At 36.7% G+C, this 266,912-nt stretch overlaps 1 protein-coding gene across 6 annotated transcripts; it reads left to right on the forward strand.

The window, feature by feature from the left end:
* Positions 1-15,493: 15,493 nt before the first annotated feature.
* Positions 15,494-207,403, forward strand: PDS5B (PDS5 cohesin associated factor B). Of its 6 annotated transcripts, none has more exons than XM_045473553.1 (35): positions 15,494-15,657; positions 80,542-80,668; positions 83,840-84,043; positions 86,706-86,792; positions 86,897-86,994; positions 88,440-88,566; positions 95,298-95,378; positions 102,320-102,460; positions 104,311-104,426; positions 107,304-107,398; positions 118,819-118,964; positions 120,808-120,959; positions 122,166-122,279; positions 128,884-128,965; positions 131,968-132,016; positions 134,212-134,351; positions 135,650-135,765; positions 140,630-140,735; positions 143,535-143,695; positions 156,708-156,831; positions 159,498-159,656; positions 170,849-170,917; positions 172,484-172,620; positions 175,263-175,386; positions 181,629-181,833; positions 184,814-184,928; positions 186,704-186,836; positions 189,694-189,813; positions 191,059-191,121; positions 191,705-191,850; positions 194,305-194,410; positions 199,014-199,453; positions 199,544-199,654; positions 202,758-202,896; positions 204,360-207,403. In XM_045473553.1, exons 2-35 carry the CDS (start codon positions 80,561-80,563, stop codon positions 204,393-204,395), a joined length of 4,350 nt encoding a protein of 1,449 aa, XP_045329509.1. In that variant the 5' UTR covers positions 15,494-15,657; positions 80,542-80,560; the 3' UTR covers positions 204,396-207,403. The 6 variants fall into 6 exon arrangements, with proteins under 6 accessions (XP_045329509.1, XP_045329519.1, XP_045329530.1 ...); XM_045473563.1 differs by having other exon boundaries at positions 199,547-199,654; XM_045473574.1 differs by having other exon boundaries at positions 194,305-194,404.
* The last annotated feature ends 59,509 nt before the right edge of the window (positions 207,404-266,912 follow it).

A 266,912-nucleotide genomic window follows, 5' to 3' on the forward strand; every position in this document is an offset into this window, starting at 1 on the left:
AGGTTCACACCAAAATTGAGATGTTATGGAGATTTCCCATATACTCCCTGTTCCTACACATGTAGAGCTTCTCTCATTATTACCATTGCCCACCAGAGTGATACATTTGTTACAATTGACATATTATAATTACCCGAAGTCTAGGGTTTACATCAGGGTTCTCACTTGATGTTGTACATACTATAGATTTGGAAAAATGCATAACAACATACGTTGCAGACTATGAGTCTGGAGTTCTCTCTTGTCCAGCAAGAGAGGAGACACAGAATAGAATACAAGAGAGGCTAGTATCCAAGAGGAAACAAGAGCCCTGAATAGGGGTTTCATCTCCGTATTTATTCAGCCCACGAGATATTACCCACATGGTGAACGTGAAGAAAACAAGATCTTATCCAAGTGGTAAGTGTGAAGAAAACAATCAGACAGTAATCATTAATTTGTGTGTGCAAGAAGCAAAGGGTCTGGGGTGGAGGCAAGTGGAGTTTGTGATAGCATATTGACATCAGGTGGAAAGTAATTTCCTGCAGGTGACATAATAAATTACTCATAATCCCATTACTGTATCTCATTAGGCGACCTCGGGCGCTTTCACCCCATGGTGGTGGCTTTCTGCCCTAAGCTTTTTTCTAACTCATTTATGTAAGCAGAACCTACTTACCCACACATACATCCATCCTTATAGTATCATACAGAGTATTTTTGCTGCCCTAAAAATCCTCTGCACCCTGCCTATTCTTCCTCACTACCCAGTCTCAAACACTGACAACCACTGATCTTTTCACTGTCTCCACAGTTTTACCCTTTCCAATACATCATATAGTTGGAATCATACAGTATGTGGTCTTTTCAGATTAGCTTCTTTCACTTGCTAATATTCATTCAAGTCTCCTTCATGTCTTTTCATTACTTGATAGATGACTTATTTTAGTGCTGAATAATATTCCTTTGCTGGATGTGCCACAGTTTCTATATCCTTTCATCTACTGAAGAACATTTTGGTTGCTTTCTGGTTTGGGCAATTATGAATAAAGCTGCTGTAAACATCAGGTTTTCAGGTGGACATAAGTTTTCAACTTTTGGGGGAAAATACCAAGGAGTGTGTTCACTAGATCACATCATAAGAATATGGTCAGTTTTGTAAGAAATTGCCAAAGTATCTTCCAAAGTGGCTATACCTGTTCCATTTTGCATTCTCCGCAACAATGAATGTTTCCTCTCATCCTTGTCAGCGTTTGCTCTTGTCAGGGTTCTGGATTTTGGCCACTCTAATAGGTGTGTAGTGATAATCTCATTGTTGTTTTAATTTGCATTTCTTTGTGTTGGTTCACAAACAGCCCTCATACATGCAGGGCAAAGAGAGACAGAAGAAAGAGGCAGATCACTTCACATTGGTAGATGGCAGTTTTAATAAACAAGGGAAACTTATTTACAAGGCTTGTCTTGGGTGTCTGAAGGAACAGGAGATCTCCACACCCACTGCCAATCTTAAATGTTTATATAGAGGCCTCAACGGGTTTCAGTCATACATACTGTTTAGATAGTTTCAACCCCACACACCACATTACTATCTCAAAGCTGTGTCCTTGGGGCAGCTTCTAGCATGAGAAAGTTAAGTAAAATGCACATTCCAAGGACAAGGAAGGGGGTGAGGAGCCTCTGATTGTACAGGTCCAGCCGAAGGGTCAATAGGCAGTCACATCCTCTTAATGATCTTCTCAAATACCCTGATGACATATGACGTGGAACATTTATTCATATGCTTATTTGCCATCTGTATATCTTCTGTGGTGGGGTGTCTGTAAAAGTCTTTGGCCCATTTTCAAAAACATAATTTTTTTTAACATTTATTTATTTTTGAGAGACAGAGAGAGACAGAGCATGAGCAGGGGAGGGGCAGAGAAAGAGGGAGACACAGAATTCAAAGCAGGCTCCAGGCTATGAGCTGTCAGCACAGAGCCTGATGCGGGGCTCAAACCCATGAACTGCAAGATCATGACTGAGTTGAAGCTGATCGCTTAACTGACTGAGCCACTCAGGTGGCCCTCACCCATTTTTAAATTTTTTATTTTTTATCAATATATGAAATTTATTGTCAAATTGGTTTCCATACAACACCCAGTGCTCATCCCAAAAGGTGCCCTCCTCAATACCCATCACCCACCCTCCCCTCCCTCCCACCCCCCATCAACCCTCAGTTTGTTCTCAGTTTTTAAGAGTCTCTTATGCTTTGGCTCTCTCCCACTCTAACCTCTTTTTTTTTTTTTTCCTTCCCCTCCCCCATGGGTTTCTTTTAAGTTTCTCAAGATCCACATAAGAGTGAAAACATATGGTATCTGTCTTTCTCTGTATGGCTTATTTCACTTAGCATCACACTCTCCAGTTCCATCCACGTTGCTACAAAGGGCCATATTTCATTCTTTCTCATTGCCATGTAGTACTCCATTGTGTATAGAAACCACAATTTCTTTATCCATTCATCAGTTGATGGACATTTAGGCTCTTTCCATCATTTGGCTATTGTTGAGAGTGCTGCTATAAACATTGGGGTACAAGTGCCCCTATGCATCAGTACTCCTGTATCCCTTGGATAAATTCCTAGCAGTGCTATTGCTGGGTCATAGGGTAGGTCTATTTTTAATTTTCTGAGGAACCTCCACACTGTTTTCCAGAGCGGCTGCACCAATTTGCATTCCCACCAGCAGTACAAGAGGGTTCCCGTTTCTCCACATCCTCTCCAGCATCTATAGTCTCCTGATTTGTTCATTTTGGCCACTCTGACTGGCGTGAGGTGATATCTGAGTGTGGTTTTGAGTTGTATTCCCTGATAAGGAGCGACGTTGAACATCTTTTCATGTGCCTGTTGGCCATCCGGATGTCTTCTTTAGAGAAGTGTCTCTTCATGTTTTCTGCCCATTTCTTCACTGGGTTATTTGTTTTTTGGGTGTGGAGTTTGGTGAGCTCTTTATAGATTTTGGATACTAGCCCTTTGTCTGATATGTCATTTGCAAATATCTTTTCCCATTCCATTGGTTGCCTTTTAGTTTTGTTGGTTGTTTCCTTTGCTGTGCAGAAGCTTTTTATCTTCATAAGGTCCCAGTAATTCACTTTTGCTTTTAATTCCCTTGCCTTTGGGGATGTGTCGAGTAAGAGATTGCTATGGCTGAGGTCAGAGAGGTCTTTTCCTGCTTTCTCCTCTAGGGTTTTGATGGTTTCCTGTCTCACATTCAGGTCCTTTATCCATTTTCAGTTTATTTTTGTGAATGGTGTGAGAAAGCGATCTAGTTTCAACCTTCTGCATGTTGCTGTCCAGTTCTTCCAGCACCATTTGTTAAAGAGACTGTCTTTTTTCCATTGGATGTTCTTTCCTGCTTTGTCAAAGATGAGTTGGCCATACGTTTGTGGGTCTAGTTCTAGTGTCTATATTCTATTCCATTGGTCTATGTGTCTGTTTTTGTGCCAATACCATGCTGTCTTGATGATTACAGCTTTATAGTAGAGGCTAAAGTCTGGGATTGTGATGCCTCATGCTTTGGTCTTCTTCAAAATTACTTTGGCTATATAGGGCCTTTTGTGGTTCCATATGAATTTTAGGATTGCTTGTTCTAGTTTCGAGAAGAAAGCTGGTGCAATTTTGATTGGGATTGCATTGAATGTGTAGATAGCTTTGGGTAGTATTGACATTTTGACAATATTTATTCTTCCAATCCATGAGCAGGGAATGTTTTTCCATTTCCTTATATCTTCTTCAATTACCTTCATAAGCTTTCTATAGTTTTCAGCATACAGATCTTGTACATCTTTGGTTAGATTTATTCCTAGGTATTTTATGCTTCTTGGTGCAATTGTGAATGGGATCAGTTTCTTTATTTGTCTTTCTGTTGCTTCGTTGTTAGTGTATAAGAATGCAACTGATTTCTGTACATTGATTTTGTATCCTGCAACTTTGCTGAATTCATGTATCAGTTCTAGTAGACTTTTGGTGGAGTCTATCGGATTTTCCATGTATAGTATCATGTCATCTGCAAAAAGCGAAAGCTTGACTTCATCTTTGCCAATTTTGATGCCCTTGATTTCCTTTTGTTGTCTGATTGCTGATGCTAGAACTTCCAACACTATGTTAAACAACAGCGGTGAAAGTGGGCATCCCTGTCGTGTTCCTGATCTCAAGGAAAAAGCTCTCAGTTTTTCCCCATTGAGGATGATGTTAGCTGTGGGCTTTTCATAAATGGCTTTTATGATGTTTAAGTGTGTTCCTTCTATCCCGGCTTTCTCAAGGGTTTTTATTAAGAAAGGGTGCTGAATTTTGTCAAAGGCCTTTTCTGCATCGATTGACAGGATCATATGGTTCTTCTCTTTTCTTTTATTAATGTGATGTATCACGTTGATTGATTTGTGAATGTTGAACCAGCCCTGCATCCCAGGAATGAATCCCACTTGATCATGGTGAATAATTCTTTTTATATGCCGTTGAATTCGATTTGCTAGTATCTTATTGAGAATTTTTGCATCCATATTCATCAGGGATATTGGCCTGTAGTTCTCTTTTTTTACTGGGTCTCTGTCTGGTTTAGGAATCAAAGTAATACTGGCTTCATAGAATGAGTCTGGAAGTTTTCCTTCCCTTTCTATTTCTTGGAATAGCTTGAGAAGGATAGGTATTATCTCTGCTTTAAACATCTGGTAGAACTCCCCTGGGAAGCCATCTGGTCCTGGACTCCTATTTGTTGGGAGATTTTTGATAACCGATTCAATTTCTTCGCTGGTTATGGGTCTGTTCGAGCTTTCTATTTCCTCCTGATTGAGTTTTGGAAGAGTGTGGGTGTTTAGGAATGTGTCCATTTCTTCCAGGTTGTCCAATTTGTTGGCATATAATTTTTCATAGTATTCCCTGATAATTGTTTGTATCTCTGAGGGATTGGTTGTAATAATTCCATTTTCATTCATGATTTTATCTATTTGGGTCATCTCCCTTTTCTTTTTGAGAAGCCTGGCTAGAGGTTTGTCAATTTTGTTTATTTTTTCAAAAAACCAACTCTTGGTTTCGTTGATCTGCTCTACAGTTTTTTTTTAGATTCTATATTGTTTATTTCTGCTCTGATCTTTATTATTTCTCTTCTTCTGCTGGGTTTAGGCTGCCTTTGCTGTTCTGCTTCTATTTCCTTTAGGTGTGCTCTTAGATTTTGTATTTGGGATTTTTCTTGTTTCTTGAGATAGGCCTGGATTGCATTGTGGTTTTGATTAGAATTTCCCTGATGATTAGGGATGTTGAACATTTTTCATGTACTTGTTGGTCATCTACATGTCTTCTTTGGAAAAATATCTATTCAGTTCCTTTACCCATTTTTTAACAATTATTTTAAGTTTATTTATTTATTCTGAGACAGAGACAGAGACAGAGAGAGTGCACGGGAGGGGCAGAGAGAGAGGGGGAGAGAGAGAATCCCAAGCAGGCTCCCTACTGTCAGCACGGAGTCTGATGCGGGGCTTGAACTCACAAACTGCAGGGCTTGAACCCACAAATCCTGAGATCATGACCTGAGTCGAAACCAAGAGTCTGAAGCTTAACCAACTGAGCCACCCAAGAGCCCCTAGTCTGCCCATTTTTAAAATCAGATTGTTTATTTGTTTGTTTGCTACTGGGTTGTATGAGTTCTTTTAGATACTCCTTACCAGAGACATGATTTGCAAGTGTTTTTTCCCATTTAGCAGGTTGCCTTTCCATTTTGTTGATGGTTTCCCTTGCCGTGAAGAAGTTTTCTCGTTTTATCAAGTCCCACTTATTTTTGCTTTTGTTGCCTTTGCTTTTGGTGTCAACCTTTGGAATATATTTAGGAACCCAGGACATGTTTCTCTGTACTTCTTGTAAATTGGTACTTGCATCTAAAGGCTTGATCAGATTCAGGTAAGACTTTTATGGCAAAGTTACTGCATAGGTGCTGCTATGTTCTTCCACCGGAACACCTAACATTCTATTGCTCCTCTAAAGTTCTATTGTTCCTCTAACGTTCTATTGTTCCTCTAATGTTCTATTGTTCTTCTAACATTCTGTTGTTCCTCTAACGTTCTATTGTTCTCTAACATTCTGTTTTTCCTCTAACGCTCTATTGTTCCTCTAACGTTCTATTGTTCCTGTGTGATGTTAGCAGGCATTTGTGGTCAGTGTCTGCATCTGTTATTTTCATTCACATTTACAAAATGATGATATTCTAATTCTATCATTTCTTCTTTATTTATTAGCTAGACTACTTCTGTTCAAAGAAACTATGTGATTATCCACTGGCACAGTGTGTATAGATAGGCAGGATAAATGATGGATTCTTTCCCTTTATTTGCCAGGTTTCAAAATAATGAGTTGGTTCGTTAGCAATCTCAAAGGGTGACTAAGTGTTTTTACTTTAAAAATATATCATGAGTTCATGGATTTAAACATATCTTGTGTTACAATTAATTACTGAACTGTTAAACAATAACAGTTAAATAAATTATGACGTATCGACATAATAGATTAGTAGTCACTAAAAATAATGACATAAGTATATATTTATTCACTAATAATTAACTAATTCATGATATTTTATTTTAAAACTATTTTTTCAATCTTTTTTTTTTTACATTTATTTACTTTCGAGAGACAGAGAAACAGAACACAAGTGAGGGAGGGGCAGAGAGCAAATGAGACACAGAATCCAAAGCAGGCTCTAGGCTCTGAGCTGTCAGCACAGAGCCTGACGTGCGGCTTGAACTCACAAACCACAAGATCATGAACTGAGCCAAAGTTGATGTTTAACCAACTGAGCCACCCAGGCACCCCATGTAGTGGCTTGATTGTTTTTAAAGTTAAATACATACTCATGGTGCCAAAGGTAAAAGATTTCTTTTCTACCATTGTTCTTAAGCTACCCAGTTCTCTTCCTAGGAGAACACTGACTTTATGTATCCTTATATATATTTTCAGAAGGTTTAGAGATGATAGTTCATCTGTTATGCATTGATATGGCAGAATTCCTTGTTAAAATAATGAAAGTCTTCTATAAGTTTGTTACATAGTTGCTTCTCTGACTTCCTGAGTACTCTCCTTCCTCCTTGGGTATTCCAGCCCCTTTCCAGCACTCCCCAGACCTTCCCCATATCCATTGTCTAAAGGGTGAATGAATTCCTGGCACACTAGGGAGCATTCAGCATCCTGCTCAAGCTACAGCCAATATCCATTCTCATTTGTCCTTGCTTAGCCTGTAAAGTTGCAAATGTTTTAAATATTATCCCTGGATATTTCTATACAAGCAAATACATCTTACATTTTTAAGAAGATAAAGCAGATTATAAAACATTATAAATGTATATTTAATGTATATTATTACACTTATATTACAAAACATATAAACACGACATTTTTATAAAATGTAAATGTAAATATATGAATAAAATATATTCTGGACTGACATACAACAAAGCATTAAAAGTAATTTTCTATGGGGGCTCCTGGGTGGCTTAGTCAGTTAAGTGTCTGACTAAGCTTAGGTCATGATCTCATAGTTTATGAGTTCAAGCCCCACGTCAAACTCTGTGCAGACAGCTCGGAGCCTGGTGCCTGCTTCGGATGCTGTGTCTCCTTCTCTCTCTGCCCTCCCCTGACCATGCTCTGTCTCTATCAAAAATAAACAAACACTATTAAAAAAAAAAAAAAGTAATTTTTTATAGTAACATGATTGTAATTGATTTTTTTTTCCTTTTTAATCTTAACTGCATTTACAGATTTCTCTACAATAAACTCATTATTTATTAACATGTCAAAAAATAGAATATGTTTTAGCTGGTTTTATCTCAGCAAACTAAAAAAAATTTTTTTAGAAGTAACATCAACATTTTTCAACAGCTCCATCTGCTGGCCACTAAATAAAGTTAATTTTCAAATATTAACTGTATTTATTTTTACTACAGTCAGGAGAAGAAATAGAATTCCTGTGTTAAAACAAAGGATGCTTCCTACATATCTTTGAAGAGTGAGTATTAGGAATCAAGTTAATTTATCTGCAATGAAAAGTGATACGAACTTGGGTAGCTAGAGAGCAGGCTATTACCCCAAACACAACCCAGACCTGTTTGCCTAGAACAGAGACAGGACACTGAAAATCTGGTTTGGTGTTTTTGGCTATCTTCCACTGGAATGCTGATTTTGATGGTTGTACAAAATAAAAACATCGATTAGAGATTGAAAATGTATATGTATGAAATATATGATATTGCCCAAATATTCAGAGGGGCAGTCTAAACTCTCCAACGTCATTCTCATTACTCTTCAAGTGAAATTGCTCTTGGTTCTGTATCTCTTTATTATTTCCTGAAATTGAATTGATGATAAATATTTTCCTAAATACAAATCTCTCTTTAGATGGTAAAGGGAGGTATGATTGTATAAACATCTCTTAGTTAGGGGCGCCTGGGTGTCTCAGTCGGTTGAGCAACTTACTTCAGCTCAGGTCATGATCTCACCATTTGTGGGTTCGAGCCCTGTGTCGGGCTCTGTACTGACAGCTCAGAGCCTGGAGCCTGCTTTGGATTCTGTGTCTCCCTCTCTCTCTCATTCCTCCCCTGCTCGTTCTCTGTCTCTCTCTGTCTCTCAAAAATAAACAAATGTTAAAAAAAAATTAAAAAAACCTCTTAGTTATCTAACTCTGGAACTGTTAAAAAGTAAGGTTTGTCATTATGCTCAGTAAAATAAGCTAGTCATGGAAGCATGAATATTATATGATTCCCCTTGTACGAAGTACCTACAACACTTCAAATTCATAGAAACGGAAAATAGAATGATGGTTATGAGGGACAGGGGCAAAGAAGAGGGGACTTGTTATATTATGGGTACAGAGTCTTAGTTTTGAAAAATGAAAAAGTTCTGGAGATCTGTTTCACAGCAATGGAAATAAGACTTAACACTGCTGAACTGTGCACTTAAAAATGGGTAAGAGGTGAATTTTATGTTTCTTACCACAATAAAAAGGTTTATTATATATATAATATTGATGTTATATATTATAGAATTTGTAACATATACATATATAACAAATTCAGTGTAGTGCATTGAAGCAACCATGCACTACCCTTCAGATTCCATTTTTCTTGTCTTCTTGCAAGTAAATCAGTATTTCCATACATTCATAGCATTTGTTTGTGACTTGCATTTTAAAAAGATATTCAAACGTGTTTTTGAGATGGAATGAATCACATTGAAATTACTCTCTAAATTAATTGGAAGATGATGCAAGTCACTAAAAATTTCCCCCTATTTATGTACCCCTGTACAAGTCACTAAGCTTTTTGGGTCTCAGCTTCTTTATGGAAAGTGAGTTGAAAGAGGTGGTCATTTCTGTGCCTTATGAACCCTAAAATTCTCAAAATGTTTTCATGGCATCTTTTTGATGTCCTTCCCTAACCAACTCGAAAGCCATATATCTCTAAAGAAACTGGTAATAAATTTTAAAAAGGCACCATCAAGTCATTAAAGGTCTATTAGGTGCATTTTATATAACAAATTACACTTAGTTTGAGCCTATAAAAAAAGAAGTCTCTCCTTTACAATAGGTAGAAGTAACACGAGCTTATAAAAAACACACTTGTTAAATGTAGATACATATGTAGGATTAATATAATATCCACACCTTATTTGGAGAGGTGATTCAGACCCTAGAAAAGAATAGGGATTGTTTTATTTTTACCCTTATTAAATAAACAAAGTGGGGTGAAAATTTTCTACAGTTTTAAATAGCATAGGCAGTACCACTATGGAGATGAAGGGTAAACTTACAGGACAAAAAAGTCATGGGGCAAAGCAGCATGGGTGTGGGAAGTGGGGAAGAAGTGAAGAGAAATAATAACAGTGGCTAAGTAGCGGAGTCTGGTTGAGGTAGGAGTAGGCCCCTATACAGCTTCAGACTTACCTCATCCACACTAGTGGGAGCTGCCCTGGATGCAAGACAATTAAAAGCAAAATATAAATACGAGGCTTGGGGGAGAGTCCTCATTTTTATTCCATTCCATCATCTGGCCAGATTGCTCTATTGCTCACTATATCTAACAACATGTAACAAAATTTATTCTAAAAAAATATGCTTAAAGAAGCTCATGTATTACTATAGGTATGCTTCTGGTACTAAGTTTAGTTGCTTGTTGAGATTATGGCTGGTTCTAGTGGCTAATCACAATATTCCTTAAATTAATTCTCATTTGCTTTCTTACATAGCTGAACCAACAATATACTTGACATAAAATATGAAATTTAGAGTAAGTCATTATTCTATATTAAAAACATGAACATAAAATAACCACGTACATACTGTATATGTGTAATACTATGTAAGTATATATGTGTGTATGCCATGTATATATATTTAAATGTATGCACTTAAACTGGTATGAGCATAATTCTTAACAACTTCAACAGTTGCAAAGAGTACGTAATAAAACAGTGTTTGCTATTTATTACAAGTTGTTCAAAAGTAGCATTTTTGATTCCAGGGTCTATTGGCTGTGCTGTTCACAGCAGGAAGCCATCTGCCACATGTGCTTACAGAGCACTTAAAATATCTCTAGTGGGAATTGAGATGTGCTTTAAATGTAAAATTCACAATATGAATGAAAGAATGTAAAATATCTCATTAATATATTTTTTATATTGATGGCATGTGGAAATGACAATATTCTGGATATATCATGTTACGTAAAATATTATTAAAATTAATTTCACTAGTTTCTTTTTACTTTTTAAAATTGGAAGATGTTAAATTGCATACATGGTTCACCTCATATTTCAGTTGGATAGCATGGATTTACAGTGTAAATAAATGCAATTTCCTCCCATTAATCAAGTGCAAGCCCATGGATTACACACACTGCTGAGTGCTGACTACGGATAAGAGTGAATGGTCTTTGCTTTGGCTGTTTTGCCTCATACATTCAGGAATACTCAGTCAGCAGCTCAGACCTCACTCACAATGGTGACCTATGCTATTCAACTCCAAGGCAACCAAGAAGACTCTAGCAAGTGTGTATATTTATTCAAACAATATTTGATAACACACACACACACACACACACACACACACACATAAAGATCCAAGAACATTTTTTAGGAAGAAAAAAAGAATTTTAGTATAATGTTTGCATAGATCAGGAGTACCATTGGTTATTAGGTAGGTAAGAAGATGTTCTAGAATTCCTTAAGGAACAAAATGTACTTAACAAGATGAGACCTTTAAGACAATGTTCAAAAGAAAGCATTTTCTGTTCTTGAAGAAGAAAGTTAGAAAACTGCTTTGGCTTATGTTTGCTAGCTCTGGTATTAAGATGTACTATGAAGTAGGCAGAAGTCACCTTTCCCTAATTTTCCTTTGTGCCATACTTCCCTTTCTAGCTCTTCCCCCTGTTTGGAAATCCTAGTACCTTTCTCAGCTCTGTCTCTCTTATTTGTCTCTTTCCATAGAAAGAGAAATAATCTTCTGTTAATGTAAGGCCAGTAGAAGGTTGGGCTCAGAGACACATGCAGTTTGCAGAAATTTCCCAGGTGATTTTGGGATTCTTCCACTCCACTCCTGTCGAGAACCACTGCCCTCAGATTGTAGATGAATGTGGCATTCTTCCAGGAATATTTACCTTAAAATAGGAGAGTCACAGAAGGGGTACCTGGCTCGCTCAGTAGATAGAGCATGTGACTCTTGATTTCAGGGGCTTGAGTTCAAGCCCCATGTTGGGCATAGAGGTTACTTTTAAAAACATAAGTAAATAAAAATAAATAAAAGGAACAGGCAAAAACAAAACAACGTTTAAGTGGTGCCTGGCTGGCTCTTGATCTTGGGGTCGTGAGTTTGAGCCCCATGTTAGGGGTAGAGTTTACTTAAATATTTTTTAAAATAAAAACAAAGAAGGTCACAGAATAGGCACAATGCTTAATACAAGGAATTAATCATGGAGGGGGGAATTCTAGGCACCAGAAGCTGAGTTTTGGCTGAGGGTGGAGGACAAGAACCTCTAAGCTATCTTTCCATGGTGGCTGCCTTGTGAATAAGGGTCTGACTTCAGGGTTTTGGAGAAGATTGCTTCATCCATCACCTGATTGCCTAATGCCTAAACATCACAAAGCTAATTTCTACGGGGCTTAGTCTCTGCTAATTGATGCCTATGGGCTAGTGGGTTACCTTTTGTAGGTAACACAAACACATTTCAACATGTTTTCTGAAGATCCAATACCTTAACCCAAAGAATTAATTAGTTGGAATTTCTGCACGTTTGTAGGCTGGCAGGGATCATATTTTTCAGATTGACTGGCCTTTGGGATGTACTTTGAATTACACAGAATAAATAGCACCCCATATCTAGGTAGGGCCCAGCCTTCTAATTTACTGACTATATTTAGATGCTTCTGGAATGAAATGATGACTGTGAAAGTAAAATAATACACTTACTCTTTTTTTATTTTTATTTTTATTTTTATTTTTATTTTTTTTTAATTTTTCAACGTTTATTTATTTTTTTGGGGGGACAGAGAGAGACAGAGCATGAACGGGGGAGGGGCAGAGAGAGAGGGAGACACAGAATCGGAAACAGGCTCCAGGCTCTGAGCCATCAGCCCAGAGCCTGATGCGGGGCTCGAACTCACGGACCGCGAGATCGTGACCTGGCTGAAGTCGGACGCTTAACCGACTGCGCCACCCAGGCGCCCCCACTTACTCTTTTTTTAAAAAAATATTATTTTTGAGAGGGAGAGAGAGAGCAGGGGAGGGGCAGAGAGAGAGGGGGACAGAAGATCTGTCTGTGCTGACAGCAGAGAGCCCAATGGGGGGGCTCGAACTCATGAACCTTGCTTGAGATGATGACCTGAGCTGAAGTTGGACACTTAACCGACTGAGTTACCTAGGCGCACTGATACATTTATTCTGATCAGATATTACCTTTCAGAAATTCTCTCTTTTTTTTTTTTTCTTTTGACGTGCCCATACAGTTTCTTATAGTTCAGCATACTTCCAGTGCATTTTAGGAAGTGATTCTTACATTAATTTTGCTATTCATATATTTCAATAAATATAATTGCCAACAATAAGTACTATATTTCTAGAGGAGTACATTTATATAGCATTCTATTTTCTTTTTAACCTGGAAATTATTTTCTTTCAAATGGCATTCATTTGAAATTCTAGACCCTCAAGAGACAATTCTCCAGCATACATCTGCTGACATACTTCCTGCAAGGTTCGCGTCCCCCAGATAGGGTAGGGTGGGTAGTCAAGACTGTATGATTTCTGGCTTCAGGTGTGCAATAACAAAGATTTCAGAAACCATGCTCTACTGTGGTAAGGCTAGTCTAGTAGTATAGTAAAGTGTAGCAGAGGAGTACTAGGGGGCAATGTAGGCGTTTTTAGGGCATTCCTGATGTCTTCCAACTTCCTAATCCCCTTCATCTCAGCTTTAAATCCTACCAAAAGAAAAGAAAAGGTCCAGATAACCCAAATATGAGTAATGTGGTAGGCAGAATAATAGCCCCAAAGATACCCATGTTGTAGTCCTCAGAACCTGTGACTAGGTTAGGTTACATGGCAAAGAGGAATTGGGGTTGCAGATCAAATTAAGGTTGCTAATCATCTGACTTTAAATTAATTGGGGGGGGTGCTTATCCTGGACTACTCAGGTGGGCCAGTATAATCACAGCGTCCTTAAAGGTGAACAAAGGAGGCAGAAAGGAGTCAGAGAAAGAGATGTGGCAAGGGAAACAGGGTCAGAGAGATGCCGCCATGCTGCCTGTGAAGGTGGAAGAAGTGGGACACGAGCTAAGGGATGTGATCAACTTCTGGTAGCTAGAAAGGTAGGAAAATGGATTCTTCCCTAGACCCTCCAGAAAGGAATGCAGCTGAGCCACATCTTGATTTTAGCGCAGTTAAACCCCTGCGGGTCCTCAGAAGCACAGAACTGTAAGGCAATACATTTGTGTTGTTTTAAGCCACTAAGTTGGTGATAATTCATTACAGCAGCAGCAGAAAACTAGTACAGCTGGTAACTGGATTTGTGGTTCTTTGTAATCAAAGATAATTCTAACCAAGTCTGTATAAAATCAGCATTTTTAAAATATGATTCCCATATAATTCCTCTTCCCCAAGGTCGGCAGCAGTGACAGCTGACTTTTAAATGGTTTATGTTCTTAACTGTCTTAAATTATGCCACATCCTATTATATTTCTCCTGATGAATTAGAATTTTGTTGTTTTTTGGACTTCATTTTTATTAGATGAGTTTTAAGTTCACAGTAAAGTTCAGAGGAAGGTACAGAGATTTATTTACTACACACACCCTTGTCCCCACACTTGGTTATTTTTTAAAGCCCTAACACATACGTTTATTTTTGCTTTAATACCAATTTCATTCAGATTCCAGTTTTCCTAAAGAGTGTTGCTTTAAATGAAGGTTTCTATTACAAATTTCTGGAAATCCACTTCCTGTTGTATAAAACACGGTTTCTTTAGTCAGAAACTATGCTTCTTTGAGGCCTTAAATATTTTTTCCTCTCTGTCCTAAGGGTAATTGCCAGGTCAACTCTTTTTTTTTTTTTTTTTCTTTTTTGGAGCCAATATACGTAGTTTGTTTTAAATATGAATCCAAGTTAGTTAACATATAGTGTAATAATGATTTCAGGAAAAGAATTTAGTGCTTCATCACTTACACAGAACACCCAGTGCGCATCCCAACAAGTGTCCTCCTTAGTGCCTCGCACCCATTGAGCCCATCCGGATCAACTCTTAATACACTTCCCCAAAGCTGCAGGAGGGAGGAGCCGGCACCTCCCGCAGGTGAAGGGGGTTAGAGACCTAAATGGAAGGCTCCTTCACGGTATTCAGATTATTTCTCCCTCCAATCAGGACAACTGTGATAACCTAACATATGAGTGAAATGTTTTGTTACAGGTTGAACCACTGACACTCTACCCACCTGCCGCTTAAATAATTCCTCAGAATGGGAAAGGTACGGATTAAGTAGAGACATAATACACACAGCGTAGAAAAAAAACTATTCTCCGGTATTTTGAGAATACTAGGCAAGAGTTACCAAATAAAGAGCAAAGTATTTAATACCCATTTTATTCACACAGCACAACGTCAGTACTCAATTTAGGTGTTTTAAAACAATACCCAACTTTTATCCCCAAAGTTAGAGATCTATAACAATTTATGTGGTTTTCCCAAAAAAGTCCAGGACCGCCGCAGAGGCAGAGAAATCATTGACAGCTGCCTGTCTGGCGGCCACCGCGGCCACAGCGGCGGCATGCCCCCGTGGCTGCGTGCGCGCGCGACGGGGCGGGGCGGAGTCGGAGCCGGGCGCGCGCGCGCGGGGACGGGGCGGGGAGAGCCCAGAGGGCTGGCGGGCGCGCGCCCGGGGCTGTCTGGTCGGCAGGGGGCGCTGCGCACCCACGCCCCGCGCTGCCTGCCCCCGGGTGCTGTCCGCGGCGGTTCGATTGGAGCAGCCGCCGAAGAGCGCTTGGCGCCATTTTGAAGCGGAGAGGAGGAGGAACGGCCGGGCTGGCTGCGGAAGGGGAGGGGGGGGGGAGGAGGCGATTGGATGCGGCGGCGGCGGCGGATCCCGGAGAGCAGCGGAGTGAGAGGAGTAGCGAGTCGGGCACCCGGAGGTAGGAAACAATTCAGTTAACGGAAAGAAAATGTCTCTCTTCTCTGGTCTCCGTGCTCCATTTTTCAGCGCCCGCCACCGCGGCAGTGTCTGTGGCGGGGCTTAAGCGCCGCCCGCCTGCCAGCCGAGAGTCGCCTCCCGGCATCGGGGGCTGCAGCCGCCGGCTCCCTGGCGGCGGCCGGGGCCGGGAGGAGTGGGGCGCGGGCCGGGGGCGTGGGTCGGGCTGCGCGGTGGGGGTGGGGAGGGCCCCGCCGCCGGCGCGCTCCCTCCACGCCGCGGGCTCAGTCGCAGCCTCTGGAAATTAAACTTGCCGCCCTGGCCCCAGCCGGGGCGCCCGCGGCGGCGGTGGCGGCGGGCGGTGACCTTGCGCGCGGGCGGGGGTCCGCGCCCCGCAGCCGGGTCGCCCGCGCCCCGCCGCCTCCGCCTCCGCCCCTCCCCCCGCGTCCCGGCCGGCCGGCGGCTGTTTCCCGGGCGGCAGGCGGGCGGCGCGGTGCTCCTGTTGAATCCTCCCGCTGGCGGGTTTTCCCCCTTCCGGGCGAGGGGTGGGGAGCGCGGGTCCGGGCTGAACCCCGGGAGACGTGCGGGCCTCGGGCGCCTTCGCCCCTTCGCCGGGTCCCCGCGCGCCTCGCCCGCGCCGCCCAGCCCTTTGCTCCGGGCGAGGAAACGGGCTGCTAGAGTGACATTTTTGCACTGTTACTTGCCAATCGCCGGACATAAAGCGCGCTAACCGCGCTCTCGGAGCTGGTGCTGGGGGAACCTGAGGACCTGGTGGAGCGAGAGCGCAAGTACTGGCTGGAGAGACTCCTCCCGGGCGACAACTGGGTTCTGGCTTTCCTTTAGGAAGCCTTGGAGTTGGAGTGACAATGAAAATGGTGTGCAGTTGGAAATAGTTAACATTTTTGCGCTGTTATCTTAGTGACACTTGAAAAGTTTTGGTCAGAAGAAAAATCTTGTATGTTGCCGCTGTTGTTTTTTGGTACGTACGTTCAAGCTGCGCCAAGCAGAAGTACAGTTATTTTGAGGGAGTGGATCTGAACCCTGAAATGCGGTGCCTCGCCTTCAGACTTGCCTTGTTACTGCCTTCCTTCCCGGGGAACGCGTAAACTCCGGGAAGGGTTTGAAAGAGCAGGTTGCTACCCTTTCAGCACACGTTTTAAGAATCCTAACTAACCCAATAAAAGAGAACCCTTTATTTTGCTTTGAAGGATGTGCTCTGAACGCTGTTTTCACACTTTTATTATGAAGTGATGGATGGGCAGTGCTGTCCTGAACGACCCTACCCTTACTAGTTTAGGAAACTTGGGATACAGCCTTTAATTTCGAAGGCTGGCCATAGGTCTTTAGTGAGTTGGGAGTCTTCTGTCTTCCTAATAAACTTTAAAAATTCAAGCGTGATTGTAAGAGCGAGCTGTAAATAAATTACAGTTGTTTCAAACTTGCATGGCAATACAATCATTGTTCTCAACTGACCTCTGTAAAGTTCCAAGCTAGAGCATTTTTTGGTATTAACTTACGTAATAAGTAAAATAGTTAAAAACACAAAAATGGTATTAAGCAAAATAAGGGCTGGAAAGGACACTTTATATATGCAGCACATTTGTCAGAGATGTTAAGCATTTTTAGGGACAGTAAGATGAGCATTCCCATGGTTGTATGCAGGTCAGTTTGTGGAACAGTTAATCTTGTATCACCTGGTGATAGCAGAAAACCTAATTAAAATTTATACCGGTGAATATGTAGGTGAAAGTTTCAACATGGGACTTATGTTAGATGTATTCTCAAAAACTTAACTATAAAAAAAACACATCTTAGGTCCGAACGTTATTCCTTTGAAATAAACTTGCAAATACATAGAGAAAAGGTGCACTTTTGACATTCTTTGATTACTGAAGTAGCTAAATTTTTTTTGCCTTTTTTTCTTTTTCTTTTCTTTTTTTTTTTTTTTTTTTTTTTTTGCTGTTTAAAAAATTACCGTTTTTGCAGCTGGGTTTTACCTTAGGGGTTAAATATTTTAAATGACAAGGTAGTATTTGGATTGGTGTTTCGTTTTAAAGAAATTTTGTGCTCTTTATTATTTTCTCCTTTTTTTGAGATTGATTCTCCTTGTATGAGCTTCGTTTTCACAGCAGCTTTTGTATTCTTCCTGTTGCTTTTATTCCTGTCTAATTATGTCTGTCTTTTCCCTCACTTTTTCCAGGAATTGCAGGAGATAATGTGATGACAGTGATTCTTGTCATGAGATGTCATGAAATGTTGCTAAGGTTATTTGACAGGTAGTCTGAGCTGGCTGTTGATAGAAGTTGCTTTATTAAGTTTACTTAAAAATTGTTCTGCAGCTTTAACAAAGAGTAACATTTTGAGGACTTGACTTTATCAATAACTTGGTAAACCTAACAATAAAGTGATACCCTGTATTAGACAGAACTTGCCCTGATGAGGAATGATACTTTATGAGGAAGGGAATATTTTGGGAAGTTGTGTTTTGTTTTTGTTTTTTTTGTTTTGTTTTGTTTTGTTTTTTTTTGCTTTTCCCTCTTGAAGAATTAGGATTGTCCTTTGACTTCCTCATTGCAACCTTTTTGATCATGTGTGCCTAGAACTAACAATTTAACTGTGATTTGGCTTGGATGGCAAGTACTGTATATAAGTTAGAAAAGAATAAATTTATGTTTCCTTTGTTAGTGTTAGAGAGCTATAAAGAAACTTAAAGATGATCATCACCTTAGTTATGATATGCATGAGAAATTAGGTTCAGATTGTAATTTATCCAAAGTCACAGTCATATTCATATGGTGGAATTGGGATAACTCTTAGTTTCTCATGGAAGCTTAGAAGCTTCTATATGGTCTGTATCGTTTTGTTCAGGATTTAAGTAATATTTAAAATTCCTGCCAGATAGCATATTATTCTTCATTCCCTTCTCCATTCATTCAATCAAGAAGTAATATTTCAAGGTTAACATCTGTTTCAGAGTCTGGTTTTGATAATTTTTATCTGGCATTCAGTCCACTTAAGTTGTCTCAGAAGATAACCTTTTGCATGTCTCTTTTCTGGAGTTAGTTGATCTTTCGTTGTGCAACGTTACTTGACATGGCATTCATTTATTCTTCTTGAAACTTGTAAGCCAGGGTGATTTTGAGGTTAGTATTGAACTTTATTTTGTTATAAGATGGATGTGTATGACTGTATTTTTTTCACTTTTAAACTCCGTTTGCTACACCAGTCATTTGTCACTTCCAGTTAAAATAGATATTTGGATAAAATTGTGTTTGGTTTGAGTATTCCTGTTTGGAAATGTTAAAAATTCCAGAAATACTTAGTTTAAAAGTAAGCCCAGTATTTTCTCTGAAAATGCATTTACTTTTGAAGCATATTTAAGAAGCTGGCAAATGGTTCTCAGTTTTGACTCCTCAGCGTGTAGAGGTCAGCTCTTCCTCACATTATAATGTTATGAAGCTGATTATAACCATTTTCTCCTATAAATGAAAAGGGTTTTTAGCCATTTCTCACTAGTGCAAAAATAGGGTAGGTTTGTTGCTTTGAGACTGTAATGTTTTAGGTGGGAGGGATGATCATGCACAGGGAGAAAATTATGAAGATTAAACTCAGATGAGCAAAATTTAGTTGCTTAAAGCCATTAATCTGAGATATTTAAACATATCCATAATAGTTATTGTGTTCTAACGACTAGGCATTAATAATAGGCAGTAATTAGAAGTGCTTAGTTTAGTTGCAAAACTTCTAAGTGGCTAAGGGGACTGGAGGAAGACTGGTTAAAGCAGGAAGCATCTTTAAAGGGCCATGACCTGGAAGTACTCCTCTAACCTGCCTCTCCCTTTGACAGAGAATGCTTTAACCTGATTCAGTTAAAATGAACAAATGTTAAGCTCCCATATGCAGAGTGCCAGAGATGATGCAATAACAAGGACTGAGATCTTGTCTTGTAGAAGTTTAGGGTACTGGTTGGCCACCTGCACCAAGGTGGTGGGAACTGAGAACCAGACAGTAAGATCCCTGCTGTTAAGGCTTCTTTGAGTAACAATTGAGGTTGCTCTTCTTTATGTGGGAGAATGAAATTAGCCAACACTAAATATAAAACTGATAGGAAGAGGGAATATAATAACCATAAGCATTGCCTCTTTCTAGGAGAGGATGGTTGGGGGGTGGGCAATAGGAAATGAGAGTTTGTGGTGCTTTGGGCAGTGTAGGGATTCTTTTTCTTTTTCATCTCAGAAGTGGTTTTAGAGTGAAGAGATCTTAAAGAAAAGCCCCAGATGTATACCCAAAATCTATTTCCACAATGTATCCTCAACTAGCTGAAATTCGGTTAGGCAATTTTAGTCAGCCTTCTGATATGGAGATGGGGGAGGGGCTGTGTGTGGATAGTTGATGGTGAGGGTCGTGGTTAAGGTTGTGGGGCTTAGAGGACTTTAAGTAATTTTATACTTTAGGTTAAAAGTTATACATGTATATGATAAACATTCTGATGGCACAAAAAAGTAAAAATAAAAGCTACTTGTCCTCCCTCCCCCCCCCCAACAGGCAATCCACTGTTAATAGTTTCTAGAGAGTTTATTTTTCAAAAAACTTATACAAATAGTATTATATTGTACCGTCCATTTTTTTTCAACTGCAATTTACTTTTTTGCCTAGCTAATGTCACAGAGCAGTTTTCATATTGGCACATATAGATCAACATAATTAAAAATGATTATTTTATGAGGATGTATCATGATTTTTTCTTTCGAGTGTTTAGATTGTAACAATTTACACTGACCAGTGGCTTATGAGTATGCCTGTTACATGTTCACCAACATTGGACTTTATTAAACCTTATGCTTCTTGCCAATTTGATATGAAATTTTTATCTTGTTTTGATTTGCATTTCTTTGATTATGAGTGAGGGTAATCACTTTCTCTTTTCTTTTTTGGGGGGGGTATATGTTTATTGGGCAGAAGTTACTTGTAGCACATACTTTAGATGGAGCTTATTTTACTTGACTCTTTCTCCCCCTCCCTCGTCTAAAATGAACTGAGAGAGGTGCAATTTTTAGAGAGTTATAATATTTTTAGAGCCTGTGGCACCTTGAGGGGGGCATTGCTCTGAATGGAGAGACTACAATGCTAGACTTTGAACGACCAAGGGCCAACATTGAGCATATTGAGAGCCCTTAACTTGGTGTTAACGAGGTATATAAAGGCAGGAAGGGAGATTTGAGAGGGCAAATAAATTTTGTATAGGGCCAGCTCTGTCTTCTGTCTGCTTCTCCTGTCTCACTACTCCCTTCCACCTTCAATTGTCATTTGGTTTTTACCTGTGCTGTCATTTCGTTTGCTCCTGTTCCCTGGCAGGGTTAGCAACCTTGACCTTGTTATTTCAAGAGTTCCTCCAGAGATGAGGGACACTTAGTTTTAATTATAAGGGAAACTGATTTTGCTTCAAACCAGTCAAGGGGAGCAGTTCTCATTTCTTACATCCTTTAGATCTATTTTCTGATGTTTAGTAGTACCTTTCTGTAGTTGATACTCTCCTAGGGTGTCAGAGGCCTTACATGCTGAACTGTACAGAAATCAGGGGATGTTGGCAGGACTACATGGACTTTGTTCCTGTTTAATCCCTACATACCACCCTCACCCCCAGCTTCACAGTTGTTGTTTTTTTTTAATGAATTTTTTTTCCTTGTAGCCTTGGGAAGTGATAGGTTTAAAGGGCTTTTGTCTGTCACCCCCTCCGTCCCCAATCACAAATGATAACCATGTGTAAGTGATGTTAATTAATGTGACTGTGGTGATCTTTTCACAGTGCATGTGCGTAGTATCAAAACATCAGGTTGCATATCTTAAATATGGACAATTTTTGTACATCACAGATACAAAGCTGTTAAAGTTTTTGTCTAAAGTTACCGTACATGCTAGTTAACATCAGATAGCTAGTCCTTTTTCATCATTACCTCTAGCCTTGGCCAGTGGTTCTCAAATGGGGGTGTTTGGGACACCCCTCCCCTCCCCAGTGCCTCACACCAGGACATTTGGCAAGGTCTGGAGACATTTTGGCTATCATAACTGGGGGAATGGGGGAGGGTGGTGCCACTGGCATCTAGTGGGTGGAGGTCAGGGATGTTAAACACCCTACATTGTGTAGGGCAACGCTCCACAACAAAAAATTATCTGGCCCAATGTATCAATAGTTCCAAGGATGAGAAACCCTGGTCTAGGTAGAATTAATCCGGGAAGCCCGTAGTTAACCCCAGCTCAACTGAACTAGGCCTGCCCAACAACTCTTGGTAGTAGCAGTCCAGCTACTTCAAGGCTTTCATTTAGTTTTATGCTCAAAATGGCAAGCTTTGAAATACAAGTCTTGAGCACTTTTTTTCTTTGTCTCTTTGGTAAATTTCTTTTTGGCTATTGACTTTCCTTCTCTTCTTCCTTTATGATATAATATAGTTGGGGTCAAAGCTTTGTAGTTCTAGTTGGGAGTTTGGAAGGTCAGTAGCATTTAAGACTTGAACAGCAGTAGGAGCATATGTAGGCATTTGATGTAATGCTTGATGAGCAAAGCCCTCTCTAAGGAAGGCAAAAGAGCTTGGTGGTTAAGCCTGTAGACTTGACTTAGGTTTTTATTCTGTCTCCATTACTAGCTAGCTTTGTCACCATGGGCAAATTACTAATTTTGCTAAGCCTCAGTTTCTGAATCTGTAAAGTGGGCGATAGTAGATATCTCACATTTAAAAACAGCTTAATTCAGCTATAATTCACATACAGTATAATTCACTGAACGAACGTGTACAATTGTTTTCTAGTACATTCACAAGTTTATGCAACCATCACTACAATCTGATTGTAGAACATTTTTATCTCCCATGAGAGAAACCCCAAACGTGTTAGTTGTCACCTCCTATTACCACTAATCTCATTCGTTGTTGTTTTTTTTTTTTTTTTTGGGTGGGGGGCGGATAAGCCAGACCAAATGCTTACCCTGGTGCCAAGATGGTAAGTACCTAACAAAAAAACCATTAGAAGTTGGTGCAGGGATACTGTATTTGTGCAAAGTCGATTCATATCACTTTAGAGAAGGCCAAGATGGAAAATTGTTTGTTTGTTAAATGGTATATGTTATATACTATACAAGAAATTCATGCTCCAAAATATAAAGATAAAAGATATTTTTTCAATTATGAAATGTATATTCAAGTAGGAAGAAAGAAACTGGTTGTATAAAATACCAGTTATAATTAGAAAATAATTGAAAACAAGGCAGAATAAAGTGTTTTCAGGAAGGTGTAAACAAAATATCTGAAATTGGGAATTTGATAAAAGGAAATTGATTAATCATGTCAAGCTGAGAGTACAGGAATCATGAAAAACCTCTTGAAGTGAGGGACTTTTTGGCCAAGTCTTAGATGATAAAATATGAGACTTTGACTCCTCTAAGAAGAGCCCTTGAAGAATGCTATACTTCTTGAGGTATTGGTGGTACCATCAACATCATCATTTCTTGCTGCCTCATGCTCCTGCCAAATGTTGCCTCTGGTAGCTTCATCCATGGTCTTTTTTGATGTTTCTACAGGTTTTGATGTTTCACCCAGGTGCCCCACCTTTTACTTTTTTTTTTTCCCCACTGAGCAATATACCTTGGAGATCTTCACGCAGTAGTGTATAAAGTGGCTAGTTGCTTATGCACGCTCTCTACTTCTCTCCACTTTTCAAAAGCTGCTGTTCCTTTTTACTTATGAACCACAATTTAACTGGTAGTATAAAACACCAGTTATCATAAAATAATTTAAAAGAAGGCGGAATAAAGTATTTTCTTTTAAAGCCCATTGGTGGACAGCTGTATTGTTTCCAGTGTTTACTATTATAAAAATTATAAGAATCTTGCATCAAGCAACACTGTTGCATATATCATTCTGTACATATGCCCATGTGTCTGTAGGATAAATTCCTAGAAGTGGAATTGCTGGGTCAAAGAATATAACAGGTATAATTTTGATATTGTTAAACTGTGTTTCATAGACGTTGTAACAATAACGTGTATATGAGAATACTTGTTTCCCTATACCCTTGCCAACACAGTGTGTAATCAAGCTTTTTGGATTTTTGCCAATACGATAGGCGAAAAATGGTATCTCAGTGTAGTTTTAATTAATATTTCTCTTACAAGTGAAGCCAAGCATCTTTTCATATGGTTAAGAGCCCTCTATATTATTTTTTTTTCCCTGTGAACTCTCTGATTTTAATCTTTACCCATTATTTTCTGTCCATTTGGGGATTCTTAAATTTCTCTTCAGTCCCTGTGCCATTGGTTGGTTTAGTAAATGTAAACATGACTTGCTTGTTTGCATGCATTTGTCTTCTGACAGGTATCTGCTTACACCATCACTCCCTTCTAGGCTATCTCTTAGACTATTAACAGAGTGATATTTCTAATCATGAATTTGAGTGTGTCATTTCCTTGCTTTAAACTCTTCAGTGGCTCTTCACACCCTTTGTAATCCAAGTATCTTAGTATTGGCATGGTACCTACCTGCCTTGCCAGCATTTCATGTCACTTTGTGTTAGGCTCGCTCAGCTCCCAAAACACTGCTCATAGCTCCCTCCTGTGTTGGACCTTTTGTCTCTCTGTCTTTACATGTGGTATTTCTCTTCTTGCAGTGGTCATTCCTGCTTGTTCACATGTCCAAACACCTGCTTTTCATCCTCTACCTAATGGAAAGGTTTTTCTGATACATGACTCTTCTTTTGGGCAACGTGTTGTGCTCTTTTCCCCTTCTCACAAGACCCTGTGTATACCTTTATAATGGAAACCGTCATGTCATGTGTTGTTCTTATTTGTGTGTTTTTTGCCCTTATACGGTTAACCTTTGAGGCCATGAACTTATAGTTATTTTGGAACCTAGCAGAGTATTTGGCACTGGTAGATGATTAATATTTACTGAATACACACAAATGTATGTATATATACGCTAAATATAAGTCTGGACAACCCAAGACTAGGAAAAAGGGAAAAAGGGAAAAGTGGAAAAAGTGGAAAAAGGGAAAATTAATACAGTGAGCTCATGAATTGTTTTTAAATTTATTTTTGATTTACTTATATATGCATTATATATTCTATATATTTATCTTCTGTATTTGCATATATTTACATTAAGGTGTAAACTAAATACAGTGAAATGTACAGATCTCACTTTGATGAGATCAATACCCAGTGCCCAGAAGATGATAATTGAGCATTTTTGTCATCCCAAAAGGTTCCCTCTTTGCCTTTTTTATCCAGTTCCCTCTTCCCTAAGCACTCTGATATCTAACAAGGTAGATTAGTTTTGTTCTGTGTTCATGCAGTGTGCTTTTTCGCATTTAGCTTCTTTTGCTTAGCGTTTCCAGATTTATCCATGAAGTGGAATATATCAGTTTTTCTTTTTATTGCTTAATTAAATTAAATTGGATGAATATACCACAGTTTATCTTTTCTTCTGTTGATGAACATTTGAGTTGCTTCCAGTTTTTTACCATTAAGAATAAGACCTATGCGTGTCTTCTTGCAAACAGTTGTTTTCATTTTTCTTGAGTAAATACCTAGGAATGGAATTGTGAGTTTATAGGCAGATGTGTGTTTAACTAGGTCAGAAATTCCCACATTTTCAAAGTGATTTTCTACTTTATATTCCCACCATGAATATATGAGAATTCTAGTTGCTCTACATTCTTGCCAACATTTGGATAATCAGTCTTAATTTTAGCCATTTATAAGGTATGAAATGGTTTCTCATTGTGGTTTTATTTTGGATTTCCTTGGTGGCTAATGATGTTGAGTAGCTTTTCATACAGCTATTGATAATTAGTGTATTTTCTTTTGTGAATTTGTCTTCCAAGTTTTCTGCGTGTTTAAAAAATTGGTTATCTTTTTATTGGTGTGTAATATAGTCTGGATACAAGTTGTCAGATCAATGTGTTAAGAGTATTTTCTCCTAATTTGTAGTTTGTCTTGTTTTTTCTTTAATAGTGTATTTTGACAAAGTCTAAATAATCAAGTTTTTTCTTGAATAGATATGCCTTTTGGGGTGCCTGGGTAACTCAGTCTGTTGGGCGTCCGACTTTGGCTCAGGTCATGATCTCGGGTTCATGGGATTGAGCCCCATGTCGGGCTCCGTGCTGACAGCTCAGAGCCTGGAGCCTGCTTCAGATTCTGTGTCTCCCTCTCTCTCTGCCCCTCTCTTGCTCATGTTCTGTCTCTGTTTTTCTCAAAAGTAAACAAACTTTAAAAAAATGAAAAAAAAAATAGATTACGTTTTTTGAGTCGTAAGAAGCTTTGCCTATCCAAAAGTCATGAAAATAATCTCTTGTGCTTTGTTTTAGAAGTTTCATAGTCGTAACCTTTACCTATAAGGCTGTGATCCATCTTGAATTATTTTGCACGGTGTGAAGTAGGAGGTTAAAGTTCATTTTTAAAAATACATTTATCCAATTCCAACACCATTGTTTGGAAAAAAAAAACAAAAACGAAACACCTTTTCTTTGCTGCAGTGATTAGCCTTTGTGTCTTTATTCAGAATCCTTTGAACTTATATGTGTAGATCTATTTCTGGACTCAGTTCTGTTTCATTGATCTGTTTGTTTCTCCTATGCCAGTGTCACGGTGTCTCTATTACCGTAACTTTTGGAATCAAATAGTGTGACTCCTCCAACATTGTTTGGCTGGTCTGGTTCTTTTGTGTTTCAGGGTCTCAATTTCTATAAAAAGAAAGTCTTTTGGGATTTTGATTGGGATTGTGTTGCTCTGTAGATACATATAGGGAAAACTGATCTGTACCAATATTGAATGTGGTAGTTAGCCTCTCACATGGTTCCCATTGATCCCTGTCTGGTATTTGCACTGTTTCATAGGCCAACTTGCACATTGATTAGGGTTGATGTGTGTGATCAATAGGGTATGGGAAAAGTGATGGTATGTCACTTCTAAAATTAGGTTAAAAAAAGATACAGTGGCTTGTTACTGGTCTTTTCCTCATCACTCACTGTAGAAAAAACCAGATGCCATATTGTAGAGAGACCTAATGTCAAGACCGTGAAGGGTCTGAGTTTTTACCCTACTTGCAAGCTCTCAAGTTAGCTTACTACAGTTTCATGGGTGCTGATAAAAGACACGAGGCCCCTGGGTCAGATTGGAAAGACTGTCACAATTACAGGAGGAGTAGCTAGGGTTTTGGCATTTTTGCACCAGTTCCTTGAGTTCCATTTCACACCTGGTAACATGAAGAGGGCCAGATGACACCTACATATGCAGTGGGCCATGTTTCAGGAGAGGAACTTTGGACACGGGGAACCTGGATATTTTTATTTTTTTTTATGTTTTAAATGTTTATGTTGAGAGACAGCATGAACAAGGAGAGGGACAGAGACAGAGAGGGAGAGGGAACAAGGGAGAGAGAATCCCAAGCATGGAACCTGATGTGGGACTTGATCTCATAAACCATGAGATCATGACCTGAGCCGAAATCAAGAGTCAAATTTTTAACCTACTGAGGCCACCCAGGCACCCCAAAACTGGATATTTTTAGATGTGCAGTAAGCATACCTGCTCTTTGCTTTGGAGGTGACTTTCTTTATCTTCTAAGTCTGTTCATTTTATAGATACCTTTGAAACATAGTTCAGAACAAAGGGCAGTCCATCCTCAGTTGCAAAATGTGCAGAAATGTAGGTCCCATGGATTATTGTCTCCTAACATCTACGTGACAAAGAACTGAGGCTTTCTGCCAATAGCCTTGAGTGACCTTAGAAGCAGATCCTCCTCTAGCCTTCAGTTGACTGTTATTTATATGACTACAGTCTCATCAGAGACCCTTGATCCAGACCCACCAGCTAAGCTGCTTCTGGATTCCTGACCCTTAGAAACTGAGATAATTTTGTTTCAGCTGTTAAGTTTTGGGATTGTTTCTTACACAGCGATGACTAATACAGTTGTATATCTCTCCTTTGATTTAGTTCATCTTTAACATGTGTTGTAAACGTGTGTGGAAGATCTCTACATCAACCTACTAAAATGGATTTTTACATATTAATATGTTAACATATCAATCATATAATGTGATGTTATGTTAATGTGTTAATTTATATACATGTAATAAAAAGTAACATTTTGGGGCACCTGGGTGGCTCAGTCCATTAAGCGTCTGACTTCGGTTCAGGTCATGATCCTACTGCTTGTGAGTTGGAGCCCCGTGTTGGGCTCTGTGCTGACAGTTCAGACCCTGGAGCCTGCTTCAGATTCTGTCTCTGTTTCTCTGCCCCCTTGCCTGCTTGCGCTCTTTCTTTCTCAAATATAAATATTAAAAAAATCTTTTAGGGGCGCCTGGGTGGCTCATTTGGTCAAGTGTCCAACTTTGGCTCAGGTCATAATCTCACAGTTCGTGGGTTCGAGCCCTGTGTCAGGCCCTGTGCTGACAGTTCAGCGCCTGGAGCCTGCTTCAGATTCTGTGTCCGCACCCCTCCCCTGCTCGCATTCTGTCTCTCACTCTCTCAAAACTAAATAAAACATTAAAAAAATTTTTTTAGACAGTAACATTTTAATGTTCTCTGTAGAGATCTTGCATGTATTAAAAATCTTTTTGATGCTATTACAAATGAAATTTTGTAAATGTTCTTTGTATACAAAAATGCCATAGTTACTTTAAATTGAGTTCAGATTCGTTTAGTTCCAGGACTCTTTGTAGATTCTTTAGGACTTTCTTTACAAAAATAGTCAGATAATTTGTGAATAAGACCGTTTTATTCCTTTCTTTCCTCATCTTACAAGCTTTTTCTTTGTCTTGCCTTATTGCACCATCTCGCATTTTCAGTCTAATGTTAAAGAGCAATGGTGAGAATGGACATCCTTGTCTCGTTCCTGGTCTTAAGGGAAAACATTGTCCTTCACCATAAAATAGGATGTCAGCAGTGGGTTTTTTTGTAGATTAAAAGAAATCAGATGGAAGATACTCCCTGTTTTACTGAAACTTTTAAATTATGAATGGGTGTTAAATATTGTCCCACATCCCCCCCCCCCCTTTTTTTGTATTTAGTGAGATGATTGTATGGCTTTTATTCTTTATTCTGTTATTTATTTTGGTGAAATATATTTATTGATTTTTTTTTCTAAAGGAAAGTTTTTTTTAATGTTTATTATTGAGAGACAGAGAGAAACAGAGCATGAGCAGGGGAGGGGCAGAGAGAAGAGGAGACACAGAATCCGAAGCAGGCTCCAGGCTCTGAGCTGTCAGCACAGAGCCCGACAGGCCTTGAACTCACAATCCTCAAGATCATGACCTGAGTCACCCAGGTGCCCCTATTTATTGATTTTTGAAAGTGATACCAATCTTGCATTTCTGGGATAACCTTACATGATCATGATGTTTTGTCCACTTACCTGTTTTTGGGTTTGTTTTGTTAAGGATGTCTGTGTTCTTGATAAATACGGTTTATGATGCTTTTTTTTTTTTTTAATTTTATTTTTGAGAGCAAGAGAGAGCACGTGCCAGCAGGGAAGGGGCAGAGAGGGAGACCCAGAATCCTAATTAGGCTCCAGGCTCCCAGCTGTCAGCATAGAGCCTGGTGTGGGGCTCGAACTCACGAACTGTGAGATCATGACCTGAGCCAAAGTCAAGCAGTTTGTGGGTTATTTAAGTTATCAAATCTTTTGGCATATGGTTTATAATTTTCCATTGTGATCCTTTTAATGCCTGCAGGATTTGTCATGATTGGTCTTTTATTCCTGATGTTGGTAGTTTGTATTTTACTTTCTTCTGTTCTTCGTCATTCATGCTAGGGCTTAGTAATGTTATTTCTTTTCACAGCTTTTGGTTGGCTTCTGGTTTTATCTTGAAAATTCCTTCATTCTTTTTTCTGTTGGTTTAATATTTTTTTCTGGCTTTTTTGAAAAAAAAATTAAGCTTTATTTTTGAGAGGGGGAGAGAGAGAGAGAGAGAGAAGCAGAGAGAGGGAGGGAGAGGGAGGGAGGGAGGGAGAGAGAGGGAGGAGCAGAGAGAGGGAGACAGAATCCGAAACAGGCTCCAGGCTCTGAGCTGTCAGCACAGAGCCCGACGTGGGGCTCGACCTCATGAACCACAAGATCATGACCTGAGCTGAAGTCGGATGCCCAACTGACTGAGACACCCAGGTGCCCCTTTTCTGGCTTTATGTCTAAATGTGGAAATTTAGACATTTAAACTTAAGACTTTGTGTTTATAAGCACTTGAAGCTATCCTTTCTTCTCTAAGCATTGCTTAATTGCATGTTTAATGTTTACATATTGTATTTTCATTATCAGTTAAAAATATTTTCTAAATTTCTTTGTGATTTCTTTGACTCATGGAGTATTGAGAAACATGTTGCTTGATTTCCAGGTATTTTGAGTTTTCATAGATAGTTTCTTTAGTTGAATGCTAGTATGATTCTGTTGGGGTCAGAGAACATACTCTAAAATTTCTGCCTTTTGAAATTTGAGACTCATTTTATGATGCAGTATATGCTCTATGATACAGTTGGGTCAGATTGGTTAATAGTGTTTAAGTCATCTATATCATAATCAAAACTTTTTCTTTATACATAAAAAATATTTTAGGGGTGCCCATCCCCTGCTTGCACTCAGTCTCAAAATAAACAAACATAAAAATATTTAAAATAAAATATTAAAAAATACGTAACATAAAAGGTGACAGTAAAGGATGGGAGAAAAAAACGGGTTAAAAAAATACAACACATAGCAAACAACAGACTTGATTAAAAAAATACAACACACGTAGCAAATAACGGACTTAAATTCAACCATATAAATATTGTTAAATACAATGTTTCCTAAAACTCCAAAGACAGAAATTGCTATATAAGTAGGTTTAATATTAAAAAAACAAAATGAGGAGTTCCTGGATGGTTCAGTCGGTTGTGCATCCATCTCTTGATTTCGGCTCAGGTTATGATCTCTTGGTTGGTGGGGTCAAGCCCCCCAGTGCTGAGCCTGCTTGGGATTCTCTCTCTCCCTCTTTCCCTGCGTCTCTCTCCTTCTCAGCCCCTCCCCCATGCATACACGCACGGCCACACACACTCTCTCTCTCAAAATAAATACTTAAAGAAAAAAAATGAATGAGATCTTGGCCTTTTGCGACAACATGGATGCTAATAAGTTAAAGACAAATGCCAAATATGTCTTTTATATGAGGAATCTAAAAAAAAAAAATAAACAGCAGAAACAAACCCATAAATACAGAGAACTGATGGCTGCCAGAGGGGTGGAGGGTGAGGGGATAGGCAAAATGGATGAGGGAAACTGGGAGATACAGGCTTCCAGTTAAGGAATCATTAAGTCATAAGGATAAAAGGTACAGCATAGGGAATATAGTTTTTGGTACTGTAATAGTGTGACGGATGAACTATACTTGCAATGAGGATAGCATAACATAAACTTGCCATATAACTATATTATACACTTGAAACTAATGTAACATTGTATGTTTACTATATCTCAATAAAAGAAACATTTTTAAAAATGAAAAGAAAGTCCACTAAATATATGCTGTATATAGAGATGCATTTTAAGAACAAAAACACAAGTCAGGTTAAAAGTATAATAATGAAAATCATACATCATGAATGTAAATAGTAAACACAGGAGAAGTTGTGTACTTACATTAATAACAGAAAAAAATGTAACTTCAGGTGTGCCTGGGTGGCTCAGTTGGTTAAACATCTGACTTTGGCTCAGGTCACGATCTTGTGGTTTGTGAGTTTGAGTGTCTTCTCGGGCCCTGTGTCGACAGCTCAGAGCCTGGAGCCTGCTTCAGATTCTGTCTCGCTTTCTCTCTGCCCTTCCCCTGCTTATATTCTGTCTCTCTCTCAAAAATAAATAAACATTAAGAAAAATCTTTTTATTAAAAAAAAAGGGGGTGGTGGTTAACTTCAGTAAAGAATTATCAAAGGTAAAAAGGTCAATTCATCCAGAAGGCATACCAATACTAAATGAGAATCCACCTAATACCAGAGAGCCTGAGGCAAAAACTGCATTAAGGAAACACATGAAGCAAAAGCTGATTAAGTTATAGATATAAAAGTTATAGGAAGAAATGAACAAATCTACAGTTATAGCTGGGAGTTATAATACCCCTCTCTTAACAAGTGAAATGGGTATAAAATAACCTACAGAAATATAGATCAGAGATCAGCAAACTACAGGGCAGATCCATGGCCCTCTGCCTGCCTTTATAAGTAAAGTTTTATTAGAACACTGCCATGCCTATTCATTTCCATATTGCCATGGCTGTTTTCACACTACAATAAGAGAATAGCCACTGCAAGGGCTATAATCCACAAAACCCAAAATATTTTTTTAAAGTTGTTTGAGAGAGAGAGAGACTGCAAGCAAGTGGAGGAGGGGCAGAGAAAGAGGGAGAGAGAATCCCAAGCAGGCTCCATGCTGTTAGTGCAGGGACCGATGTGGGGCTTGAGCCAGCGAACTACGAGAACATGACCTGAGCTGAAATCAAGAGTCGTATGCTTAACTGAGCCACCCAGTTGCCCCTATTTTAAATCTTCTATTGGCTTTTTAAACTAAACTGCTTTGTAATTTTTTAGTGGTTGCTCTAGGAATTACAGTATTCATGATTAACTTTTACATTTTATTTTGCAGTAACATGCTATTTCATGTAAAATGAAAGAACTTTACAAAGTATAATTATATTTGACCTTTGTGCTGTTGGTGTGTTATTTTTTGCTTCAGCACAGTGCTATGTTTGCTTCAGTCACCGGTCTCTTGAAGAATTTCAGAGAAAATAAATGAGATAGTCCTTGGTATATACCTACATATTATTTCAGGTTTTCTTTCTTTCTTTCTCTTTCTTTCTTTCTTTCTGTCTTTCTGTCTTTCTGTCTTTCTTTCTGTCTTTCTTTTTCTTTCTTTTTCTTTCTGTGTACATCTAAGTTTCAACTGACGTCATTTCCCTTCAGCTTGAACAACTTCCATTAACATTGCACAATGCATAAATCAATTGATAAAGTCTGAGTCTTAGTTGAATATGTTTATGTTTTTTAAGAATATTTTTGCTGGATATAGATTCTGGGTTGATAGTCTTTTTAATTACTTTAAAGATGTATATTTATTGTCTTTTGGTTTCCATTGTGTCTTCAATTTTCAATAATTTGATTTATATTTTTTCTTTTCCTTTTTTTTTTTCTGCTACTATGTTTAGAGTTAGCTGAGCTTATTAGATTTGTAATTTGGTATTTTTCACCAAATGTGAGACATTTTAACCATTATTTAAAAATATGTTCCCTGTTCTGCTGTCTCCGCTCCTTTTGAGATTCTTGTTATTCTGCTTAAAATTGTACTATAGGTCTCTAAGTCTGTTAACTTTTTAAAATCTTTTCCCCTCAGTTCTTTAGATTGAATACTTTCTACTGCTCTGTCTTCAAGGTCACTGACTCTTTTTTATGTTTTTTTTTAATTTGCTTTTAAGTATTCCTGCCCAAATCTTTTTTTTTCTTTTCTTTCATTTTTCAGCTTTATTGAGCTGTAATTAACAAATAACATTTTGTAAATTTAAGGTGTACAGCATGATAGTTTGATACATGTATATATTATGAAATGATTACTACAGTAAGGTTAGTTAACACATCCATCACCTCACATAGCTAACATTTTGTGTGTGTTGTGAAAACATTTAAGATTTTTTCTTAGCAGCTTTCAATTATGTAATATGTATGGGATTATTAACTATAGTCACCATGCTGTACATGAGATTCTCAGAATTTATTCATTTTATAACTGAAAGTTTTTACTCTTCAACAAAGTCTCCCCATTTCTCCCATACCCCAGCCTCTTGGAACCACCAATTTACTCTCTATGAGAGTTCTCCTTTTTCAGATTTCACGTATAAGTGAGACTATTTGGTATTTCTTTCTCCGATTCATTTCATTTCGCACAGTGCCTTCAGGTTGCATCCGTATTGTTGTAGATGGCAAGATTTCCTTCTTTTGCTGGACTGAAAGAATGCATTTTATGATATACACATACATAAAATACACCTTTATCAAGTCATCAACTGATGGACATTTAGGTTTCCATGTCTTTGTTACTGTGAACATTGCTGCAGTGAACATGGGGGTGCTGATATTTTAAGCCCATTTTTAAATACTATACCCTTCAGTTCTATTTCACTTGGTTCTTTTTTTTTAAATGATTTTTTTTCTTTTTAAAAAAATTTTTTTAATGTTTATTTTTGAGAGAGACAGAGACAGAGCATGAGAGGAGGAGGGGCAGAGAGAGAGGGAGACACAGAATCCAAAGCAGGCTCCAGGTTCTGAGCCATCAGCACAGAGTCTGACATGGGGCTCAAACCCACGAGCTGTGAGATCATGACCTGAGCTGAAGTCGGACAGTTAACTGACTGAGCCACCCAGGCGCCCCTAAACGATTTTCATTTATCCACTGAGATGTCCCATTGTGACCATATTCTTCATTAAGTTTTTCAACATATTTATAATAGCTGCTTTAGCATCCTTGCTTGTTAGTTCACTCTTCTGAATTATTTTACAGTGTTTTTCTCTTAACTGCTTCCCCCCTCCCCCCGACAGCACCTCAGATTTTCCTGCTTATTTTCATGTCTAGAAAGTTGTAATTGTAGAGTGGACATTGTGGATGATATGTCATCTCTAAATTCTCTTTATCTTCCTTTGGGGAGTATGATTAAATTACTGGCTGATCATCTTGAACTTGTGGAGGCTTGGTCTTATACTTTAGTAAGATGGGTCTATAGAAAGCCTGAGGTGTTTTCTAATGCCTTGTAACTTGGTTGGATTCAAACTCCAAGCTCATGTCTCTGCAATGGGAAGCAGCTGACATTGCTGCTGAATTCTTTCAGCTTTCCAGTTGTTTTCCGCTGGGCTCCTTGGAATCTTCTTTAAGCATGTACAATTCAAGGGTTTTTTTTTTGTTTTGTTTTGTTTTGTTTTTTTTTTTTTTTTTTTGAAGAATTTGAAGAGTTTATATTAGTTTTTGAGGCTTCTCTTGCTATGGCTAACTCCTTTACTGAATTTTCTCTCTGAGTTTTCAGCCACTCTGTGGCCATGAACTTCAATAAAACTTCAGTTTTCTGCCTGAGGTATAGTGGACTTGTGTTATTGCAGTTGAGGAGTGCCCTTCGAAAAAAGCTGTATAAATTTGAACACTGTACTTCTTTTCTTTCAGTAGTCAAATTTCCCAATATCTACCTGCTCTTGGTTGCTTTGTTTTATCTTTGAGTCATTCTTAAAATTATTTTATCCAGAATTTAGGGGTACCTGAGTGGCTCAGTTGGTTAAGCGTCCAACTCTTGATTTTGGCTCAATTCATGATCTCACGGTTCCTGAATTTGAGCCCTTCGTTGGGTTCCACCCTAATAACATAGAGCCTGCTTGAGATTTTCTCTCTCTCTCTCTCTCTGTCTCTCTCTCTCTGTCTCTCTCTGTGTCTCTCTGTCTCTGTCTGTCTCTGTCTCTCCCCCTCTCTCTCTGCCTCTCCACTGCTTGTAGCTTCTCTCTCTCAAAATAAATAAACTTTAAAGAAATATTTTCTACAGAATTTATAACTGACATCTGTGGAAGGGTTAGTTTTAGGAGTAGACAAAAGCTACTCCACCATTATTAGAATTCTTCACAAACTAATTTTCATTCATTTCAAATTAGGCCTTTAGGCATAGTTCCTTTAACACACATCTTATTTTAGGATTACACATTTTTAGAGTAAGAGAAGTTTGCTCTTGCTTCAATTACATACACTTGGTCTAAATCAGTAATTTAGTGAAGAGTTGGGAGCTAAAGCATGTTTACAAAAGCTGGTGAAAGGGATTATATTAAAGCTATATTTCTACTGCTGTTCCTTCTTCCCCTTTTTAGCACAGACTTCATAGACAGCATTGGGGACACATAGGATCAGATAATAATGGAAAAAAAGTCATTTTTCAATTGTCTTTGACCTTCTCTTAATATTTCTGCTTTGTGCAAAAAGTACTAAAATGTAAATGTTGCAGCTGCTTCTGTCTTCAAAATTTGTGTTCATGATTGGGCTGTTGGATATCTATTTATGTTTAAATGTTTAGCTAGGTACCAGCTCAGGTCCAGAGGACCCTTTTAGATTCATTCTACAAAAATTTGCCTTTAAACAGATTAAAAAAGAAAAAAGTGTGTGTAAGAGGGAACTGAATGGATCGGTTTAGAGATGGCACATACGTCTTCTAAGAGATTCATTGTTTTGTGCTTTCAACACACATCTAAGGTTAACATTAATGTAGTCATTAAAAATACTAGTACATTAAGGTGTTGTTGATTTTTAGTTTTCTTGAATTTGGACAGCATCTATTTTGTTATTTTAATGTGAATATAACTATAAGAAGGTAGATTTTATTTTATTTTGAGAGAGAGCACAAGCTGGGGAAGGGTAGAGGGAGAGGGAGAATCAGAAGCAGGTTGTGTGCACCATCAGCACAGAGCCCAGTGTGGGGCTTGATCCCATGAACTGCAAGATCATGACCGGAGCTGAAATCAAGAGTCTGCCGCCTAACTGAGCCTCTCAGGTGTCCCAAAAAGGTAGATTTTAAATTTGAACTTGCTCCTTTAGAAAGTAAATGCATTTGAAACTTAATGTTCTTCAGTTAAATTCTAAAGTATTTTTGCTGATAGAAGGAAAGTGAGGTACATGATAACCCCCAATATATGATAGTTGACTTTTTCTTTTTAGTTGGGTGTAATATGAGGTGGAGAAGAGAAGGGTGGACACATTCAGCCCTTTCTACAGTAGTCTAATCCTAAATAACATTTCCATCTTTATTAATTAGAGTTTTATTAGAGAAGTAAAATTATTGTAGTGATTGTTTTTTTTTTTTTTTTTAAATGAATTGTGGGATCTAGGTATACACTCCTGAGTGTGGTGCTAGGCTTAAGTCAGTAGGGATGACATGTGGGAAGGGAAGATAGACATTAAGTTGGGGGAAGTAAGGTTAAACTGAAACATGCAAAGATCATTTGGAACTTAATGGAAATAGCTAGAACCTGTAAGCCCAAATTTCAACCTTCATTGCTCTCTCATTGCTTCCAAACCTGCAACTTTGATGATGTGCATAATTAGTAGGTATGGCACACCACAATTTTCAGGAACTATGGCACAGTCTCAACTTCCAGTTTCATCATTGCTGCATCCCTAGGTGGAAGCTAAGATCCGTTGTGGAGCTGCACACAACCTGCCCTAGTATTACTTGGAAAAATGAAGAAGGAGATCTAACAGGAGCTAGGGGAGCTGTGGGCCCAGTTGCTGCCTCATGCCAATGACTATGGGCCCAAAGATCCATGACAATGTGTGAGAACTGCAAAACTACCTGACTTCATGTTGAAGTTCTACATATGGCTGTTTCTTCACTTTTATTTTCTAAATTTCATGGGAATGTCTTTTGAGGCCAACCCTAACTCGCAACCATGCAAGGAGTGAAATTTGGAGAAATGTAGTTCCAGCCTAGCTAAGATGACAATAAAAAGCCATCATAGTCCATTCTTTGATACCATGGCACCTATAGACCCCTCTTTTAATTATATTTAACTTACAAAGACAATTGGAAAATTATGCTTTTGATGAACATAATGCAACTATCCTTTGTCCAACTGATAACATACAAATATTCTTCCTAAGATAGGAAAGAAAATTCCTTTATCCATAGTTGGGTTCAATTTTTTTTCTGCCTAAGTCACATTTTCTACTTAATGTCCTGTAACTTAAATATTGATATGAAATTAACTACTATTAGATGGTTGTAGAAAGATAAAAAGTTTATATATACATATATATGTGTATACATACATATATATATATGTATATACTGATTTCTTATATCAAAACAAATAGTAGAATGTTCATTTCTGCAACTAGTCATGCAGTTGTAATTGCTATCTATAATTGCCTTCTCCTGTCATTCCACATTCCCTGTGTTCTTGGCAAGTACCTCAGCTGGTTGTGGTTGCTTGCCTGGTAGGGTGACTCAAACCTTTATTCCTTAAGGGTCTGTGTCATTAGCAGTCTTGCCTGGATTGTTTCTACTGACTTTAATTACATTACATGGAAATACTAAGTGGTGTCCCAGAGGAACTCCTGCATTTCAGACATACTTTTTCTTAGCCCCTCTTGTGTAGTAGCAACGTAGCTTTCTCTTCATAGTAAGATCAGCCACCACAGTCAGTTCCGTAACCTCTTCCTTTGTTGATTCATTGGCATGGAAAGCCCAAAGTGGCTGAGTGGTGGTCTCAACTTCCAGTTTAATCATTGCTGCATCCCTAGGTGGAAACTAAGATCCACCGAGGGAACTATATGGGCATAGATGTATATATAGGTGCGTAGATGATATGGTGTGTTGTATGTCAGTGAATTGGGAAGCAAAGTGCATCAGGTAAGAGTGAGAATGAGTTAATAAAAAATAAGTACATTTTGTAAAACAGAGAATTTATCAGGATATCCTGTACACAAATATTTATTTACATTGAAAGAAGTATAAATATATCAAGGAAAGTATATGTAGTTTTTCTTTTTTGTTATCTAATACTTAATGGACAGGTGGTATTAGTAATTTGGTTCCAATTCCAGTGTACTTTTTGGATATTTTACTTGAAGGAGAAAACAAAAATTAAAATTAGTATTTCGAGCTTTTATAAATTTTCAGTAATAAGAAATAGTGAGCATATGTGGTTTCTGTCTTTTGCACAAAGGAAAATGGTATAGTAGCATTGCATGTCTACTTTGAAACTGAGGAAGTTATATAATGTAAGTAGGAGGGTGAGCTTGGATCCAGACTGCCTGGCTTTAAATCCTAGCTCTTCTGCTTACCATGAATTTTGATTAGTTATTGCTCTAACAACCCAAACCCCTGCCAAAACAAAAACAAAAACTGGTGGTTAAAACGAATGTGTATTATTACTCATGCATCTATGGATTAGATGGATGGTTCTGATCATCAGGGCTAGATTTGGCTTATTTCATCTGGAATTGCTCCTATATCTGCAATCACTTGGCAGGTTGGTTGGTGGTGGGGGTGCTGCTCTAGGGTGGCTTCTCACATTTGTGGCGGTTTACTGGCTCTCTTATGGGGGGGTGGGTGACTGAGGCACATGTCTCTCATCATTCATCAGTGAAGTCTGGGCTTGTTCATACATGGTGGTGGCAGGATTCTAAGAGAGGTAGTAGAAACATGCAAGATCTCTTGAGGATTACACATGGAACTGGCACGTCGCTTCTGACTTTATTTGGCCAAGTTCATTGGCCAAGGCAAATCAGGAGGTCAGTCAAAATTCAAGATGTGGGGAAATCAACTCTTATCTTCTTATAGGAGGAGCCAGGGTCATATTGCAGGGGGTATGGATACTAGGAGGGGTGGAGAATTTGGGCCATTTTATAATCAATTCCGCCATACAGCGTGATCTTGTACAGTCTCTTCATCTCTCTAAACCTGTTTCCTAACCTGTAAAAATGGTTAGGAGAGTCACTATATTTTCTGAGATGATTTTGAAGATTGGAGAACTTCTGTAAAGTGCTTATGGTAGTATCTTGATATACCAAGTTTTTTTGTTTGCTTGCTTGTTTGTTTTCCTTTAAAATCTTAAAATACTTGCCTTTGAGAGCCAGTACAGTGTTTAAAAATGTGGGCTCTGGAACTGACTGTGTTGGAGTCCTTGCCCCACCCCTTCCTGGCTTTTAGCCTTGGGCAAATTACTTTACTTTTTTGTGCCTCACTTTCTAGGAAAGATTACTTATTTTGCAGGGTTGGTGAGGATCAAATGAATTAATACACAATAAGTGTTTAGAACTGTGAGCACTATATAGGTTCTCAGTGTGTTGTTATTCCTCCTCCTATTATTACAGTGTGCTGCCTTTAATCCAAACCTTTTAAAACCTTATTGAAAAGTTTAGATCAGGCTGAAATTAGCATCCTTTCTTGTTTAAACCCATCTAATTTTTTAATGAAGCAGTTTTAACCTTTATGGTTGGTTTGCTAATATAATTATGAATTTTAGTGATGTGAATTCATTATGTAGAGACATTTCAGTTTGGAGTAAAACTGTCCTGTAGTATTTTGTCTTTTATTTACTTGCTTTTTAATCTTCTTTCTAAGCTTTTCCTGCATGTCACTTATTTCCATGGCTTCCATTCTGTGTTGGTTACCCCCACATTAATGTTTCAGGTTTAAACTTTCAGTTCTGATTCTCATTCATTAACGAATTTTTTTTTTTCTTCTCTCCAGTTAGTCATTAAATTTACTTTTTTTCCTTTCTCCCACCCTTCTCCTCCTTTATGCTTGTTACTTTTCATTTGGTCCAGGTCTCTTTTCCTTTATGCTTGTGGCTTTTAGTTTAGTCCAAGTCCTCATTTATTTCCTTAAATTAGTAGCCTCCTAACCAGTTTCTCAACTCCAGTATTCTACTCCATCCTCCAGGAACTGTCAAGATAATTTATGTAAAAGATGTTTGATTATTTCATTTCCTTGGTTAAAATTTCTTTTTTAAACTTCCCGTGCTTGCAAGAAAAAAATAAATTTGAGCATCCAAGGTTCTTGATGAATCTGCCTCTGCTTCCCTTTTCAGCAGAATTTTTAGTTCACAGTAGAATTACTTAGTCCTGGCTATATGAGATTATTGAGGACTGTCAAAATCTCTTGCACTTTGTGCTTTTAATTTCATCCGAAATCCTCTGCCTAGGTTTGTTCTGTTGGCAGACTTTCAGATTGTGCATTTTTATTTTTTTATTTTATTATTATTATTTAAAAAAATTTTTTTTTAATGTTTATTTATTTTTGAGACAGAGAGAGACAGAGCATGAACAGGGGAGGGTCAGAGAGAGGGAGACACAGAATCTGAAACAGGCTCCAGGCTCTGAGCTGTCAGCACAGAGCCCGACGCGGGTCTTGAACTCACGGACCGCGAGATCATGACCTGAGCTGAAGTCGGCCGCTTAACCGACTGAGCCACCCAGGCGCCCCCAGATTGTGCATTTTTAAAAAGATTTAGCTCAAATGTGATTTCTCAAGGAGGGTTTCCTTATCCCTACTACCCATTCTCAGACATCTGATTCTTTGCCTGGTCTGGTGTATGCTTTTATTATAGCATTTATCACATTGGTGTTTTTAAACATCTTTGTTTAGGTATGATTCATATGACATACAATTCATTGAAGCGTGCAGCTCAGTGGTTTAGTATATTTATAGTTTTGCATCTATTACCACAGTCAATTTTAGAACATTTTCATTATTTTAGAAGGAAACCCACACCTCTTCACAAGTACTTCCTAACATCCCTTTCCTTCTATAATCACTAATCTATTTTGTCTCTATAGATCTGCTTATTCTGTGTATTTCATATTAATGGAGTCATTTAATGTTTGGTCCTTAGTAATTGGCAGCTTTTATTTAGCATAATGTTTTCAGTTAGTCTGTGTTGTAGTGTATAGCACTATTTTTTTTTTTTTAATTGCCAGATGTTTCATTGAGTGCTATATTTTGTTCACTAGTTGCTGGGCATTTGGGTGGTTTCCACTTTTTAGCTATTATGAGTAGTGCTGTTGTAAGCATTTGGGTACACGTTTATGTGCAAACATGTTTTTGTTTCTCTTGGGTATGTACCTAGGAATGGAATTGCTGGATGCTGTGGTAACTGTTTCACTATTTGGGGAAATGCTAGACTGTTTTCCAATGTTGTTGCACTATTTTACATTCCCACTATTAGTGTGTGAAGGTTTCAAATTTTCTACATCCTTACCTACACCTGTTATTGTCATTCTTTTGATTGTAGATATGCTGCGGGTGTCATCTGGTATCTCATTATGGTTTTGATTCTTTATTTTGTGATGGCTAATGATGATTAGCATTTTTTCATGTGTGTATTCACTATTTGTATATTTCATTTGAAAAACTATTAATATCCTTTTGTCCATTTTAAAATTGGGTTCTTTTTATTAGTGTAGCAGTTTTCTAGATACAAGTCTTTTATCAAATATAAGTGTTTTTGTTTTGCATTTTCTATCATTCTTTTTGGTTGTTTTCACTTTCTTGATGTTCTCCTTTTAAACATGTTTTTCTTTTTCTTTTTTTTCCTTTTTGCTGTAAATTCCTAATTCTTACTGTATTTGAAGTTAAGCCCAGTCTCTCTCTCTCTCTCTCTCTCTCCTGTGTTGTCGTAGTCTTGGTACTTGAAGGGCTCCAGCATAAGTTACTGTGGCATAAAAATTATTTTGGGAAGGTATTTGAGTTCCCGAAATCTTTTATCTGCCAAAGAACAGAGCCTCTTCAAAGAACTCAGTTGTCATAAATTCTCTCTGCCCAGGAGCAGCCTTGGAAGACTCACTCTTCTCACTGGTGATGAGAAGTCTCCATATCACACCTAAACAGACATTGTCACAAAACTACCATATCTCCTATCCTGTTCTCCTAAGGGCCCATTTATTTTTCCAGAAAATGATTTCTTTTCCTGTAAGTGCCCTTCCCCCTTTCCCCTATTAAAGCTGGTATGTAAGCCATAGATTCTAAACACCTTCTTGAGTCACACTTTTTTTGTGAACTACTATATATACACACGAATAAAAATCTGTCTTCTCTCTAGCTAATCTGATGTAGGAGAGGAAAAAAAATACATTTTCTTTACCCATCCTATGTTTATTAGCTGGGACCATACAATTTAACTGACAAAAGACAGAATAATAAGAGAAAAACAGAAGTTTATTCATTTGTGCATTGTGCATACACATGGGAATACTCATTGATGAGTAACTCAAAAGGGTGGTTAGAACTTGGGCTTATGCAACATCTTAACAACAGAACAATACTTTTTTTTTTTTTTTTTTTTAAGAGAAGGACAAGACAAAAAGGACTTTGAGCTTCTAAGGGTGGCAAATTGTGGGAAATTATATATATATGGGGGAACTAATGGAACATAAGTGTTAGTAAAGTTAAATTTGAGATATAATCATGTACACTCAAAACTGATTATATAACATGATTTAATATTTGTATTGCAAAATGATCATAATAAATCTAGTTAACATCCATTACATGTAGTTACACTTATTTTTCTTGTGGTAAAATCTTACTTACTCTTTTAGCAACTATTTAAAATACATTGCATTATTATTAACTGTAATCACTGTGTTGTATATTACATCCCAAGACTTAGTCATCTTATAACTGGAAATTTGTACTTTTGACCACCTTTACCCATTTCATCCATTCCTCAACCTTTGGCCACTGGCAAACATCAGTGTGTTTTCTGTATCTATGAATTCAGCTTTTGTTTTTGTTTTAAATTTTTTTTAATGTTTATTTTTGAGAGAGGGACAGAGTGCAAGTAGGGGAGAGGCAAAGAGAGAGGGAGACACAATCTGAAGCAGGCTCCAGGCTCAGAGCTGTCAGCACAGAGCTGGATGCGGAGCTCGAACTCACAAACTACAAGGTCATGTCCTGAGCCTAAATCGGATGCTTAACTGACTGAGCCACCCAGGTGCCTCTGTTTCTGTTTTTGTTTTTAAAGTTAACTTATTTTGAGAGAGATGCTAGAGCTGGAGAGGGCAGAGGGAGAGGGTCTTGGATATCTAGTTAGATTCTATAGGTGTTCCTTACAATATGCTTTTTGATTTTAAATTAAATTTTTACTTGCTTTGGTTGGTATATGGATATCATACTTTTTGCGTACTAATCTGCTCATCTTGCTAGACTTTAGTTTCCCAATATTTAAAAAAAAAATTTTTTTTAAGAGTGTGCAAGCAGAGGAGGGATCAGAGGGCAGAGGGAGAGAGCAAGAATCTCAAGCAAGCTCAGTGCAAAGCCTCACATAGGGCTCGATCTCACAACCCTCAGGTCTCACAGCCTGAGCCAAAATCAAGAGTTGGATGCTCAACAGACTGAACCACCCAGGCACCCCAATATATTGCTATTTTTGAGTTACAGTACAGTCAACTGCATTATCTGGAAATAACGAGATAGTGGTTTTTTCCTAATCCTTATACCACTGGTTTCTTTTTCTCAGTGCACTGGCTAGAATCTTCTGGTAAATATTAAAAAGTGGTAGTGATAGTGGGATTCTGTTTGTTTTGGTTTTAGAGGGAATGCTTGATAAGTTTCACCAGTAAGAATGATGTTTGTTGTTGGTTTTGGGTAGATAACCTTTATCAGGTAAGCATATTTTCTTTGTGCCATTTTTAGCAAATGGGTACTGGTTTCTGCCTCTTACTTCAATTTGTTGATATGGTGAATTGAATTATATTGATTTTTTTTCTGGTTATTAACCAACCTTGGCATTATTAAGGTTACTCAGACTTGGTCATGATATAGCTACACTGTCCAATGTAGTTATAGCTACACTGTCCAGTGTATTAAGCAGTAACTACATGTAGCACTTGAAATTCATGAAAGTTAAATAAAATCCAGTTTCCCAGGTATACCAACCTCATCATTTCAAGTGTTAATTGTAGCTGGTGGCTATCATATTGGAGAGTGCAAAGTACACATTTCAATTGTTGTGGAAGGTTCTGTTGGGCATTGTTGTGATATAGTTGTCATTGAAATATATTGCTGGAGTTATTTGGCTAATCCATGTATATATGTTTGTTTATGCATCTATAATCATGCCAAAATTGTATTAGTTAAAAAAAAACAAACAAAATTGTATTAGTTTCATAGAAAGAGATGGAAGGTAGTCTCTTTATTTCTGTTCTCTGGAAGAGTTTGTGTAATATGTAACCCTTTCTGGTCTTCGAAAATTTGAAACATCTCATTAAGCCTAATGTCTCTTTGTGGGAAGACTTTAATTATTTTCTCTAATGATAACTGATCTTTTCAGATTTTTGGGTTTCTTCTAGAATAAGTGTTTGTTACTCATATTTGTTTAGGAAATCATCTGAGTTATCAGATTTATTGCCGTGAAGCAGGAGTCCTCAAACTGTTGCCTGCAGGCTGCTGCCTCCTTTTGGTAAATAAAGTTCTGCTGTAATACAGCCATGCCCATTCATAAGTTGTTGGTAGTTGCTTTAGTGCTATAAATGCAGAGTTGAGTAATTATGATGGAAGGTATGAGCAAAAATATTAAACTGTCTAGTCCTTTAAGAAAACGTTAGCCAGTCCTTGGCTTAAAGTATTCTTTATTGTCCTATCAGTGCATCCTTAAATCTCTGTAGTTACATTTCTTTTCTTATTCCTAATGTTAATAGTTATTACTCTTTTCTTGAGAAGTCTTGTCAGAGATTTTCCATATTTTGATTGTTTAAATGTATTCTCCTAATTAATGAATTAGTTTCGGTTCTTTATTATCTTCTTTCTTAATTCTTTGGGAACTTTCGTATTGTCTTTTGGTTTCCTAAATTTCATGCTTAGTTTACTTATTTTGAGGCGTTTTTCAGTATAACATATAAGGCTCTTTCTTTTTTGTGTTACTATCCCTAATTCTATCAAGTTTTATGTTCATTATCTTGTATCACTCAGTTATATTACTTGTGAGCTTTTTGTAACATATGGAAATACTTATCTTTCTGTTTTCTACTAATTTAATTACATTTTAGTTATACAGGTGTGGTGGGTGAGATTTGGATTCTTTTAAATTTTTTGGGACATGCATTATATATCAGATTGTTCTGACATTGTAAATGTTTGTGTCCTTGATAAGATTATGTAAGGATGCAGGGTTGAATGACTCACAAATTAAGCTTGCTGTCTTATTTCCGTCTTCTATATCTTTACTAATTTTTCTAGTGTATAACCTATCAATGTGGAAAAAAGTATGTTAAATCTCTTGTGTCGTGGTGATTTTATTCCTGTGGTTTTATCAATTTTTGCTGTATTTTCATCTTATTTAATAGCTTACATAAATTTAAAATTATTTTTGTGGTGATTTGAATCCTTTAATCATTTTGTGATGACTTATGTCATAATTCTTTGTGTGTTAAAATTTGTTTGGTCTGATAAGAATGTAGGCACCTACTTTATTATTTTTCTTACAGTTCTTGTTTTTTACTTGGCCTTTTTTTCTCTTTGCCTTTTTTCTTTTTAAAAGATTATTTTCATTTTACTCCAGTCCCTTTTTTCTTTTTTTTTTTTAAGCTTTTTAATTGAGTAAATTTAACATCTGACATTTTGCAAGTTTAAGGTGTACCTTGTGTTATTTTGATATGCTTATATATTGTAATATGATTGCCAAAGTAGCCAAATTTATCATAGTGCATATAGTAGAAGATTATTGTTTGTATTCATTATGCTGTGTATTAATTAGGTCTCTATGTGTTATTTACTACTCATTGAAAATTTGTATCTTTAAACACTATTGATCTTACCTCCTCCATCCCCTAAAAATAAAAATTTCACTCTATGTTTTACAAGTTTAACTTTTTTGGATTCCACATACATGTAGTATCATATGTACTTGTTTTTCTTTGTTCACCTTATCTCACTTAACATAATGTGCTCTGGGGCCATCCATGTTGTTGCACATGACAGGATATCCTCCTTTCTCATGGCTGAATATAGTTCCTTATGCATATGTACCTTTTTTTTTTTTTTTTTTTTAATCCATTCTTCCATTGATGGGCATTTGAATTGTTTCCGTATCTGGGCTATTGTGAATAATGCCGTGATAAACACAGGAGTGCATATATCTTCTCAAAATCGTGTTTTCATTTCCTTTGGGTATATACCCAGAAGTAGAATTGCTAGATCATAATGTTAGCTCTATTTTAAATTTTTGAGGAACCTTCATATTTTCCATGGTGGTTGGACCAGTTTACATTCTCACTGGTGCTATATAAGGATTCTCTTTTGACCACATCCTCACTAGCACCTGTTTTCTCTTGATAATAGCAATTCTAACAGGTGTGAGGTGATATCACATTGTGATTTTTGATTTGCGTTTCCCTGATGATTAGCATTGTCGAGCATTCTTTCATGTGTTTTTCACTGGCCATTTTGATGTCCTCTTTGGAACAATGTTTAGTTCTTCTGCCTTCTTAAAAATTAGATTATTATTACTATTATTTTTTAAAGTTTATAAATGTTTATTTTGAGAGAGAGGGAGTGTGGGAGGGGCAAAGAGAGGGAGAGAGAGAATCTCAAGCAGGCACTGTGCAGTCAGTGTGGAGCCTGACATAGGTTCGAACTTACGAACTGTGAGATCATGACCTGAACCAACACCAGGAGTTAGGTGCTTAACCGATTGAGCAGATTTTTTTTTTTTATTATTGACTGAGCTTTTCATATACTTTTTATGTTGATCCCTCATCTGATACATGGTTTGCCAGAATTTTCTCCCATTGTGTAGGTTTTTTGTTGTTGTTAATTGCTCTTTTTCTGTGTGGATGCTTTTGAATTTGATGTAGTCCCACTTGTTGAGTTTTGCTTTTATTTTGGCTTATGATGTCATGCCCAGAATTTATTGACAAGACCAATACCTGCAAGCTTTTTCTCTGCATTTTCTTGTAGGAGGTTTATGGTGTCAGGTCTTATGTTTAAGTGTTTGGTTCATTTTGGGTTAATTATTGTGAGTGGTGTGAAATAAGGGTCCAATTTCATGGTTCTGCATGTGTTGCTGTAGTTTTCCCAGCACCATTTGTTGAAGAGACTATCCTTTTCTCCATCGGATATTCTTGGCTCTCTTGTTGATTGTTGATCATATATGCCTGGATTTAATTCTGGGCTCTCATTCTGTTTGATTGGTTGAGGTATCTGTTTTTGTTTTTGTGTTGTACTGTAGTTTGAAACCTGGAAGCATTGTGTGTGTGTGTGTGTGTGTGTGTGTGTTTGTTTTCAGGATTGCTTGGGCTATTTGGTGTCTTTAGTGGTTTCATACAGATTTTCAGTTATTTCTTCTATTTCTGTGAAGATTGCATTTGGTATTTTGATTGTGGGGGCAGGTTGTGTTGACTCTGTAGATACCTTTGGGTAGTATGGCTATTTTAACAGTATTAATTCTTCTGATCCACGAATATGGGATGTCTTACTCATTGTGTCTTCTTTGATTTCTTTCAGTGGAGTCGTGTAATTTTTGTTGTACAAGTCTTTGGCTTCCTTGGTTAACATTATTTCTAAGCATTTTATTGTTTTTGATACTATTTTAATTAAATTTGATAGTTTTGTTTCTTTCATAGATACTTCATCATTAGTATATAAAGGAGTGCAGCTGATTTCAGTGTGTTGATTTTTTTTTTTTTTTATGGTGTCATTTTCCTGAAATCATTGCTTAATTTTCAGAGTTTTTTTGATGGATTCTTTGGCATTTTTCCATGTGTAATTGATCCTTGAACATTATAAGGTTTAGGGATGCTGACCCACTGTGCAATCAAAAATCTGTGTATAACTTATGACTCCCCCAAAACTTTACTACTAATAGCCTACTGTTGACTGGAAACCTTACCAGTAACATAAACAGTCAATTAACATATATTGTATATGTTTACATGTATAATATTGGTATATTCTTAGAGTAAGCTAGAGAAGAAATGTTATTAAAATCATAAGGAAGAGAAAATATATTTATGATACTGTACGTACTGAGAAAAATCCACATATAAATGGACCTGGGCAGTTCAAACCTGAAGTTGTTCAAGGGTCAGCTGTATAAGATCATACTGTCAGCAAATGGTGACGGTTTTACTTCTCTCAGATTTGATTGCCTTTTATTTCTTTGTCTTGGTTAGTTGCTCTAGCTGGGACTTCCAGTGTTACATTGAGTAGGAATGGTGAGAGCAGTCATTCTTGTTTTTGATCTTATAGGAAAACACTTTGAATTTTTCTCCATTGAATATAATGTTAGCTGTGGTTTTGTCTTATGGCCTTTATTATGTTGAGGTATGTTCCTTCTATACCTTATCTGTTAAGGGTTTTTATTGTGGAAGGATGTTGTATTTTGTCAAATGCTTTTTCTGTGTCTATTCACGTGATCATGTGATTTTTGTCTTTTATTGATGTGATATGTGTATTGATATGTGTATGTTGAACCATCTTTGCATCTCAGGGATGAATTACACTTTGTCGTGTTTGATTATCTGAGGTGTTCTTGAATTCAGTTTGCTAATATTTTGTTGAGAGTTTTTTTATCTATATTCATTAGGGATATTGGTCTATAGTTTTCTTGTAGTACTTGTATGGTTTTGGTAGGAGTATAATACTGGCTTCATAGAATGAGTTTGGAAGTATTCCCTCTGCCTTGATATTTTGGAAGAGCTTGGTGTTAATTCTTTAAATGTTTGGTAGAATTCTCCAGTGAAGTCTTCTGGTCCAGGAGTTAACTGTGTAGGGAGTTTTTGTGATTACTTATTAAATTTCTTTATTTGATCTGTTCAGATTTTCTATTTTTTCTGATTCAGTCTTGGTAGGTTGTTTATTTCTAGAAATGTATCCATTTCTTCCAGGTTTTGTAATTTGTTGGTGTATAGTTATTTTGCTACTGGTCATTTACAGTTTTATTTTTGTAGTATCAGTTGTAGTATCTCCTCTTTCATTCCTGATTTTATTTATTTGTGTTTTCTCTTTTTTCTTAGTTTAGCTATAGGTTTGTCAATTTTGTTTATCTTTTTGAAGAATGAGTTATTAGTTTTTATCTTTTCTATTTTTTTTTGGTCTCTATTTCATTTATTTCCACTCTAATCTTTATTATTTCCTTCTTTTCACGACTTTGGGCTTAATTAGTTCTTCAGTTAGTTGAGATGTAAAGTTAGGTTGTTTATTTGAGATCTGATTTCTTAATATATGCATTTATTGCTATACATTTTCCTCTTGAGAGCTGCTTTTGCTGCATCCTACAATATTGATATGATGTTTTTCCATTTGCATTTGTTTCCAGATATTTTATTTCCATATTGATGTTGTCGTGGACCCAGAGTTTGTTTAGAAGTGTGGTGTTTAGTTTCCACATATTTATAGATCTTACTGATTTTTTCTTGTTGATTTCCAGTTTTATACTTTTGTGTTGAGAAAAGACAGTTGGTATGATTTTAGTCTTAAATTTGCTTAGATTCGTTTTGTGGCCTGTCATATGTTCTGTCCTAGAGAATGTCCCCCGTGCAATTGAGAAGAATATGTATTCTGCTGCTGTTGAATATATATGTTAAGTCCATTTGTTCTTAAAGTGTGGTTCAGTTTCAGTGTCTACTTGTTTATTTTCTGTCTGCGATATCTTTCTGTTGCTGATAGTGGGGTATTTAAGTCCCCTACTATTAGTGTATTGTTGTGTATTTCTCTCTTAAGATCTGTTAGTATTTGCCTGATATATTTTGGTGGTTGGGTGTTGAGGATGTATATTTTTATGATTATTGTATATTATTGATCTTTTTAGCATAATCTAATGCCTTTTTTTTTTTTTTTGGTCGCTTGTTAACCTTTTGTGGCTTGAAGTCTTTTGTCTGATGTATATATATATGGCTGTGTCTACCTTTTGGTTTCTGTTTGGAATACCATTTTCCATCCTTTTGCTTTGAGCCTATGTGTGTTGTTAGAGCTGAGATGAATCTCCTGTAGACAGGATATAGTTGAGTCTTGTTTTTTTAATCTATCCAGCCGCTCCGTACCTTTTGGTTGGTAAGTTCAATCCATTTATATTTAGGGTGATTATTGATATGTAACGATTTACAGCTGTCACTTTATCTTTTTGTCTTTTGGTTATTTTGTCTCTTTATTGTTTCTTTTTTCTACTGTTTATCTACCTTTGTATATTGGTAGTTTTCCATGGTAATTTGCTCAGTCTCCCCCCCCCCCCTTTTTTTTTCTTTCTTTCTTTTTAAATGATTTGTGTCTCTGCTGTAGATTTTACTTAGTGGTTACCATGAGGTTTACATAAAATATTTCATAGATAAAATAGTCTTTCTGTTGGTAGTTTATCTTCATTTACCTATAAAGCTGTTCCATTCTTCTGTTCTTCCTTGATATTTTTGATGTCATAAATTATCTTTTTTAAAATTTTTTGTTTATTTATTTTTGAGAGAGCGAGAGACAGAGTGCAAGCAGGGGAGGCACAGAGAGAGAAGGAGACACAGAATCCAAAGCAGGCTTCAGGCTCTGAGCTGTCAGCATGCGGCTCGAACCCATGAACTGTGAGATCATGACCTGAGCTGAAGTTGGAGGCTTAACCGACTGAGCCACCCAGGCTTCCCCCTGATATGCTTGATTTTCAATGAAACCTAATGCATTCCTTATTTATTGAGTTCTTTATCTTTAGAACTGTGTAGTTCTTTTTTAGAATTTCTCTTCGCTAAGGTACTCCTTGTGTTCATAAATTTTATTCCTGAGATCATTGTATTGCCTTCCTGAGTTTTCTTTTAGCTCATTGAACTTCTTCACGAAGCTATTTTGAGTTCTTTATTACTTAGATGGCAGTGTTTTGTGTTTTTGTATTTAGTTGCTGGAAAGTTTTCATTTTCTTTTGTGATATCATATTATCATGATTTTTTATAGTGTTTGATTAAAAAGTGCTTCTGCCTGTATTGGAAGTAGTGAACATCTTTCTTATTTACTTAAAGCTTTATTTCCTTTCATTCTCAAAAGCTCAATAGGTTGGTGATTAGGAGCCTTCTTGTTTTTCAGTAGGTAGTGCTGTAGCACAAGTTTTTGTTGTCTCTGACCAGGGCTTACTTGCCACTATGTTTGTGAGTATTGGTATAAAAACAAAAACAAAAACAAAAACAAAAAAGACTGCCAGAGAGAAAAAGCATGGTGGCAGATTTGGGGGAGTTGTGTGCTTAGCACTTGGGGCTTTGGGTTTGCCCACAGTCCAGTAGGGGAGAGTCCTTTAATGTTGGTGGGGGGGGCTCTTAGAGGTACACGGTGAGTCTTGATCGGCTTACCAGAATCCTGGGGTAGACAGTAGAAAACGATTTTCTGAAGTTCTTTGCCTGCTTCCTTTTACCCTTCCCTCCCCGCAGTCACTGTGGTTTCTTCTCAGAGAAAGCAGTGGGTCTTTCCAGCTGCAGCATGCATGGCAGCATGCACTGGACTTCCAGGGATCACTTTCACCTTCCACCTTGTCTGCCAAAACGGACACTAGATCTGCTGCTTTCTCTGCTACTGTTCCTATGTGTAGCTTCCTATCCACCCATTGGTGCACAGACGGGTGGACCGTTCGGGTGTCCTGTTGTGCTGTGCAGAGGTGCTTTTTATTGGGCTATGGATGTATGATTAGTTATAAATCGAAGGAGGGAGAAAAAAGCAACTACTTACAATGCAATGATGTTGATGTCTAACTGCCCTTTTTTTTTTTTTTTTTTTTTTTAGGTGTGGTAGTTTTAGTGTGTTTCTTTCTTTTAAAAAATAGTTAATACCTTTGAAATTCTGTATTGCATAAAGTAGTTTTAGTATTAATACTAAATTGGTCCCTTTCAAAATTGACACAAAGTCCCTTTTACTATCAATAGCACCCTCCTCTCAGCTTCCATGATGATATTGCCTAGCATTTTAGTTCTCTTTTTTATCCCCTAAATGAGACCTGTTAGTTGTGTACAGTGCTTGTTTGTATTCTGCTACCGTGTTTAAAAGTTCTTTTTTAAAAACTTTCTTCTATTAGAATTTCAAAGTTTGTTATCTCCTGTCTCTTAATTCTCCTTTAAATTTCTCACCTCTTAGCTTTGCATTTTATGTGGTTTCTTCAAATTACTAATTTTTATGACTTTCTTTCTGCCCATTTTTAATGTTTAACCTGTTCATTGAGATTTTGAAATCATCCATTATTTTTTTTTTGTTGTTCCTTTCTAGTTTTTTTTTTTGGTGATTTTCAAGTTTCTTTTTGTTTGCATATTCTGTGGTTTAATTTTTAAAAATCCCTTTTATGTGTGTGTCGTTTCATATTTTATAATTTGGCGATATTGAAGATCTGAATTCAGTGGTGTATAACATGTTCACTCTTGGTATTTGTGTCCTTAGGTGTGTGGTGATCCTTGAGCAGGACTCATATTTCGTTGAGCTTTATTTAATATGTGGAAAATTTGGGAGCTTACATTGAGAAGTTTTTTTTTTGTTTTTTGTTTTTGTTTTTTTTTCACTCCATAGAGGAATTTCTTTTGCATCTGCTAGGAAATAGGACTTGTTATGTCTTGGGAGCTGTCTAGGGTCTTATGTGCTTAAAGCATGACTCTCAGGTTCAGTTTGCCTCCTAGTAGCTAGCACTGTGGTGATATGAATGTTTGTTTTCTTACATCTTTATGTGCATACTACTTATTACTCAAGTTTCATTTCATCCTATTTTTGTGGAGATGGATAGGTGGGGAGTGGGGCAGTGAAGGTGGAGTGTGGAGATATCCTTATAGATTTTCTTTTTTATGAGCTCAGCAACATAATTTCCTGCTGGATCTGTTGGGCTCTTTATAATAAGTCTGTATATTGTAGGATGTTCTATTTTTTAAGTTGTATTTGTTAGGCTCATCACTACCTCTGTTAGATACCTCTCTCTTCACCCTTTCCCAAAGGTCACCCTTTCCCTTTCTCATGCTTTCAGGTCCCCAGAATTTTCTTGTTTTACTGTTGCTACTTTTCAGGTAGTCTACTCTAGTTGTTGTATACATAAATCTCTCCACATTTCATTCAGTGTACTAATTTAGAAATTCTTTAAAATTTCTTCTGTGTCTTACTGTAGTTTTTAAATTTTACTTGACCTTTTTGCCCTGATACTCAGTTGGTGTACTTCTTTTGGACCCTCTGACTCTCCTGATGTGCTTGTTGATATGCCTTTGTTGATATGCAGTTAAGCGAGATTCTAAATTAATTATTATTGACAGTGGGTGTGGGCTGCTTTAGTAGTTGTACCAATTAGATTATTTTCTCTAGATGAGTTCTCCTAAGGGATGTGTGGCTCTAATCCTCTATGTGGGTTATCCCTGGTGTGGTAAATGAACTGAGACAGCATTTAAAAAAGTGAATTATTGTTTAGGGTATGTGGGCAGGGAACATATTGGCAAGGCTTGTGTCTCCCTTGAACAAGACAAATGGCTGAAAGAGCATTTGGGTCACAAAATCCCAAATGATTTATCTTGCAGTCTGTGTTGAGTCAAGAAAGCTCATATGAAAGCTCTTTGCCCATCTTAGCTTTGCTTTGATATCTGGTGGAGTTCCAAAATCCTATTTGCTGTGTTCTCTTGAGCTGAGATTATTAACAGGAATTAGGAAGTAATTTGCTGTAGAGGTAGGAGTAGTTACTGGAAGATTATGTTTTATTAATTGTGGTGGGCCAAAGCTAGGGTACATTCATCTTGTTGTCTTCAGTCCATTCCACTCCATTTCTTCTGAGTTGGGGTGGTTTATGGAGTTTTGGTTTTGCTTCTGTTGACTATCAGCATGGTCAGTGACCTTCTGATTTCTAACATTGCTTCTTTTTCTTTGTTTTATAGTTCTTGGGCCATTTTAATAGATTTGGGGGAGAAGAGAGATATGTTATAATGTGATTAACCACTGTAAAATCAGAACTTCTGTTGAAAAAGATTCAAAGGTTTATTCTCTTCTTTTCAGGTAGAAAAGTTCCTTCTTAACTAGGGATAAGATTTTGATGATTTTACTTTTTACATCGGAGCTCTAACTTCTGCATATCCACTCCTTCCTTACTGTTTCCCTCCTTTTTCATCACCCCTTTTTGTTGTTTTTGTTTTTTGTTTTTTTGGGTTTTTTTGTGTATGCATGATGAGGTGGGAATCTTAAGTTTGTTTTCTCTTTTGTGTTCCTTTATTACTAAGTAAGAATTTGTTGTCCCCTTTCTCGTGTTCGCACTCACTGACATTTTTTTTGATAGATTGAGAAGTCATTGAGACTTTGAGAAGTCATTTATTAGGTCAGAGATTTTTTGTAAACTGGTTTCAATTAGAATAGAAAACCTCATGAATTACCCACAAAAAGAGTATTATTTAATGAGACTTTTTTTTTTCTTAGCGTGTTTATGTATTGGGTTGTACTGCAATTAAAAAACGAAAATTTGAAAGTCACTGTCCTGGCCTTAGGTTATGGATTGTGACCTATGCCTCCCCCAAAGAATCCGTAATTCAAAAGAGATCTTTTGTAGAGTTGAGCGGCACTTCTGCCCCCTTCGTTGCAATAGCAGCCATAAGCTGTTTGTTGAAGTCTTGGAGTTCCAGTGGATACTGTTATAGGTGTGGAGGAGGTAGAACAGACTGTGGTCCTAGGCACCTCCTAGCTGTAGAGACTTCTGCTTTTTAGGTATTTTGTAACTTAGAATTTGGTGGGAGATTTTGTTTGACAGAAGAGCTCAAATGCTTAAGAGTATTTGAAAAGATTGTTAGATAACCAAGGCTTTGAGACCGAAATAGCTCTTGTCTTTATTTAAAAACAATTTTTTTAAATGTTTGTTTATTTTTGAGAGAGAGCACGAGTGGGGGAGGGGCAGAGAGGGAGACAGGGAGACACATGCTCCAGGCCCTGAGCTGTCAGCACAGAGCCTGATGCGGGGCTTGAACCCATAAACTGCGAACCATGACCTGAGCCAAAGCCAGATGCTTAACCAGGTGAGCCACCCGGGAACCACGCCCTTGTCTTTAAATAAATCAGTGTATTATAAGTAACGTTTGGGTATTTCTTTCTTTAATTATTCAACCTTTAGTTTTGTTTCCTGCTTTTCTAGAATGAAATGTAGTGAACATCCTCACGTTTTGGTATGTTTTCAGTCTTTGCAGTTTTTTATTTTTTTTGGCCCTGTTACCAGTGAACATAGAGTAGACATGATGTACCATAGTGTAACTTAATAAAATATCTGTGACAATCACTTGTAAACATACAGTGAAAGGTTCCCAGAAATTCTTGGTTTATGGTCCCCTTTGTGTTTTGTCACTTTTTTCATAGAGCCAAAAAATGATAACCTAGTAGTTCTGTTTCAGTACTCAATAACTTAAATATTTATGGCTTAGGAATTACATATACATTGAAAGAAAAAATATATATTTTTAAATTCTTAAATAATGAAAGTTATTTACTAATGGGATATATTTGCCTGTTAGGATGGGATTGGACACTCCCACCTCATTTACTACTTCTCATTGCAGTACTTTTTTATCTCATCACCTGCCCCCAAAGCCAGTTTCTCATTGATGTGATACCTTCAGAAGGAATGTAGAATGATCTTATGTTGAAATGGAATTACCTCGAGCTAGTAGTTTACTTGGTGTCTGACAAATCTTGAGAATCATCACGTTTTATCGCTAATTAAAAATATCCCATAATGCCTGTGACTTTAGCAGTGGTGTTTTGGGTGTTCTGAGATATCTTGGAGCACCATTTGGTAATGGTAGGTGTAGGTATTTACAGCTTATACAGCAATTAAGCAAATAGTTGCTATCTACATTTCATAGAAGAGAAAATGCAGCCATTTCTGTAGGGTAAGCTATAGGTATTTGTATGAAGCCAATCTACTGAGCTGTCTAGTTGCATCTCAGAAGACAGTCTCTATTCTGAAGTTTACTTTGGCATCTGTGGCTCAGTCAGTTAAGCGTCTGACTTCGGCCCAGGTCATGATCTCGCGGTTTGTGAATTCGAGCCCCATGTTGGGCTCTGTGCTGACAGCTCAGAGCCTGGAGCCTGCTTCGGATTCTGTGTCTCCCCATCTCTCGGCCCCTCCCATGCTCATGCTCCGTCTCTCAATAATAAATAAATGTTAAAAAAAATTGAAGTTTACTTCTCATAGCTATTTTTTTTTTAAAGTACTTAATTTTCTGTGAGTTTTTGTACCCTTTTTAGAGAAGAAAACTTAGGTTTGCTAGGCGTTTGAAAAGAAATACCTTCTTTCAAAGTGAAAGATAGCAAAACCACTTTTTGTATTGGTGTTCTTTCTTTTGTTTTTCCTGGGAAAATACATAAAAGATCAAAAGTTAATTTTCAAGTTAGTGAGTAATTGTATAAACGGATTTGTGAAGAACAGATCATATTTAACTAACGTTATTGGAGAGCTGAATAGTAAGAATTGCAGATAATTATATATTAGTATAAGGTAATAAAATTGTAGTGTTTCAGACCTGGACAAGATCTAAGGTGGGATGAGGGTGGAGATGAGGGTTGGTTCATCTAATGGAATTCACTGGGTCATGTAATTCTTCTGTATCTTTTAGGGTCTTCCAGTGGGAGGTGATGGAAGGAAGGAAGAAGGAGGACTGGTTAGAGAGAGATTGTGATTTTATTCTTGTTAAAGGCAGGGGTGCCTTTGGCAGTTCAGAATATTTACACTCTTGACTCCTGCCACGGTCTACAACCTTGAACATCTTTTGTCTAGTCTTCATTTAAAAGTTCAGTTTTAAGAAAAAAATGTTGAGGAAAGCTCAAAGGATAGGCAGTCCATAATATCTGTCGATTACTGGTTTGTTTTCCATCTTTAAAAAATGCTTTTTAAAAATACTTTATTACAAGTACTTGGAATAACATATCTTATAAGAGAACTATTTTTCATTCAAAGTTCAAATCAAGTCTGTATTCCATTTTTACATGCTTGACAGTGGCAATAATTTTGATTCTATATTTCCTGTTAATTTAGTTCTGTGCATATTTTTCCATCTCTCTAGAAGTGCTTTTATTTTTGGTATATGTTATGGTGGTACTTGTTTTATGAAAATGTTGTCCTTATATCCGTGTGTGTGTGTGTGTGTGTGTGTGTGTGTGTTTGCGCGCGCGCATGCACAGACTTGAGAATAATACTTTTCTCCCTTAGCATTAGTATGGATGAGCTTGATAGAGCTTATTTATTGTACTGACTGCATAATCTTCTGTGGGAAGATTTGGCACGTTTCATTTAGCTGTTTCCTTGTCGATGTCAGGTTTTTCCCATGTTTTTTTTTCCCCCCACTATAAACAGTGCTAAGATAAATATTCTTGTACAATTTATATTGACATTTTTATTACGGTGAGATAGAATGGGAAGAGGAGGATTACTGGGTTGAAGGGAATGTGTTGTTAAAATTTAATAGATATTATGCATACATTTCTTTTTAGAAAGGCTGTAATAATTTACATTTCCAAAAACACTGACAGATCAGTGGTTTTCACATTGTTCCCCGGGGGCTTCCTTGACAAGAAGAGTTGGGGGCATTGGGGTACTGATCACCCAGTTCAACTGGAGAGCTCTTATCATCTGTTCACTGTATTTGATGTTGTTGGAACATTTTGGTTAGAAGAATGAGTTTCCTCATTAAAATAAGTTTGAAGAATCACTGCCCTGTGTAATCAGATTTTTCTTTTAGATCAAACCAGCCATTGAGATCACTAACTTTTTGGATGCTTGTGTTGGCTCCCAATTCCCATGGAATTGTTTTTATTGAACCATATTTTAAATACTTTGAATTGTACTTTGGCTTGCATTGAAGGATAAAAAGAAGTAAATAAAACTGATTTCTGTGCTTATTCTAGATATGGTGCAGGGTTATCCTTTGTATTACTCACTGATCTCCTGAGGGTTCAGTGAGGACTCAAGTGTCAGAAAAAGTTTCACTTCCCTTGAGCAAGTTTTAGGTTTTTAACTCTTGGACAGTGTTAACCTTACAGTTGATATTTCTGTTTGATTTATTCATCTTACGCTTTTTGAAGATAGTTTGTTAGAGACTTATTTGTTATATACCATAACTATAAAGCTCCATACTTTGTTTTTGAAATAAATAAAACCAAGAGGTTAGGTATGCTACTGTGGCCGTTTCCAGTCATATAACCATGTAAGCAGCTGAGGTGTCATTCCAGTTCTCTCACACAGGACCTTTCTGATCCTGGGTAAATCAGTCAACCTCTTTTGACCTAGGTTTCTTCATTTGTTAAATAGGAATGATAATAAAATGACAGTTAATGATTTATCAAAAACATCTTTCAGTACATTCAGTGGTTTCATAGGTTTTTAAAGGGTTTTGTGATGAAAGAAAAAAAAAAAACCAAAGTGCAGCCCATTAAAATTAAATACGTGGGGGCTAGGAGAAATGTGGCTCAAATCTGGAGCTTTCAGATGTTGTTTACCCACTTAAAAATATATAAATAAGTGTATATTTTCTGGTCAGATTTTATATTTCTCCCTGATTCAGTCTTGGAAGAGTGTATGTTTCTAGGAATTTGTACAATCTTCTTAGTTAGTAACCCAATTAAAATATTAAAGCATTCCTTAACTTTTCTTTTCTGGGTCTTTAGCCTTCTAGTATTATAAGCTGTGTACTTTCTCTCTAGAAAACACATTTTCACATATATGCAAACTTCATGGACTCTCTTACATGACTACATGCCTCATAGACCTCTTAAAGCCCATTTTTATGGGTTTCCTTTTTGGAAGTTCAATTTAAGAACTGATCTGGAGTGGTGGTTCTCAATCTAGAATGATTTTGCCCTGCAGGGATATTTGGTAATACTTGGAAACATTTTTGGTTTTATGTAAAACTACGGGTCATGGTGGGGTGCGTGTGTGTTTATGTTTATATGCTACTGGTGTCTGGTGGGCCAAGGCCAGGGATGTGGCTAACCATCTTGGAATGCGTAGGAACACTCATATGCCCACCCACAGCAAAGAATTCTGAGCAAAAACATCAACTGGTGGTGCTTTGGTTGAGAATCCCTGATCTAGAGGAAGAGATGAATCGGATTTCTTTCAAAAATCTTTCATAATCCTTGAAATCTAATTGGGCTTCTTTGCTGACAGTTGGGTAGGATATTGTTAAGGTTGTATTCTCTGGACCTTACTCTATCTTGAATATTCTGCCTTTGGTGTTTGCATAGTTTATTATTTTTCAGGTTTCTGTTTAAATGTCACTTCATTCAAGAGTCCTTTTTTGTCTTTGCAATCTAAAACAGCTCCCTTCTCCACTTACCCTTAGTTTTATTAACATTTCACATTACCTAACACACACGCTTATTTGTTGTCTTTCTCCCTTCAACTTTAAGTTCCACGAGAGTATGCTTCTTTGTCTTTATTGCTATATCTCCCCTAGCTCAAACAGTGCTGTGGTATAATAAATGTTCAAATATTTGTTGTTAAAAGAATGAATGGCATGAGTCTGGTATTGTGGCAAGTTTGTGTTATTTTAGCAAAGCTCTATGTTGTAGAGATCAAACGATCGGATGGTAAGGTTGACAACCTTTTGTGAAAATTAAGGGCTCACCCAGGTGTAGAATAAGCTAAGAGCCTATCTGAGGGCTGAGCAAGGATTAAAAAGAAATAGTTCTGGGGGGCCTGGGTTGCTCAGTCAGTTAAGCGTCCTACTCTTGATTTCAGTTCAGGACATTATTTCTTGTTTCTTGAGATTGAGCCCCATGTCAACGCGGAGCTTGCTTGGAATTCTGTTTCCTCTTTCTCTGCCTCTTCCTCCCTCGCTTGTTCATGCTCTCTCTCTCCCTCTCTCACAATAAATAAACGAACTTAAAAAAATAAAAAGAAATAGATTTTTGGCTGCTCTAGAATATTCTGCACTGTTCTTCAAACTTGTTTGACCATGGGAATTATCTGAGACACTCCTTAAAAATGTGGGATATGGGGGTGCCTGGGTGACTCAGTTGGTTAAGCTACCGACTTCAGCTCAGGTCATGATCTCCTAGTTTGTGAGTTCAAGCCCTGCATCGGGCTCTGTGCTGACAGCTCAGAGCCTAAAACCTGCTTCAGATTCTGTGTCTCCCTCTCTCTCTGCCCTCCCCCGACTCACGCTCTGTCTCTCTTTCCTTCAAAAATAAATAAACATTTAAAAACAATGTGGAATTTGAAGTCTCTCCCAAATCTACAGAATCAAAATTTCTAGAGGAGACACCAGGACATTTTTATTAAGAATAAATAGGAGAAGTGTAGTCTTTAGACGACACTGGGAGAACTGGGTTTCTACATGCAAAAGAATGAAGGTTGGACCCATATCTCTAACAATATATAAAAATTAGCTTAAAGTGGATCAGTGGCCCTAAAGAGCTAAAGCCCATAAACTCTTCCAAGAAAACATAGTGGTAAAATTTCATGCCCTTGGATTTGGTAATAAATTCTTGGCTGTGATACCATCAGCAAAAGCAGTAAAAGAAACAAAATGGATAAATTTGGCTTCATAAAAATTAAAAACTTGTGTATCAAAGGTCATTATTAAGAAAGGGAAAAGACAATACAGAATGGGAGAAAATATTTATAAATCATATATCTGATAAGGATTTAATATCCAGAATATATAAAGGATGCCTGCAGCTCAACAGCAAAAGGACAAATAACCTACTTTCAAAATCGGCAAAGGACTTGAATAGACATTTCTTCAAAGAATCCGTAAAATCCTAAGTATATACCAAAAAATTGAAAACAGGGCCTTGAAGAGATATTGGTACACCCATGTTTATAGTAGTATTCATAATAGCTGTAAGTGGAAACAACCTAAGTGGAAACAATCCATTAACAGATGAATGAATAAAGTGTCATATGTGTTCAATGGAATGTTATTCCATCATAAAAAGTAATGAGGGCATGATAGTTGATACAGCATGAATGGATCTTAGAGATATTCTGAGTGAAATAAGCCAGGCACAAAAGGACAAATACTGTATGGTTACACTTAGATGAGATACTTAGAATAGGCAAATTGATAGAGATAGAAAGTAGATTAGAGGTTACTAGGGGCTGGGGAGAAGACAGAGTGGGGGGGTTATTACTTAATGGTTATAGAGTTTCTTTTTAGGGTTATGAAAAGTTTCAGGAGTAGATAATGGTGAAGGCTGCTCAACATTGTGAGTATAATCAGCGCCACTGAATTCTACATTAAAAATGGCAAAAATGGCAAATTTCACTTTATATATATATTTTACCACAATAAAAAGTACCAATAGCAAAAGCTGTTGAATTGTGTACTCTATTATTATTTTTTAAATGTATGTTTATTTTTGAGAGAAAGAGCATGAGCTGGAGAGAGGCAGAGAGAGAGGGGGGAGACACAGAATCTGAATCAGGCTCCAGACCCTGAGCCGTCAACACAGAGCCTGACGCTGGACTTGAACTCACAGATTGTGAGATCATGACCTGAGCTAAAGTTGGACGCTTAACCAACTGAGCCACCCAGGCACCCCTTGAATTGTGTAATTTTTTTTATTTTTTATTTAAAAAAAATTTTTTTTTTTTTTTTTTTTTTTAACATTTATTTACTATTGAGAGACAGAGAGATACAGAGCATGAGCAGGAACGGGGCAGAGAGAGGGGGAGACACAAAATCTGAAGCAGGCTCCGGGCCCTGAGCCGCCAGCACAGAGCCCAACGCGGGGCCCGAACTCAGAAGCTGCGAGATCATGACTTGGGCTGAAGTCAGATGCTCAACTGACTGAGCCACCCAGGCGCCCCTTGAATTGTGTACTTTAAATAAAGAGTGAATTGTCTGGTATGTGAATTATATCCCCATAAACTTGTTTAAGAAAACAAACAAAAACAAGCATTCATGTTTGGGTTGATTTTAGCTAGGAAGTATATGAGGTAGATGTTGGCAATTATCTGTCATAAACAGAAAAATCTTTGTAATTCTCTCATGGAATAAGCAGCAGTTTCCTCATCAGGGTGATGCAGCTGCAAATATAATATACCTAAATAGGTAAAGAAACTTTTGGACATTAATACAGTTGAGAATAACGGAAAAAAAGTGATATTAATCAGTGAGACTAGATTAAAACGCTTGTGCATACCTTCAAAGTTTATATATTTAGGAATATCTTCAAATATTTATGTACTGTGTTGGTTTTGGTATGTTTTCCCATTATAGGGAAATTTACTGAGAAAGTTATCAAATTACACTTCTTGGTGGACTTGACATCCAGGTTTATCTTCCAGTCATCCTTCTCCCAATTTAGTCATTATACTTCCATCTACAAGGTACATAGCTTAAAACATTTTTTAAAATTTTGTGGTAAAGATGGTTAATACAATAGAAAACAGGAGAGAAGTATGGTTTAGTGGGAAGAAAAAGGTTAAGACAGCAGTATAATGACCAGTGTTTAATTAACAACCTTGTCTTAAAGGTTATGTAGTTACTGTACTTACACTTAAAAATTTTTAATTCTTTTTTTTTTTAATTTTTTTTTTTTTAATGTTTATTTTTGAGACAGAGAGAGACAGAGCATGAGCAGGGGAGGGGCAGAGAGAAAGGGAGACACAGAATCCCAGAATCCGAAGCAGGCTCCAGGCTCTGAGCTGTCAGCACAGAGCCCGACGCAGGGCTCGAACCCACGAACTGTGAGATCATGACCTGAGCCGAAGTCGGACGCTTAACCGACTGAGCCACCCAGGCGCCCCCAAAATTTTTAATTCTTAAGAAAATTTGTAACTTGTTAATAACTAGACTTATTTTAGTCATCATTTCACAATACATACATATACTGAATCATTATATTGTACACCTGAAATTAATATGATGTGTTATGTCAATTCTGTCTCAGAAGTTTAAAAAAATTTAAAATGTGAGACCAGTTTTATTATGTTTGAAGTTATATGGGATCTAGGTGTTTGACAAGATTGTTTAGATTTATTGTGTTATGAAGAAAACTGTGTTCTTTAACGTATTTTAAAGTGATAATATTTTGTACCCATAGATGCAAAATAAAAAAAAAAAGGCTGAAAATCCTGATGCAAAATTGCCTTTGTTTTTTACAAGCAGAAGATTATTAGAGTCGAGAATCCCTAAGTCTTTCTGTATTAAGCAGTCTAGTACAGCTTCAAGTGCAGATAAAGTATCTGTAAGGCTGTTTCCTTCCTGTTTAACAAAAAATTGAAAGCTGTTTTCAATTTTGCTAAATTTATTTCTGTTAGAAGTCAGTACTACCTTCAAGGGCCTACATCTTGAAGGAGAAAACCTGAACTCTAATGTTAAATGTTGAAAAGTTTGATTATGATGCTGGAAATAAATGGAGACTAACTATGCTTGTATGATATTTGGATTGTTGTTGTTTTGCTAATATTCTGTTTTATCCATTATTTTGAAAAGTGTGATTTTGCAGAATGAGATTTTTCTAGAAATGCACATATAACAGATACCTGTACTTTTTTTTTTTCAGGTCTAGCATATTTTTGTGCTTTCTCTAATTGCTCAGTGTTTCCTCTGCCTCATAGCCATTTTGAATCCTAGAATCCATACCTAGCTATCTTCCTGTCTTCCACAGCTTGAATTCCAACTTTGTGATGTGCTGCTGCTGATTTTCTCTACCATCTTTGACAGAATGAGTTGTTCTCTTTTGTGTTTCCTTGAAAACACTTATGTCTATAAGCCAGTGATTTTTAGCAAATTTAGAGTGTATAACCATTGTCCTCCAAAGATTGCTGGTGTCCATTTGTGGTTACTCCTTTCTCAACCCCAGTGCCAGATGACAACTCATCTATTTGCTTTTTATGGATGTTTCCTGTAAGTGTAATCTATGCATTACATAGTTTTTTGTGTCTGGCTTTTCTTATTTGTGGAATATTTTTGAGGTTCATCCATGTTGTATCATATTTCAGTACTTTGTTCCATTTCATTCCTAACTAGCTTTCCCTTGTATGGATATACCACATTTTGTTTATCCATTCATCAATTAATAGATGTTTGGGTTGTCTCTACTTTTTGGCCATTAAATTGCATTGTTATTTAACTTTGCATATAAAAATCCTTACGTAACCTTTTTTAATGTTTGTTTATTTTTGTGAGGGAGAGAGAGAGAGACACTGAGTGTGAGTCGGGGAGGGGCCGAGAGAAGGAGAAAGACACAGAATCTGAAGCAGGCTCCTGGTTCCAAGCTGTCAGCACAGAGCCCAACGTGGGACTTGAACCCACGAACCATGAGATCATGACCTGAACCAAAGTTGGATGCTTAACTGACTGAGCCACCCAGGTGCTCCATGGAACCTTTTTTAAGTGTGGGTGTTTGGGCCTGAAGATTAGGAGATTCAAGTGTGCTCCAAAAATTGGGAGCCATGAGGTTAAGGGAATAGGCTTTGGGAATCAGATATGGATTAGTTCCAGTTTAGTTGCTGGATAACTTCAGCATAGTTAATCTCTTTGACTCTCAGTTTCCTCATTTATAAAATGGGCGTAATTATGTAATTCATCTCATTATTAAGAATTATTTCTTGAGCTCAGCTCTCGCTTTTTTGCCTATCACTGTTACTTACTTAGATATACAGCAGTGAACAAAATTATATTCTTATTCTCATATAGTTCGTGAAAGTTGAGAAGGGGATATAGACATTAGAGGATAAACACCTATACTTATGATAAATTCTTTGAAGGAAAAGTACAGGGATAGTGTTGAGAGCATATAGTAGAGATTTAATTTAGTTTGGGCAGACTTGGGAAAGCGTACCTGAGGAATTGACACATAAGATTTGAAAAATCAGTGTTAGCCAGGCATGAGGGGAAGAGGTGACAGGAGGAAAAAGGTTTGAGGCAGAAAGAATAGCACACACTGAGACAGAAAGATCTTGGTTTGGTGCCTTTAAGGAGTAGAGGTGTGATAGGAGTATGGTGATTAAAGTGGTCAGATTAATATATTTGGAACTTATTTTAAGGGTACTGGGAATCTATTTAAGAATTTTAAGGCAATGATATGAGGAGATTACTGTACTAAGAAGATCATTTCTGGCTGCTGAATGAAGAACAAATTGGAGGTGGCTTAGATTAGGTTGTGGTGAAATGATGGCTAAATGAGGGTGGATTTCATTTATCTTTTACAAGTAGCATTCACAGGACTTGGTTGGTCTTAAATGTTGAAAGGGTCACTCCCAGTTTTTTGGGGAGGAACAAATTGGGTACACTAAGGCACCATATACAGAGAGAAGATAGAAGGTGGGTTATTTTGGAAGGGGAAGAAGTTGGAAGATAGCTTGTTTAATTTGGGGGATTTTAAGTTCAGGATGCCTTTGCGAATAAACCAAGTAGAAATGTCAACTGGTTGTATATGTGAACTAGCTTTTATAAGAGATCTATTGGTAGGGTATGTATTATTTTAAAGTCTTTGGGGTAGGTTTTAAAAAGCTTATGGCAAAAGCCTGGAGAAAAACATATAGACTAAAAAGCGAATAAAAGGGTCAGGATTGAATTCTGATGAATTACTAATATTTAGAGGCTGGGTAGAAAAGGCGACAACGAAGACAAGAGTGACCAGTAAGGTAGGAGGAAAATCAAGAAGAGGTAGAGTAGACTAGGAACCAAAGGAAAAGAGTGTTTCAAGGAGAAGGGTATCATCAACTGTGTGTCTGTACTGCTGAGATCAATTAAATAAGGGTTAGAAAAGTGTTCATTTGATTCGACAGCATGGAGATCAGTGATGACTTCTAGTTAGCTTTTATTGCATAACAAATCACCCCACAAGTTAACGGCTTAAAATAACCACCGTTTATTTGGCTTCCAGTTCTACAGGTTGACAAGTTGAGTTTGGCTTAGCTGGGCAGTAGCTGGGCAGTTCTACTCATCTGGATCAGCTTTAGTGATCCCTTACCTGGGCTTGCTCATGCATCTACAGGTATGCCTCTGTCATTACCTGCTAGTTTGGCTGTGGCTGGCTTGTTCATGATGATTGTGGCTGGAAAAACTGGGACCTCTTTCCATACGATATCTCATTTTCCAGTGTGATGACTTCTGGGCTTGTGCACAGGTTCAGTAGAGTTCCAAAAGCAGCAAGTCTGTAAACTCCAAGCCAGAAACCCTTGTTAAGCTTGCCAAATGTCCTAGTGGATCAAGTCATAAGTTCATTTCAGATTCAAGGGCTGGAAAAACACTCTTGATTGGAGGAGCAACAAAGTCACGTTGCAAGGGTGTAGTTACAGAAAAAGGAAAAATCCGTTGCCGTTTATGAAGCCTGCTACGATGATTATGGCAAAGGGAATTTGCTGATGATGGGAGGGATGTTGGAAACAAGATTGCTAGTATGAAAAGTGAATGGGAACTGAAGATGTGAAGGTAGAAAATATACTTCTTGAGAGGCTTGGCTGTGAAAGTAATTTGAGAGAGAAGACAGTAGTAGTTGGAGGGGTATTTGTAGTCTGAGCAGGTGTGTTGCGGTATTCTTTCCACTGGAGAACAGAGTATGTTGAGTGCTGAGAGAAGGGATCGAGTAGACACTGAGGATGCTGAGGCAGAGGAAAGAGGAGACAACTAATCAAGTGAAAGTCTCTGATAAACCTGTAGAGGATGGGATTTTGTGTACCTGGGTAGGGATTAGCCTTTGATGTAAGGCTAATATACTTTCTAATAACAGGAAGGAGAAAATGGATATAAATGCTGTAGGTAGGCCAGTAGATTTAGTGATAGGACCCTGAAGAGGTTCCTGTTTGATAGAGCTGTTTTCTCAGTGAAATAGGGGCGTGCAAGAATGTATGCTTAAGGTTTGATGTTCATAGAGGAACACCTAATTTTATTCCCCCACTGAATGGGACACTGAGCTGATGTAGAGAAATACCAGTCATTTAGTAAATGGGAGATACTGTCATTATTAATATAAAAAGTATTACTTTAAAGAGATTTACAGGGGCACCTGGTTGGCTCAGTTGGTAAAGCATCCAGCTCTTGGTTTCAGTTCAGGTCATGATCTCATGGTTCGTGGGATCGAGCCCTGCGTCTGGCTCTGCACTAACAGCACAGAACCTGCCTGGGATTCTGTCTCTTCTCCCTCTGCCCCTCCGCCCACTTGCACACATGGGCATTCTCTTTCCCCTTCTCTCTCTTTCTGTCAAAATAAACATTTAATAAAATCTAAAAGATTTAACAGAATACTTTATGTATTGTTAGAAACTGGTGCTAATTGATGGAGCGCTTCACTGACTCCAGTTGGTTAAGCATCTGACTTCAGCTCAGGTCATGATCTCATGGTTCCTGAGTTCGAGCCTCCTTCGGGTCCTCTGTGCCCCTCCCCTGCTCATACTTGAGCTTGCTCTCGCTTGCTCACTGTCTCTCAAAAATAAATAAACATTAAAAAAAAAACAAAACTGGTGCTAGTCGAGATATTCTATGGCCTAGGGCTCTTTTTCTTTTTGAACCAGTTAAGTTAAACTTTACTCCCTTCTGTAATGTTGATGGTCCTTAAAAAAAAGCATGTAGGCAAGAAATATGTTTAATCTTTTGTAAATAAACATTACCAAAAATATGAACAGAATGAGTTTGCTGTCTAAAAGGACTTTAAGCCATTTAAAATTGCTTTGTTTCACCAGAACTCATAGGAATAACTATTAAATAAACTTAATTTGAATTAAAAAAGATTAATTCAAGTTGCTTGGTAGCTTAGTGGTAACACTGTATATGGAAAACAGCTTTTTGTTTGCATAGTTGGAAAATATGTAAACGTGGCCTTAAGGTTATACACTTAGGGAAAATTAACATAATTTATTTTGTCTTTTATTCTTTTAGAAAGCACTCTTACTAGCTTTTTAATTGTTCCTGGCTTAGAATAAGCCTAACTTCTATTCTCTGTAATCACTCTGGACTGGAAAGGTTGTCTTTATGGAGGGCACCATCTGCTGGTTATAAGAGGTACCGATTGTGGGAAGACTGCATTTTGCAGTTACCAGAGTCTTCACAAAATCTTGTTTCCCTTCTAATTCCAACTCGGACTTGGAGTAAAGTCCCAGGAGGAACAGCAGTTTTTAATAAACACAGCCAAGTAGAGATTCTAGTAGCAGTTTGATTTGATTTCTGTGACCCTGAATTTGTTGTCACATACTGGATTTTTAATAAAAATCACGACAGTGTCAGATGTCTTTATTTCTTCTCAGATCAGTTAAAAAAATGATCATTCCTATTGCTCTTACCTTTGCTCTTCAATCCAGTCAGTACTTGTTTTTTTCCATTCATTGAAAGGATCTTAAATATTTTTACTGTAGTCTTATTTGATCTTAACAACATTTATTTATATATGATATTATCAGAATAAAGAACAATGTTTTCATTGATTTTTCTTCCAGTGACTGTCAGTATGATTTTTAAAAATACTGATATGGGGGTGCTTAGGTGGCTCAATTGGTGGAGCATCGGACTTGAGCTTGGGTCATGGTCACATGGTTCATGAGTTTGAGCACCATGTCCAGCTCTCTGTTGTCAAAGCCCAGAGTTAGCTTCGGATCCTCTGTCTCCCTCTAGCTTTCTGCCCTGTGTGTGTGCACACGCTCTCAAAAATGAATAAACATGAAAAAAGATCAGATTAAAAATACAGATGTTTCCCTTAATTAACATTTTAGATGAACTTACTCAAAGGTTGTATAAGCTCTTTAGTATTAGAATATTTTATTGTGTTTTATTTGTTCATATTGGATATAAAAATGTAAATATTTGTAACAACATGCATTACAGTGCATACAATGAAATTAACTGCTTTCTGAAACTATTTGTTTCACATTACCCTTTAAAAGCAGGAAAATTCTATATCATAGTTTTACTATAAATTGGGGGTAAATTAAAAGCATATATATTTTAAATGGAAAAAGGAATTTGTTCTTCTATAGTGTATTTAGTATATAAAATGGATGCTGATAGTGGTCAGTTTTATGTAAATTATTATTAAAAAAATTTTTTTTAGCATTTATTTATTTTTTGAGAGGCAGAGAGAGATGGTATGAGTGGGGATAGAACAGAGAGGGAGACACAGAATCCGAAGCAGGCTCCAGGCTCTGAGCTGTCAACACAGAGCCCGACATGGGGCTTGAACTCACAGTGAGATCATGACCTGAGCCGAAGTTGGACGCTTAACTGACTGAGCCACCCAGGTGCCCCTATATAAATTATTTTTTAAGTACGGTTATTATTTTCTTATTTTCAATGTATCCACTCTGCCTTACATGTGAATAATTGAAAGTCCACAAAGATGAAATATATTATGTCAGATAATTTAAGTCTGTTAAACCTCAGAGGAGCAGCTGTATATCAATATCTCTTATTCATTTCTGATAAAAATTGAAGATCCTATTTATTTCCCATACCCTTTCTTTCTTCAGCATTGCTCCCTTTCCCTCTTTCTCATTTACACTTTTTTTTTTTTCTCTTAGGTTGCAGTTTAGTAGTTATTTCTGTTATTTCGGGAAACTTTTTCCTTAAAGATCACCTTACCAGGTCCAAGGGAGTATTTACTAAGGCCATTTTGTATGTTTCAGCAACATGTGTTTCTGAAATAATTAGCACTGTATGCCACCCCTTCATCTTCAAGCATTTTTTTCTAGGTTAAAACATTTTTTTTTTTATTTTTCTACCTTTTCTGACCCTTCTGTTTTTCTTCCTACCCCCCTCCCCATATCAGTATAGATATTTCCTCAGGGTTGAGTCTTGGTGTCTCAGCTCATCCTACATGTTTTTCTTAATCTTGTAAACCCATAAAGCATGAGCTTTATGACCAAAATATTTTCTGGCTTTGATTTTCTTTAAAACTTCAGATCTATATCTTTAGTTACCTTTTAGACCAAAATTTTTTTCCCCAAGACTTGACCTCTGTATGTTTTTTCCCTATCTCCATTATGGTGAGAGCAGAGATTTTATATATTTGCTTGTCATTGCATTCCTAGTATATGGTGTAGTATATTGCACCAAGTAAATTCTTAGTAAATAAGTAATTGACTTTCAAGGAACAAAGGCTTTGAATCTTGTAATCATCTACTTCTCTTTACTTTTTTTTTTTTCTACTTCTCTTTTAATATCATCCATAAGTCTTTGAATCAGTTCTTGTTTCCCCATGTTTCCCCATTTCTTCCTTCTTATCTGGAATGTTGTAGCAGTTTTTTAACTGGTTTTACTGTATTTGATTTCTCCTTTCTGGTCTGTATTGCCTGTTGTAGCCATCATTTATTAGAACAGTTCTGGTCATTCATTCAGCAAGCATTTCCAGAGTACCTGCTTTGTGCTAGGTTCTCTAATAGATGCTAGCATAAAATGATATACTATCCTTCGCTTATAGGGCTTATGGCCTAGTAAGAGACATAGAATAAGTTCACTAAATATGATGTGATAATGCCAATTATGATATGTTCAAAGTTTTCCTAGCTGTAGGGGGAGGAGTCTTGCTCTGGTTGGAGAAGCCAGTGAAGTTTAAACATAGACTTAATTAAGGTACATCATTTGCTTAGTAGACAAGGGCCAGTAAATATGTCATTCTGAAGAAACAGCTTGTATATATTCACAGAGATACTTCAAATCTCTGCTTCCAGTTCTATTGTTTATAAAACTGAAGTGCAAACTGAGTAAACCTGCCTCTTTGTTGGCTCTTATCTTTTCTTCCTTAGCTCCCTTTACTTCCACCTTTTCCTTCAGTCACAATTCTAGATCTTAAGTTAAATTCTGAACTTTCTTCTCTAGATTGGTAACACATTCTAAACTGTTCTCTCTGTCCTTTTGTTCTATACATCATTAACACTTCACCTCCATTCACCTGTAGAAATGGGCTTTCTTTTGATCTTATATTTTCCAAGCTTGTTATTTCTGTTAGAATAATTATAGAATTTACTGTGATTTAAATATTTAGGGAGATGTTTGGTTATTTTGGTAGATTTTGAGATCTATCTTACTCATTTTGCCCGATGGTCACTGCTAAAGAGTTCTGCAAATAACAGGCACTTGACAAATTTTACCAAGGCCAATTTTTGACCATGTAGATGACTTTATTCTACAAAGGCACCATATCTATATTACTTAGTTGCAGGGTGTGGTCACAATTGTATATCTATTGTTAGGAATAATGAGCATTAGCTTTTACTTGTGTCGAGGCAAGGCAGAGACTTTTTTGTATTCCAGCTTCTGTGGAAAACTGGGAATCCTGTCACATTTATTTACTATCCTCTGAAATGATTTGTCCTGGGCCTTTGCTAAATATCTGTCTTCTTTGGTTGAAGGAAAACAGCTATGACCTTGGTTCTTCTCACTAATCTACCTGGAATTCATTTTGTGTAAGCTGTGAGGTATAGGTATGATGTTATTTTTTTCCTTTTCCTTCCTCCTCCCTCCTCCTCCCCCTTCCTCCTCCCCCCTCCTCCTCCCTCTTCCTCCTCCCCCCTCCTCCCCCCCTTCCTCCTACCTCGTTTATGTATTTTTGAGAGAGGGACAGAGTGCAAGTAGGGGAGGGGCAGAAAGAGAGAGGGAGACACAATCTGAAGCAGGCTCCAGGCTCCAAGCTGTCAGCACAGAGCCTGACACAGGGCTCGAATCCACGAACCATGTGATCATGACCTGAGCTGAAGTTGGATGCTTAACCGACTGAGCCACCCAGGCACCCCGATGTTATTTTTTTCTATATAGGTATTAAAGTATCTCAGAACTTGAATGAATTATTAAAATTTCAAACAACTTTATTGAGCTATAATTTATATATTGTAAAATTAATAAATTTATCCCTTTCAAGTGGACAGTTTAATACTTTTTTTTTTAGGCAGTTTACTGAAAAATGCAATCATCACCATAATCCAATTTTAGAACATTTTCATCGGTAAGATCCCTCATGCCCGTTTTCAGTTAATCCCTCAATGGATTCTGTTGAGTTTTTTCATCTTGAGCTCTCTGTAGCATCTAGTACTGTTGGCCACTCCTTGTCTTGAAACATGGTATACCCCCTACTTTCTGATACAGCTTCCTTCCAAATCTTCTCCATACTTCCTTGGTCATTCTCACATTCCTTTGTAAGTTCTTTTTCCTCTCCCTATTTCTTAAAGATGTGCCTTCTCTTATCTCTTCTTACTTTATAAGACTTCCTGAATCTGTCATCTGTGCCCCTGGTTTTAACTATCACTGAGGATCCCCACATCTGTCTCTAGCTCAGACATCTCTCTGGAAATCTAACTGCCCACTGACCATTTTCCCTCCTCTTCTTTTTCTTCTTCTTTCTCCTCCTCCTATTCCTCTTCTATCTCTTCCTCCTCCTCTTCTCCCCTGCCCCCACCCTCGACCCAGCAGATGGGGCAAGCATTTTATTTCCCAAAGGGTACCTGAAAATCTTTTCTTTTTTTAAAACAGATTTATTGCTCTATAACTGATAGAGAAAAAACTGCATATATATTATATACAACACCTATGATACCATTACCACACAGCTATCACTTCTAATAAAATAGCTATTCTAAAAGTTTCCTTGTGCCCCTTTGCTTTTTTTTGGTAAGAACACACTTCACATGAAATCTATACTCTTAACAAATTCTTTTTAAAAATATTTTGTAATGTTTACTTTTGAGAGAGCAAGAGAGGTAGCACACATGAGCACGAGTGGGGGAGGGGCAGATTGAGAGAGAGAAAATGGAAAGCAGGCTCCAGGCTCTGCACTGTCAGCACAGAGCTTGCTGTGGGGCTCCAGCCCATGAACTGTGAGGTCATGACCCGAACCGAAGTCAGACGCTTAACCCAGTGAGCCACCTTTAGGTGGCCAGGCACCCCTACTCTTAAATTCTTAAGTTAGTCCTAAACACTTACTTAGCTATAGGTGCTATGTTGTATAGAACATCTCTAGAATTTAACTGTCTTGTATAACTGTAACTTTATACTCATTGAATAACTCCCCATTTTCTCATCCTCTCATCTCCTGGCAGCCACTATTCTATTTCCTGCTTCTATAAGTTTGACTATTTTAGATACTTCTATAAATGGAGTCCTGCAGTATTTGCCCTTCTATCACTAACATATTTCACTCAGCATAATGTCTTCCAGGTCCATCCATGTTGTTGCAAATGGTAGGATTTTCTTCTTTTTTAAGCCTGAATACTGTTCTAAGTATATACCACTTTTTCTTTATCCATTCATCTATTGATGAGGATTTGGGTTCTTTCCATATCTTGGCTATTGTGAATAATATTGCAGTGAATATGGGTATGCAGATACATCTTAAGAGATATTGATTTCCATTGTTTTTTGGGTATATAACCAGGATCAGGATTTCTGGATTGTATGGTAGTTCTATTTTTAATTTTTTGAGGAACCTCCCTACTGTTTTCCCTACTGGCTGCATCATTGTATATTCACATCAACAATGTACAAGAGTTCTTTATCTTTCACGTTTTGTCAACACTTGTTAGCTTTTTTTTTCTTTTTCTTCTTCTTCTTCTTCTTCTTTTTTTTTTTTATAATGGCCATCTTAACAGAAGTGAAGTGATTCCTCCTTATTGATTTGCATTTCTCAATGGTGAAAAATAGCTTTCTTCTAAGATCAGTAACAAGACAAAGATGCCCAGTCTTGCCACTTCTGTTCAACATGGTACTGGAAGTCCTAGTCAGAGCAGTTAGACAATAAAGTAAAAGCAAGAAATAAAAGGAATCCAAATCAGAAAGGAAGAAGTAAAATTACCTGTTTATAGATGATGTGAAAACCTTAAAGGTCCTGCAAAAAAAACCTTTTAGAGCTAATAAATTCTGTTAAGTTGCAGGATACCAAATCAACATGCAAAAATCAGTTACGTTTTTATATACTAACAATGAACTGTCGGAGATGAACAAAAGAATTCCTTCACAATAGTATCAAAAAGAAAAAAATGACTTGAGAACAAACTTTATCAAGGAGGCAAAACACTTGTGTACCAAAAACTGCAATACGTTGATCAAAGAAGTAAGACACAAATAAATGGAAAAACATCCAGTGTTCATGGATTGGAATATTTAATGTTGTTGAAATATTAGTCAATATTCGGAACTTTTTATCTTGTCCTCTCTGATCTTTTCTTACTGTTGTGCGTTTCATATATTAATTTTCACGTATATTAATTTCACGTAGCTCTGATTCTAGGCTGTCTTTTCCGTTGATTTTTTTTTTCCCTCCTGTACTAATGCTACATCATTTAAATTACCTTTATAATGGGTTTTAATATCTGATAGAACAAATCCATTTAGAGTGTTTTCTTCTTTAAGTATTTTGCTATTTTTGGCCTTTTGCATTTACATATAAATTTTAAGATAAATTTGCTATAGTTCTTTTAAAATCAAAACTTGAGGGGCGCCTGGGTGGCTCAGTCGGTTAAGTGGCCGACTTCAGCTCAGGTCACGATCTCACAGTCCGTGAGTTCGAGCTCCGCATCGGGCTCTGTGCTGACCGCTCAGAGCCTGGAGCCTGTTTCAGATTCTGTGTCTCCCTCTCTCTCTGACCCTCCCCCGTTCATGCTCTGTCCCTCTGTCTCAAAAATAAATAAACGTTAAAAAAAAATTTGAAAAAAAAAAAAAAAAAAAACACTTGAATTTGATTGGATTGTATTGATTCCATAATCACAGGGAAGATTTGCTATCTTTACAGTATTTGAGACTTCCAACCCAGCCCATGATATATCTTCCATTTATTTAGGTTTTCTTTCATTTCTGTCAGTGAAGCTTTAAGATTTTCTCTAAAAGCACATCTTTTGTTAGATTTACTGCAGGTATTTTATGCTTTTCTATGTAAATTGCATTTTTAAACTTTTTAGTTGCTGTCAATATGAATACAGTTGATTGGTTTGCTCTTAAGCCTTCTTATTTTGAAATAATTATAGGCATAAAGTTGTAAAAAATGAACATAGAATCCTATGAACCCTTCAGTTATCTTTTGCTGGTTGTGACATCTGATGTAGCTGTAGTACAATATCAAATTAGGAAATTGACATTTGTATAATATTGTTAATTAAATTACTGATCTTACTCTGTTTTCTCAAGTTTCTGCACAATATTTTCTCTCTCTCTCTGAGTGTATGTAGTCCTGTGTACTTTGATCCTGTGTATAGATTCTTGTCATTATCATCACAATCAAGATACAGAATTATGAAAGAATTCTCTTATGCTACCACTCAGTCTTATCTGTGTACCCTGGCAACCACTAATCTGTTCTCCATGCCTATAGTTGTCATTTTGAGAATGTTAAATTAATGAAACCATATAGCATGTAACCTTTTGATATTACAGTAAGTCTAATGACCATAGATTATTGCATGTGTCAGTAAGTAAGTTTTTTAGTAGTGCGTTTTATGGATCTGTCAGTTTAACTGATCATTCCTTGAGGAGCTTTCGATTGCCTCCGGTTTTGGGGTGTATGAATAAGCTGCTATAAATATTCTTGTACAGGTTTGCATGAACACAAGCTTTCATTTCTGTGGGAAAAATTCCCAAGAGTGAAATTGCTGGTTTGTATGATAAAGTGCCTGTTCAGTTTTATGAGAAACTGCTAGATTATTTTCAACTATGTTTGTACTATTTCACATTTCTACCAACAGTGTCTAGATTCAATTTCTTTGCATCCTTGCCTACATTTGATGTTGTCGCTATTTTCTATTTTAGCCATTCTAATAGTATATAATGGATTTTTTTTCCTTATTTTGTATTTAATTTGCATTTCCCTAATGATTAATGAGGTGAACATTTTTTCATGTGCTGATTTGCCATTTGCATTTCCTCTTCAAATGTCTGTTCATGTCTTTTTGCCCATTTTGTAATGGATTTTTTTTTATAGTATCTTTTTAAGACTTGTTTATATAGGCTAGATACATGTGCTCTGTCATATATGTATTTGCAAATATTTTCTCCAATATATAGCTTAACTTTTCTCTTAACAGTTTTTTCACAGAGCAAAAGTTTTTAATTTTTGAAATCCAGTTTGTCACTTTTTAATTTTATGGATCTTGTAGTGTCATTTCTAAAAACCCTTCTAGTCTCAATAGTGAAGATATCTTCCATGTTTTCTTTTAAAAATTTTTGTTTACATTTTCTATTTAAATCTTTGGTGTATTTTAAATTAACTTTGTATAAGATATAAGACACTTAGGTCAAGGTTTTCTTTTTTTCCTTTTCCTTTTTTTTTTTTTCCGAGTCTGTGTTTATCCATTGCTCCAGCACTCTATGTGGAAAAGACTATTATAGCTTCATTCAGTTGCTTTACCACCTTTGTAAAAACAACAACAACAACAACAACAACAACAACACACACACACACACACACACACACACACACACACACCAATTGGGCTTACTTGTGCGGATCTCTTTCAGGTTGTCTGTTTTTTTCTATTGATCTATAGGTCTGTCCCTTTACCCACATCACATTGTATTGTTTATTGTACTATATAAAAAGTTTTAAAGTTGTGTAGAATGATTACCTTCTACTTCATTGTTTTCTAAAATTGTTTCATCAATTTTAGTTCCTTTGCCTTTCTATATACATTTTGGAATAGGCTTGTTTCTGTCTACAAAAAGTCTTGCTGGGATTTTGTTAGAATCTCCAAACCTGTAGATCAGTTTGAGGGAAATCTGACATCTTTACTATGGTGAGTTTTCCCATCCATGAACATGGTATGTCTTCCATTTATTTAAATTTTCTGTGGTTTCTTTCATTAGTATTTTATAATTTTCAGCATACCAATCTTGTATATGTTTTATTAGGTTTATACTGAAGTATTTCATTCATAGTAGGAGTGATTGAAAATAGTATTGTGCTTTTAACTAAGGTTTCCATCTGTTCCTTGCTAGTATATAGAAATACAGTTGATTTTGTATATTGAGCTTTATATTCTGCAACCTTGATGAATGAGTTTTTTATTTTTTATTTTTGTAGATTCTTTTAGAATCTTCTATGTAACAACCATGCCATCTGGAAATGTGGCTTCTATTTAATCTGTGTGGCTTCTATATCCTTTATCTTGCCTTAGTGTGTCTGGCTAGGGCTTCCGGTATAATCTTAAATAAGAGTGGTAAGAGCAGACGTATTTGTTCTGTTTCTGATCTTCAGAGGAATTATTCAGTCTTTTACTGTTATGTATTGTGTTAGCTATAGGCATTTGATGTTTACATATTGAGTTTTCTACTCTATACTCTTGCTAAACTCAATCTTCTCTCTCTCTCTCTCTTTTTTTTAGTTTGTTTTGAGAGAGACAAAGACAGTGCAAGTGGGGGAGGGGCAGAGACAGGGGGGAGAGGGAGACAATCCCAAGCAGATTCCATGCTGCTGTTGCAACATGGGGCTCGATCCCACAAACCGTGAGCCAAAACCAAGAGTTGGACACTTAACCAACTGAGAGCCACTCAGGTGCCCCACTAAACTCAATCTTCTTAATTCTGAGGTTTTATCTGTAAGTCCTTTTGGAGTTTCTATGTACATAATCATATAATCTGCAGACGGTAGCTGTTTTGTTCCTTCTTTTTTTATCTTTATATTCTTCATTTCTTACTTTGTTGACTACCATCTTTATTACTGGGTCAAGTAGAAGTGATGATGGAGGTATGCTTGTGTATGTTTTGATCCTAAGTAAAAATCTTTCAGTGGATCATGATTAATGGGCCATCAATAAACATGATTTATGGTGTATAGTATTTGTAGCACCCGACCTTTCTCAGATAAAGGAAACTTTCATCCAGTTTTTAGTTTGTTAAGCTTTTTCTTTTAGTTTTCAAACTTTTGTTGAAGTTTTCAAACTTTTTTTTCTTTATTTATTGAGATTATCACACCATTTTTCTTTTTTTGTCTCAGTTTATTTGTTTTGAGAGAGCACATGCCAGCAGGAGAGGGGCAGAGAGAGAGAATCCCAAGCATGCTCCCCACTGGGAATGTGGAGCTAGAGCTCATGAACCATGAGATCATGACCTGAGCTGAAACTAAGAGTTGGATGCTTAACCCACTGAGTCATCCAGGCACCCCTTGTTTTTCTCTTTTTAATCTGCTAATATGAGGAATCTAACCTTGCATTCCTGGGATAAACCCAAGTTTTAATAACGTTGCTACATTTGGTTTCCTAATATTTTATTTAGGAATTTTGCATCTTTGTTTATGAGCAAGAATGGTATGTGATTTTTCTTGATTTTTCTCATTGGGTTTTGATATGTTGTGCTAGTTAGTTGTATAAGATTGGAAAAGATTCCCTTGTGTTTTGAGTCTTTGGAATTATTTATGTGGCATTGAAATTATTTCTTCCTCAGTTATTTGATAGAACTCACTAGTAAAGCTATGTAGACCTGGAGTTTTTTCCTTATAGGAATATTTATTGATTGTTGATTAAGTTTATTAAAGGTATTTTTTTTTTCTTGAGTCATTTTTGGTAAGGTATAGATTTTCTTCATATTTGAATTTTCACATGCTGATATGTCAAAAATTTATGATTGTCTTCTGAGTTTTTACTTTATTGATCATATACTTGTTTTCTTTTGATTCATTCATTATTAGGAAGTATACTTACGAATTTTTTAATGTTTGGAGATTTTTTTTTGGTTGAAGTAGAATATAACTGAGGAAAGTGTAAAAAATTATGTTGTCTAATATTGTCTAGCTCTGTGACTTTACACAAAGTGAAAACAGTTCTATAACCACCATCCAGATAAAGAAGTAGAACATTACCTGTACCCAATATAGCCTCTTTACCCCTCTTTTAGTTACGTTTCCTACCAAAGATGCTCAGTATCTTGACTTATCATAGATTGTTTCCTTGATTTTGAACTCCTTCAGAAATGTAAGCTTGTGTCGGTGGGCAGGGGGGCACATAGTGTATACTAAACAATATTCTAAATACTATATGTTTACTTACAGCTTTCAGTTTTTCTTTGGCTAATTTGTCCTTATTCCAATCTATTGTTGAAAATTATATTCCTTGGATGTAAGCTTTAGCTTTGCAATTATAGTCTTTTCCCGCATCGAGGATGGCATTTTGCTGTCTTCTGGCTTACATTGTTGCTACTGAGAAGCCACTTACTAGTTTAAATACTGTTCCTTTCAAGGTAATATGATGGCTTTAAGGTTTTGTTCTGTAGAATTCTTAGTATTTTGAATTTAATTCTGTTTGCATTCTTGAATTTATGGATTGATATTTTATGCTGTTTTCCTCAGACAGAGGTCTCTTTCATGTTTTCTTTTGATACTCCCGTGAATCATGTTAAACTTTTCTGCCTTCTGTATATTCTTTTGACCTCTCTTCTAGTTGACTAATTCTGATAGCTTTTTCTAATCTGCTGATAAGTATGTCCATTGAGTTTTTAATTTCAGTTTTTGCATTTTTTATTTTTAGAAATTCTACTTTTCTGGTTTACTCTGTATAATTATTTATTCCTTGTTATTTTTTTAATGATAAATATAGTTTTGCAATTTGTTTAATAATTTGTTCAATAATTGTAACATCTGAAGTCTTTGTGTGTCCTGTCTTGGTGTTTGGTATTTCTGCTGATTCCTTCTCATAGTGTCATGTTTCTTCAGGTTCTTGATTATTTTTGACTTGATAGTGCTCATTTTGACCCCTGGAAACATCATAGTGGGGATTGTTTCAGGTGTAGAATTTTACTTAATTAGGTGCTTGGAGGTACTACCACTCAGGGGTCACTGAGTTCATATGTTGAGGTTCTCTGGACAACTCAGGTAATATGAACCTCAGCAAACGTGCAGTCCCATGGCAAAAACTAATTAGCTGTACCTCCCTTGTATCTATGTTGCCTTGCTTAGTACCAAGGCAGCTTTCTCTGCTGTCCCCTGGTGATGGGGGCATGGGCACATGTTGATTTCTGGCTTATCTTTGTGATTTCTTTTGGAGATGGGGTAGTATTCTGCATTGATGTCAGGAAGGTCTCTTTGATATTCTACTTTGACAGGTTGAGATTTACTTCTGTCCCTCTTGCCTCATAAGACCACCAAAACTGAACTCTAGATTTGTCAGGGTTGGCAAATGGCCTTAGAGCCTAAATGGATATAATGTTCCAGTGCTCCATTTACTATTCTCAGGTCTTGTATTTGGTTTTATTTTGGCCAAGTAATTTGTGATGCTTTAAAAAACATGCTTATTTTGTTTTTTTTCCCCTTATTATTTATAATTTTTGTAGTTGGAGGGTTAGTGCAAATAACTTAGCTTGCCAGTAGTGGAAATGGAAATTAACATACAATTGAAAAAAATTGGGGAAATGTTTAATAAAATGTTTTTCGTTAATTAGAGAGGTGACCTACTGTAAATTAGGAAGTAGTTATAATAAATTACTTGGTGGGAAGATAGGTAACTTATGTTTATTATTAATTTTGTTTATACTTATTTTTTGGTTTGCATCTAATAGTTTTCTTATTTTAGGGGTAAAAATATTTCCATCATGGCTCATTCAAAGACAAGGACCAATGATGGGAAAATTACTTATCCTCCTGGTGTCAAAGAAATCTCAGATAAAATATCTAAAGAGGAAATGGTGAGACGGTTAAAGGTGAGTATAATTGTGTTACATTTTGGGGGCATCTGTTTAGGGTGGGCTGTTACCTGTGGAAATCACATAGAGCTGTATTTTATTAGGGCATCTGAAAAACAAATGAAAGCTAAAAAAGCAAATGAAAGCTAAAAATGGCTTTCTAGGGCCTCCTATACTTGAGCATAAAGAATCAATCTGTAGTACTCTTTATATTCTTTGTTGTCTGTAGAGAGTTCTCCTTTGTTCTATATCTCATTTATTTTAGAAAACAACCATTTTACTCTAAGAAAGGAAGTTTACAGTCTTTGTACTGAGCACTCAGGCTGTGTTTTACTTTCTTGTAAGTTATTTTGAGAGTAGGTTAAAGTGCTTTACTTTTAGCTTCTCTCCCTGCTTCTGACATGCAGCAATGAATCAAGATTGATGGTGAACTTCCATAGATGAGGCAGTCATTGTATGGCTAGAGTCTCTTTATATGTGTTTGAACAATATTTTACTTTTGCTTCAGGGCAGTGATAGTCCCTGTGATTATAAAATGGTTAAAGGAGCAGAATGGCCAAAGAGAATGTTAAGCTAATTCATCAGTTAGTGGACATGTTTTTATTTTTCAGCATTTTTTCCCTTCTAGATTATATCTACCTAGACGTTTATGTTGCTTGATACATTATTATTATTTATCCAGTATTTTAAGACTGGAAAACCTACCTTAATTAATCATTGAAGGCCTAGGAACCTTAAAGCAAAGTACTGTTTTATGGGTATTGCTGCATGGTTTATTCCTAATGCTCGTAAATTTCCTATAAAGTCTTAGTATTATACCTTTATGCATAAAGTATTAGAATGTCAAAAAATATCGGAAGTTTATTATTCAAAGGAAAAGACATCTTTGAGCACATTAAAAATACCAATTTGTGTGTGTTATATCTAGTTAGGAACTTGTGTATGTTTTGTTAAAAATAGTGAAGCTACAAGCCCTTTCTATATGACATGTTCCATTTTCTGTGTATCTACATTCTCTTCATCTATTGACTTTTTAGAGAAGCGAGTATTCATTTATTTCCTCAGATTATATTTCAGCAGTGATAGGTAAACTTCTCTATTGTATGCTAAGAAAGTATTATTAAATGCAGAAATTATACTTAAAGGCTGATTAACATTTAGTGTTTCGTAGAGATGTTATTTTCTCAGACATCTTTAATAGACAACTTAAATGTGAGTTACTGAGTTTTATAACACCATTTGAGTTGTAGACAATTTTGAGGGATTCTCATTATCTAGCCCTTGAGTAAACTTTGTTAATCTAGGTGGAATGATTTCCACAGTGCTCACATTTAGTGTTTGTAATATGTTTTCATTATTTTGTTGACATCTATGCCCAGAAATCTGGTTAATATACTTTTCCTTCATTTTTGTTTCCTAATTTATACTTATACTTACCCATATTTTTAGCAACCCTCTTAGAGAATTATAAAAAGGATTTAATGTGGGCTGATGGTAATTTTTGAAATGTACAATTATGGGGATAAGTTTTGTGAATTACAACAATTTGTTAACAGGTAAGGTGTCATTATATAATTTCTAGAGTTTCCTATAATATTTTATTCAAAGTATACTGAAACTCTTCCTCTTTGGTGAAGAGATTCTAGAGAAAGTAATGGTTTCCTGCATGTGGGTCTCTCTTTTTTTTTCTTTGCCTCTTTTCATAATATGCGTAGGCCGTCAAAGCATACATCTTACATCAATAAAATTAATAAGTTAGGAAGTAACTCTGGACCTCGTGCCCTTAAGCTAACTGTAGTGCCCCACTAGCAGGATTAGTCTACTGTTGTTTCTGGTGTCTGGCATAATAGAACTGAGGGTCTGCCCTCTGAGGAACACTGTTCCCTAGCAACACATTAGATGATTTATTACTCAGAAGTCTAGCTCTCTGGCAGAGTAGAAATCCTTGTGTTTTTTAAGGACCAACTCATAGCTATTGATACTTGGTGGCAGCCCTACTTGTTGATTAGTATTCGCAGCACCACCTAGTGGATGCCAGGTGGTTACCTTTCCATTAGAATTGTATTTAAATGTGTGCTCCTGTCAAGTTAGGCGATTTAAAGTCTCATTTGAAGTAAGAATAGTACAGATGGAGGGTTCATTGCGACAACTGGTACTGAAATTAGAGAAAGCTTTTTACAGAACTCAAATGGTACCAATTCTCACCATTTTTATTTCTGTCCTGCTTCCTTTATGTAAATGTTTTTGAAAAAGGAACCATTTCCTATAGGTTATTTCTGCTCACTCCATACATGTCAGTGAGTTCTGCTAATAACTATCCATGTCATATTCTCTTTTACCGTGGCACAAGAAATATTTTGTTGGATGCTGTGGTAGTCACTTCATGGTCGCTTTTTAGTGTTTAGGAATGCATCTTCATCATCCTTTCTTAAATATATTTATATATTCTTTTTTAGCTGAATATATAAATCTGTATATCTGGAATGGTTTATGGCTCAGATGGAAAAAATAAATTGTTTCTTTTCCTAAGAAGTATAATATAAGGATTAGGTATATTATATATAAAAAAGGGGCGCAGTTTTTAAGAAGGACATACTCCTTTTAGTCCAGTTGTAAAAGACCAGAAATGCCATGTAAGGCTAGTTGTTTGGGTTTTTTAAATATCTATATAATTTATTGTCAAGTTAGCTAACATACAGTATATACAGTGTGCTCTTGGCTTCAGGAGTAGATTCCTGTTTTTCATCACTTATATACAACACCCAGTGCTCATTCCAACAAATGCCCTCCTTAATGCCCATCACCCATTTTCCCCGTCTCCCCCCCCCCCCCCATCCCCATCAACCCTGTTTTCTCTATTTAAGATTCTCTTATGGTTTGCTTCCCTCTCTGTTTGTAACTATTTTTTTTTTCTTTCTCTTCCCAAATGGTCTTCTGTTAAATATAAGGCTAGTTTTAAACTTATTTGGCAAGCAGGTATGATGGGTAAATGGAAAGTATTTTAGTCTTTTAAAAGAAAAGTTATTTTTCTGTAGTTTTAGAAGGATCTGTTCTCTCTCAGAGGAAAAATGAAAGTACTTTATATTAATTATTTGGAAGTTAATCTTTGCAATTAATTTGGATGTTATTTCAAATGACTGTATTTTTGCATGAAAGATTTCATTATTTCATTATTTTATTTTTGTACAGATGGTTGTGAAAACTTTCATGGATATGGACCAGGACTCTGAAGAAGAAAAGGAGCTTTATTTAAACCTAGCTTTACATCTTGCTTCAGATTTTTTCCTCAAGCATCCTGATAAAGATGTTCGCTTATTGGTAGCCTGCTGCCTTGCTGATATTTTCAGGATTTACGCTCCAGAAGCTCCTTACACATCCCCTGATAAACTAAAGGCAAGTACTGACTTAAAGAACTTAAAATAGTAACTGGTGCTTCTATTTATCTTTCTAACTAAAATGGAAGTTAAGGTATTTGGATAATTTCTTTGGATTTTTCGACATTACCTGCAGCAGTCTTTTATTAAACAACTTTACTTTTTAAAGACCCCCCCCCCCCCACACACACCCCATTTAGTACTTACTTTTATTAAAGAATTTTGATCCTTAGGATAAGAAGTAGATTAGTACAGTGTACTCTATACTTTTTATAGTATGTTATCATTAGCTCTGTTTCAGCAGCACTTGGAGGGGACACTTTTCCCTTTTGAACATCCATACTGAAGACCATATTCATTATTTAAAACATGGTATTTAATATAAGCCTGAATGTATACCATATGAGTCATTCATTTAAAGGAAGGTGTGATTGTGATGTGAATTGTTTGGAAGACAATACAGTGAACAGAATTTTAATGAAAAGTTAGGAACGACTCCTAGTACCTGTTTAAAGTAGTAGCGAGTAAAGCCATATGAATGGAGAATCTTTAAAAGAGGAAAGAAAAAAGGAGACTAGCATGATTAGTCCAGCTGCTAGGAAGTGTGAAATAACTAGAGCTGTGCAAAAAGATATTGAATAAAGCAGGTTAGAAAATGAGAAAAACCAGTAATGATAAAAGATAATTGTGGAAACTGTGGGTTAGAGAATGAATCCGTAAGAAGATTATTAATACCCAGTGTGGATAAAATGACAGACAGTTTAGGTTTATTTCATTTAACAAGTATTGATGTTTTAATTATGTGTCAGGAACTGGGTTTACAGTGGTGAAAAAGAGTCATCACACAGCCCCTAATTTCATGGAGTTGCTTCTTGATAATTGGAGTGAGGAACTTGCTCATTTCATCAAGTCTGCCAAAATTCTAGCATGGAATGCCCAACCTGCTTTGGTCGTAGTTGTTTAATATTTTAATTTGGTAAAGAATCTCAGGATAGGGGCAGTATTTGTCACTTAAAGGTGGAATTGAATTGTGAAATTTGAGAATGGTCAGAGGTTTAAGTAGATAACATGAGCTGATCTGTGGACTTGTGTACCCAGGTATATATTTTATTTTGTAATTATAAACCTCTAATTTGGAGATGGGATGTGGGCTCTTCCTTACTAGCGTCTTGTTGGCATTCTGATGAAGAGGAAGGTCTAATTTAAGAGTACTGCCACAGGTTTCTTCTGCCTCTTGTGGATTTCTCAGTTTGCATCATCAGTAACCTATCCTAGAGCTTTTGGGTAGTGAAAAGTCCTCCCAAAAGAATATTACACATCTGTTCTATTTATAACAGGACAATTTATAGGAAGAATATTGAGGAGCTGAGACTAAATTAGCATCGTTTTGGATTATTCCATCCCTGAAAAACTTAAAGTATCTTATATTTTCTGTTCATATTTTTTGGTCTTATTTTAAATGCCTCTTTTTTTTCTTTTGTTGAGGTAGTACTTAAAATTTAATCATTTCGAGGATGTTCTCTAAATATTTATGGAGTAGTTTTCACTATTGATTAGCATAAAGTTTGTATTTTTCTTTGTGGTAGCAGCAATAGAAAACTGACACATTGATCCTCGTATTTCCACTGTCAATTTATTGTTGTCCTCAGAAAACCCTTTTTGTACATCTGGCTTCATGTGTAATAGGTCAGTGATTGTTGTAGAGGTTATAAATGATTGTTTTCTTTCTATCTCCAGGTAGTCAATGTGGCACTTAGTTTTCTCTTAATCACACTAGGAGGGTTTATTCACAGAGGATGTATTTTGTACAGTATTGCTATCAAAGTAACCATTTTGCAGGTTGTACTTTTCATAGTATTTTTTTTTGAAAAGCTAGTCAGTTACCTGTATCTTTCTTCTCCTTTAAAAATATTCTTATCATTTTATTTAGAAGAGAAATTTTTTTTTTCTTAGTATTGATTGATTAGCATGCTTCCTTTGCAGAATTAGCTTTTTAAATTTTACCCTTTTCTAAGATCTTAAAAGGCTTATCTCCACTTTAAGGCACTTTAAAATTGCCTTAAAGTGACATTGAACCTATCTCTATCCAGGTACAAAAGGAAGACATAGTAAAAAAATCAAAAGCCAGGAGATGGGGATAGATCAAGAAATGGTGGGGAAAAACAAGTAATTACAATGATTAGGTAGGAAAGCTTTATAAGTTAACTTCCACAGGTCTTTTTAAAATTTCTAAGTTTCTGTGATCTAGTATATTTTCACTTGGTGATTTATTTTGGAATTTTAAGTTTCCCAAGCTGTGTTTTTGCTGTATAATTATCTATATAGTGCTGTTCCAGCAAACCTAATTAGCTCTCAGTCACTGCCACCTTTGTTATACTCATAATAGGATAAATTTTGGTTTACTAGTTTTTGGGTCTAGTTTTTTAACTTGCTTTAAGATGGAGGTTTTTCTTTATCTAAGAGCATGGTAAATTATTTACTTTTTTCCTGTGAAGGGCAATAAGATGTTTAGTGTTTCCATATGGTAAGATTTTTCTAAGAAGTTCCAGCTAAATACAATTTTTCCCCCTGGTTCTTTATTATGGTAGATACACATGAGTGCTGAATTAGCTTTAGGAGTTTAGTGAATATTTTTCCTTAGCATTCATAATCTAAACAATACTTTGTCTCTTTTTTTGAAGGATATATTTATGTTTATAACAAGGCAGTTGAAGGGGCTAGAGGATACAAAGAGCCCACAATTTAATAGGTATTTTTACTTACTTGAGGTAAGCAATATATCTTGAGATGGTATTTCAAATTGGGTTTTTTGCTTGTATATTTTTACTAATTAAAGTGTTTACCTTTTGCTTTTTTTATTTCTTATTTTTAGAACATTGCTTGGGTCAAGTCGTATAACATATGCTTTGAGTTGGAAGATAGCAATGAAATTTTTACCCAGTTATACAGAACATTATTTTCAGTTATAAAGTAAGTTCATTTTACTAGGCATATAACTTATTTTAAATACATAGAATTTAAAACCTATAAGTGAATATGCATTAACTGTTTGTTATGATGAGTATTTGGAAGGTTCTAAGTAACATTAGAACTCATTAACATGGGGCACCTGCTTGGCTCAGTCTGTTAAGCTACCGACTCTTGATTTCAGCTCAGGTCCGTGATCTCATGGTTAGATCAAGATCGAGCCCTTGGTCAGGCTCTGAGCTGACAGGGTGCAGCCTGCTTGGGATTCTTTCTCTCTCTCCTCCTCTGCCTCTGCCTCTGCCTCTATCCTGCTTGTGCTTTCTCTCTGTCTCTCAAAATAAATAAATAAACTTAAAGCCTCACTAACATTATTTTTATAGATGTTTTAAAAGTGAATAGAACTTAATTTGTAAGGTATAATACAAGAGTGGCATAAGGCAGTCTATATAGCCAATATAAAAATATTTTTTGGATTATATTTTTTATCTTTAAATATTATTGGCTCCTTGATTCATGTAAATAGTTGAGTTTTTGTGTATTCTTTAAAATTATCTACTAGAATTAACTTCGCAGCAGTTTGATTTTCTGAATTTAAGGCAAAACTAAAGTTGATATTTGATTCAATTGCTTTTGATTGTGAGACTGGTTAAAATTAGGGAAAAGCAATCTAGGAAATACAGTTTAAAATATATTTTGGATGCTCCTATAAGATTTGGAATAGAGGGAAGCTTTAAATTTTTTTTTTTTTCCAACGTTTATTTATTTTTGGGACAGAGAGAGACAGAGCATGAACGGGGGAGGGGCAGAGAGAGAGGGAGACACAGAATCGGAAACAGGCTCCAGGCTCTGAGCCATCAGCCCAGAGCCCGACGCTGGGCTCGAACTCACGGACCGCGAGATCGTGACCTGGCTGAAGTCGGACGCTCAACCGACTGTGCCACCCAGGCGCCCCTAGAGGGAAGCTTTAAGTGAATATATGGAATTTGATTTGATATTTTAGTATAATGTTTTATAAAGTAGTGTTCTTCAGCACCATGTTATGATTAAATCCTGTACACTTTATTTTTATTATTTTTGAGAGAAGGCGTGGTGCTTTGCGAAGTTGTATATATCCTAATACTTCATGTTGTACTAGTGTTAGGAAAATGTTTATGTGCACATGTGCGTGAACAAGGGACAGGTGGGAAGGGGCAGTGGTGGAGGGAGAAAGAGGGAGGGGGAGGGAGGAGGGGAGGGAGAAGGAGAAAGAGAGAAGGGAGGGGGAGGGCGAAAATCCCAAGCAGGCTCTCCACTATTGGCACTGTCACTGTGGACCCCATGTGGGGATTGTACTCTTGAACATTGAGATCATGACCTGAGTCTAAACCAGAAGTCCGACACTTAACTGACCCACCCAGGCACCCCTGAATCCTGTATGCTTTAAATAAAATATCTATTTTGAATTTCAGCAATGGCCACAATCAGAAAGTTCATATGCACATGGTAGACCTCATGAGTTCTATTATTTGTGAAGGTGATACGGTATCTCAGGAGCTTTTGGATACAGTTTTGGTAAATCTGGTACCTGCACATAAGGTAAGTAGCAACATATACCAATATGTCTAAAGCCTGTTAATATTAAGGTCAAGAATTTGTGCTTATGTTCCAAATACAATTTTTCCTGCTTTAACCTTAGTTTTAGAGAATCTGTTTTATTGGTTAATATTAATAAATATTAGTAAAACATGGTACACTTATTAGTTACTAATTAAGTAGATGTAGTTTATGTGATAAAATATCTGTAATAACTGTGTGGTGTAGGATATGTTTCAAGGAGTGAGTTAATACTACTTAGATGCTATCATATAACTTTATGTGTCAGGAGATGCTGAAAGCAGTTAGAGCCTTAGTTCTAAGACAGCAGTAGTTAGATGGAGTGGGGGGTGAAATTAAAAGGGAAGTCTCTACTAATTTCTGGACAAAGGATATGTTCATGACAGTGTTTCTTCCTTTGGTGATATTAATCAAGACTTGTTTGTGTGTCTTGTTCTTTGAAAATGACTAACTCTCCAGTAAACAGTTGGAAATAATGGTTCTGTGAAAGGGATAAAAGAGTTAAAAAGAGGGGCCAGGGAGTCATGAGTATAAAGATCTGTGCAAACTGAAGAACTTCCTGGCACGGTATAATCTAATTTCACAAGTATATGACATTCACACAAAAAGTGCTTCCATGAAGATGACTGCATAATTTAATATTTCCGGATTTAAAAAAAAAAATTTTTTAACGTTTATTTGTTATATTATTGAGAGAGACAGCATGAATGCAGGAGGGGCAGAGAAAGAGGGAGACACAGAATCTGAAGGAGGCTCCAGGCTCTGAGCTCTCAGACCAGAGCCTGACACAGGGCTCCAACTCACAATCCAACTCACAATCCAACTCACAAACCGGGAGATTATGACCTGAGCCAAAGGCAGACGCTTAACCGACTGAGCCACCCAGGTGCCTCTAGTATTTCCAGATTCTTAAAATAGTCCATCAATGCTGAAAGTTAAATATTGCAAATAGACCTAAACATTCAGATAATACATTTGTTAGATAAAAATAATAAATACCTTAAAAGATTTAAAGATAATATATGCTTCAAGGGATCAAAGGCATGAAAATAAGAGTTAAAAACATAATAGCTAGATATATGAAAGAAGTTTAGGAAAAAAGTAGAAATGAGAAATGGTCATTGAAATTAAGATCTTTATTGGGTTATAAAAGATTTTGAAAACTAGGAGATAGATCAAGGAATTATACAGGTAAAGTGAGATAAAGAAGACATGAAAAATACTGAGACATGAAAAACAGAATGAAAAGGACCAATATAGTTTATAGTGATTTCAGAACACAAAGTAGAGAGTAGAGAAGAAATGTTTAAATAAAAATTTGCTTAAAATTCTCCAGAACTGTTGGAATGCATGGATTTATGGGTTAGGTGGCAAAAGTCATGAGCAGAATAAATAAAAATAAATCCCAGTCCAGGAACATCCTGGAGAAATTCTAGAATGCCAACAGAAATTCTAGAATGCCAAATAATCTATAAAGCACCCAAAGGGAAAAGGCACGACACTTACCAAGGAATAAAGATTAATCTATTGCCGACTTCTCAGTAACAAGGATAAATGCCAGAAGATAATGGGACTATATTTCCAAAGTGCTAAGATAAAATAACTGTGCATGTATGTGTAGGTGTGTGTAGTCACATATCCAATTTGAGTGCAATTAAGATATTAAATACTCACTTGTCAATAGATTCTTCCTGAATGAACTATGTGAGTATTGTAGAATGATGGAAGTTGAATTAAAAGAAGGAACAAGAAATAATGATGTACAAAGAAATGCTCCAAATAAGAACTAATACGTTAAAAAAAATAGTAGCAATGATAATGACTACAGGGATGTTAACAAAATAGTCCCGAATTACTGGATACGAATAACAAATAACAGATGAGATTGAATGGCTTAATGGAGAGTCAGTGAGTGATCTAATCCTGGTGGTGGTGGGGAGTATAGAGCTGCTGATTAACATCAAACTTGAAGTATTCATATTAAAATTTTCAGGATTAGAGTAAAAGAAAGAATTACAATAAATGTAAATGGTCTAAATTTGCTACTTAGACTGTCATACTGGATTGAAAATAATCCGGGGGGGAGGGGGTAGTGTTGTGCATCTGGGTGGCTTAGTCAGTTAAGTGTCTGACTCTTGATTTCAACTCAGGTCATGATGTCATGGTCCTGAGATGGAGTCCTGTGTTGGACTCCATGCCGGTTGCAGAGTCTGCCTAAGATTCTCCTCTCTGCCCTTCCTCCACTATCTCTTGTGCATGTCTCTCACAAAATAGGAATAATAATAATAATAATAATAATAATAAATAATAATAATAATAATACAGTTGGTCAAAGAGATAAGAACAAAAGTACTGTCACAAAAAAGTCAAAAGCTTATAAAAGGATGGAAAAAAGACTTGCCAGGCATATATTAACTGAAAGAAAACTAAAACAAGTTGTACTAATATCAGATGTAATAGTCATTACTGGGTAAAGAAGGGATTTGTACAATGATAAAACATTTAGTTCTCAGGAAGATATTCAAAGTTGCATGTATGTAGGCTCAAATATATAGAGTATAAACTGAAAGAATTACAAAGAGAAAGAAACAAATTCACCACTTGGTGGCTTATCTTAACAGTTTTCCCAATGATTATAAAGTTTGGGAATTTTGAAGATTTGAAACAAACAAGTTTATAGCAACCATGATTAACATGTCAAAAGAATAAATCATAATGGTTGGGGTTTTGTACATAGCAGAGCTGCTCCCTCGCTGTGATCTGTTGAAAGTCAGCCCTCAAGACAAGGGTTTGGTGGGGTGGGGGTGGGGGGGGCAAGAAAGAAAACAAAAAATTAAAAACAAAACAAAAACAAAAAAATAAATCATAATGGCAATTCTGAAATATTTAGAAATGATAATTAAAATGATACATATTAAAACTTGTAAGATACAGCTTAAAAATTTTTTTTTAATTTTTAAATGTTTATTTATCTTAGAGAGAGAGAGACAGAGACAGAACACTAGCAGAGAATGGGCAGAGAGAGAGGGAGACACAGAGTCTGAAGCAGCCTCTAGGCTCTGAGCTGTCAGCACAGAGCCTGACGCGGGCCCGAACCATCAAACTGTGAGATCATGACCTGAGCTGAAGTTGGATGCTCAACCAGCTGAGCCACCCAGGCACCCTGAATGTTTTTTAAATCTAATTTCATTAGCCAAGTGTCCAATTCAGGAAGTTTATAAAAATAATCAGATTATACACCGTATACAAGGAAGAAAACAAGTACAGAAATTAAAGACATAGAAAATACAGTACATTTCACACAAACTCAAAGCTGGCAGTTTGAAAAATGTATTAAATAGGCAAATCCATGGTAAGTTGAATCAGAAAAAAAGAGATGGTATCAATATATGGTTTTGGAATGAAATGGGGAACAACAGACATTAAAAAGCTAAAAAGACAGTTCTATGAACAATATTTTATGGTAATATATTTGAAATTAGGTAAAAGAATTTCCTAGAAAATATAACTTGCCAGAGAAAATTTTAAATAACCTTTAACCAGTAAAAGAAATAGAATTCGTTTTAAAAATTGTATCCATAAAATGAACAAAATCCCTTCCTCCCAAACAACAGTGGCAGCAATAATAAAAGTAACAGCAGGGGCGCCTGGGTGGCGCAGTCGGTTGAGCGTCTGACTTCAGCCAGGTCACGATCTCGCGGTCTGTGAGTTCGAGCCCCGCGTCGGGCTCTGGGCTGATGGCTCAGAGCCTGGAGCCTGTTTCCGATTCTGTGTCTCCCTCTCTCTCTGCCCCTCCCCCGTTCATGCTCTGTCTCTCTCTGTCCCAAAAATAAATAAACGTTGAAAAAAAAAAAGTTAACAGCAGCAGAACACAAACCAACCACAAAAGAACTTAAACTGAACATCAGGAGGTAACTCCTAATCATTTAAGTAGCATACAATTCAAATGTCAAGTACACCTTTCTAGATTATAGAAAAGGAAGAAATGCTCCACAGTTCACTTTATGAGTGGAATATAATCTTCATAGAGAAACTAGACAAAGCCAAGCAAGTTAGAAGAGTCATAGGCTAATTTAGTCTAAAGTTGTAATCATATCACATAAATTCAATATAAAATAATAACATTTGGAATGGTGTAAACTATTTATAATGAGCAAATTGGCTTTATTTTAGGAATATAAGAATGGATAAACATTAGAGAATCTTAGAGACTAAGATATTTAGTAAATTTACAGTAATTTAGTAATTTAGTAATTTAGTAAATTAACAGATCAAAGAAAAAAGTATCAGTAGATGTAGAAAAAGACAGTTTGATAAAATTCAGTGTAATTTATGATAAAAACCTTTTAGCAAAGTGATAAGGATATGACCCACAAAAGACTCAATGATAGAGAACAAACTAAGGGTTGATGGAGGGAGGTGAGTGGGAGATGGCCTAGGTGTCTGTATTAAGTAGGTCACTTGTCATGAGCACTGGGTGTTGTATGTAAGTGATGAATCATTGAATTCTACTTCTGAAACCAATATTGCACTTCATGTTAACTAAAATATAAAAAATAAATTTTAAAAGTGGTAAGAATATGTATGCTACTGTACATATGGTACATGCTGAAGAATTTTCTTTGGAGTTAGGAACACTTATTTACTCAGGAAAAAGGGAACTGTGCCATTTCTAATCTGCATCAATTAAGTGTCTTTAGTGGAGTAAAATGAGATAAATAAAAGATAAAAGGATTAAAAAGAAGAAATAAACTGAAATTGTTTGCAGGTAATATGACTGCCTGTGTAGAAAACACAAAACAGTGTATAGATAACTTTCTAAAACAAATAAAACTCTGCAAGGTTGCTAGATATAAGATCAATATATTAAAGGCTGTTGGTATAATTTTATAAATTTGTAGCTTTAACAAAGACTTGAGCTGTTTAGAAATTTCACAAAAATGTGGACAATTATGCTGAAAATCATTGTAATTCAGGAAAAAGTATAAAAGAAGACTTAGATATTCTGCATGATTTGTTATGTTTATGGGTGGGAAACTCAGTATCATCATGATTCCAGTTTTATGCATACTAATAGATAATTCAGTCAAAACAGAAAGTTTGAATATGTGTTGTGTGTGTGTGGGGGGGTAATTTGACTAACTGATTCTAAAATTCACATTGAAGAGTAAATGGCCCATAATAACTAATTTTGGAGAATAGAATAGTGGGGACTTACTCTACCACCTAGTATTAAGACACTGTTTCCATATCCCTTTGACTATAATCAGGCAGTAGTAGGCAACGGGACATATGGAAGTAATGGAGAGTTTACAAATAGATGCATAGTTATGTAGAAACTTCAAAGTGTGGGTATTATAGGTCATTGAAGGGAATATGTACTGTTTATTTAATGACTGGTTTTAGGACAATTGAAAATCCATATGGGAAATAATTATTTAATACCATACATAAAAGTAAGAGGTAGAATAAAGATACAAATCTGAAAAACAAATCTTTAAATTTTTATTTGAAAATATAAAACAACATCTTAACCTCATTGTAGAAGAAATTTTTTTAAGAAAGATACAGCGAGCACAAGCCAAATAGGAAAGTATTGATAGATTTGGTTACATTAAGTTTAAAAACTTCCCTATGCTCTAAGATACTGTAAACATTGTGAAAAGACAAGTATAGACTAAGATATGTTATACATAAAGTTGACAAAGTTTTAGTGTATAGAATTTTAGAGAAACTCTACAAATAAATAAGGACAAAACGGCCCATTTAAAAAATGGCAGAGATAGAATTTACAGAAAATGTCTAATATGCACAAAGAAGCATGTACAAGACATACAGTTTAAAGTCTATGAATAGGAGAATGAGTAAATAAGCTGTAGTGTATTATGTAGTAAAATACCTAACGGCATTTAGAAATGAAAGAAGTAATTCAGTAGAAGCATCAATAGATGTAAATCTAAAAATATGCTGAATGTGAGTTTTAGGATATCTACAGTGTACCTGTTTTCTGTAAGATGTTTAAACTGGACTAGCAATTTTCTTTCAGATCTTTGGTCTTGATTGTTTCTGTCATTGCCAGAATCTCTTAGAAACATGTTTTCTTAAGATGTTTTTTTCTTCTGCCTTTTTTCTTTTCATATTTTACTGTTTGTTTTGTTTGCTGTATCCTTGGCCTTACCTGTGGTCCGAGATGTCCTTGAGTAAGTTTGCTGTCCCATAGGTGCCCCAAACTCTTTTGTCTTTCCCCACCTATGGGCCCCCTATTCCTGTTCACATTAGAACCCAGCTCATTTTCTTATGACGTGTTCTTCTGGACCTGAGGTAAAACAGCCTGTGTTTGTACTCCCCTGAACTGATTTGACTTCGGGACTAGATGTAGAATGACTATCTCCTCTCCTATCTAATAAAAATTTGTTGACCGTTTCTGTGTGGTTTACTTCATGCTGTGAATGAAATAGGAAGAGAATGTAATTTTCCTTTCTTGGAAGGGATCTTATGATCTAATAGACTAGTCAGTCTTAAAAGAAGAAAAATGTCTTTGCCTTCTCTTTTATTCGAATTGAGTTTTAGATAGTCGTCTCATTTAGTACTCAGGAGCAGCTTTTTGAATAAAGGTAATATTTTGTTTTTCATAATTAGAGATATATAACAAATATAATATAATATAATATAATATAATATATAATATAGGTTTTTTTTTTTATGTTTTTCAGAATTTAAACAAACAAGCCTATGATTTGGCAAAGGCTTTACTGAAGAGGACAGCGCAAGCTATTGAACCGTATATTACCAATGTAAGTTTTTCTTGTAATTGGTTGTCAGAAGGATTAGCCAAAATTTTAAAGATAGCTAGAGGCAAAATTTTGGCAAGTAATATTACATAATTTTAAATTTCATGTTGTTTTAATTATTAAATAATATATTTTCTTTATCCTTCTTATTTAAAATTATTCTTGGTTAATATTTTATGGGTGGTTAGCTCCCCTCTTGTTTGTTCATTCATTAACTTCTTTCAAGTTGCCTAGAACTAGAACATCTTTAATTTTGGTTAGCAAGATACACTTTTTATTTCTAATATTACAAGTAGAGCTAAATATTAGATAAAATATATAGAACTTCTCATTATTTAGGGAAGTTAGAGCTTTTTGAAGATTAAATTGATTGTACAAGAAGTAGATATGAACTAATACCAAGACCTTAAAGTTGAAGGCACATATTAATGGCAGTGATTTGGTACAGTTGCCTATCTTGCTATTCCTGGGGTAGATTTAAAATACAACTACCTTTTTTGAAAAAGAGGAGGAATTGAGATGAAATGAGCCCTTTCAGTATCATCCCAAATCTGCTTGACTGTCTTGTAGCTGTTTTCAGAAGAAATGTATTTTAGCTGATAGGTTATTGTAAGTTTTATTTGTCTCTCCTTAGTACACTTGAGTTGCACCACTCTAGATACATTCTGTGTGAATGGTGCCGCCTGGAACAAATCTAGAACACAGTGTTAGTGTTGGCCTCTGGAATTTATGTAGCAGTTCTCTCTACTTTCCACTTTCACTTACCTCCAAATATGTAAATGTTATAAATCAGTCTTCTTGAAAAGAGTGAGAAAGTCATTTATAATCACTTATGTATTTAATTTTCCTGAAGTTTATTTAAGGGGCATATTTCCTATAGTATATAAAAATTTGAAGTCTATATATAAAATACATGATGAAAAAATGTGCTTTGAATAGTAACAAACTTTATAAAATAGTATCTTGGTAAATCTCAGTTTTTGTTTCTGACTTACTTATAGCCTTAAATAATTCTAAGCACATGATGATTTGGAAAAATGTATTTGATTTGTAAGGAAATTGTTTTGGAGGGTGAATTTTCACAGTTTGGACAATCAAATTGTGTAATCTATCTTAATAGCTCGAAATTGGCAGAGAATTCTAAATAATGATATCTGCAGGTTTTGTGAGTCTTGGGTGTTGGCTGGAGTAAATTGGTTGGATTGAGTGGGTTGAGTTTTGTTTTGTTTTGTTTTGTTTTTCATTATTGACCTAGTGGCATTTGAAGTGTTTAGACCCAGACTTATGCATTCTGTGATTAATTAGCCTTCCCTTTTCCTTTGATTCGAGTATATCTGAATGACTATCTCCATGGCCCTTTAGTTATACTAGGTGAGCTCCTCCTGGTGGTCATTTATTTAAACTGATACTGCCAACCCAGATGTTTCCTAGGGGAACACTTACATTTTTTTGGTGCCTTTTTTCTGGTTCATTATACTATTGTCTCAACATATGTATGTGTTTGAAAATACTTATAATTAGAGCTAAAAGAAAAAGGACCAGAGAAATACTTTTAGCAATCTCAGGTAAATCAAGGTAAAAACATTTCCTTATCACTAATACCTTATATTAATTTTTTGTTCTTAGTAGTTCTTGCCTGCAGAAGTAGAACTGCCCTCTTGTATCTTTATCAGAAGCTGGGGGAGGAGAGGCACAAGATTAGTAGAATGGTCTGAGCAGACTTTCAATTGTATGTTTATTCCCAATACTTTGTTCATTGTTTTATCTCATTTTCTTGTTCTTTGCTTTATTTGAGGGTTGGCTAAGAAGTCATTGAGAATTGCTTTTTTTCCCTCTTTTAATCTTATACATCTTATTTTTCTACCTCAAACCTATACAGTTAACATTTAAAATTACTTTCTAGTGAACTTAATTGTTTTGTAGTAGGATGAAATGAATTACATTACTAAAATAATTCTCAGCCTTTTTGGACTTGTACATGTAGTAGCCATTATTCATTTATCTTTCTAGTGGAGAATTAGCAAGCAAAAAGAGAGGTAGGATACTGAGGTAATAATAACCCCATTTCTATCTCTTTTTTGCTTATGTTGTTTTCACTATCATGGATATCCTATAGACACATTCAAGTTCTTAATAATTAGTGATTCTTAGATATATAGAACTTGAATGACTGTGGTGGTGTAGATTATTTTTTAAATATAAAATTTGTCAATTGACAACTCAAAACAAACCAAAAAGTATTAAATAATTTTTAAAAAGGTAAAACAGTATCAAAAACAAAAAGTACAGGGTACACTGTACAGTAACAAATCAAAAAATTTTCTGCATGGATCACTTCTTGGTAATTTTAGTTTTCATTAGGACGTTTTAGTTACAAGTTTCAAGTTGCTTAATCTTGCTAGCCTCAGTATTTGCATCTGTAAGATGAGGTTAATAAAATGCTTGGAGTGATTGTAGAGAATGTGTTGTTTAATGTGAAAGCACTTTCGTAAGTAAAATTGACCATTAAACTTAAGGTAGAATTTCTTGCTGACCTTTAACTTACCCATACTCCTTTCATTAGGAGGCAGTTGTTACAAAATAAATTTGTAGTGGGAAAATCAGTTACCTGTTTATAAATAAAAGGCTAATGTATTTTGGAAGGAAATACTTTAATCAAACCTCTATCTGCCTCTTCCACTATAAGTCCTTATGGAGAACATGGATTGTTTTACTTATATTATAGTACCTGCTGCATATTATTCATTTGCTAAATGTGTATTGGGCACCTACTCTGTCAGGCACTATGGCAAGCTCTTCCTATACAGTGGAGAAGACTGACTTGGCCCTTGCCTTTATGGAGATTATAAATGTTAGATAATTGTTATTGATGACATTTATAAGAAGTTAACCCAGGGAGTGATTTTTTGTTTTTTTTTAATTTTCAAGTGAGTTTTCTCCATACTGATGAAGAAGACAATTAGATCATGTGACAAGGTGGCCAGATTGGAAAGGATTATTGTGTTTTTGTTAAGGAAAGGTTAGATTTACTGTTTTTAAACAGGAGAAAATTTGTGAATGAAAACAAAGCCATTTTATTTTCAGCCTGAATGAGAATTTAACCTCAGAGGTCATGAAATTCTTTCCCCACAATATTGATAAACCAGGACAACAAACAAGTTACTTTAAAAACGAGTAAAGAAAGAATAGTAAAATAGAATTTGTTCTCCACCACCCCCCCCCCCCCCCCCCCCATCATGGATACTTAGTTTGTGCAGTCTCACCGACATAACAAACTTCATTTAAGAATAACCTGAACACTATGGAGCCTGCTTGGGATTCTCTTTCTCCTTTCTCTCTGACCCTCCCCCTGCTTGCGTGCTCTGTCTCTCTTCCTCTCTCTCAAAGTAGTTAAATAAACTTAAAAAAAAAAAAAAAAAAAGATGAACCTGAGTTAGGGGCACCTGGGTGACTCAGTTGGTTAAGTGTTCGAATCTTGATTTTGGCTCAGGTCATGATCTGACCATCATGAGTTGGATCCCCATGTTGGGCTCTGCACTGGGTGTAGAGCCTGCTTGGGATAATCCCCCCCCCCCACCCCAGCCATTGCTCCTCCCCAGCTCATGCACATGCCTACTGTCTCGCTCTCTCTCAATACCTGACTTAAAGTAAGCAGAAAAGACCTAGAAATGTGAAGTCTTGAACTTTGTACTATCCATATAGAAAACCTATTTAAGCCAGGTTGTGTTGACTGTAACTGAGAGAAGAGATCAGGGCTTATGTGTTATAAAAAATCCTTAAACTACTTCTTCAAGGAGACAGAATATCCTGTTGAGACTGTGTCGTATATTCTCTGGCTTAATTTCTTACAAATTTGGAAGACTTTAAATAGAAAGGAACTGGACCATTATGCTATGTATCTTTACCAGTTTTGGTAGTAATATGGTAAATGATCTGAATGTGGAAACCACTTATAGCTGGTTCCTTATAGAAATAAAGTTGTTCAAATTTGGATTTTCAGCGTGTGTGTGTTGTGTACTTTTAATTGGATTTTCAGTAGTGCTGTAAACCTTGTACATATGCACACACATTTCATCAGAATATAAAAGAAGACAAAAAAGATTAGAAAGAGGTTGTTTTGCTGAGAGCTTTCCCTCAAGGTCAGGAACACGACTGGGATGTCTGCTCTTGCCACTGTTATTCAACGTAGTGTTGGAAGTCTTAGCCTCAGCAGTCAGATAACACAAAGGAATAAAAGGCATTCAGATTGGCAAGGCGAAGTCAAACTTTCACTGTTCTCAGGTGACATGATACTCTATATGGAAAACCCAAAAGATTCCACCAAAAAGCTGCTGGAACTGATCCATGCATTCAGCAGAGTTGCAGAATATAAAATCAATGCACAGAAATCGGTTGCATTCCTATACACCAATAATGAAACAACGGAAAGAGAAATCAAGGAATCGATCCCATTTACGGTTGCACCAAAAACCATGAAATACCTAGAAATAAACCTAACCAAAGAGGTGAAAAATCTATACACTGAAAACTATAGAAAGCTTATGAAAGAAATTGAAGACACAAAAAAAGTGGAAAAATATTCCATGCTCCTGGATTAGAAGAACAAATATTGTAAAAATGTTGATACTACCCAAAGTAATCTACATATTTAATGCAATCCCTATCAAAATAACACCAGCATTCTTCACAAAGCTAGAACAAGCAATCCTAAAATTTGTATGGAACCAGAAAAGACCCTGAATAGCCAAAACAATCCTGAAAAAGAAAACCAAAGCAGGAGGCATCACAATCCCAGACTTCAAGATGTATTACAAAGCCGTAATCATCAAGACAGTATGGTACTGGCACAAAAACAGTCAGTGGAACAGAATAGGGAACCCAGAAATGGACCCAAATATGTAAGGCCAACTAATCTTTGACAAAGCAGGAAAGAATATCCAATGGAAAAAAGACAGTCTCTTCAGCAAGTGGTGCTGGGAAAACTGGACAGCGACATGCAGAAGAATGAACCTGCACCACTTTCTTACACCATACCCAAAAATAAACTCAAAGTGGATGAAAGACCTAAACGTAAGACAGGAAGCCATCAAAATCCTCGAGGAGAAAGCAGGCAGAAACCTCTTTGATCTTGGCCGCAGCAACTTCTTACTCAACACGTCTTTGGAGGCAAGGGAAACAAACGCAAAAATGAACTCTTAGGACTTCATCAAAATAAAAAGCTTCTGTACAGTGAAGGAAATAATCAGAAAAACCAAAAGGCGATCGATGGAATGGGAGAATATATTTGCAAATGACATAACAGATGAAGGATTAGTATCCAAAATCTATAAAGAACTTACAACACCCCAAAAACAATCCAGTGCAGAAATGGGCAAAAGGCATAAATAGACACTTCTTCAAGAAGACATCCAATCCACATGACGGACTGACACATGAAAAAATGCTCAACATCACTCATCAGGGAAATACAAATTAAAACCACAATGAGATACCACCTCACACCTGTCAGAATGACTACAATTAACAACTCCAGCAACAACAGATACTGGTGAGGATGTGGAGAAAGAGGATCTCTTTTCCACTGCTGGTAGGAATGCAAACTGATGCAGCCACTCTGGAAACAGTATGGAGGTTCCTGAAAAAATTAAAAATAGAACTACCCTACAACCTAGCAATTGCACTACTAGGTATTTATCCAAGGGATACAGGTGTGCTATTTCAAAGGGGTAGTGTACCCCAGTGTTTGTAGCAGTGCTGTTGACAATAGCCAAAGTATGGAAAGAGCCCAAATGTCCATTGATAGATGAATGGATAAAGATGTGATATATACACATACATACATACAATGGAGTATTACTCAGCAATAAAAAAAAAATGAACTCTTGCCATTTGCAACTACATAGTTGGAACTAGAGGGTATTATGCTAAGCAAAATTAGAGAAAGACAAATATATGAGTTTACTTATATGAAGACTTTTAAGATACAAAACAAATGAACATTGGGGAAGGGAAGCAAAAATAAGAACAGGGAGGGGGACAAAACATAAGAGACTCATAAAAGAACATAGAGTTGCTGGAGGGGTTTTGAGGGGGATGGGCTAAATGGGTAAGGAGCATTAAGGAACACACTTGTTGGGATGAGCACTGGGTGTTATATGTAGGGGATGAATCACTGGAATCTACTCCTGAAATCATTGTTGCACTATATGCTAACTAACTTGGATGTAAATTAAAAAATAAATAAAATACAAAGGAAAAAAGAGGTTGTTTGGGGGCACCTGGGTGGTTAAGCGCCCAACTTTGGCTCAGGTCATGATCTCACAGTATGTGGATTCAAGCCCCACGTCGGGCTCTGTGCTGACAGCTCAGAGCCTGGGTCCTAGTTCAAATTCTGTGTCTCCCTCTCTGTCTGCCCTTGTTCTGCTTGCGCTCTTTCTCTCAAAAGTAAACAGAAAAAAATAGGTTGTTTTGCATTGTAAATATAAAATTGTATGTTTTAAAAATGGAATTGGCTCCTTCTGTGAAGATACAAGGCTTTTTCTTCAGTGTTCTTGTCTTCCATACATGCCAAGGTGATGTGATCTCTTGACTTTAAGAAAGTTACCTAGTAGGGAAATTAAGACATGTACACAAATATAACTGTATTACAACTTAAAATATAGTAAGTACCATAATGAAAAATAAAGTACATATGGTAGGTAGAGTGTTGATTGATAAGCTAATTGATAAATTAGTACAAGTTATCTTTTGTTGTGTACAAGGTGAATTTCATGTACAAGGTGAACTAGCCTGTAGTTTCCTACCTACTGTTAGAAAATGTTTTGATAAACCTAGTTTGATTTTGTATAAAATAATAATAAATTTAATTGAATAATAATGAAGATTTTAGAAAATTCATTTTGTCTATGCCATTTCAATTAATGATAAATTTTCTTTCTCAAAAGTTTTTTAATCAGGTTCTGATGCTTGGGAAAACATCTATCAGCGATTTGTCAGAGCATGTCTTTGACTTAATTTTGGAGCTCTATAATATTGATAGTCATTTGCTGCTCTCAGTTTTACCCCAGCTTGAATTTAAATTAAAGGTAACTATTCTAAAAGGGATATGGTCTGTCAGCCACATTAGCAAAGAGCATTATTTGTGGCTCTTTAATTCTTAGGATGGTTTTTAGCTGGATATTACAGATGTTGTGGTATATTACTGTTATTAATTACATATTTGTACCTTACCTGTTTACCTCCAGTGCCCAGGGTGATGCCTAGCAGATAGCAGTTACTTAATGACTTAGGGTAGTATTTTTCTTCAGATATTTTCTAAATGAATTCTAGATTGTGACTGACTTTTCAGATCATAGCTATACATCAAGCTTGTTTTCAGGCACATTTTATAGTGGTTCCCAAGATCCCTTGATTAGGCAATAAAAATAGTTTAGGGTCTGTTATTCACATGTTGTGAAATATTTTCCTTTTGTGCATATTCTGTTATGCTTATGTTGAAAGCTCCATTACTTTTCTCATAGTTCTCTGGGATCTGTTGGTGGCATATTGCTATCACCTTGACATTAAATTATCCCATCAAATTGAGTTCCATTTGTAGATTTGAGGAATAGTCTTTTCTCTTTCAAATTATTGCAGGAAGATTAAATAAAGCTGGTTATAATGAATAATCTTTGATGAAACCTGATGTACCACCCAGAAAAGTTCTTAAATGATTTCTGTATTACAGTTCTTGTTTCTAAAGATTTTTGTCTCTTTCAAAACAAAAAAAATAAACAGTTCATATTGGTAGTGCGAGTACCCCACAAAACCAGCAAATGATCATTCTTGTTTTATTCTAGGGTATATTTTTGGTATATTTCTCAAGTGAGCCACTTGATTCACTGGCCTCCCTGCTCTGTTTTTTTTCCTCATGTAGTTAGCAATTTTGATGAGGCAGAATGCAGTCATACTTTGAATTTTTGGTTGATATGATTTTCTTTAATAAAAATATTTAATACTATAAGAAATATAAGTAAGGGATTATAATCCCTGCTTTCAGCAAATTCAACATCTAGAAGAGAAAAAAAGTTCAGATTTAATAAGAGGCCAGATATTACAGGTGTCCTAAAAGATACAGACAACATACAATTGAAACAAAGGAAACAACTGCAGAAGCATACAGAGGTAGGAAGATGCTGGGTCAATTTGTGGAACACAGAGGATTATAGTTGGATAGTAACATCAAGTAAGTTTAAATCATCCCTGGCTGCACATTAGAATCTTCACCCTGTGGAGCCTTAATAAACAGATGTCCAGGGATTAAATCAGACCAGTTGATCAGAATTATTGGCAATAAAATCCAGGCAGTTTTGTTTTGTTTTGTTTTGTTTTGTTTTGTTTTGTTTTGTTTTGTTTTGTTTTGTTTTGTTTTGTTTTAGAGCTTTAGAGGTCATTTTAATGTGCCCCAGGGTTGAAAAGTACTTATTTAGAGGAAGAGTGAGAGAAATAAGAGAGATGAGTTAGGTCATTATTGTGGGAGCTTCTAATGCTAGGCTTAGGCATTGTTTTAAAATTAAAAGAAAAAAAAAGTATACAGTAACATCTGTAGCACCTTGAGTATCAAACAAATAGTTTTTCAAGGATCTGTATAGGTTTGATGTGAGTTAGGTTTTGAATTTGATTGTGAATGGAAATGAGCCTAAATTGTAAGAAGGGCCTCTAACGTTTAGTCAGACTTTGTTATGTATTTTCATGTAGGGAGTTACTGCTTTAATGAGATGATGAGATCATTTAAGAGAACATTTAATTTTTTGAAAAGTTTGAGCATTTTTGTGTATAAGTTTTCATCTGGAGTTCATGAAAGTTTTTGTGGAATTGAGAGATGAGGAAAATCATGGGAAAATTGTCATGAATATATCTACCTGATAGTTTTAAAGCTGTCTGTGTTTTGTTTTAGAGCAATGATAATGAGGAACGCCTACAAGTTGTTAAACTACTGGCAAAAATGTTTGGGGCAAAGGATTCAGAATTGGCTTCTCAAAACAAACCACTCTGGCAGTGTTACTTGGGCAGGTATATGACTTTGGTGTCCTGTTTAAAAGTAATATATGTTTATATCTACTTTACATTATTTTAAAACACCCGTATTTAATATTTTTCTGAATTATTAAAAATTAAAGATTTTATATTTTGAGATTTTTTTTTTTAATATATGTTGAAATGTTTGAATGTTGGTAGTGATTGGCCATATTTACAGTTGCCCTTCTTTTCATCTTATTTTGCCCTTAATTTTTGAAAGATGATACATTAACTTTTTTACTTTTTTTTTTTTTTTAAAGATAATACGTTTATAAAGCTATCTCAAGGGGCACTTGGGTGGCTCCTGGGTTAAGCGTCTAACTTCGGCTCAGGTCATTATCTCAAGGTTTTTGGATTCGAGTCCCGCATCATGCTCTATGCTGACAGCTCAGAGCCTGGAGCCTGCTTCAGATTCTGTCTCCCTCTCTCTGCCCCCCCCCCCTCAAAAATAAATAAATATTAAAAAATTTAAAAAGCTATCTCAAAAGGTATTATAGTCACGAAATTAAAATGTGTTATTATTACATAGCAGTGATTCATTCCAACTGGAAATAAATCATGAGACATTTGTAAAGACAAGGATATCCACAGAATGAAGAAATAAATGATATGCGTGTTCTTCCTCCTAACCTCCATTGTACATTTCTCATTTAAAGAAAATGATAACCTGAATTCCATGTATGCTTTTAATTTCCACAAATCTGAAATTGGTTGCAAAATTTTGAGTGTGTTTGTAGATTTCTCTTTTCTATGAGAAGAGTTCGTTTCATTACATTTCTAAAAGTATCCCTGACCTTGAATATGTTAAAACCACCTCTCAAGTGCCCTGGCTGAAATGTACTTTGGCCCTGAAGTTAAAGGAGAACCCCTCCCACCCCCACCCCTGTCCCCAAATTTTTCTCATAACAAATAATGCAATTAAGTCATAAATAGGATTTTAAAAGTCTTGTTCTTTTTTTTTTTTGTATTGAAATATTTGTTATAACCACTTTTCCGTCCCCTCTTAATACTAGAACTGTCGATGATGATGATAAATTTAATCTCTTTTGGCCTTATTTTTCTAATTTTTTAAATGAGGTAGAAGGTTTTATAAATTCTTAAGTGCTAAATTCATAATGTGATTTCCTGCCTCTTATGTAGCTCAGTACTATTTGACAAGGTGCATTAAATAAATAAATTTTAGCCCATTGTAATTTTGAGTTTGATTTCTAGACTTTTTCCCCTTAAACAACAATGGAAAGTTCTTGGGTAGTAGAGCAAAATATTTTATACGTTTAATTATACCAGTCAACTTAAAGTCCACTTAATGTGGTAAAACAAAAATACAGTTTTTACTTACAGACATTTAATATATCTTTAAATCAGGACTTGATTTACCCAGACTTTGTGAGATTTTAGAAGGGGAAAAAAATCTCGATTAAAATTTATGTCACATTTCCATTACATTGTAATTTTTTCTTTTAATTTTAATGGCCTAAAATTGAAACTCACTGATTCTTACCAAGTTTAAGGACCTAGACTATTTTTTTAAAGAGGTCTTATATTTATTTGTAATGGTTAAATAGCACATGTCTAATTGAAAAATGGTAAAGTACATAAGGATGGAGTACTTGGATTCAAAACACTCTGGAAACTTTACATGAGATCACAGACTGGATGTTAAAACTTTTTTGAGTGTACTTCACAGAGCATTTTTTTTTTCCTAATAATAAGCTTTTAAGAATAATTTGGTGCTCATTTTGAAGACCTCTTTCCCACCCCCTTTAAAATACTGAATTTGTTTCTTACAGTATAGGGTGATACATGATTTGGAAACCTTTTGGTGATACAGAATTAAGACATATGAAAATACTGAGTGGAAAATTCTTGCTTTGCTTTGATGTTCTTGTTGATACTAGACAAGATTTTTTAAGAAACATCACTGTTTTGCATTCCAGGATGAACCAGTATATAGGCTTTCAACATCAATAGTTTAGAGATGACTAGACATCACGTGCTTTATGATGGAGGAACAGGATGCCATCTGTGAAATAGCCTTGCTAAAACAGTGAATCTGAATATTACTGGTGTCTAGATCTAACTGTCAGTTTATAAGATTTAGGAGAGAGGGGAGCCTATTAATTTAAGTCAGAAAAATGTAATGTAGCAAAATCTGAACTCTGGAAAAACACTACACACACAATCAAAAGCAGTTACTTCACCAAATAAATTATAAGGAAAAAAATTGATGGAGGAGAAATACAAGATCAAAAGATACTTAAGTGACATCAATAAATGAGTTTTAGTATTTTAGAAATATATACTAAGATACTTCTTCATATAAAAATTGGCTTTAGTATTAGTGGAAATGCGATGGTTAACTGGATAGGAGTAATTTGGGCTCAGTTTTTAGAGTCATGTAAAATAATATGGGGTTTAGTGCAAGGTCTGCCACACTTTTGTGAATGTTCTATATTTAAGAAGGGATACTTTGAGGAAAGGTTTTCTTTCCAGACACAGTTTAGGATTTATATAATGTATCTATGAACTATGTACACACATATGCATATATAAACAGGCATATTTGAAAGTATAATACTTATAGGAAAAATCTTGTCCTTCTAAGTTTTGTGCTTGAGCCAAGCATGTATTGTTTATACATGTTCCTTGAAAGTACATAGTTCAGGAGATTGTGCTGGTTTAATATCGACATTCCAAAGCATTCATAAATATATAGCATATCAAAACTTTGTTGAAAGAGTCTGACTTCCACTTTGAATTACTCTACATAAATTGTTTTTTCTTTTAATTAGAGGAATAAATATAAATTGAATAAACACATATCTGTTTCTCTTATTTTAAAGATCATTCTGTGCCTTTATATTTTTTCAGGTTTAATGACATCCATGTACCAATCCGCCTGGAATGTGTCAAGTTTGCTAGTCACTGTCTCATGAACCATCCTGATTTAGCAAAGGACTTAACAGGTACTATATACCCACAATAGCCAATATTTCTAGATGCTTGTTGGTGAAAAAAATCAGTTTCATGTTTACATATATATGTGTGTGTGTGTGTGTGTGTGTGTGTGTGTGTGTGTGTGTGTGTGTAACTGATATATATGTGTATATATATATACATATATGTGTGTGTATATATGTGTGTGTGTGTGTGTGTGTGTATGTGTATATATATATATGTGTGTGTGTGTATAGGAAAAGTATCCCCCTTTTTGGTTATTGTGTTAAATAAAGACTATTTGGTAAAGTCTTCTTTCAGCTCATCATCATGGAAGTTACTCTCTGAAGCCAGAAGCTTGACTCCTTGTGCCGCCTTAGTCTAGAAGCACCTATAAAAAGTCAGTGTTACCAGAGACAGTACTAGTTCTTTAGTTTAAGAACAATTTTAAAGATATTTTAGGCATTTGGATTTGAACAGGTTTTGACTTTGATGTTCTTTACTATTCTTTAACATTTTGAGAACTGAGTTGTGAGTCATTAATTTTTAAGCTTATTAAACTATGCTAAATGGAGGTAACTTTTCTGAAATCTTTATATTTATAAGGCAGTTTAGAACTTTGCATTTTTGTAGTAATAAGAATATCATATATTCTTTTATAAAATTTTTTAAAGTTTCTTTATTTTCAAGGTGGGGGAGGGGCAGAGAGAGAAGGAGACAAAATCCCAAACAGGCCCTGTGCTTTCAGTGCAGAGACCCAATGTGGGGCTTGAACTCAGGAACCACGAGATCATGTCCTGAGCTGAAGTCCAATCCTTAACTGACTGAGCCACCCAGGTGCCCCAGTTTTTTTTAAAATTAGGAAATAGTTCAGAAAATAACAGATGACTATGATAGCCACTATGTCTTTTTTAGAAATGTTAGCATTTTTGCTGTATTTCCTTAAGAGATTAAAAAAAGAAAAGAAATTGTTGATGTAGTTGAAATGCCCCTTATAAATTGTATTCTTCCTGTTTGCAGAGGGTAGCCCACTCCACTAAATTTGGTCTGCATCCTGTTTGTTTTTCTATGTCACATGTGTCCATAAATTATATGCAGTATTGTTATGTGTTTTAAAAATCTTACTGAATTTGATGGTGTTGAACTTATTTTATATTTTTTATTTTCCATGCTTCTTGTTTTGTTTTCCTGTTTCCCTCTTTTCTGCTTAATTGATTAATTTTCTTTGTTCTCATTTTTCCTTTTCCCCTTGTGGGCTTGGAAGTTAACATTCTCTTTTGTGCTTTCACTACATAATTGATTAGTGAAGTCTAAAGTCAGAACTCTCACTTCTTTCTGAGCAATCAAGGAACCTTGAAAGTTTTAACTGCACACTCTCTTCCTATCTTTCATATTATTGTTACTTTCTCTTTTTAAAACTTTACTAACTTGTAGTACATTTTTAACTGATTTTTTTAATGGTCTTTGCTTACGCTTCTTAAATCTTACTACTTCCTTCTGAGTTTCTTTTGATAAAGAAAATGATAAAGTGTATTATTAGTTTATAATATTTTTAACAATAATTTGTCATAGTCATGCTTTCAGGTTTTGCTGAATTTCTACCGGTCAGATTTAAACAGCAAATATTTCTCATTTTCATCCTTTTGAGGGGAGATGCCCTGCCTTGAACCCTCTATTTACCCACTCACTTCTGAATTTGGACTGATTGTTCTTTAAGCTTCTGCTTTGTAGTATTGATCTTTAGATGATCCTTTCTTCCTCTCACTTTTGTCTTTTCCCTCTCTTTCGTCCTTTCTTTTCCTTTTCCTTTTCCTTTTCCTTTTCCTTTTCCTTTTCCTTTTCCTTTTCCTTTTCCTTTTCCTTTTCCTTTTCCTTTTCCTTTTCCTACCTTCTGTGTGTGTGTGTGTGTGTGTGTGTGTGTGTGTGTGTGTGTGTGTGTCTGTCTGTTCTGTTTCTTCTTCCTCTTTTTCCCTGGACGTTTCTTTTGCTGTAGCATTTTGTTCTTCTGTTCTTATGTTACTGATGTAAGATTCTTTGAGAAAATTAATGATAATATTTTGGGGAATTTTTTTTCCTACAAAATGTTTGTTTTAGCTACTTGTTTTTCCCACCTTTTATTTGCTTTTGTTTATACTATCCCGTGTTTAGAGGCTTTCCTCAAATGCTTGGCAATATGTGGCTCTCTGCTCATAATTAAGAGTGTGGGACTAAATAAAGAGCTATTTGGAAAGCCCTGAATGTATACATGGTATTGGTGACTCTGAACTTAACTTTAGGGTGATCGCAATGGGTTGTTTGTTGGAAAATCTTCAGTTTAAGTACTTGCTCTTCAACTAAACTGATCTCCCACTGAAGAGTATCCTGTCAGAAGTTTGAAAGTCTAGCTGTTAGTGTCTTTGGGACTCCTTTATTATTACTTTATTCTTTTTTATTATTGAGTGCTATTCTGTTGTATAAATACACAATAATTTATCTTTTTTTTTGTTTGATGGACTTTTTGATTTAGGGCTGTTAATACTGAAATTACTGTATTCTTACAAGTGTTTCTATGGGTTTATGTTTTTATTTCTCTTTACTTAAGAGTGAAATTGCTGGTCATAGGGTAAATACGTGTTTAATTTTATAAGAAATGAGTAAGTTTTCCATATTAGCTCTACTGTTTTCCAGTTGCACTGATAAATGCTTGAGAGTTTTATTTCTTAAGCATTTTTGTCAACATTGTGTGTCATCAGTCATTTTGATTATAGTCCTTCTCATCAGTCTTGCTGTTTGTTGTGGTTTGAACTTGCAGTCTCCTGATGACTGATGAGATCAAGCATCTTTTTTATGGGCATATTGATATTTTCTTTTATGAAGTGTCTAAGTTTTAAATCCATCTTTTTAAAATTGGCTTGTATTTCTAACTGATTTGTAATAGTTCTGTATATATTCTAGACTTTAAAAAAAAAGTATTTTTCCTGTAGTCTGATTTTTTTCCTATTACCAGTGTATTATAAAAGGATACAGGAACAGTTAAATGAAAGAGATGCATAGGGCAAGGTGCGGTGAGGGTGGTTGGGTGCCTTCTCTGGTCTTATCACTCTCCTAGCACCTCCAAATGTTCACCAAACTGGAAGCTCTCCGAACCCCATTGTTTAGGCTTTTATTTTGTTTTTTATTCTCAAGGTAGCTAACATACAGTGTAGTCTTGGCTTCAGGAGTAGATTCCTGTGATTTACCACTTAGATACAATATGCAGTACTTATCCCAGCGAGTGCCCTCCTCAACGCCCAGCACCCATTTTCTGCACCCCCATAACTCCCCATCCCCATCAACCCTCAGTTCTCTGTACTTAAGAGTTTGCCTCCCTCTTTGTTTTCATATTATTTTTGCTTCCCTTCTCTTAGGTGCATCTGTTTTGTATCTTCCACATGAGTGAAATCATATGATATTTGTCTTTCTTTGACTGACTTACTTCGCTTAGCCTAACACCCTACCCTTGTAGGGTAAGTCCTGTTTGTCCCTAGCTGTGTTCAGAATTCTCTCTTTATTTTGTATTTTGCCAGTTTCACTATCATATGTGAAGTGTTGACCTGTTTTTGTTGATTTTGAAGGGAGTTCTCTGTGCCTCTTGGACTTGGATGCCTGTTTCCTTCCCCAGGTTAGGGAAGTTCTCAGCTATAATTTGTTCAAATAAACTGTCTGCCCCTTTCTGTTCTTCCTCTGGAACTCCTGTGACACAAATATTTCATTTCATCTTCTGGAACTCTTGTGACACAAATAATATTTCGTTTCACTGAATCACTTAGGTCTCTAATTCTCTCATGGTCTAGTAATTTCCTTTCCCTCTTTTTTTCAGCTTCATCATTTTCCATAATTTCATCTTCTGTTTCACCTATGCTCTCCTCTGCGTCTTCTGTCCTCACTGTCACTGTATCTAGTTTATTTTAACATTTCATTTATAGCATTTCTTAATTCATTGAGATTATTCCTTAGGTCTTTGATCTCTGCAGCAATAAATTCTCTGCTGTCTTTTATGCTTTTTTTTCTAAGCCCAGCTATTAGTCTTATGACTCTAATTCTAAATTTTTGGTCAGCTATATTGTTTGTATCTGTTTTGAGCAATTCTCTCACTGGCTGTCATTTCTTCCTGGATTTTCTTTTGAGGAGAATTCGTCTGTTTTGTAATTTGGGCTAGGTTTCTGTCTTTTATGTATTTGAATAGCTTTTCATGTGTTCTGCCCCTGTGAGTACTACTATGTTAAAAAGGGGTCGTACACTATCCAGGGCCCGGCACTTCAGGAAGTGTTTTTGCGGTGTGTTGCGTGCTCTGTTTTCGTGTATTTGGCTGCTTTCACTGGTCAGTCCTCTACAAAGCTTCTCCTTGCTCCTGGTGGTGGATTGTTTGGACCTTCCACCAGGTGTGCTTTGATCCTTGAAGTAACCCTGGAAAAAAGGAAGGGGTGGGGAACAAAACCACAGGACAATTGTTTGTTGGTGCCTGGGACCGGTGGCTGTGCTCTTGTGGTGGAGAGGCCGTCTGGTTCACTCAGTGTCAGTCCTGCTCCAGTAGATAAGCAGTTGCCAGGCATGGAGGGGTGGGGTTTGTTATAAGGGGGTCCTGCCTCCACTGGGAACCACTGTCCTGAAGTCCCACCATGTTGGTGATGGGGAGAAAAATGGTAATACCCCAGTCTCTCTTCCCCGGACCGGGTGTCTCAAACCATACTGTTCAGGCAGAAATAGCGCTGCCAGTAGGCTTACCCTGCTCTACAGTCTCCCGTGCCTTCTAGGTGTTGGGCTGGGATTCAAAACTTGATGTCTTAAGGTGCCCTGCACCTCGCAGATTCTGCCCTGGTGTAGTGCCACTGAGCCCTGCCAATAAAGGGCCCTGGGCTGGCACCTCCAGGGTCTTTTGTCCTTGGGGAGGAACTAAACCCTCTTCCCAAAGTTCTCCGGGAAGTGGACTGTTCTTTGCCAGTGCGGTGCTCAGATCTCTACTGCACCCCAAGGCTGGCTCCCTGCCTGCCAGCCACACTTACAAGGCTCACTCTGGTCTGGAGAAAGCCGTGCACTTCTGAAAACTCCAGTCTCCAGCTCCTGAAGCTGTTTGCAAAGTAGAAATTGGCACTCTCCATATTTCTTGTTCCCCGGTCCATGGTCTAGAGATGTTTTTCTCTTATACTAACACAATACTGCAATTCCACAGCCTCTCTGTCTCTCTCTTCCTTCTGTCCTTTCACTGAAGGGATTCACTCCCCTCTGTGCCTACGCTGTTTTATCTCCCCCAATTTGTATACATGCACCCCTGTCCCTCCAAGCTGTTTCCTGTCACCTGTGGAGACCTTTCTGTTACTCCACAGACTGATTTCTTGGGTGTTCCGAGTGATCTGACCTCAATAAGCTGTGTCTGAGGGAAGAGGGAAATCCTGGTCCCCCTACTTCTCTGCCGTCTTCACTCTTCCTCAGAATTTTTAAAAAATGTTTATTTCTTTAAACTTTTTGAAAGAACACGTGTGTAGGTTTGGGGCTGAGAGAGAGGGAGACAGGATCTGAAGTGGGCTCTCAGCAGACAGCAGAGAGCTCGATGGGGTGCTTGAACTTAAGAACTTTGAGACGATGACCTGAGCCGAAGTCAGATGCTTTAACCAACTGGCCCACCCAGACGCCCCATCCCATAGTCAGAATTTCAATGCAAAATTTACTGTTAGCTAAATAATAGGTGTTTTCAGTTTTTATAGCTATTTAAAATATATTTTATATGTGAAAAATTTCACCAGTAACCTTTTTAGTCTTCACCATTGTTTGAATGTTTGAAAGTTTACCAAAAAATACTGTGTAGTTTCATTTTTTTTTTTTTTGTAGTTTCATTTTTTAATAAAACATTTATGTTACTGTGTTGTATGATTTCCTAGTTTTCAGACTCTGGGTGCATTTTAATTATTTTTTTTAATTCCCATCACCTGTTTCACCCATCCCCCCACCCACCTCTCTTCTGGTAACCATCAGTTCTCTATAGTTGAGTGTGTTTCTTGATTTGTCTCTTTTTTTTTTTCCCCCTTTGCTGATTTGTTTCTTAAATGCCACATATAGGTGAGATCATACAATACTTGTCTTTCTCTGACTGATTTCACTTAGCATTATATTCTGTAGCTTTATCCATGTTGCTGCAAATTTCATTCTTCCTTATGGCTGAATAATATTCCAGTGTGTGTGTGTGTGTGTGTGTGTGTGTGGGTGTGTGTTTGTGTGTGTGTGTTTATGTATGTGTATCTGTATACCACCGCTTATTTATCCATTCATTTATCACTGAACACTTGGGCTTTCTCCATAATTTGGCTATTGTAAATAACGTTGCAGTATACATAGGGCTGCATGTATCCCTTTGAATTAGTGCTTTTGTATTCTTTGCGTAAGTACCCAGTAGTGTAATTGCTGGGTCGTAGGGTAGTTCTATTTTTAATTTTTTGGGGAAACTCCATACTGTTTTCCATAGTGGCTACACCAGTTTGCATTCCCACCAACAGTGCCAGAGTCTTGACCTTTCTCCACATCCTTGCCAACATTTGTTGTTTCTTGTTCATTTTGGCCATTCTGACAGGTGTGATATGATCTCTCATTGTAGTTTTGAATTGCATTTCCCTAATGATGAGTGATGAGGAGAATCTTTTCATGTGTCTGTTGGCCATTTGTTTGTCTTCTTTGGAGAAATGTCTGTTCATGTGTCCTGTCCATTATTTAATTGGATTGTTTGTTTTTTATAGTGTTGAGTTATATCAGTTCTTTCTGTATTTTGGATACTAACCCTTTATCACATATATCATTTGCCAATATCTTCTCCCATTACATATGCTGTCTTTTAGTTTTGTTGGTGGTTTTCTTTGCTGCACAGAAGCTTTTAATTTTGATGTAGTCCCAATAGTTTATTTTTCCTTTTGTTTCCCTTGCCTCAGGAGACATATCTAGAAAACTGTTGTTAAGGCCAATGTCTACCTGTGCTCTCTTCAAGGATTTACATGGTTTCAGGTCTCACATTTAGATCTTTAATCCATTTTGAGTTTATTTTTGTGTATGCTGAAAGAAAGTAGTCCAGATACATTCTTTTGCATGTACTGTCCAGTTTTCCCAGCACCATTTGTTGAACAGACATTTTTCTATTGTATATTCATTCCTCCTTTGTTGAAGATTAATTGACCATATAATTGTGGGTTTATTTCTGGGTTTTCTGTTCTGTTCCATTGATCTGTGTGTTTATTTTTATGCCAGTACCATACTGTTTTAATTACTACTGCTTTGTAATATAACTTGAAATCCTGAATTATGATACCTCCAGCTTTGTTTTTATTTTTCAAGATTGCTTTGGCTATTTGAGGTCTTTTGTGGTTTCATGCACATTTTAGGATTGTTTGTTCTAGTTCTATGAAAAATGCTGTTGATATTTTGATAGGTATTGCATTAAATCTGTACATTTCTTTGGGTAGTATAGACATTTTAACAATATTAGTTCTTTTAACCATGAGCATGGAATGTCTTTCCATTTTTATGTGTTGTCCTGAATTTCTTTCATCAGTGTTTTATTTATTTATTTGATTTTTTAGAGAGAATGAGAGAGCGCACACCCATGTGAGTGGGGGAGAGGAGTAGAGGGGGAGAGAGAGAATCCCAGGCAGGCCTCACACTCAGCACAGAGCCTGATGAGGGGCTTGATCCCACGACCCTGGGATCATGACCTGAGCTTAAATCAAGAAATGGATGCTCAGTTGACTGAGCCACCAAGGTGCCCCAATGTTTATAGCTTTGAGAGTACGGGTCTTTCATCTCTTTGGTTAAGTTTATTCCTAGATAATTTATTGTTTTTGGTGGAATTGTAAATGCGATTGTTTTCTTATTTCATTTTATGCTGCTTCATTATTAGTGTACAGTAATGCAACTAGATTTCTGTACAATGATTTTGTATCCTGTGTCTTTACTAAATTCATTGATCAGTTCTGGTAGTGTTTTTTTTTTTTTTTTTTTTTTTTCAACGTTTATTTCTTTTTGGGATAGAGAGAGACAGAGCATGAATGGGGGAAGGGCAGAGAGAGAGGGAGACACAGAATCAGAAACAGGCTCCAGGCTCTGAGCCATCAGCCCAGAGCCTGATGCGGGATTTCTGGTAGTTTTTTGGTAGAGTCTTCAGAGTTTTCTATGTATAGTATTGTATCTTCAGATAGTAAATGTTTTACTTTTTTCTTATCCTTTTGGATGCCTTTTATTTCTTTATGTTGTCTAATTGCTTTGGCAAGGACTTTCAGTACTATATTGAATAAAAGTGAAAGTGGACATCTTAGTCTTGTTCCTGACTTTAGGGGTAAAACTCAGTTTTTACCATGGAGTGTGATGTTGGCTGTGGGTTTTTCATATAAGGGCTTTACCATATTGTGGTATGTTCCTTCTAGACCTACTTTGTAGAGGATTTTTATCATAAATGCATGTTGTACTTTGTTGAGTGCTTTTTTTCTGTATCTATTGAAATCATTATATGGTTTTTATCCTTTTTCCTATTGATGTGATATATCAGGTTGATTGTTTTGTGAATATTGACCCACCCTTGTATCCCAAGAATAAATCCCACTTAATTGTGGGGTATGATTTTTTTAATACATGGTTGGATTCAGTTTGCTAATATTTTGTTGAGGATTTTTGCATCTGTATTCATTAGAGACACTGGCCCGTAGTTCCTTTTTTTGTGGTATCTTTATGTGGTTTTGAAATCAGGGTGGTACTGGCCTTATAGGATGAATTTGGAAATTGTCCTTCCTCTTCTGGTTTTTTTGTTTTGTTTTGTTTTGTTTTGTTTTTTTAAATAGTTTGAGAAGAAAAGGTATTAACTCTTCTTTAAATGTTTGGTAGAATTTGTAAAGCTGTTTGGTCCTGGACTTTTGTTTTTTGGGAATTTTTTTGATTACTGATTCAATTTCATTGCTGTTGATTGGTCTGTTCAAATTGTCTATTTCTTCCGGCTTCAGTTTTGGTAGGTTAGATTTTTGCAGGAATTTATCCATTTCTTCTAAGTTGTCTAGTTTGTTGGCATATGGATTTTCATAATATTCTGGTACAATTGTTAAGAATTGTATTGTTATTGGTTGTTGGTTGTTATTTCTCCTCTTTCATTAATGATTTTATTTATTTGGGTCCTCTCTTTTTTCTTTTCTTTTTTTTGGTGTGTGTGTGGGGAGTCTGGCTTAGAGGTTTTTATCAATTTTGATCATCTCAAAGAACCAGATCTTGGTTTCATTGATCTGTCCTATTTTTGTTGTTCTTGTTTCTTTATTGTTTATTTCTGCTCTATATTATTTCCTTCTTTTTGCTGGGTTTGGGTTTTGTTGTTTTTCTAGCTCTTATGTAAGGTTAGCTTGTTTATTTTAGATTTTTCTTGCATCTTGAGATAGGCCAGTATCACTATAAACTGTACATTTTAATTTTTGTAGTTGACTAAAAGACAGCTCTGAAAAAATCTAGGAGTCTCAGTACTTTTTATGCACATTTTCAACCATTTCTCATTTCACAGCATTCTTTATCTGTGCCTTTCTCATTCCTTGGTGCCTTGAATTTCTCAGTGTTTCCACGGTTCTTCTACCCTGGAAATAAGCTTATTTATTAATCTCTTTCCTTTTTGGATTTCAACTTTTTCTTTTGTTTAGAAGTCATACATCTGTCACAATTTTGTTGAAAAATCTCTTTTGCTGTGATCTTTTGTACTTGTCTCTTTTAAAAGATGTTTTCATAGGGTTTCAGGAGTGAGCTAAGATTAATGTATGTTAGACACTCACGTTTATCTTTATTTACAGTGTGTTTGATATTCATCCTTGTGCCTTCAGCTACATTTTGAGGGACATGGCCATATTGTGAAGAAGAAATTCTCAGCTGCTTTGTCATGCTAACTGAGAATTTCTTCTTTCTCCTTTGTGTTCTCTTCCTCTGCACAGTTAAGATCTGTAATTTAATAGCTCTTGTATATACCCTGCTTAATATGAAAAATTTGTTTTAGGGAAATTGGGACACATCTTAAAATTGATGGTGTTGTCATTGGTTTTGTTTTAGTGACACCTAAAGCGGTATGTGTTGCCCTTGAAACAAGTACTGTGAAAGCTAAAACTCCTGTGTTTATCTTGGTGGGGAAGTGAACTTGATCTGTTTTACATACTTCATTTGAAATCAATACTAAAAGCAGTTTTTTTATTGAGTTAGGTAAATAACATTTCTCTTTCTTCAGAAGTTTTTATTTTTGTTTTTAATGTTCACTTTTTTTATTTTTGAGAGAGAGTGTGAGCGGGGGAGGGGCAGAGAGAGGGGGGACAGATGATCTGAATTGGGCTCTGAGCTGACAGCAGCAGGCCCCATGTGGGGCTCCAACTCATGAACCATAAGATCACAACCTGAGCCGAAGTTGGATGCTTAATCACCTGGGCGCCCCTTTATTTATTTATTTATTTACTTACTTACTTGCTTACTTACCTACCTACCTACCTATCTATTTATTTATTTATTTTTAAGCAACGTATTGTCTTTCTCATTTTTGGAAATAGTTCCTTTTAGGGAATGCTTAAGGTGAAATTGCTTAAGACCAGGGTAGTGGTTTTATAGGTGTTTGCAGTGTAATTATTTGCTAAACTATCAATTTATAGGGAAGTAAATCCATTTATAGTCATAAGCACTATTTGCTGCATATAGCCATGGCTATGTGTATTACTCCAAATCCAAGCAATGAAATTTTAGCTTACTGGTCTTATAAGAAAAAACTGAATAATGTTTGGGTTTTTTTGCTCAGTTGTAGTATCTCTTTCTTAAGCCTCATGTAGCATTACTGAAGAGTGTTAATTTTTTCTTTCAGCTTTCTCAGTGCCAGATCTGAACTGCAATGTTTTTGACTTTAAGATCTTCCTCCAGCCACTCCTAATTGTTAAATGTTTAATTTTTTTCTGTGTTCCTTTTGGCTTTTCTTAGTTCAGTCAGATGAACTTGCCTTGTGGTATTTCCTATAATCCTGTTTCTTGGTGGCTGGTATCTTAATTTTGTTCTTTTAGAAACCTTAGGTTTTCCATAGTTAAGGGATAGAAACGTGAATACTCTAGCCTTTTCCTAGTAGGTCCATTTGACTTGAATATTTTAAACATTGAAACAAAAAACAAGTGAGATATTTAAAGTTATTATACTTCTTACTTCATTTATATGGTTTAATTAATGAGGTTAGGAATTCCTTAATACACTACCCTGTTCCCCTGCTGCTCAACCCTACTTGGTTGTATGTAAACTACTCTATTTTGACTGAAGGACTGACCTTCATTTCTACTCCCCTCCCTCCACTACTCTTAATTTTCTTGAAACATTGAACCCTCTACTTAGGTTTTGCTTTTGTTATTTTATACAACTTTTAAAAATATTTTAATTGTTAAAGTTCCATTTTAATCAATAAAATTTTATCTTTCAGAGTATCTTAAAGTGAGGTCACATGACCCTGAGGAAGCTATTAGACATGATGTTATCGTGTCTATAGTTACAGCTGCTAAAAAGGATATTCTTCTGGTCAACGATCACTTACTTAACTTTGTGAGAGAAAGAACATTAGACAAACGGGTGAGTAGGAATAATAATTAGTAGTAGGCTTTCACTTTGAATACTTGAAGTTTAATAGTATTTCATTTGAAAATACAGAGATTTAAATGTAATTAATTAACCCTTTTTGAGGGGGTCATTTTAATATTTATGAGGTTTTATTTTTTGTTACATTAAATTTTGTTAGTTTTTTAAGTTGAGATTATTTATTCTCATCCTAAAAGTGAGATGGCTCTAAATGGTAGTCAGGTGTTTAGCCTGGACAGTAGTTTTAATCAGTGACTTGTAAAGGGCCTTAATAACTGACACAGCTTTCTTATATTGTTGGCTCTCTTCTTTTTCCTTTCCTATCGGTATCAGTTAATAGTTCTTTAGCTGGTGGTATTATAATTTCTGTGGAATAGAAAATAACACGTTTTCAACTTGGTAAAGCTATACCTAGTAGAGCAGCATGCTTCTAGCTTATCTTCTGTGATCCTAAACCCTTTCTTCTTGAGTGAGCACCTACTAGCTCCACTCAGCAATCATTGGCTTCTTTAGGTAAATACTTTACATCATTTTAATAGTCGCTGATACGGTTGATTTTGCCATCTTCACTTAATAATGCTCACTTTGATAATGCTGGTTGTGGGTGAAGTACAGATGGTCAGGAATTGCATGGTTTTCCCTCCAAATCTATAGATATTTGGAACAACTTATTTTAACTAATAAGTTTAGACTTTATTGAATATTTCATAGGGGTATTAATGAAAAGGCCAAAAGGTGTAAAGAAGGAAAAGGAGATTTGCATCATGGTAGGCTAACTGCCTTCTAAGTATTCAAGTAGTCTTTCTCTTAGTTAGACTTGGAATTTAAACTAAGTGTCTATGTGTTGTTGGGATCACATATATGCACATAATTTTTGATAATTACGTTGTAATCATCGTAGGGCTCCTTGGTTCAGTCATATAAATATTAATTGGATACCAAAAAGTAATTGAATATATTTATGTTCTTGGTAGTATTAGAATATACTCTGTCTTTTAAATTCTCCTTAAAGCAGCAGTTTGGGGCATTAGAGTTAAGATAGAGAATTAGGAAGTTTCTACAGATAAATTGAATTCCCACTTTATGAGTAAGTCTTTTGATGTGTATTGGTGGATGGATGAGATAAACCAAGGGAAGAATATCACTATGAATGACAGACTGCAAAGGAGAAAAAAATGGATGATCTGTGCAGTTTCATGAAGTTCTAAACATTACTGACATCCTGATTGTAGTGCTGTGTTTGTGTAAAATTAAAGGATAAACTCATTCCAAGATAAGCAGTATTAGATATACTATAGCAAATAAATACTTAAAAAAATAGTTGAATACATTCCTTTTACACCTGAACTTGATTCTCAAATACACAAAATGAACCAAGTGGCTTCATATTTAGCATTTGATAAAACCAGCATCATGTACCTTTAATTGAAGTATGATTAATATATACCATAAACTGGAAAAAGTGTATAAGGGATAGGTCACAATTAATTCAGTCTTTGCCTTTTAAAATTTGGTAACACGTTTTCTCTCACCAATTGTAAGTGACTTTATGTAGATTGTGATTAACTTTTATTTTTTAGGTGTAGGCAATGGGTTTAAGATATTAAAACATTAAAATTCTTTATACATGTTGATATCTCTGTACTTTTCATAGTAGATATATTAAAATGATAGTTGTGGTTTTTTCGCAGTCATTATAAATCGATATCCAGTATCTGAGGATTGATGAAAATGTATTGTGTAAAGTAACTAACTTAAAAATAAGAAAACAGACTTTCCTGAAGTATAATGGGAGCATTTTTAAATTATAAGAAAACATTTTTGTTTTTACTTTAAGTGGAGGGTACGCAAAGAAGCCATGATGGGACTTGCCCAAATTTATAAGAAGTATGCTTTACAATCAGCAGCTGGAAAAGATGCTGCAAAACAGATTTCATGGATCAAAGACAAACTGCTACATATATATTATCAAAATAGTATTGATGATCGGTAAGTTAACGACCCTGGGTAAAATATCTGGTGTTTGTGTTGTATTTAACTCTTGTTGAAACGCTGTTTTAGGCAAACTGTTTTCTTTATAACTTGAAACTCTCTTCTCAGTTTTTACTGCAAATTAAAGATAGTGACTAGTTTTCCTCCCACCAAAGCCATAAATGAAGCAGTAAGGTACATATGACTTTAGGGATGGATACAGCTTTTATGTTCATTTTTGTATACTGTTTTTGAAGAGTAATACTTAAAAGTAGAAATGTGTGTAATTTAAATTTTATTTCATAAGTAATTTTTCAAATAACATTTTTTTCAAATAAATGAAAATAAACCCTTTGGATTATAGATAGTTTTAATAAAAAGTTTGTACTCAAGCCTAAAAAGACAGGTTATAATTTAATATGAAACACATTATCTGAATATAATCTTTGTATTTTTCTATTGCAGCATAAAGTTAGATCTTGTATGGATCCTAAGCATTTAGTAGTTAATAGATCTGTGATTCCTGCTTGCAGTCTGAATTGATTTCACTTGATTGAATTTATTTTAAATTTCTAGATCCAGATGGTAGTGCCTATAACAGATCAGAATGAGAAAAATAAGAACCAGTGGGCCATCTTACAATTTTATGAGTTATAGGAACTAGAAACTGGGTATCTTATGTTAACATTATCAAAGAAACTTCGTAGTTATTATTTTTATAAAGTTGAAGTTTTTAGACGTTTTGAGTGTGCAGCATCATTGTCTGGAGATTTGCATTATTATGAGTTGCTGGTTCTTTTTTTTTTTGTACTTTTAACCAGGTCTTTTTTTCATGATGATTACTACAAAAACTCAGAAGAATCTTAACAATTTCTTTATAATTTTAACTTAGAGGTGCTTAGAATTTGCCACTTGGAAGGACGTGGTGTGGGTTTTTTTTTTTAACGTTTTATTATTCAGATAAGGAAATTGAATCCCTGCTACACATTCACTGTCATACAGAGGTAGTTATCTTAGCTGGGTATAGGGATGTTGCTAGGACATCCAGCTAAATCGTTTTTTGGCCCCTCTTCTTACAGAAGGAAATCTTTGATTTGGAAATCTCATCTTCATTTTGAAAGCAGAAACTTCTTTTACACATATTCTTTATATGTTTTGGAATTTTATATACAAATTCAATACATTAAGAAAAGTCATTACAGTACCTTCTCTTTGTTTTTGTAGATTGCTTGTTGAACGGATCTTTGCTCAATACATGGTTCCCCACAATTTGGAAACTACAGAACGGATGAAATGCTTATATTACTTATATGCCACACTGGATTTAAATGCTGTGAAGTATGTTTCAAATGTCAAATTTTGTTCTTATCCTCTTTTGCAATGTATTTTATGGGGGAAAAAAATCGCAACTGTATTTTTAAATGTTAACAATTTATGTAATAAAAATACTGTTTAATTAGTCAGACACAATAAAATATTTGGTTCTCTTTTCAGAAGGTACTGCTGTCAATATGAGATTAACAAGGATTTTTGTAAGCAATTTAAAAATAGAGCTGACTGGCATGGAATCTTTCAGGATTTGATTCCCACCACCCCCCTCACAACCCCCACCCCCCGCCCAGACATTTATATTGTTGTTTCAAGAAGGATGGATGTACCTTTTTTATTTTTTTCCTTAAGGCATTAAGAAGGTCCATACTGAGAAAATCCTACCACCTTATTTTGACCTGATACTAATTTGAATTTTGCAGTGGGGCAGTAGGGAACATATTTTTATGCTGCATAGCCTCAACATAGTGTTATAGTTTGGCATATGGGTAAGCACAAATACATTTTTATGACCTTTTTCATTCAGAAAATACTTTGGAGTGCCTTTGTAGGGAGTTGAAATTTTGGACATGGAAGAGACATTGCTAATTGAATCACACTGAGGTTAGGAAATTGAGGCCTTGAGATTGATTTGCTTGAGGCTTTAGAAAATGTAGATCTTTTGCATTCCAGCAAATGTAGTTACAAGTATAGGGGATTAAATGTTTAGAAATTGGAAGTCTAAGGAGCTGTATAAATTTCCTCCATGGAAATTATTATATGTGCTATTTATATCTTTCATAGAAACGTTGAGGAAAAGGTTGTAGACGGGGGAAATTTAATTTCTTACTACCTCCTGTATTTCAGGCAGAAGAGTTATCAGTGGCTGTTTTTGTGCTATAACAGCAGAATTGAGTAGTTTCAACATAGATTGGCCCACAAAGCTTAAATATTAAATAAAATATTTATTATCTGGCCTTCTGTAGAAAAGCTTGCCAGCGCCTCATGTAAATGATATTTTTCCTGTTTTTCACATGAGGAACTGAATCCCAGAGAGGTCAGTTAACTTGCACAAAATCACACAAGTGGTTAAGAGACAAAGTCAGGATTTGAACTCCGTTCTGCCTGGTTCCAAAGTTCATTCTTTTTCCACTGCATACAGTCAAATATTTACTACCATATTTTGTTGATTTTGAAACCTAAAATTGTCATATGCTAACATTTTTAGACTCAGAGTTTATCCTCTTCTTCATGGTGCAATTGAAGGTTTCTTTGAATGAATGAATGACATAAGATATGTGTCTTATATCCTATTTGAAACAACCTATTGAAATCACAGTCTGGACTTCTTGACTCAGCTCACCTGTCATTCATGAGTAAAAATGAAAACACTTTCAAACAAAAAATGAGAGTTCTCCACTCATAGATCCAACATGAAATTACTAAAGAATAATAATTTCTTTTGGTAAAAAGGACATTAAATCTAGAAGGAAGGATTAGGATGTAAGAAGCAACAAAATTTTCAAACACTTGTGCAGATCTAAATAATGCCTATAAATTAGTCATAATAATAATAACAAAGTTTTCTTGACAAGGGAAGGAGGTGTAGATTAAAGAGTAAGTTGGCATCAGGGTGTCTGTGTTGCTTAGTCGGTTAAGTGTCCAGCTTCAGCTCACATCGTGACCTCGTGGTTCCTGAGTTTGAGCCCTGCATTGGGCTCTCTGCTGTCAGCACAGAGCCTGCTTCAGATCCTCTGTCCCCCTCTGTCTCTGCCTCTCCCCTGCTTGCACTGTCTCTCAAAAAAAGGTAAACATTAAAAGAAAAAAACAAAAAAAACTTTAAAAAGTAAGTTAGCATCTAGGCTGATATTTAGCCAGCACACACTTCTTGAACAGCATGTCAGCTCTCTCGAGAGTCCCTGGGATCCTCCCTCCGCCTGACTCTCCGCTGTGCCTGGGCACAGCAGAGGGACTGCCTGCTGTTCTGATTGGTTGGTCCTGTGCGTTTGTAAAAAATTTTGAATACTAGGTGGACACTATCCGATAACAGCATGTAGGATGGTAGATAAAATGTTCTACAGTTCTTTTATCACAGAGAATGAAGACAGACATGTTGATTAATTAAGCTGTGAATCAAGTGTGCGAATTAAAAATTTGAGTTGCCCTAAAAGAATAGAATTAGAACGTATGGCTTCGAAACCCAGAAGGAGCGAGACGGAACTAGTGAAAACTTTAATATGAGAAATGTAAAAAATTAAGAAAAATAATTGTAAATAGAAAACAGTAAATAGCAGTTATAGAGCTATATGTATCCAATATTATTTGTCACTTAAATAACAACAATGGTTGATTGAATTAAAAAGTAAAAATGCTGGAGCACCTGGGTGGATCTCAATGTTTGTGATTTCGAGCCCAGCATCAGGTTCAGTGCTGTCAGTGGTCGATGGAGCCCACTTTGTATCCTCTGCCTCCCTTTCTCTGCCCCTCCCCCGGTTGCTGTCTTGCACACATTCTCACTCACTTTCTCTCAAAAATAAACATTTTTTTTTAAAAAGTAAAACTGCCAATCATAAAAGATACACTGAAAAATAATGCCATGGCAAAGTCTAAAGTAAATTCCAGTGTGTGGACCAATTGATTCTACAAAAATGGTGAGTGAATAGTTAAGTATTTTAACTTAAAACAGATATTTGTAATATTTTTATTTTTTAAAAAAAGTTTATTTTAAAGACAGCGAGCAGGGGAGGTGCAGACAGAGGGAGGAAGAGAGAGAGAATCCCAAGCAGGCTCCAAACTGTTAGTGCAGAGCCCAACAGGGGGGCTTAAACCCATGACTCATGAGATCATGACCTGAGTTGAAACCAAGAGATGGACACTTAGCCGACTGAGCCATCCAGGTGCCTTTATAATACTTTTAACATAATTTTTTATTTGAACCAACATTTTGGAATTAACTAACTGTAAATCAAATACTTAACATTTTGTAACTTCTACTTTACATTTGTGATTTCTCCAAAAGTCGTTACATTTGTTGTTATGAAATATTTAATGCACACCAAGAAATTGCATATGAGTTTCAAAACATAGTAATAAATATATCTGTGAATCCACATCCATCTTGTGAACTCTTCTCTTTTTCGTCCTCCTGTCTTTCACCTAAGGATACTACTAGCCTTAATTATGTATTTTTCATTTCCTTTTAAAAAATAGTCTTATACATATATGTCTTACACACATATGTCTCTCTCTATATGTCTATATATGTCTCTGTCTCTGTATGTCTCTATATATATGCCTCCTTATGTCTCTATATATGTCTCTATATGTCTCTCTATATATGTATGTCTCTATGTCTCTATATGTCTATATATATGTATATATATCTATATGTGTCTATATATATGTATGTATGTCTATCCCTTAATAATATTACTTATTTTTGCTTGTTTTTGAACTTTACAAAAGTGGAACAATTGTGGATATAGTCTTCTCTAACTAACGCCCCCCCCCCCCATTTTATTGTGTTCCTAAGATTCATCCAAAATATGTATAGCTTGTTGGTCATTCAATTTCACTGTGGTATTGAATTACATTATGTCATGATGTCATAATTTTATTCTGTTATCTTGTCATTGGAAATTTGAGTCCGTAGAAAGAATGGACATTTGTCTTTCCTTTTTTTTTTTTTACTAATGCAGATAGTACCACTATGAACAGTTTTCAATTGAGAATACACATGCATAGGTTTCTCTAAGGTATGGTTATAAATGGTTCTCAGATTTGGCTACATGTTGGAATTACTTGAAGAAGGTTTAAACAATACGGACACCTAAATCTCACCTTCAGAGATGGTCATTTAATTTGAAGTGTAGTCTGGGCATTGGGGTTTTTAGAAAAGTGTTTCTGTAGATTTTAATGGGCAACCAAGGTTTGAATCACTGATGTATAGCTAGGAGTAGAATTGATGAGTATACACATTTTCAGTATTGTAAACTGGTGTCAGATTATTTTCCAATATGATTATGCTAATTTGTATTCCCATCAGTGGCTTGTAATTTTTTGCATCTTCCTAAACATTATTAGCCAACTTATTTTTTGCAAATCTTTTGGTTCTCAAATTTTATCTTTTTTTTTTTTTTTCATTTTCCTGAACAGTAATAATCATTTGCTGAAAGAGCCTATATTTTTTTCTATGATCATGTTCTTCTGGGGAAGACAAAGTACTTAATATGTTTTAAATTTTTGATGTATATCAGTTTTGGGTAAGCCCCTAAGTTAACTAAATATCTTCACTAATGAAAAAGAGAACAGAGGGAGGCTTGAGTGCTCTCTAATCCTGGTGTGTGTTGCCACCTCCCCCAAGTTTCCTAGAACAACTGTTAATAACAAAAGTTAGTGGTAGTTTCAGGTGTCCTGGTTGTGATCTCTTTGGTTAGGTTGGCTCTCCTCTCGACCCGTTTTTGTACGGCTTCATCTGGTGGGTAATTTGCCAACTGGGAGCAGAATGTTGGAAGGGAGGTTCTCTTCAATATTTGCACAGGTTTCTGACTGCAACCCAATGGTGGCTGTCTTTTTCTTCGAGTTAGTGCAAAACCCTAGTGAGAGGACTCGACAGATGACAACTGTAAGAGTATCTATGCTTTAAGCAAATTTTTCACATTTATGTAGTGACAGAGCTGGAATTCAGGCTCATATGAAATGATACGAGTCTTTATAATAATGTTTCTACTATTTTTTTTTCTTTTTAAGGACTGTTGAGAAGGGCAAACACAAGCATAAATTTGTCTTTGCTGCTTAAGATAATTTTATTAAAGTACTTCAGAGGATGGTTTCCCTAAAAATATATTACAATATAAATTCTTAGTGGTGGTCACTTTTTGATTTAAGCTATAGCCGTAATAGTTTAGAAGGAGATTTAGAATTACTTGAGATTTCATATTTAAAGTAACAAATAACTATAATAGGTAAAATAGTTTCTGTTTTAGTTTAAGTGAAGACAGGTTACAAAATCTAGGCCTGTCAGAAGTTGTAAGTAATAATATAGTGTTAGCAAGTGAGAGACCATTCATTGACTTTGGAGTTCAGGAATAATTTCACAGATGACTGCTCTGTTTCTTTGAAAATTAACTCTTAGCTGTTAGACTTTTGCAGCCCTCTGTATACTGGTCATTTTTATTTTCATATTTATATTCTTAAAACATGCCAATTAAACTTTTAATTGAAATTCAATAACTTGAAAATAGTATCGTTATTTTAAATTTAACTTCTAAGATACAATGTCCCCAGTACTGTTGTTTTGCCAGTACCATTTTGAGGTGATGACTGTAAAGGAATTTAAGTGTCCACATTTAAACTATTTTACTTCCATAAAGGTATCCAAAGGTATTCTTAAAACATAGTGTTAAGGAAGAGAATGAAAATTTTTAGCAATCGTCTGTCAAAAGAGAAAGGGTGGTTTTCTATGCTTCTGTACCGATTTCTTTTTATGGCAATGCTTCATATGAATGATACTGGAGGGTAATAGATCTATAGAAAATTGGAAACAAAATAATGGAAAGTATTTGGTTTTGGAAAATTCTCTTTTCATATATTAAAATATATGTGGTTTTGAATTCTGTAATGTAATAATAACATTAGCTGTTCTCTTAGGATTTATGCATATTTTCTTGAGTATGTGTATAGTTTCATTTTAGATTTAAGTTTCTGCCTGAAAACAATAAAAGTATTAAGAGGACATCAAAAATTTTGTCATATAAAAATAGTATTCAAATAATATGTAAATACATGTATGTATGTAATAATACATATTTATATAACAAACATTTATATATAACATGTAAATACATGTACATGAAATTATATAGTATATTTTTACTTATATGGAATATGTTATAGTTGTATATAACATATAAATACCTGGTTTATATAATTTATATAAACATGTTATTTAATTAACTCTGTATACTTCATTCAGACTGTAAACCTCAGTGAGTCCTTAAAAATCTAAACACATAAATTGTATCTCTAAACTGTGAGAATTTGAGGATTAAATAAAACAAGTGAGAAATTGTCATTTTTTAATTTACATCAGTTTGGTTACATATTTTAATCTTATTTAATGACTGTTTACTTATATATAGGTATATAACATATATTTTATATAATACATAAACGTAATCTATAAAGTAACATTGTAAATATTTCTGTTGTAGGAAAAAGTATCCTTCGTTCTCTCAGTATTCACTCTTTTCTGTCTTTGATTCCTTTTTATCCTGCCTACTGTAGGACCTTACTCCATCACGCATTCCTTTATTTCTAAAGGTTATAATCTCAGTAGGTAATTCTTCTACCCTAGTTTACAGACATGTTGTAGTTAATAATAGTTCTTCCCTATTTTTGTACAAACCAAAAAACAACCATTTTCTTTTAATACAAATATTGCTTCCAATGTTCGTGTCTTTTATGTAGGACTCTTCTTTCTCCCCATACATCATCAGTTGCTTAGTCCTGAGAAATTTACCTCGTCTCTCATTTTTTTGTTAATATTTGAACTTGAAAAGCAATATATTTGGAATATTCCAGGAGGATTTTTATTCTGTTTTGTCATTTAAATTGATGCGTTTGTGTTTTTCAGAGCATTGAATGAGATGTGGAAATGTCAAAATCTGCTCCGACATCAAGTAAAGGATTTGCTTGACTTAATTAAGCAACCCAAAGTAAGTTAAATTTAACGAAAAGTTTTTCTTTGACAAGTTTTGTAAAACACCTATATTTTAGTTACTCTTCACCATTGCTACAGTGTGTTGAAGTACCTATTTCTATATGGAACCATTCTACTCGAGAAGCTATGATCTCTAATTTAGAACACTGAAAAAAAAATTTATTTTTATTTTTATTTTTTTTTGAGAGAGTGAAATTTCATGAGCAGGGGAGGGGCAGAGGGAAAGGGGGGAGAGAGACTCTTAAGCAGGCTCCATGCCCATTGCAAAGCCCCAGCACAATGTCTGATGTGGGGCTTGATTTCACCACTGTGAGATCATCACCTGAGCCACCCAGGTGCCCCAGAACACAGAAATTTTTAAGAAATTGATTGCGTAAAACATTTAAAATTTACATTTACTATATTTGTAAAAGATGATACCTAACAGGAAAGAGAATGTACTTCTTTGTACTCAGAATTAAAGTTCTTTTATAGTTTTAAAAAACAACAAAACAATAACTGTCATTGAAAACATAGAAAATAGAGTAAAACTGCACGCTGTCTTGCCACACTAAAATGTTCCCATCATCTTTGAATAGTCTTGTGGTTTTAGAAAATTTTAGTATCCTACAATTTTAGTTAAGTATCTTTATATTTTTACTTAAAATATCACGGTAGTTTTAATGTACTGCTTGATTTTCATAATTATAATTGTGGTATTCACTCAGTTGATGTATTTTTTGAAATTTTACAGTGATTCTAGTTTTTTCCCCCCTTGAATATTTTTTGAGAATGTTGTATATAGGCCTGTAAAAGGTATAATTCATTGAAAAAGCAGTACGTGTGGTCATTTTAAATGACACACATAAGTGACAATATGCTGTTATGTTTTATTTCCTTTCAGTCTATAGTGGAATGCCTCACCACCATCCCCCCCCAAAAAACTTCCACAAAACAAAACATATACTGCGTGGTCATAGAACAGAGGTCAATAGAGAGGAGTTGTTTCATGTTAGGGCTAACAGTAATCTCTTTGCTTCTGGTTTATTGAACATAACATAATCTCTTTGATTATTGAATATATTGAACCTGCTAGAATTACTTTTTTCTTATTATAAATGACTTAAAACTAATATTAGTGTGATTCTGCTATTTCAGTACTTTCTCTGCCAACTAGCAAAATTGGAAAATTCCATTTAAGTTAGTATGCTTCAGCCAGTAAACGTGTTTCATTTAATGTTCTAATGCGATAAGTTAGTGTATTTTAGTTAATAAGCTCTGGATAATGTTCTTCTATTTGCTGTTTAGAGCTGTATTAATTTACTTCCTTTTGGTCAAAGTTGCATGGTTAACCAAAAATACGAGATGTTTTCATGTGCATGTAAATAAAATTATTCCTGATTTTAGGCATTATTGAAGTCATAATAGCCAAGTAGTATATTAAGTGTGCAGGTCATATGTTGAACAGCATGATGTATGAGACTAATAAAAAAAACAACTTTGTTCTTGACTTTCACTGTCCTTGTAAAATTTATTTAGTGGGACCTTCTTTTCCAACTTGCCGGTTGATAACAAGTTGGGAGGGTCTTATAATTTCATTCTCATGTGAAATAACAAAATATAGTCTCAATTCAGTTAAAATGTTTTAATGTCTTCTACCTAGTGGAATTTTCCTTTAACTTGTCTTAAAATAATTACTGAGTTATCCAGGTTAAAGAGGAAATTCTCATTAATGTGTCGGGTTGAAGAAGAAACCAAATGGAAGATAGTACCTCACTTTATACTGAGAATTATAGTAGACATTATAGAGTTAAGGGTAGAAAAAATTCAAAGCTATATTTAATTTTTGGGTGTTTATATTCCTCTTTTACTAGGAAGACTCTTAGTAATCAGTATGTTTTTTTGCATTTTTCCTTATTCAGTCTGATAAAGGTAGTTTTTATTCCTATTTAGTTCAGCAGTATAGCCCTTCTTCTCTATTTAACTAAATTTAGATTTGCTCAGTGTCACACAAAGGGACATAATTTCTAGTGTTGTACTTTTGTTGATACTCTTTCCTTTTCATGTGGATCAACTTCTTGAAAGCCCAGCAACACCTACTTCCCCCAAATTAAACAATAGAATCTTTTGATTCTGGACGGATTTATTCAAATACTTTAAATTCCAAATATTTGGGAATTAACTCTTGAATTCTGTGTTTTGTATCTTACTTTCTCTTAGCAAGCTCCTTCTAACTAGGGATGATTTTTTTATTTTATTTTTTGCCTTCACTCCAGTATGTTTCTGGTTCAGTATATTATACAGAGTTGCTGAATGACACCTTTAAAAAAACAACAACACTAACTTGATGCATTGAATAACTAGCACCTTTGGAAACATTTTTTTACACATACGACTTTACAGACTGTATTACATGAAGCACAATATGGTGACACGTTGATTTACTGAAATAATGTTCATACAGCAAATAAACAGCACTCTTGGAAGAATCTTTTGTACATGTCAGTGGCGTTTTTGTAATGGTCTATCTCTAGTTCTTCCCCATAAGCTGCATGACTATGCCTTATAATCCTCTGGCTTGAAAATTTTAGGAAGGCCTTAAGTCAACTGGCATTATATCCTTATCAACTTTTTGTTTGAGATAAGCTTAAAAACTTGAAAACCAGGTTATTTTATTCCTTTTCTAATCTAAGTTGCCCTGTTCTTTCACTACTAAAGAAAACAAAATCTCTCCCTCTTTCTAAAGGTTGGTACAACAGTCTCTTTTTGTTTGTTTGTTTGTTTGTTTGTTTGTTTGGAGGCTGACCAAACAGGGTGAGGGAAGAGATGGTGACAACAGAGCATTCACTTCCACTTTCATCCACTTTGTGGAGTTTGAACCTAGTTCAAGAAGGAGCTCACAGTGGTGGTGGTCAGGGTGTGGGCCTGGAACATTAGTAGGTTATTCTCTAATTTTCTGAAGGGTATGATGAAGATTATTAGGAAATACTAATTTTGCGTTTTTTGTGTGATTTACAGACAGATGCCAGTGTCAAGGCCATATTTTCAAAAGTGATGGTTATTACAAGTAAGTTATTTCAAATATTATATGTAAAATTGAAGGTTTAATTGAAATATTTGTTTTTGATAATTTGTTTTCATGGAGTTCCACTTTAGGCTCTGATAATACAGGAAAAGAGTCAAGTGTTTTTGATTTTTGTTTAACAGGCAACTCAGCTTCAGCTTTTCTTTTTCTCTGATTCTCATTTATTTTGCTACACAGAATTTTTCTTTTTCTTTTGTGTGTTGGAATGAACAAATGCTGGAGAAAGGATTTATTATATAAATATATTTTGGGGAATTCATTCAAATTATTGCATAACCTTGCTGTGAAAACTGAATCTTTTCCTTGGTGTTGCTTGCTTTAATGTGAATCTGTCTGAAGCTAATTTCATTCTGAGCCAAAATTTAGAGGAAAGGGTATACCTAATAACCACAAAAGAGCTTCTTTGGGGGGAAAAAAAAGTACTGATTTGCTTTTTTGCTTTCAGTGATTTCAAATAAAATGTTATTGCACTTGACAGTAAATACAAAAGGATTGTGTGGCACATCTCCTTTGTTCAGTGCAAGGATAGGGCAGTGTAGCTGTTTTTGTATGGCAGGTGCTTTTCCACCCACCTCAGAGATCACTGTGTAGCATAGCACACGGACAGACGGAAAATCAGGTAATGCTTCTGCTGAGTTTCCACTTGGTAGTAGTGAACAGATTTATCTTAGATGGATTTCTGAGATGTTAACAAATATTTCAAGCTGTGTATGGAAGTAATGCTCAGGTTCTGAAGAGAACAGTAACCTAATTAACTGAATTTTAGACTAAGTGATAGGATTTTTGGCATGAGTACGGGTTTAAGACCAAAGTATCTTTTAGTTTTGGGCAGTTAAACATAAATTAGTTTTCAGTCTCTTTGGATAACCTTAAAGCAAGTGATTTTCTGGTATTGGTTTTTAATAACTATTCCCTCAGTAGTTTGGCTGTGGTGCTGTCTCTTAAAAGGAGATATCTCCTATATTTTTTCTATATTTTACCCCTGTTTTCCCAAATTCTGTTCTGAGGAATGCTGGTATCTTGAAGGTGTTAATAGTACTGTTAGAAAACAGGGTTCCATGGTCAAGTATGTTTGTAGAATGTTGAAATACAGGTTTTTTTGTTTCCTCCCTCTTTTCTAGCTCTGTCTCCCCCTCCCCCATTTCCCATTTCCCTCTTACCTCATTCTCATTCTTTTTGTTTCTTAAATGGTAGATTTTATTGTAGCCTTTAATACGATACTTACACATTATGGAGGGGCTGTAAAGTTATATTGTCCAAAATTATTTGAAGACACTACAGTAGATTTTTTTTGTATTATAGAAACATAAAAAAGTCAGACAGTCAAGTATTAATAATTAATAATATAAAAGTATTAATAGTCAGATAGTCAAGATTAATAGATCCTCATTGATCTAGCCAAGACTTGAAATGGAATTTCAAAGTTGTATATGAACTTAAAGACTTCATTCATGTTTTAAGATTTAGTTGAATTTCTACAACTTTTATTACAGTCCGTGGTTCTGTATTATAATTTCTGTTATTAGAAGTATCCTAGTCTGGTCCTCTGTAACATTTGTGAATAATTAAAAAAAAAATAGACACTAGGATTAGCATTTTACTAGCTTTCATAAGTGTTTTAATACATGGATATGTTAGGAGAGTAGTATAAAAATCATCTTTGATTCTATGAGGACTCATCCTTTCTCATGCAATCATAACATCCAGCAGCAATACCTGAAACTGTTACTCAGCGTGTGTCATTGACAGATAGCCATGTGTATACGAACCGGATGGTTTTAACAGTAACTCAGTATAGGACAATAGTTTCTTAAAGGTGAAACTTACTGATCTCTTTCTGTGAGTTACAAGAGAACAGTATATACACAACAAACTCGAGACAGTAATAAATTGGTATCTTCAGGTGGACATTTAATGCCCTTAAATATTATAAGGGGTATTTAGAGTAGTTCAGTCTTTCCCTACCAAGATGTTTCTTCATAGTGTTCTTGTTTCCTATTTCTAGAAAGCAGAGTTTAGGGAAAATTGACTACTGAAGTTGATCCACAATTTCTAATTAAACTAAACAGAATTTGTAAATTAGGATTATTAAAGTAATAAGAATGAAGAATGTTGATCTTCTGTTATTTTGAGAAATTTCTGAAATAGCATTTTAATTGGATTTTAATTGATTGAAGGAAATTTGCCAGATCCTGGTAAGGCTCAGGATTTCATGAAGAAGTTCACACAGGTGTTGGAAGATGATGAGAAAATAAGAAAACAGCTGGAAGTACTTGTTAGTCCAACATGCTCCTGCAAGCAGGCTGAAGGCTGTGTGGTAAGGGAAGACGATTAGAAGAGCTAATGTTTCAAGAAACCCTCACATCTTTTTTTGACCCTTTTTATAAAATAATTTGTATTTTTTGGGTAAAATTTAGAAAATATCACAGAAATGACAATACAGATAAACTGTAACCCCCGTGTAGAGACAATTGCTGTTGATACTGTAGGATGTATCTTCCAAAATAAGATATCTGTACAGCTTTGTGCATTTTACTTATTTTTATTAGTTTTTTACAGCATTAATAGCAACATAGCATACCATTGAATTGAAAAATCCACTTATGTTACACATTGAGATTTTTCCCCCCAGTTTTTGTTTAAAGAACACTTTAATATCTTTATAGCCAAATCATTTTACACAGCCTTGATTATTTCTTAGGATAGATTCAGTGTTGGATTCTGTCATTGTTAGAAAGAAGCAAAACTCAAAACATAATTATTTTGGTGGGATTTGTAGTCGTGGTTCCTGGTTATTTGACCATTTTTTTTCTCCTTGGGCATATTAGCCATTTATGTTTTTTTGTGTATTGTCTGTTTTTAATCTTTGCCTATGGAATGACATTTATCTTTGTCCTATTGATTTGTTAATCATATATGTTAATTAAGCTGCAAATAATTATCTGTCATTTATAGTCTACCCTTCCATTTTGATTTTGATGTTCTTTATATACCATAGTTTTATTTTTCTAGCTAAGTCTATCAGCAGACTCTTTAAGGTTTTTGCCTTTTGTGTCCTGCTTTCAAAACCCCATTCTATCGCAAGTCAATGAAAATATTTACCGATGTAAGGATTTCTCAGTCTGTTGCCAGTGCATCTTCTGAGAGGTTTTTAATAAAGAGAAAACGATGATTCTTGTCTCCACCCCAGATTGACTAATCTCCTCAGTGAGGTCCAAGAATCTATAGTTTTAACAAGCTTCCTTGATTATATTACTCTCTGAAGTATTTATCTCCACTGACCCTTGGTTTTATTCTTTTGTACTTGTTTTATCTTTTTGGAATGTTTTTGGTATAGAGTATGAGATAGGGATCTGTCTCTTTATTCTGTATGTCTGTTCAGTTATTTCAAAACAGTATATTGAATAATCCATCTTTTTCCTGTTAGTTGAAATGTTACCTCTCTCATATGCAAAATTCTTAGTTTTGTTTGCTCAATTCATGCAATTCCTGTTGATTTTCTTATTCCAATACCAGTATTGCATGATTTTAATTACTTTAGGTCCTAAACATTTTAATGTGATGTATTTATTTAAACAAATTTATGTAATATTTAAAAAAAAATCTACCTTACAGCGTGAAATAACTAAGAAGCTGGGCAACCCCAAACAGCCTACAAATCCTTTCCTGGAAATGATCAAGTTTCTCTTGGAGAGGATAGCACCTGTGCACATAGATACTGAATCTATCAGGTATTTGTATATAAAAATACTAAATTTTCGTTACTATTCATTCATTCATACTTCAGTCAGTTGCTTTTGAGTACCTGCTATACACAAGGCACTTAACTGTGTAGATTTTTTGTATATGTAAAATGGCTATATACGAATCTATATATGTCTGTACATCTGTCTGTTCATATATATGTGTGTGTAATGTATGTGTACACACTGATCTGTGCATATCTGTGTATATTTATCTTGTTATTTATTTTAATGTTAAATATTACTTCCATTTAGATGAGAAAATGTCATTTTAAGCCTAGTTTCTGTTACCAGTATACCAGGAATTACTCTTTTTAGGTAGCTTGAATAGGATAAGTAATGCAGACAACTTGTAATTATGCCCTCAGGGAAAGAAAATTAGGTGAATATGTTGTAAAGCAGTATATGACGCATTTTCACAGATATTTGAGAACGCAAAGTGTGATTTTTAAAACAATACTCACTTCCGCTTATATATCACCTAACTGTGACATCTTGGAAAATACTTTTCTTTTTATGACTGTATTCCCTTAGGTAAAATGTTTTGTTTTGTTTTTTTTAAACATTTTCCTAAAATGTTTCAACTGGTTGAGAAAAGAAAGCACTTATAGAATGTGTGTGTGTGTGTGTGTGTGTGTATGTGTGTATATACACACACATACACGCATACATACATTCATTACATTCTGATTTACTGGTCATCAGTAAATGAGATATATTACAATCTACACTAAATAATACCATCCTGTACTCAGTGAACCCTTTTGGGGGATTTTTTTGTTTGTTTGTTTGGGAGGGTAGAAGGTGTAGCTTTTGGACTGTGATCCCCTGCAAAGTAGGGAGACACCACTTTGGATACCCTGTAGTCACTTTGGATTCCTCTTGCATCAGTTTTCATTTGAAGAAGGGTTTCTATGGTTTTAAAACAAAAAAATCAGACCCCTCTATATTAGTACTGAATCAGACTGAAACTCCTTATTTAAGTAAATAATCTCATGCTTTCTATACTCAAGGCAATGCTAGTTACATACTAGCAAACCATACTTTTTGTTTTTCATTAACCCTCTGTTTGGTAATGGAATAAAGAGTTTTAGCTGAGAGATTATATTATAGTTTCATAAAATTAATGCAGACAGTGTTCAGAAGACTCAAGGATTTCTCTAAGAGAGTAGTATTTGACCTAAGAGGAAGAATGTGTAAGATTATGTTTTTATGGAGGTGGGAGAAAGAATATTCTAGGCACTGAGGTTAATATAAACCAAGCTAGCTGGATAGAAAAAAAAAAAAAAAAAAAAGGATATTTAGGAAATGATTGCCATCCATTTAAACTATAGTGTGGAAAGGTATAGAAATATTATGAGATAATGCTAAAAAAGAAGTTGGGATCAGATTGTGGAAAGCATTTAAGATACCTTAAACTTTAAGTAGACTTTAAGTAAAAACTTTAGAGCTTTTACTTTAGTCTGTTGAGAACAGTGGATGATTAATGATGGGTAGGAGGAAGGAAGTAGAAGGGATAGACTGTAAAGTGTTACAAATTTTGGATGCTGGTAGTGGGATGGAAAGGAAAGATTATATTTGGGGAAGGTTTTAAAAGAATGGGTCATCTTACTGGAGATGGGAATAAAGTTGAGGAGTCAGAAGTCTAAGAACTCAAGTTCCAATGAAGCACATAGTAATAACTTTGAAAAGAATTAAGGGAGCTCCTGTGCTTCTTACTTGGACATGACCAAAAAGTTCTTTAAAAATCAAGGAAAATTGAGCTTAATGTGAAACTGTGATAATGGATTCTTTCCCTGGGCAAGAGATTGTATAGAAAGAAGTAAAAAGATAAAAAGATCATGGACAGAACCTTGGAATTTTGTTTAACAGTAGAAAAATTACAGGAATGTAAGAACACCAGGTTTTTGTAGTGTTTTGAAAGATAAGTGCGAGAAAGTTTTCACAAATAATGTGTACCATGAACATTCTGACTGAGAATCAAAGTAGGTCTTTGGCTTTATTGTCAATAGGTCATAGTGATACAGAAAATATATCAAAACATAAATAACAGTAACAGGTAGTAGCAGTTAGTCCTTATAAAGTGCCTGGGATGATTCTAAATGTTTATCTCTTTTGCTCATTTACTTCTTAACCATATGAGACAAGAAATGTTATCATTTCCAATTTATAGATAAGGAACAGTGAGTTACACAGATGTTGAATAATTTCCCCACTGCTAGGAAGTGGCGAATGACATTGTAACCCAGGAAGTTTGGTTCCAGAGCCCTCTTGGTTAACCATCACACTATATATGTCTCAGATTCCACTCTTAGTCCCCACCAGTAGTCAGTGAGTGTCCAATTCACCTAACTCTTCCTGCTAGAGTGCTATTAACCTTTTTAGTCCTTGCCATTTTACAGGTGAATGATGATCTTCTTTTTTAAAAACAATGTGTCACTAATAAAGTTGAACATTTTTTCCCCCATATATTTCTTGGTTAATTGCTTTTTAAAATACTTTTCTATGAGAGACTTGGAGAAGTTGTCTTTTGCTTATTGGTTGTAAGAATCCTTTATAAAATAAGGCCATTAACTTAGTTCTATTGCCTTTCAAATTTGTATAAATTATATATGATTAAATCTGTCATTTGTTTCCTTTATGATTTTTCTGCCTTTGGTATCATATTAGGTGGTTATGTTTTTTCTGTTTAAATCTTTAATTGGTCTGGAATTCATTTTAGTATAATGTGGAAATAGATATCCATCCTTTAAATACTAGCTGTATCAATTCCATTTATTGGAAGATTCTTCCCTTCCCAATTCTGATTTGCAATGTTTCCTTATTATAGCATAAATTTTTGTATGATTTGGATTCTTAATGAATTTTCAGTTTGGTTCTTTTGTCTTCTAAAGTTTTAATGATACTTTTTATCTTGTTGAGAAAGTTCTTTCATCCTCCCCCCACTAAAATTAATTGGCTGTTCCCGAACCTTAATTGATTTTTCCAGTTGAGCCATAGAATGAATCTGTTGAATCTTCTTTACCAAGTTGTGTTGCCCTGATACATTTGTAGATTTAGTGAAAAATGCCATTTGTATAATATTGTGTTCCCATTTTATAAAAAGACTTGTTTTGGTTTATTCAAATCCCTGTGCTCCCTTCATATAGTGTTAGAGTTTACACATAGATTCTGTGCATTTATAACTTTTTATTTTATGTATTTTGACTTGTTGTGAATAGATTTTCCCCGTCTGTATTTTATAGGTGGCTTTGGCTGATAGAGAAAAGCACTGTTGATTTTTTTGTGTTTTGTTAGTGTCACGTCACTGAACTCTCAGTATTTTTTAATAGTTTTTCAGTTGATTCTCTTTGGTTTTCCAAAGAGGTTGATGCTTTTTGTCACAGATTTTTATATGACTGGCTCTTGTTCTTTGGTTCTTAGCTCAGAAATGCCTTTCCTGACTATGCTGGGTAACGAACTTCACTTCTTGTCTTTGCCTTCTTTCTAATCTTTGTTATTCCCTGATTATATTTTCTCTGTATATGTTTACTTATTTTTGGCCTTCCTTCACTAGACTGAGAGCTTCATGCCCTTAATCATGGAAGAAAATAATGAATTTGATTTTGGATAGGTGGTATTTTTCATTCCTGTGGGATGTCTAGGTAAAAACCCTTGGGGCCCCTGAGATAGTTTTATTCGGGATAGTTGGAGTTATGAGACACAGTTAATCAATAGATCAGCCACTAAGAGGTGATAAATTTTAAGGAGACCCTGAAGGGGGACAGATAAATTTGACTCGTAGCTTGAACTTAAATTTGAGTACATAATATTTTTGTAGAAATATAGAGCTACTAAGCATTTTAAGGAACATTGAATAGTTGAATTTTCCTGCTTTTGATACATACTATGTCTCTACCCTTAGTGTATGTTATTTGGTTTTTATAAAAAGAATGCCTGAAAGTGTGAGTGATTATTTTAGATAATTGACATTGCATTATAAATGTTTATTTTAAAATAACAAACTTGTTTTTAGGGGCGCCTGGGTGGCTCAGTCGATTAAAGCATCCAACTTCGGCTCAGGTCATGGTCTCGCAGTTTGTGGGTTTAAGCCCTGCGTCGGTCTCTGTGCTGACAGCCTAGAGCCTGGAGCCTGCTTCAAATTCTGTGTCTCTTCCTCTCTCTGCCCCTCCCATGCTCATGCTCTATCTCTCACTGTCTCTCAATAATAAATAAACGTTTAAAAAAAATTAAAAAAAAATAGCAAACTTGTTTTTAGAAGAAAATTCAAAGCATTTTGTTTCCTTTTTAATGTTTTAATTTCTAATGAAGTTTTATTATAGGTCTATTATCTAGGTATTTTTACACCTTTCAGGAACAGGCCTGTGTGTTTCTGGCTCTTAACAACAGTACTGACACATAGTAATATTTGGCAAGTGCTTTTGGCAATATTTTGGCAAGTAATATTTGAAAGTGCTTAATGTTGCCGTTTATCCTTTATTTCAATATACATTGTGGGACTTCTGGAGCAATAATGAATTTTAGATAATTAGAAGACATCTGTTTATGTGTTTAGGCATAGATCTTCCATGGAAAATGCAAGAATAAAAATACAGATAACGTTAATAAACAGCAAATCAGGTAACATTTGGACTTCATTTGAATGGACAGGGGAAAATACTGTTTTGAAAACAAGTGCCTCAAAATACCTATTACAGTTTTTTTGTTTTGCAGTAATGTTTGGGAAACAACTATATCAGATTTTTATGTGTTTGGATATGGTCTATATAGAAAATATTCAGGATTATTTTTCTTAGACATTGCTACTAAAGGCCACTTGAAAATATGACCGTCTTTTTCCCTCATACTTTAGTGCTCTTATTAAGCAAGTGAACAAATCAATAGATGGAACAGCAGATGATGAAGACGAGGGTGTTCCAACTGATCAGGCCATCAGGGCAGGTCTTGAACTGCTTAAGGTAAGTATGCATGTGGTGAAATGAAGAGCCTAATCAGGTGACTGCCTAATATGTATAGTATATGTTTTGTGTGCTTCAGACTTGCTTCTTAAGTTTATAGAACCTGAAGTAAAATTTTCTCTATCATTTTAGGTCATGTAGAAATGCCTCATTTCCTCTAACATGTAAGCTAAATATTCTAAGGTTTAACGTGTATAATATAGCCTAGTATTATTACACGAAAATAGTGAATTATACTTAGAAGCTGTCATCAGGAAGCAAAGATGGAGCCAAATTCTTCCTAAAACTTCATTTTACCTTTTATTTTGTTAGTTAAAATAAGCTACTGCCTTGTACTTATTACAAACATACCAGTTAATTGTTGACAACTTAGAAAGTATAACATTATAAAGAAGAAAACTTTCATAAGCCTATCATACATAAACATTTCTTTTGTTTCCCTTTTAATCTTGAAAACAATGCACACTTTATATAGTTGAGATTAGACTGAGTGTATAGTTTTATATCTTGACTATTTTCCCTCATTAAATTACATGCATTTTTTCAGTGGTTTTTAAGATAGTGTTTTTAAGAGTGCCAAAAAACATATCTGATTTATGGCTGTTATTTATTTGATGGATGCGTTTGGGTAAGTTCATTGCCTCCGCTTCCTTATCTGTAATGGAGATAATGATAGCACTTATCTCACAGAACACTAAATTAAACCATGTACGTAAGTTTCTTATCACAGTGTCTGGCTCATATTCAGAAACATTATTTTTTTTGAAATGGTGATTAGTTCACTTTTGCGGTGTCATAGTATTCCCCACTGTTTCTCTGGATATTTAGATTTTTCTAATTTTATTCTTATAATCACTGCAAAGATAAATATGTCTAAGATCTCTTGCAAATGCCTTTTTTAAAAAAAAATCCTGAAATGTAAAGAGAATGATCAGTTTCAAAAATTTTTGATGTATATATTTAGTCGAATTCCTTCACAGAAAAATCATACTCCTATATAATACTCCGTCAGCAGTGAAGGAAGGTGCCTAACTTATCTTCACAAACATGGAATATTGTAAATTTTAAAGAGATTTGCTAATTTGATAAGTAAAAATAATGTTTTAACTTGTGTAATTGTTGCAGTGAGGTATAACTTCCATATGTTAATCATTAGTGTTTTCCTTATGGTGAATTCATTATTTTTTATCCTGTGTTCATTTTCTACTGACATCTCAATTTTTTGTTCTTTTTAAACTGATGTGAGTTTTTTATTTCCTTCGCTTTTTTATAAATAAAAAAATAAAATGTAATCTATTATATGTAAGTTATAAGGTCTGGTAATGAAGTGAATACAGTGAAAAGTAAATAGGATGCTAACTCAAATAGAGTATTAACAATTCTGTTGAGGGGCACCTGGGTGGCTCAGTTGGTTAAGTGTCCAGCTCTTGATTTCAGCTCAGGTCATGATCTCACAGGTTCGTGGGATCAAGCCCACATCAGGTTCTGCACTGCGGGCTCTGCGCTGACAGCACAGAGCCTGCTTGGGATTCTGTCTCTCCCTGTCTCTCTACCCCTTCCCCGCTCACTCATGCACACACAAACACTCTCAAAATAAATAAACATTAAAAAATAAAAAATACTGTTGAATTTCCCTGAGTAGTTTTTTCCCTGATTCACATTCCCCAGATATAATTTTTCTGAATTTGAGGTCATTATTCATTATTCATTCTCATACTGTCTTTATAGTTTTATCATCTCTATTTATGTATCTCTAACATCACTTATTTTGCTTGTTTCTGTATCTTACAAACACGGCATTATGCTTAATATATTTTTCTATGACTTGCTTGATTTTACTTTCCACATTTGATTCTACTTGTTTATTTTAAGCTTGAAAATCCTGTCTTGTTCAGAAAATTTTTATTCTGTTCTTTAATCTGAAATATAAACATCTGAAATTTATTTTGAAAGTGTGTATTGGAGGGAAAGATCTAATTGGATTTTCTCCCAATAGCTTGCAGTTTTATCAGGACTGTTTATTAAAAATCCCATTCATTTTCGTTCTCTGTTGCCTCTGTAGAATCTAAGTTCTTATATATGCTAGGACTATTTATTGCTTTATGTTTTCTGTTTTGTTTCTTCTATTAGTACCATGTTGATTTGATAATTGTAATGTTATGATACCTTTTACTGTCTGTTTTACCCCCTTCCCTGAATAACCTTTTTTCAAAAATGTTACTAGCTAGTCTCTTTTAATCCCCTCTGTTTAGAAAAATGAGCTATTTTGGTAAATTCTCTCTTCTTGTCCCTCTTCTCTAATTCTCCTCCAAAGAAAAAAAAATCAGGGGCACCTGGGTGGCTCAGTTGGTTAAGCATCCGACTCTTGATCTTGGCTCAGGTCATGATCTCATGAGATCATGAGGACCCATGTTGGGCTCTGTGCTGACAGCACAGGGCCTGCTTGGGATCCTTTCTCTCCCTCTCTCTCCTTCTCTCTTCTGCTTCTCCTCTGCTTGTTCTCTCTCTCTCTCTGTCTCTGTCTCTCAATAAATAAATAAGTCAAACATTAACCAAAATCTAAATTATTTTGAGTAGAATTATATTAACATGTAATTTAATTTTGAAAGAAAGGACTTCTTTAAATCCTGTGATTTAAAGAACATATCTTTTACGTATTTGAGTAAGTTTTAAAGTTTACTGTGTTCTCATATACTTGTTAGCATAAATATTTTTGTATTTACTTTGATTTGAGTATTTCCAATTGTATTTAAAAGATGAAAAGGGTTTACAGACCATTTTTGTGACTCATTTTTTTAGGTACTCTCATTTACACATCCCATCTCATTTCATTCTGCTGAAACATTTGAGTCTCTCCTGGCTTGCCTGAAAATGGATGATGAAAAAGTAGCAGAGGCTGCACTCCAAATTTTTAAAAACACAGGAAGCAAAATTGAAGAGGATTTCCCACACATCAGATCGTAAGTTGAGTTTATTCTGATAAATACTCTGGAAAATAGAAAAATAATTTACTGTTTCTCGATTTATGTAGTAGTTGGAATCTTGTAAGTTTTGAGGAAATCATGTCTAAGTTATATTAAGTTGGTATCGTTCGGTTTAGATTCTCATTTCCTGAGGGGATAGCACTGGTTGGTATTTTGGATGATTTCATGAAAATGTGGGGCAAACATAGCATTTCTTTCTCAGGCATCTATTTTGCGTAAATATTTTAATGAAAACTATTTTCTAGTAAAACATTCTCTTGACATGGCATAGAATAAACAATTCACATGAATTTAAGGTCTAGTGGGAAATTTCAAAGAAATTTCAGCAGGACTGTGCATAGGACTCTTCACTATCCTCTGTGATTAAAGGTATTGAATTGAAATTTTTCAGAAGCACTGCTTTATTTGACATAGGGAAGCATGGAATAATCATCCTAATAGCAGTGTACTTTTTTGTGTGTTTTCAGTATTTCTAAGAATTGGAAATTGTGCTGTTATCCTTGGGATCTCTAATGCTGGTTGATTATTCAAGATTCTGTGATATCTCAAAACGATGAGTCTTCATTCTGTATGGACCCGTACTTCTCTGTATGCATCTCTCCTCCCGCTTCCTGGAGGGTGTATCTGACAGTTGGTCCTGATCTTGCCATAGGCATTGATGGTTCGCTTTACATCTGTCTCATTACTTCTGGCTTAGCTGCTGGTCTAATTAGTTGTGGTTGGGGTAGCATGCTTCTTCATGTTGAAGAATTACCTGTGGCCTATTTCCTCAGAGAGAAAATGGACAAAGGTAGCTCTTAAAATCCCAGGTACACTTTTTGTTATTCTTTGTTCATGTGAACTTAATTCTAGGTCACATGGTAATTGAAACATAACCAGAATTTTATAATCCCATCCTCTTTGGCAGGAGTAAGAAACTTTATTGTTTAGAATTGACTTCTTAATTTTTAGGAGGATGGAGAGCATGAATATTCCTTTGGAATGGTGCCCTGATTCTCCAACACAGATCAGAGATCAGAGTTTGGGGAAAAACACATGCACACACACAGTACATATAATGCTGTATTACTTACTGAATGCCCACTTATTGTATTATCTCATTTAAACCTTGTAACAGTTCAGTAAAGTGTAGGAATTATCCTAATCTTCCAAATGAGAAATCTGTTATTCACTTGAGGTAAATGGTTTTAGATCATACAGCTAGAATGTACAGAGGGAAGATTTGAATTTAGGCCTCTGAATGCCTATGGTACCATATCCATAATGGCACAGTTCCTCTCTTAATTAGGGTTTTGGGCAAGTTTAGTTTGGTTTTTATTTTCATTCTTGACTATCTTTCCTAGTATCTTTAATATCTTAAACATTGATGTATTTGTGGGAGAACTATAAGAGCAAGGTTGAAAGGTAGACATTTTAGAACATGCAAAGGTCATTTTAAAACATATGCTGCTTTAATATGGAACTTGAAGATTATTTGATTTATATGCTAAGTATATTTCACATGTTTCTCATGAGGAGAATTAACTGATATTGAATACCTGCTGTGTGCACACACTGTTCTTGATGAAGTAGCTCATAGTATAATATGTCTTCCAGGAGATAAAATATGTATGCAGATTTTACGTTTTAAATTATTAATTGGGTGAGTTGATTTTGAGGACAAATGATAGAGCTGAGTGTTGATTAAAGCATCTTCCCTTGAATTCACCAAAATAATTTAGAGGAACCACAAGAGAAATGAATCGTAAGTAGAATTGGACAGAATTGCTCCTAGATTATTTAGACCGAATTGAATGTGAGAACATTGATGGTTGATACCCATATTCCTGAATCAGGCATATAAGGGAATGGATAGTAAGTGTTCTGTCGTTGGTTAATTTAGAAGGAGGAGATTGAGGTATGGGCAGGCTTTGAGAGAAATAAGGAGAGCCTAATTTCGGCTGTCATAGAACTAAAGGAGAGACTTCATGGTCACACCGTTTTTCTTTGGACTGACCTATTTTCCTTAGCAGGAGGAGCAAAGCTTAGAGGTGAAGTAAAGCTTAGAGGAGAATTTTGAAGCAAACGTCTTATTACCAACTTTAGAGACACATAAAAGATTGTGTGTTTAGCCACTAAACAAAAATGATGGTTGCTATGGTTTCTGTTCTGATTCCTGTCTGTCAGGAGTCTGACTTACCTCCAGAGTAGGCAGTTGTCCCCAGACTAAGAGTCCCCTTATAGCATGGAATATAGCCATAGTCCAGGTGGAGCTAGTTCTTGTCACTGGCAGGTTTCAGTAGACTTGGAGAGAAATTCCACGGAGATGAGAGACTTGCTGCCTTTAGTCCCCACTCCCTTCTCCGTGCTGCTTACTTAGCCAGCTGATGAAGGAGTTGGGAGCTTTGATGTTAGTTTTTTAAGAGTGGCATCTGATGTTCAGTCTTCAGGGAGATGCTGCCTGCCTTTTTGTTCAAATGGCAGAGCCAGAGAATTTCTGTTGCTCAAAGGTGAGTTAACAGAGTACAAATAAATTAACAAACATGAAACCGATGCACATATTTTAGTACTCAAAAGAAAGCTGATAATCACTGTTGGGAAGAATTGAATTTTTCTAGGAAAAAAGAAAATTTTAAGTGATTCTAAACTGCCAAAAAGTTAAGCAGCAAATGATACCTGGAAAAAAAGAAAACAAAACAAATATATAAAAAGGGAAGTGTCAGAACCAATGGTAAAGAAGACAGGAACATACTTGCATTATAAAGTATAATTTAGTATAAGCAGCAAGGAGCAGAGTAAGCAATTTTGAAAATGTAATCGGTAAGCTAGCAATGGAACTTGAGGAGATTGCATAGAATGTGGAAATGTAAGCATAGAAATGAAGGCAGTTAAATTTCTTTAATAGCAGAAAGTGAAAAACTCTAAGTGGTTTTTGTGGTGAAGACAACAGAGTGATGGAAAATGGAAAATAATAATAAAAAAAATAATAGTAAACTTTTCAGAATGATTGGCTATTTGAATCTGGATATCAAGAGGACTCCTGTTTTAGGAAAATATCCTGGTGGAATTTACTGAATTTTCAGGGATTACAGAAGTGATTTCACAAACATCAAGGGCAAAGAAAAGGAAGTATGTTATGTACAATGGAAAAATAAAGAGGCTCGCTTATTTCTTTCAACCACCTAAGATTTCTGAAGTTAATGATTCAACAACTAGAGAGATTTCATGGACAGAAAGAATATAACCTAAGAATTTCCTAAGTAGCCAAGTTGTGCTTAAGGACAAATGAAGGATGTTCTTTAGGATATAAAGACTCAGGAAATGTATTAATAACCCCTTTTATATTATGAACTCTGCCTACCAAGGTATATACTCTTCCCCTTTGCATTCAGTTTTGCTTAAGCTCCTAATTCTACCTTTTGTTTTTGTTGGCATATCTGATTTGTTTTTTTCTTATCATTTTACTTTTAGTGTTTAAATTAAAAATTTTTTTTAACGTTTATTTATTATTGAGAGACAGAGAGTGAGCAAGGGAGAGGCAGAGAGAGAGGGGAACACAGAATGTGAAGCAGGCTCCAGGCTCTGAGCTGGCAGCACAGAGCCCGATCTCACAAACTGTGAGATCATGACCTGAGCCAAAGTCGGACGCCCAACTGACTGAGCCACCCAGGCGCCCCTCAGTGTTTAAATTTTAGATGTGCCTATATCTATGTTTTAAATATTGGAAACCTGATTTTTTTTTTTTTTAAGGAAAATGTAAATAAATAAAATTGGCTTGAAGAAGAAGAAAAAACCTAATTAGGCCATGATAATAAAAAAAATGGTGAAAAGTATCCTCTAGTAAAACGTGCCAGTAAAAGTTACATGTTAAAGAAAGTATTATTTCACATCTATAAGAAACCAAGGATTCTAATTTTTTAAAGTTGTTTAGAGCATGACAAAAAAAACCAAACAAACATTTAGATTACTTGTAAAGCCAAGATAACCAGCAGGAGTGCTGAAACTAGTTAACTAGTTAACTAGTTATTCCCTCAAAAGAAAACTTCAAACAGAGCATACTAATATTGCTGCAAAAAGTTTAAGTAAAATTTTAGAAAAAAGAGAGTTGACTACAGTAAAACAAAAATATATTATGGTCAGATGTGATTACTTTCAGGAATACAAAGAGGATTGGTATTGATAGGCCTAATATTCATGTTACAATTTATTATATAATTGAGTATAAGGGAAAAGGCACACAGTAGGTCACATTGATGTGACAAGGATTAGAATGCTAAAGGAGTCTATTTCTAATTAAACCTAATAAATTAGGATTAAATGCCTTCATAACATAATAAATGTGTCTCAGACCAAAAATAGGTGTCATCATATAGTAAACACCAGAAGCATTCGCAGTAAAATTAGGAACAAAATGAAGAAAATACACTATCTCGGCCATGATTTAACATTGTTTCAGAAGCATTAGCCAATATAATTACATTAACAAATAAATTTAAGAAGTACAAGTGTTGGAGGAGATAGAGTTATTGTATTTCATGGAGAATCTGTGAATCAACTGAAAAACTACCAAAACCAAGATAGCCAATATAAGCCAAAATCCCATATAACACTAACAACCATTTTGAGAATATTATAGGAATAAAAATCAGAAGACCTAGGGGTAACACAAGAAATTTGCAGCCTTATAATACTGAGTGGAGAAGTATAATATTTAACAAAAAAATTAGGAAAAGTTAGATTGCCCAGTAAATTATTGGCAAGCTGTTTTGAAAAGAAAAATCAATGTAAGCTGCTTATCTTGATTTTACATATATTTGAAATGAGTTAAAGATTTATCTAAGATTTTAAATGTATAAAATGAATCAATAAAAGTACTGGTAACCAGAACAGTTTTGTAATTCCTTTTTTTTTTTTTTTTTTTTGGTGAGTGAAGGGATACTGATGCCAGATCATAAGATGAAATACTGATGGATTATATTATTAAATATCCATTTGTTGAATAATATTTATAGAGACTCTACTGTGTATAAGGTACTGAAGTGTGTATAAAGTTTTGTTGATGAACAGACTCTGTCCTTATATTTTAGTGAGGAAGAATACCATTTAGACCAAAGCAGAAATCATGAAGTAAGTTAGAAATACAAATGGTATGCTTGGAAACTATTTTCAGTATGTATAACTTTGAAAAGGTTAATATCTGTAACGTATAAAGACTCTTAAAAATATAACAAACAGGTTTCACAGTAGAATACAGGCAAAGGGAATGAACAGGAAATTCACAAACAGGAAAGCCTTCTAGCCCCTCAAATCAAGAAAAGACATTTATGCCTACTAATAGTAATTGAGGCAAAAACAAATAAAAACACCAGGATTAGCTAGCATTCCAGTGATGTCTCTTGATTGAACTATAAATGATTCAGCTTTTCTGGGTTGGTAATGTGGTAATACACGCCAACTTAAAATGTGTGCTTGTAGTCTTCCAACTCTGCAGTGTTATTTTCAGGAACTTATTTCAGAGATAATTAGAAAAGATAGCTACCTAATGGTACTATGGGTCAGGGTTGAGTCAGAGGAACAGAAACCACACAAGCTATTTTAAACGTACATTAATTAATACAGATGTTTGAAGGATGAAAGAGCAGGTTGTTTTGGTAACCCAAGGACTATGAACTGCTGGAAGCAGCTATGACCCCTAGGGCTGGCCGGCTGACAAGTGGTGTTCAGGACTGCCCATTGGATGGAAGAGCCCTGTCAGTATTGGCACAGCCAACCAGCTGTCACAGTAGGAGTGTCCTAGTTGTTGCTGGGGGTGGGGGGGGGGGGTTGGTATGGCAGAGCTACTGCACAAGATGCCTGAAGAAGCTATAGTGTCTCTTATTGGAAGAATCCAACAGGAAGGCAACTCTTGAAGGAATCTAGGAGATACAATTTCTGATTTATAGCACCAGGGTCTCAGAGCAGATTATAGGGTAGGCTTAAATCTTAAAGCTCAGAAACAGTGCATAAATAACTAGAATAAGGATGTTGGTGCTTTTGTTGTTAAGACTAAAAAAGAAAAACCAAAACATCTAAATGTTCATCAGTAGGGGATTGGTTAGGCTAGTTGTGGTATAATATCTATCTGCTAAAGATATATATGAGCATTAAAATTAGTGTTTAGCAATACTTGATATAGGAAGTTCTCTACAGCATTATTGGTGAAAAAATGTTTCCAAATACTATGTAGTTTGTACCCTGGTTTACTTAAATATATGTGTGTATGTATAGAGAAATTTTAGAATTGTTAACCAAATGTTAGCAGTAATTATTTCAGAGTAGTAGAATTTTGAGGTTTTTTTTTTTTTTAGTGGTATTAATGTATTTTTCAGTTTTTGCATTTTCTGCATGTGTGTGATTATTATTGGGAGGAAAAAAAACCCTTGAATTGGAAAGAAGAAAATCAATTTAACAAGGGAGTAAAGCATTTCTTTTAACGGGAACTTAGAAAAAGCAATCAGAAGATAGTTGTTTCATTTACATTTCACTGACTTCTAAGACTGCCTAGTAGTTCAGAATTCTTGAAAGTTTTTTTTTTCTTTGTTTTATTTCTGTTCTGTTTTTTTTTTTCTGTTTTCTGTTTAAATGAATATGGAAAACATTGGATGAGCTTAAAATTTCTCATTCTGTCTTCAAAAATTCCAACCCAAATTGCTTTTTTACTTCTATGTGACATGTAATTTTCTCTTGATTACTAAGAAAAGGTATTTATGGATGTTGGTATTGGAAAGTCTGATCTATGATATGATGGGTCTTATCTGGGGAGTTTAGTTACTGAAGTTACCAGAAAGTAATAATTTTTCATTTCATAAAGAACTTCAAACCATAGACTAAAAGGATAGTTTGGTGAGACTCTGAAACATTTTACTCCTGAAATTTTCAAACATATAGAGAAGTAGATAGACTATTACAATAAACTCCTATGTATCCAACAACTGGCTTATATATGAATAACTTACAGTCACTTTACTGTAATTTATAATTCTACTTCCCCTGTTCCCCTTATATCTGAAAGCAAACGCCAGACTAAATATATCATTTTATCTATACATCTAAGTATCTCTAAGAGATAAGAGCTCTTAAAAATAAACATAATACCTTTCTCACAAACATAGGTGACATTAGTTGCTTAATGTTAATATCCAATTAATTTTCTCAAAAATAGTAACTTTTAAAAAATCAAGATCCATAATGCTATTTGTAGATGCATTTATTAAAGTGCCTCATTTCTTTCTTTGTGTTTGATAAACCAGGTTTCTCTTGCAGAGTTTCACATAGACCGATTTTTGCTAATTGTATGCCTTTGGCATATTTTAATGGGTTTCTTATATTTTCTGTAAGGTTATAGTTAAATCCAGAGGCCTGATTGGATTCCAGTCAACTTTTTTGTTGTCAGAGGACCACTTTATAGATGGTGGTATGCCCCTCTGTCGGTTGTTGCTTAGTGATCAGAGGTGATGTTCTGTCATTCCTTCTTCAGTTACTAGCTGAATACTTTCGTGAAGAGGAACTTCTCATCTATTCTCTGGTTCCCCAATGTTACATCTGTTCAGGAAAGGCAGGTTAAATGCTTCGTTTTTTTTAAGTTATTGAACGGTGTTCAAAATAGTGATTTTACTAGCCTCCTTCAAATGTGACGAATTAACTGTTGTTGTCTTTTTTAAATAACCATTATAAACCCATGAATTTACACATATTTGACAAATTGACAATTTGTCACTGATGCTCATATTGCCCCATCTATATCCAGGAGCCTATTTAAGTTGACCTTTGAGTCCCTTTGAACAGCTCCACTAATCTCTGTAGTTTCTTAACAATTCCGACGTGACAATTTGTTCCAGGCCCATCTTCTACATGTCCCACACCTGAAATCAGTTATTTCTCTAAAGAGCCCTGGTTCTTTTTAATGGGAATGTTATTAAGATGATCATAATGTGAGTCTTGTGGGTACTAATGCCTAGTGTGTGGGTCATTTTTTAAGACAATTCAGCGGACATAGCAAAAAAAAAAAAAAAGAAAGTCTTTCTGGAAGATAAAATGCATTGTGTGTTTATATTGATTATTCCAGTTCTAACTCAGGGCTACAATATTTTTACAGAATCTCTTCAATTTTACATTTGTATCTCTTTTTCCCCAACTTAGATAACACAGGATGATAAAATCATGGTATTACATATTAACTCATTTGAATTATGCCGTATTAAATACCTAACAGTCTCAGAAATGGCAGTAGCACTACCAGTGTTACTCCTAAAAAGAGTTAAGTTTGTTGACTTGTTATCTTTAAGGTATGTATCACATTAGGGATTTACAGTCAAATTTCTCTATTTCACAGTTACTTAAAATGATTCTTTTTTGTGTAGTTACGCCACCAAATGGATACATACTTTTGTTCATTTGCTTTATTTTATTACCTTTTTTAATGTTTATTTTTGAGAGAGAGAAAGAGTGAGGGGTGGGACAAGGCAGAGAGAGAGGGAGACATAGATTCAGAAGCAGGTCCCAGGCTCGGAGCTTTCAGTACAGAGCCTGATGCAGGATTCAAACTGAAGGTAAGATCGTGACCTGAGCTAAAGTTGGATGCTTAACTGACTGAGCCACCCAGGTGCTCCTGTTTGTTTTATTTTATTTTTTTTTTAAGTTTGCTCTTTTAAAATAAAACTTAAAAAATATCTTTTAATTTTAAGTAGGCTTCATGTCCAACGTAGGCCTCGAACTCACAACCCTGCTCTACTGACTGAGCCAGCAAGGAGCTCCTAAAATTTAATTTAATTTTTAAGTTATATGAAATATTCACTGGTTTTGAAGAGAGTTCTGAAAGCAAAATATATTCCAAGAAGTCTAGCTTCAGTTTCTCATCTGTCTACCTATTCCTTTTTACCTTTAGATAAACTTGGAAAAAAAAAAAAGTCCTCTATGCATGTCTGTCTGGGTGTGTTTCAGTGTGTATATGTATGTGTATTCGTATGCCCCCTTTGACAGATAAATGATAAAGTAGGCTGTACACACTTTCCTCCACCTTGCTTTTGTCTTTTGATACATACTGATAGTTATTCCATATTTAAGTAGTTATTTGTGCTTTTTATCAGAGTAAATGCATATATAATTTTGCTAGATTTTGCTACATTTCCCTCCATGGTGGCTATAACGTTTTGCATTCTCACCAGCAGTATACAAATGTACCTGATTCCCCACAGCCTTGTCAAGTCTGTGTTGTTATGATTGTGTCTCTTTTTCCTGGTCATCGTCCTTGTTCTGCAGTTATTGTCTGAGAGTAGCATAACCACTTCTACTTTCTACTTTTTTTTATATCCGTGTTTGCAAGTCATGTTGTTTGCCTTTTTTTTTTTTTTTTAACTTTAAATCTTTGTGGGACTTGATATTTAAAATGAGTTTCTTTTAAATATCCTACAGGTTAGTCTTTGTTTAGTTACATTTTTGTTGGTTTGTTTTGGTTTTGGTTGTTTTAATCCAGTTTGACAAACTGTCTTTTGGTTGGAATATTTAGACCATTATGGTTAGTGTAATTATTGATATAGTTAGATTTAAGCTGCCATCTTTATTTTTGTTTTGTCTTTTCTCTGTTCTCCTTTCCCTCTATTTCTGCCCTCCTTGGGATTAACTGAGTATTTATTTTATTTTTAATTGTTTTTTAAAGTATTTAAATTCCAGTTAACATACAGTGTAATGTTAGTTTCAGGTGTGCAGTATACTGCTTGAGCACCTCCATGCAACAGTGCTCATCACCACAAGTGCACTCCTTAATCCCTGTCACCTTATTTAACCTATCAGTTTGTTCTCTATAGTTAGGAGTCTGTTTCTTGTTTCTTGGTTTGTCTCTCTCTTTTCTTCCTTTGCTCATTTGTTTTGTTTTGTTATCTTCACTACTGGAGATAATCTACATTCAAATAAAATTATATCACTTAATGTATATTATAAAAGCTTTGCAACAGTATATCTCCATGCCTTCCCCCTCTAAGCTTTTGTTGGCATATTTTGTTTCTGAATATGTTATAAATTCTACAGTGTGTTGATATTTTTGCTCTAAACAGTTTGATAAGTCTTGGATTAACAGTGATAGATTTGTTGGTACACACACATTTACCATTTCTGTCACTCTTCATTTTTTAGATATCTGTATTTTCATCTGGTATCATTTTTCTTCTAGAATAACTTTATTTCTTATCGTATAGTTCTGCTTGTAATTCATTATCTCAGCTTTTCTTTCTCTGAAAAGAATCTTTATTTTGCCTTCATTCTTGAAAGGTATTTTTTCTCAGTAGAATTCTAGATTGGCAGTTTATTTTCATTTAGTACCTAAAAGATGTCACTGCATTATTTTCTGGATTGCATAGTTTTTGATGAAAAGTATTCCTCTGTATATATTCTTTTTGCATATGTAATGTGTATTTTTTTTCAGACTATTTTTAGGATTTCTTTTCTTTATCACTGTTTTTACCAAATTGATAATGGCATGTCTTGGAATGATTTACTTTATGCTTCTTCTCCTTGCAGCTTATTGAGGTTTGGGGGACTATGGGTCTTTTTCCCATCAGATTTGGAAAAATTGTGGCAACTATCTCTTCAGATATTTTTTTCTGTTCACCCCTCCTCACCTCTTTGTTTTCTAGGACTCCAGTTGCATGTATTTTTGACTACTTGATACTGTCTTACAGGTCACTGATGCTCTCTTCTTTTTTTTTTTCCTGTCCTTGTTTCCCTCTGGTTTTATTTTGCATAGTTGCTATTGCTATGTCTTCAAGTTCACTGATATTTTCTTCTGTAACATATAATCTACTTTTGATCCTATTGGTATATTTTTCATTACAGGTTTTGTATTTTTCATAGTAGTTGCATTTGGGTCTTCTTTATGTGTTTCATTTCTGTCCTCATGTTCATGTTTTCTTGGGCATATGGAGCATCTTGATAACAGCTGTTTATGTCTTTGCTAATTTTGTCACCTGTGCCATTTCTGGGACTATTTCTATTGACGAATTTGTTTTCCTCATTATGTATTACAAGGTCTTTCCACTGTGGCTGGTGGAGACCTGAATTACTAGCAGCCCCAGGTGCGTTAGGGCATTTCTTGGCTTATTGCTTTCCAGTGTTCTTTTCCTGGTCTCAGGTAGTTTTTTTCTTCCTCATGCATGGCACTGATTATTATTCAGTCAGTGACTTGCGACACCCCTCTGTGGATCTCCAGAATTCAAGCTCTCTTGCTGTCTTTGTAGCTCACTCCTCTGTGGAATTCTGCCCTAGAAATTATAGCTGCTTCAACTCCCATCTCGGTCTCCCTCAACTCCATGCTACCACCAGATTCTTACTGGGTTACTTCTCCTTACATGGCAGTCTGGAGCCTGCAGGCAGCAAGTGAGGATAGATGTAGGCCTCTTGTAGTTTATTTTCCATCTTTTAGGGATTACAGTCATATGCTGCCTGTTGTCCTGTGTCCAAAACCTTTAACATGTTTATCTGTTTTCTGCTTGTTTAAAGTAGGAGAGAATCCCATTTCAGATATGCCCTCATCATGTGAACTTTTAATTTGTATGTTTTTAATTGTTTGTAAATGAGTGAAAGTAAACGTCTTTTCACACATCTCTATCACACATAAATATCTACTTATTTTAATATTTATTTTTGGGAGGGAGAGAGAGAGAGAGAGAGAGACAGAGAGAGAGAGAACACACACGTGAGTTGGGGAGGGACCGAGAGAGGGAGACACAGAATCCAAAGCAGGCTCTAGGCTCTGAGCTGTCAGCACAGAGCCCGATGCATGGTTCGAACTCTTTCAGATCATGATCTGACCTGAAGTCAGATGCTTAACTACTGAGCCACCCAGGTGCCCCTGTATATCTACTTTTGAAAAACTTTATTTTGTGTCCAGCCCATTTGTCCATGATATTGCTTGTCATTTCATTCTATATTTGTAGACGATCCTTACATTAAGTATATTAACCCTTTGTGAAACAAAATGTAGAATTTCCCCTCAATTTATCACTTGTCTTTTTATTATATTTTACTGTTGGTGTCTTTTGTGATACTCTATTACTGTTGATGAATTATTGTATCTATGAATTCTTAGTATTTGGGCCCTGGGTTGGTATTGAGCAAGGAGGTAGATTCAGAAGTTGCTTTCACTGTGAGATGTTTGAATAGTTGAGCTAAGAGATCTTGCTTTATTCATTATTCTTTCTAAGTTTTTGTGTTGTGTAATGATATGATACCTGAACCTTCTTCCAGCTACATGACTTACTCCAGAACTCTGCTCAAATGTTACTTTATCTGCAGGGTCTTCTGTAACCACCCTCTTTCAAATTATAATACTCACACACCTCTCCCCACTCCCTATCCTGTCTTCTTTCTTTTCCTTTTTTTCCTCCACAGAAGTTATCCCAACTTGACGTAACACATATTTTGCTAATTTATGTATTATTGTTTGTCTTGTCCAAAATATGCTGGTAGCATGAAGGCAAGCATTTGGGGACTTTTAATAGTGCCCAGCACATAGTAAATACTTAGTTTGTATAGGTTTTATAATCCGATTTCCCGTTATGTAGGTTGTCCTGGTATAAAATGAAAAATGAATCAGAAGAAGAAAGGGACTTGAAAAAGTTTAGGTCCCATTATAGTGGTCTTATATGTTGTATAAGGTGGCAACAATTTAGCGGGAGTGATAGCTGTGAGAATAAAAGAGAAGAAGCTAATGGGAATGACATTAAGAAGAAATGGGTCGCCATCCATGTTTGTATTTAGAATTGTTAAGTAAAAAGAAAAAAACTCTTGTATTTGGACTGTATTTTTAATATAGATGTTTATAAAGCAGAATTAGAGACAGTTAAAAATGAGTTCAAGTAGATTTTTTTGTTCTTACAAAACATTACTTAAAAAATACAAATGGTAAAGTATCTAGTGGAGTCTTGCTGATTTTTCTGGTTTACTGTTTTTCTTTAATTTCATTTTTTGTTTTCTTTAGAGCTTTGCTTCCTGTTTTACATCACAAATCTAAAAAAGGACCCCCCCGTCAAGCCAAATACGCCATTCATTGTATCCATGCGATATTTTCTAGTAAAGAGACCCAGTTTGCACAGATATTTGAGGTAAAGAGAAAAAAAAATTTTTTTGTTTCATATATTATAGTTAAAAAACACATATTAATGATTTTATAGAATGTTCACATTTGGAGATGCATCATTTTATAGTATGTTTTCAGGATTTGAATCAGTATAATCAATATTGATGAGTGGTTAAAATATGAAAATATCTGATTATTTAGATGTTTAGTACTAACTTAAATTCAGAAATCAAACAATTATATCGTAGTTTTTGGTATTATACATTTAATATTAGGAAGCTTTTTCATTAATAAGTAACTATATATAAAATCATACTTAGTGATAATCAGTAATGATTATTCTGTCAGTTTATAGGTTTAAAAATTAGAGTTCTGTTTACGAGATACTGCTGAAGTTTGTGGAGTTTTGTCAATTCTAATTGGTAATATAAAGTACAAATAGATTTATACTTAGATAATCACTGACCTAATTTTATACAGATTAAATTGTTTTTTAAATACATATTTCATATTATTTTTTCTATTTTATTAAATAGAAATTACTATTTCCCTTTCTAAGCATTGCATTTTATTTTAATCTACTATAATCTGGGGCTATCTTTAGTATTCTTACTATATATTTAGCATTTTTACATAGTGCAGGAACCTTAAATGAAATCAAAGCAGTTTGGAAAGTATGCTGAAGCTACTTCACCATAAAAACTTTGACTTGTTATCCCTGTTTTGAAACATTTATGGTAACCTTTTCAAATCTTCATGTATAATGCTAAAGACCTGAACAAGGAAGAAAAGTAGTTGTCTTTATCAAACATTGTCTTTGCTGTATATAGCAAATAATTTATTTTTAATTTTGTGCCTTTTGGGGTGAGGCATTTTTTGTAGTCTGTTTTTATATATGAGAATGACTTTAATGAATTCATGTTGATTTAGAAAGCTTTTGTTTTTCTTGATTAGACTCCTTTCTATTCCTTTCAATGGTGATAAAGAGCAAGATAACGTTAATAATAACTTGAATTTGTTATGTACTTTTATTTTAATTTTGATATTATATATCTGGTATTTTATTTATTTTTTTCTCTGATATTTTATTTTATCTTTACCATAACCTAACCTGTAATCCTTCTGCTATAATGTATAGGTTGGCTACCTTCTGAGAAAAGGTTTCATAGAGGTATCTGGCCTTTATGAGACTACTGTTAATCCAGGGTCTATTAATTTTGCTTTCTTAGAAATGATTTTATTACCTTATTTTGTAAAATTGTCACACTCATTATTGAAAAACCCGCATGATCAGATTTTCATTTATAATACAAAGAATCTGGCATTTTGGTGTACAATGGAAGTATTGAGGGAAGTCATCAAGAATAGCGAGAAGTAAACTCATTTAAATATACTTTTGGCCAAATGCACCTTATATTGACCCGATATTTTAGGGGAAGAACAGTTTAATATTGTTTTTCAAGCCTAGAATTCTTGGTGTTCAGCATGGGAGGACAGCATCAACTCTTTATTAAAAGTGTCACTGAAAATTTTAATAATCTATTTACTTGTTTACAAATCAAAAGATACAAAACAAATCCAAATAGTAAGTAGTAAAATAATAAGTTTTCTCCTCCATCTCAGCCCCATATCCCCAGCTACCCACTTCTCATTCCCAGAGGTAACCAGTGTTACCAGTTTCTAATACACTTTTCTCAAGAGTATTTATTCATAATACACATAATACACACACACACACACACAACACACACAAAATCACACACATAGATTTTGTCCCTTTCCCTCTCTGCTTATGCTAGTGATAGTCTACTATAGTCACTCTTGGGAAATCCCTATTTTAAAATTGTAACAAAACATTTTAGGTATTATCCTACATGGGTATACGAGGAGTCTCATTCTTTTGTCATGGCAAAATATGTATTAATGTTTGAGTTTTCTATCAGAATAATAAAAATAATTCTCTTAGTTGTGGCACTTAATAGTTGATGGTATAAAAATGCACAAAAATGCATGTGACTCTATATAATAAAGTTTATTTCTTGCTCCTGAAAAAATGTCCAGTTGGGTGTTTGGATTGTATTCTAATCAACAGTTTAGACACACAGACTTTTTTTGACAAATGGCTTCTCTTTTTAGTCCCGCTGGAACCTTGGTAGTAAGCCTGTCAGTGAGTAAAGAGAGAATATGGAGAAGATACATTTCTCATACTTGCTTCAGTGCGGGGATTGCATACCTCACTTTTGCCCCCAATCTGTTAATAACCAGATTATTAATATTAATTGTTAATAACAGTTAATAACTGTTTTTCACATATTCTCATCTAACTGCAGAAGAAGCTGCATGTGTAGCCATGCAGGAAGTAGAACAGAAGTGGATATTGGTGAACACTGCCAGTCTCTAACATATTCATCTACGTGATCATAAAATATACAATACATAATATGATTCTCCCATGCTGAAATTTTTTTTACCTATTTCTAAAATATGACTTGGGCAAAACTGAAAATAATTAAATGTGATGCCTTTTAGATATAAATAACCTATAGTTTAAATATAAGCTTGAGCTACTACTTACATCATGTATATGTATTGAAGCTTCTATAGGTTTTTTTTTGATTTGAGCATGAAATATGTGAATGGTTTATTTACATATTTATAGAGTTGAATATGTTTTCCTTTTCTCATTTTCAGCCTCTGCATAAGAGCCTAGATCCAAGCAACCTGGAACATCTCATAACACCATTGGTTACCATTGGGCATATCGCTCTCCTTGCACCTGATCAGTTTGCTGCTCCTTTGAAGTCTTTAGTAGCTACTTTCATTGTGAAAGATCTTCTCATGAATGATCGGGTAACTTATATTTTTTAGACCTGTGTTCCTCACATTGTTATCTTCTAAAAGTGAAATGTTGTAAATAACACTTCCATTTGGCTGCTTTCTTTGAGGTTTTCCTATCTTTTTAACATGCTGTTATCTCCAGTAGAACTAGAGGCATTGAAACATGTCTTTAGTTAAGCATATGCATGTAACCTGCAATACATTCCTTGATAAATGCAAAATATCATTTGATTTTCTTTCAGCTTTATAGTGGATTAATTTTTATAATGATATCTATTTTTAAAAATGTGAAGACTGACAAGCTAGGTCACATTATGGTTGTCATGACAATAGTTGTTTCTTTCCCTCCATACAGTAGAGAATTAAGAGCACTAGGAGAAAACATTAGGAAAGAACTAAGTGATTTTGTCTGTCTTCAGTTTGTGAGTATTTGGGGTAGGGCATGTTTGAGTCTGGGAGAATTGACTCCTTATAGTCATGTGGCATTTTATGCATGTGTGTGCATATTTATGTATACACACACATATAAACATGCATGTGCAGACACTTATGTAACCAGTTTTGTGGCTGCTGTGTGCTCAGCACTGTACTAGGTTCTTTGGAGAATTAAAAGAAGTATAAGATAAAGTTTCTCCTCTTAAAATATAGTTATAAATCTTGCAGTGTGTAGCTATATTACTTACATGTTTCATATTCATCATTATCTTCTATTAATATACTTTAATATACTATTAATACTTTTAAACTGATTTATTATGGAAAAATAGTTTTGGGAGATAATAGTCAAGATAATTGTATGTATTAGATCTCTAATGATTTGTGGCTATTTAACTTTAATTGACCAGAGCCCTGTAATTTGGAGACCAAAGGCCTGTGTTAATTACCATTGTCCCTGGCTGTGTTCTTCAGCTATGTCTCTCACTTTTCTTCTCCCTAAGTACAGTATTTCATATGTTCTTTCGGTTATGTGTGCTAATCATGTGTTTCAAGTTTGATATCCTTACTTTGTTTTGTTTTCTTTAATGCAGAAATTTTGTTGAGATAAAAGTGCATACTTTTTAAGGGTGTGGTTCATTAAGGTTTCACGAAGTTAGCATTTTTGACCAGCTGACAATCCAGGCAAAAAAGTAGAAATTTACCAGACTCCCAAAGCCCCTGTGTCTTTTTTTTGTTATTAACCTTCCCTTCTCCCTGAAGATAACCATAATCTTGACTTCTAACACCAAAGATTAGTTTTACCTGTTTTTGAACGTTTATAAATGGAATTATGTAGAGTAAATTTTTTATGTCTGACTTTTTCTCAACTCAGTATTACATTTGTTAGATGAATCCATCCTGGTGTATATAGCAATGGTTTGTTCATGTTTGTTGCTGTTTAGTATTCCATTGTTTGTGTATGCCATGTATCTGCTCTGTTGCTAAACATCTAAGTTACTTCTGGTGTTAAATGCATACCGCTATTACAAATACTCTTTTACATATCATTTTGTGCACTTACGTATGAATTTCTTTTTTAGTTGCTGTATCTTAGAGTATAAGTATGTATAAGTTGTTTTAGTAAAATTTGCCAAATTATTTTTCTTTCTTTTTTTGCCAAATTGTTTTTCAAAATGATTATACCAGCTAATATTCTTGTATATGCTGAATGAGGGTTCTAGTTGTACCATTTCCTTGACTGTACTAGATATGGCAGTCTTCAACATTTTAGTCATTTTATGAAGTGTAATGAATGATATGCCCTTAGGCACATTTTCATATTTGTATTGACATTTTGGTTCTCCTCTTTCGTGAAGTGTCTGCTCAAGCATCTTCCACATTTTTCTATTAAATTGTCAGTCTCTTATATTCATTTGTAAGATTTCCTCACGTATCTTGTTGGCAATATAGTTAGCAAATCTCTTTTCCCACTTTGTAACATGCCTTTCACTCTCTTAAAGGTGTTTTTTGATGAGCAGAAGTTCTTAATTTTAACAGAACTCATCTTATTATTTTCTTTTTAGTACTTACTTTGTCTTTTTTGTCTACTCCAAGGTTGTGAACCTATTCCCTGTATTATCTTCTAGAACAATGGTAATATACAAGCTTCTAGCCACATGTAGCTATATAAGTTTAAGTTTAAACTAAATATAATTGTAAATCTAGTCACACATTTCAAGTGCTCACTAGCCACATACTGCTAGTGTTGAACAGCCCAGAACATTTCTGCCATCTCAAAGTTCTGTTAGACAGTGTTGCTCTAGAAGCTTTATTTATTTAACTTACACATTACACTCTGAAGTCTACTTGGGATTGATTTTTATGTCTGGTATATGATTACTATCAAGATTCATTTTCTTTATTTCCATCTGACTCAACTCACATTTATTGAAAAGACTGTCTTCCTTGCTGCATTAAAAAAAAAAAATTGAGATGAAATTCACATAATGTAAAATTAGCTGTTTTAAAGTATACAATTCAGTCACATTTTATTTAGTACATTGACAATTTTGTGTGACCGCCACTTCTGTCTAGTTCCAGATCATTTTCATTAAGCAGTCACACCACATTTCCCTAGCCCTGGGCAACCACCAGTCTCCGGTCTGTCTTAATGGATTTAACTGTTGTGAATATTTCCTATAAATGGAATCCTGCAATATGTGACTTCTTGTGTTTTTCTTCTGTCACTTAGCATAATCTTTTTGAGGTTCATGTTGTAGCATACATCAGTACTTCATTCCATTTTATGGCTGAATAATATTCTGCTGTATGTATTTATCACAATTTGTTTATCCATTTATTCAGTGATGGACATTTGGGTTATTCCCACCTTTTGAATATTGTGAAAAGTGCTGCTATGAATTTTATGGCTGGGTATTTGTTTGAGTACCTGTGTTTAGTTCTTTGGGTATATTCCTAGGTATATACCTTTGCTAGATTATATGGTGATTCTGTGTTTAACTTTTTTATTTATTTTAGAGAGTGCTCAAGATGGGGAGAGAGGCAAAGGGGGAAGAGAGAAAGAGAAAGAGAAAATGAGAATCTTTGGCAGGCCCATGCTCAGTGCAGAGCCTGACACCAGGCTCAATCCTATAACCCTGAGATCATGACCTGAGCTGAAATAAAGAGTTGGGCTCTCAATTGACTGAGCCACCTAGGTGCCCCAGTGTTTAGCTTTTGGAGAAACTGACAAACTATTTTCCACAGAGGCTACATCAATTTACCTTCCCACCAGCAGTGTATGAAACTTCCAGTTTTCTCCACATCCTCGCCAACTTCCTATTTTCTGTTAATTTGACTATAGCCATCCTAACGGGTGTGAAGTGGCATCTCACTGTGGTTTTGATTTGCACTTCTCTAATGATATTGAGCATCTTTTGATGTACTTATTAGCCATTTGTGTATCTTTTGGAGCAAAGACCATACGTGTCTTTTGCCCATTTTTTTAGGGCTCTTTGTTGAGTAGTGAAAGTTCTTTATACTTTCTAGACACAATTCTCTTGTCAGATCCATGGTTTGCAAATATTTTCTCCCATTCTGTAGGTTGTCTTTTAAGTTGTCCTTTAATTTTTTAATTGAGATATAATTGATATGTAACATTATTTGGATGTGTGCAGTGTAATGATTCAGTATTTTATATACTTTGAAATGATCACCACAGAAAGCCTAGTTAATATCCATCCCACACACTTACATTTTTCCCCCCGTGGGAACTTTTAAGATCTTGGCAACTTATCAAATATACACTATATGGCATTACTAACTGTAGTTACCAGGCTGTACATCACATTCCATGACTTATTTATTTTATAACTGTAAGTTTGTGCCTTTGACCCCATTCAGCCATTTTGCCCACCTACCCCTTCCTTTGTCAACTATCAGTCTATTCCATGTATCTTTGATATTTGCAAGTCTGATAAGTGCGAGGTTATATCTCATTCTGGTTTTGATTTGCATTTCGTTGATGATTAGGGACACTGAGCATCTTCTCATGTGTCCTCTGTATGTTTTCTTTGGAGATATTATCTATTCAAGTCCTCTGCCCATTATTTAATTGGGTTGTGTTTTTGATACTAAGTTGTGTAAATTCTTTATATATTTTGGATATTAGCCCCTTATCTGATGTATGATTTGCAAGTATCTTCTCCCATTCAGTACGTTGCCTTTTTTTTTGTTGGCAATTTCTTTTGCTGTGCAAAAGATATTTAGTTTGGTATAGTCCCGTTTGTTTATTTTAGTGTTTGTTCCCCTTGCCTGGGGAGACTCTTGCAAAAAGTTACTGCTGAGACAAATGTCAAAGAGCTTACTGCCTGTGTTTTCTAGGAGTTTTAAGATTTCAGGTCTTTTATTTAAACTGTTTCCCTTTTGAATTTGTTTTTATATGCGGCGTAAGATAGCATGTAGCTGTCCAGTTTTCCCAACACTCTTTATTGAAGAGACTGTCCTTTTCCCATTGTATATTCTTGTGTCCTGTGTCATAGATTGTGTGACACACACACACACACGCACACAGGTTTACATCTGGGCTCTCTATTCTGTTGATCTCTTTGTCTGTTTTCATGCCAGTACCATGCTGTTTTGATTACTATAGCTTAGTATAGCTTGAAATCAAGGAGCGTGGTGCTTCCAGTTTTGTTGTTCTTTCTCAAGATTGCTTTGACAAGTTTTGATATCTAGTAACATAAGTCCTCCAAATGTCTTTAATGACAACTGCTGCTGTTGCTGCTGCTACTACTGCTGCTTCCTTATTGTCATCAGTATCTTTTTCAAGATTGTTTTGGCTATTGTTAGCCTTTTGCATTTCTATTTAAATTTTAGAATCAGCTTGTCAGTTCTCCCTATACTTCACCCTAACTGGCAGGAATTTTGATAGGTATTATGTTGAGTTATAAATTTTATTCATCATCATTTTAATACCACTTTTCATTCAGTGAACATGGATTTATAATCTGAGCTTTCTATTTCACGAAGATGGTATATGTCTTAGTCTTCAGTTTCCCTGGATAAGGTTTCTTAAATTTTTGTGTGGATGTCTTATCTTTCTTAACTATGTTCCTAGGCATTTTATGTTATTTGATGCTATTGTAGATAATATGCTTTTTAATATTTACCTGCTAACTGTATATTGTTGGGATATGGATGTAAAGTTTCTTCTCTTTTATATTGACTTTTATCCTAGGGTCTTGTTAAAGGCAGTTTGTAATTCTACCAGTTAGTTTTTGCATTTGTGGGGTTTTCTCTTTTCACAGTCATGTCATTTGTTCATCGAGACAGCTTCAATTTTTTCTTTTCCATTCTTAATGCTCTTTATTTCTTTTTCTTCCTCATGCCTTGGCCAGGACCTTCAAAACAATAGAAGTGGTGATAGTTGACATTTTTATCTTCTTCTCAGTCTTAGAGAGGAAGATGGACTATTGGTAATCAGTAGAGGACTTGAAAACTTCATCTAAATGACATAACTAGGACACTACAGTGAATCTCGTCCTGGCGTATATTCTTTCAACTTCGTCTTTTATTTAGAGTAGTCTGTTTATATGTAATGTAAATAGTGATTTGGGTTAATTTGCCATCTAATTTTTATCTTGTTTGTTCTGTCATTTCTGTATTCATTTTACTCTTCTTTCTTTCCTTGTTTTTGATCAAATATTTTTATTCTGTTTTCCCCTTTACTGACTTGTTTTTTACATTTTCCTCTTCTTTTAGTAGTTGCCCTAGAGATTACAACATTCTTCCTTGACTCACTGAAGGCCAGTATTAATGAGTCTGTTTTAAACTTTCAGGACAATAGGTTCAGTATTCTTAAGAACTTTAGCATACTTTAATTCCCTTCATTTCCTGATGCTTTTTGTGCTCTTGTACACATAGGACCATTACTGTTGTGATTTTATACAGTTAATATTTATTTAGATTTACAACATATTTTTCCTGTTTTCTTGTTTTTCATTCCTTTTTATTTATGTGATGATTTTCTTCCTACTTAAAGAATTAAAGTAGTATTTCTTTTAGTGTGGATTATTGTGAATTCAGTCTCTTGGGTTTTATCTGTCTGAAAATGTCTTTTCTTTGCCTTGATTTTTTTAAAGGATATTTCCTCCAGGTTTAGAATTCTACACAGGTATGTTTTCTCCCCTTACCATCTTCTTCCATTTTCTTACCTTTTCTCTTGAAATCAGCTGATGGCCTTGTTCCTTTGAAGATTTTCTTTTTGCTTTGAATGCTTTTAATTTTTTCTATTTTGCATTGGTTTCCAGTTTCACTAAGGTGTGTCTGGATGTGCTTTTCTTTATATTTATCTTACTTGGGGCTTGTAGATCTTCTTGAATGTTTAGCTTTGATATCTTGCATAAATTCTAAAAAATTTTTGTTTCATATTCTCTTTCCTCTCTTACTGTAGTTCTAATCATGCACTGTAAACATACAATTTATTTTACTATGATACAGTTTTTTTTGACACCTTCATATACTTTTCTCCCTGTTGTTGCTTCAGTTTGGTTTTCTTCTGACCTGCTCTTCAGATTTGTTTAATCTGTGTTAAGCCCATGCACTGAATTCTTAATTGCATTTATTTTATATTTCAATTTTATAATTTATTTGTAGCTTTAAAAAAAATGTTTTAAGTTTTGTTTTTTTAGATGTTTATTTTTGGGAAACAGAGTACAAGCGGGGCAGGGTCAGAGAGAGACAGAGACACCAAATCCGAAACAGGCTCCAGACTCTGAGCTGTCAGCACAGAGCCCAACATTGGGCTCGAACTCATGAGACATGAGATCGTGACCTGAGCGAAAGTCAGCCACTTAACCCACTGAGCCACCCAGGTGCCCCCCTGTAGTTTTTAGTATAGCTTTTAGTTCCCTGTCAGAATTCTCTATCTTGTCATTTAATTATTGAACTTCTTTAATTATGTTAATGTTGACATCAGCCTTAATTTCTACATCACCTGTGGCTCTTTTTGTCTTATCTGTTTTGTTTTTTTTTTTTCTCTTTTTGGTAAAATCTTGTCCTATACACATTTTTTAAAATATTTATTTTGAGAGGTGGGGAGGGGCATAGAGAGAGGGGGACAGAGGATCCAAAGCAGAGAGCCTGATGTGAGGCTCAAACTCCCAAACTGTGAGATCGTGACCTGAGCCAAAGTTGGACACTCAACCTACTGAGCCACCCAGGTGCCCTGTACATGTTATTTTTGATTGAGTGGTAGATTTTGTGTGTGAAAAATGTTACAGATAATTTGAGGCTCTGAATAATTTTGTAATTCTTCTGAAGAGGATTTATTTTTCCTTCTGATAGGTAGTTGAGCTGTGGTCAGATCACGTTGGTCCAGTCAAGAATGCACTGTTTGGAAGCTAGACTTCAGTTTCTGACAGGCTGATTCTTTTTCTGATCACCTTTAGGTGTAGGGTGTATTTGTTAGGGATCCACCTAGATGTCCAGCATGTTTTATAGGGACTCTGTTCTTTATTGGGCCCAGAATTCCAGTTTTTTTCCTTTCCACCTCTGTGACAGTGATGAAAACATTGCTTAATTGTCACTTTCTTTCCCTTTTAGAATCAGTTATCAGTTTTTATGAGAAAAGCAATCCTAGGGCCAGACTCAAATCTCTTGATTTCTCTCTTCTTTTGAAACTTTATCCTGCAAATTTTCACTGCTTTGGTAGCTCTTTTATCACCTTAAAACTGATTTTTTTTAAAAAAAGATCTGTTATCTAACCTTTCTGTTTGTTCCAAGGAAGATGGTTCAAAAAGTCTAATCAGCTTTTGTCAGAAACAGAACTTTCACCTTTTTTAACCCATTAATTTGTCTTATTTTAATGTTATTTTTGATCTGTATATATTTAACATTTCTGTAACTTGTTTTATAATAATACAGTGAACACTTATGTATTGTTAGCTCCTGGTTTATTACTCTCCAGACGTTTCCTTCTGTGTCTTCTTTGTCCCAGGTAACCACTGTGTTGAATTGGGATCTATTACTCCCCAACTAAAACAAAACACTTTACCACATGTATATCTCTAAAATACTTGTTTAGTTTTGCTTATTCCTTTTTTTTTTTTTTTTAATGTTAGTTTATTTTGAGAGAGAGAGCCAATGCATAAGCCTGGGAGAGGCAGAGAGAGAGGGAAAGAGAGAATCCCAGGCAGGCTCTACACTGTCAGCATGGAGCCCAACGTGGGGCTCAATCCGTATGTTTGAGTTATACCATATATATTCTTGGCTGATTTGCTTTTGTCATTACACATTTGTTTCTTCATATAATCCTTGTTATTATATCTAGCTGTACTTCATTCATTACTCTGCATTATGATATCAGTGTGTGAAATCACTTACATGTATTCTCTTAGTGGACATTTGGAATATTTCCATTTCTTTCCTCTCTGAAACAGTGCCCCATGAATGTTCTTATAGAGGCCACCTGTTGCATATGAGCAAGAATTTCTCTAGGTTATCGTTATACAAGTGAAATTGATGAATCACAGTGTATACACACATTTAACTTTTCATTCCCAAATTATTTTTCAAAATCAGTGTTAAAACTTATTTTTTATTAGCACTATGTATACCCAGGATTGTCACATCTTTTTGCTTTTGCCCATTTATTAGTTAGAAAATACATTAAGACTCATTCTGCTCTTAATTTGCATTTCCCTGGTTGTTGATTAAGTTTTTATGTCTAGTTACTATTTACGTTGCCTCTTTCTGAAATTCCTTTTGAGGTCTTTTGCCTTTTTTTCTGAGCTTTTTGTCTTTTATAAGTAATCTTAACACACATTAATGCTTTTCTGGGTATATGTTGCAATATCTTGATAATAAATGCATAAAATCTCATTTATGGTGTGTCTTTACTCCCTTTGTGTGGTGTCTTTTGAACAAAAATTATCAATTTTAATGTAGCTAAATTTATTCCTTTCTTTTGTAGTTAGTGCTTTTTACATCTTTAAGAAAGCCTTCCCTACTCTAGTGTTACAAAAATAGTCTCCCATATGTTCTAAAAGTTTTAAGGTTTTCTTTTCACATTAAAAAAATTTAATCCATCTGGAATTAATTCATTTGTTTGTATGCTGTGACTTTAAGGATTTCGTTTCTTTTTTCTTCCATTAGGGCAACCAAATTTCCCATCATAAATTATTGAGTAATCTTTCCTTCTTCCAGTCCTCTGCATTGTACCACTTATATTGTTTATACCCTCTGTTCTTTACGGATGCTTTGTTGGCTCATCTACAGGGTGTCTTTCCTTAAAGTTTTGTAATTTTCTTTGTAAAGAAAATTTTAAAAATTTTCTTGTAAAACTTTGTTAGGTACTTTGATTTTTTAAGTTTTGTATTATATTCGTGGTTGTGATTTGGAGAATTATTTTATAGTTTGAGTCTTTTGTTCATTTTTCTTGCTAAATAAACTCTTTTCTCCTTTTTATTTTTTTCTGAAGAATGCCAGTCTTGATTATTAGAAATGAGAAAATTTCTAATCCTTAAATATTTTATCGCTCTACTAATTTCCTTATATTTCTATATGTGTTTCCTCTGCTTACCATTTTTCATCTCCACTTCATATTATCAGGTTTTGAAAGTGATATAGTCAAGTCTTCTGTGGTGATGACATTTTCTATCTTTTACTCTTTTTTTTAAATCATTTTTGTTTTGATTTATTTTGATATTCTGCTAGTTGTACAGATGTTCGTGAATTTTATATCTTGCTGTGTTATAAGATTTAAAAAGCACATCAGTATCCTATTTACACCAGTGTCCCAATCAAATCCATATCCCATTTCATGCCTTTGATCTTGACTGATACATTTTTTCATCTTGTTAGTTGTACATTTACTCTGTCATTGATTTTATTGCATCTGTTTGGGATTTATATTATTTTGAACCATCTGAGAGTCTGTTGGTTTTATTTATAACTTTTTCTATTTTGTAATATATACTGATTGACTTTTTCTTATGAATTAAATATTTTAGTAGAATATATATTTGAATAATTCTTTCAAAATGGTGTATAACTTGGAAACTTTCTCTGTGTCTTAGCTTGCTGAAAATATATTTTCCCTTATTCTTGAGTACTGGTATCCTATGTTTCAGGGCACTTGGCTGCAGAAAATTCAGAAAATTGTTTTTTGGCATCTAGTCTCGGCAGCTGAGAAATCTCAACTTGATCTGATTTTCACTTGTTTTTTGGAAGGTTTCCCCATGGAATCTTTGGGATCTTTTTGATATTCTTAGTTCAGAAATTTCATCAGAACATTTCTAATGTGATTGCTTTTTCATTATTTCCACTTTATACTTTGAAGGCATTTCTCAACTGAAGTGAGCCGGAAGCTGTATGTGTTTGACAAGTTTGCCTTCTGGATGTTGGGACCACGTGTCCTGTTGCCCAAGAGTTACCTGAGCTGCCATTTGAGTTCTGTTTCTGAGTCTCCCTCTGGAAATCACTCCTGTCATCTGGCAGCATAATGGATCTCTAGTATTCCAAGATTGGGTTCAGCTCTCTTGTCATCTTACTTTAGTTCCCTGGCTGCCACTGTAAATTCACACGTATTGCAGCGCCTGTGCTTTGTCATCTCAGGATTGTTCTGTGATTGTGCTTAAAAAAACAAAAACAAAACAAAAAAACACCCAAACTTTTTTGGAGGATATTTCCTTCTGTGCTTTTATGGAGACGGAAACCTTCTAGCTCTGTTCATTTTTTTACTGTATATTTTTTGTTTTTTAATTTTCTAAGGTTCTGGCCTTCTCCTTGGCCCTTTTTGGTTTCCAGCCCTGCTCTGTATCTATTGCCATTTTGGTGGGATTTAGGTAGGAAGATATTAATGCATGTTTTTTTCTTCCTTAGAGTCAACTGCAAGCCTTCCTAATTTTTCTTCTCAAAATTTTTTGTATATATCTTACCCCTTGTTTAAGAACTGCTTTTTGGCTCTGTTGAGTTTGATCCTAGTCTGTGCCAACTGCCTTAAATAGTTGAATCATTAGTCTCAAAGGGCTAAGTAAGGAAGCATATGTTTAAGTGGTTAGAGTTGGTCCTTCCTCACACTTACAAAGCATCAACTGCTGATGGATGTGTAAGTGCTATATGTGGGTGCTAGTGAAGATAAGTCAACCTTTTTGAGAAATAGATGAGGTAGGTTAGTCATCTATAATGACCATCACTGCAGAAGATAAAGACTTCATTCATTCACTAAGTATTAATTAAACATGAAAATTCTTATTTATGTTTTAATGTCCTCCATTTTTGTTTAGCTCCCAGGAAAAAAGACAACTAAGCTTTGGGTTCCAGATGAAGAAGTTTCTCCCGAGACAATGGTCAAAGTGAGTGATATACATAGACCTTTTTATTTTAATACATTCACTAGATTGTATTATCATTATAGGTATTAAAATTCCTGTTATAAAGATATGGCTGTTAAAATGATCCAAGTGTTTATATTTATTATATGACATCCCATCTGCTTTTATAAAGTAATTTTTTTTTTTATGTTTATTTATTTTTGAGAGAGAGAGAGACAGAATATGACTGGGTTAGGGGCAGAGAGAGAGGGAGACACAGAATCCGAAGCAGGGTCCAGGCTCTGAGCTGTTAGCACAGAGCTCAACGCGGGGCTCGAACTCATGAGCTGTGAGATCATGACCCGAGCCGAAGCTGGACGTTCAACCGACTGAGCCACCCAGGCGCCCTCCATCTGCTTTGAGAGTAAAGAGCAGTAATGAAAACCTGAGGCCTCATGGGCAACTGCACATAACCTAATGTGAAAAGAAAAAAAAAAGTGTTTAAAACTGCCTCCATGTTGCTGCTTAGAAAAGACCATGCTGGTTTTCTCATGTACATTCTCCTATTCAGTAAAGATGGTCATCCGGGAGAAGACTATTCACCTTTTCTATGAGATTTGATAAAACTTTTTATTTTGATTTAAAAAACAATTCAACCCATTGTTCCTTGAAGTAGGAGTAATACATAAAAGATTATTCATCACTAGTGTAGAGAGTATTTATTAAAAGGATCTACAGTCTGTAATGTAGACCACATCTCATTCCACTGCCAGGAAAAAATATATTAGATACTGTTTTTCTAGTTGTGTTTCATATAAATCTGTTCGTGTTGTGTGTGTATGTGTGTACTAGTTTATATTTTATATTAGGAACTATTTTGTCACGTTATTCCAGCTTCAGATTTTGATGCTGCTTCTGCAGCTGGTGGAATGATGCTTGGTGCTTTTAGTTCCAGTATAAACCCGTTTTCTCAGCATTGGTCTCAAGCAGCAGTTTTGTGTAGTCAGGCAGCACTGGACTAGAAGGCAGGTGACCTGCACTTAAGTTCATGCTTAACAAATGCCCTAGGAGAGGGATCTGAGAAGTTTCTGCCATATACCATTGTTCTAGACCCACTTAGCTCCTGAGCCATAGATCTGTAAAAAAACTAAGTTAATAAGTGAAAACGAGGTAATATGCACCTCTTCAAAAAGGGTTGTTGGAAACATTAAAGGCAGTAACATATTTTAAAGTACTTAAGTACTTCATAATTATAAAATGTAGCACAAAAGATGGAATATAATTTGTAGTTGGAAACTTAACTTTTCTGACTAAGAAAGTTAGCATGATTTACCGTGGGGTCTAAGGAATAAAGTTTATGATGGGGAAACATTAAACAAAAAGAACTAGTCTTTAGTTCTATCATTCATTTGTCAGTTGCATGGGTGGGAGGGTAAAACATCTTTAAGGCATTCCGTTATCTTGATATATGCAGAAAAGAATGATTCTTTTTTCCTTTCCTTTTCTTAAAAAGCATCCATTGAAACCATTTCATTTTTTTGAAGGTTGATACAGATTTTTTTCTTTTAATGTAGCAATGTTGTATTTGTCAATTTGTCTTTTAAATAGATTCAGGCTATTAAAATGATGGTTCGATGGCTCCTTGGAATGAAAAATAATCACAGTAAATCAGGAACTTCTACCTTAAGATTGCTAACTACAATATTGCATAGTGATGGAGACTTGACAGAACAGGGGAAAATTAGGTATGTAATTATCATTTCAAAATTCTTGTGCAGTATTTCAATATCATGTGTAAATGTTTAAAAAAATTTGTTTTTTAACATTTATTCATTTTTTGAGAGACAGCACAAGCAGGGGAGGGGCAGAGAGACGGGGAGACACAGAATCCAAAGCAGGCTCCAGGCTCCGAGCTGTCAGTGCAGAGCCCGATGCGGGGCTTGAATTCATGAAACGCAAGATCATGACCTGAGCCGAGGTCGGACGCTTGACTGAGCCGCCCAGGCGCCCCCATGTGTAAATGTTTAAAGGTCATTTTCTTTTTAAGAAAATAATTAGTATTCCCATGGAGATGTGCATATATTTTTATTATAATGTGCTTTTATACAGTGGTTATTTCAAAATGGCAGTCATATGTCTGGGGCAGGGTATTGCTATACATTGTAAATATTTTAAACAATAAATGTTTACTTTTTTGAATATCTAAATGTGAAATGGCTAGTGTACCAATCAGTAATTGATGTTTTCCATTCTTATTAAAGTCTAAAGGAAAAAGAACACACTGGGTAGAAGACAAGTTATTGAATCTGTTTCCAGAACTATAAATCTAAATATATGCAAACTTAAAAATGTACTTGATTTAAATTAAATTATATAAACACACACACTTTGTTTTGTTTGAAATATGTAGTTCAGTATAGTGATTCAAAAATTGGACCCTGGAGCCTGGATTCAAATCCTGGCACCACCACTCACTAGCTAGGTGACCTTTAGCAAATGACTTTAACTACCTTGTGTGTCTGTTTCCTCATTTATAAAATAGAGATAGGGACACCTGGGTGGCTCAGTCGGTTGAGCGTCCGACTTCAGCTCAGGTCATGATCTCACAGTTCGTGGTTCGAGCCCTGTGTCAGGCTCTGTGCTGACAGCTCAGAGCCTGGAGCCTGCTTCGGATTCTGTGTCTCCCTCTCCCTCTCCCTCTCCCTCTCCCTCTCCCTCTCCCTCTCCCTCTCCCTCTCCCTCTCCCTCTCTCCCCCCCCTCCCCCTCCCCCACTTGTGTGGGCACATGCACGCTCTCAAAAATAAATAAAATAGAGATAATCATTATAATCATTATAAGACATAATGTCTTGTCTAGCTATTATAATAGTCACTATTCATGTGCATATTTAGATTTCATCTCACCTGTTTTTATTCATGTTATTCTTTAATGAAATCAAATGTGTGTTTTAATTCTGCAAATATATGTGAATTGCATTGGTTCACTTTTTTTTTTTTTAATTTACATCCAGATTAGTTAACATGTAGTGCAACAATGATTTCAGGAGTAACATTGGTTCACTTTCAAAACAAGTCTTTATATAGAAATTTGGTCTTCAAAAACTTAGTTGTAAAATATTGAATTTAATTATTTGTCTTTATTTGCACTAAATAAACTCCAGAAGAAAACCAGAATTTCCTTTAGTGGTGGTCAAGTGAATTACCTCATAATAGCTACTTGGAATATTGCTGTTGATTAACTGAATAGCACCTCTAGGACATGTAACTTTAGAACCTTATAAATGTTGACATGCATTCAGTCAGTATTTTTGCATAATCCTTAGAGAAAGGAGAGTCTTAAGCCAATTAGGTCATTAGATTGTAGAAGACCAAGAATTTGTCTTTTAAGTCACTCTCAGCGTTGTATATATGGTAGATACATACTTGTTTTATGAATATTAAATAATAATCTTTTACTGTGAAAGTACATGGGGAGTCAGTTTGTCTTTTAAATACATTAAGGCTATTAAAATGATGGCTCGGTGGCTTCTTGAAGTGAAAATAATCACAGTAAATCAGGATTTACTGTGTAATTCATCTGATATATCACTATATTAGGAAGAATTGTTTAGATGTATTTACTATTTAAGAATTTACTAATGTTTTAGGGGTGCCTGGGTTGCTCAGTCAGTTGAGCATCTAACTCTTGATTTTGGTTCGGATCATGATCCAGGGGTCATGGGATCGAGCCCTGCGTCAGGACTCTGGACTGAGTGTGGAGCCTGTCTCAGATTCTCTTTCTCCCCCTCTCCCCCACTCCCCTGCTTGCATACTCTTTCTCTCTCTCTCAAATCATAAAAAAAAAAAAAAAGAAAGAAAAAGAAAAATTTTGCTAATGTTTGAGGTGTGTCCCATTAAGCAGAAGTTTTCTTAAATTTAAAAGGAGCTTCTTGGTAATATTTGAAAAGTTGAATTCTAAAAATTGTGATGTTTTCTGCTACACCTGCTTTCATTCTTCTTTTATACTTAGCACATTAGTTTTAGTTGACTGATTAACAAGTTAGGACATTTTTGTGCTTAATCTATAAGTAAACACATAACCAAAAAAAAATCCATACCAGAAGACTTTAGCTAAACATACAAATATATTCTAAGCTTTAATCTTGGCTAAAGCTATTTTATGTAGAATTAAATGACTTCAGTATAGACTGTGTTCAGGAAAAGAACTTTGGAGTATTAGACACCATGTTCCAAAGTTAAGTAAACATAAGTGTTCAGTGTCACTGAATTGCCTTCTGCCCTTTTTTTGGCCACAGGAAATTTTTAAAAATTTGATGTAGCAAGTAGGAATGTTCTTATGCAGACATTTAGAAATCTAATTTATAATTCTTTCTTATTTATTTTTTAGTAAACCGGATATGTCACGTCTGAGGCTTGCAGCTGGAAGTGCTATTGTAAAGCTGGCACAAGAACCTTGTTATCATGAAATCATCACATTAGAACAGTACCAGCTCTGCGCATTAGCTATCAATGTAAGGAAGATGGCCATATAGAATAGAACTTTATATGGTCTTTGACTTTTTAGGAAGAAAAAAGTCCTCCATGATACAGAGATAAAAATGTTGAATTGTCTCCTTTTGGAAAATGTATGCATGAGAAACATTTCAGAGTTCTAAAACTGTTGTTTGAGTTTTGGGTTGCTAACATAGTACATTCGATTCTCGTTATTTGTAGTAGTTCTATTCTACAGAGTCTCCCCAACCACCAAATTAGCAAATACTGATCCATTGCTTCTAAGGGAAATACAGGGGTGGTTTCTCCAAGCCTCTGTTCCCAACATTTTTGTCAGTCTGTCAGTACATAACCTTGTTTTATGTGTGTTTCTGTTTGAGGACATATGATTTAATATATAGTTGTGTCACTACCATTGAACTCATGACCAACAGAGCTGTAACTCCTGCCTGAATACAACTTTGCTAACATGTATTCTCCCTATGGCATATCACAACCTTCTTGCTTTTAGGAACACTGAACAGCACTATGCTTGGGAGCTCTTTTAAACAACAAAACCACCAACAAATGCACAAAAATGTGAAAAAATGTGGCACTAAATAGACTGTCAAAAGGACACTTGTTTGCAATACAAGAGCCGACACAACAGGCCTTGCTTTGTTCAACTTCATTCAGATGGGATGTATGTCAGATGATTCAGATTGTTGCTTGTTCATTTACTCACTACTGTATTGATTTACTCACTTTAAGTATTGATTTTGGGGTTACAAATAAATTGTAGTGAATAGGTGAATTCACAGATTTGGAATGTGTAAATAATGAGGATTGAATATATTGAGGTCTTAAAAGGAATAAAAAATACAGACATTTACAGTTTTATAAAGATATGATACAGGTTAATAAACATTTCTTATTTCTCCAGCCAGTTAAAATTTGAAGTTATTAACAGCGATACTAATGGATTCATTCTCTAGTCTTACAGATTTCATATTAGAGTAACATAGTATTTGAATCCTGTTACTTTGGAAGTTTTTAGCATCATTGAGAAAATTAAAAAGGACTTCCATAATGGAAAATATGATATTTAAATATGAGCTTTTCATTCATTTTTTTGGTCATTTTACACTTAATTTTCCTTCTTTTCCAAGTAGTCTTATGTATAAGAATTTGGCATTTATTTTAGGGATTATTGTAATTTTTCTTTCCACCCTTCCCTCTGCTTATTTTTAAATTAGTGCTTATGTGTAACTCCTAGCCATAAGCAATTGCCTGTTTTTTGTAATCATTTTGTCAGAATATGGTACTTTAGTCTTTAAAAAAGCTATTCCAGATCTCCAAATCTTGTTTTTGTTTTGTTTTAGTTTTAGTGTTGTAATTCAGATATTATACTAAACCATTTGAAAATGAGATTTCGAGGAATCCATAATTTCCTGGTTTAGTTTTTCTCATTAAATTTTAGAGATAATCTTATTTTGCAAGAAAGTGAAAATTGTTTAAAAATATATATTAAATTTCTTAGAAGAAAACCTTTGTAATTTTTTTTTTTAGATTGGTGATACAGTCTGTTGATTTATCACATTCTTGGTCTGATATTTCTAAAAGTATTGGTGCTACCAGTTTTAAAGTGGAAACTGTTACAGAAGTATGGAAATACGTGAGAGAAATGGGCTTTGTTTGAAACTTAATTGTGTGTAAAAAGTATGTACAAATCGTTAAATATTCACTATGTGTGAAAAGCATCCATACTTCTAGAGATTTTCTAGCACAATATATGTTATGTATTACTATCTCAGTCACCAAATTCCCAAGGTGAAAGTTCAGATTGCCTAAGTTTTAAGATTGCTTTGGAATACTGTTGACTATGGAACATGTGTTAATGGTTGAAAGTTAGTTATTAGCATATTCTCACAACTTACAGACATACGCAGTTACCCTCCTGAAAAATACCTTTCTGCTTTGCTTCTAAACCATGTGCTTGTCTCTTCTTTTTCAGTCTCCAAACCTCAAAGAGTAATCTGTATCTTTGTCTCTGTTACCCACTTATCTCTCAGTCCTCACTACTCACATTTTGGCATTTGCTTTTCTTGTTTTTCCAAAAATGCTTTATTGAAGGCCTCGAGTCCAGTGATACTAGTTAGTCTTCATTATACATGTCCTTTCTGCATTATTTGACACAGCTCACTGCACCTTTATTCTTGAAATTCTCTCTGGTTTCTGTCTCCTGATTTTTGTTGTTCCTCTCTAACTACATTTTTTTGTTCTGTTTTCCTTTAAATGCATGTATTCTGTAAGGATTTGTTGATGACCAAATTTTCCACTTATACATTCTTTTTTAGCTGTCTTATTTTCTTCGTAGGTGACCCCTGTACTAGCAACATTTTAACATTTTTGCAGGTCAGTCTGGTGCCACTTATAAGGCTAAACAGAAATTTCAAACTCTTATGGTCTGTGAATGTTAAGACTGAATTCATAATCTTTCTGAAATCTATTCTTTACTGACATGTAGAGCCTCAGTAAGCATTAAATAAATCCGAATGGTATTCTTAGATTGAAAAATGATTTATATTTGACTATTTGCTTGTCCTTGTGCCTTGTTACAGAAGTGCAGATAATCTGTCCTGTGTCATATCTTTTCACTCATATCTTCTTAACTATTCTTACCACTGTAATCATCATTAGCTTTCACCTGGACTATTGGGAGACTTTTCTGCTGTGGTTTAAATTTCCCTATCACAGTTCCAATCATATTATTTTCCCAGTCAAAAATATTTAGGGGCTTATACTTGTAAAAAAAAAAAAAAGAGAGAGAGAGAGAGAGAGAGAGAGAAAGAAAGAAAGAAAGAAAGAAAGAAAGAAAGAAAGAAAGAAAGAAAGAAAGAAAGATTGCATGTATTTTACAGTTTGGCTGTTCAAACCCTTCTAATATTGTGGGTCCAAATATACACTTAAAAAATCTTGTTTAACCCACTACCCTTACCTACCTTCATTTCAGTGAAACTGAACAGTTTTTTTCTTTTATGTGCCTGTAGTTTGCTTTCTTCTCACCCTCCCATTTCCACAAGTCCATCTCTGACCCTTTTTGCAAATCAAGGCTTAAACACAACCTTCTCCACAAAACTTGCTCAGATTCTTACAGCTGGTCTCATTTTTATTCCCCACAGATTTTATCTTCAGTCTTTTGATACATACATGCATCATGCTTTATTTTTATATACGTCTGCTTTATTTCTCTTACTCCAGTTGAGTTCTTTAAAGGTAATATTGTGATTTATATATACAATGGAATACTACTTGGCAATGAGAAGGAATGAAATATGGCCTTTTGTAGCAACATGGATGGAACTGGAGAGTGTTATGCCAAGTGAAATAAGTCATACAGAGAAAAACAGATACCATATGTTTTCACTCTTATGTGGATCCTGAGAAACTTAACAGAAGACCATGGGGGAGGGGAGGGGAAAAAAAAAAAGAGAGGGAGGGAGCCAAACCATAAGAGACTCTTAAAAACTGAGAATAAACTGAGGGTTGATGGGGGGTGGGAGGGAGGGGAAAGTGGGTGATGGGCATTGAGGAGGACACCTGTTGGGATGAGCACTGGGTGTTGTATGGAAACCAATTTGACAATTTCATATTAAAAAAAAAAAAAGGTATCTCAGAGATTCTTGTATATTCGAATAGAAAGTAAATCTGGGAAAATAGAAATTCAATAATATGAATCTTAATATTATTTAATAATTAAGTATTTTAGAATTTGAATGCAATTCATGAAAAATTTACTTTGTACTGCTATCTGCTGTACGTTGTTCTAGGTTCTGTAAAATACAAAGCCATGGCTACTGCCCTTAAGAACAAAAGCTCTTAGAACAGAAAATATAAAGAAGTGTTGATAATACAATGTGATACACAAAGTAATTGAACTATTTGCAAGACACTGTCAGTAGTTCTGAGGATAATTTGTACTAGGAAAGGGCACTAAAAGTGAATTTACTTAAGATGCAGACAAATTAATTTCACAGTTAGTTAGTGAATAAAAGCTTTAATTGGAACTTTGAGGAAAATGTTTTGTAGTATTACATACCATCTTCTTTTTTCTTATATTGAACCAAATAGTGGTTAGAACCATAACCATGAAAGTATTAAATGTTTGCTTTTTTGAATGTTTTTTTCCTGCAAAAAAAAATTGTATTACTCTATTCCGTACTTCACATTTAACTTTTGTAACATAGTCAAAAGGATAATCATCTTTGCAAAAAACAAACATTTGGAGGCTGTCTCAGTTCCTAGGAAGACATATTTTAAGTTTTTTCTTCACATGCTTTTCTATTTGATGTACCTATTTGTCATCATTCTTGTCAGTTTTCTCCTCTTTCATTATTAACTGTGACAGCTTGCACATGACTTAACAGTTCTTCTCTAACTTTAATGACAAATTTTGGGAATCCTACTACTTTTGCCATGATTCAGTAATTAATTTATATTGTTGGATCCTGAGTGATTAGTGAGAAAGTAACAAAAACATGGTCTTGGTTGAGAATGTATCTGAGTAGGGGGAAGGGATGTTTGGAGATTAATTTTTTAATGAATGGTGTGTTCATCTGTGAATATATTTGTGATATTCTGACTTACACGGTTTGTAATTGGATATTTTCATGGTGAATAATCAGATAATGAAGATTCCTCTACCCCGTGGGAGTTTTAATACTGAGGAAGGAATGAGTTGATGTCAACTTTATTTTGTTGGGTGTGAGGGTTGACAATAATTCTGTGGAATTAGAATACTCTTTAATTTCTTATTTTTTTAAATTTTATTTTAGAGAGAAGTGCATGAGTGAGCAGGGGAGGGAAAGAGAGTGGGGGGGGGGGGGGGGCAGAGAGAGAGAATCCCAAGCAGCTCCACACTGTCAGTGCAGAGCCCAACATGGGGCTCAGTCTCATGGCCTGTGAGACCATGACCCAAATCGAAACCAGGAGTCGGACCCTTAACTGACTAAGCCACCCAGGTGCCCCAAGAATACTTCTTAAAAAATAGATATTTGGGGGCACCTGGGTGTCTCAAATGGTTAAGTGTCGGACTCTTGATTTCAGCTCAGGTTATGATCTCACGGTTCATGGGATTGAGCCCCGTGTCGGACTCCAGTGACAGTGGGGGAGCTTCCTTGGAATTCTCTCTCTCCTTCTCTTTCTGCCCCTCCCCTGCTCATATTTGTGCTCTCTCTCTATCTCAAAATAAACTTAAAAAAAAAAAAAGAGATAAACAAGTCTAAATTAAATGAGAGAAGGTACACAAAATAAGGATTTAAAGATAAGAGCAAGATGTTATGACCTAGGTTTTGAAAACCAAAATGTACATTATAGATAGTAGAAATAGTATGCATAACATTGCAATAGTATGAAAGACACCACACTTTGTGTTAATTGGTGGAGGGTAAGGTGTAATTATGAAGGTCTTTATACGTTTCATATATGACTCAAATGTCATACTGAGCTTTGTCCTATAGCTTATTCCATAGATAATCTATATGCCAGATACTGTGCTAGGTTTAGAGGCTCAAAAGTGAATAAAGGCATAGTTCTTGTCTTTAAGGAATGAGCCGTGATGGGTAAGACCTATAAACCAATCATTTTAATACTGTATAGTGAATGCTATGCCAGAGATACAGAGTGCTAAGAGAGGATAGCTGGATGCCTGATAAAGACTGGAAGATATGGGAGCTGTTGTTAGAGATGAGGAGGAGTTAGCTAGAAGAGTGGAGATGGGCGGTTTAGTAGAGGGAGTTAGTATGAGGAAAGCAGGCACAGTGGTAATGAACAATCGGTTCATTTATAGGACTAAAAGTAATTTGGTGTTCCTGAAATTGACTAGTAACTCTTGCCTTCAGAGTTGTCCATTTTAATCTGAATAGTTTTTTCACTGTTAAAGCTAAAATATATAAATTGGACAGTTTTATCTTGCTCAGTAAGTGCAACAGCTAGATAGGAGATGGTATTTAAACTATTTTTAATACCTTAAGTTAGGATGGATTTATATGTACTAGCTTTATCTGTTTTAAAAGTATATTCAGTATTTTCTAACACATGTAACTTGGTACCTTGTGAACACTACAACCTTGAAATGAACATGTCACAATCCCTCAGTCTTGTGAGCAGAAGCAGTGGTTGTCCATAAACTTGCTCTCCTTTACCCTTCAAATTTTGTATGTGAGGTTGTTACTTATTCTTTGTTGCCATGTGAATAATCTGTGGAATAATTCTGTCTTTACAGGATGAATGCTATCAAGTAAGACAAGTGTTTGCTCAGAAACTTCACAAAGGCCTCTCCCGATTACGGCTTCCACTTGAGTATATGGCAATCTGTGCACTTTGTGCAAAAGATCCTGTAAAAGAGAGAAGAGCTCATGCTAGGCAGTGTCTGGTCAAAAATATAAATGTGAGACGCGAGTATCTGAAGCAGCATGCAGCCGTTAGTGGTAAGCATATGTGAAAATGGGAAATATACTATTCTAGCCAGTTGCAGTTTGAACACAAAGTGATGTTACTGCTATTTATTATACTCTAATTGGCCATCATTAAATACAAAGTTGTTACTAATTTTCAATAACCGTTTTCCTTTAAAAAAGTTCATTTGACAAATATAAATGCATAGGTATTTAAATACCAACCCATGTTTCTTTATGTAACTGACTGAATGGCCAAGGAAAATAAGCAATGACATTGGAGATACTTTTAATAAAACAGTGAAATATTTGTGCACGCGCACACACACACACACACACACACACACACACATATGTGGTGTAAGTACTGTCTTTTAGATTTAAAAAAGTACAGGTCTTTTATCTTTGATTGTTTTTCACTGGTAGCTGATGTTAATATCCGGTGCTTATGTGCCTGTTTTTAATCTCATTTTATCCCATTTGTGTTACTAGTTTTTGTGTCTGAGTTCTTCATTGTATTTCTAAAAAAATTTTTTAAATGTTTATTTATTTTTGATAGAGCATGAGCATGGGAGGGGCAGAAAGAGGGGGAGACACAGAATCTGAAGCAGGCTCCAGGCTCTGAGCTGTCAGCACAGAACCCAACATGGGGCTCGAACTCACGGACCACGAGATCATGACCCTCAGAAGTCAGAGGCTCAACCAACTGAGCCACCCAGGCTCAAGCCACCCTTGAGTTCCTTTAACAGCATTAGAATCCACCTAGTTACCCAAGTCAAAAATCAGGCCTTTATTTTTGTACCTTCTTTTTTCCTCTTATTGGTCACCAAATCCTCTAGATACCTTGAATGTCTCTCTCCTTAGGTCTCCTACTCTGGTATATTTCACTTGGGTAATTGAATACACTCCAAACATCTTCCTGTTGTGTTTCCTTGCCTCTGACCCATCTCCAGCTGTGCCACACACCATTATCAAGAATACCATTCTAAAACAGGTTGGATCATGGTACTTCCTTGCTTGAAATCCATGTTGATTCTTCATTGCTGATAGGATCTAGTTGAAACTCATTAGCATGGTCCTTACTCTCAGCCTGAGTTTCAAGCTACCTGTAAATTTTGTGTATCTTATACTATGGATTATTTGAAATTTGTTTAACCATCTTTTAACTTTGTTGTCAACTCTATCTGGAAATTGCCTGCCCTTCTAGACAAATATAAAGAAAACTAAGGAGCGTGGTTTGCACCTTTTGAATCCTTTAAAATACAGTTTTGGTGTTACTGCATCACTGGGGCCTTCTTTCTTTCTCTTCCTTCTCAAACTTGGAGAATAAGAGCTCTGGAGTCAAATCCCTCTTCTGTTTACTGGTTGTTTGGGGGCAGGTTACTTTCTCAATCTGAGCCCTAGTCTCCTTATTTGTAAAATTGATATAATTATACTCATTTCTTATGGTTAGCATGAGGATTTAAGTGTTATGTGTATAAAGCAACTGGCATGATGTGTGGTTCAAAGAAGTACTTGGTACTTGTTAGCTATACTTACTTGAAGGCGCCTTTCACATTGAAGTATAGTTTGTGTCTCTACACTTTCCTGTGAGATCTTTATCTAGTCTTACTCATCTTTGTACTTAAAATAATATGCCCCAATAAAAGTAGTAAGCCTAGAAAATAGTAAGCATTGAATAAATACTTGATACATTTGAATTTGAATATCACTGAGTTTGAAACTTGTTACTTTTTTCTTCTGTATTCTATATTTTCTTGAAATAAATATTACACACCAACTATTCTCTTAGAGTTCAGCAATAAGGAAATAAATAAAACTTGGTGTCTTATTGACACATGTAGTATTTATTATATGCCAAGTTGAGTATCTGATTTAAAATTTTATTTTGAGGGGCGCCTGGGTGGCTCAGTCAGTTAAGCGTCCAGCTTCAGCACAGGTCATGATCTTGCAGTTCATGAGTTCGAGCTCTGCATTGGGCTCTGTGCTGACAGCTCAGAGCCTGGAACCTGCTGTGGATTCTGTGCCTCCTTCTCTCTCTGCCTCTCCCCAGCTCATGCTCACACTCTGTCTCTGTCAAAAATAAATAAACTTAAAAAAAAAATTAAAATTTTATTTTGAAAGTAGGAAATATAAAAGGAATTGTTCAGTATATGACTCCTGGTCTTTTTGACTAATGTTTGGTAAAACTAGTTAGGATTACCATTCTGACCTCTAGTGCAATATGCTGATCTCAGGTCAAAATATAAAAATATTTGAATTTAAAATAAAAGTTTGTTGGGGCGCCTGGGTGGCGCAGTCGGTTAAGCGTCCGACTTCATCCAGGTCACGATCTCGCGGTCTGTGAGTTCGAGCCCCGCATCAGGCTCTGGGCTGATGGCTCAGAGCCTGGAGCCTGTTTCCGATTCTGTGTCTCCCTCTCTCTCTGCCCCTCCCCCGTTCATGCTCTGTCTCTCTCTGTCCCAAAAATAAATAAACGTTGAAAAAAAAAAAATTTAAAATAAAAGTTTGTTACTTCAAATGTCCTAGAAACTCTGAAGTCCATTACTTTAAATCTGTTCTTTTTTTACAAATAATCTCAAGTAGTATCAACCTTCTTATTTTTTGTGCCATATTAACATTGAAAGATGCATTATTATTATTATTTTTTGCTCAGCTTAATAAGGGAGTGTTAAACATAAGGTTGTTCATAATCACAAGAAAAATAGATCTTATATTTCTTTTTCTTAGATATAGTTTGTTTGGGTCACTTTTTACCATGTGTGTTTGAAAATGAAAATATTTGTCTTTGTAGGCTCAGCATATGGTGCATTTAGTAGGCATTTCAATATTGGACATGATGGATGAATGAATAAAGTCTTTATGGTGTAATTCAACACTGGACATTTCAATAAATTTTTCTTGTAGCCATATTTTGGGAAACTACTGGGATGCAAGAAATACGGTATCAGAGACAAAGTGTAAGGTTTGGTTTTCTAACCTGGATGTTTGTGTTTTGTTTTTTCTTTTTCAGAAAAATTATTGTCTCTTCTACCAGAGTATGTTGTTCCGTATACAATTCACCTTTTGGCACATGACCCAGATTATGTCAAAGTACAGGATATTGAACAACTGAAAGATGTTAAAGAGTAAGACCTTTTTCATTCCATTTTCATATTTTCTGAAAGTTTTTTCTCTTTGTTGCTGATAATGGAATTGCCATTATAATTAATTAGATTTATTTAATTTCTTAGGAGTTCCACGTTCTTCCCTTATTTCTTCTCTTGTTTTTCTTTTTTCATACCATATCTTCATATTTCATTTCCTATATGATTTCCCAAAAGTTAATTTAGCATAATTAGTGCACTGCTGTGTCTCTTTCGTTCTGGCACTTGTTTTCTATTGATGCAGTCCATTAAGAGTTTCCATTCCAGTTCTTACCTTTTCCTGCTTTCTTCTACAACTCTAAATTTTCATGTGGGCGAATTAATACTCTTCTTTATTCACATAGCACTTTTTCTTTGCATTAACTATCTTTCTCTGTAGGAAGAGAGAATGGTCTAATTTAGTAATGGGCCAAGTTGGTTACCAAGGAACTACCCCACTTACTACTTCATTGGTGTTTTTCTAGCTCAAGTTTATGTCACTTGTAATTTTTTCAAAGATTATTGTTGAGAGGCAGAAAGACCATCTATGCCTGGGTGTGGAATAGGGAAATACAATAATATTTAGAGAAGGCTTCCTAATACCGCCATACTTCTTTAAATAAGCTTAAGACCCCTAGTCCTCTTTCTGTTACGATAAACGTCTGTGGTTTTGAATAAATGAATTTATTATACCTTTAGCTTCCTACTAAAGGAAAAAAACTGGTGGTGTCTTAGTTCATAGAAATATTTGATAAATATTCGTGGTACCTCAAGAGAATAAAATCAAATTACTGGTAACTTTTTTATGGCAAGGGAAAAGCTGTTACTACCCTCTTTTAGCCACAGTTTCTGTTTTTTTAAAACTAAGCAGTTCTCCCAAAATGAGTTCTGTGTTAGGGTGATTGTAACTAATGAAAACTTCTAACCATCTTTCTCAGATAACTTTGGTTTTCGAATACATTTAATATTCTTTGGAATTTACTAAATATTTTTGGTTTATTTGTAAAATGCCCAGTACAGTCTTGAGTACTCTTCCCATTCTGTCAGAGAGCTGCTCCAGAAGAACTTATTATTTTCCCAAGATCCTAAAGGTTATTTTTCCCCTTCTAGAATGATACCTTGCTTCTCACTTTACTTTTCTCTCTTCTCACTTTACTTTTCTCCTCTGTGCCACAGCTCTGTTCCATTCTGTCTATATAGTAAAGACACAAAGCACTTTTGGTTTGGTCTTGAACAGAGTTGTATGTAATTAACTTTAACTGAGCTAGTGAAACTTTCTTTTAATTTTTCCCTCTTAAGCAAAGACAGTATGTGTAGTTGTCAACCATGGTTTTTTTCCTCTCTAATTTATTCATGAAGATTCTTAACTATTGAGTTAGGTGGTTATATTTTCTTGAAAACGTCCAATCAGGACTGCTGTCTTGAGTGCTTGAGGCTTCACTTTATCCATGGCCCGGTTATTATTTTAGGCAATTTTCTTTCCCTGTCATAGCTAGGGGTTAAGATCACTTCATCATTTCCACCATTTAAGTTCTTTTTTAACCTGCCTCTTTGGAAAAATTATTGAGATTTTGAGAAGGGGTCTTTTGAATTCACACCTACATTGCTGATAAGTTGTGATTTGTATGTGTGACATACCTTTTTTTCTCTTTTGATTTATAGCTGTTTTTTCCTTTTTAATTTTTTCCGTTTGTGGAGTTTATTATATTTATATTAAGAATTATTTTATCTATATTTAACAACTAATTTTTTCATTTTTTTTCTTCCCTTTTTCTTAGATGTCTTTGGTTTGTTCTAGAAATATTAATGGCTAAAAATGAAAATAACAGTCATGCGTTTATCAGAAAGATGGTAGAAAATATTAAACAAACAAAAGATGCCCAAGGACCAGATGATGCAAAAATGAATGAAGTATGTAATTCTTTGTAAATAATCATGTTTCCCTGTTGATTTAAGCATTTGAGTGTGGGTGTGGTACTTCTATAGTATGTATAGACATTGTCAATCTTTTTTATTATTTAATAATTAGTATTTCTATTGGTAATTAGAAATATTGAAAACAATAGTTTAACTTACACTATTGTACTGAAAACTACACACAGCCATACCTTGTTTTAATGCGCTTTGCAAATAATTGCATTTTTTTTTTTTTTTTTTTTTTTTAACAAGTTGAAGGTGTGTGACCACCTTGCATGGAGCAAGTCTGTTGGCAGGATTTTTCCAACAGCATTTGCTTATTGCTTATTTCATGTCCCTGTGTCACATTTTGGTAATTCCTGCAATATTGTAAACTTTTTCATTGCTATTGTATATGTTATGGTGAACTGTGATCAGTGATCAGTGCTTTGGGGTTCCACAAACTTCACCCATATATAGAAGATCGCAAACTTAACTGATGTGTGTGTTTTGACTGTTGTAGCCACCAGTCGTCCTCTCTCCCTCTCCTCAAGCTTCCCTATTCCCTGAGACACAACAATATTGGAATTAGGCCAATTAACCCTACAGTGGCCTCCAAGTGCTCAAGTGAAAGGAAGAGTAGCATATCTCTCACTTTAAATCAAAAGCTAGAAATGATGAAAGTTAGTGAGGAAGGCCTGTAGAAACTGAGATGGGCTGAAAGCTAGGCCTCTTGTACCAAATAGTTAGCCAAGTTGTGCATGCCAAGAACAAGTTTTTAAAGGAAATTGAAAGTGCTACTTCAGTGAGAACACAAATGATAAGAAAGTGAAATACTCTTATTGCTGATACAGAGAAGGTTTGAGTGACCTGGATAGATCAAACCAGCCACAGCATTCCCTTAAGCCAAAGCCTGATCCAGAGCAAGGCCCTAACTCTGTAATTCTGTGAAGGCTGAGAGAGGTGAAGAATCTGCAGAAGAAAGAAGCTAGCAGAGGTTGGTTCATACGCTTAAGGAAAGAAGCCATCTCCATAAGATAAAGTACGGAGTGAAACAGCAGGTGCTGACATAGAAGTTGTCCAGAAGATGTAGCTAAGGTAACTAATGAAGGTGGTTGCTCTAAATAACAGTTTTCTAGCGCAGCCTTCTGTTGGGAGAAGATGCCATTGAGGACTTTCCTAGCTACAGAGAAGTCAGTGCCTGGCTTCAAAAGGCAGGCTGACTCTCTTGTTAGGGGCTAATGCAGCCTCTTGTTAGAGGCTGAAGCCTGTGTTCATTTCCCATTCTGAAAATCCTAGGGCCCTTAAGAATTATGCTAAGTCTACTCGGTGCTCTATAAATGGAACAACAGAGCCAAACAAATAGCACATCTGTTTGCAGTATGTTTTACTGAACATTTTAAGCCCATAGTGGAGACCTCAGAAAAAAAGATTTCTCTCAAAATATTACTGCTCACTGATAATGCACCTGGTCACCCCCAAGGCTCTGATGGAGACCTACAATGAGATTAATGCTATTTTCATGCCTGCTAACACAGCATCCATTCTGCAGCCCAGGGATCAAGGAATAATTTCAACTTTCAAGTCTTACTGTTTAAGAAATACATTCGTAAGGTTGTACCTACCAGAGATAGTGACTCTTCTCATGGATCTGGGTAAAGTCAAATGAAAATCTGGAAAGAATTCTCCACTCTACATTCATTAAGAACATTCATGATTCATGGAAAGAAGTCAAATTATCAACATGGACTGGAGTTTGGAAGAAGTTGATTCTAACTTCTTGGTTAGAATCATCATGGATGACTTTGAGGGGGGTTCAAGACTTCAGTGGAGGAAGTAACTACAGATGTGGTAAAAATAGCAAGAAAATTATACCTAGAAATGGAGCCTAAAGATGTGACTGAATTGCTGTAATTTCATGATAAAACTTTAATGAATTTGGAGTTGCTTCTCATGGATGAGCAAAGAAAGTGGTTTATTTATTTATTTTTTAATGTTTATTTATTTACAGACTGTGAGCCAGGAGAAGGGCAGAGAGAGAGGGAGAGAGAGAATCCCAATCAGGCTCTGTGCTGTCAGCACCGAAACCACTTTCCTGGGGCTCCATCCCATGAACTGTGAGATCATGACCTGAGCCAAAATCAAGAGTCAGATGCTCAACCGACTGAGCCACGCAGGCGCCCCAGGAAAGTGGTTTCTTTAGATGGAATCTGCTCCTGATGAGGATGCTGTGAAGATTGTTGAAATTACAACAAAGGATTGAGCATATTACACAAACTTTGTTGATAAAACAGCAGCAGCGTTTGAGAGGATTGACTCCAATATTGAAAATTCCACTGTGGGTAAAATGGTATCAAACAGCATCACATGCTGCAGAGAAATTGTTAGTGAAAGGAGGAGTCAGTCAGTACAGCAAACTACAGTTTTGTCTTATTTTAAGAAATTACTACAGTCACTCCATCGTTTGGCAGCCACCACTGACCAGCAGCAGCCATCAACATTAAGGCAAGACCCTCTTCCAGCAAAAAGATTTTGCAAGTAACCGAAAGCTCAGATGATGGTTAACGTTTTTAGCAATAAAAGTTTTTAATTTCTTGTACTGTAATTACAGTGTACGTTGTTTTTTAGACATAATGCTGTTGCACACTCAATAGATCATAGTATAGTGGAAACATAACTTTTATATGCACTGGGAAACCAAAAAATTCATTTGACTCACTTAATTGAAACGTTTGCTTTATTGTGGTGGTCTGGAGCCGAATCTGCAGTATCTCTGAGGTATGCCTGTACTAATTGCATGTTGTAGAATTACTCCTAATTCAGAGTCAAGGCTGCCACCTTAAGTACCTAATTTTCTTTAATACCATTGCAGAAACTGTACACTGTGTGTGATGTTGCCATGAATATCATCATGTCAAAGAGCACCACATACAGTTTGGAATCTCCTAAAGACCCAGTACTACCAGCTCGTTTTTTCACCCAGCCTGACAAGGTAGTTATTTTAGATTTTGTGTGTATAGATTGAAATAAAATGTATTCTCAGCACTAGGTTGTGGGAAGATTAGGAAGGATCAGTATCAAGAGCTGGCGCACTACTAATGTCGTGGCAAGGTCAGCTTGCGTCTTAATAATGTGGTGCAAGACTAGCACATGGGCCAAATCGGAGGACACAAACAAGGTCCGGAGGTTAATCAGGATTATCTAGAGTTTGTGTTTGGGGTTTTATGCCAGTCTACGAGTACAGGCAAAAATGTGATCAAAGCATGTAGATCTGTCAGTTAATGGCCAGTGATCCAAAATGGGAAGGAGAATGCTGATAGAGTCTGAAGTTATAAGCCCTTGATTGAAATTTATAACTGGTATGAAGAAACAAGGGCAGACACCGGAACAGGTTTGAGACCCAGGGAATACCACAAGAATGTTCCCCAAACTCAGTACAAAACTCAAGTATTGTAGGAAATACAAAAAAAAATTTTTTTTAATGTTTTATTTTTGAGAGAGAGGGCGCAAACAGGGGAGAGGCACAGAGAGGAAGAGACACAGAATTTGAAGCAGGCTACAGGCTCTGAGCTGTCAGCCCAGAGCCTGACGCGGGGCTCGAACTCACGAACTGTGAGATAACCTGAGCCAAAGTCAGACGCTTAACCCGACTGAGCCACCCAGGTGCCCCTAGTATTGTACGAGCTATACAAGGTGTTTTCCAGATTCTCTTAGAGGTTCATAATGCATCTAAGCCTATTGACTGAGAGTTTGGAAAGCACCACTACCGTTTTTGTTTTTATGTTTGTGTTTGTTTCTACGTAAAATAGCAGTTAAGGTCTTACCAACATACAGAGATTTGCAACAGCCTTGTGGAACAGGCTCACCCAGTAGCTAAAAGGGACTGTCTGCTTTCACCTTGTCATGATTAAGATAACAAGAGTAAATGTGGTCTCTTCTGGAGAGTTTTTTTTTTTTTTTTTTACAGAAGCATGTGTTTTCTGATGCACTTACAGAGAGCTCTAGCACATTAGAGCTCAAATATGTTTTGTTAATATTGGAGTTGGTAGAAGGTTAGTTTAAGCTTATTACAGTATTTAAAATCCGTGACTGAAATTTTGTGTTTGAACTTATTATTGAAGTATGTCTTTTATTATGTACTTTAAAACAAAATCTGTTATATGCTTTGTTGGCTTTGAAGCACTTCTTGTATAGTGTTTGATTATTCACTAACTACAACTTTTTCTCCTGCTTGTAGAATTTCAGTAACACCAAAAATTATCTGCCTCCAGAAATGAAATCGTTTTTTACTCCTGGAAAAGTACGTTTTGAGAGTCATTCTGATTTTTACATGGTAGTTTATTTTACTGTGATTATTGGCAAAATTATGTTATTTTGTATTTCTTTAAAAATTAGTGTATCTTAAGGTAGAAAATAGTTATTAGATCTCTTCCATTTACTAGTAAGAAATAATATATTTACAGTATAAATGCAAGCTGAGATAACATGAACTTATTTTGTAGCCTGAAATAAAGTGCTGGAGACCTTGATCTTTAAATATCTTATCCTGTAATGTCAAGATAAAAATCTTAAAGTTAAAAACATCTTATGTCTTCCCAAAGCAGTTTGATTATCTATTTTTATTGTTGACTGCACATTTTATTTGTTCTTTCTATGTAAGCCTTTTCTTCTAAATCACAAAGAAGCTTAACTATTATGCTTGTCTGTATAGTTTTTCACTTATTCAAGTGATACTCAATTTATAATCCTTATTTTGCTTAAGGATAGGTATATTTGTGTCTGTGATTTGTATGTAAATACTTTGACAGAGATTTATGGTTCTTTATGTATAAATTTCTTCTGGCTTTAATCAAATAGAAAGAGAGATGCATTTTTCATTTCAGCCTAAAACAACCAATGTTCTAGGAGCTGTTAATAAGCCACTTTCATCAGCAGGCAAGCAATCTCAGACAAAATCATCACGAATGGAAACTGTAAGCAATGCAAGCAGCAGCTCAAATCCAAGCTCTCCTGGAAGAATAAAAGGGAGGTAAGTACCTAAGAAATACCATACTTTACATTTAAGGATTCCATCAAGGCAATGAGATCTAAAATAACGTAACCCAAAACATTTAATGTCAGTGAGTGGAAATCAGTGCATACCCGAACAGCCATTTACATCTTCCTGTTTATTTGCTTCTTTATTTTAGATAGGCACTCTATCTTAGGCTTTCATATTTTAGCTTGTTGGGATACCCTGTATTGGTAGACATAAGCTAAATGTCTGGCAAACTTGAAACTGTTATATTATAGTACAACCATACATTAGAAGACATAATCATTAAAAATGATGAGGTATGAACTAATGTGAATTGTTTCCACAATATATTATTGAGTAAAAAAGGCAAAGAATAGAACAGTATTATAGTATTTTCGAGTTTTTACAAGGGATTTGTCTTCAGATTGGCTTGTATATGCATAGAAAAGTTTTGGGAGAATACACAACATCTTGTGGTAGTCTAGTATAGGAAGGAGATTCTATACTTTTTGGTTTGAGTTTCTTTTTCCCATGCACATGTATAAATTTTTTTGTTTAGAAAAATTGTTTTAAATTTGTACTTTCAAATCATGCTCTACAGATTTTCGTCTTAAGAAAGAGGAAAAGAGAAAATAATTCACAGTTTAACTCGTTTTTGTGTAGTACTTAGCAGTTTGTTAGCAGCAAAGCCTTGCACAGGCCCTAACTGCCACTGATTATTGATTTTGCTTAGTTATTATGAAAGACTGTGCTATCTTTGCATTGTTCATAACCAATCAATAAAGAAAGGATGAGACATTCTAAAATATCTCATCAGTTTCCTTGTAACGAATAAATTGTCAAATGATAGATGCTAGAGAGTGGACAAAAATACATTTATAGTGCTTGTTTTAGATTCCTGTATTAATACATATTAGTGGCTGATACTTAAGTCGCCTTCACCTATATCATTTGGACATTTTCTAGTGGGATGGCTTCCTACTTAACAGGACCAAACCCATTTCCAGCAACTCATATCCTAAGTTACTGGTTTTTCTTTTTGGATCTTGGTTATAATCAAAGAAGATCAGTCATTTAGGCTGAGAGCCTCAAAATTGCTTTCGACTTTTTCCCTTTGCTCAGATATTGCTGTGGAGCCTAGTGATCTAATTTGCAACTTTTATTAGATTGCCCTATCATTTATGGAGAAGAGAGGAACTAGAATTGAGATTAAAAAAAAACCAGTTAGGAGTCAGCTAATGGTAATTCAGAGAAGGGAAGAAGAGGGAAGAAGATGGTAGGGATTTATTTTGATTTTAGACCCACATTGTCTTGCTGATGAGGTAGATGTGAATAGTTATGAAAAGGGAATATGTAAGGATGTATCTTAGGGGTTTTTTTTGGCTTGAATGTTTCTGTAGGTGGCGGTGCCATTTACTGAGATGTTAGAAGCCTTTGAAGAGGAACAGGCTTTGTGCATGCATGCGCGTGTGTGTGTGTGTGTGTGTGTGTGTGTGTGTTTTCTGGGGAGATGGGGAAAAGAGGAATGTCCAAATAACTATTTTGGCTGTGTTAAAGTTGACATGCCTATAGGAAATTCAAGTGAGTGGGCAGTTGGATATGTGAGTCTAGAGCTCAGGGTAGTTTCTAGGCCGGAGATTGAAATTTAGGATTTAACGATGTATAAATGGTTTTCAAAGTCACATTAAAGATGAGATCACCTAGGACAGAAGACAGGCTTCATACCAATAAATGAGAGCTTGTGAGCTTGTGCTGTTAATTCATTTAAGAAGTATTTATTGAGTGCCTATTTTATGCCTGGCACTGGTACAAGTGCTTAGTATAAAATAAATACAGTTGGCAAAAGATCCATGCTTACATTCTAGCAGGGGAAGTTAGTAGAGAATAAACATAATAACTTTAGTGTGTTACAGGGTGTTAAAAATACAGAGAAGAAAGGGGGCCTGGGTGGCTCAGTTAAGTGTCCCATTCTTGATTTCGGCTCGGGTCATGATCTCACGGTTCGTGAGATTGAGCCCCATGTCAGGCTTTGCGTGGACCACTCTGAGCCTCCTTGGGACTGACTGACTCTCTCTCTCTCAAAATAAATAAAATTTAAAAAAAAGAACTCAAAGAAGAAAAAGCGGAACTGGGAATATGGGAGAGATAGGTGCGGATTGTAGTAACATAGGCCAATCCAACTTGCTAACCAGAAAGGTTTTAATTTGCTTTATGTTTCCACTCCAAAATAGAATTTAGTTTTTAAAAAGACTTAGTAAGAAAACTAAATTTGTGATTCTTCAAGTTTCTCTATTAAATGTAATTCATTGCTTGTTGGTTTGGTGCTAAATATGATAGAATGAAACAGATACTTTTCGGAAAAGAATGAAACTTTTCCTCATATAGCTGTAAAGCTACACTAGGGAACAGGGAAAGCTTTTAAGTTTGTTTCATTGTAATAATAATAACAAATGTCTATATTAAAAGGCTTGATAGCTCTGAAATGGATCACAGTGAAAATGAAGATTATACAATGTCATCACCTTTGCCAGGAAAAAAAAGTGACAAGAGAGACGACTCTGATCTTGTAAGGGTGAGATATTTGGTTTGATTTTATAATTATAATAAAAATTTTACTGTATAAGTAATAATGTTTACACTGAAACCAGTTAACATTACTCTCAAATTTGACATTTGATTTTCTCTTAATGGTTTTAATCACAAATGTGAGTTCATCATTATCCTCTACCTTGTAATTTAAGTATATTGAATCTCTTGTGTTTCTTGTCATTCTAATGAGTGATCTTTATTCTGTAGATCTTGGAAATCAAACATGCCCGTCCCATACTCAGAACTATTTGGGGGTTTTTGTTGTTGTTGTTTTGTTGTTGTTGTTGTTATTGTTGTTGTTTAAAACAGTAAGTTTAGACTTAGCATTAGAAAAGGGAAGTAGAATGAGGATCCTTAAAGGCTCCTCCATTTTAGATGCTTTCTTAAGCCTTTCATTACTTAAGTAAGCTTCTAGCAAAGGTAGGGAATGCTGCAGTTTTCATGAAGGCTTCTTTTTAAATTTTAATAGCAGTGATAATTTGTATGATTAGACTGTTTGTAAATGACATTTAAAGACAGGTTTGTTAAATTTTAGTACAGATACAGAATACAGTTATGTATTTCTATACATCCTGATAACCTTAATAATTGGGCACATTTTGACTTCTAGGTTAGCTTTAAACTTTTGAAAAATTCATGAGGCTCTCTGAATCAGTTTATCTGTAAAATGTGGCTACTTAACTGTTAAGGTTTATCAGAATAAATGAATTAGTCCAAGTCAGTTGGTGTTGCTGCTATGTTATCATTACAAAGATCAATATTTTTGAGTAACGATTACTATAAAGTAAATGTTAATGCATTTGAAATCTACCCAGTAGAGGTGGAACGTTATTAATAAAATACCTTTGCTTTCTCTGAAATATTACTGCCCTTCTTCTCTACCATTGGCCCAACATTACATATTCCAAAAAGCTTTAATTATTTTTAATTGTTTTCAAGTTTCTCCAGTAATTTGTTCTGCCAGATTGTTTTTCTTTCCACTTAAAAAATTATAATTCTTAAATTCTTACTAAATCCTTACTACTTATACTGTAAATTCTGATTTTTATTGGCTGTTTAAAAATTTTGCCCAAGCAGAATTAAAAATTGATCGCTTAGCCAGAAAGGAATCCTGTTATCTGGATATATAGAAGAGAACCTTGAATTGGAAAAGGTATTTATGTCTTCTAGTCCTACTTCTCACTTAATGCAGAAATTCCTTCATTAGCATTTATGAGTTGTTTACCACGTGCTTAAAAATGCCTTAGGTGGAAAGCTTACAATTTCTCGCATTTGTTGGAAACATCCAACGCATCAACTAAGCCACCTATACCCACATACTGACCTGCTCCCTTATGTATATCCCCCCCCAAATGTGGGAAGCATGGTGGTGATGAATTCTTAATATTTTGTTATCCTATAAATTCTGTATCTAGTTCTGCCATATTATAGAGCAGTGAAGAGCAAGTCTCTCTTTTCCATAGCAAAGTTGTGAAATTTTGAGCTTTTGAGATTTATCTGTATAATTATAATGGAAGCCTTTGGGTGCCTTTTGTGTAACATTGTATCCTTTTTCAGAAATACTATAAGAACCTTACTAATACATATCAACTGAAATATCCTTAAAGAGGTTAGCATTTTGGGACAGAAGTTCAATTTAAAGACCAGTAGATTATAGAGAAAGAGTCCTGCCTTTGTATATACTACCACCTTGATATTAAAACTTCATCACAAAGGAATTATTGTCCATATACATTTATATTCAAATATTTAGTTTTACAAATAGAATGTTTTCCTTATTTCCTGCTTTTAACCTCAGTTTTATTCTCCCTCTGTTCTTAAGATAATGCAGTGCAAAATGAAAAAGAAACTAGAGAATGTAGTGCTTTAGTAAACTAGCTTATTTTATAGTATTCTCAAGAAAGCAGACATTAAATTTCCTGTTTACCACCAACCTTTTCCAGAGTATAAAGGAATTCAGCCACCTTATCACATTTTTGGACATTAAAATGAATTGTAAAGTTTAAAACTGGAGGTGATAATTGTAAAGTTAACTTTAATTCAGTATTTCTCTTACCTTTGCATCTCTGAGTAACAATAATTATTTGTACAAAAATGCAAATAAATGCTAACAAATTAAAACCAGTCACTTATAGGTCTGTTTTTCCTAGAATGTAAGGATAATTTAATGTTAAGAAATCTTTTAACATAATATATCAAATCAGTATACCAAATAAGAAGAATACTAACAAGATAACTTCAGGTCATGTCAAGAAGATATAAATACAACTTAAAATCCATTCTTGATACATATGAACTCTTACTAACCCAATACCAGAAGGATACTTCCTTAACATACTAAAAGTTTTATCTGTTTAAATCAGTAATCATTGACTCAGTTATTCTTCTTAAATTATTCTTAAATGCAAAATACTTGAAACATTTTAATTACAAATCAGAAGCAAAACAAGTAATTTGTTGTCATCACTATTATTTAAGATTGTTCTAGAATGTTTGACAAATTCAGGAAGACATGAAATAGGAATCAAAGGTATGACAGTGAAAAAGAAGAGACAAATTCATTTTTCTTTTGTACTCTTAGAAAAATAAGAGAAGCAATTGAAAAACTAAGTAGTATGGTAGCCAATTAAACATCTATACGTGGTAGATGTATGTATGTGTATAAGTAACTTTAGTCTGGTAATTTTGCTTTATATCAAGTATACATTTGGGGGAAAGGAGATTTGCTTCACCACAGTAACCTCTTCCACAACAAAGGTAGGTAGGTAGGTAGGTAGGTAGACAGACAGACCGACCGACTGACCAACTGACCGATCAACCTAAACATAGCCTTAAAAAAGTAGGGGGAATCTGTGTGGGGAATATCCAAACTGAGAAACTTAGAAGACTTGAATAGAAGGAAGACATGCCATGTTCTTTAATGGGAGAAATGAATAAAAACAAATGATGGTTCTTTCTAAATGAATCTATATGTAATTATAAAATTCCAGTGTGATTTTAAGTCCAAGTGGAAGAATAAATGGTACAAAAGAGGAGTAATAACATCAGCCTAACCAAACACAAATATATTTCTTTATTTCTCTATGTTTAGTAAAATATTATGCCATTGTTACAATAGCCCAGAAACATTCTTAATTTTTAAAACCTAATACAAAGTAAAGGAACCATTATAAGTCAGCGATTTTTGAAATGATTGAAGTACTCTTTGGGGGTGGATAGGAAAGACAATTTAGAATTCCATGTCAAATCCTATCAAGATACGGTAATGTCTTAGTCTGCTCAGGCTGCCATAACAAAGTATCGTAGACTGGATGGCTAAACAACAGAAATTAATTTTCTCACCTTTGTGCTGGCCGATTTGCTTCCTGGTGAGAGTTTCTTTTCCTGGTTTGCAGATGGCCACCTTCTCACTATGCCTCGCATGGTGGAGAAGAGAGACAAAAAGATCTCTCTGGTGTCTCTTTTCATAAGGGGCTAATTCTGTTATGAGGGCCCCACCCTCATGATCTTATCTCAACTGAAATATCCCCCAAAGGCCCCATCTTCAAATATCATTACGTCAGAGGTTCTAGTTTCAACATATGAATTTTGTATGGACATAATTCAATCCTTAACAAATAGGAAATAAAATTTAAATACACACAAAAACATAGAAGAATGTAGATTTAAAATACCAAGAGTCCACTATACAAATGGACAAAGCATAATACCAATGACATAATTAGCATAATTACCAATGACATAACAAAATGACTAAACAAATCAGATAATTTTTGTTGTTTTCTTTTCACTGATTTTTAAGAATGTAAATTGACACAAACTTTTTGGAAATAAAACACTTGTATTTGTGAGTTTTATACATGCATGTGTATGGGAAGCTGTAAGGGCTCATACTGTTCTTGGTTTCTTTGGAGAATTTCCTCAGTCTCCATCTGCCGGTCAGTGCATATATATTCTCTGAATGTAGACTAGGCTTTTATTTTGAATTTGAGTTTCTGATTAACTAATTTAAATTGTTTTTGTTTTTAATTGGTTGTAGCTGGGAAGAGACAGTATCTTTGATTCAGAAGTATTTTCAAAATTTTTAATAAATGAATATGTTTAACTTTTGTGTCTTGCAACCTCCATTTATAAAGTAAAAGTAGCTCTTTTATGGTGTCTAAGCATAATATGTAACATAGTTGATATTTTATATCTTATACACTGTGGAATAAAATTAGAATCACTTAATTTGACTATTACAGCAGATCCATTATACTTTGATATAGTTATCCATTATTCAAGCATGGAATTTAAATTTTTTTAAATGAAATAACTCATTAAAATTTAAAGTTTAATAAAATACTGATCTTGAAAGGTGTCAATTTGAGACTCTCTAGCTCAAGTAAAAATGAAAATTTACCCTCTTAACTCCAGATAATTTTTTAAGTTAAAAGACAAAGTAGTTATGGTTCTGATATACTTAAAGACTCTATATTTTGTTTAGGTACAGTTTTATGACAAAAGTGGATAACATTTTCTTGTTTCATTTTTCAAAATATTCATCCTAACAAATTTATATTTGAAATTGTGATTTTTATTCCTAGTCTGAATTGGACAAGCCTAGAAGCCGGAAAAAAACACCTGTCACGGATTCAGAAGAGAAATTAGGTATGGATGACCTCACTAAGTTGGTACAGGAACAGAAACCTAAAGGCAGTCAGCGTGGACGGAAGAGAGGCCATACGGCTTCAGAATCAGATGAACAGCAGTGGCCTGAGGAAAAGAGGCTCAAAGAAGATATATTGGAAAATGAGGATGAACAGAATAGCCCGCCAAAAAAAGGTAAAAGAGGCCGACCACCTAAACCTCTTGGTGGAGGTACACCAAAAGAAGAACCAACAATGAAAACGTCTAAAAAAGGAACCAAAAAAAAGTCTGGACCTTCAGCACCAGAAGAAGAGGAAGAAGAAGAAAGACAAAGTGGAAACACAGAACAGAAATCAAAGAACAAACAGCACCGAACATCAAGGAGAGCACAACAGAGGTAAGTGCATGTAACTCTGAACTGCATGTATTTAGTAACTGTGTTCTAAATCATAATTTGATGCTATCCACATTTGGGTCTTCCCCAAAGCAGAGCAGAATCTCCTGAAACTAGTGCAGTTGAATCCACACAATCCACACCACAGAAAGGACGAGGAAGACCATCAAAAACGCCATCACCATCACAACCAAAAAAAAATGTGTAAGTTGTAAATAATATTAAATTTCAAACCAGTTTCAAATTATTTTGCGAGAGTTTATCAATTTTTAAATATACATAGGGCTGTATTTAAAATCCCATATATTTAGTCCCATTATACTAGGTAAGATAAAATTTTTGTAAACTTACCTAGGTAATTGATATCCCAGTTAACCCTCTGGTAACCTCTGATAACAGCTTTTAGGCAAATCTCTTTAAATGAACACCAAATAGTTTATTATTTCCAATACAGACTTTATGATACCTAAAGAGATGAGAAAGTATTTTTAAATAATCACATCATACTGACCAAGTTGCTAGTCTTTCCACACTATAGTTTTTAATATCTCTCCTCAGCAACTTTAAAAAAAATAGTTTTTATATTTTTGCTTTTATTCTTTGAATTGTGTAGGAAAGTCACAGGCATTATTTTTCTTTAAATTATAGCCAAAGAGATTACCACATGTAGATCTGAAGTTTTGGGGGTTTTGGTTTTCTTTCTTTTCTAATCAAATGAACAGATCTGTATCTACATATAAATAGTTGTGGAAGTTCACACAAGCATATGTTCATGAGAAAATCACAATAACAAATCTGTACCTAAAATTGTTAAAGTAGCAGGAGCGTCAGTGCTGTCATTTGTATATTTTGCACTTTTTTCTCAGTTATTTAAGTGGAAGTAGAACAGCGTGTCTTCCATTAGTCAGAAATTCTGACTGTAATTCTGAGAGTGACCCCGTTGCACACTTACATCACTGCCTTGGCTTTGCAGAGTTGCCAGCACACCTTGGCCAAATACTTAAGTTATCTTGGAAATTTTTCCTCTTCCTGTGTATTCCCCAGGAAGAGGAAAATTGCTTGAGTGTCTGGCTACTTCCTGCCTTTTTCCATGTAATTTTTTCCTCAGGTAAAAAGTAAAGGTAAGTACGTTTTTGTGGCAGCTTTGTAAATGTGTTTGGATTCAATTACGAAAAGTAGCTATTTTTAAAAAACAAATTCTTAAGGAATATTAAATTCCCACGATTAATTTTCTAATGAGGAAATAACAGAAATAGCTTTCAGGCTCATAACTTTAATTGGTTTATATTTGCGCATCAAAAAATTAAGGGCGTAATCATCTAAAATTATACACATCCTCATACAAATGGTCTAAACCAAACAAGTATTTCTTTTAAAAATCAGTGCAGAAAAAGACTCTGTATTCCATCTTAACAGCATGTCTTCCTTTCATGGGGAATCTATTTTTTTTAAGAACTAGAATAACATACGTTATGATCTGCCTGTTTTTCTTGTTCTGACCTCAGTGGAATTGAGAAAGATTGTATTATTTTCCCTGTAATTCTTGTATTTTCTTCCATTAACTCAGAAAAGCCGAACCAAGTAAAAAAAAAAAAAAAAATTACTTGGTTTGAGTGTGTATTAAAGAATACATATCGTGGATTACCCAAGAGAAATGATAAACTATAGTCTTAATTAAAAAAAAAAAAAAAAAGTTAATCAGGGGCACCTAGGTGTCTCGGTCAGTTAAGCGTTTGACTCTTGGTTGCGGTTCAGGTCATGATTCACAGTTTGTGGGTTCAAGACCTGCATCGGGCTCCATGCTGACAGTGTGGACAGTGTGGGGGTCTGCTTGGGATTCTCTCCTTTCTTCTGCCCCTCCCCTGCTTGTGTGCACGCGCTCTCTTTCTTTCTCTCTGTCTCAAAAATTAATTTAAAAAAAGTTATCATACGGAGAATAAACTGATGGTTGTCAAAAGGAAGTGGAGGTGGGAGCATGGGCAAAATGGGTGAAGGGGAGTGGGACATACTGGCCTCCAGTCTGGGAATGAATAAGTCACAGGAATAGAGGGGCATGGCATAGGGAATAAGGTCAGTGTTGTCGTAGCAGCGTTATCTGGTGACAGATGGCAGCTACACTTGTGAGCACAGCATATAATATGTAGAAAAGTTGAACCACAGTGTTGTATACGTGAAACTGATGTAACATTGTATGTCCACTATACTCAAAAAAATTTTTTAATTTAAAGAATATACATGCAAATAAATATCAAGAGGGATACATTTGATTAAATGGTGGTATCTCTTACATATATTTGATTGCCTCCTATGTTTCAGAGAGTACGAGGTGCTAGGGTTTACAGTGGCTTACAGTGGCACAGAATAGACATTATTCTTGTCCTTTTGGTATTAACATCTAAATGGCGTGTAGTCATTACATAATCACACATAAATATGGAATTCTAAATTGTGATCTGTGCCCTGAGGAAAACTTCAGGGTACTATAAGAGAACATAATGGGAGGGCTAGGGAATTGGGGAAGTTTTCTCTTTGGAAAGTTAGAACTGATTTCTTGAGAATAGTAGGAGTTAGGCTGATAGAGAAAAAGGAGAAGAACACAGTTGGAGGGAACATTGTGCTAAAGGTTCCAGAGTAGGAAAAGTCTTGGCCAATTCAGAGAGTTTGAAGGAAGGCAAGAATTTGCTGGATTGTAGTTGTAAGGAATTAGGGAGTGGAAAGAGATGAGAATGGACAGATGGCCAACAACTGTCTACAAGGCCTTATATATTATGTTAAGAAGGTTTACAGAATTTCTCGCAGTACAGCAGGGAGCTGTCTAGGGGGAGTGAGTGACATCAGCTGTTTTTACATTTTTGGAGAAGAGGTAAGACGAGAATGGTGTGGAAGTTGTGTGGTAGCAGTAGAGGTGGAGAGAAGTGAAGAGATTGGAGATTTCTTTGTAAGAATTATAGGGCCAGATGAAGACTGATACGCTATTAAGAAGGACTCTAAATTTTCTGTTTTGAGCAGCTTAGTAGATGCAGATTCCTTTTACTGAGTTGGGAAAGATAAAAGGAAGAGCAGACTTTGGGTTATGTTTTATAATCTTTTATTGTCTTGGTTTTTTTATTACTTGGTCAGTGTTTGTGAGATTCTAGGATTAAACACTGGGTTAGGGGTTAGAATAACATTTCTTGTTTTGTAAGGTAATGGAGGATAAAAATGGCAATAAATGAGAATTTATGAAATATTTTGAGCATTTCCTCTGAGGTGATCTACTACTCAAAGATCAGAACGTTCATTTTATTTTACCTCTGTTTTACTCTAGCCGTGTAGGACGCTCCAAACAAGCAGCTACTAAAGAAAATGATTCAAGTGAAGAAGTAGATGTGTTTCCGGGTAGCTCTCCTGTCAATGATGATGTTCCACAGGAAGAAACAGAGGAAGAGGAAGTTTCTACAGTAAATGTATGTGTCTATTAAAGTACCATGTGTTAGCATAGAATATAGGAATAGAGTTGGTAAATCCTTGGTCAGCTCCATAGAGCACTTGCTGTTACTTATAATTCTAAGTATTTATTTACTTTTCTTGAGCAGTTTGTGACATTGGTTCACCTACCACCTTGGGTAATGAGAGAACTTCCTTTATGGAATCCTGAAACTAAGTGAGAATGACAGATGTAGCCTAGTGAAAATGTAAATGTCAAGTTTATAACAATGTGGAGAAAGAACAAGTAGCATTCTGATAAATTGACCCTTGAAGCATTTAAGCCGTACCTTGATTTTAGACCACTGTTATATGTTAAATAGACTATGGCTAATGTTTCATAACTTTTTCTTTGAGTTTCATAGTAGTTTTACAAGTTAGTCATCTAGAATAAAATCATGTCTTTGAAATTTACGAAATTGGTAACAGATTTCTTTTACAAAGGTCAGAATGTGATTCTTCCTGAGATAATTTTTTCTTAAGAATGGCTTTGTCGGTTAACACATCTTCAGTGTTTCTTTTTGGAAGAAATACAGTTAACACATTGAAGTAAACTGTTCTCCTAATGATACACCAGTGCTGAATCTTTGGATCAGCACAGTTAGCCATCTTTGAGAAACCTGTGTTGTGAGATCAAGTCCCAGAGTTGACCCCCGCCCCTCTGTCCTTTTTAACATAATCAGCACTTTTGTCTGCACCAGGGTTCATTTATGTACCAGATATTCACAGAAAATATCTGAACTGTGGTCTCAAACTTGTTGGGCTTGTTTCTTACAGCTTTGTTTGTTTGTTTGTTTGTTTGTTTGTTTGTTTGTTTTGGATGTAAAAATAAGACAAGAGTCCATAGTGATTAATGTCTTCATCAAAAAAAAAAAAAAAAAAAACCCACCATAAATTAATTGAATTAAAATCCTGTTCTGTTTATATTCATCTTAATACTGATCTTTTTAGAACTGAAGTTTTATACTTTCATTAGTACTTGCCAGTAAATGGTAATATGTCTGAATTCCATATATTCCTATGTATTGGATAATTGTTAGGCTCTACGTTCAGTAACTGTTTTCCCAGAAAGACAACTAACTGTAAGCCTGAGTTTAAAATGTTTTCTTTTACCACGAAAACGTAAGTGGAAAGATAGTTGCAATTGTTTTTCTTGCTGTCGACATTGCTTTCTGTTCAGTTCTCTTTAAAATTATTAAATAGTAAAGTAAAATAGTTTTTTCTCTTGCTATTATGGGAAAGGCTATTTATGGGCATTCAAATATTACATAAGGTCTAAATATGTGATGCTGAGGCAGAAAGTTTTAAAATAGGAGAAAGGTTTGAAGTGAAGAAAAGCAAAGAAAATCAGGAACAACTAAGAATAGTGATTTGTTAAAAAAATAATATTAATTACTGCCAAGTCTGGTATCTTAATTAAGCATCTGGTAATTTTTCTTTTAAGGTACGGCGGCGAAGTTCTAAAAGAGAAAGGCGATGAACAAATGTAATTAGTAACTTTCTGTGTGAAAGCTTTGAAAAGAAGCATTTTTTTTGGTCAAGCTTGAGGCTAAGTAAAGCCTTTGATGCACAAAGCGGGACTGCTGGAGAGTGGACAGTTGGACCTTACTTTGATGACCTCATGTATTTTTGGTCACAGCGCTTTAGCCATACGCGTGGTGATAACATTGACTCTGGAGTCCTGTGAAAGTGTGATGTGCGATGGCTATGTAGACATAAACTAAAGAAGAAACTTGTAAATATGTTTTTTTCTTTTACTTTTTTCTTTTCTTTTTCTTTTTCTTTTTTTTTTGTTTTTTGTTTTTTTAATGTTTCTGACTTCTAAAGTGCTTGTATAGCTTTTATCTGCGGCTTTAAACTGACAGTCCCAACTGTTTATTGGATCTATTGATTTGGAAAGAGTTTGTTAGGATAGATCTTAAGCAGTGATCTGTCAGTGTTTGTAATTTGTATTCTCTGCAATTTTACTGTGAAAAAAATTTTTTCAACAAATGGTGTCATTTTCTTGATGTCATTGTTTGTTGGAGAGGTAAATGGTCTCTTTCCCTTGTGTATCTTACCTAGTGTTTACTCCTGGGCACCCTTAATCTTCAGAGGTGCTAAATGGTCTGCCATTACACCTGCATGATGCCTCCAGCGGGAGGACACCACGCAGATTGTGAAATAGTCCCGAAGTTTGATTATTTTACACCTCAGTATTGGTCTCAGAATTTTCTGGCCTTTCATGGCAATGAAAATTTTAAGAAAAGAGAGATTTAAAATATTTTAATTTTAAAGAGTGTGTTATAAAATAATGTACTGAATTCTTTATCCCATTTTATCATCATCCCTTTTCAGTTTTTATTAATCTACTGTATCAATAAAATTCTGTAATTTGAATTAGTTTTTAATAGTCTAGAATGTTATTGTGTATAGATATTTCCTCTTGAACATTATGTTCAGAAATACAGATTATTACACTATAATATTAAATCCGATATATACACATAGAAAGTTCCAGTTCTCCATAACAGTGTAAAGTTAATCAGAAAGAAAAAAATTTTATTGATGCAGTGTGTCTTTATAAAGCTGTTCTTGAAAGCAAGTGTTTTGTATTTTATAGTGAGTTGCATGTTTATGAAAAAAGTGCTGAAAATGGGATGTGCTCTTTTCTGTAAAATCATATTTAGCCATAGTATATGATAGATTGCCCCATAACATAGTTTTTCATCAAGAGTTTATTATTGTACTTTATTTTGGAGCCAAAAAAGTTGTTTTGGGGGGGGGGGCAGGGTGGGAATGGTATATCCAACTATATGACCTACTGTAGGTATCACAATCTTAAAAATTTTGAATGAAATTCCACTTTGTCTAGATTGGGAGAAGTGGAAATTTATTTGGTTTTAGAACAGATCTTTTCTTTTCTTCATTGTAATCTGCAAAATATAGAAACAAATTACTTAAATCAGTATCCTTTATACAGTTTTATAAACTGTATTTTGAACCAAAACATAAAAGTTACTACTTAATGCTTGCCTAAATTCATTTTAGTATTTCAGGTGCTGTTCTTTTGTTTTTTTCACAGTTAACATCAGAAAAAAAAAATCATATCCTAACTTATTAAATGTATCACATTGAATAATGGAGCATTTTCATATAATACACCATTATGTTGAAGGTATATTTCCAAGATTGGTTATAATAGAGGGGGGATATAATAAAGAAACTACTATTTTGGAAAATGACATTTTACTATTTTCCAATGTATATCACAATTGATGTGATTATTTTTCTTTTAAAGATTTCTTCATGTTTATGAAACGGCCTTTTATTTTTTAAAAAATGTTTTGAATTGTGTCTTAATCTTTCAATATTTAACTATTCTTCATTTCCAACAGTACTGACACCAGTGATTACGGGAGGCTGCTGTATACAAGGCAGCTAATGTCGGACCAAGATACATTGGTTTTTAACCGTTTCATGAACTCAGTTCTCCCAAACACGCTATTTGTATCTCAGCAGTACAAAGGCATGTTTTTAAATCTATAAAATAAAGAATAAGGGATAGCTTTGTATTTTTGTCGTTGACTAAATTGCACCGGAAATGTTTATGGAAGTATATCTTTAAGACCATTTTATAAAACATAATGAAAAAATGATTGTGGAAGATTTTTATTTGCATGATCACAGTTAACCAAATTTCATTGCACAACTAATTCTGTACATCAGTTCACAAAAAATGTTCATTGTAGATTTTGTTTAATGCCAATAAGTCTGTGATTTTACAACTTGTCTGTTCACTTTTTGGGAAGATTATGATGTAAATTTTCCATTTTTCTGTAGAAAAATAGGTGCAATAACGATCAAATTTTGATGTCCTGAGTCTTCATCTTAGGGGATTATCTTATTATGTTTGAACTTAACATTTCACGTACTGACATTTGGAGAGCCACATACTATAACTAAAGTAAAATTACGTATGTATACAACGTTAATTGCTAACGATAGTTAGCAAACTCTTCAGTCGTAATGTTCATTTTGAAAATATGTACTGTATAAAATTGAGAAACTATTTAACTCACTGTAACAACTTCCATTATGAAAATCTTACAATTTTTTGGTGAGGTTATCTTGCTGCACTCTGTAGCAAGTTCATTTAATCTACATTATAATATGATTTCTTGCTGCAGTGCAACAGGAAGCTTTTGTTTTCAGTGATCTCCACTGTATATGTAAATTACAAATGTGGCTGTAAAACTTGTTCCAGGTATTAAAGGTTAAATTACTTTCTGTATCTTCTTACAGCTTGTAAGTTTGATTTTTAAGATCTCCTTTTGCCCATGTGAAGAATGTCAGGAATTTAAGAATTTGTTTAATCTGGGCATATCTCCCCTACCACATAGTATTATGTCACCGTCACGAACAATTGGTATTTAGATAGATAACCAATATCAGACACATTTTTTGGATTTTCTGTGAAGTTGAATAAACATGAAAGTTAATATGTAATTGTATTATTTTATTTATGTTAATCAGTATATATACTTACATGTGTTTACTAAATGAAGAAAGGCACATTTTGATGATTTTTTATTTTGGAGACTTTTGTTGCATGGAAAGGAAATCTATTTCCCAGTAACATTTTTTCAAGCTTTTTGTTTAAACTTCTCATTTAAAATTTTGGCTAACAGAGATTACTAAGTACTATTTAAGTTAAAGGATTGAATGACTCAAGAAAATAAATGTATCATATAAACTTTAAAAGTAAGCACTGAGAATGTGAGTTGCTAGTGGCAGTTTTATGCATTTGTTCAGCAAATACTTATTGAATGCTTACTATGTGTTAGGTTAGTGTGATTCTCCCTGGCCGGGGGAGGGGGAGGGGAGATAAGGAAACAATACTTAAATATATAATGTCAGATTATGAAAAGTGTGGTGAATAGAAAAGGAAAAACCAGATGGACAATAGAAATGATTGGAGGTGAAGCTATTTTATATTTGGAGCTATGTTATTCAGTACATAAAATGTAGGTTTATTATGCCTTTATGATGAAGTTATACTTTTAGAATTGTCAAATGTCACTCGATATGTGTACAAATACTCCATGCCTACTTTGTCTCGTATGAGTATAGCCATTCCAGTTTTGTTTGCGTGACAAAGCTTTTTCTGCCTTTTATTTTCACCCTATTTATATATATCTTTAAGTTTAAAGTGTGTGTTGTGTAAACATTTTAATTCTTTGGACTTGTTCTTTTATTCAGTTATAGAATCTTTGTCCTTTAGAGTGTTTAGACTATTTACTTTTGGTATAACTACCGATGCATAGTAGGCTTTAAGTTTATCGGCTTACTGTCTTTTTTGCCAATCTTTTCCTTATTTATTTGCTCCTTTTCCTACCTTCTTTTGGCTCAGTAAAGTACTGTTGACCTTTGAGCAAGTGGGGATTAGGAATGCCAATCCCCCCATGGTTGAACATCCACATAAAACTTTTGAGTCCCCCAAAACTTAACTACTGATAGCCTAATGCTGATCAAAAAGCCTTACCAGTAACACAGTTGATTAACACATATTTTGTATGTTGTATGTATTATATACTGTATTCTTACAATAAAGTAAGCTAGAGAAAGGAAATTATTATTAAAATCATAAGGAAGAGAAAACACTTGCACAGTATTGTAATGTATCAAAAAACAATCCAGTTCAAACTCGTTCAAAGGTCAACCGTACTTAATGCGCTTCCGTGCCTTCCGTTGGCTTTTTCGTTATACCTGATTATATTATTCTTCTGTGGTTACCCTACAGATTACATTATCTATGTTTGGCTTATTATAGTCTGTGTTTTATTAATGCTTTTACTACCTTCTGGACAGGTAAAGAACTTTAAAATGGTTCAGCTCCATTTGCTGCTTCCCTCCCCTTTGTGGTATGGTTTTTATGTTTTGTAGTTATAAATGCCAACGTATCATTACTTTAGGTAGTCGGTGTTCTTGTTTATGTATACATTTTCTCCCCTCTTTGCTACCTTTTTTTTTTTTAATCTAGTTTTGTGCTTTCATCTTAATTCCTTTTCCTTCAGCCTGAGAAGCTTCTTTTAGTATTGCCTGCAGTGCGGGTTTTGTGGCAGTTAATTCAGTCAGCACTTGTTTGAAAGGTCTTTATCAGACCTTCATTTCTGAAGAGTGTTTTCTTTGGATACAGAATTCTAGATTAGCAGTTTTATTTATTTGGCAGTTTAAAACTTCGCATTCCATTTTCCTCTAGTTTTCATATTTTCTGTTGCAAAGGCAGCTGAAAACCTTTTCATTACTTGTAGGTCATGTGTCTTTTTTTCCTGGCTCTTAGAATTTCCTCTTTATCTCTGTTCTCAGCAGTTTGGCTATGGTGCACCTACTTACGGTTTTCGTTTTTTTAATTTTGCTTAGGGTTTATTGAGCTATGGAATCTGCAGGTTGATGTAGTCTATGAGTTGTGAAAAATCCTTGGTCATTATCCCTTCACATGTTCTACTCTTACTGCTTCTCTTTCTGACACTCCAGTTATAAATATGTCGTACTGTTTGTGTCTTGTGTGCTCTGTATTTCCTTCGGTATTCCTTCTATTCTTGTTTTCTCTTTGTGCTTCAGTTTGGATATTTTCTATTGGCACATCTTCAGATTTACCAATCTCTTCTGCCTTGTGCAGTCTCCCATTTAACCCACCTAATTAGTTAATTTCAAAAACTGTATTTTTTAGTTTTAGAACAATTAATTATATTTTATGGATTTAATTTCTGAAAGTGTTTTTTTCTTTTTAAAATTGCTGGCAGAGATTTGAATTATGTGACTACAGTATCTGAATCATCTGTGGATCTTAGTCTGTTACCTAATTTTTCTTTCTTAATTATTAGTCACATTTTTCCTGATCATATTTCTGTCTCCCTCTATCTAGGGCTTTTATGCAGGACAATGTGTATAAAAGAACTGAAGGATTGAAGTTGATTTGATTTCCACCCCCTGTCTCTGCCCCAGGAGAAGATTTACCTTACTTTCTGTTAGGATTGTAGGGATTGATCACTTCAATCTGTGGAGTTGGTCTTGGGGTACAGCTTTAATTAGACTAGTCCACTTTTTTCAAAAGTCTTGAGGGTTAGACTTACGTGACAGGCCTTTACCTTTAGCACAGCAAGACTATAGGTTTCATTCAGCCTTTCCAGCCCAGCTGAGAAGTAGGAACGCTGTTTTACATAGAATAGTCAAAGGAACTTCGTTGAAAAGATGACATCTGAGCATGGACTTCTGTTAAGTGAGAGATAAGCCCTATGAACACCTAGGAAAAAAAAATATTACAGGCTGAAGGAAGAATAAGCACAGAAGTCCTTAGGGAAGAATGGACTTTTAGTATATCAGGGATTTCAAGAAGGCCAATGTTTCTGGAGTGAAAGTGACCATGGATATAAGGGTAGGAGGGAAAGTCAGAAGATAGTGAAGAGTCGGATCATAACTGTATGTCTCTCGGGAGTTGTGTTTACAGTTTGAAGGGAGTCCATTGTGGGACTTTGAGTAGGAGAGTGGCACAGTCTGGGCTTTTTCTTTGTTGTTAATTAAAAAAACATAGTTGACCCATCAACAATGCAAGGTTAGGGGTGCTGGCACCCTCCCTTCCCCAGAGAAAGTTGAAAACTTGTGTATAACTCTTGAGCGCCCCCCCCCCCCCGAATTTAACTACTGATAGCCTTATTGTTGACTGAAAGCCTTACTGATAACAGTCGATTAACACATATTTTATATGTTATATATATTATATACTGTATTCTTACTGTAAAGTAAGTACGAAAAAATATTAAGAAAATCAAGAGAAAATACATTTATAGTACTGAGTGTATAGGGAAAAAAACCCATGTATAAGTGGACCTGCACAGTTGAAACCTGTGTCATTCAAAGGTCAACTGTACTTTCAACTCAACATGTGCAAAGAACTGAGCACCTAACCTTCCCTTCCCAAATCTGGGCATCTTCATATATCTGCAAATAGAACTAGCATTCAACTAGTAATACAAATCAGAAATCTAAAAATTGCCTCTGGCTTTCCCTCGCTCTAACCCTGTCATGTAATCCGGTTGAATTTATCTCATGATTATCCCTGGAATTTTTCTTTTTACACCAATGCAGTCTGTCTTAAGTTCTTATCATTTCTTCGCCTCCAGACTGATACGCTCACGCTTACTCTTGCGTCACCGCAAATTCATTTTCGCCGTGTAGCCAGACTGTTGAAATTGAGTGATCCCATCTACCCCGGTGGCAACAGTAACAATGGTAAACAATAGAAACTCTCCAACCCTGTAACCATTTACCATTGCCTTTAGGATGATGTGCCCCACAAAGCTCTGCATCCTTGGTCGCTGCTCTCTAGCCAGTCTTTGTAGTCTATGCCAGCTACACTATTCTCTCAGTCCCTTGCACTTAGTTGCCAGAGGTACAAGATATTAGGGTGTATATAAAGCTATGTAGACTTTGAAAAGATAAAGCATATTCTGTTGTCTTCCTGGAGCACTTTTCCTTCTGCTGCTGCATCTAGCTTCCTACTCACACTCCCAAGTGAGAATTTTCCCTAAGGCAGCCTTCTCGAGTTCTGTGAGCAGAGCAAAACCCTCTATCACGTGCCCCCTTAGCTTACCTCTCTGTAGCACTTCGCACAGTTGGCATCTGGATTATTTGATTAATGCCTGTCCCCAGAATGCTCCACTACATGGAGACAGAGATGACACATATTTTTGTTGACTAGTTTATCTCTAGTGCTCAGCACATTGCCTGGTATACAAAGTAAGCACTTAAAAAAAGTTTGTTGAATAAATTAACTTTGCATTAGTAAAACTTACATAAATTGGAAAGTTTGTTTAAGATCAAGGAACTTGATAATTTATTGTGTCAGATACCTTATTAAAAGCTTTTCATAAATTATCCCACACAGTCCTCACTGCAGCTCTGTGTGTTGGGTGATGGTATGCCCTTTAACAGATGAGGGAACTGAGGATCAGAAATTGTGGTTTACCCAAGATTTCTCCTCTCTAAAGTGGTGACTGAAGATTCGATCACATCTGTTTAACTCCGAAGCCACCCTTTCTGTACTACATCAAATATTAATTATCAAATCAACGTTGACTAAATACTAATAAATTTTAAAGTAGTGATAATGTAATTCTTCAGTTGTGTTGGGATTTCCTAGTCAAGAGGACAAATGTAATATTGGCCACATTTTGCTGGATAGTCTGCTACCCGTTTGCCTGTATTATCTCCCATTGGAAGAAATGTGTATAGGGGCGCCTGGGTGGCGCAGTCGGTTGAGCGTCCGACTTCAGCCAGGTCACGATCTCGCGGTCCGGGAGTTCGAGCCCCGCGTCGGGCTCTGGGCTGATGGCTCAGAGCCTGGAGCCTGTTTCCGATTCTGTGTCTCCCTCTCTCTCTCTGCCCCTCCCCCGTTCATGCTCTGTCTCTCTCTGTCCCAAAAATAAATAAACGTTGAAAAAAAAAAAAAAAAAAAAAGAAGAAATGTGTATAATCAACATTTTACAAATAAACCCCAGACTTGCCCAAAGTTCCCAGAGTAGAGCTATTCAGAGTTGATGGTCTTAATACTTACACTATGATGGGTTCGGACCAGAATTCAAACTACTTACTTAAAACAGCTTTCTGTTTATTGAAAGCATATAAAATGCTTCACACCGAGATCTTAGAAAGTGATGGATAAAAATGTCAATTTCATTTATTGTTCATAATCTACATTCTTGAGCTAATGAGTTTAACTGGGTTCACTATATAATCTTCTGCATTATGGCCCTTGGGTGCTTGTAGTTTTGTATAAAAATCTTGAGGGAAAAATTCCTGGAGACATGATAATACTGTTAACTGTGAACATGTTATAAATGACGTGTGAATGTTTATGAGTTGGGTGCCTACCAGACCTGTTCAATTAGGAACTGAAAGACCCATTTGGCTGAGGTGGAGAACTTTCTGAGTTGTGCTTGGGTAGTGGGGAGATGCTTTCTTTGCACAAGCAGTTTGAGAGAGCATTTTGTAGGGCTTTGAATTCGAAAGCCAGCTAAGGAAGCTACTGATGACTTTCGAGCAAGAGAATGAAGCATATAAAACATATTAAGACTTTTAACATCACAGCTTTAAAAGAGTGTGTAATACAGTTAAGGAACTATAAATAGAGGGTCCGGTAAGTTAACTATAGAATACATTAGTAGTTTGCCCTGATGAAGCAATTGTCTTCAACACTGAAGCCATTCATAACTAGAAATTGTTAGAATGAGTTCTAGAGTTCCATTGTTCAGATAGGCAGACAACATTCAACATTAAGTTAAATATTTTTGTTTTGATTTAAAAATTCACATAGGGGGTGCCACTGGGTGGCTCAGTTCGTTAAGCATCTGACTTCTGATTTTGGCTCAGGTCATGAAACTCATGGCTTGTGGGATCAAGCCCCACTTCAGGCTCTGTGCTGACAGTGCAGAGCCTGCTTAGGATTCTGTCCTCTCTGCTCCTCTCCCACTCACGTGTGCTCTCTCTCTCAAAATAAATAAACGTTTAAAACAAACCCCTGTATTCATTAAAAAAACCAATTCACACAGGGACTTCCAAAATACTTTCCCATAGAAAGGAGGTAGAAACAACAGGACATTCAGCACAAAATATGAAAATCACTCCTTAGTTTACTAGATCAGGATTTCAGTCTGTCACACTTTCTCACTTATATATACCTATTATCTTTTGTTTTTATGTAAGTGGGATCATACTGTACCTTTTTACAACTTTTTCTCTAAATGTTCTTATAAGGCTATCAGCACATACAGGTTTATCTCACCCTTTGAACAACTGCATAATACCCATTGTATGGGTATGCCATGATTTATTTAATTACTGTTGTTTTGGGCATTTGGGTTATTTACACTTTTCCCTATTACAAATAATTCAGTAAATGGTCATCTCTGTATACGTCTTTGTGCCACGAGGCCAGGTTTCTTGTAAGAAATAGATTCCTATGCAGAGAAGTGTTGTGTTCCTTTAATTTTTTTTTTTAAAGTTTATTAGTTTTGAGAGAGCAAGCAAGTGGTGGAGGGACAGAGAGAGAGGGAGACGGGGGATCTGAAGCAGGCTCTGTGCTGACAGCACAGAGCCCAACGCGGGGCTTAAACTCACGAACCGTGAGATCATGACCTGACCTGAGCCGAGATGCAGAGTTGGACGCTTAACTGACTGAGCCACCCGGGCGCCCCTGTGGTGTTCCTTTAAATGATAAATTCTGCCCAATTGCTTTCTGAAAAGTGTACCCAATAATGCTTTAAAATTTTTTCTCATTCCAGTGGTTACAAAATTGTTTTGTTTTCATTTCTCTGATTACAAACAAAACTGCACTGTGGCATATGTTTTCATTTCAGTTATTTCTGTCTTATGAATTACTTGTTGATGTTCTTTGCCCATTTTTCTATTTTTTTTTTTTTTATTATCATTGTTATCTCTGGGTAAAAAGGGAGGAGTTACGGATGGGTTATGGATTATAGCCACACTGTGTTACATTTCCTTACAAAAAGGTACTGCTATTTGGGGCTAGCATACAGTAGTCCCCCCCCCCCCCACCCCTTACCTGTTTTGCTTTCTGCGGTTTCATCTGTCTATGGTCACCTGCAGTCCAGAAGCAGGTAATCCTCCTTCTGAGGGATTGTCACACGGTCACTAGAAGCCTAGTGCTGTCACAGTGTCTGCGTCATTCACTTTACTTCATTCTCCTCACAGAAGCATTTTGTTATCTCACATCATCCTAACCAGAAGAGTGAATGCAGTACAATAAGGTATTTTGAGAGACTACATTCACATAGTTTTTATCACCATATATTATAATCGTTCTGTTTTATTGGTATTGTTAATCTCTTTTGTGCCTAATTTATAAATTAAGCGTTATCATAGATATGTATGTATAGGGAAAATACATAATGTATTTTCTAGGGTTCGGTCCTATCCATGGTTTCAGGCATCCACTGGGGTCTTAGAATGTACCCCCCTGTGGATATGGGAGGACTGCTTCGTGTGCTGGAAGCGGGCTTACCATCTGTCTTTACATATTTTCGCATTAGTCTCTTGCTTATTAAATATGTGGAAGATACCTTCTAGTGAGTCACCTATCTTTAAGCTTTTTAAAATGGTATTTTCTGTCATATGATACAGAGGTTTTTCCTTTTTGCGAGCACAAATCTATCGGTATTTTTCATTATGTCTTCTGGGGTTTGTGCTTACTACAAGATTGTGAAAATACTTTTCCTGTTTTCTTCTAATACTTACAGGTTGTTGTTTGTTTTTGTTGTTTACATTATTTAACCCACCTGGGGACTATTTTTGTATCTTGCATATGATTGTGGTATAACTTAATTTTCTCTTGAGTGTAGTTACTTCTCTTAACACAGTTTATTGTATAGTTTCTCTTACCTCTACTAGTTTGAAATGCCACAGGTAACATGAACTAAATCTCTATCCACCTGAATCTGTTTTTAGTCATATTTGATTGATTTCTGTCTATGCCTATAACCAACATCTAGTGTAATTACTATACCTATATGTTTTTATATTTGGTCTGAAAAATTTCCCTAAGTTTTAATTTTAACACGTCTTACTATTCCTAGCTATTCTTGTTGTTTTCTTATTCAAAATACCAACATCTTTACAATAATACTGAGTCTGCTCACTGAGAGATTTTTTTAAAAGGCCTTCCCTTCAAGCAGTTTTGTTATTTTCTCCATAAGAATAGGCTTTGCATCTTTAAAAATATATATATTTTATGGATTTTAGTATCATTGCAAACATTGTTATTGTTATCATTCCTTTATTTTTTAATTTCTTATGCCTGCTGAGTTAATGTTTTCAGTCACTTTACTGAACTTCTCTATTGGCTGTAACAGTTTTCCAGTTAATTCTCTTGGATTTATTAGATAGATAACACTCTGTCCAAATAGTTCTGCCAGTATTACTCCAAATTGTTCTGATACATGTATGTCATGTTTTTCTGGTCTAATTGTGTTGGTTGACACCTTTAGAGCATTGTTAAATAGAAAGCCTCTTGCCTTTTTCCAGTTTAAGAAAGTTTCTATTTCTGTTTAATCAGGGATATTAAAAAATAAAATTTGCAGTGTGTGTTGAATTCCGTGTTTGCATAACAGTTTATGGGGTTTTTAAATGTAATTATTAATGTAATGAATTATATATACAGTCATCCTTGCTTTGGTAGGATTAACCCAGTTCGGCTTGGTCATGATAGATTCACTGTGCTAACACTTTTCTTAATATCCTTATTTTCATGTTGAGTAATAAGGTTAGTTTATAATCTTCTTTGTTGTGTTGAAACTTTTTTGAGTATTGGTATAAGGGGTTTAGCTGACCTTCTAGAATTAGTTGAAAAGCTGACTATATTTTTCTTTTTTTTTTTTAATTTTTTTTTTCAATGTTTATTTATTTTTGGGACAGAGAGAGACAGAGCATGAATGGGGGAGGGGCAGAGAGAGAGGGAGACACAGAATCGGAAACAGGCTCCAGGCTCTGAGCCATCAGCCCAGAGCCCGACATGAGGCTCAAACTCACAGACCGCAAGATCACGACCTGAGCCAAAGTCGGACACTTAACCGACTGAGCCACCCAGGTGCCCCGAAAGCTGACTATATTTTTCTGTCAAACAGTTTATATAATGTAGGAGTTATTTACTTCCCAAAATCTTGACAGAGCTTACATTTAAATTGTACATGGTGCCTTTTTAAACGTCATTTTTAAAAATTTCCAAGTTAATATTTCAGAGATCCAGGAAACAATACAGTCGACCATCATGATCTCATTCTCCAAGTTTAAAAGGTGTTAACACTACCATATTTTTTTCAGTTCTAATCCTCCCTCCTCCCCCAGTACATACACACGTTCTTTTTCTCCTCTCCCTGTGAGGGAGCAGCAAAATCTCAGGAATGTTTACCAGTCAGTGTTGCAATGTTTCTTTCTTGTGTTTTAAGAATAAACATTCCATAACTGTGCCACAGATGCTGGGGAATGATTGAATTTATGTTTGTCCCTTCATGGGGAGGATATGCTCCCTTTTAGTATATGTGCGATGCAAAAGCTGCATCCTTCTTTTGTTTTTAATAAGAAGTAAGATATCAAAAGGTGTGACTAAAGCTTAGAACCTCTTTCCTCTTCGTTTTTTACTAAGAGATAACTATCCTGATATTAATGTGTATTTTTCCCATGAATGTTTTCATCATTTTACACATGTATATGAAAAAAAATACATGGGACTATTTTATGTGTTTTTAAACATGGAAGAAAGCCTATCATGTCCATAATTTTGACCTGTTTTTCACCCAGTACCGTGTCTTGGAGATGTAGCTCTGTTGATACTATTGATCTCTCCATTTTTTCACATTATAACGTCTCTGAAATTGTATGCTTCTTAAATCAGTAATGTCTTAAAATTGGCAGCATTTCTTTCTTAATGACAAAATAATGGTGTGCCTTATAATTGATGGCATCTAAGATTTGATTAAATCCTGTAGTTAATTCCTCTTAATTGCTTTTGTAAGGCATTCTATTGTTTGAATATACCACAATTAATCCATTATAAAAATCCATTGTAAAGCACTGTTAACCATTTTTCTTTTGATGGATAATCAGATATTTTGCACCTTCACTATTGCAAACCAGTGCCCAAGTGAACAAACATCCTTCCTGTCTCATAAAAACAATCATTTGGAATGAAAATGTTGAATTTAATGACTATGGAAATGCTACTTTTAGGTGTTGCCAAATTGCATTCCGAAATAGTTGTATTACTTTATATTCCCACCAGTAATGTATAAGAGCTTTTGTTTGCTTTTCATTTTTAGACTCGTATCCATTTGAAATTAACTCTGTGTGTGCTGTGAGTTAGGGGTCTAATTTTTTACAAATGCATAGCCTTTCACCTCAGCACTATTAATTTATTTTTCTACTTTTATTTAAATGCCACATCTGTCATATACCAAGTGCCTTTTTACGATGACAATATATTAAAAGTTAATATTTATTTTTATGTTTGTAATATTTCTAGGCTCTCTTTTGTGCTCCATTAGTTTATATATTTCACTCTAGTGAAATAAATATATTAGTTTATATATTTTGCTTTCCTATTTTCACTCGATAGTTTTGTAGTAAGGCATCTCCCTTATTAATACCCTTCAAAATTGTCTTGGCTGTTGTCTTTTCACACGTTGCACATGAATTTTAAAATCAGGTTGGCAAATTCTGGGGGGAAAATCCTTCAGATTTTTATCCAAATTGTGTTCAGATTTTTTTGGAGATGATGATCATCTCTATGATATTGAATCTTCCCACCCATAAATACAGTCAGATGGTTGGTGTCTGTCTATCTTTTATATCTATCAGTAAGTTTTACAGTGTCCTTGATAAGAGTCATGAGAATTGGGGGCGCCTGGGTGGCGCAGTCGGTTAAGCGTCCGACTTCAGCCAGGTCACGATCTCGCGGTCCGTGAGTTCGAGCCCCGCGTCAGGCTCTGGGCTGATGGCTCAGAGCCTGGAGCCTGTTTCCGATTCTGTGTCTCCCTCTCTCTCTGCCCCTCCCCCGTTCATGCTCTGTCTCTCTCTGTCCCAAAAATAAATAAATGTTGAAAAAAAAATTTTTTTTTTTAAAAAAAAGAGTCATGGGAATTGTATCTTTCCTTATTGCTTTTTCTGTTTATTGCTGGTGGGTAGGAACACTAGCTTAGCCTACCCTTACTCTTTTACCCTGAGTCTATTGGGGCCTAAAAGCTTTTTTAGGAGCTGAAGCTCTTACTATCTTTTTTAGCCTCTTTTATGGTTATTTAATATAAGTTTCCCACTTCTTCCTGAAGTGAAGCTTTGGTAACCCATATTTTCTTTGGATATTGTGCATGTCTGGATTTTAGAATTTGTAGGTAAAAGTTTTAGATAGGCTATTTTACTTCATAAATCTCTGCATCATCTCTATGTATTTTTTTCTTGACTCAAAAATATTTGGCACCTGTTGTTTTTCCTCTGTCCCTGGATTTCATTGAAATTTTCTTAACAACCAGCTTTTGGTTTTTTTGATTGAGCATTTTTTTGTTGTTGCTTGTTATCTTTATAATTTCTACAGTGATCTTCATTTTTTTTTTCTTTCAACTGTACTTGAATTTATTGGTTCTTCTTTTAGTCTCTTGGGCTGTATACTTTGTTCATGTACCTTTAGTCTCTTTGTTTTGTAATGTATACATTTCTAAGTACTACTTGATTACATTCCAAGGGTTTTCTGTTTTGTGTTTGTTTTTTTGTAGTGTTTTTCTTGTTACTCATTTCTAAATAGCTTATAATTTTGGTTTTGATTCTTAAACCTGGTTTTCTCTCAGAAAACTTAAAAATCTGGATAGGTTTGAAGGGGGGGAGTACTTTTGTTATCTTTTTGTGATTAATTTTTAATTCAAATGTGGGCGAAGAGTATCATTTGTGTGATTTTGCTTTGTGGTCTATATTGAAAGATTTTCGTGTGTGTGTGTGTGTGTGTTTCTATTTGTATATGTGTCTGAAAAGAAGGTTTATACACGGTATTTTAGGTACCAAATTCTGTATATGTGTGTGTGTTTTAGATTGAGCTTGATTATTGGATTATTTCAATTTTTATATCTTGTTTTTATTGTCTGTCAAACCTGTTGGTTTAAGAGAGTTCTGTTAATATTCCACCTGAATATTGTGAATGTGTCCATTATCCTTTGTATCAGTTTTTATTTTATATATTTCAAAGTTGTGTTGTTAGAAGTTCCATGACTGATACATATTCTTGATGGATTGTACCATTTCAACAGCATAAAGTATGTTTTCCCCCTTTACTGCTTTGCTTGAATTCTGTTTGACCTTAACCTTGCTACACTTTTTATTTGATACCCCCTTTTTCCGACTTCCCTGTGTCATTTTGTTTTACATCTGATCTTAAAACAGCATATAGTTGTCTTCATTATTTATTTTCCTCCATTTTCTCCGTGCTCTTTTGGTAATTCTTTTTAGATTTCTAGAGCTTTTCAAATTGTCTTCCCCATCTCAACTTTATCCTTGCAATACTTATCTCTATCATGTGTGTTGGGCTATGCTTCTTCCTAAAGATTTTTTTTTTTATTTCTCGATTTGTCAAAATGTCTACATTTTAGTTTTCTTATCTTACTGTGGATTTATCTGCAGTGTGTATGTTCTTATCTGTTTTCGTAAAATAATTTCATGAAGTAATTGCCAATACTCAATTTTCTGTCTGGAGCCATAGAATTCCTTGATTTCAGCACTTATATTGTACTCCTACTCATTTTTCTTCCTATTTGTTTGGGGGAGTAAAGTTTCATAAGCTTGGCTTAATCCATCATCTTTGAGCCTTCCTGAGCTGCTTAAAAAACACAAAAAGCTAGTTATCTTAGCATGTCTTTGCTACTATTACTTATCTCTATAGGTTGTAATCACTTCAGTTCTTCAGAGCTTATAGTATCCAGCCCGATTCAGAGCAACTCATTTTATAGGAGAGTTATTAGAGTTATTAAATCCAATCTTCTCAGTTCTCTTTTCCATGATTTCTATATATCACTTTTGGACAGTGTTAGAATAGGGTTTTCTTTCTACTTTTCTGAATGTCATTTTTACTGGTGGTTATTCTTCCTTACTCCTTAATTGGCATTGTAAGTTAATGTGAAAATTGTCAACATTTTGCCCTCTTTCTAAAAACAAAAGACAGTTTTACTTCTGCACAGTAGAAATGGTACTCTTTGTATTTGTTGATCAAGAAAATTTATACATATAGTTGTAAGTTAAGTAGAGCCGTATCATAAATTATTTAACTTATACTGATTTTAGAACCTATTCCCTTGGAAAGATGTAATTCTCCTATCTCCTTTAATCCCCCAAACACATGACATAATATGATTGAATAAGTATGTAAAAGGCAAATACTTAAAATGAAGTCTTACAGGAAGCAAGATTCTCCATTCCCCAGTGTTTTCAGTTGTTTGAATACCTTGACACCTAAATATACATCCTTCTACCTCTTTCATAGGTTTAAGACACTGGTTCTTAAATTTTAGTGTGCACTACTTTGGGTTATACATATAAAACCATGGGAGATGTAAAGGATTTTTAAGGGTACTTTGACTATACCTAAATTTATATGGCAACTTTAGACTTGCCACACTCGATGAATTTTTATTCTCCACATACATTTGAATGATACTACTATGTATATGGAAAAGACATGTATTGAAACTTGTGTAAATGTAGACCCGTTCATTCCTTGTGTTAACTCCAGGTATAAATGAAAGTGTAGACAAATAGCTAGCAGAGCCTCATGCTCCTGGCTTTGCAGGTTTAACAGATGTGTGATCTTACACAAGCCATTTTGCATGTCTGTGTTTCATTCCCTCATCTGTAAAATGGGAGTAAGTAGCCTTTTTTGAAAAACCTCAAAGTATAGTCAAAATACAGTGTGTGTAAAAAAAAAAAAAAAAAAAAAAAAAAAAATATATATATATATATATATATATATATATATATATATATATATATATATATATGAAAAAGCCCTTAGTTGTCAAGAATTCAGTTATCAGGATAACTACCCACTATTAGACAAGACAGTAGTAGTTGGTTCTTAAAATATGTGTAACTGAAAAAGCAAGATATATGGGGAACTGAGAGTTAACGTGTGTGTGTGTGTGTGTGTGTGTGTATTAAGGTGTATGTGTTATATATGAACTGTTTTAGGGCAAACTGTTTCCATCCTTTTATAGTAACCACCTTTGGTGGTTTCTTAAATCCCTGACCTCTATTAATTGCCCAAATCATAGTTCATCTTGCCCACTAATCCTGTTATGTTTTTTCTAGTTTTTTTTTTTTATTGTGATAAAAAACACATCACAAAATTTGCCATCTTAACCATTTTTAAGTGCACAGTTTAGTGGTATTAAATATATTCATGATGCACGACCATCATAACTCTTCTTGCGGAAGTGAAACTATACCCATTATGCAATAATTCCCCATTCCCCTTCCTTCCAGCCCTGGGAACTACCATTCTGCTTTGCCTCTATGATTTGACTACACTCTAAGTACCTCATATTAAGTGGAATCCTGCTGTATTTGTGTTTTTGTGACTGACTTATTTTACTTAGCATAATGTCCTCAAGATTTATCCATGTTGTAACACATGTCAATTTCCTTTTTTTTTTTTTTTTAAAAAAAGACTGAATGATACTCCCCTGTATGTATGTACCACATTTTTCTTGTCCATCCGTTACTGGACACTTGGGTTGCTTCCACACTTTGTTGTGAATAATGCTGCTGTGAACATGGGGGTTGCAAATATCTATTTGAGACTCTGCTTTCAATTCCCTTGGGTGTATACCCAGAAGTGAAATTGCTGGATCAGGTGGTAATTCCATTAAAATTCTTTGAGGAACCTTCATATTGTTTTGCACAGCAGCTATGCCATTTTACATTCCCACCAACAGTGCACAAGGGCTCCAATTTCTCCACACCACAGAACCTGTTTTGATTTGTTTATTATGTGTTGGTCTGTAATCCTAACCAAATCTGAATCTGAGACTAAGCCCTGTCCCTTCTTGCCTTACCTTCTGCTTATGACATGTTAAACTTTAGCTTACTCTTTTAAGTGGCCCAACTTGATTACACTGTAGAAATGCCATTGTTTTTCTGAATACCTAGGATATAGACCCTCATGGAATCTTATCTATCCTACCTTTTAAAACCCGGAGACTCTATTCTTTCTATGCCAGTGCAACTGTTGAAAACAAAAGAATTGAAATAAATAGAAAATTTCATAGGTAAAGAAACAGCCATAAATCTATACCACAAATTATGAACAATATCTGTCAAATATTTTTGGACTAAAGGTAAATTCCAAGAGCATCGTGAAAACAGACATCAAGAAAGAATTCTCCAAAACAGTCACCATTCTGAAAAGTCCACTTACAGACCATCCGATAGGAGTGTCAAGTTGGTCATGGGGCTTAGTTAGACCTTTGACAAGTGCTGGAAATGAGAAATTTCATGGAATCACTACCTTTCCTGCCTTTCAGTCTCCAGATGGAGAGAGAATTTATCTGATAGAGATGGCCAGAGGGAAACACAGCTGCACAACCCCCTTGCAGTTGGTGACTGAATTCAGCCCAGAGAAACACCAGCTGGATCTCCAGAAAATCTATGACAAAGGCTTTACTGTGAGCCTACTGACCTCTTGCTCTGCAGGAGGTGGCACAAAAACGGAGTGTGGATGTGCTCCCTCCCCCATGTACCCCTTGGTGAGAATGTATTCTGAAATCCAAATTAAAACTGTCAGCTGTTTCAGAACCAATTTCCCTTACAATGTCCTGTACATTGTAAATAGAGGGCCTGGATAGAATTGCTATCATCAGAAGATAACTAATGGGCAGAAAGGAACCAGCAGAGGAATTGGATAGTCACCACAACCCAACCAGACCCTTCCTACCCCCCCCCCCACACCCCCCCCCCCTTCCTAAAGGGACAGAATAAAAGACCATGAAGAATCTATGTCCAAAGAATATTCCAGGAAAGCAGATACCAGACATTCTCCATACTCTCAATGATACGGGAGAACTCAGAAAAAGAGCCCAAAGAAGTGATGAGGTTGAGGAGATGAAAGCTTAGCCTGCAAATACTTACAGATAAAAGTATATCAGGGATCAAAACAAGATAGATCTAATAAATACATGTTAAATCCTCGGTCCTTGAAATAGAATATACGTAAAATTTTTTTTAGAGAGTGCAAGCAGGGGACAGGAGCAGTGTGGGAGAGAGAGGATTTTTGTTTGTTTGTTTGTTTATTCTTGAGACAGAGCGTGAACAGGGGATGGGCAGAGAGAGAGGGAGACACAGAATCTGAAACAGCCTGACGCGGGGCTCGAACCCATGAACTGTGAGATCATGACCTGAGCCAAAGTTGGATGCTTAACTGACTGAGCCACCCAGGCACAGAGAGAGAGAGAGAGAGAGGAGAGAGGAGAGAGGAGAGAAGAGAAAGAGAGAATCTTAGGCAGGCTCCACACTTAGCATGGAACCTGATGCAGGGCTTGATCCCATGACACTGGGATGATGACCTGAGCCGAAATCAAGTTGTATGCTCAACTGACTGAGCCACCCAGGTACCCCAGAATATACCTTTTCAAGCAACCCTGGATCATTTACAGAAATTGGCTATCATGCCAGAAATAATCTCAAATGCTAAAATTAAAAATTAAAACCAAAGAAATATTTAATTGGAGTTTTTCTTTTTATATGTATATATATTTTCAGATCCAGGGGAAAAAGTAGGTGAGTAGCTAGAAAGTAACTGTAATAAAAATACCATTGCTAAAGGCAATTTATCTCTACCCTATGGTTGAGAATGTGAACTTCACAGCCACAGCCTGATGGGGTTATGTCTGCTGCACATCAGATGTGCAACTTGAGCAGGTTGTATAACCTCAGGTTCTCTGTTTCTATGGATTAGATGAATGTACAGAAGAACCTAACGCATGGTAAGTGCTCGAAAACTTCGCTATTACCATTTTCTAAGATGGCTGGTGTGGCTAGAATGGGGTAAAGAAGGGAGAGCCATGTGCTAGGTGAAGTCAGAAGTGTAGGGAACACAGATATAGGGCCTTGCAGGCTAACGTAAGGACTGTGTCTTTCACTCAAGTGTGATGGGAAGCTATTTGAGGTTTTAAACAGAGAAGTCTCATACTCTGACTTCCATTTTAAAGATTCATTTACGTAATCTCTATTATGTCTCATGACCCTGAAATCAAGAGTCTCATGCTCCAACTGAACCGGCTAGGCGCTCCTGACTTCCATTTTAAAAGGATCCTCTGGCTAACATGATGAGGACAGAGAGGAGGGCTGAGACGGTAAGACCAGTGAAGGAGACTGTTGCATTAATCTGGGTGATACATGACTGGAAAGGCCATGATGGACTGGGATGGTAGTTATGGATGTAGTGAGAACTGTATGGATATGTACTGAAGGTAGACCCACCATGATTTGCTGAAATGAACTTGACCCAAACGCTGGAGAGGTGGAGAGGCCATTAACTGAGTGATGTCTATTATTACTAAAGAACTAGGCTAGACAATAATTAGAGAATAAATATTCTTTTCTAAATATGGGATTGGACTCTTGAATTCTCCAGCGAGTTATGAGCTGTGTGGAATTCATAGCTGACCTTTAGGGGAATGAGCCTGCTCCCAGATTCCCTTGCAGGGGAGCCTGAGCTGACGCTGGGGATCTACGTTCACCCTGTTCACAAATTAGAGCCCCTCTCCCTCAGGAGCTCATGGTGATTCAACAGATAATAGTGACAAACATCTGGTGGAAGGTGCTGCAAGAAACCAAGATGTGGCATTTTCTCCCTTGGTAAAAGTGTGGGATGAGAAATCCCTCTTGTGAGATACTCACCCAGGTTTGGAGAACACCGAGCCTCCAGACTGGGAGTCAGTTGGCCCCAAGCTATCCTTGGTGAGTGTAGAGAGAATGAAACTGAGAAAGTGTGTGAAGGAGAAATTTATGAAATAAAATTATGTTTACTGTATGATCTCACCTGATTTACACTAAAATTTACAATTCGTTGGTGAGATTGGGCTGGTTTGGGCATACTGTGAAGAAGCAGGGTTCTCTGCATTAACTGACACAAGGCAGAATCAGAGACACAGAGACACTGGGTTACTGTTTTTGGGTTTGGTAACCTGGAATGTCACAAGTGCCTTTTCTTTTCTTTTTTTTTTTAATTTTTTTTTTTCAACGTTTATTTATTTTTGGGACAGAGAGAGACAGAGCATGAACAGGGAGGGGCAGAGAGAGAGGGAGACACAGAATCGGAAACAGGCTCCAGGCTCTGAGCCATCAGCCCAGAGCCCGACGCAGGGCTCGAACTCACGGACCGCGAGATCGTGACCTGGCTGAAGTCAGATGCTCAACCGACTGTGCCACCCAGGCGCCCCTCACAAGTGCCTTTTCATAGGGCAGTGTCAGGGCACTGTGGGGTGGAGGGGAGGGGGGCTGAAGCCAGACTGGGTTGAGTAGATGGGAAGTTGGGAAATGGTGACAGTGGAGACTGATTTGGGGACATTTGGGTGATAAGCCAAGAGGAGAGTTTTTGTTTGTTTGTTTGTTTTTAAGGCCTAGATTAAACTTGAACATCTTTTCTCCACAAAAAATATATATATTTTGGGGTTCTTGTCCACAGCCTTTTCAAGGAGTCTGGCTTGGCCCACAGCCCCTGCTGAGTCACATGAGACTGGGAAGGCGTAGCCTATTCACGAGTGACCTATGCATTATGTGATCTTAGAAGATAAGCCACACTCACTCGAATTTCCCCCTAGGAATCTGAATTAAAGACACGGACAACATGAGGCACCTGCATGGCTTGGTTGGTTCAGTGTCTTACTCTTGATTTCGGCTCAGGTCAGGTCATGATCTCGCAGTTGCTGAGACCAGGCCCCACATCGGGCTCTGTGCTGACAGCACACAATCAGCTTGGGATTCTCTCTCTCCTTTCTCTCTGTTCCTCCTCTGCTCGAGCTCTTTCTCTCTCTCAAAACAAATTAAAAAATAAACATTTTGGGGGCGCCTGGGTGGCGTCCGACTTCGGCTCAGGTCATGATCTTGCGGTCTGTGAGTTCGAGCCCCGCGTCGGGCTCTGTGCTGCCGGCTCAGAGCCTGGAGCCTTGCTTTGGATTCTGTGTCTCCCTCTCTCTCTGCCCCTCCCCTCCCTCTGCTCTGTCTCTCTCTCTCTCTCTCTCTGTGTCAAAAATAAAAATAAAACATTAAAAAAAAATTTTTTTTCTAAAACACATTTTTTTTTTTTTTTAAAAGACACAGACAACAGTTTCTAGTGAGCTGTGGATAGTAAATACGAAACCGTTGGGCCACATGCAAGAGAAAGATGTGGATGAGAGAGGCTGGTCTCCAGAAGTGAACCAGTTCCTGCACCTTTTGAGCTCTATGGCCTTACCATAACCCTCTTTCCATTTCCTGTTACTCAAACTGGTTTGAAGGGATTTCAGCTCCTCCAGGATGAAAGGACCCTGACGGGAGCCGTCTTCCTTGGGTCTCCTTGTTTTCGGCCCCTCCTGCTCTGCCGTGTTGTGCAGGTAAATAGCAGGGCGAGTACCTGAGTGCTGTCTTCACCATGTTCTTGACCGTGTTCTGCACAATAAAGTGTCAACTCAGTGAGCCCTTCAGAGCCTGCCAGGAGATGGCCCCTCCCACCTTTCCAAACATCCTCGGGCTATTTTCTAATGTTAGCTACTCCAACTAAACTGATTCACACCCATCACCCCACCAGCCTGCTTGTCACCACTCTTGTGCCTCGTTCACCCCATTCTACCTGCCTGTGCTCTGTGCTGCTTCATTGCAGCACAGGTGGGGCGCCACCAGGGCCCCGCTCAGACCCCCTGACTCGACCTGACAGGCCTGAGTGGTTGGAACCCACGTTAAAATTTGAGAAGCATGGGTCTCTGCTGTCTGTGTAAACCTCGCCCCTGCTCTAGGTCCCGGCCTCTGGGCTGGGGGTCCCCACTCTATCTTTTCTGACCCTATTGTGATCGTTGACCTCAATCTGAACTCCCGCAGCAGGGTCAGAAACCAACAGTAGCTTTCCTGAGCGCTTGCTGTGAATGGGTTGCTGGAGTGAGCACTTTTAGGTGTGTGTCACCCACTTCATACCTCAGAACAATCCTAGGAGGTATCACTACCCCCTTCTTCTAGATAAAGGAACCGAGACTCGGAGTAACTCACTATGTTCAAACAGCTAGTGTCCGAAACAACATTCGAATTGAGATCTTTCTGATTCTTGAGCCCGCGAAACCTTTCGTATACCCTCATGGCAAGAAGTCCGACTAAAACTGGACACGCTGGAGCATACACATCCACATGGATACTTCAAGGGGTTGACTGTGGTGACTTATCATTTTCATTTTGCGAAGGACAGCCGTGAAATTATGCAGGAAATTAACAATTTCGATTATTCTGATTACAAGACAAACCATGCGTAGCTTGCGTCACTTCTCTTATACTTGGCCTCTCCCCCTTCTCAAGGTCAAACATCCGCATAATGTGTAGTAAAGTTTCTACACAACAAAGACTTTACATTTTAAAATATCTACTTAAAAATGCCTCGGTGTTTTGCACACACTAGTCACATAGCGAATATGTGTTGAACTCATTTGAGTCTCACAATAATCATGTCATAGTCATCCCTACCTTACCTATATAGTCCCCCTTATCTATATAGCATATAGCATATGCTATACACCTAATAGCATATCCCAAACTGAATTCCTGGTCTTTCCTCCACATCCACCTCTAAGCCTGCCTCAGCCCCAGATCTCCTCATCTCTGTACCAGTTTTATCCCTCTGGTTATTTAGGCCCCAACCCTAAAGTTACCTACACCCCTTCCGATCTGCCAGGAACTCCTGTTGACTTAAAATATATCCAGAATTTAACCTCTTCCGTAGCTATTCTGTGGTCCGAGCCACAATTACGTCGTAGCCAGGGTGTTAGTGTGCGAGGGCCGCGGTGACAAAGTGGATTAAACGACACAAGTGTATTGTCTCACACTTCTGAAGGCTACGTGTCCGGCCTCAGCGGGATTGCTTCCTTCCGAAGGCTGTGAGGGAAGAGCGCGTCCTGGGCCTTCCTCTCTGGCTAGTAAGCGGCCATCTTCTCCACGTGTCCCCGCGCACTGTCTTGCCTGCGTGCATGTCTCCGTGCCCAAATTTCCCCTTTATTAAGATGCCGGTTGTATTGGATCAGGGCTCACCCCAATAACCTCGCCTTAATTTCAGTACCTCCGTAAGGACCCTATATCCAAACACAGTCACATTTGGAAGTACTGGGGATTATGACTTCAACACATTGGGCTGAGGGACACAACTCAACACCTAACACCTGGATTCTTGCAGAAGCTCCTTCCCTGGTCTCTCTACTTCTCTTGTCCCCTAGAGTGCATTCTCCACACGGCAGCCAGAGTTACCTTTTGTAAATGGAAGTGAGATCATATTTCTCGTTTGCTTAAGATCCTGAACCCATCACCCTTGGAGTAAAAGCCAAAGTCCTCACCGGGCCTAGGTGCACAGCCCTGTGACCGGCCTCTGTTACATCGCTCTCTGTTCTCACATGCCGCGCTTCAGCCCCAGGGGCTCCCTTGAAGTTCTTGCCATGCCAGACAAGTTTCCGTATTACACTGGTTTTATGTGGTATTTCCTCTGCCTGGAATATTCTTCTCCCAGATATTGGCATGTGTTGTCCTCCTCTCCTTCAAGTGTTCAAGTGTTTCTGAGTCAATGAGGCCTTCCCTGAATTCCTCGTATAAAGTTGCATCTCCCACCCCAGCTCTCCTCAAGGTCCTTTCATGCTTTATTTTCCTCCACAGCACTCATCACTTTCTGGTATACTATACAGTCTGATTTTATATTTTGTTTATTGCCTGTCCCCCTCCATTTGAATGTGGCTCGGCGAGGCTTGTTCTCGCCTGCCTCCCCAAGGTCTAAAACAATTTCTACTCGCCAGCAGTAATACATATGTATAGTAGGAATAAAGGAATCCCCATTTTGGAAGTGTTGAAACTAAAGAGAAGCTGTGCATTTTTCAAGGTTACGCAGTAACATGGTAGAGCTTGGATTAGAACCCAGGCAGCCTCCTGGTTCAAAGCTCTTTGTACCATAACCAGACCATGAATATTTTCTTTGTCATAATGACATCAATATATATGCTAGTTAAAGCTTCATTTCCATCTTATAGCCTGTCTTCTGCTCGAGCAAGCTTGTTTCTACCTTAATAGCCGAGTTAGATCACTGCATTGTCAGTCTAATTGGTCCAAACCCTAACCTGTACAGCAACTACAGCCAGGCCCCCAAACACAGACTCTCTCAATTGACTCTCTGGTTGCATCTGGACCACCGATGATACCAGTATTATTTTATATTAAGATAATTTTGTGGTGCCTGGGTGGTTCAGTCGGTTAAGCGTCCAACTCTTGATTTAGGCTCAGGTCACGATCTCATGGTTCGTGAGATCGAGCCCCACATGGGGCTCTGTGCTGACAGCATGGAGACTGCTTGAGATTCTCTCTCTCTTTCTCTCGCTGTCCCTCCCTCTCTCCCTCTCTCAAAAATAACAAGCACTTTTTAAAAAGATAATTTGTATAAGGTAATATAAAGACATGGTTGGAAAAATCAAATATTATGTCAAGGACTGTGATAAAATATCCCAAACTCTCAGGATAATATATCTCTTGAGTGCCACCCACCTCCTCTCTCCTGCACTCTCTGAGCTTTGTGTCTTTCTGTGCACAGCTCATTCTGTGACTTTTCCTTCTCTTGGGTGAAATCAGTTTCCTAGCTCTCATGTCTTCTTCTTAGATTATTTCCTTATTTTGCCAGAATTCTTCCAGTAAATTCTTAAGAAAGGGTTATGGGAAGTAAACTTTGTGAGTACTTGAATGCCTGAAAATATATATTTAAAAAAAAATTTTTTTTTTCAACGTTTATTTATTTTTGGGACAGAGAGAGACAGAGCATGAACGGGGGAGGGGCAGAGAGAGAGGGAGACACAGAATCGGAAACAGGCTCCAGGCTCTGAGCCATCAGCCCAGAGCCCGACGCGGGGCTCGAACTCAGGGACCGCGAGATCGTGACCTGGCTGAAGTCGGACGCTTAACCGACTGCGCCACCCAGGCGCCCCTCAATGACTTTTATTTATTTATTTATTTATTTATTTATTTATTTATTTTTTCAACGTTTATTTATTTTTGGGACAGAGAGAGACAGAGCATGAACGGGGGAGGGGCAGAGAGAGAGGGAGACACAGAATCGGAAACAGGCTCCAGGCTCTGAGCCATCAGCCCAGAGCCCGACGCAGGGCTCGAACCCACGGACTGCGAGATCATGACCTGGCTGAAGTCGGACGCTTAACCGACTGCGCCACCCAGGCACCCCTGAAAATATATTTATCCTACATTCACACTTGATTATCATTTGCCCAGAACACAGACCCCCTGCTTCTCAATGGAGAGGCATCAACTGTAAGGCAAGTGGTGGGATATATATTGGTGTGGCTCTGGAAAATTCAATCTGCCCTACTGAGTGAGTTAGCAACAGGTGTAGTTGCGTCTTTTAGTTTCTGTCTCGTCCTTCCTTGCCTGGTCCCTGATCCCTAGCTCCATTTTTCCTGTGAGCTCCTCTCCAGTCTTTGGAAACGTTGAGCTTTCTGACCCCTGACCGTGCGCTCGATCCCAGGCCAGCGTCAGCTTTCTCCCTTTTGGCATTCTGTTTTGCACTTCGCTGCTACCCTCAGCCCACGTGTCATTGACACTTTGATTAATTTGTCTGCAGACCTTACGAAGGGGAAATAGTGCTTGCAATTATAGTAATCTAATCCAAAAGACAAGTACAACAGAGGCCATCAATCCCCGTGTACCTATAAGTTTTCGTATTTCTCCTTTCCCCACTCTATAGTTTTTTTCTGCTGCAAACAAAACAAAACAAAACAAAAAACCCGAAACAAACAAACAAAAACAAAAACAAACAAAAAAACCCTAAAGCTAGAGATCTTGGACGCAGAAAACAAATAATTTAAAAGAAAATGGTTTGTATTTGAGGAGTTTCTTTTTTGTTTTGTTTTGTTTTGTTTTGGCAGAGAATGATTTCACATACGGGGCTTCCTTTGCAGATTGACGTGTTCAGAGATGAGTGAATAAGGGGCAGAGCTGTTTACAGCTCAGGGATGTGAAGCCATAACCAGTAGAAGACTGAAAGAAAGACCACCCAAGCATGGTATTCTCGTGAGTAGGAATGTGTGGCTTGAACACTGGTTAGAAAAGATATGAGAGATCGTACATAAAAGGGAAGACACGCACACAAATAATGTGGGGCTTGCTGGGCCTCCCAGAGCTGGTGTGCGGCTTGGAGGCCCAAGGCCGAGGGAGGGAGGCTGCCCCCAGCAATGCCTGGGAAGCGACGCCTCCTCTCTGTGGGCCTGGCTGCTCCACAGCACAGAATCCTGGGCGCCAGGTGTGGAGTCTGGGTAAGAGTCTGGGTAAATGACTTGGGGTCATTTAAAAGAGATCATGTCTACAAAGTGGCTGCGAGTCAGGATTGCTCAGCATATGAAGAGTTTGGGGGGTTTCCAAGGGCTAATGAGGAGGGGGGTCCAGTGTGACCGGATGAAGGAGAGGTGCCCTGAAGCAGGGAAGCTCAGAAGGGGAGACTGACAAACCCACTTGAGTCCCCATGAAGGAAAGAATCTGCTAGAAGCATCTGCCAAGCCTGGAGACCTTGCCAGCTGCATGTCCCAAGAGCCTTCTTTCCCTGGTCTCTATGTGCTCCTAACCCTCCAGGAGTCACCACGGAGCTGTCAGAAACAGTCCCCAGGCGGCGGAGGCAGTGGGAAGGAAAGAAGAAACTGAGCACATGCCCGCCTCAAATCAGGGCCCACACCTGTGGGAGAGGGTGGGCGGTGATTGAAGTGTTAACTGATACATTGGGGTTGAGATGTGAGATGTATGACTTACAGGACTTTGTCTCTTTAACAGTGTCAAAAGGCTATGGGCTTGCTCTCATTTTCATCTAAAGCCAAGGGCAGTACTCTCCCCATTGTCTAAGTCAAAAAGTAGAGTGGGGGACAAAACAGTAATACAAAGTTGCATTTGGAATGCATCTCACTAATGCCAGATCAATGAACTGGTAGTAAGTAAGTGCTTGGGGAGGATTATTCTATGCCTAAACCTAGAGTACTTGACTTTTCCCTCCACCATGATTCTTAGTAGAGATGTAAGTGGAAAAGAAGCAGAGAAGGGGCCAATCCAACGGTCCGAGTAGTGGCGGGCTGGCCAGACAGGGAGAAGGATGCAGCGATGGCAGAGTCCCAGGTGTGTGGGTTACAAAGAAAAGGTTCACTCGTGTTTGTGGGAAAGTTTATGATGCATACAGTGTTATTATAAAATTAATTTATTTTTAATTTAATAGACTTTAAATAGCTTATATTCTAGTTAGAAACCAGTAGAAAATAAGAAAACATTCAAAACAGCTTAAATAGAATAAGGAGCAAAACTGAGTAAATCAGAGTTTATTCATGATAGAATAATATGCAGTCATTAAAAATCATGTTTTCAGGGCACGTGGGTGGCTCAGTCGGTTAAGCATCCGACTTCAGCTCAGGTCATGATCTCATGGTTTGTGAGTTTGAGCCCCGTGTTGGGCTCTGTGCTGACAGCTCAGAGCCTGGAGCCTGCTTCAGATTCTGTGTCTCCTTCTCTCTCTGCCCCTCCCCCACTTGCTCTCTCTCTCTCTCTCTCTCTCTCTCTCTCAAGAATGAATAAACATGTAAAAAATTTTTCTAAATCATGTTTTCAAAGAATATTTGATAATATGAAAAAAGTCCCTGATACATTATTTGAAACATTTAAAATTCCTGTTTCTATACAAAAAATGGTTTGATGTTAGTAGTTTCATATAGTTTAATCTAGAAACAAATGGAAAAAAATTGTAGGATACACATTTTTTACACAGGATGATCCCAATTTAGGGGAAGAGAAGCTAAATAGAAATACTTATTGAGAGGCTTCTAGGTGATTAGTATTTTATTGTCTCTTAGAATCCTCCCAGAAACCCTTTGAAATAGCTATTGTTATTGTCTCCATTTTACAGGCTCAGGGATTCTGGGTGACAAACATGATAGGTTTATAGCCTGGTTCTGACAAACCCTGGCATTGGTGCCCTGGGACATGGGGGTCCTGGCCACAGAAGAAAGTGAACTGACACCCTTGGCTCTAGCCTTCACTCCTTACCCCCAAGGCTCTCTGGGAGGGATCCCTTTTGGGGTGGTGACCAAGGACATGCTCCTCACCTTCAGAGCCCAATCCCTGGGTGGCTCAAACTTTGGGACATTGCCAAGTCTCATCGTGGCCCCCCTGACTTCCCCTCTTCCCTCTCTCCAACTGGCTTGCACAGCAGAGTGGAAAGCAGTGTCCCCTTCCTGACCAGCCGGGGGTGAGCACACGAATGCAGGCTTCATGGTCTCCATGCATCCTGAGAGGGTGCCTTTTGCTGTCACTTAGCACCAGTAGCATGAGATGCTGTATTCTCCCATGGAGCCCTAAACAAAACTCCAGGGCACATGCATTTAACAATCCATTATCTTGTAAGGGCCACACAGAAAATGGCAAGACTGGATCTAAATTCAGCTTGCCTGTCTCCCTAATCAGAACCACAAGGAGCTGCCAGTTGACACCCAGTAGGTAGGCCGTAATCAGAAAGACAGTAATAAGTGTTGATGAAGATGTGGAAAAATTGGATCCTCATACACTGCTGGTGGGAATGTGAAATGGTACAGCCACTTTGAAGACAGTCTGGCAGTTTCTCACTTTAACTACTTGTCTATGTTTAACCGTAGACTTACCATATAATCCAGTGATTCCAACTTTTAGGTATGTACTCAAAGGAAATAAAAACATGTCCACACAAACACTTCTGTGTGAATCATCAGAGCAGCATTATTCATAATATACAAAAAAGCAGAAACAAGCTAAATGTCCATTAACTGATGAATAGATAAATAAAATGTGCTATACCCATACAATGGAATATTAATTGGCAAATAAAAAAGTACTAGTACATGCTATAACACGGACGAATCTTGAAAGCGATTATGTTATTAAAAAAAGACAGTCACAAAGGAACCACATATAATATGATTCCACTTATAGGAGATGTCCAGGACAGGCAAATTCATAGAGACATTTACAAGATATGTAAGAAATATGCTATATTAATGGGCAGAAAGAATCAACATAATAAAAATGTCAGTTGTCACCAAATTCAAGATAATTATAATCCTAATCTAATTTTTTTTTCCAGGGAACTTGACAAATCAATTCTAAGACTTAAGCGAAAGAACAAAGATACTCTGGAAGAAGATAAGAAGGGAAAATTTGTTCTAGATAGCAAGACTTACAAAGCAATGATAATATAAACTCCTGATGCTCAGGGCTTAAAACCTTTTAGAAAACAATGTAGGATGATATCTTTATGACCTTGCGATAGATAAGCGGTTCTTAACTAAGACAAGGTATGCTCTAACTGCAAAGGAAAAGATTGTTTGACTACCTTAATGTGAAGAACTTCTGTTCATTAAAGGTCAACATGAAGAAAGTGAGGAGTCAAGCCAGAGTCTGGGATATGGTAACTGCACACATATGACTGGCAAAAGGTTCGCAATCTGGACTATAGAAAGAACTCCTGCTTATCAGTAAGAAAAAGACAACCCAACAGAAGTATGGGCAAAAACTTGAACAGACCTTTCACACAAGAGGAAACAGATGGTGAATAAACATGCTTGACTCCTCAAGGCAATGCAAATTAGGACCTCAACTAGAAACCATTTTACATCCACTAGATTGGAAACCTTAAGAACTTTGCTAATGCCGAGTTTTGGAAAGAAAGTGGATCAAAGATATTTGCATATTGCCATTGAGAATGCAAATGAAATGTTTTGTATATCCTATGACAGAGCAATTCCACCAATATATACCCTGGAGAAATTCTTGAATGTGGGCATCATGAAATGTAATAAAGTGTTCAATACAGCCATGCTCACAAAACAATGAAAATGAATGAGCATGGATGAATCTTAGTACTAGAAAGTTCAGTGAGAAAAGCTGGTCTCAGAAGACTACATAGTGATGAGACATTTTTATGAAACTCAACAAGCAAAACTAAGCCCGATATTGTTAGTGATACAGTATAAAACTATATATGTGTATGTAAAAAAAAACAAACAAACAAGGAAATGATAAATCTGACATTTGAGAAAGGGGTTATACCTGCTGAGGGCACAAGGTTGGGATAGGAAAGGAACACAGATAGGATCGTGTTTCTGTTCTATTTCATACGTGGGATGGTTTAATGATAGGCATTTCATTTATTATTATGCTGTGTAACACATTATAGTCTTGTTTGTGTATTAAGTGCATTAAAATTAGACACAGAGAAGAAAGCCATGGCCAAAGCACGTCGGAATTCCGGGCTCAGATGTAGCTGTGTATATCCATCCATCGGCTTTCTGCCTGTGTGTGTCGCGAGGGGCAGCGTACAAGAGCCCAGCACCCCGCCAGAGCCCTGGTTTCCAGAGGAGGGAGGCATGCTGAGTAGGGCTTGTAGTTTCTCTCACTCGACTGGCTCGTGGCCCAAGTCTGTGTGCTAACGTCTGTGTTTCCTCCCGAGAGGACACAGCGAAAGCTCTGTTACCCAAACTCTACAAGTCACCAGTAGAAAGGCTGCTGTGGTTTGGAACACCTGTAACTGAATGTCACCGAAGAAAGGAAGGGAGCCATTCCGCCTTGCTTGCAGGGGTCTGAGTGCACTGTGAGGGCTCCGAGGAGGAGGAGAGGGACAGGACAGGAGAGGACAGGAGGGCACAGGGCCTGGGAGGTGGCCCTTGCGCCTCTCCCAAGAGGTAGTGCTCTTTGGACACATCAGGTGCCGGTGGAACTTGCCGGGTGGAGGCTCGGTGCCCAGGGAACACTGCCAGCGAGTAGGCTGTGTGTCCACAAGGACAAGTAGGAGACCCTTGGAAATGCCTGTATCCACAGCTCGGAGGATATTTTTATTGAAGAGAATGGGATTTACGGAGCGCCTGGGTGCCTCAGTTGGTTATGTGTCCAATTCTTGATTTCAGCTCAGGTCATGATCTCGAGTTGGTGAGATGGAGTCCCGCATCAGGCTCCTTGCTGGGTGTGAGCCTGCTTCGGATTCCGTCTCCCTCTGTCCCTCTCTGGCTCATGAGATTGTGCACTCGCTCTCGCTCTCGCTCTCTCTCTCTCTCTCTCTCTCAAAACAAAACAAACAACAACAACAAAACAAGAGAGAATGGGATTTATAAAATATTTTTTTTGGTTGTTTATTGGGGCATGGTATCAGCATTAGTCATATCTCTCTGTCTCCCTCCCTCTCTGTCTCCCTTTGTCTCTGCTTCCCTCCCTTCCCGTCTCCCCGGATCCTGATAGCAATATTGTGCTACAGCTCTAAGCACAGACACCTACTTGTTATTATTTGCTCTTCTAGGGGCCCCTAAATACTTCCCCAGAAATAAAGGGTAACGTTTCCCAGGAAAAGTGCAAATGTCCATGGCCTTTGTTTGAACATGACCTCTGTCCCCCGTGGCTCCCTCAGTCCCCCTCAGTCTGTGGGGCATGATTCACTTCCGTGTGGTATGCTCTTTAGCTTCCAGAGCCATGATACGAATAAGATGACGTTAGGGTTTTAATTGTGCCCCTTCTCTGGCATTGTGCTTCTTAACTCCCAGCCTTCTAAATAAATCTCTTTAGAATCTTTACATAATTATCAATGTTTTATGTGTAAATGCCAAGGTTGACAAACTGCTCTGAGAAATTTAATTAAAAACCGAGTAGGCTTATTTGGAAATTGAGAAGTGGCATTTTATTTCCTCCTAAATATATTTACACATAAAGAGAATATAATATGATGCTGCAACTCAAGAGATACGAGCACAGATTAAATGATTCTTACAACAAAAGCTTAAGTGTATCGTTCCAATCCAATCTCCTTCAACAGTGCAAATCGCTGCATAGCTAATGGTTGTGCAGCCCTAACAGCAGTCACTTGTGTCAAGTGAAAGTCTAAATATGAAACTTTTAAAACCTTTCTTAGAAATTGTTGCTGTTGAGTTATCTTATAATGTAAGGGTTCACTATGGTCTCCAACAGGCAACATGACTTTTTGGTTAATTTTTCTTCAATAGACTGGAAATGAGAGTGCCAGATCAACTCATTAAAACACTGAAATGACAGTCTCACTGTTCAGATACCACAGGGTGTATAAACCTTGCATTTTGTAAGGTCAGATTTTTACACTGGAAGTCTGTAGACATCCTTAGATTTTTAGCAGAAGGCTACAGCTCCATGAATTACATGAGCTCTGTTGGGCTACGTAGAATATGATTAGGTTTTGTCGACATTATATGAACACTGATTGCTGTCTAATCTCTGTGGATCTACAGAACTAATGCTCTGATCATAAATAATACATGTGGGGTAAGAATTCTGATGTTAATAAGCATAATTTGCTGTGAATATTTCTAATATTGAAACATTTTGAACTTCCTATGTTCTGTTTTGATGACTTTGGCACTATGAGAGTATAGTAAGGAGAATATATATTGTTATATCTTCTGTTAGGTTTAGCTTTTTTGAGTGGTTATTTAACAGGGTTTAGGTTTTTGTTTTTGTTTTTGTTTTGAGTGGTTATTTGATGGGGTTTATTCTTTGCTCCACTACTAAACAAACAAACAAAAAGCATCTGGAAGAAACCAAGTCAGTTCCCAGCAGGTTGGAAGTGGAATGTTACCATCCTAGAATATAAAATCCGGGGCCCCTGGATGGCTCAGTCAGATAAGCGTCTGACTTCAGCTCAGGTCATGGTCTCATGGCTGGTGAGTTTGAGCCCCACAGAGGGCTCTGCACTGACAGCATGGAGCCTGCTTTGGATCCTGTCTCCCTCTCTCTCTGCCCCTCCCCCTCTTGTGCTCTTTCTCTCTCAAAAATAAACAAACATTAAAAAAAAAAAGAATTTAGAATATAAAATTGAAATTCAAAATAATATTGACAAGATGAATTGTTGGCAGGGTAAGTACAACTATGTTTACTGGGGAGAAGAGCATATTTCGGGTGCGTGAGATCTAGGTTCTAGTGTTGGCTTGCGATACTGAAAAAGTTACTAGACCTTTCTCAGTCTTGGTTTCCTTATGTGAGAAATGGTTGATTAGACCTAATAGTCTGTAATGTATCTCTCTGTAGGAAACAGCATTTCTCCAAAATACAAATGAGAAAGGGCTTGTTATACACAAATATAGAAGAATTTCTGTTCCTACTAGTACATGAAGTGACCACGACCTATAAAACAAGATCGTGTGTTGAGACGTAAGCCCTAGGGCAGCCCTCTTAATGAGATGCCCACTCTTGCCCTACATCACTCACTGCTCTCAAATCTAACGGATGAAAAGCGATGTTTGTGAATGTCTCCGAGCATTGCTATAACTTGTTGCGTTCACATTCTTTGCCATTGGGTACCCAACGTGCAGCCAGCCATCTTGAAGACTACAACTATTTTTATACCATGCAGGAATCTTAGGCTTTGGACTTTACTCTGGTGGGTTCCAGAGATGCAGGTTCACATCACACATGACCTTGGCATAGGTTAAAGCACGATATGTTTCTGAAGATGCCTCTCTGTCTCATGACTTTTCTCATCGGAAGAATTTTCCCTCCAACCGCAACTCTTGGAATCATTTGTACATTCACCTCAACTCTGCGACTTGGGGATGTCGGGATCTTCTCTATCTGGATCCGGCTCTTGCCCCCCACGGTGCCAAATATGTGCCCTGCAACAGTCCTTGTGTTTATATACATGTCTCCTATCGTAAAATCTCCACAAGCAAGTATATCGTCCAGGACACTTTATGTTGTTGGTACTGTTTACCTGGTGTGACTTCTCTAAGCACCAGTAATAGGAGAGTTAATTGGGGTCTTTAATCATAAGTCTGGTTTGGGGTGCAAGAAAAAGAAAATATTCAATTCAATGGACTTAAAAAAAAATGTATCACGTGAAATAAGAAGTTTGGCTCACGAACCCAAGTCAGGGTAAAGGATGGACTCAGGTTTACGTTGCTCAGCTTCCTGGCTTCTCCTGATGGTTGCAGAATGGTTGCAACAGTTCGGTCATCACATCTAGTTGTGGTTACGTCAGCAGCAGAAGAAGCATTTTCTGTGTGTGTCTTGTCATTAGTGAAGGTATCTTTTCCATATTGCCTCCCCTCCCTGGCTCAGAGTTCAATACCTGTGCCTTAACCCATTACTTGGCTAGAGGAATAAAACTATCACCACCCTTAATTGATATCTTGTTTCACCTGCCCAGTTTATTTATATAGACATAACAAGAAATGTGGAATAATGCATACAACTTTCTTTTCATAGGTAACAAAGCCAGAACCACATAATATTAAAGCTTTAGAATTAACTTCTGTCTGGAGGCTTTGTAAAGCCTCTGGAATTATAAATTATTTTTATGAGAGAGGATTTTTACCATTGCTATCAGCATTATTTTCCCTAAGATTAATTCTTTACTATCTGTGAGGCTAGAAACAGGTTTTTCTAGGAAGGCTTTGTAGATGTTATTTCTGTGTATAAAACGTATTCCTCATTCCCAAATGGTGGGCTTATCACATCGAATTGAATGGAGTTTTTGGCCTGGGCAGTATCCAGTTATATTCTGGTAATAAAAGGCCATAGTCATAAGGAGTAATTTCTTCTAGAGGTGGATAAATTATATCAATTTGTTTGGTTAAATTAAAAAAAAATTATAACAAATTTGGTCACAAAAAATAAGGAACTTAGTCAAGTTACTTTCCATATTATTTAATCTTTGTTATATTGTTTTGTAGACAGGACCAATCAATACATGTCCATATAATCCAATTGTTATTTTAAAATTGTTTTGACATAGTAGCTTATTTGAAATTTTTTTTTCTAAATTTTTTAACGTTTTTATTCAGTTTTTGAGAGACAGAGAGAGACTGTGAGAGGGGCAGGGGCAGAGAGAGAGAGACGGAGACACAGAATCCGAAGCAGGCTCCAGGCTCTGAGCTGTCAGCACAGAGCTCGACGCTGGGCTTGAACCCACGAACTGTGAGATCATGACCTGAGCTGAAGTCTGCCGCTTAACTCACTGAGCCACCCAGGCACCCTGACATAGTAGCTTTTAATTTAGGTCTTATGAGACAAGATCTCTCAGAGGAATTTTTTTCTTTTTCTCTTTTGAATTTTGACATTTCATTTGTGACAAAATGCCATATTAGGAACGCTTCCTTCCAGCATATGAGTAGCTATAACCCATTAAATTAAGGATGAGATATTAAATTAAACGTATTTTTCTAATGTAGATTGAAATTAAATATTACTCGTAATGAAATTAGTACTCACCGACTTTTCAGGAACACATATCCACCTTCATTATAATTCACCTTTCCATTTATTGAAAAAATTGAATTCATTATTCGATCAAGTTGTTAAATAAAAGTAAAAGTTCTTTGCAATGTGTGTTTGTGTGAATGTGTGTGCACACTGAGGGAGGTGGCAATGTATTTAATGGTACCTTCAGCCTCCAGAGCAGACAACATTTTCTGCTGGTCTTGATTTTCTTTTATACTTCTAGATACATTCCCAGCAGGACCTTAATGTAGTTAAATGAGCTTATAATGGCTAAAGGGAGAAAACGGTCTCCTAGATAGCATATTAGAATGCCCCTTCTGAGAAAAGAATTACAGCAAAACTTCGACCTAATTGTGAAAACATCAAACTTACAAAAGCATGAAATTGCATCTTAGGGTGCACATGAATTAATATTCTCGTCATGCTGGAGATTTTTCCACGTATATCAGCGCTCAATAGCACACAGGCTTTTGCACCACTGAGGATTGCATTGCAAAGCTGTACTGTCTGCTGAAGAAAAAAGAATAAAGGAAAATAAGTGAAATACCCAGAAGAGTTGGGGCTGCTCCATGAGTGAAGGATGCTTTAAGGATGGCCTTTCTCTGAAATTCCACTCTCGCGTTCTGCCCCAAGTGGGAGTAGAGCCGTTTCTCGCGGACCGATGACCCTCGGGAATTTGTGGGGCTTGCCAATTTTGAAAATTTTTTTTTTAATGTTTATTTACTTTTGAGAGAGACAGAGACAGAGCACGAGTGGGGGAGGGGCAGAGAGAGAGAGGGAGACACAGAATCGGAAGCAGGCTCCAGGCTCCGAGCTGTCCAGAGGATTAGGGCCACGCCAGATGGCCCAACACCACACCTGGAAACACGTCACTGCCACCTCTACTCAACTGCAATGTCAGTATGTTTGCAAAGGGACTATTCGGTGCTGCATGCCCGTGTTGCTGTGTGAAGCAGAGTAAACCATCTCTGAGCCCCAGACAAAGCCCTTCGGAGACCTGCGGATTCTGAGCAAGTTGGGCTGATGGTGTGAAAAGGCAGAGGAAAAAAGAACTATCTCCTGCCTACCTAGCAGTTTTTTACTCTTGATTTTAAATAGGAGTAATAATTTGGGGGGCCAGTAGTTTGAAAACAGCCCTCACTAGAAAATGGTTCTCTGGCATATGTCTACACGGACGGTAACATACTCACTTGGTGACGAGGCAAGGAGCTCTTCCAAAGCAGAGGTGAAGGGCACTGGCCCTGAGATCAGAGAGAGTAGGTTCTAATCTCAGCTCTGTGCTCTTGAGCACATTCCAGTAAATTCTCATTTTTCACGGTAGTTCTGTTTTACGAAGTCGCCACAAACACTGAATTAACACTGAAATGCAGGGTTGGGCGAACCTTTTCGTCAAGTGATCAATACATACCCCAGTTTTACGTGTGTCTCTGTTTAAGCGCATCTACTGACTGCGTATTGTTGACTCATTGACATTGCAATCCTGGCAAACAGCGCTGTAAATGAGACGGGAACAGAGCTTATCTAATGCACACGTTTTCTCTGCAAAGCAGAGTCTAGGCTCTGCAGGAATGGAGGGACACTAGACAGCACCTCAGCGCTGCGTTTGGGAGTCTTTTTCAACAGTGAAGTCACCAACCCAAAGCCCAGAAATGCGAAAAACGCGGCCCTACCTAGATGGCAGGAAGGACACTTGCCTCGGTGAAAGCTGAAGCAATAGGGCGGAGCACTGCCTTGTGGGACCTCCCCCCGGAAGGGGCGTGCAGGCAGCTCAAAGTTTTCCTTGCTCCGCCCATGTCCACAAACAGCCATGAAAAGTACCATGAGTTTTGATGTTGAGGGACAAGTAAATTTTTGCAAGTAGGTGAATTCTGCAATAAAGAGTGCATAAAGAATGGGGACCAGCTGTATTTCACCTCCGTGTACTTTAGTCTCCTCATCTGTGTATTAGAGATTGTACAATTTCTTCTAGAAGATTTCTGGGAAGGTTAAATGAGATGAGGTTTTCACAGCACCTGGTCCATCTGAGCTCCTTCTTCTGTCTCTTCCCCTGCATTCTTTCCAGCCTTGTCTTAGGACCCAGCCTGCTCCCCCCTGCCCTGGTCTTTCCCTCCACCAGTGTAGACATCCAGACTCCAGTGGCTTCTCACCCGTATCCTCTCATTCCGGTGTGCCTCCTCCTTTGAGACTGGGTGAACCCTCAACTTTGCCAAGAAGGTTTTCAGAAAATCTTAATCAATGCTGGTTGTGCCATACCTGTTAGGTGGTAACACTTTGCTTGAATCTGGTTTTGGGGTCTTGTTTCTTCCTCCCTGTATACTTCAGTGGGCAGGGAACATGTCTTCAGCCTTTCCTCTTCCTCACAGCACAGGCGCCAAAGCTGGGGGCTTTGAGGATACGCCATAATTAATATGTTTGAGTGAATAAATGCACAAAGGAAAGAAGGGAGAAGGAAGAGAGGAAAGGAGAAGAGAAGAGAAGAGGGAAAGGGAGGGGAGGGGAGAGGAGAGGGGAGGAGAAGGGAAGGGAGGACAGGGGAAAGGGAGGGGAGGGGAAAGGGAAGGGAGAGAAGGTAAGATAAGGTAAGAGAAGAGGAAAAGAGAAGGGAAGGGAAGGAAAAAAAAGAAAATAAGGAAAGAAACAAAAAGAAAAAAGAAAAGAAAAGAAATGAGGTTTTCACAGCATCTGGTACATATGGGCTTAAAAAAAAATTTTTTTTTAATGTTTATTTCTGAGAGAGAGAAAGAGAGAGAGTGCAGAGAGAGAGAGGGAGACACAGAATCCGAAGCAGGGTCCAGGCTCTGAGCTATCAGCAGAGAGCCTAACGTGGGGCTTGAACTCGTGAATCGGGAGATCATGACCTGAACTCAAGTCGGACGCTTAACTGCCTGGGCCACCCAGGTGCCCCCAAAACCTGGGTTTTCCATACAGCATGTGCTTGCCTGCTCCATGTAGTTCAGGCTGAGAGGTCATTGTGACTGACAGAGGTACTTGATGTTCAGCACTGCGTGTGGTTTAAGGGCTGTAGATTGCAGCTCTTCACTGCATCTCATCAGGGTGCAGATTCATCACCACGGGGAGACTGGCAAAGCGGGAGGAGCAGCCGTGCAGAGGACGCAGTGGGCCATTCCTCTCACCGCCAGCAGATGCGTCATGGAAGGTGTTTTGGACCGAATCTTACAGATACTCTGCTCTCAGATCCAGTTCTCCATCTGGCTAATTTCCTTTCTCTCTATTTCATGTACCTGTGTAAACTGAGCTTGTTTGACATGACCCTCGTGGTCTTTGATGGCTTTCTGGCTACCCGACTTGCAATCAGCCACTTCCTCAAGAAGCCTTGACTTCTCCTAGAGAGAAAGGGTAATTTCAGGACCAAATTGGGATGGTCGATTTGTGTCTAGTCCTTTAAAAATATTTTTTTAATGTTTATTTATCTTTGACAGACAGAGAGAGAGAGAGCACGCACCAGCAGGGGAGGGGCAGAGAGAGGGAGACACAGAATCCGAAGCAGGCTCCAGGCTCTGAGCTGTCAGCACAGAGCCCAACGTGGGGCTCGAACTCATGAACCATGAGATCATGACCTGAGCTGGTTGGATGCTTAAAGGACTGAGTCAGTCACCCAGATGCCCCTGTGTCTTGTCCTTTTAAGTTAACAAGGCTAAAGGGAAAAAACTTATATATATAACAAAACACCTCATGACTTCATATTGATAATCCCAATAAAAATTTGAGACAGATTTTATTTAACTTATTCTCTTATGTCACCATCTCCTTTTTTCCATACTAAAAATGCTGGTTCTTAAGGACACAAGGAATGAAAAAGTCAGTATAAACCCTAATTACTTATTTTTTAAAAATCCCATAATCACACACCACAGTCTCAGAATAAAAATACTAAAACCAATGTGACAGCTGAAAAAAGCTTTTGCATGTGCTTCCTCCATTCTTCCCCCCTAAAATAATAGTTATGCCGATCCGCAACTATTTGGTCAACTTGTCTTCGACAAAGTAGGGAAGATTATCCAGTGGAAAAAAGACAGCCTCTCCAACAAATGGTGTTGGGAAAACTGGACAGCAACATGCAGAAGAATGAAACTGGACCACTTTCTTACAGCATACACAAAAATAAACTCAAAATGGATGAAAGACTTAAATGTGAGGCAGGAAACCCTCAAAACCCTAGAGGAGAACACAGGCAGCAACCCCTTTGACCTCGGCCAGAGCAACTTCTTACTAGACACATTGACAGAGACAAGGGAAACAAAAACTGAACGATTGAGACTTCATCGAGATAAAAAGCTTCTGCACAGCGGAACAATCAACAAAACTAAAAGGCAACCTATGGAATGGGGGGAGATATTTGCAAATGGGATATCTGATAAAGGGTTAGTATCCAAAACAACTTATCAAACTCGACCCCCCAAAACAATGCAGTTAAGAAGGCAGAAAACATGAATAGACACTTTTCCAAAGAAGACATCCAGGTGGCTAATAGACATATAAGAATATTCTTAACATTACTCATCATCAGAGAAATACAAATCAAACCACAGTGAGATACCACCTCACACTTGTCAGGATGGCTAACATTAATAACACAAGAAACAACAGGTGTTGGCAAGGATGTGGAGAAAGGGGAACCCTCGTGCGCTGTTGGTGGGAATGCAAACTAGTGCAGCCACTCTGGGGAACAGTATGGGAGGCTCCTAAAAAACTAAAAGTGGAACTATCCTATGACCCAGCAATTGCACAACTAGGTATTTACCCAAATGATGCAAAAATACAGATTTGAAGGCATGCATGTGCCCCCATGTTAACAGTAGCATTACCAATAGTAGCCAAACGATGGAGAGAGCCCAAATGTCCATTGACTGATGAATGGATAAAGAAAATGTGGTATACATACAAGGAAATATTACTTAGCCATCAAAAATAATGAAATCTTGCCATTTGCAGTGATGTGGATGGAGCTAGAGGGTAATAAGTCAGAGAAAGACAAATATCATAGCATATGTGGAATTTAAGAAACAAAACAGATAAATATATGGAAAAGGGGGGAAAAAGAGGAGAGAGAGAAACAAACCACAAGAGACTCTTAATGATAGAGAACAAACTAAGGGTTGGTGGAGGTAGGTGGGTGGGAGGTGGGCTAGATGGGCATTGGGTATGATGGAGGGCATTTGTGATGAGCACTGGGTGTTGCATATAAGTGAAGAATCACTGAATTCTACTCCTGAAACCAATATTGCACTGTATGTTAACTAAAATGTAAATTTAAAAAAAAAGTCATGCTAAGTCTGTATTGTCAGCACCTATAGCCATTATGTACTATAGGTATTCTCTCATTCTAAACCATCATTGGGTCTTAATTCTACAAGTTTACCAAATTTACTGCTCCCCCACTCATCTTCTGTCTCTCTAGTTATTTTGGTTATCTGAAGCTCATTCTCTAGTGGATTTCTCAAGAAGGGCTCATGGAAACAACATTCCTCGACTTCTTGCATATTGATAACAGTGTGTCTGTATCTTTTATACTTAAAACCCAGTTTTGCTTGATATAAAACCAATGGCTTACATTTTTTTTCTTAAGGATCTAAAAATATGCCTTTCCATTTTCTTTTGGCATAAGTATTCTCTTTGAAAAGTTTGATGATAATCTAACTTTGTTTTCTTAGTTATCCATTCTTTTTTCTAGATGCCAAGATATTTTCTTCCCTTCCTTCCTTCCTTCCTTCCTTCCTTCCTTCCTTCCTTCTTCCCTCCCTCCCTCCCTCCCTCCCTTCCTTCCTTCCTTCCCTCCCTCCCTCCTTCCCTCCCTCTTTCCTCCCTCCCTCCCTCCCTCCCTTCCTTCCTTCCTTCCTTCCCTCTCTCCTTCCCTCCCTCTTTCCTCCCTTTCTTCCTTCCTTCCTTCCTTCCTTCCTTCCTTCCTTCCTTCCTTCTTCCCTCCCTCCCTCCCTCCCTCCCTTCCTTCCTTCCCTCCCTCCCTCCTTCCCTCCCTCTTTCCTCCCTTTCTTCCTTCCTTCCTTCCTTCCTTCCTTCCTTCCTCCCTCCCTCCCTTCCTTCCTTCCTTTCTTCCTTCCCTCCCTCCCTCCTTCCCTCCCTCTTTCCTCCCTTCCTTCCTTCCTTCCTTCCTTCCTTCCTTCCTTCCTTCCTCTCTCACTCTCTCTCTCTCCATGTCTCCTCTCATTCTTTCTTTCTTTCCCTCCAGTAACTTTATTAGGTAATCTTTGGTCATTCTACATTGATATTCTTAGGTACAGTATGTACTCTTTCAATGGGTGGTTTCAACTCTTTTTATTTTAGGAAAGTTTTCCTGAATTATAGTTTTTTACCATTCAATCTGTTCCCTTGCTTTTGATTTTTTCTTCAGATACTTACATTATCTTCATTTTAAATCTTCAATATTTGTTATTTTCTCTCAAATCCTTTTTATCTCTTTCTTCATTTTTTGTTGATTTTTTTCAATTTTCCTGTTTCTATCTTTTATGTCTCTTAAGGCATTATTTTTTGTGTCTTTTTATTCTTGTGTTTCTTCTGGTTTAGTCTTTAATTCTGAAAAACTTTTGAAAAAAACTTTTCCTGAGTTATGCAGCCTCATTTCTGAGTTTTTCTAATTCTTATTTATGTTTTCTTTCATGTGTTACACTTTTTAAAAACATCTTCTACTATTTGAAATAGTAAATTATAGTTTTGATCGGCTTTGTGGGCATGTCTTTCTACTATGCTTTAGTTGTCTGTAGGATGTTATTCTGCTCTTTATTCCTTTTTCCTTATGGTAAGTTTGTATAGGATTTGACCTTGAGGATTTTCTGTTGTCAGCTTTTATGCGGAGTTAGTTTTCCTGAAATCTTAGAACGAGATCGAGTCCAAAAGCATTCCTCTAACTCAAGGAGTGCCCGCTTCTGTTATTTTGTGTCATTTACAAAATCTGGTGACTTTGCTTTCCGAGGTTTCCTGGGTCGGTTTCCTTTCCACTTTGACCTGAGCCTTTGCTTTATTTTGTTTTATTTTATTTTATTTTATTTTATTTTATTTTTAAACGTTTATTTATTTTTGAGAGAGAGAGAGACCCACAGAGTGTGAGGGGGAGGGGCAGAGAGGGAGTCACTGAAGTAGGCTCCAGGCTCTGAGCTGTCAGCATGGGGCCGATGTGGGACTTGAACTCTTGAACTGTGAAATCATGACCTGAACTGAAGTCAGACGCTTAACTGACTGAGCCACCCAGACGCCTCTGGGCCTTTGCTTTAAAAAGTATGGACTGATTTCTGAATTTGCCAGAAATTCAGGGGCCACACTCATCTCTGCATTGTTCCAGGTTTAGTTTAGGTGCTACCAAAGCAAGCACGATTATAGCCTTTTGACAGGTTTTGCTGCTCTAACAATTCTTTCCATAGAAACTAATATTTAAAAAATGCAAATCTGATTATGTCACTTCCATCCCCATCCTGATTGCTCCGTGGCTTCCCACTGGACTTAGAATAAAATCCAAACTCTTGCCGTAGTCTCAAAGCTGTGCACGACCTGGCCCTTGTCTTCTTCTCAGATTTTCTCTTATTTTCTACCTCTCTTCCCTAGCCCCCTCGCTCCAGAAAGACTTGTCTATGTCCTGGAACAACCAAGCTTGTTCTGCCTCAGGACCTTTTCACCTGCCGTTCTCTTTTCTTGGAGCTCTCCCCTGCCTAGGGCTTCAGCTCTCATGTGCCTGGCTCTATCCCATCCTTCAAATATCAGCTCAGATGTAACCCTGACCGAGGTGATTCTTGGCCACCCTGTTTAAAGTGACCCTGCACCCCTGTCTGTCACATCTTTCTTTAATTTCCGTCTTAGCTCTTGTCACAGTCAAAAATTCTCTTAGCCTTTTCTTTACCTGTTTGCCACATGCTGCCTGAGGCCGAGGATCTCTCCTGCCTTGTTTTCTACTTGTGTCCGCTGCCTCGCACAGTCCTGACACACAGCCAGGGCTCAATAAATATTTATTGAAAGAACAAATAAGTTGGGTTCCCATCGTCTGTGTGCTTTTAAAAATCTTCACTGCCTCCCTGCCCCTTCCACCCTTTGTGCAGAGTCACTTCCTAGCGCACAGTGACGCCTTCCTTAGGACTTTTATCCCCTTACTCTGTTATTCAGCCATCCATTCACGATTGTATCTGCTTAATCCTCTCGACCGGGGGCTCCTTGCAGACAGAGTTAATGCTATTTGCCTCATGTCCCCAGCTCATAGTGGGGATGCAATAAATCTTCCTCGAATGAGTGAGTAGATGTTTTCTCTGGACAGCCGAGGTGAGAGGACATTTGGGAAGACACCCGACGAGTAAGCTTGGGAAGTTAGAGAGAAAAATATTTTCAAAGCCCACTCTTCCGCTGCGTGGCACTAAATGTGCTTTCTTCTGTGGTCCCTCATTTGATCCCCACGAAACCCTAGAAACTGGAGCAGGTTTTACTATTTTGAAAGGAAGACACAGGAGCCTTGTGAGTTTAAGTCTGGACTTAACAAAGTCTAGAGGGAGTGAATTGAAGACAAAAAGCCATTTGATTCCAAGCACGGTGCTTTTTGCACGAAACCGGGTTGGGTGTGTGTCTAACACAGCACAACGAGACAAGCGTTCTTTCACGGATGATGAATGTCGGAAGGTAAATCCACAGAGAGCTTGCATGGCTCTAGGCCAGTGCGGCATCATTGGAACAAGGGTATAAACTCGAAAGGGCTGTGATGGATAGGACCCATCTGGGTGCACAAAGCCTGGTGTGGATTTTTAAAACATAAGAGTCTGGCTATCATTCTTGTCTAGAACAGGAGCTGAGAACCAAACATGCTGGGTCAGGAGGAGGCGGGAGGCGGGAAAGGGTTGGTAAACAGGGCCGTGCAAGGATGAATGAAGGCGTCCGCGTGTGGCGGCCGCGGATTATGGACAGCAAGGAGCTGTGTGGGAGCTAAAGGGGTGATGATGGACATTTGGTGGCAAGGGGTGGCCGGAGCGCTTCTGCCAAGGTGGGGGATGAAGTGGGCGCCCCACGCCGAGGCCAGATCTTGTCCACGTCCGTATGGTGCCTTGAGCGTGGGGACTCTGAAGTGCGCCTTCCATTTCCTGCGGGCTCCTCTATTCTCTCTCTACTTCAGATTTTCACTTCGAAGAAGCTGCACTACCGTCTAAATTGGATTCTGGGAGACAAATGGCACGACGCTGCCACCTTCATTCCTCATTTACTCACTCTTTCAGGAGGGCCTCCTCATGGATGGTGGGTGCAGGCCACTGAGAACGTGAGGCTGAGTCTCCCGGGGACCTGGAGGGTGTCCCGAACAGAAGCAGGCCGTCGTCTCCCACGTTCAGGCATCAGCCTCCCTGCCCCACACCCTCAGCCACCACATGAGTTAGGGATGCTCGGCGTTTGTGGCATTTTCTGAGCACTGGCTGCCGCCCTGGGTGGAAAAGCCATTTGGAAGTTGGTGTCAGACCCTGTAACCCCGCCCGTCCCTGCCCAGCATCTCTGTCCCTCCCCTGTCCCACCCGTCCGCCTGGTGTCTCCATCTCTGGCCACAGACGCTTGGACCTCCGCCTCCCCATCGGGTTGGTCAGGTCAAGGTACTGATATGCTCTGGTTAAAGGACCCTGCTCTGGGAGATCACCTCGCTCCAAATACTTGCCCCCTGTCACTTGCTAAAGTTTCACTCACTTCCTCCAGCAGCCCTCAAAGGTACCTGTTTCATAGTCCCAGGGTCAGTGTTAACTCGTCCTCCTCTTTTCCTTCCCTTTGCCTCACTGAACGCTCATGGGAATCACTAATACCCATTACCACACCTGGGAGCAGCGGTTCTCAAACCTCTCTGGAAAACGATGGCATTTCATTTATTTCATTTGTAAGATCGAAAGCCCAGACTTCGGCTGAAAGCAGCCACCAGCTCACGCTAGTCTCCCGTGTATGGACTCGTGGCAGAGAAGTACCGGCAGTCCGGGAAAAGTATATTGGGGGAAATTATGAATTAAGAAAATTCCGTCCGTGAGCATGGTTCTCCTCTTCCAAATGAAGACCTGGGGATTGTGAGCCTCTGGCAGAGCCCCCTCCGTGTGCTGTGGGGATGGGGCAGCATTTGAAGGAGGGAGTGACGAGGGAAGGAATCACGCACGTCGCGCACCCACCATAGGAGAATCAACGCTGGGGGCTTTACAGTGAAGTTTAGGTGTCATCGGAGGGGGGCCCCGAGGGCTGGAGAGGGCTAAGAATAGCCAAGGGGTCCCTAGGAAGCTCCACGACAACATTTTTACCCTGGAGGAAAGCTGTATTAGAGGGTTGGGAATGATACTAATAGCTAACACTTCTAATAATGTCTATGCCATGGCCACCACTGTTTTTTTTTTCTTTTAAGCCACTTCATTGAGACGTGACTGATATACAAAAGGCTGTATGTAATTAATGTATACAACTTGATGAGTATCTACCTATGAAACAATTACTAGAATCAATGCCATGAACGTGTCCATCGTCTCCAAAGGTTTCCTCCTGCCTATTGGTCCCTTCATTCATTCATTTCATTCATTCATTCCAGCACTGTTTTAGGTGTGCTTGTATCATCACCATTTTACAGATGGAAAAACTGAGGCACAGAGAGTTAGTTAGAGAGTTAGTTGCCCAGGGTTAGTTAGTAGAGGTGGGCTTTGTGGAGTCTGTGTCTTTAACTACTGCCTTACCTGGCCTTGCCGACAACCGCCCTTCAGCGTTCCCTGCTCCCCACCAGCGTGTAGCCTCACTGTGTGTGTGTGTGTGTGTGTGTGTGTGTGTGTGTGTATGGGGGAGGGGGCGGGGGAGAGAGAAAGAGCATGCCAGTGAGCCCAGGGGTCAGCGCTAAGCCCCAGCAGCACTGAGACTCTGTTTTCCTCAGTGCCGTGTCCTTCCCACCCACACAGTGCTCAGGAAATGTTTGTTGACTCAGTGAAGGAATAAACTTAGATTTTTCTGAGCGCAGGGCTCATGTAGCTCTTTTGTTAGCAGTTATTTCGTGGCCTTCGTTATGACCCAGTTTTCTTTTTTCATTTGGGTGAAAAACGATTCTGGCATTTAAACAGCATGACTTCATTGTTGATTTTTTAAATCTATCCCCACCATCAAATTCCCCTTTTGGTATTTTGTCTCTCCTAATATATTTAAAAACATCTGTCTTTGTAGTCTTTTTCTTCTTTCTCTTGAATCTACGATGCATTTTAACAAAGGGTATTCTACATATGCAAAACAGCTATATTTTTTAGATTCATTCCATAATAGAGGTTAAGAGTATAGCTTTTTGATAATAAAGAACTTTCTTACTATCTTTCTGATTGACGGAATAGGCAAAGGAAATACCATAATTGTGTGAAACGGTCTGACTTAGAAACCAATTATAAGGAACATAATTATCTACTAATAAAATATGCATGTAAGTCCTTGGTTGCTGCTTCTAATGTTGCCGTAGACAAATGTGTAGCTAGCAGAAACTTGCATAAAGCAAATTGAAAGCCAACCTTTTCTAGATTATGTCTGAAAATCTCATGACAGCCAATATCTCAGAATCAGAAATAATACCTGGTTTTTCTCCAGCAAATGTCTCACCATCTCCCCATTTGAATGTGTGTGTATGTGTATGAACATGTGAGTGTGTGAGTGTGTGTGTGTGTGTGTGTGTGTGTGTGTGTGCATGTGTCGGAGTGATGGGATGGCTCAGAAGGGATATTTTCTCATTGGAAATTGAAGTTCACAACTCCCCCTTTCTGTCTACTGATGATTACCAGTCTATAGGTTTCTCTGAGCTTCAAAGCTGGAACTCTAAGGTTCTTTTTTTTTTTCTTTTAATTTTTTTAATGCTTCTTTATTTTTGAGAGAGAGACAGAGACAGAGAGAGAGGGAGAACAGAGGAAAGGCAGAGCGAGAGGGAGACACAGAATCCGAAGCAGGCTCCAAGCTCCGAGCTGTGAGGCCAGAGCCTGACGCGGGGCTCCAATTCACAAGCTGTGAGATCATGACCTGAGCCCAAGTCGGAGGCTTAACCGACTGAGCCACCCAGGTACCCTGGTTCTTTTTTTATCATAAGGATGCAAATGAATAAAAAGCTCCCCTGGTTCCCTTAGAAAGCACATCACTACAAAATATCCCTTTGCCCACCTCAGTTTCTGTAAGCTGTGGTCAGTGGAACAAGGGAGCCCAACACCCCTCACTTTCTTTCGGCGTCTCAACGGGACCAGGGCTGTCTGCTCTGGGACAAAACAAGAGAGGCTTCCTTGCGGCCCTCCTCTCCCACCTCTTCAGGGGCATTTGTGAGAAGTCTGCTAGGCTGGGGCAGGCTTGCCAAGGTGGGGTCAAGCTGCACAGCCCTTCTGCCTTAGGCATTCAGAGCCTTCACTCCTACCCGTAACATCCGAATAAATTCTTGTCCTGAGGCCGGTCAAGGCCTCACTGAGGTGCTGTGTCGCTGAGATTATGCCTTGTGCTTCCTTCGTCCTATTGCTCTGCTGCAATCTCCTCACTCACTATGTTTTATCAGTTCTAAAGGCATGTTTTTGGGGGTGGACATATTTTAGCATCTTTGAAATCGGGATGCATCTTACAGTCAGTAGAAATTCCATTTCGTACCAACTCTGTCCTGAGGGCTGTGCTGTGAACAGCTGTCTCTGAAGCTGAAGGCCATCTCTGCTCCTGCTGTGCCTTCTGCTTTCCGTGCTTTGTCTGCCTGTGGAAATCGGTCCAGCTCAAAGACTCGGGTGTACGTGGAGGCTTCCCTGATTATTCCCATCCAGAAATTATCCCTTTCTTCCCTAAAATCCGTACAGAGATCTGTTTGTGCCTTCTCGTGGTATTTAGAGCCTTCCTGAAAACTGTTCATCAAATTGTTTTTCTTCCTAATAAATTCTTATTCTGATTCTCGTGGGTATATGTAAGCACAAGATACATTTAAATCCTCAAACGGTTGCTTTTCCATGAGCAGTTTGGTAAGGAAGTTTTGGCAAAACTCTGATTCAGATACAGTATCTGCTATTAATTTTATGTGAGATTTTTCTGTGTAAGGATCAACAAAAGGACATGAAAATACAAGTACTTATGAATACTTTAAATGTCCTATTATTTATTCTAAAAATTTCATATTTTTTCAAATTTAAAAAAATCCAAGGAAAATAGAAAAATAGAAATGTTTCTGAATTTTTCATCTCCTCTCTTCTACCCCTAGGCCATTTACCTTTTTGATCCTTGGGGAGAAAGCAGGATAGGTAATGAGCCCAAATTATGGTGGGGAGGCTTGGGGGTGTTTGCCTTAAATGCCAGGGTGGAAACATAGATTTAAACCTGCTTAACTAGGAGGAACTCTTTCAGAGAGTTCTGAAATGAGGGAAGCAGTAAGCAATTTTTCCTGTCTCAGCTCACGGAGGCCTGGGACACTGTGGGCACTCAAAGTGGGAAGTAGGGAATGAACGCAAGGGCCTTCAGCATCCCCTAGCAAACACTTACAGAACTTTCACCGTGTGCTGGGCAGAGGATGGCTTGTGGATGATGGATGTCTGGCACTGGGCTTTCCAGAATGTGTATTCAAATTAGCCAGGCAGTTTCCACGCCCTAAGCTAAAGCAGTGAGAAACAACAAAAGTTTGAGTCTGAGGAGTGGAAGGAAAGGACTACAATAAAAGTAGATAAATACGATAGAGAGAAGAGTTTCTGAGAGTAAATGATGAGTTCAGTTAGGTCCTCAAAGAAATCTTCACTGACATACTTTTAGTTGGAGAAACCGTCTAAGCTATTATCAGTACGTGCACCTTAGTGTGAATGAGTCTGGGAGCATTTCCGTAGAGCAGATTTTACAACAGTGGCTGTGGGGGAACACTGAGCACCCAAGGAGGAGAGGGGTGCGGCTGAGGGAGGAAAGAGTGGCAGGACAGAGGACTCCTTCCCCCTGTGTTCCTGAGACTGCCCTGGAGGAAGAGGCAAAGACAAGATCTGCTCTGGTTTTCCTGTAAGCAAGAGCTATCTATGCCTGCCGGGTGACTTGGGGGACCATGAGAAGCTGGGCTCCGCCTCCAGCATCTGCCCTCTGGAGGGCTCTAGGTGGGTTGGCCATGGCTAGCCTGTGCTTGCAATCTGAACCCTCCATTCACAACGTGGCCTTTTCAGCCACACAAGTTGCGAACGCTGGGTTTGGCTGGTCACTGTTGTTGCCATCTTTCCTCAAGCTTCACAAAGTCTCATTTACAGCTGGGAATACAGTACATAAAGAAAGGTGCTGAATCACTGGAGCGCCCGACAAAAACTGGCTTTCTACCACTTCCTCTGAAGGCCCCGAGAGCTAAGATAGCATCTGAGGCGAGGGAGACTTTGTTATCTGGCAAATAGGTATTCCAGTGTGTACTCATATGGCCAGTCACTCAAGATTCATCTCTGCAGGAAACTTTCAACCAAACAAAAGCATCACTTTCTTACTCCCTTAGGTTTCAGCAGTATTGAATCATTGCATTGATCTGTCTTTTCATGGTTGGTATTGTGTCTTTTAAGGGCGAATGGGATCTATGGCCAAATTGCAAATCCTAAGATTGTTTCTCAGAGCACAGCATGGAAATGGTAGCATACAAATACTGTTTGCAGAAGGCCTTGTAGCCTTCCACAGAAAGGTTGATTGGCAATGCGATTTCTCAATTCAACTCCAAAACAATTAAGCATTTATTGAACATCTATTATGGACTAAGCTTTATGCCGGGCACAGGAGATGCAAAGACGTAAAGTGAGAAACTATCCTCACCCTTGAGTTTCATTCATTCATTTATTCAACAAAACCTTATTCTAGGCACCGCTGATACCACACCAGTGTTATCTCATGGAGGTCATATTACAGCAGGGGCAGGAAACAAATAGTATAACAGCAGGTGATGATTCCTAGGCCTTAGGGAGAGAGAAAGCAGGTAACCCGAGTCTATGTGTGTCTGTGTATTTTAGATGGGTGGTCATGAAAGACCTCTCTGAAGAGATGGCATCTGGGTAGAATTCTGAATAAATCAGGGACAGATTTACCAGGGACAGATTACCTTGTAGGAGGTGGCTTGTCTCGTGTGCCTGAGCAACAGCTAGAAGGCAGTGGCCGGGCTTGGTGAGCGAGGGGGGATCTGTAGGAGGTGAAGGCCAAAGAGCCAGGTCAGATCGTGCAAGGCTTAGAGGACCCTTCTGGACTTAAATTTTATGCTGTTTTATTTTGATTTTTGCAGTTTGATTTATTTTTAGCATACGGGATTTTAAAAGTTTATTTATTTTGAGAGACAGAGAGTGAGCACAAGCAGAGGAGGGGCAGAGAGACAGGAGAGAGAATCCCGAGCAGGCTCTGCTCTGTCAGCACAGAGCCTGCTGCAGGGCTCAATCTCATGAACCATGAGATCATGACCTGAGCCAAAACCAAGAATAGGACACTTAACTGACTAAGCCACCCAGGCACCCCTAGCATATGGGGTTTAGAAAAAGAAAAACATTAAAAAAATTTTTTAATGTTTATTTATTTTTGAGAGAGAGAGAGAGAGAGAGAGAGGAGGGGCAGAGAGAGAGGGAGACACAGAACTGAAGCAGGGCCCAAGCTCTCAGCACAGAGCCTGATGTGCGGCTTGAACCCATGAATGATGAGCTCATGACCTGAGCCAAAGTTAGATGCTTAACTGACTGAGCCACCCAGGCACCCCAAAAAAGAAAAACTTTAACTGAAGCATAACAAACACAGAAAAATACACAAATCTCAGGTATACAGACTGAATATACCTGTGTAACCAACACCCAAGGTTGAGAAACAGAATTTCACCGGCACCCCATCCTAGCGCTGCCTCACAGACACCCTTCCCTCGCCATAGAGAACAACCATCTGGCTCCCAGAATGACTGATTTTGAATTTCATACAAATGAAATGTGTCTTTTGTGTCTTGTTTCATTCATTCAACATTATGATTCTGAGATTCTTCCATGTAGTGTGTTGTGTTTGTTCATTCTTGTTGCTGTATAATATTTCATTATATGAATATTCCACAGTTCATTAATCTATCCATTTGGGTTGTTTTCAGCTTTTGGCTATTTCAAATACAGCTGTTATGAGCATGCATCTATGTATCTTTTGGTATATATGTGTGTGTTGATATAAATCTAGGGATCAAATTGCTGGCTCATGGAATAAATATATGTTCAACTTCAGTAAATAGTATCAATTTCCAAAGTGTTTGCATCACGTTTCACCCGGATCAGCATTTTATGAGAGTTCCAGTTGTTTCATACTCTTGCCAGTGCTTGGGATAGCTTGTCTTTTGGCTTGTGTGTGTTAGCCGTTCTGTTGTGCATGTTGTGGTGTGCCATTGTAATTTTAATTTGTATTTTCATGACACTCATGAACTTAAACACATTTTCATTTTCATATGTTTGTGGGCCATTAGGATATCTTATGTTGAGAGTTCCCTGTTCAACTCTTTTGCCCATTTTTGTTTTCTGTTAATTGAATGTCTTTTTGAATAGTTTGTAGTTCTCTATATATTCTGGATACAAATCCTTGGTTGAATATTTATATTGCAAATATCTCTCACTCTGTTTTGTATCTTTATTCTCTTTATGGCATCTTTTGTGGGGGGGAAGTTCTTAATTTTAATGCAGCTCTTTTATTATTTGTGGGGTTTTATTTTTGTGTTTTGTTTAAGAAATCTTTTCATATTCAAAGCTAACAAAGATCTTCTTTTATGCTTTTGTTTTGCAATTTTATTATGTTATCTTTCACATTCAGGTCTGCAGTCCATCCAGACTTCATTTCCTTGCATGATGTGAGGTAGGGATGATGCTTCAATTTCACACATATGGCTAGCCATTTGACCCAGCACCATTTATTGGAAAGATCATCCTTTCTTCATTAGATTTAATTTTGAGTGCAGTGAGGAGCTGTTTGAGCCTGTTCCACAAGGGATTGACATGATCAGATCTGTTTTGAGAGGATCAATGTGACTGTGCTATAAAGAACAGATGGTGGGAGGCAGGGGTGAAAGCAGGGAACCTAGGAAAGAGGTTGTTATAAATAGGCCAGATGAGAGATGGTAGGTACATGGAGTAGGGTGGTAACAGTGAAGACGAAGAGATATATTTTGAAGATCTTGTTTCATAGGGCCAGCTCATGAATTGAATGCAGGGTGTGACTAAAATGACAGAAGTCAAATGTGGCTCCAGAGTTTTTGACCTGAACAATTAAGCAAATAATGGAGAACTACTGGAGGGTACCTGGGGTCTCCAATATCCATGAAAATAATTCTAGCTGTCAGACCTGTGTTCAAATTTGGTTTAAAGTTTTATTTATAAACACGTGGAAGAAAATATAAGTTGATTAAGTCAACACGAATTTGAGCTCTTTTCTCCTTGTCTTTTGTCTACCAGTGAAATTGGAAAATGAAAATACTTCACAGCCTCCCTTGCAGCTAACAATGACCACATAACATAGTCCTTGTCAACAACCAGTTTCAGAGGTGTCTTGGAGCCCCGAGGGGTGCCTGATACATAGTAGGTGCTGTGATATTTGTTGAGTGAAAGAAGAAAAGAATGAAAAGTATAAATGATGTAATTCAAGATATAAGAGGTAAAGGAGATATTTCTGGAATGACATCGATGGAAGAAAAAGGAAAGTGATGGAGAACAAAGGCTGAGCAGCTGGCTTTGGCAAAATAGAAGGACAGGTTTTCTCTGAGAGCAGGTCATCGATTGTCCTGATGGTCACTCAGTCCAAGGAACTTCTTTTATTCTTGACTTTGACTCTGGTGAGTTAATGCTGATTACCGTCTCTGAGTTTTCCACTTTTATCCTCTCTTCTAGTTCTCTTACTTCTCTGGTCACACCTTTTTTTTGGGGGGGGGAATAGCTTTATTGAGATATAATTCACATACCATACAATCCATCCATTTGATATGTACAATACAATGGCTTTTAGCCCATTCACAGATATGTGCAAACTCTACTTCGAAAAGAAATCTGTACCTCTTAGTGGTTCACCGTTCTTTCACCACCCCCAGCCCTAAGTAGCCATGCATTAAGTGCTTTGATTCTTCCTTTCCAATCTGGGTCCTCTTACTTCTCTTTCTTGCCCAATTGTCCTGGCTAGAATCACCCATACAGTGGTGAATAAAAATGGTGAGAGACAAAAAAATGGATGTCTTCATCTTATTCTTGATCTTAGGTGGAAGTTATCCAGTTTTCACCACTAAGCACAATGTTAGGAGTAGGTTTTTGTAGATGCTTTTTAATTGGGTTGAGGAAGTTCCTAGTTCTTCCTATTCTTAATTTGTAGAGTATTTTTGACACGAAAGTATGTTGGATTTTTTCAGATGCTATTAGTGCCTTTTTTGAGATGATCATATAGCATTTCTTTTTTATTCTATTAATAAGATCTATTATATTAATTGACTTTTAGATATGAAATCAATCTTTCTTCCTGGGACAAATACCACTTGGTTAATGCTGTATAACTACATTTATATGTTGCTAGATTTAGTTTACTGATATTTAATTGAGGATTTGTGTCCATATTCCTAAGAGATATTAGTTTTCTTGTGCTGTCCTTGGATTTTGTATCAGGGTAATACTGGTTGTATACGTGAGTTGGGAAGTATTTTCTCCTCTTCTATTTTTTGGAAAGAGTTGTAAAAAATTGGCATTAACTCTTTAAATGTTTGGTAGAATTCAATGGTGATGCCATCTAGGCCTGTCGTGGGTAGTTTATTGATTACTAATTCAACCTCTTCACTTGTTAAAGGTCTATTCAGAATTTCCAGTTCTTTTTGAGTCCATTCCAGTAGTCTGTGTCTTTCTAAGAATTTGTCCATTCTTTCTAAGAATTTGTCCATTTCATCTACACTATTTAACTTATTGGCACACAATTGTTCTTAGTATTTTTTTACATTCTTTTTTATTTCTGTAAGGTTAGTAGTAATATCCCTTCTTGTACTTCTGACTCTAGCAATTTTTTCTTGGTCAGTCTGGCTAAAGATTTGTTGATCTTTCTAAAGAACCAGACTTTGGTTTCATTGATTTGTTTATTATTTTTCTATTCTCTAACTCAATAATTTCTGCCCTGATCTTTATTATTTCTTTCTTTTTGCTTGCTTTAGATTTAGTTTTTTTCCCCCCAATGTTTTAAGGTAGAAGGTTAGGTAATTGATTTGAAATTTTTCTTCTCTCTTAATATAGTTTTACATATACAATATACAACACAACCATAATACCTTAGAGAAGCTTTTAGGGAAGGCAGGTCCCTGAGAACCTGATCCTCTTAAAAGACTATAATTTGTGCTGCCAAAATCTGGAGTCCTCTCCTGGATGGCTCTTGGTGTGTGGTCAACTGAATGAGTTTTCAGATTTATAAGGAAAGATCTGGAGAGAGACATAGACAGGGAAAAGACTCTTCATGATAAAGTGGGAGAGTCAATTTTGTCTGCCAGACGGAGGACAAGCCGGGAAGAGGGACTCTGGGGAGTGACATCCAGAGTGGGCCACAAGATGCAGATAAAGCCACCTCATACAAGTGACAGGAACAGGTGCAATGATGGAGGGAGAGGATTCAGCAGGTGCTGAAATGTAGAACCAAAGAAACGTATTAGGTGAAACAGAAGCTTGGGGAAGAAGGGGAATCAAGGCCATTTTTATTTAAGTATTACAAAATAAACATGACTTCCCAACACTGGCAATGTCATGGTCACCTAGGTAGTCTGGCTTTGTCCATGTCTCTTTTCTCCGCATATGGGAAGTGAGTCCCTTGGCTCATCTGAGGACATCACATCCAACACAGTACGGGACTTGGTTGTTGAAATAATCAACGAACAAGACATGAATAAGGATGGAAGAGATTGGGGAGGGAATTAAGAGGCTGGGAGTGCTGGGGCAGGCCAAACAGGGTTGAGTGATCAAGGAAGAGGATTAGATAAGGACCCGACAAGAAAAAATTCCGTGGGACTCAGATTTCTAGCAACCATGTTCCCTGAGAAGAGAAGTGGGCCCAAGGACTGAAGAACCAACCAGGTGGGCTGTGAGGCAGACAAGGGGCCCTTTCCCTGGCTGGGGACTCTATTGTCAAGATGTTTTTTCTTTTTTTATAAATTTATTTTTTTTCTTTTCTTTTCTTTTCTTTCTTTTTTTTTTTTTTTTTGTGAAATTTATTGTCAAATTGGTTTCCATACAACACCCAGTGCTCATCCCAAAAGGTGCCCCCCTCAATCCCCATCAGCCACCCTCCCCTCCCTCCCACCCCCCATCAACCCTCAGTTTGTTCTCAGTTTTTAAGAGTCTCTTATGCTTTGGCTCTCTCCCACTCGAACCTCTTTTTTTTTTTTCCTTCCTCTCCCCCATGGGTTTCTGTTGGATTTCTCAGGATCCACATAAGATTGAAAACATGTGGTATCTTTCTCTGTATGGCTTATTTCACTTAGCATCACACTCTCCATTTCCATCCACGTTGCTACAAAGGGCCATATTTCATTCTTTCTCATTGCCACGTAGTACTCCATTGTGTATAGAAACCACAATTTCTTTAGTCAGATGTTTTTTCCAAGTGCAGCCACTGACTATTTACTTTTATAAGAAGTGTGGCTTCAGGCGCCTGGGTGGCTCAGTCTTTCAGGCATCCGGACTCTTGATTTTGGCTCAGGTCATGATCTCACGGTTCATGAAATTGAGCCCTGTGTTGGGCTCTGCGCTGACAGTGTGAAGCCTGCTTGGGTTTTTCTCTCTCCCTCTCTCTCTGTCCCTCCCCTGCTCACACACTTTTTCTCTCTTTCTCTCTCTCAAAATAAATACATAAATAAACATGAAAACATTAAAAAAAAAAAAAAAAGAAGTGTTCCTTGAGTGACTTTGCTATGTTTGTATAATACTAAGTAAAGCAATGATTTATGGGCAACTGTTGAGAGCAGCCTTAAACCCCAGCCCTGGGCTGGCAAGATAATATTGCTATATTCTCTGGAAGATCTCTACTTCAGAGTTTATTACCCTTCTCGAGGCTGTAGTCAAAGAAAGTTATGTTTGTTTAAACCGGATGTGCTTATCTGAGTTGTCTTCCTTTTAGGAAAAAAAGAATGGATACAGTGACATAAATCTGCAGGGCACCACGGAGATGAAACTGATGGGGCCACATGCCGTGGGAGGGAGTGGGTGATACCCTGGGGGATGGACACACTGGGAGAAAAAGTGAAAGCAAACAGTCACATTTGTACAGCCCCAGTCCTGGAAGTGGATTTTGATTCCTGTCACACGCAGCTCCAAGGTGCCCCAGCAGCCGAGCCCCTTCTGTGTTTGCTTATTTGTTTAGCAAAAGGAAATGTCCCCAGTCTAGCAGACTTCACGAACTGTTTGCCTGAAGGGAATCACAATGAGGGAGCGAAACCGGAAGGCAGGAAATAAGGCTCGAACATAGGCTATTCTTTTCGAAAGGGCATTTGTACAATGACTGTATAATGTTCTGTCTGACCAAACAAACCATAGTTTTAAGAAATTGTCTGTTTTGTCACTTCTATTTCCTCAGTGTCACATAGTAGGCACTCAGTAAATATTGCCTTGATGCATCTGGTTTGTTTTCAGTTTTTGTCTTTCCAAGCGATGCTGCCTGTGAACACGGCTACCTACAGGCTCTGCGTGTATCTGATCACGTCCTCCGGATGAATTCTTAGGAATGAAATCACTGGTTTAGAGCCATGCTTCTCAAGGTGCACACGAATCGTCTGGGGGTCTCGTTACAATGCAGGATCCGATTCTATGTGTCTGGGGTGGAACCTGAGAGCCTGCATTTTTACGAAGCTTCGGGTCCTGCTGACGCTGCTGGTTCAGGGACCACACTTTGTCACTTGAAGCCCTAGATACGCAGGTGGGGCCACTCACCTCCAAGGGGTGGGTTGAGTGGACCAGGCCCTGGGTATCGGGAGAAAAGAGGCAACTAACCCTAGGTCTCTGAAGTCAGTCCCTAGACTGTCCAGGTGAATGTGTGTCCTTCCCTCGTGAGATATGAGAACGACTAAAGAAGTATCAGTGGTGAGTTTTGTGAACTGTTGGGAATCAAGTAGACACTCTGAGAACCCAGAAAATCACTAACGAGCTAATAAATAGGCGGCTGGCAACCTGCCAATTCTTAGGAGCATCCATCCAGGCCCCACGCAGGAACAGGTGATTGCGGGGTCAGCTCAGGCTAGCTTTGCTGGGGACAGTCACACTGCCATCTGCCGAACCCTGCCCCGGGCTGAGAGCAAACTGCTCCCTCCTCCTTGCCTCCACTGTGGGGTCTTGAGGGACAACTTGCCGCAATTCAGCCCTCGGTCAGCAGGAACCCTTTCCTCCGAAGAAACTTGCCCCAAGATACCCATTGTCCTTCTGTCTGGGTTTACTCCTTCTTATGTTTATTTCTGGGACTGTTCCCTTCAAAGGGGCACTCAGGAGGCCAGCCAGAGAAGGGCGGGAAGTGCGGTGGGGAGCGTGCCCCCAAGAACTTCCACCGCAGATTTACAAACGGAGTGTGAGCTCCGGCTTGTGATGTGGTCGACCTCCAGGGATAGTTCTGAAAAGCTGCCATGGTTTTATCAGTTCTTATTAACGGTTTCATTTGGAGAGATTTGCCCCTGAGGTGATTTTGTGAGATGCAATCTAAAACCGAAACAAAGAAATGATTCACCAAAAGCATCATTTAGCCTGCAAGGGGAGAGGAATCATTCCTTCCATAAAGGCCTTTGCTAAGAACGAAACGCCGTGAAAACCCTGAAAACATATTTCAAATACTGCAGTTATTCTCAGGCAATCTGCTATGTCCTGTGTTTCTGCTAGTTCAATCACATGAGAGGAAATTTCTTTTCCAGCCGGGAGTTTCAGAGAACCTGACCAGTGCCAGGACACCACTTGGGCCCCAAAGGAGTGCCGGAAAGGTCTCGCAAACATGGGACCTGCTTTCACTCGGCCACCTGACCCAGCTAAGGAGACAAACCAGAGGCATACAGAATGTCCTGGTACCCAAGCCCTGAAAGTGCACATCACAAGACCGAGCGAACGTAGACTTGCCTGATATGTACAGACGTCCGATTTCCCAGCGGAAGCGGCCTCCCCCGGTCTGTAGTTCTGGGACCCTTGTCTCTCGTGTGGATCACTCTCATGACTCTGTTGCTTCTGATCTTACAAAAAGTTTTTTGTGAATTTGTCTTAACTCCCTATCTCATAAGCTTCTTGGAGAATGTTAGGTCTGGCTCGACTTGGTAGCCTTTGTGCATAATAGACTCTCTGTCTTTTTTTTTTTTTTTTTTAGTGTTTATTTTTGAGAGAGATAGAGCATGAGCAGGGGAGGGACAGAGAGAGAGAGGGAGACACTTAATCTGAAGCAGGTTCTGGGCTCCGAGCTGTCAGCACAGAACGTGATGCGGGGCTCAAACCCACGAACCGGGAGCTCATGACCTGAGCCAAAGTCAGATGCTTAACCAACTGAGCCACCCAGACGCCCCTAGACTCTCAGTCTCTTACGAACGAATGATGAGTAGAGCATCAGGTAGAGACAAATCAAGAAGGTTTGCTGGAGGAGATGACTTTCCTCTTAGTTTCTGAAGAAAGTGATGATCTTGGGTTTGGTGAAAATATCTCCTTGATTTTCCTTTTCTCTGTTTTGTAGGCTTTCTATACCCTGTTCTTATTTTATTTTATTTTTCATTTCATTTTTTTAAGTTTATTTATTTTTGACAGAAAGAAAGCAAGCAGGGCAGGGGCAGAGAGAGAGGAAGAGAGAGAATCCCAAGCAGGCTCCGTGCTGCCAGCACAGAGCCTGATGTGGGGCTTGAACCCACAAACCACGAGATCATGACCTGAGCCGAAATCAAGAGTCAACCCTTGACCAGTTGAGTCACCCAGGCGCCCCCTGTTCTTATTTTAAATGTGACTGATTCTCCAGGTCCTGCCATGTGTGTCTGTCTGTGTCAGTATCATCCATCTATATCTATACTCTTTTCTTTCATCACCGTAACTCTCATCTACATTTATATGGTGGCTCCCTTCCTCCCAAACTCCCATCAGACCTCCCTGTGGAGCGTGGTTATTCCCGTTCACGTAACTGCGCTCGTGGACAAAGACGCCTGCAGATTCCTCCCATTTCCCTTTGTCACTTGGGATCTCAGGATATGATTTCACTGACAGCCTGACTCTTTCTGTAATTCCTTTGCTGAACTGTCGATTCACAATTTCCTCACAGCCTTTGGCTGAGTGTAACTCAAATCATCTGTGACTTTGACTCAATGACAGGAAGCTCACACCTCAGGGGCATATGTCCCCTGGCATCAGAGTGGGCAGACGGTGTCCATCCCCCTTGTTTGTGAGAACATTTCGGAGCCAAATTCAAGCGCTGTCACCTTTGCCTGGATCTGACTCATGAACTAATTAGTCACATTTGCGGCTAAAGAAGAACGAGCTGTGGGAACAACTTGATTTATTTTCTCTTTCAACAATCTTTTGAACCTGACCGTGTATGGCGCAAGAGGTCTGCTCCTGTATCAGCAGCTTGACTGAAATATTTATTGAGCACTTCCCACAGACAGAGGAGTATGAGGGCTAAGAATTACAACGAAGGGAAAAGAGGCAGGGGCTTTAAACTTACTTCCCGGGCTTGACAGGCAGGTCTCTGGGGAGCAGGAGACACCTGTTAACTTCTGATCCCAGGATGGGGCCAGGTCAGCCCTGCTCTCTTCTATGCTTCTGGCCATTTCTGGACAGACTAGAGCTCCATGGGGTCTCTGGGGACAGAACCAGAGGCAGGAGCAGAAGTCCAAGCCTTCTAGACAATCCTACGATAATGGACCCGGCAGGGAAACAGAAGGAGAAGAGCAGATTTTATGGTTGTATTTAGCTCACATTTTATCATGCAAATAACAGTGTGACCATTAGGTGAGGGCAGTGGTCAAGGATCAGCCTGGTACTTAGCCCTGCCCAGTAGTACTTGGAGAGAAACACCAATCACTAAGCAAAAAGTACTCAGGGTCCCACAGTCCCAACTCAATAGCCAGATGAGGCTTTCAATACTGTTCCTCCTTATGAGGGAGCAACCTTCTTTTTTCTTTTCTCTCTGTGTCTTCTCTTCACCACGAAGCCATCTCAATTCGAGGGCTCTCTGGTGCTGGGGCAGGAGCCCGGGACGTGTCCGTGTGCAATGTGTGCATAGTGTGATTGTTGCCTAACTTCAAGGGCTCTCTCAACAAATGATTTGCTTCTCAACAGTGCCTCTTATACCTACTTAAAAAAAAAAGATTCTGGAAATACAAATGAGAGCAGAGACCTCTGAAAGTTCCCTTGTCATAACTTCCTTCCATTTAAGAGACTAGTCGTGTGTGTGTGTGTGTGTGTGTGTGTGTGCACATGCGCATGTGTGTGTGTGTGCACGTGAGGGAGAGATGAACACTGAGTTGGTCTTTTGGGATGTTTATGACTTGATTGTCACCAAAACTAATGGTCAAGCTAAGCGCCCCAAGAGGGGCCTCTATCCTTGCAAACCAAAGCCAGAGCATTTATCATGTTTCCTCCCCCTGTCCGGCTCCCACCCTCTGCCCCCACCACGTCTCTCACCACAGCAGAGAGGCTCCTGCTGAAGGAGGCAGATGCCGGCAGAGCTAGGACACTACTGAGACGGCTGTACCAGCTTCTCTCCCCATGTGGGAACATCTCTTCAACAACGGGGTTCTAACTCATCGTGCTCTTTGAAAACTGCCCGGTGCCTGCAGGATCTCGCTGTGAGCGGAGTCCCGGAGTCTCGAACTACTGGGATCTAAAGAGGAAGCAGCAGGGGAGCGGAGAGCCCAGGGAAGATGGGTTTTCAGATGCCCGTGGAGGCTGGCTGGGACTCGGAGATCTGTGTGTGACAGGGCTGTGCACCCTGATGCCGGGGCCGTGCTGCCTGCCCTCGGGGTTCAGGAAGGTCT

The sequence above is a fragment of the Leopardus geoffroyi genome, chromosome A1 (assembly GCF_018350155.1).
Source record: "Leopardus geoffroyi isolate Oge1 chromosome A1, O.geoffroyi_Oge1_pat1.0, whole genome shotgun sequence".
Taxonomy (NCBI): domain Eukaryota; kingdom Metazoa; phylum Chordata; class Mammalia; order Carnivora; family Felidae; genus Leopardus; species Leopardus geoffroyi.

Bases quoted from the DNA above. Each gene is read 5' to 3' on its own strand.
- PDS5B (XM_045473553.1), top strand. From the start codon at position 80,561: ATGGCTCATTCAAAGACAAGGACCAATGATGGGAAAATTACTTATCCT. The intron at 172,621-175,262 runs GTATGTAATTAT...TTTATTTTTTAG, and splicing joins ACAGAACAGGGGAAAATTAG to TAAACCGGATATGTCACGTC. The intron at 175,387-181,628 runs GTAAGGAAGATG...CTGTCTTTACAG, and splicing joins TCTGCGCATTAGCTATCAAT to GATGAATGCTATCAAGTAAG.